Source organism: Amblyomma americanum, chromosome 2, assembly GCF_052857255.1.
Source record: "Amblyomma americanum isolate KBUSLIRL-KWMA chromosome 2, ASM5285725v1, whole genome shotgun sequence".
Classification (NCBI taxonomy): domain Eukaryota; kingdom Metazoa; phylum Arthropoda; class Arachnida; order Ixodida; family Ixodidae; genus Amblyomma; species Amblyomma americanum.
In genome coordinates this window covers 157,255,932-157,540,023 of record NC_135498.1, presented here as the reverse complement: position 1 = coordinate 157,540,023, position 284,092 = coordinate 157,255,932, and the positions used below count along the sequence as shown (strand labels likewise).

At 46.2% G+C, this 284,092-nt stretch overlaps 1 protein-coding gene across 1 annotated transcript; it reads right to left on the bottom strand.

The window, feature by feature from the left end:
• Positions 1 to 47,549: 47,549 nt before the first annotated feature.
• LOC144121915 (protein O-mannosyl-transferase TMTC1-like) lies at positions 47,550 to 185,434 on the bottom strand. The gene is made up of 19 exons (XM_077655354.1): positions 184,109 to 185,434; positions 120,987 to 121,164; positions 119,020 to 119,093; positions 104,671 to 104,877; positions 100,867 to 100,945; positions 99,144 to 99,247; positions 93,789 to 93,990; positions 91,183 to 91,343; positions 74,952 to 75,116; positions 73,454 to 73,567; positions 72,472 to 72,615; positions 67,179 to 67,390; positions 62,743 to 62,878; positions 61,948 to 62,092; positions 58,665 to 58,802; positions 54,122 to 54,244; positions 53,123 to 53,200; positions 49,200 to 52,314; positions 47,550 to 49,087 (listed from the first exon to the last, which is right to left on the bottom strand). Exons 1-18 carry the CDS (start codon positions 184,729 to 184,731, stop codon positions 52,105 to 52,107), a joined length of 3,093 nt encoding a protein of 1,030 aa, XP_077511480.1. The 5' UTR covers positions 184,732 to 185,434; the 3' UTR covers positions 47,550 to 49,087; positions 49,200 to 52,104.
• Between the last annotated feature and the right edge of the window lie 98,658 nt (positions 185,435 to 284,092).

Sequence of the window (284,092 nt, the reverse complement as noted above, 5' to 3'; positions counted from 1 at the left end):
ATGTGGCTGGTCACATGAGCACAAGAGTCGTGAACATCTAAAACAGCGGCCATGGCCGACACAGCACTGACCCTTGCAGCAGTGGCACTTGTGCCCCTACTGTAGCGTCCCCACTGCAAGAGACGCAAGATGCTCATGGTATGATTTTTGTGCGTTTCTTTTTAAACTTTGCTGACAACTTTTTCTCTTCATCTAACAAAAACTGCCCTTCACACTGTATGGTTCTCAGCTTATATCACATTGTCGAAGCACACCTGTGACAAGAAGAAAACATGCTGGTCAATGTGCCTCCACGTGGACTTGTTGCTAAAAAAACCTGCCACACGACACGAGTACCTCGTGTGCTCCTTGTGTAGTGGCTAGGAGATACGAGTGTCTCCAAGCCATGCAGCATAAGCATTATCAGTTATGCCATGCCAGGCCGTTTAACCAGCGAGCAGCATGCAAGCCGATACCTCGTGCATTGTGCTCATGTATGCAGTGAAATGGGTGTGCTTATGACAATTGATGCACAGCTGTTTTGGTATGTAACGTCTGGTGCTCATATTTTCTGTGTATTTTCTTTTATTTGGTGTCTAGTGCATTATCGTACCAGTTCGACGTTTTTGCTTGGAGTATAAGTTCTAGTTATGGTACATCGAAAATTGTAGTTTTTTCACGTGCCTCAGTTTTACAGCCATGTTTAGTTTTCACGATTCTAAGTCTATTTTTCATGTCTGGTTTTCACGATTTTCAATTTTTTTCTTTTTTGCTCGTATGCTGTAAGAGCGCAGCAAACTATTGGCATTCCTTTCTTCCCTCTTGTTCAGCAGTTGTACCGGTCGCATACCCATTTCTATGGGTTACTACTTTTTTAGCATTCCACTTTTAATTCGTATTTGTGTCGTGCTATGATATTGGCTAATATCTTTGCAGAAGCTGACTGGCAAGAGCACGAGCTCAGCCTGGATGACTTCATGGATGCAGCACATGAGCCAAGCCTGGGCCTGCACCAACTCGGAAAACATCAGGCGAGCCTGCAACCCATGCATCGTGCTTGCTTGCAAGTGGTGCTGCAGCAGAACCCCCAGCTGTAGTCCCACAGCCACGCAAGCGCAAAAGTACTACCTTTGGTGAGGCAGAGTTGCAGGCTCGCTTGGTGGGAGTTGAAGATGAAGACAAGCGTAAAAGAAGAGCACCTTCTGCGAAAGAGGTTGTTGAGAGCTCAACTGGACCAACAAAAGCATAAGAAGCAGCTCTTCGAGCTCAGTTTAAAAATATAGAAGGTGAAACTAGACCTTCTGTTCGCAAAAACTGCCCTTTTGACTGGAGAACAACTGAAATAAGCAGTTCATTGTTTTGGTCTGTCGTCTCACGAGGAATACTGCTGGATTTGGGGCCATTTCAGTGACTGTCCCTAGCTTTAGCGTGCAAATGGGCTCACTAGTGAGTGCACAGCCAGACGTCTGGAAAAACAGGCTGTTAGCACATTGTGTTGCCCTAATGCTCCTCTACTGCGATAGACAGTTTAGTGTTAGACGGTTGAAGTCTGGCAATTAGGAGAGTCAATTAGTTAGGAATAGTCAGATTAGTACAATGAATGCGGATGACAGAAAAGCATGACAACGCATGCGCTGAAGCCGGTGCATGTGCTGTAATTCTTTTCTTTCATCCATGTTCATAGAATTGATTTGTTTGTGCCTTTATTTATAGACACATACGACGCAGCGCAGCTCCTTCATTTTGCTGAAGCTTTGCTTGCGATTCCTTCATGCGAGGAACATAAATCACCAGCTGCAGTTAATGAGTTAAAGAGCTGTGTATGATATGTTTGGTTTCCCCATCTTCATATCTATTCTTTCTTTTGCTTGTACACTCTAAAACCAGAGAAAATTATCTGCATTCCTTCCTTCTCTCGTTTTGCAGTTCAGCCTATTCCATACCTGTTTTCACGGGTTACTATTCATGACATCCCACTCTTTATTGGTGTTGGTGCTGCTTCTCTGCAGCAATACTCAGCAATAAAGGTGCGTTGTGATATGAAAATAGCCAACAACTTTGCAGAGGCTGACTGACGAGATCATTTATTGAGTCCAGGCGATGACTTGCACATGGCACAAATTGAGCCAAACATGGAATATGCAGCTGAAGAGACTTCAGGTGGGCCTGCAGCCATATATCCATGTTGCCCGCAACACAATTGCACTGTGTGCTCTTGCCCTATGTGGTCTAACCCCGAGTTGTCCAACCGCCAGTGGATCCCAGAGGTGCCGCAGGCAAGAAAGCGCAACAGCACTGCCTTTGGAGAGGCAGAGCTTGAGGCTTGGTTGCTGGGGCTTGCTCGGGAAAAGAAAGGAGTATGTGCTCGATATGAAGTTGTTAAGTGGGCAGCTGGAGCAGCAGGAACTCACAATGGAAATAAAAAAGGCAAACTCCAGCTCCTGCCGATGAAAATTGAACTCTCACAGGGAGAGAAAAAAATATGAACAAGTCACTTACTTTTGTCACCGATCATTTTGGTCAGTTTTGTTTCATTGAAATACTGCTGTGTTTGGTGCAATTTCAGTGATTGTTGCTAGCTTTAGGATGCGAATGGTTTCAGTAGTGAGCGTCTGCATAGATAGACGCCGTCAGAAAATATACACAAGAGGTTTTGTTACTGCTCAATTCATTATGAAACTACTGAGATGGTTAGGCAAAAAAATCTTATTTATACGCATAGTACAATTATGCATACAATGATAATTAAAATTTGAAGACCCATCAGCTTCCTGTCCGTTTACTGTCCATTTACTTGCTAAGGTAAGCTTTTCAGTCAACCAAAGGACTATGCAAGCTTTCGCTAAGGCTGCTTGACGATGAACCATATTCACGCTATTAAGTAGGTGACAGGCAAATGCACAGAATATAACCCACCCTCTATATAGCCTTCATACAGTGGGATTGCATTTGACCCAGTGGAAACCACTGCAGTCATGCAGGAATTGTCTAACTTAAGAGTCGAAAAGCCATAGTGAAAATACTGGGGAGGTATCTACAATGGATGTAAACTGGCTTCTTCTGGTAAGGAAAGTTGCTAAGCAAGGAAACGCTCTCTCTCCAGTACTATTTACAGGAGGTTTTCATCTATATTGGTAACAAATGGGGCTCAAATTTTAACGCGAATTCACTCGTGGCAAAAAAACCAAGCACATTTTGGATACAAGCGGCTTTTACTGGAACCTCATATAAGTTTCTAGTAATGTGTACAGCAAGGAAGTTTGCTGGGTTATTTTTATTATTATTTATGTCAATGAATGTGTTAAGAGACCCGTAGTGGGAACAGTTAGAGATAAAAGAGTTATTGTTTTTTATTTATTTATGCATACTGCTAATTCTACTTAGGATTTTTGCAGGAGGGCAAAATAGGATTAGTAATAACAGTTCAAAAAATACATCATTTTGTGAAGATCGTAAAATAAACAACTAATAACGTGAAGGAGAATACAGTAGTAGCAGTCTGCGATTTGCTGATATTGCCTTGATAGTAACTCGGGGGATGAAATTAACCGCATAGTCACGGACCTGGACGAACGAAGAACAACGGTGGGTCTAAATATTAATATGTGCATAAGAACGTCCAACAATAAATAATATTCGAAACAAAGGCAGTAAGAATAATTGGGCTTAGGCAGGGCACGTAAACGCTAAGGCAGGATGACCAATGGCCCCAATGGGTAAATGAAGTTCTAAAAGAAGGCAAGCGTAGCAGGGGACAGATGAGATCAGGAAATTTGTTGGGTACGGTGGCAGCAGCTGGCATGTGACCAGGTTAATTTAGATATTGGAGGGGCCTTTGCTCTTCAGTGCACAGAGTGAGGCTGATTACGATGGTGACGATGACACTGCTGTTATATTAAATGATACTCTGTTCCACAAGCTGTTTGTAGCACTACACGATTGCGCTCCTATTGCTCTTCTTGAATGAGCGTTGCGCGAGCTCTGCAGCCATCTGATGACTGATGGTGGCCCAATGGCTGATTGTGGTTGGCCGGAGGAGGCTGCTGTGGTGCAGGTGGGCATGACTCGCTGAGTAGCCGGCTCGAGTTATATAGAGCAGCACAGGTGGTTATCACGATGGGTGTATTGCTTAAATCTGAAGGGTAATGTCCAAACATGGAAATCTCCTTTTACAAAAGCCGAACGCCCTTTCGACCGTATTTCTTGTCTTAATTTGAGGCTTGTTGTACCTGCATGAAGAAAATTATAATTCAACTCGCGTAATAAGGTGACAGGTTGAGTATCTGGTTTCATTTATTTCAGCACTGTGGTGTTTTCATTTATAGCATTGCCATTTATATGGAATGAGTGCTTGCACGTTAAACTAGAGTTACATGGGCATTATATATAATTTCAGTGAAAACCATATAAACAAAGAAGGGAGAAAACAACATGCCGCAAATTTGTGCAAAACAGTTGATTGGTTAAAGCCTGGAAGTAAAGGACGGTATATTTACACGTTTCAGTTGCTGATGTTCATCTTTATAGTGTGCAAATACCTTTCCAAAATATTTGTATGGACCAGTTAACAGCAAAGACCATTGTTCACATCAGCTTACTTGCGCTCTCGGTTGCTGAATAGCCCAGGGTCTCTTGTTAGCGTCATTAAATATGAGCGGCAAGCATACCTCTGGTCTCCAAGCAGCAGGCCAGCACACTCCCATTCTAGTACTTTGCACAGGCCCTGCTGCTGTCAAATATGCAGTTGTCGTGAGCTGACCCAGGCCAGCTCGCCACAACGTCGAAGAACTGTTAATATGGTCATGTGATGTCCTGAGGTGGGGTATAACAATGTGAACTATCTGATATTAAGCTATGCTGTATGTTAACACGCAATACACACATTCCAAAAGCTGGTGCTGCAGGTTTTCTAGCACTCATTACAAGAAAGGTTTCAATGTCAAAGAACTTGATCCCAGTCAACTTTTCCCACTGGCTCGTACTGCCTCCATAGGACACAACAGTATGAGCAAGAGCTAGCAAAAGCGGTTATTAGGTATTACGTAGATAAAAAGACGAGCTACGAATTTTGTTTTGCTATTAGCACTTTATAAGTGCTTGCACACAATATAAGAATGAAACTACCCCTATTAAAGTTACCTATGTCTGACCAGCTAACATAGCCAAGGCAAGGAAAGTACTCGAACAATTGCAGGAACGGAAAGCTTTGCACATTGTGTTTCGCAGCGGCGCAGCAGTAATGTGCGCTCCCGTTCGCCGCTCCCACCCAGGCGCTGCTTAAAGAGAGCACGTAGAGAGAAAGCACGGGAAAGGCGCGCCGCTGCGCGACATGCTCTCGTAGGCGTGGCTAGCGATCCGGCCGTGATCGAACATGCACCATCAGGCTCAGCAGTCGAGCGCCCTAACCACTGAGCCACCGCGGCGGGGCTCAGCACGGTTAACCTGATAGTGAATACATTGATCATGTGATTGGCACTTACCTGCACATTGTAGGAGAAATATCCTTTCCTATTCCTGAAAACTTCGGTGTTTTCGCCTGCCGGGCTCTTGATCGGAACATGTGTGCAATCTATACACACTGTCATATCGGGGAAACTAGCGATTCTATAGAATGCAAGCATGATGGCTGGGGCTTGCGCAACACTCGTTAGTTTGACGAGTGCAGGGAAGAAGGCAGCGGCGAAAATTCTCGACACTCGTCTTATGATCAGAGACAGGGTGGGCTGGGATATGCTAAAGAGGTCGCCGGTCACGATCTGGAAGCACCCGGCTCCATAGGACCGGAGCGCGACCAGAAGTTGGAGGAGCGGCGGCAAAGGATTGCCGCGTTGGTAGGCGCTGCCATGGAAGGGCAGCATCTCGAGTAGGCGTAGCACAGCTCGCTTCGAAAAGCGGTAGCGGCAGGTGAACTCGAGCTCACCAAACACTTCCATTGGGTTCTGGCGGCCCCTTATCATTCGCCTTGCCGGTGGCGCGTACAAATACGCTCTCCGCTCCTCTACTTCTTCAACACGGGCGTAGAGCTCCAAGAACTCGCTCATGCTCACATTCATCTCCTCGTAGTCTTCCACGTTGAAAAAGCAGCTAAAGTAAAGCTTAAGGTAGGCAGGGAACTACCTACATCTTCGGATCGGCAAAGTTTAAGGAAATGATAGATTTGTTCATAAGTACTATTTATGAAACATCTTAAGGCACTTTAAAGGGGCTGGAGACGAAAGTTATGGAAAAGTTACGTTTGTGAATACGGCGGTTAGATCACCGGTGGCGTATACCTGAAGCCAAAGCTTTCGAGATACAGTGAGAGGTGGAAACGAAAACTTTACTCTAAACACGAGCCAACCGTACAACAAGCAACGTCATAGAAACCTGAAGCGGTAGTTTCTGCCACGATTCAACGATTTCAAGTCTGTTTTTGGTGATCGGCAACATAAACTAGCTTTAGGCTTCAGGTGAGCGACAAAAGCAGGCGGGAAGATTAAATCGAAAGGAAAGACCAGGTAACGAATGCTAGTTGACTCCAAAGATATCGATGTGGCCACTTCCGCAGCCATACTTCCTCCAGGCGGCGGAGCTTTTGTGCTCCTTCAGATAAGAGTAAGAAAAAAAAGTCGACCAAGCGGGAACACAACAAAGACGCCGGCTCGATCGCGCTCTTTAATATCAGAGGAGCTGGAGTACCGATTACAAGGCGGAGAAAGGGGCGGTAAGTTTGGGAGAACTTACGGTGAGCGAGCGTACGCAGAAAAAACGAAAGATGAAATGGCAGCGACCCATAAAGACCACTAAAACGCGATGGCAAGAAAGATTGAATGGCGCTTACGCTGAGGGCGCTGTTGTAAAGCTAGCGTCTGTGTGGGGAAAGTGAGAGGGCTCTGAGCCGGGGTCATTTTTTTCAGCTCCGTGTCTGGGAGGGCGCGCCAAATGCGGGAATGAAGCCCGGGGACGTCCTGGCCGAGCGAGATTAAACGGCCATCCGGGAATACGGTTCGAGAGATGAACATACGTGCGCGAACCTGCCGGCTGTAAATCTTCTAAGGGAAGATCTCCCTCGGCGCTGTTCAAGAAAGTGAAAAAGAAAACGAAATTAGAGGAGGAAAAAGAGCTTAGAAAAGGGAGGCCAAATCGCGTAGACTTGCGGGTGCGAGGGAGGAGGGATGCTGGAGCGTAAGGTCGGATGTAAGGTCCAAGGCTGCACGAAGGCGGATTTAGAGTTGGGTGTTGGTTCGCGAATATAAAGGAAGAGGAAATGTTGCAGGAATAGGGCGTGATAAATCCGTTTCAGTAAGAATCAAGACGAAGAGTGCATGGCCAGTGGAACTCCAGGTTTGAAAGCGGCTCCGAGAAAGAAAGAACCAAGGCGGGGGTCAGTAATCCATGAAAGCAAGAAGTTCAGACTAAGGAGCTCTTGAGACTGGCTCCCTTACTCAACGGATGTGTTAACTGCATTGCGTACGCAGTCGAGGAGATCGTGCCGACTTCCAGGCGCGATAAAGCCGCTGTTTCCTGCACATCGACGAGAGTGCGATTTTACGTAGCATATGCCAGCAAAAGCAATAAAAGCAAATTTCAACAGAAAGACCTCAACAGCGAATCAGAAAGAAATCTGAGATCAATCGAATAAAGACTAGCCGTACGGCCGCGCTGTGTTTGTTCCTAGAAGCATTTAGGAACAAGACAGCTATGAAAGTGCCGCTATCCCGCTTTCGAATGCGTATAAAATAATTTATGATTGAAATTTATTTTGTTCTGCGGATCATGATAGAGAAATAACTGGAAGAATAACAATAGGGCGGAGCGCACATGGCAGGGTTTTTTTTAGATCATTGAGAGCAGGTTACCAATATCCCTCCAGAGAAAACTGTACAACAGTTGTATCTTACCGGTACTCACCTATGGGGCAGAAACGTGGAGGCTAACGAAAAAAGGCGGCCACCGCCTGGGAGACATTGAGGTAACGAGAGTAAGCTTTATGGGCCACGCGTAAAACCTGTCTTTCCGCATCCATCGGGGCTAGTGAAGAAAACCCTGACTGGTCCGGAAAAGCAATATAATTTTTCCACCTAGAGGAACAATCGACGCCTAGCGCCATCTATCAGAGAAATTACGATGCACGTCTACGCGTTGTCGAGTTACACCCCCTCGATACGTCCAAAACGGAATTTGGTTCGTTTCGGGGGTCAACGTGGGCCTAGAATTCGGCTTGCGGTGGGTATGGAAACGCTTCAATTAGTAATAGCTTGTATACAATGTTTACCTGTTATTTAATTGTGGTTTTATTTCTATACCACAATTCATACGGTTTTATTTGGCTACCAAATTCGGTACGCAACTGTCCCCGGATGGGTGCCCCTTGTTTTCGGGTATATATAGCGGAACGAATGTACACATACATACCGGTCCCCTAACCGGACGTTCGTTACGTTCAGCCAACCTACCAAGAATTAAAAATAATATGCCCCTCCCCTAACCACGAATGTACAACAGGCTTAATCCAATCGGAAAGTAAACGATAGGCCCGAAGGCTATGATATACCTTTTGCCACTCGTAGGTGCGAAAAATGGAAAAAATAAGGGGGGGGGGGATAAAAGCTACTTAGCGGCCCACAGCCGGGGGAGCGGGCCCGAGGAGATCCCTGATCTGCCCTAGGACGTAGCGCAGAGGATGGGTGAAATGGGTAATGGAAATTGGGCTGGGAATGGGGACAGCGAGTTTTTGCTCTGATCCTTTATTAATCTCGACTCCATTACTGGCCTTCCTGGCCAGGACAGGGAGGGCGTCAAGATTTCCCCATGGTGTGGCCCCGCTCACGGGATGCCCGACCACCCACAAACGCAACGGCCTCCGACTGCCGGAGACAGTAAATCTTAACACGGGATCAGCTTCCTCGGGCCCCTTTCCCGACTTTCAGGGTTTGTTTCCGACCTGTCAGCTACTAGCTTTTTGCAGTTTTTCAGACACCAGAAGTATGTGCGCTGTGATCAGGCGAGTAGAGGCTTAGGTCGTCAGCCTATCGGCCCTCTGGCCCTCGGTGCCATGATCTAACACATCCGGGGGACCCACCTGTGCTTCCAACCAACTAACCAGGCACTTTTTTTTTCTCCCCCAGGTTGCTCCACGCCTAGTGAGGAGGGAGTATTCAAGGCTGAGCTGACCGGGCCACAAACCAAGAACGTGGCTTAAGGTGAGATTACCCGGGCCTACTCCGCCGGTACTCCACAAGATCGACGGTTTTTGCACTGGTCGTACTACTCCCTCTACCTCGGTGTCCCGCAATGGCCACTGCAGCCCCGCGGTCAGCCGTGAGGCCACTTCCTCGAGGCATCGCTTCCAAGGAGCCTGGCTGCTGTAAAACCCAGTGCGGACCTGGCCTCTCTGTAGCCAGACACCGGCGCGTCGGTCGCCAGGCGTGCACGTCCCCGCGTGCGGAGGCGAGTAGCATGTATTTGAGAACCTTTTGCTGTTTTGACATGCCTTCCGCGCCGGATTTCGTGGGTCCAGCCAGGTGTGTCTCCAGGCCTGCCTCCGCTCAGGCATCGGACCACACGAGCGCGTTTGGCCCTCACAGTCGCTTGGAAGCCGCAGCCATTCTCATCAGGTTTTGCATCCCCAAAGGATGGGCCCCGGCCAGCCCATCCCCAACATTGGCGTTGCACCGGAACAAAACCTTGTAGCCGAAACCACACCGGCGCGTATCCAGTGGCGGGGAGGGCACGAGCAGTCCGCACAGTCGGATTCCCGCCCCCCCCCCCCCCCGTAACGGGACAGTTTTCCTACCCGTTATAGGATATTTCTGGGGGGCAGGGTGAGGGAAGGTAAGGGATTGCACAACCAACTGTAATGGCCGTCAGCTTAAATTTTAGAGACCGAACTATGCCGCCATTTCGTCCCCTGACGTCACACTCACATAGTTGAACCTCTATCCACCATATTGGACCGTGGCATCATCATTGGCACGGGGCAGGTGGTTGTTTCTAGAATGCTATTGTAGATGGCGCTACAAATCTCAACGGGGCTGTGCTGTTTTCAAGTTGCTGCCACAGATCGCGCTGTGATCTAAGGGTGGTAGCAGACCCCATGAAATCTCGAAGCGTGATGAGTAGTTTCTGCCAGAGATGCCAGAGGAGCAGGGTTCGCTCCCCAGTGCCGCCGCGTAACCGCCGGTGATACAATGGGTACAAGCTTTCCCCTGGCGAGGTGCTCGGCTCAACTGGGGTGAAATGCTTGGAAAATGGGTCTTCGATCCCACCTTTAGTTGTGGCCTAGGGGCTTGGGCGTCCACCTCAGCTGCGGAAGGGGGCTGGCTCGAAACCCACCGCCGGCAACCCACCTGTAAAACTGGGTACAAGAGTCCCCTGGCCCGACGCCCGGCTTCCTCAGGGGTGTAGGCTTGGAAGAGTCTCCACATACCCCGCTGCGCCCTACGGGGCAAAACCAGATTCGAACACCATCAGCCTACAAAGGTTGTTCGAGGTGCAGTTGAGAGTTGACAGGCTCAAGGGAGTGTCGTGTGTTCGCTGAGCTCTGCGAGAGTATAACAGATGAGCCTCAGTCTTCGAAGAGAGTTCGGCACTACGCCATCAGAAAAAGAAACACTAGGTGTGGCCGTGACAATGGCGTGGTTTGATGATGATGATGACGCTGTCCTCAGGCTTAATTAATCGTTTGTGATGAGTAGTTTCTGCCAGAGATGGCTGCGCTGTGATCTCAGGGTGGTAGCAGACCCCACGAAATCTCGAAATGTGTGGAGTACGAGATAACGCTCTTAAAAGGTTTAGCTTAAGTTAAGGACAATGCAACGAACTATAAAAAAATGATTGGCGTAACGTTCACAGACCGGAAGCGGGCAGAGTGGGTGAGGGAACAAACCTGGGTTAATGACATCCTAGTCAAAATGAATAGTAAGAGACGTGGTTTGCAAGGGCATGTAATGCGAAGACAAGATAACCGCTGCTCTTTAAGGGTAACGGAGTGCATTCCAAAAGAGGGCAAGCGAAGCAGGGGGTGGCAGAGAGCTGGGTGGGTGGATGAGTAAGTTTGCAGGGATACGGTGTGTGCAGCTGGCAAATGAGAGTTTATTCGAGGGACATGGGAGAGGCCTTTGTCCTGCACTGGGCGCAGTCAAGCTGATGACGATGATGAATTTCTTTCATCTCAATTGCGGTGCAGCACCGCCTTTGGGATCCGCGAGAAAAATCGCTGTTGACGGATGCGATTTACCTGCGCAATCCACTGTTGATGGGACGCCTGTATTTCAGTGTATAGTCTTGTTTGTGCCTTGAACGCTTCACCGCATCCATACAGGACAATTATATTCGCTTTAATTGTTTCTTTAATGTATCTTTTCATCTGACGCTGCGTGTCCACGGAGACAGATCTCGGCATTCTCGTAGACGAGCCGAATCAGGCCAGATCAGGCAGGCGGCCATTGTTCTACTACTGCTGACCGCCTACTTGGAAGGCGGCAGGGAATTGATGATGTGCTTGTATTTATTATATATTTGTCCCCAAAGTAATGGCGTGCTTTGATGATAATTTCATCTCTCTTAGGAGAAAATGATTAAATTTGTTTCCACAGTCCTCAAAGAAAAATTGTGTCATCCAAGCTTTATATGTACATTGATGACGGCGAAAATTGTAATAGTAGTAGTGTCGGCTTCTATGAAACATTGAAGTACCTAGAATTGTTTGTTTACGATTCTTTTCTTGGACAGACCATATCGAATACCTGATTATGCGATTAAGAACTGTTGCTTCAATCATATACAGGTTAAGATCAGTCTGCAGTATAGCGTTACTTAAAGTAACTGATAAAGCTCTTGGGTAGTCTACACTGAGATATGACGCGACAGTCTTTGGGTGGGCTGCTCATTACAAGTTGAATGTCTTAAATAGAATAGTACATCAGATAACACGAAACATTGTTGATAGGACAGATAACAACAACGAGGATATTGCAAGACTCTTGAAAAAACGTTCAATACTTACGGCTCAGAAACTGGTGTTGTTTACAGCACTCACAAAGCATTTAGTTCATAGTAAATTTTAAATAAAACATACAAAAACTCCTGCGACCTTCGCGCAGTAGAAACGTTTGTGGTGCCAAGACTCTCCACAAACTGCGTCGAAAGATCAAAGGAATCTTAGGTTTCATTTTACTTCAATCAGAGTGCTGTAGATCCGGAAACAACATCCATTGCACAAGCCAAACGTAAAGTGTATGGATTTGTTTCGCTGAATATCCACTAAGCAGAATTCAATCATTTCACCGGTTTTCTTTTTGCTTCAAACGTGCTTTCTGTCGTAATTTGGTGAGTTGTAATGGTAATGTGTAAAGTGCAGGTTGTTTTTCTTTGTGTTTTTAACGCACGATATGGGTTCCTTGTGTAGTAGAAATGCTCTTTATGGCATATGCTCGTTCTTTGAATTCAGTACTTTTGTGCTTGTCAGCTTGATGGTGGGAAGCATATCAGACATGTTTTTATAATTTTGCTTTTTCGATGCTTGTAGGACGAGTGGATATGCATGCTCTTGATTTGCTTAATAGAAGAGGACCTATGCTTCTTATTAGATATGCACTCACACGATAGATTCTTCTCATTTGGTTTGTTTGCTGGCTTTATTAATTTTTCGGCGGCAGGAAGTGCTAATTGCGCTTCAGTATGAGCTGTTTTGGGTTGATTTGAACCAATGTGATCAAAACCAATGTTTCGAGGTGATTTGAAAGACTGAGATCTGTGCTGCATTTATGCATATAAACCTTTTGTATACAGATGGACTGCCCTGTCCGCATACAAGCTGCATGCTTAAGCGGACAGGTACAGACTCTGATGTGCTATTTGGTGAAATAATAAAATTACAAATTTACAATATATTGCAGGCTTGTAGCGCCATCGTTTCAGCACGATCCAAAGCGAAGAACTCGCGTGTTATCGAGCGAAAGGAGCACGGCAGGCGTTCGCCTCCACCGACAGCCATCGCACTCAGCTCCTCGGTGCTGTCCTCACGGTCTCTCAACAACGGTCGGGAATCTGCGACAGTAATGGTGGGGCCGCGTCTTGTGCCCACATTGTGGTGGCACCGGAAACCCCGAGCCTTCGCAGCCAACCGCGGAGTTCTCTGCAGGTCGCTCCCGACGCTGTGCTTCTCTCCATGCGTGGATTCACCGTAATGCGGTTGGCCCCCGGTCGGGGCCCAGGACCCGTTCCGTCTACAGACGTGACCTTTGCGCCTTCAGTCAGACTGTGGTCGCGCAGGCGCAGGTCCAGCTGTAAGTCAACAGTGTTACAGCACATATTTGGCGGTTGATCCTTGTCAAGAGGGAGCAGCCAGCCAGCGTCTTCGATGACCTCCTCTTCCACCGCAGGGTGAGCACATTTACGACGACCTGAAGGAAACCCTTTTCAGGATTTTCCAAGTACCACTGCACCATCCTGCCGCCCAGCCTGCACAGCCTTCTATCGCTACGGAAGCCCATCCACCTCCGAACTCCAGTCCCTAAGACATTCTAGAGCCCTGAGACAGGCCCTAGCTAGTGGGGAAGAATAACAAAATTATAATCACATAATACAATTAGTGAACAAAATACATTAACCAGAGCGATCAGGAGCAAGAATAACAAAATCACACACCAGTCCGGTGCACCTTGTTTTAGAGCCCAGCTTTTAGACGCCCGTTCCTGCGTCTGGAAGGTGGATGCCATGGGAACATCCCGGACGGCGCACAGCAGCATAATACGCCACTTGCCACCGCTGGCACGTGGCTTGTAAACAGCTGCGCTCAAATTTCGCATTACAGACTATATGTTATCTTCTGCTAAGTTTTTCTTGTTGCTCAAGGTGGCAAAAAAGAGAATGAGTGCCTGCTTCTCATGCAGAAGCTTGGAGCACGTGCCAGCATGAGCGGTTTCGTGTCACGATTAGATTTGTTGGGTACTACACTTTTGCTTTTTGTTAAAATAGCGAACTGAGTTTTATCTTCCTTGAATACACATAAAAGATAATGTAGAAATATTAAAAGTAAATAAAAGAATTTAGAGGTAGAATATAGAGGTTTAAAGATGTAGGGAAATGCGCACCGTGCATCTGCAAGTGGCGCATCTCCTAACTGCTCGTGGGGTCGGCTGCGCGGCCTTGGGCGCCCGTGAAAAGGTGAACATGGGGTGTGGTTGAGCGTGGCCTTCAGTCTCTTGTCCTCATTTTACACGCCACATTGCTGTCATGCGATGCAGCTAACCTAAATAACTAAAGCCTAACGGGAACTCTCGCGTGGCATCCTTCGCTGCCGAAGGCACTGCGGAAACCAATTGTACATGAATTTTAGCGAATAAATATGTCATTTTTATTATAGTAATAACACTATTAGACGTATTATAGCAGGCAGTGGATAATTCCAAAGTAGCAGCGTCAATGAAAAGCAGGTTACGCCTAGCAACGCCTAGAGAGCGATGCGCTGCCTATGCGCCGGCGGGCTGCATGTCACTGCAAGAAGCGCGTCATACGTACAGGTCCATCCCATTCTACCTTATAGGTTGCAGATACGCTTATATATTGCCATTTTTTATGCCTCGAATCATGAACATATCAAAGAGTTTCGCGATCCGACGCCCTTAGAAAAGCGGTCATGAAGATTCAAAATGTAATTTTATGAATGGAGGATTCGGATCATATTTAACGTCCACTTCACGTGAGACTCTTCGCATAACAGGGCAATATTGACTGAGCAATGCCGCATTATTTGTGCCTGTGCTGTGGCTTCGCATTACGACGCGTTAAACGAAAGCTGGATTTTATGAAGCTGAGTGAAACTATTGACGTAAATGGCGAGCCGATGCGGGCTGCCTCTCCGGCTTCACGTTACAGCACAGAAAGAGCGATGCTTTTACATATACTTGTCAGGCGGGATGACCTTCTTTCATGCATTAACAGCCTCAGTCACATGTCATTATATCAAGGGCGTATACCTTCGATATGTAACCCTGGTATAAGCGGAAGGCTGATAATTACCGTCCTTGGGCAGTACTGCTTGGCATCACTTCCCGTTACTACGACGCTTTTAAGGAGCTTTTGCCATATAAGTGTTTAGAGATTTGTGTGACTTTAAAGCTCTTGTTCCAAAAAAAAAGACGCTGAATTACCTTTCGGCAGAAATGCGCACCGCGCTGGGCGTATCGTTGGACGGAGCTTTTACGCTCAGCAACAGCTTAATCGGAGGGCGCTCTCGGGGCTTCTATGTTGACTCTGCTCACGAAGAGTGAACAAAGGCACCTTCCTCGCAAAGATAGAAGTTCTTGCTCCTCTTGGCTGGGCTATGTGTTCTGTCATGTTCCCTCTGCCCTATTCACCACTGGAAACAGCAGACCGCCTTGTTTAGCTACCCGGCTCTTATTTTTCTCAGCGCAGATGTATTCTAGAGCGTAGAATCTAGTTTTCGGTTGCCGGCTTTATTTTGTGAATGATGCTCAAGACATTAGTGTACTTTGGTCATTACGTGGTATTCACCCGCGACCACCAAAAAACTTACAGTTGAATTTCTTCACTCAGGCCGTTTCGGTTTCAACAGCCGAGTTTGCTGTGACTTCATATTTCAGTATAAGTCATGTGAGGCATGAGAAGGCTCTGATATAATAGATCCTTGTCGTTATAATTCACTTGGCCGTTGAAGAGAGCTTACTTCAAGCACCGGAATGACCGCGACCCTTGAAAAAGGAGCGATTAGATCGGATATTTTTTTTTCGTGTCTCACATGACGTACACTGAAGGCGAATAACAAGCCCTGATTCGTGCATTCTTATGCCTGACGCATCATCTAAAAGAAGAAAACGCCCAACCAAAACCTGGTGTGTATACTCTTTAGAGAGCATTCACAAGCTGCGAGACAATTCATATTTGAAAATTTTCGCTTTATAGCAGTAAGCACTGACCTCCTATAAAAAAAAAGGGGGGGGGGGGGTAATAATCGCTGCTCTCTTCATTTGGAATGTCTATGGCATGCCGTTTACGGAAATGCATTCCTTTGGTTTGACGACTTTTGATAGGCGCGTTGAAACTAATACAGCGTTTAAGTGCGAAAGCAATGCTTTACGAGACGAATCCGGCCCGCCGATTTTTGTTAAGCTGAACCTTGAGGATAACCTTGGCCAAACCATAAATAAATGAAACAAAGACTTCCGCGACTGCGATTTGAACCCGCGGCGGCGCGAACAGATCAGCTCCCCTGGCCACTGCACGAGATCACTACGCTATCGTCGCAGCCACACACGCCTCGTGTTAAACTGCAACACACTCTCGCGCTGTGCTTTGAGCATCGTCGTCCACATCAACTAATAAAACTACAATGAAGAACATGTTCGCGCGCCAACGACAATGACGACCAAGCTGCTGAGGCGGCCGGCTCGCACTCGTTCTCCACTGCTTCTTGTGACCCTGCTGCTCGCCCGGCTGCTTCATTGATACTTGTGCAAGTCTTCGCCCCCGGCGCTTGCCACGTTCCAGTAAACCACTCTTCACTACAATCGAACTAATGTCGTGGTCTGACGTGCTGACGACCCAGCAAAGCAGAAGCATGAGTCAAGCGGGCCAAACAAATGCTTTCGCGCGTCTGCTCGGTTTAACTACCCTTAAACTCTGCCATATCTTTAGTTATGTGAGGACATTTCGACTACCCCGCTACGTTGAATTTCTTCGCCACCTCACTCTTTCGGCGCGAAACTGGCACTTTGCGTCGCCTGTTTAATTCCTGCCTTTACTAAGCGAGCTAAGTCGTCGAACTGAACACCGATGCAGCTGTGGCGGAAGAGGCTTTTTATTTTGGTGGCGGTAATAAAAAGTAGAAACGCTGTGGATGTATGTGGAAACCTTGTGATCTTCTACACTTTTTCGCAACCTCCCATTTCAATGTTTATCCGTTCGGTTCAGAACATGCTCCGTACTCGTGTGCTTATACGCGTCACGGCAGGCTAAGTTTGTTTGCAAAGTTATAGGAAATTCTTCAGTGAAGGGTTTTCCCTCACTTTGCGCAATGGGCAGCTCCTTGTACTCACCGACTATAACGGAAGAAGAGGCCCAGCTATAAACTGGCCATCGGGCTGTCTCCGCCTGAGCCGACATGCTACTCGCATCTGCAGAGGCAGCTTCGTCTGCAGAAAGTGCGCTCTCAATGCCTCGAGCCTATTCCCAGGACCCCTGTTTACGTGGAATCGAACAGCAGCACAACACTAGAACGAGCAGAAAGCCCGGCCATTCAACGAAACCGGCGTTCACTGCCAGACTCCTGTTTCCTTTCGGTGGAGTCACTTGAGAAGTCTTTATAGAAAAAGATGACCCTCGTCTGCTTCGTCGACACACGATAAGGGCAGTTCCCGGCATCTCGAACGAGTATCGACCGTTTCCAGTGCTTTCCTTCTACCTCCCTGCAAGGTTTCCTTGGTTTTCATTCGCAGGATGCCCGTACTGTGCGTCTTATTTCTTTATGTTTGGCTTCTGCCGGGGTCGAAGGTTCCTGGATCTGACAACAAGAGTGGGTTTTCGGCACAGTTCTGATTCTTTTGCTGCAAACATTTATTCTCAAATTTTCTTCGTATACGGCACGGTGCGATTCGAAGCTTCCTTCGACATGAAGGTACCTTACATTCTTGGTGCTCTCCATTGTGCGAGGAACTCGACTCCATTTCAGTTCGGCACGAACAGCTCGCGTGGGGGGGGGGGGGGGTTCCTTTTGTGGCACCCTGTTGTTCGATAGGAATGATAGCCTTTCTGTTTAAAGTGCGCCCTCGTACGTTCCTGCTCTCCTTGTTTTCTTTTTTTTATACGATGTGGCTGCATTCTGTCCAAGCACGACGCCTTTCTCCAGTTTCTTGCATTCAGGCAAAGTATTTCTTCGCCGAGACGCTGCTTTCTCATGCGTTCCAGCCTGATCGCTGTCCTCACCAGCTAGACAAAGCTCTGGCTCCAAACTCCATACAAAGGCAGGGTCTGCAGTTTTCACCGCAAGCCCGTTTTCACTGCAACTCGCCAGTGGCTTGTACTGCTTTGAAAGGTATTCACAATAGGCGTGGTCCTCTAAGAAAGAGCCGTCTTTGCCGACATTTGTGCTTTCAAATGTGTCCCCGTTGAACACACCTGTCATGGAGCACTGCTTTATTGATTTTAGCATTTTAAGCAAAAATTTGCTTCGATCTTCGGAACCCGGGCTCTTCTCTATCGCAGACGTCAATGACAGCGTCAGAACTCCGGACAGGACAGCGCCTGCAATCATTGTCTCGTCTTTTGTCGTGCCTTAGCAAAAGCTTTATGATTAAAAATGCCAACTGCAGACGTCACGCTCTGCCCCACTCATACTTACGGGCGGAGGCGGATAGCTCTGTTTTTGGAGAAGTAACGGCGCAGGAAGGTGTCGTTAGCATGCCGAACGGTCTCCGATGGTATGCGTGTTGAGGTAGTGTCCAAACCCGCCACGATCCTCGCGCGGTAGGCTAACGCAGTCTGACCAGGGTTCTAGAGAGAGAACTTTAATGAGGAGTTTCTTGAACGTCCGTTTTAAAACGCGGACATACCGCTTTGAAGATGGACGCAGGTTTGCTGGCGGAGTTTGTCAGTGAAAGAACGAGAATGAAGTTCTAAATGTGGAATAAACTGACAACAATAAAATTGAAAATAAGGTACATTAAGAATGGCTATAACTGCTGTTTGTTTAGAAGTTCCAGAGTTAAACAAAAGGTATCTAAGCCCTGGGATTATATTGGCGGGTATGGTTGGCACCGGTGAAGAGGCAGAATGCTTCAATTTGTTAGGTAAATAACTATATACGTATTTCATTTTTAAACTTTATTCTAGGTGAATAATGTATTAGCAGATTTAGAGATCGTCCTGCGGCCGGTCTAGCCAAGGAAGAAAAAACGTTTGAAAAAAATTTTCCGCGCGCGTAACAAGGCGAGAAAGTCACCCTGGTAGGCGGCTTCACACTCTAACTCCGCGGAAATGAGCGCCTCAGGCGTCGATCGCTACGCCCTGCGCTTTGCATTACACTGTTGACGTCACCTGAGGCCTACACGGTCGGACCGCCGGTATCGCTACCAGTTTCGCTTCGTTTCGCGGAATTAAGCCTCGCGGGAACTGAATGTGCACTGTCCTTGGGCTTGCATGGGGATCTCAACACGACTGCTTTCTCACTGTGGTCTGTTCCAGCGGCAAAAGAAAGGCTCGCGTCATTTTCAGTTGCTGAGCGCGCGACGTGAACATAGGCTTTTGCATCGGCAAAACTTTATGTTTGCTGAACTGTGCGCGAACACCTCGAATGTATTATCTCTTGACGCTCTGGTTAAAAAACCTTGAGTATGAGGCTCGTGTTTGAGAATAATTTTTCAAACCGTGGTTTGGCCACAACTCCAGGGCCATATAAAGTTACTTTTCTGTTCAAGGCACTTATTCCGGTCGACGCAAAATAAATAGTAATTCCTTCGATAATGCAGCTGTCACCAGACGCTAAGAGACTATATGGAGCTCAAAGTAGCCCTTCTAGGGGCTAACGACTAACTTGCTACCGCATATGTAACGTCCAGTGCCTGATAGATTTCACTACTGAAATAATTAGTGAACTTGACTGCATGGAAAAACTGATTAGCACAAGTCTTTTTAGAAAAAAAAGTTCCTATAATCGTTGATTGGCAGGAATCTCATGGCACTGAATAGTGAATACCTTCAAGAAGAAATTAAAACTTAAATCTCGGAATTCTGAACAGAAATTTAATTGTTTACCTCCGAGCAGTTAAGCAATGGGTACAAAATTCACTGAAAGAGTGAATTAAAGTGTTTCTTTAGTGGAAAAATTAGTTTTTGTGCTCACATGCAAACAGGGAAGCGGTACTAGAAGCAACAAAGCTTTTACAAGGAATGCTTGAAATGCTTTTCCTCCACAGCAACGCACATCTGTATCGCTCGAGCACAGGATCAACTAATCGCCTCAGCGTTCGACTATAGCGCATGCTGTTATGATATATAAGGTCTTCTACAATGGCAGGCTCATCAACAAAAACTTCTTTTTTATGCACCCCCATAGAAGAGGTTGAAGCCTCGAGGTCTGGTCTGGAGAACTACGGGCCATGGGTCGGGGCTGGTACATCCAATCAAAATGCAGTGGAAACGTTTCATCGAGGTGCTTCAGAGCACGTCCAGAGGAATGCGCTAGCTCTCCATCGTACGTGTACTACGCTTGGAGAGGTACGCCTCGCATGAAATGTTGCACTTTTTCATCCATAATTTCTTCGCAGTGCTTTCTCCAAGCCAGTGACTTCGTGAAAGTAGGGGCTGACGATCCGCTCGTTAAAAATGCCGCACCGAGCGTTCACTCCCCAACTTTGCTGGTATTGTGCGCTGGAAGCCACTGATGTCCATCACTGGAAGCCAGGGATCGGCATTGTGCAGGTTCACAGACTAATAGTAACAAAACCGTGCTTCATCCGTCAAGGTCACCTTCTGTAAAAAACGGGGATCTCTGACTGAATCAGGACCGAGTTACAGAAATCCTGTGTTCGTGCAGAGTCTGTCGCACTGAGCTGGTGGTGCAGACTCACATAAAAAGGATGCATGCAGCGCTTGACAAGGACACTCTCTGACGCCTGACCTTGACTCATAACCTTTAGTCGACCCTTGACATTTCCCATCGGGTGACCTTTGACCTTAACAATATCCGATGGGGTGATGTGAAGCCACGTGATAACATCCGACTGGGGCGTCGTAACACCATGTGATACCACGTTATAGCCACGTTGTCGGGTGGATATATAGGTATAGAACGGCTGTCGCGAGCGTGTAGTGAAGCTGCCATGGCCGAGCCTCAGACGCTTAGCAAGCGTCCTTGCTTTTCGTTGAATTCCAGTGCCAACCAAGTGAAGCCACTGCTAATTTTTTTCCTCTGTGGATAACTCTCTTTTTCTCTGCGACACAGCGTTCCGCAACCGATGCTGTCACACTCAACAAGCGGGAACGTGTTGAGCCTTTCTTTTAGCAGCTTCCATAAACAACGATATATTTTTCATGTATTTCTTTCTTTGCTCAATAAATATCTTTTGCTTAACTTTGCTGAGCTCACTGCCGAGTCATTTGATGTCAGTTTTAGTTTTGTTGGGTCATGCTTAGTCATTTTAAATTTTTCTGAGTGTTTCGTGGTTGCTTTTCCAAGGGTGGTTCATGGCAATCACCTTGCAGATTCTACCTCTCTGCCTTACAAATGAAGAGGAGGATCTCATTTTCTAGTTTGCCACCTGCCAACCGTGGCATGTGGCAGGTGTCTCTTCTGTGGACCAACTGTGGCAACTGCGGTTCGAAGAGCTCAGACAAGAAAGTCTTATAAGCCCATATCGATTGCCCTCAATTACAAAAGGTGAAGTTAATACTATTTACCAAATTTGTGATAAAAACCATACCGCAGATGATGACCATATTATCTGGGGATGCGAGGGAAACCCTCCTCCCCGAAAGCTCCTGCCATATCTCTTAGCTGACAGCTGGGAAAAGATCATTCGCACTGAAGACAAACAAGTACAAACCAACATCGCAGATTGGATCCTTGAGGTCGCCCCTTCATCGAGGCCACCTGTGGCGAAAGTGGTCTAACGGCGACAGAAAAGCCTAATATAATTTATTCCTCCTCCAACTGTGGCAGTTAGCAATTGTCCACAACACTACTCCGGGCCACCTCGTACACATTTGTAGAGATAGCTACATTACGCTAGCATTCCGAGCCTTCAGCGTGGCACTCCTTGAGCTACGTGGCGGCGCCACGGCAGGTCACGTGGTTTGTGATATTGTGCAGAGCAGCTGACTTTGCAATTCGACTGAGCGAATTCTACTCGGCCAGCTGTAGCCATCGCGTCACTCCAGGTTTAACCAGAGCTAAACCACAGCCAGTTTTTCTTCATGGTGGGCGTCTAATGATAACTCAATAAAAGCGCTTTTCTGGGCGTCGTGTTCGAGAGCAAACACCTTGGTTAAAACTTCAGTGCACTGGAAGTCAACACACACTGGAAGCCACCTCAGCTTTAAATCAGTGAATGTTTTTGTACACGAGCGTTTGTTCGCGAAATCGCTCTTTTCTCTCCCCTTCGGGTCTCGACCTAGACCCATAAAACCGTTCCCACTCCTCCCAGAATTCTATACGTTGTGTGGGCGTCAGGGCCGCTCATGACCCAGCGCGCAAGGTTCTGCTACACGCGCACGTCCTATTCTTTGTCCGAGTAGCCGCCGTGGTGGCTCAGTGGTTATGGTGCCCGGCTTCTGACTTGAAAGACCCGAGATCGATGCCGGCCCCGGCGGCCGCATTTCGACGGACGCGAAATGCTAGGGGCCCGTGTACTGTGCGATGTCAGCGCATGTTAAACCCATGTGGTCGAATTTTTCCGCAGCAATTCCCTACGGCGTACCACATAGCCTGAGTTGTTTTGGGACGTTAAACCCTCTTAAACCAAACCAAGCCATCTTTGTCCGAGCGCGAGCGAGTGCACTCAGGTGCCAAACGACACGACAGTGCATATTCGGCCGTTCCAAGGCTATGTGGTATTGCGTTCATCTCCGCGGCGACGCTTCATAAGCGGGCAGCAAGCAGGCGACGAGGAGAGTTCATAGAGCAACATAAAGGCTAATTCCATCTTCGAATGACCTCTTCTGAGCACTCCAGAGTACTCTGACGAGAGGCATATTACTCGACTGACCAAAACAGAGCGCTCCGAATTTGTTCGACTGGGTATTTACGGGCGCTCGGCTCCACTCAGAGCGCTCATAGTCGTTCTGACCTCTTTCTTCAGAGCAGTTGTCAGGAGGCTTCGAGGTTCCCGTCACGTGACCGTTTGCATTTGCACGTGCACGAGATGCTTCTTGCAGGAGTCCAGTGCCGCTCCTTTGCGCTGTGTTTTGTAGTGTATCGCACCGAAGATGTAAAAAAAAGCGTCGCCTAACGGTGTTGGCGACGCCTTCATTCCAGCTCTCGCAGTTCGAAGCCAGCAACAACAGGGGCGAAAGCCGTGACAGTTGCGACGGCAACTTCATTTGGGCCTGTGAACAAAAGATTTTAGAACTCTTTGGGACCCAAAGTCAGGAATTAATTTGAGAAAGGCAGTTCATAGGTACGTGCATTAGAAGGCAAGAGGCGACAAAAAGTAGCCTGAAAAAAATAACAAATATCGCTCCGCATTGCGCATCAACTTTCGATTGCAGGGAAGGTCATGCTACTGTTCGAGCTTTTCTCGAAGTCCAACTTCTGCCCTTCCAATGCCGGCAAAGGTGGGTCACCTCCCAAGCCAGCCGAGGCCCCGATCTAATTTTTCCACAGTTTAAGGCATATTAGCCCAGTGTGTCATTTTACACCCGGAAAATACTGTCTACGGTGGATCAGTGGGTAGGCCGCTCGGCTACAGAGCCGGAGAACCCCGGTTCAATGCCGGCCGCGGAGGTTGCGTTTCGCCTCCGTCGAAAGTAGAAGGTGCTTGTGTGCTGTGGGATGTCAGCGCACGTTAAGGAACCCTAAGCGATCTACATTGATTCTGAGCTCTCCGCTAAGGTTTCCCATAGGCCATGTGTTTCTTCGGGACTTTGAACCGCACAACTTGCAATTTGTAATTTCCTTTGAAACCAAGCTATTAAATTGCTGCCAAACACCGGAGACAGGCTTGTTGCTCTTCAGCTGTTCTTACAGTGCTTAGAGCTCACGTTTGTGCATTTCTGTGTGCTCCGACGGTATGCTGCAAACAAAGTACAGATGAAGGAGGTAGATGTGCTCATCAATATGGCTGAATGTACGACACTGAGTGTGATTAACAGAGTGCTTGCCTTGCTGTGCAGCATTGCACCAGAGTATATTTCTCACGTGACAGGTATGCTGTAGCAAGCGATTTTGAAAGAGTAAGGAATGCGACATTTCATGCAGTTAACTATCATCAAAAAGAACTACAGAGCGCGAGGCTTACTAGTCATCACCGTACAATTGCTCTTATGTCACCAAGGTACGTTGTCGAGCTATTCAATCTCTATCTGCTGATGGCAGCTTGAAGAATTAAAACTGAACTACACAGAAACGCGCTGAAGGTTGCGACTGGAATGTAAACGGCACTACACGGAAACAGTTTTACTCTATTTATAGTAAAATTTAGAGGCGTATCTTTGGATATGAGCGAAACATGATGGCAAGCAGTATTTATAATAGTGAAGCCTACATGCTTGAAAACTTACAATAGTGTACTGTGCATCACAGCATACGCATACCTCACCTTTATTTGCACTGATGTGATTGTCTGAGAAAGGCTTCCGCATAAGCATACATGTTGCCATTACTGAAAACCATCGCAGGCAATCAGGTGTGCGATAAAATGAACAAACACATGAAAGGTCCATGCAAATATGTTATCAACAGGTGGATTTCGAAATAAACAAAAATGAAAGTTAGGCCTTTGGTTTGAACAAGACAGGCAACTTAATAAAGGTTACCATTAGAGTACTCCCGACTTAATTTGACAACCACTATGAGGAGTCAGCACTGGACTCTTTTCGATCAGCCAGCTTATGCAGGTTGCATTAAAGTGTTTTATATATAAAGTGCAAAGAACACAGATTTTGCCTTTCAGGTCGCTGCATTCCCCAATGTCATTGGGGGCATAGACAAAACCTAAATTTCAATTCGCTGCCCTAATAACAAAATAATTTCAACTTACCTAAACCTCTACGATCAGCTCTCAAGGACCATGCAAGGCATATGCAAGTGAAGCGATTAGTAACAAAATGTTTTCACAGGTACACTAAGCAAGATACATGATGTCCGGGTGCAACGGCTATTTGGAGTAGACGACTTGCCAACCATGTGTCAAATTAACAAGCACCACATATTAGGAGACGCCACGTACCCTATCATAGAGCACCTGCTGACACTATTAACGAACTATGGGAGCATGACAGAAGCATAGGTGACATACAACAACCACCATTCCTCCAACATGGTCGTAACAGAAAATGCATTTTGGCGCTCAAGCAGAGATTAAGGCAACTGCGGTATGTTGAGTTCAGGACAGTGGACAAAACCACATCCTTAATAATGATCTGTTTTGTATTGCACAACATCTGCTTGGATAATGGCGATCTCAGTGTCGAAGACGCCTGCACTGAAGACGAAAGGCAATAAAGACAAGGCATCCAGGAACACAACATGCAAGTAAAAGAGCTAAAGGAAGCAAGCTTTACAATTCCAACTCTGCATGAATCAGACTTACGTCACCTTGAAGAACTGCAAACAAACAGTCTCACACAACTATTCTGAGCTCCATAAGAATTTTCCCATGCAATGATCGTTGACTAAAAAGTTGGAAACAAGTTTTGTGCGAAATAGTAAAAAATTTATTGAATGAGATTTGTTAAGGAGCCAAAATATTTGTGCAATGAAATAACAGGCAGTCTTGCTTGCAGTCTGAGCTGAATAATGGCATTTAATTTGCTTAATCGCTAAATATTCGATGAAGACAATCAAGCTATTTTGCTTGCAGGACAAGTTGAACAACAGTGGCCTTAAATCAGAGGCTAAATTATGCACTTACGTAACAACTGACTATATGATAAAAATATTGCACATCCTGTAGGCTTTCAGGAAAGGACACTGTTCAAGAAGTGTCAGTTTCAGCAAGACGCTTCAGTGCTCTCATATGCCCAGCGTGCGCCTTTAAGAGTTCTTTGTGTCACTGCCTCCGAAAAAGTTATCGCTTCTTTTCTCTCTTCTTCTTTCTAGCATGCTATTATTGACTAAGTTGACGCATTCATTAAAAAAAAGCGCATGTGCTTCATTCTGTAGGTATTGTGTCGATCGTTCTTTCATTTAGAGGTATGGCTGTGTGACAATGCTGCTGCTATGTGATGATCTGGAGATGTGCTGCTGCTACTTCATCTTTGGGAGTCGTCAGATGTGCTGGATAATGAGGCTTCAATTTTTTCTTGGGGGCTTGCCATCACTTCGTAGACGATTTTGTTTACTCCTCTCAGCACTTCTCGCTCAAGGCTATCATCCATGGCTTTACTAGCTGCAAAGTCGTCGTCATACTCGGTCTGACATCCGGATCGGCCTGAAGTCCTGTTCTGCTTATTTTTATTCCGCTTTTGGTTCGCACTGAATGCCATTGCGGTATGTGTTAAAGATTTAGAAGTGGTCAATAGCAATTTGATCAGACATTGGTCTTTTAGTTCTGAACATTTTGATGCGTCCAAATTGTGGTGCATGCTTCCGTAGTAAACATTAGAAACTTCGACTCTCCAAATGTCCAGGGGTTTCTAACAAATGGAAGCAGGAAAATACCTATTCTTCGAAGGTGGTAATTAAGTGCCAGGAAGAAATGTAAGATGCAGCTATACACAATTTTAATACTGTAAATTAATTTTCCTGGTTGCTCTGTTCATGGGGTTTAACGCCGCAATGCGACTAAGATTATGAGGGCTGCTATAGTGAGGTGCTCCGGATAAATTCGACCACACGCGGTTGTTCAACTGGCACTGACATCGCACAGTACTTTTTCCTCAGCCTAATACAAACATTTCATGAGATTCTGGAAAATTAATCAATGAAAAAGCAGTTGTCCCTTGACAAGGCATACAAAAATTTGCTTTTTAACCTGTCGTATACAATGCTCCTGGAGCAGCAGGTCTCGCGCACTTAGCGCACTCAATAGAACCTTTTTGCATCGTTGCCAGTCCTACATTACATTCTCCGTCTCTACTCTCCACGCGGTCCAAGCCAGCCCTGTATTACATATCAGGCCAACGCGATGCAAAGCTCACGTTATTCCAAAGGTGACCACCGTTGGACAGGCAAAATCAGTTCTAGAAATCAAACTGGACCTTATTTATTTTTTATCACAAGCCTTTTCCTTCCTGCTTTGATTTCATTCTCTACTTATAAGCATTTGAAGTTCATAATGTGCACACTCCACAAACGTCTTCTGCAAGCAAGCTGCAGCACTAATGTCTGCCTGTCTGTTCCTTTAAAAGCATACACATGAAGAAAGATCGACATTATTGAAAGCCTAAGTTTGAGCCGCCTTCATGTGCAGCGTAAATGTCGGAAAAGCAGCTGGGTGTGGGGGAAGGACTACGGTATATTTCACCTTTGTTCTGATGTACCTTAAAGATACATACCGTTTATGGTGCGACTGCATCTCAGCTGTAAGCTCGAGTTGGCTCCTGCAGTGGGCTTCGCAGTGCGTTGTGTTGCGGGCTTTGCTGATGTCTCGAATGAGGTCAAACCCTGCTGTACACTTGCGTTGCCCGAGGCTACAGTGCTGCCTGGGTTGCCAGCTGAGAAGAAAAAAACTTTTTATAACTTTAATGTCTGCACCATCACCACGGACACAAAGTACGCAGCAGAATACATGGGTTGCCATACAACTTTGCTTTCGCATCTGCGCTACAGTAAGTAACAATGTGTGAGCATAATTACAGTAACAATGCATAATATATGCCAACTGCAGATTACGCAGTGCAACAGCGTTATGTAAGCCACAGCTTTTTCAGTGAATTAATGAATGTAACGTGCATTTTCGAGTTCCGTGCAAAACATCAAAATCAAAAACTCGCTCCCTATCTTAACTTGCTCATAACCTAATCAAACTGATAAATCAGGCGAAAAACACTTTATTGCAAACAACAATTTAAAATTCGCACCATAATCAGAGACCTGATGCGGCCTCAAAACTTTCACCGTGCATAGCCGAAACTGAAAGGTCCACTGCAAGATGAATTCCTCGCCTGCCAGCAGTGTGTAAAATATGGTACATCGCACAGATATAAAGGACACTCCTGTTTCAGACAAAACGGTCCAGTTGCGCTTGCTGTCGTTCAAGACTGTATGTAATACTGGCGTTGACTAGAGTTCACGAAATGCAGAGAAAGCAGCTGTGGCCGTCATACGCATTCAGATTTGCATTTACTGTGCCAAACTCCACGGTAGAGACAAGGCATGGGCGGTCGCTGTGAAGTATAGTCAGGAGCGAAGTGCTAGCAACAGCGAGCAATCGTCAAGTGAATTATAGAGACAGCAATGCCAAGACCTCGACATGAACTGGGTGCCATGTCAGTATGCTGTCTTGGCCGAATACCGAGGCAGCTGAAAAACCGCGAACAGAGGGCACAAAAGTATACCCAAACCTTCACCACGCTACGATCTACCAAAGCGAGATGCCGGTAATTACCAGGTATAGGAGTTCCTGGGCAGGTATCCTGACATGATGCGCATCCTCAATGTCATTGAAGAGCGCTGGAATGCAATGAAGAGAAACTGGGCATTGGCAAAAAAAAAATCAGATGTGCGCGCCAAGAGACAAAGAAGGCAGTCTCATTACCTATATGGATAAGAAGAGTTGTACACAAATCTATAATGCAGCCAATGTAATGAGGACGGAATTTTGAGAGGCAAAAGCTCACAGCAATCAGCATAGCACAGCACAGCCCGTCATGAGTGAAATCTTTAGGAGCAATCAAAAGGGGAAATCAGTTGGTGACCGGGTAACAGCAGATCTGTGGAAGAAAGGAGGAGAGAATGGGATAGAAAAACTAGCCGCCCTGTAGACGCAGTGCCTTATGACCTCGACCGTACCAGGATTTTGGAAGAAGGAAAACATTATCTTAATTAAATGGGAATGGGGACGTCAAGGACTTGAAAATTTGCAGGTCGATGAGGTTACTGTCCGTTGCCTATAAGGTATGTACTAAGGTGATCGTTAATAGACCACAGGACAACCTTAGGCTTCATTCAACGAAATAATCAGGCAGGCTTTCGTAAAGGATACTCGACAATTGACCGCATTCATACTATCATTCAGGTGATAGAGAAATTCGCAGAATGTAACCAACCCCTATATATAACATTCGTAGACTACGAGAAAGCATTTTACTCAATCAAAACCTCAGCAGTCCTGCAGACATTGCGAAATATGGGTGTAGAAGAGCATTATGTAAATGTCCTGTGAGATATCTGTAATGCCGTAGTCTTCAATAAAATCAGCAATATTATTCAAATATCGAAAGCAGTCTGGCAGAGACGGTCGATCTCGCCAATCTCGATCTAACCGCCTGTTAACAGTAGTTAATCACAGGCCGGGACTGTGAACAGTTGGGTATTAGAGGTAATGCAGCCCACCTTAGAAATCTGCAGTTCTTTGATAGAATTGCCTAACTAAGTCTCTGAGGAGATGAACAACACAACATGATATATTGCTTAAACTGGGACAGAATAGCGGTGGGTTTAATATTTAAAATGCAGAAAACCGAAGTAATTTTCAGCAGTCACGGGGGAATAGCAGTTTACTATTGATAGATAGGTGCTGGAAGTGGTAATGGAATACGTCTGCTTAGGGGAGGTGGTTACAGCAGATCCGGATCACCAGGGACGCTATGGGATTTGCAGTTACAAACGCCACTGGCTCAATTCAGATTACGGGCTCCTTTAGAGGCATGAACTTGAGAACGACGGACTAGGAGACCACTATAGTGGTAGCGCTCGCTTTTATACCCCAAATGGCTGCACACGAGGAACACCACGCCAGTCCGACATACACAATAATTACAGGCTTCCAGGCACCGTGCCGCGCCTTCCCGAAGAGAACTTTATCATTGTAGGCTGCGTGCGCACTCTCACCAATCAAACCTGATATATTCCCTAGCGTCCGCACTGTTTGGACCCCTGATAACGCGCCCCTTTCCGGCAACGTGAACGCGCGCACTCTTTCCCGAGCAACAAACCTTCCGGCCGCTGTCGACCGAAGCGGAGGACGCAGAAACAGAGGGAGCCTGCGCGGCTCTGCCCACTTCCCCCCACATCAAAGAATATTACTGGCCACCGCGGTGGCTCTGTGGTTAGGGCGTTTAGCTGCTTACCCGAAAGATGCAGTTTCTATCCCGTCCAATGCGGTCGAATTTTGATGGCGACGAAAATCTAGAGGCCCGTTTGCTGTGCGTTGTCACTGTATGCTAAAGAACGTCAGTTGGTCGAAATTTCCCGAGCCCTTCTATACGGCGTTGCTCATAGTCTGAATCTCTTTAAGACGTGTAACGTCCATAAACAAAAAGAAACAGAATTTTACCGTACACAAAGAACAATGCCATCACCACACCCAACACTGACAAAGGCCGAAGCTGTGGCATGGTGTTAAGTTCAAACTCACGCGTATCCGTATCCGAACACTTGTTTTTCCCCAACCTCTACCGAGAGAAATGCCTGAGCTGCCAACAACACCGATATACACTGTACTATTCAGCCTAGGCGTGCACAACACTACCCGGCGGCGTCCCACTCATAACCCTCCACATCCCTCCTTCTTGAAAAGATGCTCTGTCAAACACGGAGCCGACCGACTAGCGCCAGCTCATCGACTGTGCCGAGGAGGTGGCGGTGGCCAACAAGGCTCTGGGCTAAGCGCCTTTTATGAAGCCGCTTTGACGAGCACAAATTCGCAAGACTTGCGACAGCTGCTCTACTGGGCCTGCAGGATCGCAGCGGCACATGTAGCCATGGACTGAGGGCTCCACTCAGGAAGAAAACGATACTATATTTTGTAATAGTTTTCCCTCCTCCATAAATTCATCAATAACGTTCTAACAAGGAAGGGTGTCAGGCAGAGAGACTCAATCTCGCGAATGCTATTTACCTACTGTTTACAGGAGGTGTTCCGCAGCCTCGATTTTGAATAGTTGAGGGTAGGAGAGCAGACAAGGTTTAAGTAATCTGTGATTCGCTGATGATGTTGCCGAGATAGGTCACTCAGGAGATGAAGTGCAGAGCATGATCAGTGAGTTAAAAAGGGAGAACAGAATGGTGGGGCTAAAAATTAATATGCAGAAAACCAATGTGATCTTCAACAGTCTCTTAAAGGGAGCAGCAGTGTACAGTTGGTAGCGATGTGCTTGAAGTGGTAAAGAATACTTAGGGCACGTAGTGACCGCAGATCCGAGTCATGGGAGCGAAGTAACTGAAAGAATAAAATGGAGTGGAAGGCATTTGGCAGGATCTCTTACATTATAAATGGCAGTTTACCAATATCCCTAAAGAGAAAAGTGTACAACAGCGGTATCTCACCGGTACTCACCTAGGGGGCAGAAACATGGAGGACAACGAAAAGAGTTCCGCTTAAGTTAAGGATAACGCAGCGAGCCATGGAAAAAAAAGATACTTGCAACATTAAGAGACCGGAAGCAAACAGAGTGGGTGAGGGAACAAACGTGGGTTAAGGACATCCTAGTCGAAATCAAGAAGAAATAAGCTTGGGCAGGGCATGTGATGCGAAGGCAAGATAATCGGTGGTGCTTAATGCTAACGGAGTGGATTCCAAGAGAAGGCAAGCGTAGCGGAGGAGGCAGAAGGTTAGGTGGGCGAATGAGATTAAGAAGTTTGCGCGGATAGGGTGGCCGCAGCTGGCACAGGAGAGTGTTGATTGGAGGGATGTGAGAGGGGTTTTTGCTTTGCAGTAGGTGTAGACAGGCTGATGATGAGAGCAAACAAGGAATGCGGATGTGCCCTAAATGCGTTTTCTCCCATCTCAAATCTTGTCGAATGGGCACTTATATTTACCGCAGTGCTTTCTGCTTGTTGGAGGGTATTCTGTCAAACTCTGGATTATACGCTGGGAGACTTCTGTGCAATTGTTGTGCTTTAGGTCGTCAGGCATGCCTATAATGAATGTGGAATGCAGTTGCTCGATCGTCTTTCCGGTGAGCCGCAGTCACGTCGCCGTCTTAAATAGATTTTTACATATTGTTCCTTATTATGTTTTTTTATGTGTCCGTTAGTTGCTGTAGAAAGTTGCATAAGGCGCCGCTGTTTCAGAATTACTGCCACAAACGTTCTGGTTATTGGATGAATGATATAAAATTTTCCTGCTGTTTAAATGAGCATTCGACACCACTTGTTATACGATCATCTCTGAGGCAGCTTATATGTGATTTAATAACTTCAGGGTAGTTTAGTCCTTGCTACTTGAATATTCGCTTTATTAGTTTCCTCCATGTCGCAGTGTGGATATCTCTTGCCTTTGGCTTGTGGTAGTTCTGGAATTTAGGCTTTTGTATTTCATATTTGGCTAACGCGACTTGAATGGTTGAATGCTTCTAAAAAGGCGTTTTGACTGAGGTGGATCGGCAGGGATAGGTTGAAGGCCAAAAGCAAGGAGGTGAAGTCATTACCGATTTGGGTCAGATAGCTAGAGTGGCAGAGCAATAATATGATAATATGTACTATTGCTGAAATAGCTATGAAAAGCAGGGCACAAGTACTTCTGGTGAGTAAAATGAAATTCCTTGGGTAACCGTAGAGGAAGTAGAGAGAGCCTTGCAATTAAGCCCCATTGAAAAGATAAAAGCGGCAGGTCGGAAGAAAAGAATAGGTCTGTTTACGGACGTTAAAGATAATGAGCTACAGAAGCCGGCAGCCTCAAGATTTGAAGCGCTACATTAAGAATGTAAAGACGCCGATATTGTGTTAGGTTAAAAGAAAGCGGATATGTCACGCTTTTTCCGAGGTATTTTTGGTCATTCAGTCATTGCCACCTGGCGTGTTAAAGCGTTCCTATTTGGTTTTTCACTCAGATAATCTTCGGACTTAGTCCAACAAGTTTTCTCTGATCAGATGTGTAGCGCTGATTTGTTTCTTCCTGTCTGTTAGAAGCAGCGTCTACGTTCTGAATTCTGACTGTTGTTGAAAATTTCTTATTCTTCGTATTATTTCTGTTTGTGATAGGCTACGGTGATACGGCTCGGGTGCTTCATAAAGTGTAAGGGTGGGGGCGAACAAACCTCAGTTGAAAGTTGGCACCTGTCCTGTTGTGGTCTGTCATGTCCTTGTCCCTTCTGCGACGTCCTGACATCAACTAGAACCAGCGACGAAAGCAGTGCTTCTGAATGAATTGGAGAGTACTCAGTTTATCTTATATATTGGTGCCCTTTTGAATATTTTAAATGCTTAACCTAACGCTTTCAAATAGAATAAGCATATTAAATCTTACTATTTGAAATGAATATCTGAACCTTACCATATGTACGCTCCAACTAATCGAAGACAAATGTGAGAGGTGGTTGTGCGTTTTTGTGGGAGAAAATAGGCTAACTATGATGGTGGTGATGGTGGTGAATATAGGCAAAGTCCTGCTGAGCTATCGCGTGTGATATGGCACTTGCACATTTGTGAGAACTTTTTTTATCACCATGATTTAGGTCTCTCATTGCTACAGTGGTAAATTTAGTGCATAACTATGAGTGCATTGACTTACCCCTCTACACGCCGGACTGTGTAGACCTGCGCTGTGCATACGTGGTGTTTCACGTAACTTCAACCATGGGTTAAAAAAGAAAGTGGTGCACCCAAGCAGCGTGGAACCGACTTATTCTATCCAGTAGTGTGCCGCTTTCAGGATATCTTTTCAAATTCTACCTAAACTTAGAGTAATTATGGAATATAACAGTATGCACTGTAGGGTCACGTGAGTTTTGTATCTAATAGGTGTTTTCTACGTGGTCCGTTTTTCCATGCAACAAGCCCGCGAAATAAAAAAAAAAACACTTGATAGCGCTCTTGCGCTATGGTATTGTTGCGCTGTCGAACACGTTCTGAGTAAGCAAAGCGTACGCGCTGGCCGTCTCCAAGTGGTGGCCGACGCCGCTTTCATAACAGCCTTGAAAGCGCGTCAGCACATTCCTCATGAACATGTAAAGCGCGCCGCGATCTGCGATAAGTGATATGCAGGCCATGGACAGCCAGTTCACGCGCACCTTCTATTGATCCATTGCATAGACAAAACAAATAAGAAGAGAAACAAAAGAAGAAGCGTATTTTTGGGTATGTGCCATATACCTGGGGTGAAGAAGAAGAAGAAGAAGGTAGCCTCGGTAGCCTCCTTTTCTTTTATTATTTTGATTATTTTGCATACCTTGAGTGGAGCGGTGGCCACTCACTCAGCCACGGTCAGCGCGCACGTTTAGTTCGTCCAAAACACGGTTGGGAGCGTTGGGATATGGTGGCGCCAAAATCAAAACATGGGTGTTGCCGTCAGCGGTTGATTTCGCAAGTAAAATGCAATTAAACAGAACCGGCACCTTTCGGGCAGTGTTGTAGACGTTACCGAAAAAAGCAACTAAATACGTTACTGGTCAAATGTTTTTTTGCAAATGCCCCAAGGCGGAGCAGATTTGTAATAAGGGAATAATTACTCATTGGCATCCACCTAAAAGCAGCCATACGGCTACAAAGGAAAGCTGTACATCTTTCTTAAAAACTTCGTAGTTAAAAAAAATTCGTAATGAGCAATTACTCCCTTATTACAAATCTACTCCACCTTAGGGGATTCCCCTAAAAACATTTGACTAACACTGTTCCCACTTCGAGTTATTGATCAGTTTTTTTTTTATTCGAGAAGTGTGCCATGAGGCATAAGTTGAAAAAAGGAAAGGGAGGAGAAGGAATGCATGGGATTGAAAGTTAAAAGAAGGAGTGAAGAACCGTTGCGCTGAGGTAGTCGCAGAGGTTGCTAATGAAACGGTTGTCCATTGTCCACTTTACGAAGTCACTTTCGCGGTTCCACCGCAGGCCCACCTCCTTGAGGAGCTGTTTTCTGATAGCAGCCGTCGCTGGGCACGTCCACAACAAGTGCCGCACATCACAAATGTCCGGTGCAGTGCTACAGTGAGGGCACCTGTCAGGTGCTGGCAGATCTTTGGCACACCACCGATGACGGACAGATGGTGTCAGAGCCGCCCCTGCCCGAATCCGGCGCACGGATACCTCCTCCTGCCGAGTAAGACTACGGGGGAGAGGGTGCGAACACGGAGGAATTAGAGCGCGTGTTCGCTGGCGCAGAACTTCGGAATCGGAAACAGGGGACAGGAACGGACCTGGGGGAAGAGGGGAAGGTGGCGGATCGTCTAATGTATGAAGACGAGTCATAGCATCCGCTTGAATGTTATGTGGATCCTGGGCATGGCCGCGAATCCAGTGTATGCGCACAGGACATGGATACTTTGCGCAGAGCACATGAATTGATTGTGAAATCTGGAACGTCCGTCGAACAGCCTTAAGCTGTTTAAGGGCGGCGCGGGATCAGTTCGCTTTCGCCCTTCCATAAGTTTGCCGTCCCGGTTAGCTCATTTGGTAGCGCGACTGCTCCGGTGAAGCGATGGTCCCGGATTCGAACCCCGGACCAGCGCGAATTTTCTTTAACTACAAAGTTTCTGAAACAGCTGTATAGCTTTCCTTTGTAGCCGTATGGCTGCTCTTGGGTGGATGCCAATGCGTAATTCCTCCCTTATTGTATACGTTACTAGTTACGATAAAAAAGGGAGTGCGTTACTGACCAACGTTAGCTAGAAAAAAAAGGTAACGCGTTACCGTTGCCGTTACCGAAAAAAAGTACAGCACGTTACTTTGCCGTTACTCCATCGCCATATATTTTAATCAGTGCGTCTTCGCTGCAAGTAGTCTTGATAACAATTTTATAAAGCTCAAAATGCACATAAAGCTTCGAGCCCAAACAATTCTTTTACCCAAAATTCTCATTTAGAGAGAACACCTTGCGCGAATGCGCAGGTGCTTTGCAATTTTATACAGTGGCCTAAATTTGCCTGCATACAATTACTTGTTATGGGTTCTAACTCTACGGCACGTGGTGAAGGCATGTTCTGAATGTGATATTAAACACAAAATGACACTTCATCTTCAGAAAAAAACATTGCTGAACTCTCAACAAATTAGCAGTCATTCTGAGAAATTTGATGTTCCAAGATGCTCCGCATGCCTCCGCTATTTAGAGAGCTGTGTGTGTGATTGGTTTGGGAAGGGTAGATTGGTGAAGGAAAGAGTGTAAATGCGTGTTCGTGCACGTGTTTCGTGCTTTATGGGTACTCTGTCTTTTTCTTTTAGTTAGGTGCGTCGTCAAGGGCAAGTGTTTTGTGGCATGCAAGCGAGCCGCAACAAGGGTCGTCGAGAGCACCTATACATTTTGTTTACTTGCGACATCACTTTTGGTGCCCTGCACTTTTTTTTTCAAAAAAGGGCGCAGAGGAGGGGGAAATTGGAATAAAGAGTAACTAGTAACGTGACACCTCACGTTATCAAAAAAATTTAACGTAAGTATGTTACCCGTTACACCTCCCAAATGGTAACGAGAAACTTACTAAGTTACCGAAAAAAGTAACGCGTTACCGGTAACGCCATCACTTGCAATGCATTACCGCCAGCACTGCGTTCGGGTCAGTAGCCGTAACCGCTGAGCCACCGCGGTGGCTCATAGACAATGCTCTTCTTTCCTCTGTCTCCAAGTTTCCTGTGTTCGTCCTGTTAGCGCACGCTATTTAATAGAAATGTACCAACTAGCCCGTCAGAAAGTTCTAATAGACAAAAACGTGTCTATAGAGACAGTGACGTGCGAGTGCGTCCATTGCTTGAGACTACAGAAAACCTTGAACACTCCTGCGCCGTCGGCATGTGCGTGTCACCGCATGTAAACAACAGCAGCACTAGAAGTTAATGTAACAAGGAAGTCAACTCCCATGGCAATTCTATGTAGCACATACACAACTTATACGGATAAGGAGATCGAGAAGATCAAGGATAGTATTGTCTTTGTTTAAAAGGTAGTTTGTAGGCAACAAGCACGAGAAACCATTTTTCTTTTCCATCAATTGTGTGAATCAAAAAGCATTTTTATAAATGTCCTCAACATTCGGCGTTGCGAGTTTGAAAACAAAATTTTATTGTCTCGAATAAGGCGACAAACATTTTAACGGCTACACCCCAGGTATCAAACGTCCGCTACAGACCAATTGGCTTTAAAAGCTTTCTGGCAGCGTAAACCATGAGAATACATATTAAACGGACTCCCCGGAGAATAAAAAACACAAAAATCCCCAGAAAGAACATGACGCTTTTACGCACCGAACGTTTGTTTGTTTTATCCCACTTTTTCGCAAATTTTGCTGATGGCAGTGGCACCGCGCAGACGGCACCCTGGTCACGTCCGTCTGGCGTCGCTGGGCAGCGTTGACCCATGCGCTTCGTGACAAGACGCAAGTAGAGCAAAAGCCAGTCACGGGTGGCTGAGCCGTCGCTAATCACTTCCAAAAGTGTTGGGATAAATGGCACACGCCAGCCGCGTTGTCGGTGCCTACCTTGCAAAGGTGCGCCGTGGGGTCTTGTCACGCCCGCCATTGTTACCCGAAGCTACAGACGTCTGCTCCACACACGACAATGTGGAAACACGGCACAAAACATCACGTTGTGACAAAGTGCGGGAAAAGTTACGGGCAGCTTTGCTAGGGTCATATTCTACATAAGGATAAATGCCAAATGGGACGCAGGCCCCTTAGCATGCCATGTCCCACGTCGTCTCCTTAAGGACTCCTTTAAGGAACGAAAGTTCTAATTCAGGTTCTCCACTCCGTACACGTCACAAGGACTGGATTGTAAAACTTTGTCCAACAGATGTCTGGAAGGTTTTAGACTTCCCATCTAGAATACAACCAAGAGGGCCCCAAAAGCGGCTTCGGCCAGTAGGACGGTCTACAGTTGAATCTTCGAATCGGAGCTCAGTAGTAGTGTCTCCCATTGCTCTAAAGACTTTATGCTTCTTCTCTCAGAGGGAGCCTGAGGGCATTTCCAGAAGATGTGATTGAGATGAGCTCTGGATTTACGTAGCTTCCACTGGCTAGAGTACTGACCCGGTTAGTAGAGGCTGCACAACAACGGGCTCGGAAATTAGTTGGTTTGCAGGCGACCGCTAGTGGCCGCCTGGTACTTGTTTAAGGATGTATCGACTGGAGGATATTTAACCCCCCAAGCGAAACCATGCACGAACTAGCTCCCTAGAGTGTGTTACTAGGACACTAAGCGGTCGCGCCCCGTGAACCCAACGTGCGGCGAGCCCACCTACTCGGAAAATAATTCCTCAAGATAATTCGTGGGCCGCCTCGTTCTCAGCGGGGAAGGCGTGCGAAGGTGTCTTGATTATTTTAATTTGTTTGCTACCTCTGGTTGTCTGCAATATTCTCTTTGCCTTTGGAGAAATTCTCCGTCTGGCGAAGTTCATCGTCGCAACCTTAGAGTCGCTAACTACTAAATTTTATGCTGACGTATTCTCAAGTGCGAGTACAACGGCAGATTCTTCTGCAAACTCAGAGCAATCCGTTAGAACTGTGTCATTGGCTATAAGTTGAGTTTCTGCACTGACTACATCTGGGGCCATTTGGCCGTTGCCTTAGTGTCCGGCGTCAGCAGAAACAACGTCTTGTGAGTTTTTGAAACACACGTCAAGATCATAGGCCCGTTTCTTTCAGCATTCGTTGTGATGGATGGGATTCATTTTTTTAGGTAGTCGTGTTATTATGAGTCGTTTCCACTCGCTTCGGTGCAGGTCGACTTTGATTCCTTGCTGTCCTTCATAGTAAATATAGGATTTCCCTGCCGCTAAGAGCTTTCGGGAATATTTCTTACCGCGAGATCCTGACTGCTTCAGTAGTCTCCTGAAGAGCGTGGTGGAGCGCTATATAAAAAAGCTCTTCATTGCCAGAGCGGATGGGAAGTCCCAGCGCCTGCTTCATTCTTTTACGTATGATTCCCTCAGTCTTCTTTTTATCGAAGGCTTTAAGACTGAAGAAGGACGCAACATAAGCTATTCTACTTACAACAAAGGCCCGGATGAGTAACTAGATTCGCTTCTCTCATACCGAACCGCTTGTTGCCAATCTTGTGGTTGAGCCTCATGGTCTGCTGCGCGCAGCCCTATAGTTTGCTTATTGTTTCGGCGCTAATGCCGTTGGCCTGAATAGAAAGTCCCAGAACTCTGACTGTCCATGTTTGTAATGGGGATACCCGGCTGTGAGGGCGATTTGCGAGTCCTTACTGACCCTGCCTTTGGGATGGTATGGAAGCAATTCGGATTTTTGCAGTGAACATTTTAGTCCCCTAGGCTCGACATAACCTCCAACTTCCTGGATGCCTTTTGAAGGGCCTCCTCTATTTGGGCTTCGCCGCGCCTAGCTACTCACACCGTAATGTCGTCAGCATACATGCTATGGTGTCCTTCAGTATCCTCTAATCTCTCAGAGAGCTTGATAACAGCCGCATTGAAAAGAAAGAAAAAACCAATTTTCGCAGCCGCGCCAACTCCTTTTCTTCAGCCAAACTGCTTCACAGTTCCTAATCATGACACTTCCAATATATTTATTTATATGGGCAATTTTCAATTTCAACATGGCAAAAATTCCCGCTCACCGTTACTCACTCAACACTAGCTTAAAGAGAAAGGTTTTTTTTTTAGCCTTTCAAGACATGTCATGCACGACTGCATTGTCACCGTTTTATGCTTTATGAACACGCTGGCATAAGAGAAATCATGGCCTTTCACAGGGCAGCCTACTTAAAGCTGCTACGTTGTGACTATTATTGAGAACTATTCATGCGCGTGGAAGCAGAGCTGTCTCGGAAGTATGCGATCGTAAAGTTAAAGTCTTTAAAAGATACTGGAAGAGAGAGAGATAGAAAAATCGTTCCCGCGGTGAGGAATTTGCTCTAACGTGAATCATTATTTCGTGCCAAAATCGTAGCGTAGCTTCTAGGCAGTAATGGCATTTTTGGCGGCTCGATGCAAACAGAGAATCGCAAAAATGAGCGGGCTTCGACCACTCCCATTCGATCGCGTCTGTCACCACTTCCAATCTTGTCTAACGCCTGGCTTCATTATCTCGCCGGTCCAGATCCCTGGCGGCCAGCGCATGCTTCGACGCCGGGCATCGAGCGAGTACCGCTGGGCAATGCCCGCCGCCCGCCTTTGTATCGCATACGCGCTCAATGCAGAACATTTGTCAAAGGTTGAGTGCCTACAGTGCTTGCTTCTAAGCTCTCTAGTGCGGCTCCTGTAGCATTCACGGAAGTCCTAAGCTTTGGAAGGATGAGGACGGACTTCCTTACTTTCAAGACATTTGGAATTTCTAATGTTGGGATCCATAACTAAGCACTCGTATTTGCTCAGAAGCAAACCTCCTCGGCTCTAAACCTTTGACCAAGGCTGTACGCATCCGGCCTCAGTGTGGAAATTCTCAGGCTGGTGCCCGCAACAAGGGATATAGATAGGAGGTACACAGATGGCCCAAATTTTCAAGCAGTAGCTGCTTATCTGAAGGCCTCCAAGTTCAAAACCGTTCACTTACACGAAGAAACCGAATACTAATATATACAGAAAAGAACACTTCCACCACCCTACAAAACACTCAATAGGGCCGACACCATCGCCTGGCGCCAGCTTCAGATTGAAACGTGGCCCTAACATTTTTCACAATCACATTTTCTTCCGCGCGCAATACGCCGAATGCTGTCCGCAGTGCAACAATCGAAACGTGACGTTCCATCGCTCTGTCTGGGAATGCCCGAAACCACCAAGTCATCGAAGACCCTTCTCCCACCCCTAATTCTCCTGCTGGGAGGCTGCCCTGTCCGGCTCAGACGCGAGCGACCAGCAATCCCTTATCGAGCAGGCGCGCTGGATCGCGTCAGCCATCGGAGTCCTGGACAGAGCCGTCCCCCTATCATGAACGAATATAAATAACCTTCAAAAATGTTTTTACCGCCACCATCACCAGCATCCTGCGATCAATAGACGCACCGCGCAGGGCCGGCGCATGAAATCACAAATGGCTAGGGTCCAGCTCGACGCACAACGTGAACTCGTGCTCTAGGCGTCAAAAAACGAGCGCCAATAAAAAATTGGCGGTGGTTTAGCTCTGGTTAAACCTGGAGTGAGGCGATGGCTACAGCTGGCAGAGTGGTACTTGCTCAGTTGAATTGCGAAGTCTGGCTTTCGTCACTCCCGTCTCGCTGGGCGTTCCTTTGTCTTAGTCCCACTTGACACGGCGCATACGCACAGCTGTTGCAGCTCGCTTTCACCGGCGCGCCGCGCCGCCGGCAGCAGCAGCTGCTCCGCACCACGTGCTGCCGCCACGGTCACGTGCCACCGCCACGCTGAAGGCTCGAAATGCTACCGTAATGTAGCTATCGCTATAAAAACAGCGCCTAACACGGTTCGCGGCGGCGCATAACATCGCTACGGAATGCCAACAAAACATCGCGCAGCGCGCGGCCGTTTTGCCCTGGCGTATTCAGAAAACTGCTCACAATATTTTGTTAAAGAAAACTCTGGAGGATATTGTTACGTGGCGGGCAGCCGAAGAATGAGGCACGATTAACGATGGTAGATGTGATTTAATGGCCGCTGGATTAGAGCGAGCGCACCGTACCGCGCAACTGCCAACTTCGTTGTCTTGGTAATCTGCCCCCCGGGGAAATGAGCAATCGTCCCGATCGTTAACGAAGAGACGCACGAAATAGTTGAGCTTCACGGGAGGGTTCAACAGTGAGGAGAAAGTGATGGGGTGCTGGCCGCCACGATGAAGATAATGGGCGAATGATTCAAGTTCCACGAAGCATCCGATCCGCAGGCTGCCAGCAGCCGACGGCCGAGGCCCTTGGACGCACCGAACGGCGTGGGCAGGGGTCCGGTGTCCTTACGTGTGGGTAGGGTCATGGGTTCGGGTCGCAATAGCGTCATGTCGTCGTGTTTCGTGGTCAGGGCTGGGGACGGCGCTGGGGCGAGCGGCGAGGTCGGTTCAGGTCCAGCGGGCTGGGGCACAGCCGGGCGGGTAAAACCAGGTGCACACGGCCGATGACCACGGCAAGTGGAGGATGCCGAAGCTGCGGGACCAGGATGGCGATGATGACCCAGCGCCTCACACCAAATGTCACGTTGCTGCCGGCCGAGGAATAAGGCGCGACGAACGCACGATGGCCGCTGGCCTAGCGCGAGCACTCCGTACAGCTAGAGTGAATTAGTTCACTCTAGTACCATGCCGCTGACAACTTCGTCGTCTTCTTAACAATGTCATAAGACCTTCTATGCTATCATGAAGGCCAGGAGACCATTCTAAAATAAACTGTCCCACCGTAAGCACCACAAAGTAAGCACCGACTCTGAGAAGATCTCGAAGTGCGCAGCTCCAAGCCCAAGGGAAACAAAAGTGAAGAGCCTGAATTTCGCTCTAAGGCAACCGATACGCGAGTTAGAAACGCGAGAGGATCCCGAGTTTCTCTCTTGGCGGTCTGAAGTTGCCAGAAGACAAACGAATCATGATGGCGCTGCCCGCGCATCTGTGCTTCCGTTAAACAAAAACCAGTGTGACGTCGTACTTTCCACTTGAGACACACTGGTTGCTGAAAGCTTTGGTCAAGAAATTCAATGGCAGCCTCATCTATGGTACCATAACATCCATAACGTAAACATCATCAAGGATCAGCAAATAGCTACCGCTTATAATAGCAGCACCAGTTATGGCCGCCGGCAGCTAAATTTTGTGCTGTTCCTGCTTAATCGTCAAAACTTAGAGGTCTCTCGTTGCATTTCATCGACCATCATTCCGTAAAATTCATTACCGCTCGTTAACCTTCATCGCTGTGTTTTTCTTCATCCCTTCCTTACCGTCGCCTCGTAAAAATATCGGGCCTGCCACGTTCCAACCACCACATTCAGTTGCCCTCATATTCCAGCTGCTGTTCCGTAGTTCCGAAGTCAGCCAACATTACTGATTAACAAGCACATTAAAGGCACCCTAAAATGATTTTGGTGCGCATATTCTAGTGCAAAAGATCAGTAGAGGTGGTTTTTGTGGGCGTTTGAGTCAAATTTGAAAGCTCTACGTGAAGCCTATAATTTATAAATAATTTTTAAAAATCTCTGTTCGCAGTAGCTCGCTAGCGATTAGAGCGATACACCGCACCGCGCGTCCCCTTCCCCGATGACGTCAGTGGGCCGACGGGGCTATCTTGAAGGGTGTTCTTCTGCCCACTGACGTCATCGGGATGGGGGAGGCGCGGTGAGGTGCGTCTCCTTATCGTTTGCGAGCTGCTGCGAGCTGTGATTTTTAAGAATTATTTATAAATTATAGGATCCACATAGAGCTTTAAATTTTGACTCAAGCGCCCACAGAGACCACTTTTACAGATCTGTTGCATTAGAATATGCCTATCAAAATTATTTCAGGGTGCCTTTAAACATATCCTCCGTGCGCTGCTGGAGCATAGAATGTTGACCCTATCATGTGAAGCTTTTACGGTTAGATAAAACCGTTTACATAAATGAGTAGCAGCGGTTCCGAAAATGTAGCTTGGAAGGTACAGTCATGCATGAAAGTTTTCGTGATATGGTTTCTCGAAATAAAAATAATTTCTGCGCTGTCGAGCAAACTGGGTCAATGAAAAGGACAGAAGCTTAGGGTACATTCGTGATGCATCTGCGGGAGCCAGTGCTAGATGACTGGCCGGCATGGCAACACAGGTATAATCCTTATGCGCGATTCCTCATTCCGGTAAGTTGTAATAAGGGAGTAATTACTCACTGCCATCCACCCAAGCGCAGCCATTACGGCTGCAGAGGAAAGCTATTTATTATTTATTTATTTATTTACATACCTACAGCGCACTTGCGGGCATTAGTGTAGGGGGGAGAAAGAAAAAGCAATATGAGTGCACAGTTGATATATAATACAAATTAAGCTGCAAATTGAAAGGCAGGAAACAAGCAGTGAAAATTAACACAATACGTATACACGTAGTTGTCTTGATATTTGCGTCACTTAATCACACTGTAAGTGGAAAAACAGGCATGACAAGTTAAAAGTAATGCGAAAATCCATTAAAAAAGAATATTTTTCAGATCCTGGATAAAAGACGAAGGGGTCCCAGAAACAATTTCTCCAGGCAAACCATTCCACTCATGTATTGTCTTAGGGAAGAAGCTGTTCTGCTTGCGGTTCAAGAGGCACTTTGCTCTGTGGCCGCCGTTCCCATGCTACCCACGGCCCGCATTGTCATTCGCACCGACGCCCTTCACGTCACACGCCTACTACGACGAGTCAGTCGCACCCCAGAAATCTGTCAAGACATCCATCGTCTAGCGGCACACATCTCGCAACAAATCCGTATTGAGTGGGTCCCGCGTGACGTCCTGAGCGCACAAAGCCGCGCAGATTATGCGACCCGCCTTTAGACACCAACATCGTCTTTGCCTCGAGTCCTCACTCTGGATGACAGCACCCTCCTTTTAACAAGAAAGGAACACCTCCGGCGCCGCACACGTGCTCTAATCCCTCCGTGTGCGGTAATCCTCCCCCGTGGTCTTACCCGTGAACAGGAGGTTGCGCTTCGGAGGATACCGATCGGGGTTGCCCTAACTCCAGCTGTGACACGCAAGTGGCCGCATTTCAAAGATTTATATCCCCGCCCTTGGTGTCCAGTCTGCAAAAACAGAGACTGTGAGGCTGATATTCACCACCTGTTGTGGGACTTCCTGGCGCTGAAGCTGACGAAAATTCGGCACCTGGCGTCAGTGGGACTCTCATCTTACAATCCGGGTTCATATATTGCATGGACACAGGGTGCATATCATCGTTCACTTCTTGATTTCATCAGATCAGCTCAATTTCTTTTTATTTAGGCATCTTTCTCAACTTTCACTTCATAGTTTTTATGCCCTTAGGCAATAAACATCGCTTTAAGAAAAGCTGTTCTGAAATACGTTTATCCGGCAAGCATATTCACGCACTTTTCGTGCAGATGCATATGTTGGTTTCGTTAGATATCCAAATTTGTCGATGCCTGTTCTAGAGTAAAAGATATAAAATAGCGACAAGCGCAGGTATTTTCTTCTGGTTTCAAGCAGCGGCCACCTCAGGTTTCTGGAAAGATCGCGAGATCTTTTCGAAAAGTCATAATTACCTGACACAAAGCGAGCAGCACGTGCCTGCACGAGTTCAAATTTTGCAATGTTGCACTGGGTTGACGGATCCCAAGTACTGCAACCTTACTCAATAATGAGACGTACATTTGACAGAAATAATGGTTCCTTTAGCTTAGTTGGTGCCTGATTAAAGTTTCGTCTGAGGAAATTTAACATTCGACTAGCCTTCAGGGTTATGTTATGTATATGAGCATTCCATGACAAATTGGCAGATAATAGAACCCCCAAATATTTGTATTCGCTTTCAACCGACCGGCAAGTTCCTCCCATGACATAATTGGTAAGCATTGGTTGTTTTTTAGTTGTAAACCTTACCAGATTGCATTTTGATAAATTAAGGGGCATCTTCCAGGACTGGCACCACAAGAACACGGATACCAGGTCGTTCTGTAAATGTTGAGAGTCCGCCGCACTGGTAATTTCGCGGTAGATACAGCAATCATCCGCGTACAATCGAACACGGCTGGTGGTACGGTCAGTAAGGTCATTGATATAAATCAAGAAAAGTAGAGGGCCCAAAACTGACCCCTGTGGGACTCCAGATAATACAGACACACTTGATGAGCACTCACCGTCCAGAACCACGCACTGTTTTCTCTCAGACAGGTATACTTGAATCCACGCTAAGAGATTGGCCGGTATATTCATTAGGTACAGTCATTACTCCCTTATTGCAAATTCACTCCACCTTAGGGGATTCCCCCAAAACATGTGACAAACATTGTTCCCACTTCGAGTTATTGATCAATTCGCTCTCGCCCTACCATAAGCTTGCCGTCCCGGCTAGCTCAGCTAGTAGAGCGACTGCCCCGGTGAAGCGGTGGTCCCGGGTTTGAACCCCGGACAAGGACGAATTTTTCTTTAACTACAATGTTTCTGAGGAAGGCGTATAGCTTTTCTTTGTAGCCGTATGACGGCGCTCGGGTGAATGTCAATGAGTAATTACTGCCTTATTACAAATTCACTCCACCTTGGGGGATTCTTTTAAGCATTTGACCATTCCGGTAAGTAATGCACATATCTCAAGGTTCCTTGCAAAATTTCATGCGGCACTTCGTACGCATTAAAATTATGGCAATTGTGGGAACGTAAAAGATATCTTTCACCCGTGCTTTCTTGCTCTTACTGCAGAAGTCCTCTTTTGCAACGAAAAGGGCGTTAGGGCAAATAGACTACAATAGAGCGCAGCCACCGCAGGAGGTGCACTGTGTGTCAAAAGTTCCCAGGGCAAGGGATATGGTTTTGATTAGTATACCCCGGGTCGTCATAAACGTATGAAACTAGCAAGGTGCTCAGCGGTGAGAATGATGCTTGTCCTACCCTTTACGGATGCCTTTATGGTTTGAGCTCATATACTGCATGAATGTCCACGGGACACACCGCCGATTAACCTGAAGCTCTCGAACCGCGAAGAGTGGGAGGTTGCGGTGCTCAGCTCCGACCCGAAGACCCAATTCCGGGCCGTGAGCCGAGCTTTGGAAGTCGCCGAGCGCCAAGGGCTTCTGGTCACATCACGCAACCAGCAGTGAAGCAGGGAAAGAAGAAAAGCGCAATGAAGACCCCACTCGATCTACGAAAGAGCACCTTTGAATGAATTTTGACGAAAATAAAGTTTTTACCACCACCAGCTATGGTTTGACGGAGCAGTAAATGCCCACCTGCGCGGCTCAAAAGCTCACCCGGTGGCCCAGGAACAGTTGGCGCGGCCTGTACCTTTCAGCAGAAATCACCGAACGCGAGAAAGGAGAATAAAAAGTAGAGGGATCGGCAGGACTTCATCTATGGAATGTTTGGGGTAAAGACTGAAATTACTCTGGGCACTCAGTGTAGGGATGCGGCCATTTTGCATGGAACTGCCGAAACGGCGTTGGTACGAGTAGCGAGAGGCATCGAGTTAACCGGCATATAATTGTAGGTGTCTTCAGAACTGGCACTGCTGAGCACTGGCGGCAAAAATTCTGACCTGTCTTGATTTCCAGAAAGGCACATTGATGTACAAGGGCAAGTGTAATAATTGACATCCGCAAAATTACTTATCAAATTATTCTATTTTGAGAAAAGTGCTTCGGGCTTCGTCAAGGAGCAGTATCCACATAATATGAAGGTACTTAATTGCTAAGTGCAAGGCGTTTGTTTCGTGTCATGTGCGCTTCTGGACCCTAACGTTAAATTCGGGTAAATAGAGTAGTTCCGTAGAAATATGGGCACCGAGCAGGTTAGAGAATCATGAAGCATTTTTAATATTTTACAGTTTAGCTCCTCACTACATGAAAAAGAGAAGCAATGGCACCAGGAGTGCCCGGGCAGATGACAGACACACATGTTGCATTTAAGGACTATCTAGTATTGTTACTGCACGTAGAAACTGTCTTCACAGGATAAATTGTAAAAAAATGTCATTGCGGATTTCGCATGCTCACAATTCATTAGTTAAAGAGCCCTAGTTATCACTATGTGTGCACAGATATCAAGACTGCATTGCTCCGATGGAACTGTTTGACAGAATATTTTTGCTTTAGATCCGCAAAGCGAGAGCATATCAAGCGCTAAATACTAATGGCAGAGGATGCACGTCAGTTGAAAAAGATTTGCGAAATGAAAGTTATGCTGGAGCCCGAAACGTTGTGAACTGAGCCTTTGAGTAAGGCACAAACGGTAAAGCTCGTTGTGTCGTGTGTGTCTTCTCTTGTATGAGTTCCTATGATTGTTCGTCAAAGCGGCAGGAAAGGCAAGGACAACGCAAGAACTCTGCTCCCGAGGTTCTTTTTCTTTCTTGAAAAGGTCACACAACATCTCTGAGGTGAGAAGAATCACAGCTTTTCTAGTTGACATAAACGTCCACGTTACAGCAGACAAGCAACGGACATTTAGGCACAATTCACACGCCTACAACAAACACACACTCTTTGAGCCGTCTACTTTACACATCTAACGTGTTCACCAACTCCCATCCATAGGAATAAAGCACAGCAGGACAGGAGAATGAAAATGACGGCTGGGCGAAAAGTAACCACGTCGATTTTAGCGCAGGCAGACAGCAAGAAGTAGCTTCTAGTGTACGCAAAAGTGTCCGTGCTTCCTCGTTTATCACAACTAAGGGCAGTGACGGCGTGCGGCTGGTGCTGAGCGCTTACGCACATGGACTACAAAACACGTCTTCAGCTGAACGAGAACATACTGAAGTACTGAGTGCCCACTAACATGTCTAATTACGAACGACGGAATTCTACTCATGACAACCAGAATCTAGTCACACATTCTTCGCTGACACTGTCGCGCTCAATACGACCTTCAGTATGCGATCGGTGCCCATAAGGTCATGCACACGCCCGCTGTAGGGTGCCCCCGTAAGTGCCGTACACACTCACTATGCGAAGCGAGCTCGTAGCGACAACATAACACGCTGCCTTGAAAAAAAGCAAGCGGTTCTGCCATTCCGAAACCGTGTGTCATTTCGCAAGCTGTTTTCTCACCATCGCTTCCTCTTTCCCTACGACGGACGGGCCTAAAAGCTGCAGAGTTGATACTTCGTGGTGTTTAAAGTATTGTGTTACAATTCCTCTGGCAAACCGCAAACTCCTGGTCTGCCCTTAACGGGTCCTAATTTTTCAAATTCGCGACATTGCTGCATTAGACCCAAGCGCCACGAAGTGAGCGTGGCTTCCATCGCTCGCGTTTTCCTAGCGATTTAACTATTGTTCCCGCAATTTCTCGATCCAGCTGCGTTTTCTGTCCGCTCCGCTATTTGTTCGCAAAATACTGAAGCGAGTGATTTAGTCAAAGTTAAACGCCAGCAGCGGAGGATCAGCGCAAGTCTTAGCTAGTTGAGTGCATCAAGCACACTTATTGGCGTGCCTGGTAGCCGCACCGCCCACAGAACAAGGAAGCGAGAGCGAAGGCACCGACAGAAATTCGTCTCCTTTTAGAATATCAAATCCCCTTCTCTCCTTACCCACGCGGACTACAGTCGCGATTAAAAAAGATTAGCACACGTGATGGAACACCGGAGCGCCGGAATGACAACGCGTGGCGCTGCGGGTGACGCAGAAGCTGATAACGAGAGTGTCGGGCCGTTGCCATTCTACAGTATAGAGGGGTTCAGCGGACTGTCACGGCCAAGCAAAATTTATTTTTCTGTCTCGCCCTCTCTTTTTTTAATGCAGCCTTGTTCCAGCAGGCAACTGGTGAAGAATATGATAGTTGTTTTTTTGATTGTTTGGCAGTTACTCTTACGACCAGCCTCAGCCGCTGTGCTTGGCAACTGCTTGAAGAGCATACTGAAGAAGTTGGCGCGGAAAAACGAGGACAAATGCGAGACCGCGCCAACTTCTTCAGTATGCATTTCAACCAACTCGCCCAACTTTCTGCTCTCCTAAGTGCTTGAAGAGCTCTGCATCCATGAGCTGCCATGTCCTCCCAAGAGAGCAGATCTTAATATATTTGAAAATATAAAGAGGTTAATGAAAAAACGACTAGCTAAAGGCAGTGTGCCTCGAGTCGCCAGATATCGTTTGGGCGGCAGTTCAAGAGGAATGGAGCAGGCTCCAGGCTCTTCCTGACCTTGCAAGCAGCCTGTTTGACTCGTTCCCTGAGCGCCTTCAAAGCGTTGTGAGGGTCGGTGGGGCCTATGCACGCCATAACGACGTGTTTGCTCTCGCTATCCTCCTTACTTTTTTTCCTGAATTGATGGGATAGTTCTCCTGTTAATATTGTTACTACACTTTCCCAACTGAGTGACTTGTGTGAATTAGTTGCATAGGAAAAATAAAAATCCTCTTGAGAAACCATCGAGGACATAAAACATAGTAATAAAAAAGAATCCATCTTTCGTTATGATAACCGAGCCAAAGTAAATGGCGCATGCACAGTCACGTAGGGTCGGCACTTCGACGCTCGGGCGATGGCGCGCTTGATAAAGGTAACTTCCTGCCGTCCCCCCCTATGCTGTAAATATGGAAACGGCCCGATAGGCAGGTCTGCAAACCGCAGCGCCGCGTGGTGAGAATATACAAATTCTGATCGCCAGTGATTTGTGCTAGTATTTTTTACTCGCGACTGTACATCTCCACGATGCAACTGCGGCCCGAATAGGCCCGAAGCACTCTCCGGTTGCGTCTCGCGCGTTACTCATAATGCTAAGCACTGCACAACGTTCCATTAAGATATCGGATTAACATCGTCCTGTGGTGCTCACTGTACTAAGAGCGCTTCAAATTGGAAAAAAAATCCTTTCAGAGATGCCAAGCTGCCTTCTACCGACTTATTCGACACTGAAATGGCACAGGATGACGAATCGCTAGCTCAGTTTACCAGAACAGTCACTGGGAGGGAATTTGCTGTGGGCTGACACACACCGTCGGCACTCTGTGATTCTCGCGAACGAAGGTTTTACAACAAACGTACATGTTAAAGGCCTATCCAGAGAACCTAGATTCTATCGATTATAATGGACCCTTCATATAGAAGCAAGTTGGTGTACGGTTCTAGGTAATCTAATAGAAGCTTATCCTCAGAATTCCGGAGCGAATATGCAGTGGTACGTGGCCACCTCATTACGTGTTATAAGAGCCGGCGCGAATGCATGGCTGCAACTATCTGTTTCGCATAAGATTTTGGTACTACATTCAATCATCCCCCCACTCACCAGCGTTCAGTGATATTCATGCCGTAAAAGAAAATTCCTTCAATTTCACATAATGATCCCGATTTCAAGATCGTTTTTTTTTGAAGAAGCTTGAAACACTCCGCCAATATCGAGAAAGTGAACAATCGCCGTTCGAAATATTTCTTCAAAGTTCGCAATAATTCCCTTTCCGTAAGATTTAGCCCCTGAAATCACCTGAAGAAAGAAACATTCTCTGAATGGAACACGACAGCTAGCGTTTTCTCCGCGCTAGCGTAGAATGTCACATGACACCATGTCCTTGAATTACTTGACCGGTAATACGTTATCAGAAGGACGCAACGATACCTATGACAGCGTTACGAACAAAGCTAACTACACACAGCAACAGCTCAATGGACATACAGAAATCATTGACACAACAAGCACACTCTCAGGACGAAGATATCGACAGGATACAGGCAATTGCTTGCCTGATGTAATTGAGCTGACTGTGCTAGAAAAGTGTTATTGCTGACACGAAATATTTAGCTGCACTGCAACAAAGACACGATTATCTTGCGTGAAAAAAATTACGCCGCTCCAGGACACGTTCTTCAGTCGTTGTCCGTCTTGTCGAAAACACCCTCCAATGAGCTCCACGATGCACCACGAGATCGCCTCCTTCATGGCGCACTTCAGTCTCAGAGGCACGGCAGCAGCGAGCGGCGAGGAACAGTACTCGTGTTCAAAGAGATCCGGTGTCGAAACTGTCAACCGAACTGCCAGTTTCGTTTCATTTCAGCGAGGGAACAACAAGGATGGGGAAACGGGAATCTTGTGCGTGTGTTGTCGAGAGGGCTTCACTATACACCTAAGGGAGTTTATTTACATGAAAGCATCTTTTGGCTGACCGTTTATCTTGCAACCAGCACTCCCTATCGTTTTTCCTGATGCACAAGGGAAGGAGTGAGAAAGGCAGTAAACATGCCATACGGCGTAAAAACAATCGTTCCAGATACTGGGTGTGTAGTTGCAGGCGTGTAAGACTGGGTGTAGCGGGGTTGGAGAAGACAGGCACGGATTTGCATAGCTTGATATCACCGCGGGGTGTAAACCTAATAATTGTTGTCTTTGTCAGCAAGTCGTGGGAGATCCCTGGGCGTTATATGCAAAACGCAATGCGGTGCTACAACGCCGCTCGTATTGATTTCTGGCTTGCCGTTGTTCCTAATCAAAAGGTGGCGACCGGCCGCCAATAAAAAAATGGGTTTATTTCGCTATAAAGGCAAATCCATTCAACAGAAATGTGAGCAAACTAGTGAAGAACAAGTTCCAAATCTTACGAAAACGAGCGCTTTAAACGTTTGGTTATTTTGGGCTGTATGGTACACCATCCGCCAGCAAAGACACTTGTTTCTAAGTTTACCTTACCACACGTAAAGGGTGTCCCCAGCATCCGCTGAAAAGAAACACCAGAAAAAGATACTCGCTGCATTCTAAAAGATTCTGCCAATGTCCACCGCGTGCCATGACAGATAAGCGCATGACGCGAAGCTCGTATTTCACTCTTCATTGTCACTGTCCCACAGAGCTGTTTCCCATCACTTCCACCGTGATTGTTCCAGGCTCACAATTGCGCGCTGCTGGGTCCAGTTTGCATAAGAGCTTCTAGCAAACTGACCAGTGCTATTAACACACGTGAAAGGACGCTTCCAAGCCAATCGCCGATGATGACAGGGCACTTCCATTCGAAGACGAAGCAGCGATAACACCGTGGTGGGAAAGCTGGGGCCGAGTAAGACGCCGTCTCAACTTGGCCATGTTCTCTAGGATGAGCTGGTTCTTCGGGTCAAGTGAAAGGGCAGCCTGGTAGTGCCGGAACGCGCCAGAATAGTCGCCCTGCATTAGGCAAAAAAGGAAGCAAACAATGCCTTCAAACATGCCTCGTCGAAGAACTAAACTACTCATCAACTTCATCGGTTCCTTCTGATTTCGCAGAAGAAGCTCACAGAGGCTGTCATTATCGCGGCCCTCTATATCAGGTGCCTTAACAATGCCGCTTAGAAGCCATGCTAAACACTGCCACTTCCAGTCTTAAGTCCATACATCAATTGTGATCCGCTGAGTGGCGCTGGCTGCATAGAAATCCCACGGTCCACCGTTCGTGTTTCATTTCTGACCGAGTGTAATAAAGCAGATTCCTAAGCGAACAAATTGTCTCATGAACGAACGCGCTCTCTTGCACACTTATGGTTCTATAAAGAGTTTGGTTCTGATTTAGAGCGTTTGGCGCTGTGTCCAAGGCACGGGAGGCTTTAAACGCTACATTGCTTCTACTGCTTTCATGGCCGCTGTAATAACTTCGCCACATTTTCATTAACGCAGTGTGCATAGAATTCGAACTGCACAGGCGCGATTTTAACATTTCTGTTACGCAGTGTAAGCCTTTTTTGTTTTAATTTGCTGCTACTATATGAGGGCAAACGATTTTATGCATGAAAAGAAAAATTTCACACTGCAGTTTTCAGAATTAGCCAAGTTGGTAGGAAAGTGCAGTATAATATTATCTCGTATTGTATGAAAAAAGGCCTTGGTAAACTAGCTCGATAAAAAATAGCGAGTATAAATACAACTCTTACAAATTATAAAGAATGAAATTCATCTTTTTATTCTCAAATTCTCCGAATTTCGTGCTGCTTGTACTAACCTCCAGGTGCCTGATGACAGCGAGATTCAGATGGGCGTGAGCGAGGTCCGGGTTCAGCCTTATCGCCATGAGGTAACTCTGAAAGCAAAAAAGAAGTTGCATGTGCTGCCAGCGTTTCCCTGTGCACTAGGCAATGCGTGATACATATCTGATTGGCAGCAACTAATAAACGCTGTAGAGCAAGGGACACAAAGTGTCCTGTTGATTTGTGAAATATACAAAAAAAACACTCAGAACTTGCCAGAATACAGCAGCCTTAAACGACCTTTCGTTCCATAATCTCAGTTTAAACTGGGGGCATTAGTGCCATTTCATTTACCCTGTTAGATATCAAGTACAGAGAAACGACAAAGAGTGACTTATGTGCGACTTCCTCGTTAGATGAAAATAATTTCAAGTGAAGTGATCAGCTGAAGTCTAAGTTTTAGTCTCAGCCCCAGTCGTTCCAGACTAGTCGGGAATGAGTACAGAAAGTATTGATCTCGTTTGAAAAAATTGTTTATGTATACAAACCTCAGTTCACACCCGATAAGAAACATCAATTTTAACTCGTGTATTTTCTGCCTTGATGCTCTATAAGAGACGCCATTCGACCGATATTAGTCAAAGTGCGGGAGGGTGACCAGCACCTTTTTGAGAATATGATCAGGATATGTCACTTAGGCATCTTTTCAATGCGGGAAGGCGATAGACGTTTGCGACTCATTGCCCTGATTTATATTTGCCGCCCTTGAATTCATTTCACAACTGAAGCGAAGAGCAGCTGGTGCGAGCGTGGCGCCACATACGTCACCTAAGTGGCGATGTAACGGACGGACAGTCATCGCGAGTATGAGCCATTAAAGGCTGTCGCCTTAATAATGGACCTGATTGAGCCTCCGCTGCTTTTATATAGTATGAAATGTGAACTTCGATTTATACGGCATATTGCATCTCGTATATCCGTATTTTATACAGCTGAATGGAGAAAGCATGATGCTGCTCAACAGCGTACCCTACCTGTGCAGATGAGTCGAGGTCATCCATGTCCTTGAGAATGTCGCCATGGTCCGCGTGTATCCTGGCGCAAGAGCGATCGTCCACAGCACAAAGCGCCAGAGCTTTAAGGATGTAGTCCAAGGCCTGCGGTAAAAACCGCCGAGCAATGGTTTCAATGACATAGCATTCGCATGCGCACAGGATGTACCCACCGACCCGCCTTTTATAGTAGAAGTGCTCTATAGGGTTCGGATTTGGGTACTTTCCCTCAATTGCTCTTTGACCGCTGAACGAGTACGAGAGCTCTTGTTTTGTGCAGTGCGGAAATAAAGGCAGTCGTCGACGCTGGGAGTTCACGAGGACCATAGCGTGAAGTTGTGCCGGTACGTGACCAGTTGTTTCTGCCTACACAATCCAGTTAACGAAGGCAGCTAACGAAAGATCAGCGGAATGGCGCAGCCCTCGCCGGCGGGTCTTCACTACGCATGCGCCGGACCCAAGCGTCAGTTTGGGTCTTCGGTTAGCGGCACCGCTAACATGAACTGGGGCCAATAGCGTGGGCTTCGAATGCCGGACAATATTGGGCAACATCGCGGCTCGCCGCCAACCGGAGGCTGTTTACTTTACCACCCGTTCGTCGTTGCCGCTGTTTTGTGTTTCATATTCGTGGCAGATATAAAAGGCGCTCGAAGCTGTTGCTTCGTCTCCCCATGCAGCACATGTGAACGGCCCAATATTGGACATGTATTGGCAAATGCTGGTCCTACAAAGGACCAGCGTAAGGCCATCCCTGAACAATATTGGGCCAATTAACTGTGCTGCTTGAGTCAAAGAAGACTCTGTCACAAAATTCCAGGAATAAAACGCCTCGAGTTTTAAAATTCGTCTCAGATTTTGACAGATGGTAGGCGTTAGAGCGGGAGAGAAACTTTATTTTACAGCACGCCATCTAGATGCTGATGACGCCTTGGGCCTACCATACCCAAGTGTACCGTTCTCTAGCAGAAGCAACTTTGTGCTGTGCATATGACTTTTTAAATAAATAGCGGGCACCAGTAGCTGCACGGGAAATGGATGTTCACTTTATGCTCTTCGATGAGTGTTTCAGGTTTGTCCAACCGTGCTTGAGGGCCTTTGCACAGTTCCCGACTGCTGGGGCCGGATTACGCAACTTTCAATTAGGGAAATTGTCAAAAACTTGTCAAAAAGGTGTCAATTGGCCTCGCTCCTAATGGTCGGTCGTGGCCGGCGGCCATTTTGCTTTTTTTTCCGTCATGCGTGGCTGCAGATTACGTCACGGAGGTGGCAGAAGTGGTGACGTTGCACACCTAATTATTCAGGCGCTAGCTGACAGTTTTTGTGACAGCCTCGAGGCGGTCAATTTGACCGTTGCGTTTTTGACAGAAAATGGCGGAGGTGTACGCGAAGAGAGAGGCGGCTGCACCCGTGCGAGCAACGGCGAAGCAGAGCGCACGAACACCTGTTTGATTATGTTTGACTTGCCGGACAAGCTGTTGCGACGCCTTTTTCGACTAAAGAAGCAGACTGTGAAGTGGCTTGCGACGAAGTCGCCGATGAACTGGGAGGAAATTTGCGTGCGAGCGCGCTGTCGGTGCTGCGGCAGGTGCTCTGTGCACTGCGGTTCTTTGCTATCGGCGGCTTTCAAGCTGCCATTGGTTACGAGGCGCACGTCGGCATCGCAAAACCGATGGTAAGCAAATGCGTGCGGCAGGTATTGGAGGCAATCTGCAAAGTTAGCGCGCAGGGGGGTGGGTTCCCGCGGTCACCTCTGTGCCACATAAATAAAACACGCTTATGCTGGCAAAGCACTTTATTTTCCCCAGCAAATCGCACTTCGTGGTCGTCTTCTGTTTCCCAAGGGAAAACAAACATACAACCACACATCACATATTGCGACACCTCACCTTTTGGCATTTTTGTCATCGATCGAAAGAGCCGAAAAACACCGACTTCAACAAGTTGTCTTCGTCGATTTAGTACCAAGTGCTTCTTGCAAGTTCGCTCGGTAGGCACGTAGCCCTCACTGCATTCGTTAAAATTTTTCTGCGCACTTAGGTCCACCGCACAGTAGCTTGATTTCAGACGCCGCGTAACAAACACTAAACATGGCGTAGAATCGGCTGCTTTTGTGCAAAGCGGCTTGACGTTTTACCGCCGTCAGCGCATTCCTGCGGCAGCAAAAGTTACCCACCAGCCAATTTATTAGCACAAAATCGAACACCTATTGTTTTGCTTAATATTTTCCAACTTTAAACACAATGAATTGGCAAAATAAAATATTAGTTACTTTGGTCGCTGCTTATTTCTTTTTAGAAAAATTTAGCAGACGGTCCCTCACCTTGCAAAAAAATGCTCTCGGGGCACCGTCCTGCTGTACTTGGCTGATTTCTCGTTGCGTCACGTGGTGACGCCTCATCGTTTCGTCATTTTGACGTCACTGTCAATAACTTTTGACAGAATTTGTGACAGTTGCGTAATTCGGCCCCTAATCTACAGTGACCGTCGTGACCACAGGCCTCGTCAGGTCATGTTGAGCAGTTCACTCTTGTCCACCTACCAGAAGAGCGCCTCAATAATTTTTTTTTCCGTCGTAAAAGTCTGCTTGTCTTTTTTCCCTTGTGGCCCAATAAGACAGCATCATTTTGAAAAAAGAAAAAAAGTTCATTTTACAAGTCTCAATTATGGCATAAAAAATTGGTGGAAGCTTAGGGCCCGTTCACACTTGTCCGGTGAGCGAAGCGTATTCGGCCGCTTTTGACGCCGGGCGAGGCGGAAAGCGAGGGCGATCGGGCAGGACCCAATTTTTTCGCGTTCGCCGCCGCCGCCACCGCGGCGAAAAACATGGCGGCGCCCTTCGACACAGGACCCCTCGCCTCGGAATGAATTCGTCGTTGTTGCGGCCTTTCTCAGCGCGTTCACTGGCTATAAATTGGACACCGGTACATCGCTTCGTATCACCTCACCTATAAGCAAAAGTATAAGTGGTAGATTTGCTTTATTTTTTATTTAGAGTGACGATTCTGCCGCTACTGGGCCTAAGAGGAACGCCGGTTTTGTTGACCGTACTAGCTCCCATCCTGACAAGCAGATGGCGCCACTAGGCTGGGTGTTTCGTTGCGAGTCTGTTTGCATACGGTGAACTAAATATAGGAATGTGCCTGCGTTTACGTACGCAAGCGTGCATACGGTTATGGTACACAGCATCGATTTATGCTCTTTTCTAACCATATCTGCGTACACCGGGAGCGGTGACGTGGTGGCCGGGAAGTGTGTGGAAAAACTAGAAACAGCAGCGACGCGGCGGTTCCGCCTCGCCCTGGCGTCAACAGATAAGAACAGGTCCTAGTTTTCCAGAATTCGCTTCGCTCGCCTGATTTTTGGACAAGTGTGAACGCGCCCTTAAGCTTCGTCTTTAAGCGTGAGACGCGACAGCGTGTGGCAGCGTTACCAAGGAGTGCACTGAACGCCATCGCCAGTTCGGCGCGACGCGTGGCCCGTTGGACAATTTAGGGAAAGGACGCCTGTCTCACATATCTCGTTAGATACCCGAATCGTGCCGAAAGGCAAGGAAAATGAAGTGAAAATTGGTTTTAAGGAAAGGAAATGACGCCTGTCTCACATTTCTCGCTGCACACTCTGAACGCGCCGTAAGTGAAGGAGAAAACAACACCGTATTCACTAGACGCGCCTTTGTCCATTACAAACCACGAGCTGGCGTGGCGGTGTGGTTAACGTGCTCGTCTCTAACTCCGGAGGCCTTGGTTCGATTCCCCAACTCGACCTATTTCGTAGACTGCTTTATTAATGTTTCTGGAATTATTCCCTCACGGCCATCAACACCGGCTTCCCTGCGAAACGGGGCCCTTAAAGCCGTCGCGTTATAGAACAGTGGTAAAGATTTTGCTTCAGGCAGTTTCTTCCGGCGCTTGTGTTGCTCCTGTATTTCACACGACTTACGTACAGCCGGCCAAATCTTAGCTCGCGTGCGCGACGGCCGCTTTTTTCCGCGCTACTGCGCGTCGCGACGAAGCAAAGTTGCGGAAAGCTCAATATTGAACACTGGCTTAGTGAGCCTGTGCTTAGATTTGGTATTTTCGCAAGTTTCCTGCGTAATAAGCCACATGACCACGGAGAACGCGGCCGTCAATAGGCGAGCTAAGATTTGGCCGCCTGTATCTTTCTTATGCAGAACTTAAGTCAGCAATCGAAGTCGTTGAGCTAAACAGCGTTACTTCCAGGTGGTAAAATTTTCTTAAACATCGCACCCACGCTTTAGAGCGCCTTTTGTTTATGAGCTTAGAATCTTGTACTTTGGAGATTTAGACAAATGCAAAGCTGCTGTAATAATTCCATTGTTCATAGGGCAAAGAAAACAAAAGACTAAAGTAAGGGGGGCATCCTGAGCATTACAGCGATTCTTTATGGTCCTTTTAATGGTTATCAATGATGCCAAATGAACTCGCCAGCTTTAAGAGTTGCTATGCTTTCACCAGTCTCACAGGCTTTCACTCTCGAGTTCAGAATGAAATGGTACTCATACTACCTCTGCTGTGCGGTTCGTGAGGTTGTACAACAATGCCGCCGTATGCAGTGCCTCCCGATGACTGGTGTTTGTGCTGACGGCTTCGAGGAGCAAGTCTTCAGCCCCACGGAAACTCCGAAGCCTCATTAAGAGCTGCGCCTGCGTGGGAGTGAAGATGAAGGGTTGGAAGTGCGATGCGAAAAATGCATAAGCAATGTATATATCAAAGCGATTTTAACCTGACATTATTTTCAGTAGCATTTCCAGAGCAAATTTTGCTGTTCAAGGCAACAGCGAAGCTGTCACCTTCACGGGCTCCGGGTTGTATCCGCTTTACCAATTATTTGCCTGCCACCACGTGCTCCTAAGATACCGAATGTAAATTGTGTCTCCAGTTTTTATCAAGCAGTAATGATATGACCGTACGATTTCCAAAACATGATCAAAAATATTTTTCTGCGTATCGAGCTCACGGCGGCGTGCTGGAAAATAACAAACTTGGTATGGACGACTAATTACTACTTAATGCCGTTATCTGCTAGAGAAACAAGAAATTACTAACCTAGTTTTCTAACCGTATATGCACTAAAACAGACACTTCAAATTCGAGGTTTTTCCATGCACAATAACTGATTGGAATCGGATAACTCAACTAGTGCACCATCCAGTCTAACCAACCAGTGATATTTGTGCCTTTTTTTGCATCGTTAATTCTATGTTATTTCGCTAACCTTTACGCCTAATCTCCTTGAACTTAGAGTTTGCTGCATTTAGTAAATAATAAAAATCAATCTATTTTTGGCAAAAATATTGACATTTCCGAAACAGACAGCGAGAGCAGAGTCCCTTCTTCGTGTCAGTGTCTGCTTGTATGTGTGTAGGGTGCACTTTTTCGAGTGCTGTTAGGTTTTTAAAAGTCCTTTAACGCCTGTTGGAATGCACGTGAGCACGCTTTTCTTTTTGGCCCCCACCGTAAAATATGCTTGCACTGACATCTAATGCGAGCTTGGCTTCTTCGCTAGATAGCAGCACAAGTCGTAAAATAAGCCGAGAAAGCATTTTACGGCCTTAATTTGGCTTTCCCGCCGGCGACAACATTGAACAAAATATTGGCAGTTTTGCGCAGCCGTGTCTCTGGAGGATTTTAAGCACGATATCTGGCTGAGTAATTTAAACCATTTAAGCGCAAATTAACGCAATAATAATAAGCCTTGTCAAGTGAGACCGTAATGCTTGAATAATTACGCATCAGTACTCATAGGTTTTTGAAACCGACGATGAAGTAAAAGTCAAGTTTCAAAGCTTGTACGTGAAAAAAAGTAGGATAGCAGGAAATGCACTACACGGTTACATCTTTACTTTCCTGTGCCGAGGAAATTAAAAATGTGGTCCGGGTGCGCTTGGGAGGAGAAAGAATATGTCGGAGAGGATGTAGTCGATGAACACGATAGCCTCGAAGGATACGTGGGCTCATAAGGGAGCTCCCGGAGAAGCAAAAGAAATGAGACAAGGGTAAAGCACATATAATTCAATAACCCAGGAGTGCCATGTATTATAAAGCCCGCAAGCTCTTTCATTTAGGTCTCGTTCTTCTTGTCTTTTCTTTCTTCTAATGCTATGTCCTTATATTCATATCACGGGTATTTTCGGTTTTTTATTGATTCAATTTATTTTTAGAAAGCAGCGAAAAATACCGGAATGCGGTCTGTGGATATGAGTTGTAGGGAATGGCGGACATAACGGCCGTTGAGTAGGTGGTCAAAATATGATTAATTAACTGATATTACCTAATTGTGCTTAACTTTTTTATTTCAGAGAACAATATTTCGGCTCTGGAGACCTTCGACATGGTAAGAAAAACCAGTTTTTTAATATTCTAAATCGCTATTGTGGTTCACGCTCAGGTTCTGAGAGACAGGCACCCGTCTTGCAGCGCTCCTTGCCAGGTGCTCTCGACTCGGCCACTTGACAACGCGTACTGATGCAGACATATGCTACATGTGGCTTCTGCTGCGTTACTGGCGACACTGCGTCATTCTCGTCATTCATAGCGGAAACACAGCAGTGTTTTTTGGCGCTCGGAGCGTCGCCCCCCGACCACGCATCGCAGAAATCGGGAGCGGGAGCAAAGCAGTGTAGAACGCGCGTGTGCACGGCAGCGAGGCGTTAAGAACTTGTAATGTCAGTTGCACTGACGGTATGCAGGAACAGCATTAAGTATTTCAAAGAGTTTTCGGCACACCAAACTTCGTTTTCTGCAACGTGTGAGTTCATTGGCTGGTATGCGTCCTGACTGGCGACAACAGAATTAAGCCATGAGCCTGCACACTCTATGCGGGCCGTGTTGTTACTCGTATTAAAATGACAGTCCTGCTCAGTTGCATTTGAATTTTCGTACTTTCCTTTGAACAACTCCTTACAGGACGAGCTTTGCGTGGAGTAGACCGTCAACAGACCGGTCAGGAGTTACCACGTGACCAGTGCTAGACAGGTGACCATGCGCCCGTTGTAACCTAGGTTCCCGCAAAGTCTGCAGGTCATAGGTTTTACACTAGGCCTTAGGCGCTAGCATACCATAAGGAGAAGCACGACAGTTTGACCTGAGTTTAACGTGTTACGAAGCATATCCCAACCACTTGCTTAATCATTTTCTACGCTCTCCACCGCAGCGAATGCATTTATCCGAGAATAAAAGTTTGCTTTGCGCAGAAGGAACCGAAATGCTTCCGCAGTAGAGACGAGTTTGTGAGAAAACAAATTCAACTGCTCTTCAGCCGCGTAAGATTTTCAGTTCGCTGATTAAAAAGAAACGCCACTCTTCGGATCCCAAGCCAAGGTATCATAGGAAACGAAAGGACACAGTGCAAAGTCTGTGCGTTGTATGTTTTGCCCAAGGCTGAAACAAAGCGGGCTACTTAGTGCGTCGGCGTGTTTTTTCTTTGTTTTTGTTGTTTTCGCTGCCCTTGCCAAGCCTTTCCGGGTAGCAAGTACAGAACACTACGCCGTTATCGCTGCTTTAGTTAGAGAGCCCTTAAGGGCAGCCATTACAGACATTAGCGGGCTTTACAAAGTGTAGGCAAGAAAAAAATTTCCCAGCGAACACAAACATGTATTCGCCAACATGAGTACTGCTAATTAACTAAAGAGTATACCAACACAAACTTAAGATCTGAGTGGTATTCCGCCCTATTCCGTGTACAAAGCGTCGTGCGCACCGTTATAGGGCTATTTCAGCAGCGTTTTTCCTTATCTCTAAGCATCGTACACGTGATGCTGTGATACTGCGAGCGTAGTAAGCACTCACCTGATGTACTTTGCAGTCTAGGTCGTCTGGGAACAGCTGCTGCGCTTCCTCGTAGAGCGCTCGCGCCTCGTCCAGGCGACCGGCGTTGATGAAGAACACGGCGAGGTTGTCCATCACCTGCGGGTCCGGTTCCACGGAGAGAGCCCTACGGAGGGAAGATTTAATCTCCGAACATTTTCAGCATGTGTGATGTACCAGCAAATTTAAAAGCACTGTGTGCGGCGCAGGAGTGAAGTATTTGTTGTTATTCAATACCAACTCCAAGGATTAGGGGTACCTCAGCAGACACGGTGCAGGTATCACTCGCTAAGCAAACATGAGTTGAAATTAGGGTTTCCCTCTCTTTCTAGTGAAAGCGTATGCGCCTTGCATGATGCGCTTTGCACTGCGGTTATGCACATATCATTCTCCAAGCCTTGTTCAAACAGCTTCTTTAAATAAGCGAGCTTGGTCATTAATAGTGGCTCTCACATAAAATGCACATCTGTCAATCTCTGTTTTCACGTGAAGGACATTACACTTTTTATATATACTCACACCGAAACAATAATAAACTAATATTTCGTATAGCTGCGTGCAATTACACTAGGAAATAGCTTTAACAACAATTAACAAAAGAATCATGCCTCTTCAGAAAGACATCAAAATATGCAGAATTCAGGCTACTGAAAAAGCTGAGTAATTATCGCCCAAGTTGCCTGGAGCAGAAATCATATACAGAAATGTGCAGCAGTTGTCTAAAAGAAAAAGCTGCTAACTTTTCTTTTGTAGAAGCTAAGAGTTATTTGATCATACCTTTTGTAAAGGCTCTCAGCCTGCCTGTCCAAGTTCAAGCTGCGCAGGCTTCTCGCGGCGTTCAGCAGCGCCACAGTGTGGTTCGGCTGGAGCTCGAGGGCTCTTTTGTACTGCACCATGGCCTCCTCCATTCGGCCTGCGCAATACATGGAAGCGGCGTGCATGGCAGCAAATTTCAGCCGGAAACGAAAACGAAAATATTAACAAGATTCGCGACTTTCGCTTATTTCATATCATGTACATTTGTTTTGCAACTCTAGGCCTGCAGTCTGACGGAGTTCGCACCCGTCTTGTTCGATGTCTGCGAAAGAAATCACCACTAATGGGGCAAAACGCAACCTCCATGCGTTTTTGCAGTACGCGGAACTCAAAACATGCAAACATCCAAATAATTATTCTCATTGTGACTGCAGTTGGTTTAAAAATAAATTAATATTAATCACAAAATGCTCTTTGAACAACTTCTGCAGCGCGAACAAGACGTTCCACTAAACTGAGCTGACGTAAATAAAACCACTACAAAAGTTCGAAAAATAGTTTTCTGCAGCCGGAAATCTGACGCACAAATGTCAGTGTTACGTGTCACTAAGATTAGCAGGACGCCATTCTCTAAGCTATGCGCTGCTGCTCACGGGGCGACTGGCATTACAGGGATAGTTATGGGAGGAATTTTAAACTGTTTAAAGTGTACTTTCCCGCCAGTGAGTTCCGCACATTAACGCGTATTTTTTATGTTTAATTTTTGTACAGTTTACTGCGTTTATTAAGCGAGTTCTACCTGGCGATAACCTGGAAAAACTGATCGCGGTAATATAAACCCTCGCCGCTAATAAAGCGGCTAATTAGATATAACCGTCAGCTGAAGTGATACAGGCAACGCATATCTGGCGGTGATGCGTCTTGCACATTTTGCTGTTCATTCATTAGATTTTCAAGTCTAATCTAGCAAGCTTGAGGCCACAAAAGTTGTGCTTGTGAACAAAGGCTGTTAGCAAACTGACCCAACAATTGAGAAGACAGTACGTACCCTTTGCCTCGATGTGAACTGTTTGCGGCTGAGAAGATGCTATTTCACTGCACTTTTTACCTTGCAACCCTGCAGTTTTAGCGCCACAAGGTAAGAAGCGCCGTCATTGTAGAAGGTTTAAGTAATAGAACAGCCTTTGATAAGGTGTAGTAAAGGCCACCACAACAACAAATGGCAGCATGTGGGCTGAGAGGGGTCAATGAATCTTTCTCGTCTAATGTGCCGGTACCTTTTATAAGAACTTTGTTAAAACGAAACAAGTGCGATATAAAAACATGCTAGTTTTCAGGACATGCCACGAAGTGTCATGGTGTACTCGACCGGAAGTTCTAATCTTGGGCTCTGCCTGATTGTTCATACATAAATGTATTCCTTCCGGATTGAATCAATCTTAAGGACACCAGTGTTAATAGTGGCATTGGTTTAAGCCGCTTTTGGCGATGGCACAAGGACTGCTGGGTCATTCGCCACAGAGCGGCAATGCCAATCTTTTTATTTTTGTCACAATAGACTGCAGCATTTTTACACGAGGAATATTGCGTTACCTACCGGTAAACAAGAAGAATAATGTTTCTTGCTGAGAATTTTTAAAAATACCTAATTTTGTTGGAACAGATAATATTTCCGTAGAGAATGTTATTGAGCCGGTATATGATGTGGGGCGAGTAATAATGTAAAACTTCAACGTAGTTTCTTCACTTCCAAAAAAAAAATAATAATACACGTGTGTCCAACTCTTTCGGAATCTCGGCCTCGGAACCTCTCTTGATGTGTTTTTTCACACGGCTTTTCATGCAGAAAAGCGTTCTTGGCGCGTTTCTAGCACTTTAATAGTAAGTATGACGATTTTACTTTCTCGGGTTGGTTCGTCGCTGCACAGGTCCTGCGCTCTCTGCCGTATGGTATAAAAGTATGGTGTTTAGCATTCGCCATAAGCTTGACAGACGGCGGCATTTTAGTCATTTACTTGCAGTCTCAGGCATCACGTCACTTTTGATAATGCATGGCACGGCTGCGGTAGTTGAGGAACCTTTATTAGCTGCTAGTTTGACCATGAAGTTTATTTGTAAAAGGGGAAGATCTGAGTGAAGCTGTCTAAAGTAAGGAGGACGCAGATGCTATTTGCTCGTCGACAACGTTTCACAGATGTTCAGGGCTCAATGGTCCACAAGGCACGACTGCAGAGCACGCAATCAAGAAAATGTACTGAAAACATCCACACTACATCTTAGCCCCAAACCAGGCTGGCTGCCATGGTAATGTTCTACGCTTACCACAAATACGCCTAGGCCTCATACGCCTCTCCTTTGCTATGCTAGGTGCAAGTTGAATAAGAGTGAAAAAAATTCGAGGATGCTTAAGCTTCGCCTTTAAGAGCGGAACGCGACATCACGTTGCAGCGCTGCGACGGAGGCCGCGAAGGAGGCCACGGAACGCAATAGCCTTGTCAGTTGGACAAATCGCTCGGAGTCTCTAGGAGGCCACTGAAAACAGCACAGACACTGCTCCACAATAGCACTCGTAGACGGCTGCGGTTTTATACCACCCGTTCAGAATCTAGGACACATCCTAAGCGTACGGCGGAGCGCCAGCGCGCCCAGCGCCGCGCCGCGACTGGCGTCGAAAAAAGGCATCCACCTCCATGCTCCCTGTGCTGGCTCGTTCCCCCTCTCGAGCCGACTGTAGGAATTTCAAGCGTGAACAAAGAGGATTTGGGGGCGCTGAAATGACAACTTAAACCGCGATGAAAAGTTCCAGGAACCAGAAAGAGCTCCAAGCCATGAAGATAAGAGTCCCCGAAAGCCCCGCGGTCCTCTGATTGTTGTAAGTCGGACCCCTCTTGCGACGCACGCGCAAGCGCGCGCGCTCAGTCGCGGATATCTATCTGCGCCCTGCTCGCGCCTGCGCGCGCGGCATCTGCCGGGCCAGCACAGGATGGAGCTACGACTGCACGCCAAGCACGGAGGAAATTTACCGGAAACGCATGGTACTCGCCTAATTCTGACATCTGCAATTTATATGGTCACAATTACTCATGTGCGCCTCAGTACAGATCTCGAAGACAGGTTTCTAAGAAACCCCTGCATACACTAGACGCGCCTGCATTCATGTTCAAACGTCGAGTCGTCGTGGCGGGGTGCAAGCGTCCCCGTTTCGAAAGCAAAGGGGCTGGTTCGATTGTCGGCCTAACACCATGTTTTTTTATTGGCTTAGTGTGCGTGCCCTCTGATTTTTACGCAGCACCCGAATATTCCCAACGCGCGCTGTCTGCTACTCATATTACTACGGCGCCGACGGCTTTCCGACCGAAGGAGCTGTGTACGCTATTGCGTAAAATTAGCTGCAGTTTAACTGCTGCTGAACCTGGTTAGAGACCGTAAGCTGTGATGTAACGCGCAAACTATACGCGGCTTGGCGTCTGCTACGTTGAGTGCGTTCCACATACTGGATACGCAGCGCTCCCACCCTGTTGCCCTGGTAGGTGGCAATTAAAGTAATGGTTGATCTCGAGAAGTGGCCACCCAATGACCGCTGCGGACTATTGCTGCAGTGCCGCACGTCTGCCACAACGTTGGTGGTGGTGGTTGTTGCTATGAAGGGGGTGAGGGGGATACTGGTCCCGACGTATGTTGGCCCTTTGGGCATCACTCTGGGGGCCAGGGGAGGGGGGTAGGGGATGTACGGGAGGGGGGAGGGGGGGGGACACCGTCGTCAGCAAAGGAAGGGCGCATAACTGGCTCTCTGGACTCCTCAATCGCGCTTTGAGGTACGTGGCTGTGGTGAGAGGGAGAGATGTGGCCTACAACGTTGTCAGCGCTAACGCATGCAGGCCACATCTCTCTGTCTCACCACAGCCACGTACCTCAAAACGCGATTGAGGAGTCCAGAGAGCCAGTTATGCGCCCTTCCTTTGCTCAAAATCACCAGAGTCTAGAAAGTGATCAACGCCAATGAACACAATGAACGCCTCCAGCTTCAGTGACGCGTTTCTGCCACAACATTGTAAATGCCAACGCATGCAGCGCACATCTGTCACTACCGCCACGTAGGTTAAAGCGTGAAACAGCGTAAGTGTACTCAAAAGTAAAGGGCTATACCAGTAGCCGAGATACTAGAGCACCGTACGCGACATGAGGAGGTCGTGAGTTCTGATTCAACTCGCAGCACGTGGTTCTCCTTTCTTCTGTTTTCTAATCAATCATCTTTCACGCAATAAAAATCACACTACTGATTTCCGATTGATCAACAGCACACATTTTAAACAAAGCTTTCCAATGCTTTCCTTCGTTTTCAGGACTGTTCGCGTCACAAAAAGCATGTGCGACGAGTACTACAAGGTCCACTGTTCACAGCCAACACGTGGTCGTGACGCAGTGCACGGCAGGTTGGAACGTAGGGTCCGACTCACCCTGCGTCTGCAAGAAGGTCCCGTAGTTGTTGCGGGCGTCGGCGTTCGCGTCGTCGGTGCGCAGCGCCAGCCTGTGCAGCCTCTCGGCTTCACCCACGTGTCCCAGCTCTGCGGCCAGCGCCGCCAGCGACGAGTACGCCTCGCTGAACTCAGGCTCCAACTCGACTGCGCGCTCCAGCAGAGTGCGAGCAAGCTCCTTCTGGCCCTGCTTACTGTAAAAGAGCACAACAGAACTAAATTAAAAAGACTTGTAGCTAACAACTCCTCTTCCTTGCCGCCCATCCGCGATCTGGATACACAAAGCCCCATCGATTCAGAGCGCAACAGAGGTTCTGAAAGATACGTTGTCGGCAACATTTTAGCGAATGAAAATGGCTATTTCAATTAGCGCATGCTGTACGCATGCAAATTGGACACACACAAGTTTTAGAAGGTGAAGCGCCGCTGTTCAGTTTTCGCGAATAAAATGTTTCTTTTGTGAGTGTTACTCGTTCGAGGCTTGCAAAGACAGGTTTTAAGGACATGACCATTCGTGTTCCTGGCATCGCCGACGAGGCTCAATGCATACAATACCCAGTCACAGGGCTCATATGCTGCGTGAGAGGTCGCTCACGCGAAGTGCCACTCAACGGATCAATTCGCAATGCTTTCAGGACTCGAGGTTTGCTAACAGCTAGTTTAAATACAGTGACCGGTTGGCGAACAAGTGAGGAAAGTTGGGCTCGAAAATGTGTGTGTGGAAAGCCCCAAATTTTAAAGTGGTACAGAGACAAAGTTTTTGGGTGACGTTTTTTTTCTTCATATAGGCCTAGGGGCCTAGTAATCATAAAAATGAGAGCACAGCATTGACCCCTTCAGCACGCAAGAAAAAAGCGACGGAAAAATCAATAGAATGATATCTTTCCTGCAATATGGGCTCCGAAACAGCAAAAAGACAGTGAGTAGCATCAAACGTGAAAAGATATGGGTTGGGACAGATGTGTCCCTGTGTACCTCAAGCGAGCTCCAACCGTAGCCGCTACTTTTTCGATCTGTGATATTCTATAAAACAGTTCTTTGCCGCCGAAAGCCGATGTGCATTCAACAAACTGTGCAATAATTGAAAATGCGGTTTTAAACTGTCCAGATAGTGCAATGTGCGCCGCGCTTGCGACAGTAGACTTTATCCATTCGGTGTGGAGGGTTGCCCTGCATCATAGTCAAACCGCGTCACAGCGTGTGCAAAAGACTTGACATACTGTGTTGCCGACGAGAAAGAAGTGTGGATAAGGCGGGTTCGCTGCGACAAACCTTTGTGTATCATGTGGGCAAATTGAATCAATCGATCATTTTCTCCTCTCTTGCCGGCGGTTCGCGGTTCAGAGAAAGCAATATCTGGAGGTTCCTCTTTCGAGACTAGGACTGCCTCTGTCTCTTACAGTTCTTCTATCGTTCGGTGCGAGCGCCAAGGGATTCCCGTTAAGCAGTGTATGCGGCTACCTTCACGATTACATAAATGCAACTAATCGATTATTTTGTTAGCTATATACAAAATTCTTTCGCATGTCCAAAAAAGGCTAGATTGATTCTATTCCGGATGACTCATACCTCTTGAATTCATTTTATTTTTCCAATTTTTTTATCTTGATTCAGTCTTCTGACGTTTCCTTCCCCGCGCAAATGCTTCATTGGCATTCTACTCTATACCTTGGCCAATCCCCCCCACGTGGGTATGTGCCATATTACTTGAGGAGAAGAAGAAGAAGAAGAAGAACGCTCCGCAGCGTGTCGAAATTCCACGAGTGAGGGGTGGATCAACTTATCCTCATGTGTTCGTTTTCAATTTTCTTTCTAATTAAAAGGTTTCCATAATACTGCCTCACGATCAGATTTATTTAAACTGCAAATGAAATTAAAAACAAACTAATGAATTTAAGTTTAAGCTTTGAGGTATAGCGATGTGCATCAGTTGACGGTGTGTACATTAATCTTTCGAATTATGCCTACGTTGTGCTTTTTGAACAAGAACAACGCGAAGAATGCTGGCGCGAACATGGCCTGATACAGAGCAATCGCGCTGTCAGATTGGGATCTCCCCCACCATTACGAAACGCCACGTTATCTAATTTAATTCAGAGACCTCCACTACGGCCTCCTTCAGAGTGCATGTGCTGCTTCGGAGCGCTAGCGCCGCAAATTACAAACTATTTCCATCAGAATGTTCCATAGATGCCCAGAAATTAATATCTGGCTTTTACGACTCAAAATGCAACTACAAAGGGGTGCAACACACCTGGAGCGGACGTCTGGCGATTTCGCACTCAATATATCGATTTGTAACGGCGCTCAGCACTTGCATACTTCTTCGACGCGGGAAAATGCAATTACCGCGCAAATAGACTTCGTCAAGCGCCCCTTAAAACATGTGAGAAGCTTTTCCCGCCTCTCGCCAGGCCTGCATATTGCGCTTCTCCGGACGATTCGTTGGCGATGGCTTCGGGGCGACGAAGTTTTTGTGCCGGTGCGCCCAGTTGGAAGAAAACACGCACGCGGCCTGCAAAACGATGTCACGCAATGCAGCAAACATCGGTCCGCTGCTCTGTGAGTCGCCGAGGTCATTGGAGTTCCCTATTTCTCGTTCTCCAACATCCACGCCGCTGGACACATCCCGCTAGGAGAGCGCTGTGCTTATCGGTTGCCCTGTACAGCATAGTTTCGCTTTTCGCGCTTATAGTCTGGCAGTTCGCTTGGTGTGCTTCACAGTAGCGATGTTTCGCTCGTTTCACAAAGCCAACATCAGTGACAGCGGCGGAAAACTAAAACGCATGGCAAGTTCCGATGGCCCGGAGGCGACACTAATCAAAGCAGCTGCTTTGGAAGTGAAGAATGATTACACTGCGAAGGATTTTGAAGGTTGCCCTGAGTACGTTCTCCGCATATTGCGGCAACAAATGGGGAATCACTGAGGCCGTGTACCTCGGTTTGAAAGGAATTAGAAAGTTCTTAACTAAGATCTCTTCTTTTCGAAGCTCTTGAAACACCTATCAAATTGTTTTTCGTTTGCCTTTATTCTGGTGTACAATACGCCGCTGTCATCCAGTGAAGTGTTGTAGCCAGCGTGCTCGTGCATGAGGACAGGAATCTAACTGGAAGGGGCGCTTGTGCTGAAATTGCTGCCGTGTGCCCTATTTCACAACCTCCCGTATCGGCTTCAGCGCCTATAAAAGGGGGCAATATATTCTGAATAGGTCTCTACCTGCCATTTACAACATTATTTTGTCTTTTGTGCACTGATATATGTGAGACAAGTACTTCGCCATTTCCTTTTCTCAAAAAACAATTTTGTTCCAAGACATTTTTTTTATGTGCTGAAGCCGACGCGGCCGCATTGGCGAGGCTTACATAATCGGCTCGTTCGCCAATATTCGACCGCGTTAGGGGCACTCAGTGGCCATGATGAAGGCGCCCTCAGCACACATCTACGGCGTACTAAACACTATTGCTAAGATTGCCGCGGTCTACACGGCGGCACGTAAGCCTGTTCGCATGCGACAGTTGCTACCAAAATCAACAACGGCTGTACCCAAGCAACGAACATAACGATGAAATCGCGAGGCACCTTCGACTTCGTTATGACGAGGTTCAGCCTCGCCTGCACATTTCTTTCGCCTCAATCAGCGTGGATTTAGGAGCGAGACCTTAACATAGCAGTGAACTCATTTTATGTGATTTCGAAAAAGCTGAACGAAAAGTTTACCATAAGTGGATTTTCTGTCACATGGACACCTGAACAATAAACCCTTCATTCTCATACGGATATGCGACTTTCTAACTAATAGTCAAAAGTCCGTATATGATAAGGTGGTGCACTGTCCCTTGATCGCGTTATTCCTGGTGCTGCAGAACATATGAGATTCGCACAGGTGATTTTTTCAATTAATAAATGCGTCTTCTAGACTCATGCGATTATTCACTTATTGCATAATTAATTGCACTATAAACAATGTCAATGATATCCTAAGATAGCAACACCACTGACCTCTCTAGAGCGTGGTGCTACCGTAAGGCACAACTATATTAGTTGGCTCCTTTTCATGCACCTGGTCAGTAGACGGCACCTGTTCAGCAGCCTTGTTCATGCTATCTCCCAGTTCCTTTGTGTTATTCCCCTCTTTCTTATTCAGCATGCCTTTTCTAAATGGCTTTACCGTTCGTCGGTGAGAAACTAGCTTACTTGTCGAATTACATGGAATCGTAATGTAGCGAAAGAATATTTGTGTAAACATTAATAACACGCCATGATTACATTTCACTGCAAGCAGTCCTATCAAAATCACTTATCATAACAAGTTCATAAGGAATCAAGGAGCAAAATTCATCCTTTTTCACTGTTGCTTTCATATAAGTGTCAACGAACGTAGGCCAGAATTTTACCCTCCATCCCTCTAGTAATGCTTTAAAATTGCCTTGCTCTCTCTTTCTCATAAATTTTGGCACTCGACACTAAGGTGCTACGTTATTTTACCCGCTCACCTCGTTTCACACGGCTTCATTGTACTAATTCCGAATACCCGCCATCTGCATATCCTGCTAGGAATTGCAACGCGTTTTTTGTGTGTTCACGTAGCCAAGAAAAAGAAGCCTGCTGGCACAGTTCACTATTATAACCCTACCTACTTCAAGGCGTGCATTAATAAATGTGAAAGCCAGGTAACAGTGCACTGCACAGTACTTCACAACAGTAGGAGACGACTGCGGGCATACGGAACGCAGGTTATGCCGTACTGAGAAAGCATTCACTATGTGGTATATCTGTTCAATTCTTCGGGCGGCTGTCGTAGCAGGGACGTTCGCTATTTCTGGCGCCATGTGTACAGTTAGGTAGCGAATTGCAAACTGGTTATGGCACTGTGTTACCGGTGGAAATCTTTTATTTGGTTCCGACTAATTTAACATACTCTCATAAATGGGGTGCCTTTTTGTTCACTCGTTAACGCAGTAGACAATGTTCATGAAGACGGCGAGTTTCGTCAGCCGCTTTTCTTCTGCGTTTCAAATGTGAACAAAAAAGGAAACATATGTGAACCATTTGCTAAATACTCGAATTTCGATCATAATATACCTAAAAATATTCACCCTTTGTGCAAGATTTTGCACACATCTGAAATGAAACGATTAGTGGTGTGTTAAGTTGAAATTTTTAATAATGATCTTTCATGCCGCATCTCTGGACTGTCAATGCGGAAAAAAGTTCTGCTGAGAAATGCTGAGCATCGCCAGGAAGGGTTGAAGTAAGAAGGAGGTTCTTGCTTACCTGTAAATATTGGCGAGGTTGAAGTGAGCTCCGGGATGGTTCGAGTTGATGCTCAGGGCCAACCGAAAGTGACGCTCAGCCTCTTCCGCGGAGGTTAGCACAGTGCCCAGGTTGTTGTGTGCACTGGCGTGCTCAGGATAGAGCCTGCGAAAAAAAAATGATTTGCCGTATCTTCCTTTTTCTCAGAAGAGTCTGTTTCTCGGCGGAAGGTAAACAGGATACGGACGATATCGAGACAACATTATGGTGCATGTATAATTATCGCTTGGCACGAACGACAACTTCAGAGCTTTTTCTTTTCATCCTCGTGTCTACTATGTGCAAAGACGCGCAGTGCTTTTTTATAAGCAACCCCAAGCCTTATATTTCATGCGGACATTATGTATAAATAAACATACTAAGTTTGAAACAATCAGTGAAGTTCCCCGTTGTCGTCATAACTGACGAGCGCCCGAATGGAAAATGTCCCATTGGAAAACTGGTTTTCCCAGTAACAAACGTAATTTAATGCTGAGGCGCTTCTCTATGCACTGAGTTTGCGTTACTGTTTCCCTATGCTGTTTTGTTTTGTTTTGTGTGTGTGTTTTTGCGGCGCTGCTTTTTTCGCATTTCCTTTAAACCTCAACTCAGCGCAGCATGTGACACAAACTGTATTCCGTTTATTCCCCCCTATTTAACCCATTCTGCCTGTGGCAGTAAAGCATGGCAATTTTATTATGATTTGTTTCTAGCAGCCTAACTAAATTAATGTCGCTAAAAAGTGGAGCCTTGATTTATTGCACGTTGATGCTGGCAATTTTTTAATCTAAGTCGGCAAATCTTGTGCTCTGTATTAAAAACGCCTTCGAATTAGCTCTAGGCACTGGGAACAGAAAGTGCACAAGAAAAACACTACTTAGTGTCCGCAAAATATATAATTTTTCCACTAGAGTAGAAATACATGCGCCGACCGATGAAGACTGCTTGAGACCGTGGAACCTACTTGATGGCCAACATGTAGTGCTTTATAGCCAGCTCAGTATTGCCGAGGTCTTTTTGCAGATTAGCATAGTTGTAGTGCATCTTCGCATTTCTGGGCAGGTCTCGGATGCCTGACCTGCGAACGAGAAGGGTAACGCAGACTAAGGAATGGAACGGAATGTGAAAACGGCCTCGAAAATCTATTCATGTGATATGAAAGCAAAAATAGATGTAGAGATGGCGCGGTAAAGAAAAATAGTTGATATGAATCAGTGAATCAAATAAATGGAGTTTATAAAATTGAAGAGCATTCCTGTTTTCTTTTCCTAATTCTCCAAAATCTTACCTACACTCACAGATATGCACACAAATATAATATATATATATATATATATATATATATATATATATATATATATATATATATATATATATATATATATATATATATATATATACTTGCATTAAACTGATTTACAGTCTGCCTGATCTGTACACGGCAGAACAATACAAAATCCTCTTTCATTTTCAATTTTTCGTTAGTCGACTCGAATGCTACATTTAACTGGTGTTCAAATGTATGGGCTGATTTGTGTGATTTTGTTATTCAATTATGTTTCGGTTGTGACAGAAACGTCACGCTCACTTCCCGCTCGGTCACATAGCTTTAAGGGGCGGATGTTCCCAATACTAGTTTTAGAAAATATCGCCCGAGAAGTTTTCTTTTCAGACTTCCTGAATTATAATATTATATGAGCGGAAGTGCTTGTTTAAGCTTGTCTGCTTTTTCTAGGCCTAAAGAAGGTGCCTGTCGAAGCCCTCCTAGTAGCTCATGATTAAGGATTAGTCGAAACACTATTGCAATTACGAAGTTTGGTTGCTCTGATTCCAAGTGCATCCCTCGTGGAGAACTTTTCAAACTGACATGCAGTATGGCATTACTCTTCTTTACGTTGACTACTTCAATTAAAATTATCCGTGCCGGCACCTCTTGCTGGAGGAGATCGTTTTGGAGAGAATAATTTCTGCGCGTGTAAAGGTATCTTTAAGAAAGCCTCTTGAACTCCTCACAGAAAAGTGATATTTGTGATGTGGCATGGAGATTTGCAATTTGCACACATGGCTCTTCTTTTCAGCTAAAACGTCTGCTGTCACACTCAAGGAGATTCCGTTCAGTAGACGTTTTCCGTGGGCACCTTACTCGTAAAACCACATGTAAGAGAAGCACCGATAGAAAGGGGTCAAACATGAGCTCTTCCGCATTCTGTGCTTTTCAGTATTTCTCCACGGAACAGCTACTACCAAAAAAGCCAAGCATTCAACCTTATCTCTGGAAATTTACAGGCTAGAAATCATTAACAAAGTTATTCATATCACCGCTGTCTCAAAATACAAATGAGAAAAGCAAACTGAGGCAGGATTCGCAATAACTGCTAGTATGCAAACATGGCTCACATGAATTGCAATAAGAAAAAGTGCGATCATATATAAAGCAGGATCACCTTCGTGCTGACACTTACTCGAACAAGGCTTCTCGGGAGGCCCAAACATGGTTCCTGTCCCAGGTTTTCACGGCGAAGAGCAGTACTAGACAGCAGCACGTGACCAGGCTGGGCCACCTGACCACTGCAGACCTAGTCTGAAGACGCCACAAGCCTTGCCCCACGATCAGGCACATGCCGATGCTGCGGACGCGACAGTAGGGGGGTCACAAAAGCGGCGGGGTGGTATGCACAAGTTGAGTTGAGTTGAGGTGTTGAATGCTACAGGTGGGATTGGCCTTGCTTATTCTGCCGACAATTCACCACGCCCTCTGGGCTACGTGTTAACTGGCACGAATGTAAAACATTAATTGCGGTCCTAAAGTCATAATAAATTTACGTAATTGTTTTTTTTCTCTGACATGAATGTGCCGTGAATTTCTCTTTTCGACCGAATGCGTAACTACTTATGCATAGACGATGTGCCACGCCCTTTCAAACACCGTGAATGGCACGTTACGGTTGCCCAAACATACAACAAAAAAAAACTGTGAAGGAAAAATTTTCTTAAAGGCACATATTTTGCTGCCATCTCAGAAATGTGGTCCCATTGAGAAGGGATGTAAGATATGATATGACACGACATGAGAACGAAAGGTAACATCGAACTGCTGTCCTACTACTGATCTGGAGAGCACCAAGCAGCTTCGGTCCTGGCCGTCTTGATGCCTTAGGCAGCATCGGAAGGTTCTTGCGCAGCTTCCACCTCCCACGGTCGATCACCGGTAGCCCTCACGTACTACGTCCGCCGCTATGGACGGCACGGGCAGACACTCTCAAGGTTAGCTTACACGCAAAATCAATAGCCTCCTAAGTATAAGTTTGGATAGAAGTAGCCGTAGCTAAGTTGGTCGAGCACCGCTCGCGAAATCGGATGTCGTGGGATCGGATTTTACATGTGGCATGTGGTTGTTTTTGCTTCTACTTTAAAATCAATTATCTTTAATCCATAAAACTATATATATATATATATATATATATATATATATATATATATATATATATATATATATATATATATATATATATATATATATATATATTTCTGATTTATTGATATGAAAAATTAAGAAGAAAGGAATTAAATGTTCTAGTTTGCTTTCCTTTGTTTCAAAGAGTGCTGGCTGGGCAGTCGGCAACAAAAGTCGCTGGATACCACATTTCTAGAGGTGAACGAACAGGATTTTGACTTTCACCTTCACAAATGCTGCCTCCAGCCGACGGCTATTAACAGAGCTATCGGCATCGTTTACGGAGCACGTGGTCCAGAGACTTTTGTCCCGGACTGTTCGTCATGAGGAGCCCCTCATTTCTCTACCCTTGTCTGATCATCTGTTAAGCAGACATCCTCGAATGTCATATGACACTTCAACCAGGCAGTGCACTATTATTCGGTCCTCCAGTTTTGTCCCTTGAGTGCACCAGTGCACTCAAAGTCTGGTCGCCCGAATGGTATTCTCTGACCAAGCTGTTGTTGGAGCGCCACTGATGGGCACCTAGATTCTCGCACTCGTCTAGAGCCAGGCATCAGGGCGCTCCATTTTCGTCGGTGCTGTGTGGCTGTTCGATTTCTCGCTCACTTCTGCCGTAATGGTCTCACCAAATGGCACCGAATCAGCTGCGATCAGTGTCCCAAACTTTACTCCTTCCTGCATGGCCGCAAATTGCCTCTTTACATGCGGCAGCTTCGAGAAGCGTTGTTTTTCTGTTATGTTTCAATGGCTACACTAGAGGAACTTTCTTTTTCTTGTTATGTCTGACAGCTGCGCTTCCACTAAGCTGATGCCATTTTGTGTCAATCGTCGCAGTTTATCGCAACGGTTGCCAAGATGCTGCGGAACTACTAAACAATCGCTTTCCGGGCTATTACGCTTGGTGAAAACGAGACTTGACATTTTCAGGGTGTATGTTATAGCTTGCATAGGCGGCGTTTTCGCTCTGTCTCGGTTCCAGACAAACATTTCCTTATTTTTCTGAGCAAAGTTAGTTCTTGATAAATTAAACTCGGGTAGCTCCGTGAGAGATAAAAATGCCTAAATATTTCAATTTTTAATTTTCTCGATTATTTTATATATTATGTACATATTATTTAGTAGGCCGACATTGGATTTTATTTTGCGAAAGTGCTAATATTTGCGGAGAAAAAATTAGAAACGATGTCTTGGCAATGGCAGCGTTTTAAAGCACAGCTCAATTTCGCAAATTTGCAATGACGTAACTGCAATATAGCATCACGCAGGAATGACACAACAAGAAGGAACGATTTATTCAGGCAGCCCCTTTTATAGCCCGCCGGTGAGGTGACGTTGTGATCACGTGGTCAAGCCAAGGTTTGCCGACGACGCATCATCTCTCCCCCCTTAAAGAGGAAAGCGTACAGGTGGCCGTCGCTGTCTGGTTGATCTTCGCAAACCAGGCGGGCCAGTTTCCGTCCCGGATGCTTCTGGGCTAACTTGCGACGTGGTCGGAGCGTCGTCCGCAGGTTCCCGCTTGCCAACTTCTCCAGGGGCTCTGTCTTCTGATTCAGTCCGACGTCTCAGTTGGTCCAAGTGCCGCCGCTGAAGACCTTGCTCCGAGTCAACGGAGACCATCCTGGAGCCCTGTTGACCATGCACTACTCCTGGAATCCACCTGCGACCTGCTCCGAAACTGCGCATCCAGACCGGTTCTCCCACATCCAATTTAGTCGCACCTACTCTTCGCTGGCTTTCTGCCGACTTCTCACCGGGCGTGATGCAATCCATCTTTGTTCTTGTCTGGTAGCCGAATAAGTGTTCCGCGGGCGACTTGCCATGCTTAACAGGCGTTCGGCGATATCGGAACAAAAACCGAGCTATACGCATTTCCAGGTCTTTTCCAGGGTTTTTCTTTAGCCCTTCCTTGAGCGTGCGCACAGCTCTTTCGGCTAAACCATTCGATTGTGGGTGATAAGGGGCTGTTGTGAGTTGCTTTACGTTGTTTCGTGCCAGAAACTCGCGAAAAACGGCGCCCACAAATTGTGGACCGTTATCTGAAACGAAGGTTTTTGGAAGGCCGAAGCGTGCAAATATTGACCGTAGTGCGTCCACCGTTGTTTGCGATGTGGCAATTTTCATTGGAATTGCTTCTATCCATTTTGTTTCAGAGTCTACGACGACCAATACCATATGTCCGTCCATTGGGCCTGCGAAATCCGCGTGTAGTCTGCTCCATCTTTCCCCGGTTGCTGGCCACGCCAAAGGTATCTGTGCCGGTGGCATCGCAGCGGCCTGTGCACAAATAGAGCATGATTTCACCAGTCGCTCTATGTCAGAATCCAGACCCGGGTACCAAAACAGCGTTCTCGCCGTGCTTTTCATGGACGTCATACCAGGGTGCGTCTCATGGAGCAGCCCCAACAAACGCTTTGCCGCCGCCATAGGTAGAACAATGCGATGTCCCCAGTACACCAAATTGTGGCTCACGGTTAGCTCTGTTCTTCTGTTGAAGTACGTCCGGAGATGCTCAAGATCCTGCGGTAGATACGGAGGCCATCCGTCGGCAATCCACCTTTTGACCTGTTGAAGAGTGGCGTCTCGGTTTGTCATTTGTTCAACCTCCCGGGCGCCGACCGCCGTTTCCTCAAGACACTGGGCATACAAAACGTACTCGTCGGGAGCGACATCCCGCGGCTCCGTAACCGGCAATGGCAAGCGACTGAGGGCGTCTGCATTGGAATTCTCGCTGCCCTTGCGGTACTGCAATGTGTAGCTGTAGTCGCCAAGGAACAAGGCCCAGCGCTGGATTCTCGCAGCCGCCATCGGTGGTATTGGTTTGCCTGGATTGAATAAACCAGTAAGAGGCTTGTGGTCGGTTACTAACACGAACCGATGTCCATACAAGTAGTCCTTGAACCGTGCGACGCCGAACACCAGTGCTAGTGCTTCTTTTTCTAACTGAGAGTAGTTACGCTCTGCCTTTGTGAGTGTCCTGGACCGGAATCCGATGGGGTAGTCAACACCGTTCACACGGTGGGACAAAACGGCCCCAATGCCTACTGATGACGCATCGCACTCAAGCCGCAGTGGCTTATCCGGGTCGTAATGAGCAAGGAACTTGGAAGCCACAATTGCCTGCTTAACTTTCTGAACAGCTTTTTCTTGTTCCTTGTTCCACTCCCACTTGGCCCCTTTAGCTAGGAGGGCGTACAGCGGAGCCAGCACAGTGGCCAGATTGGGCAAGAACTTGCCGTAATAATTTACAAGTCCGAGAAAAGCTTTCAGCTCACTCACTGAAGTAGGTTCTGGGGCTTCGATAACAGCCTTGATGTTATCGTCCTTTGGTCGCAGACCCTTAGCGTCGATCCGATGGCCGAGAAAAGTGACTTCGTCTTGCCGGAATTTGCACTTATCCTTGTGCAGTCGGAGACAGTACTCCCGCAGGCGTTGCAGCACTCTCTTCAGCCTTGATACATCGCCCTTTTTTTTTCAGCGATGATAATATCATCCAGGTACACCTGAACTCCTGGAATATCGCCCAGCAGCGCGTCCATCCGCCTCTGGAATATAGCTGGAGCAGAACTTATGCCAAAAGGTAATCGGTTGAAACAGAAGAGGCCTTTCTGAGTGTTCAGCACTGCTATCTTTTTGGCATCCGCGTCTAAAGGTAGCTGGTTGTAGGCTTGGCGTAAGTCCAACGTCGTAAATACTTCTCCGCCATTCAGCTTAGCAAAAATGTCGTCCACTCGAGGCAACGGGTACTGTTCCATCACTGTGGCTGCATTCACTGTCATACGAAAGTCTCCGCACACTCGGAGAGACCCATCGCCCTTTAAAACGGGTACCACTGGTGTTGCCCATTCGGCGGTTTTCACAGGCGCCAGGACATCTTGCGCAACCAGTTGGTCCAGCGCTTCAGACATCTTGTCCCTCAAAGCGTAGGGAACCGTACGGGCCTTAAAAAACTTTGGACACGCATTCTCTTTCAGCTGCAATGTGACCGGTGGTCCCTTGCATACGCAGAGTCCTGGAGTAAACACGTCAGCATATTCGTTGAGCAGCTCTTGCAGTTCCGTGCTGTCAGCTTTTATCTCGACTGGTTGCACACTCGCGACCACACGCGACAGCATTGCCACCCCAGCCTCGTTGAATGCCTTGATTGTGTCTCTGCCGCACAAAGATGGTCCGACGCTGTCGACCACTACGACCGTACCCGGAATGCCTTTCCCGTCGCATGTAGCCGTCATACTGAGCTGTCCGACAACTGGAAGTTCGCCCAAGAGGCAGGATAGCTTAAGCTGTGATTTGCGCAACGGCGGCCACAGCGCCTCGTACTTCCGGAACGTCGCTACGGAGATGACACTCACGGGTGATCCTGTGTCCACCAGCATAGTAAGAGGGACGTTATTCCAATTAATGTCCTTGTAAATTGGCCGAACCTTGCGGATGCTGGCTTCTTGGTGGAGAACCGCTGCAATAGTGTACAGGGCTTCGCTGTCGTCCGAGCTCGTGTCCCCTGCTGCTGCCATTGCGTAGGAGCCCTGGCGTCGTTGGCCTCCCGGGTGCGATGCGTGCCGAAGGAAACTTGTGCTGGACTGGCACATTCGGCGCAGATGTCCTCGTTTGCCGCACCGGTAGCACACCGCGTGAAGGTGTTTGCATTCCGCCTCGGTGTGCGACTCGCCACCACACCTGCCACATGTATCGCACTTCTCCAGCCTTGGGCGCGGCTTCGATGAACGACTCTTTTGACGGGCAAAATGTACCTCTCCTGGCTCTGAAGAGTGCATGCTTTTGGCGTTCTGGGAGGCTTTCTGTGCCGAGACAACAAAGTCTTCCGCCTCTTCTAGTGTAAGCTTCCGTTGAGTCAGTAAGTGTCGCCGGACGTCTTCATCTTGCACACCGCACACAATTCTGTCCCGTAACATGCGCTCCAGTGACGTTCCGAAGTTGCACTTCTCCGCTAGCCGCCTAATTTCCGCAATGAAGTCCTGGGCAGACTCCCCGTCTTTTTGCGAGCGCCTGAAGAAAGCATAACTTGCAGCGATCTCGTTAACTTGCGGAGCATAGTGGTCTTCCAAATGCTGGACGACTTCTTGGTAACTCAGCTCATTCACTTGTTTCGGATGACACCGCCCCTGCACCACTCGCACCGCACTGTCTGTGAGCGAAGCTATGAGCAGCGCTCGCTTCTTCGTTGGTTCCTCGATGCTATGGGCTTCGAAGTAAGCCTCCAGCCGAACACGATACGTAGGCCACGTACCTTCTGCATCCGTGAATTCCGGTGGCCGCCCGGCACTCATTCTTGCGCACGTAAGTTCGCCTAGCGCCGGCGCGCTATCTCGTCGCCACTGCAGTATAGCATCACGCAGGAATGACACAACAAGAAGGAACGATTTATTCAGGCAGCCCCTTTTATAGCCCGCCGGTGAGGTGACGTTGTGATCACGTGGCCAAGCCAAGGTTTGCCGACGACGCATCAGTAACAATCTAGATATGAAATCCATGATGGATATATTCTTCCTCCTAAGTGCAAAGGTGAAAGGCAATATGTCAGGCTTATTGCTGCCATTTTGAGAAAGATATCTCTCACTGAGAAAAATTTCGAAGATGGCATGAATTTCAAACAAAGCTATTCTCAAGAAATCTTTCTCCGCAAATATAAAGCAGATCTTAAAATTTGCAGAATAGATAAGCATCAAGGTGCTAAAAATGTGTACCGACTTTCATTTTTATGTTATATAGACAAACCCAAGAAGTATTGCCCTAAATATGGCATTATTGAATATAGTAGCTTTTCAAAAATTCAAGAAAAAAACCGGATCGTCCAGTTTTCCTAAAACATTCGAAACAAGTCTCTAGAAGGAGGCGAAAAAGAATTCGAACGAACATGTTGCAAGATTTTGCTTTTAACGAAACTCAAGCTCAAACCTGCAGCATTTTGAGCTTCGGCAGGAGCGCCTAATTGAGGGGCGGAAGCCGCAAAGACTCCCTCCGCTGCTCTAAATATCCCCCACATTTCAGCACTGGGACCTGTTCCATTAAAAGACAGCATAGCTAATTATGTTTTGTCGACAAACATTGATCCGTGACGTAAGCAGGATTTGGTGGCGCCGCAAACGCCGAGTGCAGATAACAGTCGGGAGAGCTGCCCATAGGAATGCATGTCAAAAAAAGGTCTGAATGTAATTTCCTTACTGCACAGTGGACCTATAAGATTGTCTTGCAATCAGAGAATCCGACTACATCGCAGAGAGGAACGTAAAAGTATAGCACATCGCTTCAATGCCAATGTTTTTGTTTTTAAACATCATAATATGTGCTTGCCAGAGACATTTTACAAAAGCCCATTCTGCACAATAGGCTCTTACCCTCTTTTCTTAAAGAAGAACGACCTCACTTGCTCATTTCGGAGCTTGCGTGATAGGCAAGAGCTTAAAAAAATTGCACATAAGTAGAGGGAGTGCCTATTCCAGCATAGCTATAACAAATTCGTCATATACCAGCTCAACCAATCAAAATATAGGAGCAGCGGCTAAAAAAGAATCCAAAACGTATTTTTTATATAAAACGCGAATTACAACAGTAAATTAGCCACGGTATGCCTGGAAAGGAACGACAAAGCGAGGGAACAGACGTCTTCATAGATGCACTCTGCAGTAAGAAAATAACATACAAAACTTTTCTTTACACGCATTCCTATGGGCCGCACTGCCAGTTGTTACCTGCACACGGCGATAGCGGCGCTACCAAACCCTGCTTACGTCCCACAGTGTTTGTCCACAAAAAGTGATTAGGTATGCTCAGTCTTGATGGAAAATGTGTCATTCGTGGGATGTGGGGAAAATTGAGAGCAGCTGAGGGGGTGTATGCTGCTTCTGCCCCGTCGATTAAGCGCCCCTGGCGATGCTCAAAAAGCTACAAGTTTGAGCATGGATATCATTGTTGGAAACAAAATAATGCTAGATGTTCTTTCGCATTCATTCTAAAGCCCTTCTGGCGACTTGTTTCAGGTGTTTTATGAAAAATATGAGATGAGGTTTTTTGGCTTTGGTTTTTGAAAAAAAACTTTACTATATTTAAATAACCCAGATTTAGGGCAATACTTCCTGCTCTTCCCTATAATATATAAGAATGAAAGTCGGTACACTCTTTTAGCACCTCAGTGCTTATCTATTGTTCAAATTTGAGGTAGTTGTGCTTTATTTTCGGAGAAAAAAGTTCTTGAAAATAGCCTCATTTAAGACTTGTGTCGTTTTTGAAACTTTTCTCTAGTAAGCGACTTCTTCACAATGCCGGAAATAGACCTGACGGATTCTTTCTTACCTTTCCTTTTAACACACAAAATACAACATTTGTCCGTAAAGTTCCCAGACTGTGTCCATTTAAAAAAAAATGCGTTTAATATTGAAATCATTTGTGCAGCACCCCTTCGAAAAAGTCTCCCTTGCAGTCTATACACAGCATCCACCGCTTCTTGAGGTCTTGTAACACAGTTGGAAAACGCCTTTTTTGGCAAGGCTGTCAGCTCCTTTGTCGTGGCGTCTTGAATGGCCTCCACAATCCCCATTCCGTGACCTTTAGGGCTCTCTCCACACAAGGAAACAGGAAAAAATCGCATGGGGAGAGGTCAGGTGAGTATGGCGAATGGGGAAGTACAGTAATGCTGTGCCTGGCGAGAAATTTTGTCACGCTGAGAGCAGTGTGCGGCCTTGCGTTATCGTGGAGAAGGCTCCATTGTCCAGGCGCCCATAAGTCAGGGTGGTCGCAGTGCATCACTTATGTGTTGCAGCGCGCGGATATAAAACTCCTGATTCACCGTCTGCCCTTGTGGGACGAACTCGTGGTGTGTGACACCTCTAGCATCGAAGAAAAACTATCAGCATCGTCTTTGTTTTGGTCTTCTGTCGCCGCACCTTTCTCGACGCCGGAGAGCTTGTGGACCGCCATTCAGCGCTCTGCCTTTTTGGCTGAGGATCGTAGAGGAAACACCATGTTTCGTCTTCAGCAATGATGCTGTCAACAAATGCCGCATCCTTCTCTGCCTCGGGCAGCAAATCAGCGCTCACAGAGGCCTCCGTGTCCTTCTGGTCCTGTGTGAGGGAGTGCGGCCCAAGTCTGGCATTCAGCTTTCGTTTCCCCAAGTTCTCACGCACAATTTCGTGGCATGTTGTCTTACTAATGTTGAGAGCATCTGATAGCATGCGAACTGTTATGGTGCGGTCTTGCTGTACAATTTCCCTGATCCGAGCCATGTTGTTTTCATTGCGCGAGGTTGAAGGGCACCCATGCCTTGTGTCGTCTTCCACCGACGCTGTCCCTCATACGAACCTCTTGTGCCACTCGAAAACTAATTCGCGGCCGCGATAATGCATCGTTGCTGTAAGCGTCACGAAAGAGCTGATACGTCTGTGTGGCTGTCTTGCCAAGCTTCACACATAATTTTATGTTTACACGCTGTTCGAGGTGGACGTCCACTCTTCACATTCACTCACAGTAGAATGCGCTGACGACTAGTGACAACGTATTTTTCTACATGTAGTGTCATCTAGCCGCTGCCACAGCAATTAACAAAAATAGCTCTGGTTAGCTCGAAAATATGGCGCGACACATACGCACCAACATTTGTTTTGAGGAATCATTTCTAGAGAAGAAAATAAATCAGTCGCAAAACTGTACGGACCAAGGATGTATGTCCATCATGGGTTTCATAATAATGAATCTTACCAATCTTACTTCATTGTAAATTCTCGAAATTGAGCTCTGCGTGAAAACGCTCTCTGCCATGACGTCGTTTCCATTTTTTTCTTCTGAAATATTATCATTTTCACGAAACAGAATTCACTGTTTGCCTGCTCAATAATGGATGCACAATATGTAAAATAATGAATGCTAAAAATTTCCAATATTTGGGCAGTTTGATCTCTCGTGGAGTCACCTACTCAACGCCCCAAGATGCAGGGTTTCACCCATTAAGTTGTTTCACTCAGCTCCCCCCCCCCCCCCCCCCCCTCATTATCGCACCATTTCAAGGCCAGCATTCCCTCTAACTATGCTTAGCAATGTGATTAGAAAGAGCGCGGACATGTGGCACAATAACCGAAAATTCTACGTTTACTTTGCTGCGAAATTTTCCCCGTCTTCCCATACAAGCAAATATGCACAGCAATGAGGGTTGAAAAATGAATCAAAGCGTGCATAAAATTTTCGCCCAGAGAGCTGCTCCTTCGATATTTATCTTCTACCCATTTATCTTGCCATAGCTGTGTGACCCTCAGCGCTTTTTCGTTATATATCAAATTCGATTTTGAAGACATAAGGCTGCTGGCAAGCGAAGGAAAAACAACGCCTAAAGTTTTTAAACGAGCGAAAAACGAAAAAAAACACGAAAGATTAGTAGACAGATACTTAGATGAAATTTATGCATGTTCAGTGTGTTGACGGAGACCAGCGCTGCGCATAAAATAAACCGTTGAAGAGAAATAAAATGTGACTAAAAAAAAGTTTAAAACAATGACCCGTATAAAAGAACCTTCGATCGATAACTTCCATGATTAAGGAGCGAGCGTGCTGTGCAGCGCATGCCTCTGAGAGGCGTCGAATTCTTGATAACAGTGAAAGGTTGGTAATACAGCTCAAGAAATGTTCATAACGCACACGATAAAACTTCTGAACTTCCGAAGCGCAAAAAACTAGCGGCCTTTTCAACTTTCATTAATCTGTGTGGGAATGCCCGCACGAGTGTTCCATTGAGAGTGACATGAAAATCTAGTGTTCCCCCAAGAACAACCAAGGTTTGATGGAAACATTTTTCGGCGGTAGTATATAAGTAATGCCAACTCGAGCTCTTAAAAGGCTCCGAAAGGCCTCTGTTTAGTCCACGGTTCTCTGGCTTTCCAATTTCCTTTATTTTTTGAGTTCCCTTTTGTCTGTGTGTATCACGTATTTTCAAAGCCCACTCATTTCACCCGAACTCCGTCCTCATTTAGATCCCTTAAATCTTCGGCGATGCCAAGGAGGGAAGATTTCCCCTTAGCCAGTTCCACATCGACGCGGTGATTACCTGGAAAGCCTGGATGACGGCTGCGCACCACCGGTCCTGCAGCTACAAAAGCAAGGCGGTGGAACCCTGTCAGCACAGAGCAGCGGGCGACTCAGTGGTAATAGCACGCGTGGAACAGCGCTACTAAAAACGCCGTTCGCTGCGTGACTTTGGCGCTTTCTTTTTAATACCTACTCTAAGTCGCTGGCTGCTCTGCCTCTATGATGGGAGAAAAAGTACCTACGACCATCAAAGAATTGGCGAAAATTGTTCAAGACATGTCACTGAAGCTTGACAACATTGATGCAATCAGGACTGACCTTGACGATATCAAGAAAGCGACTCAGTATGTTAGCAATTTTTTTGATGATTTTAAGGCCAAGCTTGAGAGTGTCTGCTCAGATCTAAAGACTCTGGAAGACGACAATGAGCAGCTTAAAAAAGAAAACCTGCACCTTAAACACGAACTTGCCGCCACAAAGAAGGACGTGATTGATTTGAAGCAATACAGCAGGGCAATGAACTTGGAAATTAAGGGTCTTCCTTTCACAGTTGATGAGGATCTTGAAAATACTGTGCAGGCACTTGCAGCTAAACTTGGTACGGAAGTCTCTGCATCGGGCATCGATGCGGTTCATCGGGTATCAACCAAAGATGAGATGAAATCCAACATTGTTGTTCGATTTACATCTCGCAAAGTCAGAGACAACTTCCTTCAACTCGCAAAAAGGAAGAAACTTTCCACATCAAACTTGAAATTCGAAGGTGACAATCTTATTTACTTTAATTAAAACCTATGTCCGCAATTTAAGATCTTGCTCGGAAAGACAACTCAGAAAAGGAAACAAAAACAGCGGTAATTTTTATGTGTTTCCAATGGAAAAATTCTTGTCAGGAAAACTGAAACCTCGTCGGTCCTTCACATCACTTCTGAGGAAGACTTGAATTTAATTGTATGATTTAGTGACCTCTGCAGTAGGTAAGCCATCTCTAGAAATGTGTAATGTGTCGCATCTGACCGCGACATTTCATCTGCACATAATCTGAAGATACTACACTGCAATATTAGAATCTTAGCTGAAAAATATTCACGCTTTGCCGGCTTTATTAAATTCTCGATCCTTTGAGTATGACATAATTGCGTTGTCAGAAACATGGTTGAAGCCTGACGAATTCTTTAATATACCAATTTTTTAATTTAGTTTATCTCTCGCGACCAACAAAGACGCGTGGCGGAGGAGTTGCTTTGCATATACACAAGAATATTTCTTTCAAGCATTGAACCAAACTGACATGTCAGGTTCCCGAAGCATGTGATTTCTCATGCCTCGAACTAAGTTCCGAGTTAACTGTAGGTGTTTTATACCACTCCCCAAGTTCGCACCATAGTCTTTTTCTAGATGCCTTTGAACCTGCCCTAGAACATTTCGCTTCTATGAATAACCCCTCTATAATATGTGGAGACATTAATATTGACAGTCCAAATGACAACGCAAGACCGTACGTGAACCTGACTGAGCCTGACGGGTTCCTTAATCAAATAGCACAACGTACTCGAGTCACACCCTCTACAGCGACGCTCATAAACCATATCATATGCAATTTCGATAACTCATCGTCTATCTCTGGTGCTATTGACGCTGATATTTCTGATCATTTTCCAGTGTTCTTTCTTGCATCGTGTGCTACTCAAAAAATAAATTAAGAAATGCGTGAAAACAACTGTTGATCACAACCTGCTAAGTTCCCGTATACGCACCCTAGAGATCAATGTTGAGAACAGTACGAATATTAATAAAGAATTCGACCACCTCATAGATATTATCTCATCTTGCTTTAAAGAAACAATTATTTATGCAAAATCTTATTATTCTGACCCCATATGTCCTTGGGTAACGACTGAGGTCATAGCCGCTATACAAACTAAAGGTAAGTAATACAGAAAGCACAAGCAGTTCAAATATAATGAATACAATCGAATACAATATAAAATACATAGAAATAAAGCTCTGGCGTTAGAAAATCCAAAAAGAAGAATCATACAACTCTTATAGAAAGCAACCAACATGTTCTGCGTGAAATGTGGAAAATAGTTAACTCAGTCATTACACTTCGAGAGAAGGATCATATATTGCCAGAAATTATCCAACCTACTAGAACCACAGAAAGCCTTGCGCAAGGCGTTAATCATGCTTTTGTAATATAGGTCCAACTCTTGCGAAACAACTAAGTATGCACGAAGCCCCCGAGCTCCCAGTTCCTGTACTTAATTCTTTTGTTTTTCATGACATCACACATGATGAAGTCAATTCTACTGTTAAAACAATGACTGAAGGAAGAACGCCAGGTAAAAGTAAGATTCTCTTACTCTTCATTAAACAGCGCATTGAGGAACTGAGCGGGCATTTAGCAAAATTATTTAATGCATCCTTCTACATGATCCCATATCCAGACGCATTTAGAATAGCGCAAGTCGCCCCCAACATAAAAATCCCCTAGTAAGGATGACATCCAGAACTACCGACGAATATCAATACTTAGTACAATAAACATAGTATTCGAGAAGTTCTTGATGAAACGTTTTACCCATAGTTAAGTTGCCGAGCTGTTGCTCAGGGACCGATCGCAAGCGCACCCCGAATCCGGTAGCTTGGTCCCCTTGGTTTTGTACGAGTTAGTTGTTTTGTCGGGCCTCCTCGAGAGGCCGCCAATCCGGCTCCGCCGAAATAGGTTTGTTTTGAGACAAACGCGGTAGATGGCGGCAACGACGGTTAACCGCAAGTGAAGAGGCCCGTCCTCAAGTCTCGGGCCGCAAGACGCGACCGACGCGCGGACCCCTAGGGCTTCGAGAGGGGGTCGCGTGGAAATTTATTGCTTTCAACGGCGGGCAGCGTGAGGCAACGGATACCTCGGAGCGTGCAGCAGAAGGGGAGAGCGCAACCAGGGCAGTGTGCGCGGTTCGGACTGGGTGTTCGGTTTCCCTCAGCTACCGCTGGCGTTTTTAATGCGTCTGTGCCTCTGTGCTGTAACCAAGCGTAAATGCGTTAACGACTTCGTGGAATTCACGCGGTGCTCGCGAGACAACAACGTGAGCACCGGCGTGCTATTGGCTCCTTCAGTTTGAACGAAATTCTCCTGATTGGCTCTGAGAAGCGCATTTCCTATTGGTTACAAAATGGGTCACGAGAATGGTGGGTGAAGTGATTTAAGGGCGGGTTTTTGGCGCGAAAGGGGGGATCGGAGGGCAGGTCGCCTGTGAGCGCCCGTGCAATAAAGATATAGTGTCCCGGAGAAGCTGTTCAGTCTGTTCCGCAACGTGTCGCCGGATCGCCGAACCATTAGAAGTCTTCAAGATCTACACCGCCGGTCTGTCGATCACCATCATCGATGGGTCCTCCACCACATTTTCGAAATTAACTCTTATTTTCAAGATAAACATAACGTAATAGCAGACAACCAGCATGGTTTTCAGAAAAACAGACTTACTTTCACGGCTGTACAGTGTTTAAGTAAATTGATCAACAAAGCAATAAATAACATAGATTGTGTAAATGGCATTTTTATTGATATTAAAAAAGCGTTTGACACAGTTGACCACGGTATACTACTATCAAAATTACATCGGTATGAATTCAGAGGTCAAGCAAAGCAGTTTTTCGAAAGCTATCGTTCTGGCCGCAAGTAAGGTGTTAAAAGAGACAAATGCATATCAAGCGTTCATTCCATCCATTGTGGCGTGCCTCAGGGCTCGGTATTGGGACCATTACTCTTTTCCTTGTACATAAGTGATCTGCCAGATGCTTTGAATTATGTCCAAACTATTATGTATGCTGATGACACAGCCCTTCTCTTCTCTAGTCATGAGCCTAACATGCTCGAAAGGCACGCTGATAGTGATCTGTCTCTGATGTTCCAGTGATTTTTACAAAATAAATTAACAACACACACCTCGAAGACTAAATACATTGTCTTCTCCAGTCCATATAAAAATTCAAAAAGCTTAAATGAGTTACGAATAGACACAAACTCTCTCGAACGAGTGGATCAACAGGTATATCTTGGGGTAACTCTAGACTCAGCTTTCGATTTTAATCCTCACATAATTCCTGTAAGCAACAAATTGAGACCGGCTTTCTTTGTCCTAATAAAAGCTAGAAAGTTATTAATTATCCCCTCGCACATTAAAAATTTTGTATTATCTTCTCTTTCAAAACAATATCACTTACTGTTAAGAGTCCTGTGGACTTACGTATAACACGTAGTTAATGCAAATAGCAATTTTACAAAAAGAACCCTTCGTATAAAAACACATAATAAACACACAGATACTTCCACCCCGCTCTTTCGTGACCTAGACATTACACCTTCCTTTGCTACGCAGGATTTCAAACTAGCTTGTGTGGTTATACATATACCAAACCATAACGTCCCGCTATCATCATCTGTTTTCGTACATCCATCTCGTCCAAATAGAAATATTTTCAATTGTCGTTTTAACCATCCAGCTGTTAAGAATACGTACGGTAAAAGAACTATTGCCTATGTCACTGCTAAAATTTGGAACCAACTGCCTGCTAACTTAAAAGTAGGTTAATTGTCAATCGCTGATATAAAATTTTTTTCCGGAGCCAGCAATATTCGACTCCACTATAAATCAGTGATTTTCTTGGATGCATTGATTATTTTTTGTCCGATTATATTATATAATTTGTGCAGTATTTCGCGTTTCTTTGCTTATAATTGTCGCATAACTGCTGTACATGAATTCTGCGTATAATACTGAGTTGTCTCGCTATAATTATTTTTCGCACTTCTTGCATGGGCCCAACTCAAGCCGAGAGGGCTAAGGACCCAGATGATTCGCATGTAGTTTTTACTAGCCGTTAGAATAAAACTGATTTCATTTGATTTGATTTGAATACAGGTAAAGTTTTAGAGTTACACAGTGCTGAGAACTTTTCTCGGTAGAGAGGGCGCAAAGCGTTTTGAAGCGAATCAATTTTTATTTTTCTTCGTTACCACCTCTCGGGCACAATACATTCAACGACATTGATTACGGTGATCAGTGCGGGTTCTTGAGTGGTGATGAATCGTTCGTGGACAGCCTTCATGAATAAAAATCTCGTTTTCGAGGGAAAGCTGATTGAGAATTCGTCCAGGCGCTAAATTATGCCGGCAGTTCTACGGTTAACTTCGAGTACGCTAAACCCACCTGGGTATGTAGAGGACTCTCTCGGCGACGACGAAGCCGACGGACACGAAGAGGTTGGAAGCCGGCAGAAAGGGAAGCGTCGCCAACAGCAGCGGCAGCAGGGGACCGCTGCCGGTCGAGCCTTCCGCGCCGCTGCCAGGAGCAGCAGCAGAGATGTCGTTCTGTTGAGTGGAATTTCGAGAAAGGGGAGCAGTGGGAACGCTGAGACTGCTCTCTTTCGTCCCGCGAAAATTAAAAGGCAGTTTAGCGATTTCGGTAGCTTATTTAGTTTATTTTGAGCCGGAAGACCGCTGGGCAGTACACACGAAGGTCGTACGCTTGAATTAGCAACGAAGTGAAACGGGATCAGGTAATAAACAAAAGATTCGGCGCGTTCATACGAGAGCAACATGCACGAATGAGAGCGCGTTTAATGAGCAATACCGTGATCAGCTTAAAGAGCTAGACGTAGGTGTATAATATACAACAGCAAGGCGAAAAAGCACCTATTTACGAAACATGCTTTTTAATCACATACAAAACAAGCCAAGAGAGCGCGCAAGAAGCAGTCAATACAAACTGGACTGTGAATATGAAGCCCCTTTCAAAGTCGCTCCATTCACGCTTAGTAAACCTTGAACTGCCGCTAACACGACAAATCAAGCGGCGTTTGCATAACCACACCTTCTACGTAAAAACCTACTGCAATAAAAATATTTATTGCCCTGAAACTTCCAATATTGCCCTGAAACTTCCACTATTCCTCAAGGAGTCAGAGCAGAAGGGAAGCAGACAAAAAAAAAACTGCGTCTTTTTAGCCTGGAGACCCGGCATTCAGACTTGAACTGCACCGAGTAGCAGTAACATAAGATGTGGTTGATTTCACATATGCAGGCTTTAAACAGTTGCTGTTATCGGTAGTTCAGATACGGTGCGGAAATACGGGGGTGGGCATTCTTCTGAGCATGGTGTTGAGGGGAGACGGAGGCACAAGAATGCACTGTTATATATCACGACAATGAGATATAAACGCATTCCTTTTTAATCGTACGGCTGCCCTTTGGCAGATGCTAATGAGTCATTACTCCCTTATTACCAATCTGTTCCAGCTCGGGAGATTCCCTAGACATTGGTCCTACAGTGCCATTAAACCCGTCCCCCGATAAGAGTTCTCATTTTCATTTACAGAGAAATACATGAAAAAACCTTGTAAATCTCAGGTTCGTTTCATTTGCAGTCAACTTCATTAAAAACTAAGGAGCTCTCGATGCTGGTGGCAGAGGTGTTCTGTTCGCTTGTGACTAGGCCATGCTAGCAAAGTAGGCTGGAACGTTAATAGCCACGTTATAAAAAGTGGGCACTAAGCATTTTTTTTGCCTAACGGAGTATTATCTAGAGATGACTGGAGCCAAAAAAACAACTAAGCTTTGAAGCTTGCGTGAAGAGCCGCAAGGGCAACAAGTGCGCTAAATAGTTTCTTACTCGTTGCCGAAAAACGCGGTATGATATCTGCGCTATAACGCTAAAACTGAATTCCTGTGTTTTCTTTCCATTTAATTCGTTTGTGCATGTATACTCATATGCAGGCGAAAAGTAAGGTCACTGTTGTTAGTTCGGCGCTTTGTTGATTTTGCCCTCTCTTCTGTCCTATATTTCAGCGTTTCTTTCCTTCTCGCAGCCTTTGCCTCGTGTACATGGATGAAGCATTACTGTTCACGGATGACCTGCCGTGAAATAGACAGACAAATCGCATTTGTACCAACGCTAAGGCTGCACTGCAGTTTTTTTTTGCCTTAAATTCGTCGGGCGCCTGCATCATAGAGATTTTATTATTCAAATTTTCTAATCATTGTTATATTATACGTGTAGTTTTATGAGGCTCCAAAAGAAATCTTGTTCGCTTCCTCTAACCGCCGGAATCGTAATGCACACTTTTTTATCCCTAACCACAATCGTTATACCGGTCCATGCTTCTGTTTCAGCAGCGAAAGATTCATCCCCAAAATTTCTTTCTGCCGCATCAAATGAGCAAATAATCGTGCCCTCATGCATTATTCATGAAATTCCAGGGGAAAAGTGCAGCTCTTTAAATATTGATAAGTCCTTCCAGATTTTTTATTTTGTGACTTTTAAAGTATCGACTCGCCTAACCAAGACGTATATTATATCGTTGTTCGTAAACGCGAATATCTTCGACGGGCTCTGTATGTTTGGGTTCTATAATTAGGAGACTAGCACCGGCTAGACTAGGTGAAGCTGATACAGCTTTCTGCGGCTGTAGTCTCCACAATCGAAAATGAAGCGTTCAAATTAGCTTTAAGTATACACATTAACAATCTTAAATATCCCTATTTTGTGCGCAATACTTAGTGTGCCTACCGTCTATTCTCTGCTACAACTGAGCAGAAGACACAGCCAAAAACTGAATTAAAATCTGGTTAGGTCTACCGTGAGCGCAATGAAATATTCAGGCTCAAAGATACATAGTACAAACAATATTTGGAAACAGCGACTTTGCACTTGCACCGTCTCGCCCCTCAAAACACTTTTTCCGTGAGGCAAGCCTTCGTTGATTATGCAGACATTGGAACAAGAGGAAACAAAATGCGCGTGAACTCGGAACTCACGTCAGCCTCGCCGTGGGGAGCGAAGGTCGCGCGCCAGGCGAGCAGCGCCAGCGTTGCAAACAGTGCGAGTGTTGCAAGATTCCTGAGGTCGTGCGCTGAATGGACGAGAGGAATGCTCCCCATCTGCCAGTCGTAGGACAGTGAGTCCGGACACAGCACTAGCCAAGCATTGAAGGCGCACAGGTAAGCGTACGTGAGTAACCTGCGGAGAAAGGGTCGTGCAAATTACTTGAAATGTGACACTTAATCGCCTTTTCACATATTTCTTACCGGATTCTCAACATCCGCGCAATTAGTCAACAACAGGGAAAAGTTAACTGCCAATGGTCTTAACTTTCCTATGTACTGCACGCGGCTCGGGCATCGTCCTTACAAAGATTTATTTAGACGGTGTAAAGAGTGTCCATATACATTTATCAATCATGTCTACAGACTTGCTGAAGACAAATCCTAGAGACTAGTCTATACACTTTTACAGACAGTCTATAGACAAGCTTTCAATCCAGTCGCTCTCAAGTAGCCAAAGAGTGCCTTGTATGCCTTGAGGGCAGTCGAATGCTGTGGCCACGGACCGAGGATCTTTTGCTCTGTTAATGGGCGAGGATCGAGGCGGTCCAGGGCATAACCCAGTGTATGTCTTGCACTCGAAAATGCAGGGCATTCACAGAGAAGATGAGTAATGGTCTCTTCACAACCGCAGCTTTCACAGACAGGACACCGGCAGGATTGTGACAGCGTTGTGCGTGTGTTTGTGTTATGCCTTTTTCCTTCTCTCTTCCTCCTTTTAGTCCACTAAACCCTCTTCCCCAGTGCAGGGTAGCCAAACGGAACCCCTTTCTGGTTAACATCCCTGCCTTTCCCTCCTCCGCTTTATCTATCTATCTATAGACAAGCTATAAATTTATGGCAATGCACTTTAGGTAGAATTTTGTTAACAGACAGTCTGTAGACTGTGAATGAACCAATGAAATATGTATGGGAAGGCAATAGCCTGCGTAAACGGCATAGAATGTGTAGAGGCAGTTCTTATATAGAGAACGTACTAGGGTGAACTTCTCAACTAAAGACTGCATGCTTTTCATCAATAATAACTGCCCTTTCTCTCTCCGAGGCCTCGGCGAAGAAGAAACAAAGAGATAAGCCTTGAACACGGAGCACATTTTAAGGCCAGGAGCTAGTAATTGTTATAAGAGGCTCCTCGTAAGACAACTGAAAGCCGGCGCAGCTGCGGCCCCGTTAGCACTGCGTTCCCTCTTTTCGTGTAATTCTGTGTTTTCATCTTGTACTGAGGTTGAAGAGGCAAAACATAGGCTGATCGGAGGTGCAAAAACATTTATTTTGGCTTAGCACGGGAATATCAAGAACTATAGAAAAGAGCATAAGTAGATTTCTTGGTGTGCTTCCTCGGGAATATCATTGCGACTGTCGAGCAAAAAAAGCAGCTTTAACATTTGGCCACACATATGATCTAGGGTTTTCACTTTACTAATTACACTATGCATTTGTTCCTCTGCTAGAGATACTATTTCAAAAAAGCCTTTCCGAAGGGCAATAGCATTTCAAAATTTCGCGCGTATTTTATTGTGGTTTGAAACGGTAAGCCCAGCTAGAAGCGAAGGCGGGCTTCAAATTCGCGCTACACACTGCAGATGTAGACCGCTTACAGAGAGCAGTTCATTCTGTCCACGACATGTGGCGCCACTAGGACAGTTGCCATTCCTGGCCTTCGGAGCCGTCGTTAACAGCATTGATGCGTAGTGCGAACCGGTGATGCGCCGCTTCTGTTCGAATGTCAAGTGAGCGTTAAACAATTAGGCAGTGGTAAGGGTGTCATGAGTTGTTCTTGAAATAATATCTAGAGCTAATATCGGGGTGGCTTAGTGGCGGAGCAATAGACGCGCTTATTGCATGTGAGGGCACTTAGCGGCTGAATGCGCTGTTTTTCGAGGAGCTGTGTTGCGAGTTGACGCTGCTTTCTGAGAGAACAGAACGGTATGGTATTGTTCTATGAAAAAAAAGCATATCACAAGCCCAACGGGCCAGATTATTCTAGCTTTAGCAGTAGCTGCGGGTAATGTCTTCACAGCACTAATATACTGCGCCGTTGTAAAGTCGTAGCGTTATTCTCGCATTTTATTAAAAAGCATCTTGTTGTGGCTATTAGTGCGAACACGTTCATAATTGAACGTGTGAAGAAAAATCAGCGTGTGCATGCCTGTAACCTTGTGCACTCACTTCGACAAACACGGACACAATACAGCGAATAATCGATGGGTTTTTAAACTTTTGCATAAGTTCATCCTGCTGGGCGGCGGTATAGTGCTCACTGCAATGTCGTGCGCACTTGGCGCTAGCACGGTGGAAGCGTCAGTGGAACTGGTTTGCAACCGTACTCGGAGAAGGCGTTTCGACAATTCCCGAGCCCGATGTAAAGGTCCACAGAAGTACGCTAATGCACGGACAATGGAGCAATTTATCATGACAGGACTGTGTGTTAAAGGTTATTCCGGCCGGCTACACCGCGGGTGCTGAACTCCGGAGAAGTTTTCAGTCTTACTTAGCAAGAGGGCGCAGTAGAACGCCGCTGAGTTCCTGAAGCAGTCTTTAAAAAACATCCATATTCTTCAGTTGGAAGCCGAAACATCCAAATGGAGTATTAAGTAATATCCGGCCACTCGCCTCGCGACCATACAAGCGCGCACGTTCGGTTGTAACCTTCGAGCACAATGACGAACGGTGAACATTCTTAATTGCTCCGAACACCTATTCCTCGGTTCAGGAAATGAGTATCGAGCCTGGGGTGGAACTTCCCAGCGAATGCTTTTTTAACATATGCAGATGGCAACTAATTATACTGTCCACAGGGAGCTAGACGGTGAATTGATTGAAAAAATAAGAACGCGCAACGGCTGATCGCGGTTTGTTGACACATTCGATCCGATGCGGGCGTATGGAAAGAGGCGATTAAATAAGGAGGCAGAACCGAACATTTCCCAAAGCCAGCGAGCCCCATGCGCACTCAAACGAAGTTTTTGTGATGTCCGACAGCTCGTTATTCACCGCAACACCGGGAAACGCGTCTGGCAGTCAGGAACCAGCCCGTGCGCAGTCGTTGAAATGAGAAGGCCCGAAGCTAGGCGATGGATGAATGGTCACGTGACCAAATATGGCAGCGCCTATCTATGTTCCCGCGCTGCAAGACGTCTATACATACTTCATATTACTGACAGAAGTGCTACAGAAAAGCCTTTAAAACACGATTACAAGCGACAGGACACAGTCTTCGTTTTGAGTGCATGGCACGTGCATGGGAAGCACTGTCTATGGATTTCACTGACAAGGAAGATTTCGGCGGGCTAGGGGTTTTTTTGCTTGTTCAGTGTGAATTTTCTGCTACGTGACCTGTACAGCCACCACACGCTTTACTGCATCTCAACAATAGTCTGCAGAACTGTGAACGCTTCGGAAATCGCAGACAATTAGAATGGCGTGCGCTGGAAAACCTGTTCCTCCGAGTTCCTCACCCCGCGACTGGTGGCTCCATTCCTCGGAAGAAAAGCACACAGTGATCACTTGCTGCGCGCAGGAGACTCGGCTGACTCGGCTGAGGCAATGTTTGCAAATGGCGCACACCACTTCTCAGCAAGCCACCGCACTTCTAGACCTAAGCGATGGTATTGTGGTAGAGCATCCGCCTCACATGCGGGAGGCGCTGGGTTCGATCCCTGTAGTGCCGCCGGGTACCCATCGGTTTTCTAATGGGTACAAGATATACCCCGGCTTGGTGTTCGGCTATTCTGGGGTGAACGTTTGGCAAAAGGGGTCTTCGACCGAACCGTTGCGTTGACGGGCCAGCGATTCGGTCCGCCGTCAAGCAACCCTAAATGCGCCTCATGCGGTAAAAGCGCACTTGTGGCCCTTCTTGAGTTTCTGTTCGCGCGGACTTTCTCTGCTAATTTAACCAGCGAATGAGACGCTCGGAGTAATTCCTGGGCTACCTTTTCGATTACGGCAGTAACTGTGTAAAATTACGCTAAACACTGCTACAATATTTGAGGGCTTATTTGTTCTCTTCCTGGGCCCCGATTGGACGTGGGAACGCCATTTTTTACAGCGCAGCAAACGAGTTGAGAGTTGAAGTACTGCGTCCTGCCCAGCACCGCTGTCATGTATGCGATAATAAACACACATAGACCTGTCCACGCGCCACACAGTCACCGGATTATCTCAACCCACGTATACCATTGCTCCCACGGTTGGGGATTCCTCCTGCTACACTAAGCTCAGTATTGTGAGTTCTGCTCCTGCCAATATAACCCACGTATTGGGTAGCAACCATACCGCGTAAAGCTTCAGCCTTAACTCACCAGCTTAAGACGGCGCCCCAGTCCTGGGACATGCAGTAAACGTTTTATGTATCACCCTCTCTCTCTCTCTCTCTCTCAACGAAGCGTGACGAACTGCGCAGAAGAAAATCGTGGGCCGCTGTAAACTGCACACGCAGGTACTAAAGCGTGTGTGCGACGCCGGACTCAATCCTTGAAAAGCCTCGGAGGCGTGGCTTAAAGTTCGGTGAATTCATTGTCTTTCTATTGCTAAAGAGAGGGTGGCGTCAACAAGGCTAAGGACTGCAGGAGGTGAGGAGTTGGTGGTCGCCAGCTGGGTCATTAAGTCCGCTTAGCTTTGTGCACCAAGGACAGATTCAACGTGAATCACTTGTAACATAAGCGCCGCGAGGCGACTATCGTTCTGGCAGAGCACGGGGCAGCGACTGACGCGTCGAACAGGTGCGTTGACTGAAGAGCGTCGATGCAGATCAAGATGCAGGCTTGGCGGACCAGTGGAATAGCGGTTACCGAATGCAGCTCCTGCTGTGTAAGCCACAACTTTCGCACCAAAGAAAAAAGACTACGCAATTCGAAGCCAAGACCTCTTCGTTAGTGCAAGGCTTTAGCGGCTTCTCTTTTTCCGCTTCTGTCAGCAATGAGTCAGGTTTTCTAACCTGCATTCCTATCTACCGTGCCGAGTTAGAAACAAGTGATTTTCGCACTAAATCCTTACAGCTGTTATGCATGGCCCCACAGCTATCGTGCTGTATAAGCCAACCGAAGATTACTGCCGTCAGCAGTGGTATACCAATAACTGGCTCCTGCAACGTGGTGATTCTCTTTATGATACACTGTACACTCCGGTGTACACTCTTACACTGTACACTCCAGTGTACATACACTGTACCCTCCGATACACTGTGCACTCCGGTGTGCACTCTTTATGATACACTGTTCAATCCGGTGCATGAATAACAAGATATGAATGAATGAATGAATGAATGAATGAATGAATGAATATACTCACCTTGTGAGGATTCTTGGCGAGAAAGACGCGGGGTTGTCCGCTTCAGAGAACTGAGGTAGGCTCCCGTGTAGCATCCAAAGCCTGAAGGACAGCAGCAGAGCCAACTGCAGGGGCACGAGAAGAAATAAGCGCCGAGAAAGCGCCGATTGGTCGAACGTGCATTCTCAGAGTATTTTGGCATTACAAGCGATACTCGTTTTTGTTTCAAATACATAAACTGCATAAACCACCAACCGATGACGTTTTTAAATTTATTTTTGAAACTCCTTGGACATGTGTTGTACATCAAATTGTTGTCTACACTAAATAACCTTGATTCTTTCCTGAGTGACTGATTCCCTAACAGCCCATTACCAGCTTTCAAAGTTAACTACGTTTCAGACATGGTTCCTGTTCTGTCTGGTGTTCCCCACGGCTCACTGCTCCCCTTTTTATTTTCGCTATTCATCTACGACCTAGCAAACGAGGTGAATGTCAATAATCAGCTATTCGGAGCCGATTGCGTGATTTATCATGAAATAGAAAACTAGACCGATGAAGTAAGAAATAACAATGCCCTACACGGAACCGCGCATCGGCGTCTTAAGTGCCGGATTACAGCCGATAGGATTGCAATTATCAAACAAGGCGGCGTGCTAGACAACGGCGCTCGAGCCACATTTTCGGCGCCGGGAGGCGTTGCCACAATAGACGAGGCCTTCAGCTCCCTAACAAACGGCGCCTCTGTGGCGCGCTCGTCCGATGCGGGCGGTGACATTGGCCGCAAGCGTCCGCGGCCGTGCTCAGCCCTTTGTGCGAGAAACCTGCATCGGGGAACGCGAAGAGGTCACGAAGCCAACAACGGCGGCGCCGCCGGCACGCGCTTGGTCGTCGCCAGAGGACAATGCCTCGGATCAGCGGTGGCGACGGCGATGGCGGGACAGCTTATGAGAATTTGAGAATCCCATGTGGCTTGCCGGGGAACGAGTAGCTCACCTCCAACTGGGCGGTGTGGGAGGTGGCCACCGTGAGTGTGTGTGTGTTTCTGTGATTCGCGGCTCAGTCGGAGAAGGAGGCCTAGGATAAACATTGCATTGGGACGATTCGTGCCACTGCCGAGCGTGGAGCCTGAACGCTATTTGGTGTGCATTGTCGACGAAAGTTGTTCTTTCGCGGCTTTTGTAGCCAACGGAGGAGGAGGTGACGAAGAAACAAACTAGCGTAGACTCTTCTCGAAAGTCAACCTAATGTTCAAGGTGCCGAGCAGGCACGGCCCAAAAGACCTTTCTTACCTCGGATATGCGCCGGCGGGTGAAAGCGAAGCACGCTGCGCGATGTTTACTGATACTGATAAAGACATGGCTAAGCCTTGAATACCCCTTCAATAACGTCACACGTTACAGCGTAACCAAGCGCCGGTAATGGGATGTGTCACATCTGATCTTTGCTGGCCAACAAATGTACAAGACGCATAGTACAAATGACAATACTTCATATTGGCAAACGGAGAACGCGGATGACACTAGACACTTGAAGGGTAATTTGTCATACATTTGTGAAATCTCCACACTTGATGCCCTTGATGGACAGTAAATTTACCTGAACTTAATATTAGCGCTTATACTCCTTTTCACTTTCGCACATATTGCGTACAATGCATTTCTACGGACTTCGATAATGTACGCTCCGGTCCGCGTAGTCTCCTCTTCGCGTCGGCTCAGGTGTGACAAAGGGCAATACTCACCAAAGCCATTAGCGCCAGCAGTTGAGGATCACGGACGCTTCTTCGTACAGTGTCTTGAAAGCAATGGCTGCAGAAGAGCCTGCGAAACGAAATGAGAAATAAAAACGGAGTTTCAAGACGCGATTTTCTTCCCACTTACGTGCCGCTGTATGTTGCCCGCGTTAGCATTATTTACCGGTGCACAAGATGCATGCTACACAAAATTAAGGTACCTTAAAAAGACCGAAAGCGCAAGCTCAGCAAAATTGCGTTTGGAACATTCGTGAAACACTAATATGCCAACCAGCAATATAAGCCACTATGGCATGGGAGAGTCCTTTCCCCTGCGGTGGACGTAGTCAGGCTCATGATGATGATGATGATGATGATTGTGCACTGCTATGGGGGCCTGACTTTGTGCATCTATTATGTATAAGCAACGATGATAGTCGCTTACCATGAAGCAGAATTTAAAGCATTTATCCGCCAAGTCGCACCTTTGCACACAATTCCGTCCCAACTTTATGCAAAACGTCTCGACCGATCTTCGCATCGTTAACCTCCTCGCCCCTCTTTTTATCTTTTTCTTTCTCTCTCTCTAAGTCATCGAGCATTAGCGGGAGCCACACACGAATAAAAACAAAGGAGAAAGAGGAAGAGAATACGAAAAACGGAGGGAAGGAAAGGAGAAACAGAAAAAGGAAATACAGAAGCTGAAAGAAAAAATAAAGAAAGAAAGAAAGAAAGAAAGAAAGAAAGAAAGAAAGAAAGAAAGAAAGAAAGAAGGAAGGAAGTAACGAAGAAAAGAGGGAGGGAGAGAAGGAGGAAGGTAGGAAAGGAAGGAAGGAAGGAAGGAAGGAGGGAGGGAGGGAGGGAGGGAGGGATGGAGGAAGAGAGGGAGGGAGGGAGGGAGGGAGGGAGGGAGGGAGGGAGGGAGGAAGGGATACGCGAGAAAAAATAAGGACCGACGTACCCGCTACATCCGCAATGCCGTCTTTTTGCCGTTCGCTCTGCTGGCAAAGACAATAAAAACAGTAAGCAGAGACTAGAAACCGTTCGTGCTTTCCTAAACATTACTGCTTATTTTAGCCTGAGTCACGAGCCCGCAAGCAGAAAAAAAGTAATGCTCAGTCGCACAACGGAAGCTTGCGAATCTCAGCAGCGGCAGGCTCTTAACCCCTAACAGCAATTTATTGTCGTTTCTTATCTACGTGGTTTTAAGAATGGCATGTCCTGTAATTGAGGCGGTAATACTTTTCTTTACGTTATTATACTTTTAGAGGGAAGCGCGCAATGCACCAAGGGACGAGGACACAAGCAAGGAAGATGCACGTGACACACGAGCGCGGACTTACATCAGTTTACTTCATACCTCGGGCCATAATATATAGGAAGATCGTGGGGCAACGATACGCATGCGCTCCAGTCGGGATATTCATATGATGACGCAGGTAAAAATAGGTCCTGGCGAATAAGAGCGATGGACACGCAGAAACCATATAATGGGTCTTCTCATTTCTGCTTCCGCAATCTCTCCAGTTAATTTACATCTGGTTCTGGTGACAGCAGTTCAATCATAATTTAAAGAGGCTGGCACATGGACATTTCATCTGTTTCGGTTTGGTTTTTGCACGTGGACACTTCACCTGACTTAATTTCGTTCTTATCTTCACTGTTTTCGTTTGGATTGCCCTTTTTGCAGCGTGCGTCAGGTAACCCTCCCATTGTTAAGTTACATTATTACAATGTTCCCGGAGGCGATCATTAAAATACGTATCGCTCTGGCCAACATAGTTTTTGCTGTATGTTAGAGATGCTGTAGACAACTGAGTCAGTATATTCAAGGAACTTCGTTCGGTGCTTCTATTGCACTCAAGTTTCTTTGAGATTACCGATTTGTTCATTCTGCACAAATTTTACAGCTTATCTTGTGTCCTCGCTCCTTTGTGCGCTGTACGCTTCCGTCGTCACAAACCTACAAGCCCAAGCTGCGACGTTAGTTGTAGAAGAACCAGTCAGACAGGAATAGAGCAGAACTTGCTACTTCAGTGTTCCATCTTACGGCCCGATCTCCCTTTCTTTCTGTGCAAAAAAATGAATATAAAGATAATTTTTAAACCCCATTTATTATTCCAGCGGATATAACCTTTTCGCGAAGCGTAATGGAAACCCCCCCCCCCCTCCCACACACACACACACCTCGCATATATCACACGCAGTATTCTGAAAACCCAATTTGCGGGCGGATGCAACACCCCTGGAGAAGTGCTGCACCTAAAAAAAGATCCTTGTCAGAAATTGTGTACTATATATATATATATATATATATATATATATATATATATATATATATATATATATATATATATATATATATATATATATATATATATATATATATATATAGTGTGTGTGTGTGTGTGTGTGTGTGTGTGTGTGTGTGTGTGTGTGTGTGTGTGTGTGTGTGTGTGTGTGTGTGTGTGTGTGTGTATATGACCACTGCAGGTGTGAGTGTATTTCACTGCTTTTTTGTGCCGTATGACCTATGAGTGGAATACGTGCAGCACTTATGCACTGAAGCTTCAATAGCTAGAAGGAAACTCCAAATTCTAAAGAAGCAGCGTAGTGCATAAATTAGGGCCTCACTAAAGTGCTGCAAGTTTACTGCGGCATAATAAACTGAAGTAAACCATCAAAGCTCATTCCGGTAAGCCCGCGTAAATCCGTTTTACGAGCTCAAATTCTTGCTGGCGATGAGTAAATTAGAAGCACTGCGCGAGGAAGATTGTAGAGCTTACGGTTTTTTTTTCTTTTTTACTACTGTGGCGACGGAAATAAAGTCGCCGAAGGATTTCGGTGTCTGTGTCGCAATGTAAAAATATTCGTTACTGGTTTGCAGATATGTTTTCTAATGCGGCAGTTCTGAGAAAGTCTAGCTAGCCAAGTCTAGGTTTCGCTAGCTGTAACGGCGGCAGTTTTTGAACAGTTCCGAACGTTGCGCTCTCCATATTCGGAATCCCTGTGCAAGCGAAATGCGCTACCGCTTCATCTGCGCCCTTTCCACGGACATGTGCATAGACTTGCGCATACATTGGCGAACTCTGCAAATATCACTGATATTTTTTTAGGACAGAGCAGACAAGAAAATACGGTCAAACGTATACAAATCAGACCGTTCTTGGCGATTGTTGCTTATCACGGTCATTCACTGCTTCTGAAAACGAAGAAATTAAGGCGAAATCTAGAAGCAAGGGGCCATACCGCTTAATGTTTATAAATCTTAAATCTGCGAGACATATATGAGGAAGCTCACAGTCACCGAACCCAAGCAGCATAGGGGAATGTTTCAATCTTTTCATCATATATACAATTTGTGGGCTTAATCAATCACACAATATTAAAGTAATTATTTTATCGCTTAAAGATAATTAATTAGAAAGTAGATGAAAACAACAACATGCTGCCGGTGGGATTCTTTAGTATGGTTTGAACACCATAAATTCAGAATGTGCGCATTTAATACTTACAGCAGAAACAAAGAATTCTCAAATCTTCATGCGTAAATCAAGGCCCACCTTGTAGTGCATCTTAAACATGAATGGCGGCATTTCGTCTCAAAGCAGTGGCTGTCACGCATGGTGAGACACCGACAGGCCACAAGAAATTTTCGCGAGTGAAAAGCATCCTGAACGTTCGCTATGCTAAGACTGAGATGGCCAGAACTGAACAGTATGTCGTGCGCCACAATGCCTTAATGAAATGGAAAACAAATTGATGGGCAATGCTACTTTGCACTGAGCAGCAAAGGTAAGATGAAGCTCTCACCATTGGTGGTGGTTCGGCTGGCTGCTGTGGGGCTGTCTGCGAAGCCGGGCTGAATTTAGGACCACGGTGCGCACCCGCAGAGCCACGCAAAGCGGCAGCACGGTGATACCCTGCTCCTTGGCGAGCAGGGAGCAGGCAGCCAGCACGCCGCAGGCGCCGACCCACTTAGAGCCGCTCCATCCAGGGACACCTCCTGAGTCCAGGCATCTTCCCAGGCAGAGACGTCGTCCAGGTTAGAGCTGCTACCATTATCACTCGCCTTTCCCAGAGGTATGACTACTCGGAAAGGTGGCTGTTTTGAATATTTAGTAATTGCGAGGCACTTCACGCATTCACTTAAGGTGTACCCGATGACGGTGTACGGGTAGTAACGCCTGTGCTTGCAAATGCCGAGGCTCTTTGGAAGCACCAAGTGTATGTATCGCAGGCAAAAACAGGAAAGCAGCCGATCACGTGTATAAAATACTTCACCCGCCATCTGGCGGTCTTCAGTCCTTCTTGAGACGCCCTGCATTCACGTTTCGAATTAGAATGGTGCCCGGTCTGGTATAGCACTGCTCCTCTACGTATGTTGGGCCATTTCTTACGAATGACACGAGACCCCAAATCTGTGATAGCTGCGTTAGACGTCGAAACCGTATAACTGCCAACGTGACACCCATTGCAGTTTAGCTGGAAAACTCAAACGACGTTAGCCATATTTATTCAGCTTGAAATGTCCGGCGTACAACCACGGCTTATCTACCCCCGTTCGTAACTGTGGAGCTTTTTACTTCTGGCTTCCTTTGACGCACTACATCAGGCTTTTCGTGGAAGCAATGCACAGCGACTTGCCAAAGCGACAGTAACTTTCTTCAATTCAGCCTAATTCAAAGCGTACATTTATGATGGAATACCTTCGATGTACCCATTGTCTGGGCGTTACCCATTGCTCGCGCAGTCGGCGCCACAATATGACGTGACTGAAACATATCAAGCTCCCTTCCTGGCTAATGGGAACGCGATGCCAGTAGGCCTGGGTCACGAGTGCTACGGCGGCGGAGAAATAGGTGCAGTGGATAATTTGCCAGTTGTGTCCGCCTTACTCGGGATCCACGCAAGCGCGCTCTATCAAGTGGAGGGGGTGACGTACAGTCACGGTCAATATGCCGCCTCAGAAAGGTGCGCAAAGCGCTGGAGTTTCTTGTTTCTTCTTACCCGCAGCCCAGCATTGCCGGCGTTGCGATAATCGAAAACGCACTGCTGCGTCACGTTTTCTTGGAAGCGAGTAGTACGTGGGAGCAGTTTCGAGGACGATGTGAAAGCATACTGAAAGATTTATGTGGCTAGACTGTCGTAGAAACTTGATTTGCCTTGACAAGTTCCAGTGTATCTTGGAGTTAGCCCTATGTACAGTTTTGTATGTCGCCTCAGTAGCATGCTGGGAATAGTGAGTCCGCTCTTCAAACATTCTGAGCCTGCTCTTATCTTATCCTTTCAGTAAAGACACCCACCGACTATTCTGGATTAGGAACTTTCGGGGCAGCGCGTGGCCCAAGGTCCACAGAAAACAAAAAATGACTTTGACCTTAGCACAGACCTGAGAATATTTGAACGACGGACGAGTTTTTCATTACATCTCGGAAAATAAATGCACACGAGCTGTATACGAGACGAAAGAAGCACCGTGTTTTGTTTCTTTCGTCCTGTATAACGTCTCTTGCGCTGATTTTTACTAAAAAGAAAAACCTGAAGGCGATCGATCCACACGTGACAAAGATGACTATGGGAGCTAAGATCACCTGCCTAAGTGTCACTCATGTCCTTGGTAAATGATTCTGCATTGTAATTTTCTTTTCATGTTGTTCATTATTCTCCTGCCTTTTGCACACATTTTGATACTTTCTCAAATTCTGCCGATATTGTGTTCAATCCCGAAGTCTGATTTTAGGCGTATATTTGTTTAAGCTTTCCGTGCGATCAGTATTGCAACCATAAGATGCGATACGTTTCTGGGAGTTTCATGTGCGCACGGATAAAACAAAAACACTGTCTTCAAGCTGGTTCTTTTAGCCGAATTATTGTAAACTAAAGACTACAATGAAAGTTTTTTTTTATTTTTACACTGCTTTCCTACCAATAAAACATAAATGTTGTAAAATAGCTCGAAACAGCATATGCAAACATTTGCAAAAAAGCAATGCGATAAATTCGGCAATTAACTTCCAAGATGAGTTTGCAGACGTTACTGTCGCCATTAAAGTATAGCGTATCGCATTGGGCAAGTTGGTCAGACATGCTAAACGGGGGAATGGCCCCTCCCCTTTACCAATAAAGCATAGTTTCGCCTGGGTTCATGTTAAGAGGAGATATTTTTCACTGTTGAGCTCACAGCTCGTTATAAGCTAAGCATATTGAGAGGGTGCCTGGTATTCTGTTCCCAGAAAAAAAAAAAAAAAACACGCTTGCATACACAGGCAATGGGTGAATGCGTGAGGACCGGCGGGCGTTTGCAGAAAATGGCTTTCTTACGCTAATGAGGGGAAGCTTCGAAGTGCCGAACTCATCATTATATTTTAGCTTCTTCCGGGCCTAACACATCTAGGAGCTGCCTACGAACGACAACTACTAATTGCGAATGGGTTCACGCAAGTTACGAAAACTTTCCCATTTCCTATGGCTGAGGCATGGTTATAGAGAACTGCTTCGGTAAACAAGGCAAGCTATCAGGGAGCGCATTTTAATAGAGCGAAGAAGGCCTCTTAAACTAAGCGGCACACATAAATGTTCTCCTGTCATTTCCTTGATGGCGGGGAGTGCCCTTTGATATGCTCTTCCCCTTCCACCACAAAGAGAGAGAAAAGTCCAGGACCTTCCAGTCTCTGTCGTAGAAACTGGTGCAGACACTGCATAGCTTGACTGGATCTTGTTTCCTTCCTTTTATCGCCAGAATGTCTTCAGCAGGAAAAGCTGCATAGGGACTTTCTTCTGCAGAAACGGCGTCTCTAACGACATCGCGATATGCCGTGACAAAAACTTATGTGTTGTTCAGAGGACCCAAGCCGGCTCCTTTGGCGGGCACTGGAGTAATGTGGGTTCAGGAAGATATGAAGTATGGGAGTAAGTGGTTTTTTGTTGTAGTAATGTACATGCCTAGATGTACTGATTATGTCACCTCGTCATCTCGGCCTTTTCTTAACAGTCGTGGTTTCCGCTGCTCCTTTGGCCGTCATAAGAAAAAGAACACCATAGGGCGGCGGAATGGCTCTGCGCTTGCTACCCGATTTTTTGCCTCAATTCGTCGTTTAGGAAGAAGGTAAATCAGTACCTGTTACTCTTGATAAGAAGGACCAGGAACGATGTTCTTTTTCTGCCTCTGTCTTGGTCTGTTAAGGGCCCACTTATTTAAAATGTCGAACGAACTAGCTCGTTATAAGCTCTTACTTCAAGATGTATCTGGCTCCCTCGCGGATAGGGACAGCTGCTCCAGATCGCCCATTGGAAGACGGTATTAGACCGCTGGTAGAGGGTGGTAGCCGCCCAATAGTAGAGGCGCGTTTTTAAAATACTGACAGTACAGAAGAACTTCGCTTTCTTCCAAGACAGGAACATCGCAAAACAGTGCCTTCGAGCAAAATATTGAGAGCGAGAGCCGACGTGAGAAGCGGTGGAGGATGGAGAGAAAACAGTCCTTTTGGAAGAAACAGAAGAAAAACGAACGACGAATTTCTATTTTGAGCCCGTTTAATCTCGTAATGACGGAATCTGAAGGCGCTTAAGTAGGAAACGGTACCACAGGCCGTGAATGCTTACGTGCAGAACTCATTTCTCGCTATGGGCCTTTTAGCGCAGCAAGAAATGGAAACTAGCATAATATGTGTAACTCTAGGAGTTAGGAAGAGAGCAGTGTGGGTGAGGGAACAAATTCGATTTAATGACATCCTACCCGAAATCAAGAAGAAATGGGCATGGGCAGGGCATGCAAGAGAATGGAGTGGATTCCAAGAGAAGGCAGGTGTAGTAGGGGAATCAAGGGGTCAGGTGGGAGAATGGCGATTAGGAAGTTTGCGGCGATAAGGTGGCAGCAGCTGCCGCAAGGGAGGTTCAATTGGATCCAAATTGGAGAGGCTTTGGTTCTGGTGTGGGTGTAGTGAGGCTGATGATGACGATGATGAGATAATTATGAACTTTATTTAAGGTGCGTCCGAACCACATGAAGGCATTAAGTACTGCAGTTGCTTTATCCAGATATCCACGAGGCTTCATGCACAAGCTAAAGAAACAGCTTCGGTTTGAATTGCTACCCCGCGGAATTGCAGGCACTGTTTCCATAGGTTTGCTTGCGTGCGTCAGCTGAAGCTTTGTGGTCGTTCTCACTGCTGTGAGATCAACCGTATGCACCGTTTCTTGAAGAACTTCTTGAGGCAATCAACATTCCGAAGCATCTGTTTGAGATTGTTTTGACGTTTGTGTCGCTCGTCGTTCCACAAGCAAAACAAACAGAGCGATACCGTTAGGAGAAACATCCATAACGAGGCGAAGGAGCGCGAGCATTGCCGAAGAAGTTGTGACGTTCGTGAATGCACGCTAACCAGGAATAACACAGGGAGTGGCCGGGCGAACGCATCGGATAACGGCTCATTAAGTAGCAGCATTCGTGGCACCATATTCATTGTTGAAAAACTGCTTTCTAGGAGCTAGTCTGAATACATCTGCGGCATATGAATCTGCCGCTGCTTTCAACAGGATTCAGCTGCCGACCCTCGCCGTAGCCTGTACAGGAGTTTTCATGCCCGACAACTGTGGGCGAAGATATTACATAGCGGGAAACACTTGATAAACACATTTTTTAATGTAATGTAAAATTTCAGTACAACAATTAATATATCCGTAGGCCACCCGAAGCAGTGTTCATTTTTTTTGCTATAACGTTTTTGCTATAGTAAAATTGGTTTTCAATGGCAGTCGTAACAGCTCGATACGATCGATGAAAACACGTTAAAAGAAAGATGTTGTTACACATCATAAGAATGAACCATTGTCTTGAATATTTTCATAATAGTATCTTGCAATTTTCCAATGTTCAAAAATTTTGGCCGAGAATGTTGGACATGTCAACTCAAACAGTACTTGTGAAAGTGCACAAAATTTATCCACAATCAAATAATGAGTCTCGATTCGTCATGCACGGCCGCGATCAATACCCCACTAATGGTCTAGACGTCACCACGGCTGCCCATGTTTCCATGCTGTTCACCTAGACGTACCTGACCATATGGGGCATCATCGCACAGTAAACTTTGATCTTTTGCACTGGAAATAAGGGAAGATATCCTCAGGCACTGGGCCACTAAAACACGCCGCTGGTAATTGCCAGTTTGGAAAGCTGCACTCTTGCCGGAAATCGTCGTGCCGACGCAGCCTCAAAAATGCATCTGATTTCCGACGCCATTTGTGTACATTACATTATTACAAATTCTCTGGCCTCTCTGAACACAAACACTTTTTGCGCAAACCAAGTACATAGGTTCTGTGCTCCCGAGGGAGTCATCTTCACTGCATAAAATGTGTGTATAGGTTTGCAAAACCTAAAATATGCCATATGTCGCAGCTGGGAAATAGGGCAGCACGGAAAGCCCGCCACTGAAAAAACAGACGATAAAACCTGAGAAATAGATTAGGAGCTGGCGCTCGGATGGAGTTTGTTAGCTGTGTAGGCAAGCGTAACGGCATAGTAAGTTGAGGTATGCGTTGATCGCATGTACTGTTTTCAGTCTTTTTACATAAATTTAAATAGTTTGAAATTATTTTGTCGTACCTGCTGCATTTCTTCCCTTTCGGCGAAAGAGACAAGAACCTTGTTATGGTGCGCTTATATCTTCTCCAGACCTGAGCAGTCGCGTAGTGCGGGAAAGACCACCAGATCGCTTAAAAAGGGGCGCGTGTGCACTGCGTGGAGCCTCGCTATTGCCTACGCACTCCGTTCTCGCGTGCGCTTTCTTTGCGCGCTAAATTCGGGAGACGGCGAGCGCACGCGCGGCCTTTTGCATAGCGTGCGTACTCTGCACGAAACCTTCATTGCACGCAACGCCAACACGCAAGGGGTCCGTGCGCCTTTGCCCTATGGAGGTTACTCCAAGGACTCCTCGCTCACGCCGCCGTATAGTGAACCCTAGAGATCTTGCCGTGAGCCATTAAGGCAATAGAAACGCGAGCTTTCTCCACGTGCCGACACATGCAAGTACATAATGTTTGTTCACACTGTTACAGAAACTTTGAAAAAGTAGGCACTAAGTTCTACAAGTACATTATTTAAGACGTAGCAGGGACACGAGAAAAGGCGAGGTTCTTAGGTGGATGCAATAGAAGAAGCAGGGTGCGTCATCGCCTCCTGAACTGAAGATGGCGCTCATTGCAAAAGCAGGTATTGGCATGCAGCGGTTAAAAGGGCTGGTTGAGGAGCCAGTTGATTCACTGTGTTTACAACATTCGTTTTTTCGGCATGCAGCGGAGTTGTGAACGCCAGGTCAAAAACAAACTTTTACAACGTGAGCCAACCCGCGACTTTTGCCTAATTTAACAGCCGTTTTACTGACACAGGTATGTAAGAATACGACAGGGCAGTCAGTTCAGCGAGCGGTAATGCAAATCGGTAGCAGGCCTAATAGTTTTGCTTTTTTTCTCGAGGGGGGGGGGGGGGGCATCTTTCTTTGGCCAGAGTTGTTCAGTGGAAGAACTCTTGTTTATTTTAACCTGGACTCTACCTTCTGTGTGAGCGGACATGTAGTTAAATGTAAGTCATAGTGTGTGTCTGCTAAAACTAACTGTTCTAAAATGAAACCGCTCAAAGTGCCCCCACGGCAGAGCGCGACGAAAATTTTCAAATCGACGCCATTAATATTTTTTTTCGCTGATATCATAAAACAGATACTGCAAAATTATTCTCAGCCTTCCTCCTATCACGCTTACCGATACCGAAAAGAATGGGCGAAAAAGGATGCAGTAAAATGCATTCACATTCAAAACTTCAAAATGTACAAAATCCTTGTCCCACCCGGACCCGCGGTATCTTGCCCCACCCCTTGGGGAAAAATGACCGGCCATTCCAAAGTCAACATTTTGTAGTTGACTCCGTGGACATATGTACAATCTTTTCCAGGCCATTCGAATTACTAACACTATACTCAGAGCAAACCAGGCACTTTTTTGTAGCATAGATAATTACAGACTATGCTTTCCTACGAGAAGGGTCTGCATGTTACCTGGCCACTGGATGTTTTCGACTTTCCTGCTTTCATTGGAATTTTTTTCTGTTTTAGTGTCACAGTTGTTGGTCTTTTGATCAGCCGTGTTGAATGTGCATGCGATTTGGTTCGGTTCGCAGCACGCGAACATGGTGACTTGAATCAAGAGTTTTAGTTTCACGTACGTAGAGGGTTCACGTACGCAAACGTGAGGAGCCTACGTAGCCTGCACGCAGTTGGTTCGAAACCCTTATAGTTACACGTACGCGAAACACGCCGCGCGTTACGCCTAGCGCCATCTACTAAGAAACACAGACACTGGTTGTAGCCAAAATCATCCAAGACAAGTCACTAAGCGAAGCCATTCATAGCGAGACCGTTGCAATGACGACGACCAACGCTACTTCGTCAGGCTTAGCAGCTGAAAAATCGCCCTTCTGTCTGAAAAACAAAAGCTATTTGTCGCTTAAAACCTTATGCGAGGGTAAGAATGGGCAAATCGAAGGCGAATACAGCAGTTTAGAACACCATATTGCCTCGAGGGATTAGCGACGACGCCGTTATCGCCGTGAAGCGGCGGGCAGGGTGCCGCCATGTTTGTCAACGCTACGTACGCAAGCAACGCAAAGACCGCAACGTAAAAATCCGAATCTCACGTACATACGTGAGACTCGCGCATACCCTTTGCGTTCTGCGCATGCGCACTGGTCACCCGTAAGAGCTCTACGTACGTTAAGCTTCTACGTGCGTGAAACTAAAACTCTCTAATGTGAAAGCTTATATTCCGGACCAAGCATGCAGAGCTTGCTTCACTGTCAGAAGGTGTCAAATAGCTGTTCATGCCCGCCGTCCAAAGTGAGTCGGTTGCCGCTTTTCATATTCTTTCATTTTCTTTACTATCTTGTTGTGAGTACCTCTGGGAGCACCAAAACGCTTGATGGCAACAGCGCCGCTTGCGTCTATCTAGAGCTTGCTTCATGCTTTGAGCGCGCTACTCGGCATTCACTGGTTTCATTTTAGTGCGAGAACAATATTCCGATGGGTAAGCCTGGAGCAAAATCTTGCGATGTTTGTGGGCTTGCGCCAAGTGAAAGAAAAAATACAAATAAATCAAACAAATATCCACGACCTATAGCCTACCAAACAAATATCCACGACCGATAGCCTAGTTCACTAGGCTATCACCGCAGCCGAACACGCGTCGAGTTAAATTGCAATGCACTCTCACGCTGTGCATTGCGCATCGTCCTCATCAACTAATACTGTGAAACTAATCTTCGCGATTTGAGTTATGTGGTGACAGAGAGTGGGATACGCTGCATGCGTTGGCGTGGACAACGTTGCGGTAGAAACACGGCACCAGAAAAATACGCGTTGGGGTTGATATCATTGCTGCAGAAACGCGGCAGTGGAGCATAGGCCGCCGGCGTACATTGGATAAATTGGCACTACCGATGAAAAAAAATGGCCAGGCTTGGCTTGGTTAAGCCAAGAATGCGTTGCATATCTCGATGGAGTTCCGTGCTGCTCCGTTGACTCGATAGGCTATTGACTCGATCGCCATTGAAACTGCCCGTGTAGCAGCGCTCAATCACCTTTGAGTCGATAGACTATCGGTTCGAGGGCCCTCGAAATGCCCGTGTGACAGGGGTATAAGACTGTCCCGGCGAATGAGCGCAGCTATTTTATACATATGCCGTGACGAAGGATGGATGGATACGGCTGAACCCTTTACATCGGGCGGTGGCTCAAGCCACCTAGCCATGTCTTGTGAAATTTTACTCCTGTCTTGCTTTTAGCCACCAATCAGATAACCTTCGCTTGGTTACTTCTAACCTCTTAAAATCCACTTTCCCTTCACTATCCCTAAACCCCAATGCCTCGGGTAAGTCAGCCCCGCTGCCTTCCACTGTAGGGTGAAGCCCTTTACAGAAAAGTATCAAGTGTTCAGCCGTTTCCTCCTCCTCTCCGCACGCAATGCACAAAGTGTCTATCTCCTGGTACCTGACTCTATACTTCTTAGTCCGCAAAACTCCAGTCCTGGCCTCAAACAACAAAGAACTTCCCCTACAGTTATCATAGATATTTTCTTTGACAATTTCCTGTTTAAAGGTCCGGTATGTTTCTAGTGCCGATTTCGTCAGCATCCCTGTTTTCCACAAAGCTCTCTCTGTTCCTTTAACCTTTTTCTTAACCGATAATTGCTGATTTGCCCCCTTACTGCTGTCCAGATATTTGCTTGTCAATTTTCTAGTTCGCTTTCTCCATTTCGTGTCAACATTCTTTATATACAGGTATCTGAAAACTTTCCTAGCCCACCGCTTTTCCTCCATCCTTCTCAATCGTTCCTCAAATGCTATCTTACTGCTAGCCTCTCTGCTCTCGAAAGACGCCCATCCCATATCACCCTGTACCCCCTGATTTGGTGTATTGCCATGTGCTCCCAAAGCTAACCTCCCTACTCCCCGTTGCCTAATTTCCAGCCTTGCTTGAACATCTGGCCTCATACACAGGACCGCATTCCCGAAGGTCAGGCTAGGGACCATCACCCCTTTCCAGATCCCTCTTACCACCTCATACCTATTGTAATTCCACAGTGCCCTATTTTTCATGACAGCTGCATTCCTACTAGCTTTATTCATTACATATTTTTCATGCTCTGTCAGATACTCAACACTGTTATTTATCCACACCCCAAGATACTTGTACTCATTCACTACCTTTAGCACGAACTCCTGTATTCTATGCTCGCCGCCCTCTTCATTAAATGTCATGACTGCAGATTTTTCCTTACTATACTTGAAGCCTAATCTATCTCCCTCTGTACTGCATATGTCTAACAACTTCTGCAGGTCTTCCTTGTTGTCAGCCATTATCACTATATCGTCCGCATATATTAGTCCCGGTAATGTCTGTTTAATCAATTCCCCTTGCTTGAAAAAAGATAGGTTGAAACCTAGTCCGCTCCCCTCTAGCTTGGCCTCCAAACCTTGCAGGTACAACATGAACAACAAAGGGGACAGAGGACATCCTTGTCTAAGCCCCCGCTGTATCTCTACAGGCCCTGATACATTTTTTCCCATTTTATGAGCACTCTGTTACCTCTATATATATCCTTTAAAAGATTAATTACTCTATTTTCCACATCCAATGTGCCCAATATGTCCCACAAATGCTCCTGAGTAACGTTTTCATAGGCTCCCCTAATATCCAGAAATGCTAGCAATAAGGGCCTATGTTCCTTTTCCGCAATTTCTATACACTGTGTCAATGAAAATAGATTGTCCTCCAACCTCCTTTGTTTCCGGAACCCATTCTGTAGTTCCCCTAGCACCCCCTCGTTCTCCACCCAAGCCTGCAGTCTATCCTTTATAATTTGCATCACCACCCTGTAAACCACAGACGTCACTGTTATGGGGCGATGGTTACTTACGTCTGATTTGTCCCCCTTTCCCTTATATATCATGTTCATTCTACTTAATCGCCATTCATCGGGGACTTTCTCATCCACTATCATTTTGTTCACTACCTGTATTAATGTTTGCTTGGATTTTGGTCCTAACTTCTTTATCAACATAATCGGGATACCATCTGGTCCTGCTGATGTGCCACTAGGAACCTTCTTCTCTGCCCTTTCCCACTCTCCTTGCTCAAGTGAAGCTATTGCTGTAACCGGTCTATCCTCCTTCGATAAATTATGTACCACGTGCTTTGCTGAAAATTTTTCCGTCATCCTTGTTCCTATGTGTTTTATTGCTTCATCCCCTTCTAGTCGAATACCCTCATCTGTAACAATAAACCTTTGTTCTAGCCAAGTTTTATTACTCATTGCATTAAGATGTTTCCAGAATTTTTGGGCTGCTTTTCTATCCTTTTTATTTACTTTTGACATCCATTGGGCACCCTTTCTTTTGATTTTCTCATTAATCAAATAGGATGCGTCCCTTCTACACTTTATGAAGGTATCCCATTTTCTGTCTACTTCGGGTTTTGGTTCCCCCCTCTTCTTGGAATATCTGTGTTCCCTGGATGCTTCCTTGCGCTTTTCTATTGCCCTCTTGACCTCCCCATCCCACCAACTCTTGGGTTTGCATCTTTTCCCTTTTAGCTTTACTCGCACCTTAGCTAGCTCTAGCTCCAGTAATCGAGTTAATTTGGTATAAGTCCATTCTGTTTCACTATCCTCAAAAATTACTTTCTCGATTTGTTTGGCTGCTACTTCCAATTGCTTTTCTGAGTAAAAATTTCCCCCTGATTGTTTATCTTGATTCAGTGACGTCAATCATAGCGCAGCGCCCCTATCGAGAGGAGCGGGAGTCAGGTGGTGGCTGCGGCCGCGCGCGACCGCGCGAGTTGGGGCCCAGCTTTTCCTCCGTGACGTCACGCGCCGGCGTAGCGCCCCTAGCGGGAGGAGCGGGAGTCAGATGGTGGCTGCGGCCGCGCGCGACCCGCGCGAGTTGGGGTCCAGCTTTTCCTCCGGCTGTCGTGACGTCCCGTCACGTGGTTTGGTGGCTGCCCGGCCGCGCCCAAGGGCTGAACTGAGTGATTGCAATATGCAACGCATAAAAGTTGAAGACGCGCATAACTGGCTCCTTGGGTCAGTGGACACCTCAACCGCGCTTTCAGGTACGTGGCGGTGGTGTACACTTAAAGAAACTCTCCTTTCACACAATATTTCGTGCTTACCGATGCTAGACCGCCAGCAATTTTTGTACGTTTAGATCAACCGAGAGAGCGGGAAAACACGGGTCGAGCTTTATAGCAAGAGACACAACCACTACGTTTACTTAAGTTCCACTAGAAGTTCACAACGTCGCGTTTATTCCTGCATGGATCCTGGCGCTAAAATAAATCTTTCTTAATTACCCAAGGCACTAAAATTCTTAAACCTTGAATTAGATAAGACCAGCAACCAGTTTTTGTTAGCTTACACTTGCGTTTATCCAGGACACCAGATTGATTGAGCTCCACAACTGTGAAAAATGTGACACGCAGAATTTCGCGCATTTTCGACAGCATTCCGGTTCGTCAAGGCTCACTTCGCAATAGTTTTCAGTGCTTAAATAAACCCTGTCTGGTCAAACTTGAACTCAAATGCGATAGACATACTGCCCGTCATACCACCTAAGTTTCGAGCTAATATAATACCGGATTTAAGTGTTCCAGAGCGCCAAGCAACAAAACTTCGCGTTTTGCCTCGTGTCTGGGTTTGGCCCATTTTCCCCCACGTGCTAAAAATATTGGACCTAGAACTTGCGCATTACGGGAAAAATTCCACAAGCACAAATTGTGTAAGTGAAGCCCGTTCTGCTGGATTTCGAAAACGAGGTATGCCATATCGCAAACTCTTTTAAATGGATGCATTACATTTGGGCAAAATGTTAACTTATTAGCCGACTAACAGTTGACTGACACGGGTAATACTAGGAGATAACGAGCTTAAACGTTCGAGCTATTTTTTTTAATGTTGACTTTCACACCCTTTTTATCAAAACGCTTTGGGCAATAGGGATCTGCAAGTCGGTGTCATCAAAAAACCAAGCATTTCAAAGCAAGGCGTTTTTAATCTTCTGCTGTTGGACCATTCGGTAACCCTTTGCGCAACGAGCGGGTCTTTCAGCGCAAGAGATTAGCAAACACTGCTGGTTGGAAACAGGAAACTGTTTTGAAGACCTTGCGCTGGAAGGTGTGGTATTTCCTCAGCCACTATTCAGGCCCTCAAGTGGCGTATGATATTAACTTTCCACATTTGTTGTGGAAAAAGGCACGCCTCGTACTGTGGTTCTTTTTTTATCATCCACTCATGTCACCGAATTTATACTAAAAAAAATAGGGAGGTGATTGCGTTTCGTTATTAAGTTTGTCACTCTTGAACCTGTACTCAATGCACATCGAGAAAAGCTGATGGTCTCCTTCGGGTGATATCACACCTGAAGGGCCTTCTACTAGATGAGTTGTATTCTTTTGTCGAGGCAAACCTATTCAGGGGCTCAAGTTCGTGTGCCTAAGAATTAAGAAAGAATTTCAAGTGCAGGACGCTCTCGAAATGTTTCAAAACTTCCATGGTAGTTAGGTTGGCCAAAACCGGAAGCCGAGGTCTGTCCCTGTGCTTTAATTAGACGGCTCAACAGTAGAATTCTAAATGACCAACTTCCATATCGCTGTGCGTAATTTATTCGTAAAACTTGACCCCTGGCCTTCCCCTCCTGAACCCGGTGCGCCCCTCGGTGAAGTGGTACTCGCGGTGCGCCGCGCGGTCGTAGCCGGAGCCGCTGCCGCGTGCGCCTTAATTAAATCGCTTCGTGGCGAGACGAGAGCGGGAAAGGCAAATTATTCCGAAGAGGTCGCTAATGCGACGAGTGCAATTCTAACAGAGCCGTGAGTCTGCACGCAGGGCGGCAAAATATCGGGCGCCAAACGTGACGGGCCCTAATGCTTCTGTCCGCGCAAATTTATCCAGCTCACTGACTCTGTAACCTTAAGGAGGGTTTGATCAGTAAGCTTAGCGAGCGAAATTAAGGCAAATTTTAGTTGACATTAAGAAAATGGTAGCATTGCGCATTTATCAGTCGACGCCGAGACATCCCAGTGTCTTGCCCAACGTGCAGTCACACTTTTTGTGCACGTGGCACGCCCGCATACCTGCATCGCAGCTCGGTTACTCATTGGTGGTGCGATATTTAAGAACATTTCTATGGGTTCTGCGCGCGAAATAAGCTTACGTTTAGTTTCGACTTTAGTATCTCTTCATAAGGTAAGCAATAAAGAAACGTTGCCAGTATGCAATGCATGCTTTACTCGCTGTAATAAAATGTGGCATTCGCCACCACCCATTGCACTGTACAACTTCAACTGGTGGCCATGTTGGTCAGACATGATTTGTAGTGCAACCGCGCAAACATTGCACTGACTCGGAAGAGAAATTGCACTTAAACGCTTTTCTGATCTTTTAGTTATCTGCAGAGGAAGAAGAAATTATGCGAACTCGACAGACGGCTTCCTCTTCTTGAACCTGTCTCAGCGCAGCTCGTTCGTTCTTGCACGGAACTCACTCTTGAGGGTAACAGCGCAAAAGACGGGGGCGAAAGAGGGAGGAACGCGGGACGGGCTCTGGTACGGAACTCACCTTTGGTAGCAAAGGAACGACAGCAGGAAAAAAAAGCAGCACAGCAACTCAGCCCGGCCCACTACGCTAGAAACCTGCGCCAGAAAAAAAAAGGAACTTCTGTTTGCACAGAACCCGCGATAATGCCACTTAATCGTGCGCATTAAAACGATTATAGTGTGCCGCACCAAGCGACCTACTGCATGTAAATTCTCAATGAGGACGCGATGCAAAAATAACTGTAATTAACCGCTACGTTGAACAAGAGACACCTCAAGGGGTTAATTTTACAAGCTTGAGGAGGCAGTGCGGAGGACAGAAAGCAAAAGACGGCTCCAGTGAAGAGTTGAATAAAATCTCTAACCAGTTTCGGTTTTAATTCAAAGCTATGTTCTCAAATATTTATCTCCACTCTGCATTATCACCGCAGCTGATATGTAGCCATAAGCAAGCCTGAGCAAGGCTCTGCATGTCACTTAAAGTGCTCTGCGAACTTAGCTGGGACGGTGGCTGTCTCGCCTTCTACTGTCGAAGTTTTTCTTTTTTTTTTGGCAAGTATATCTGACCATGAAATCGTTTACTGGCGCCGCACTTAGTCTTCTACTACTTTGCTCTGAACTATCTGGTTCCTAGAACGCTTCGATCCGAGCCCTATGCCCTCCGTATATTGCGTACGGTGCTTTTAAGCGACATACGGGGGTCGGGGGTGTGGATTCCACTGGAGGAATGTGGTTCTTCTTTTGTACTTTCTAATCGGTTACCTCTCAGGCTTAAACTAAGACGCTACTAAATTCCCATTTATCAACGCTACAAATTAAGAAAAAACAAATCAATATCATTATACTTACCTTGGCTTCGGCGGCTGTTGGCTTCATTTAGGTAGGCAAAAGCCTACAGAAATAAGCCTGTGCTTATACCTTTTCATTTTTCTTTTCTCTCTTTATGGTGTTCATCAATTGGTAGGTAATAGTGTTATTATTTTATTGCTGAAAGATAAATAATTAGAAAGTAGAAAAACAACCATGTGTTGCTGGTGGGGTCCGAATCTAAAACCTCCAGATTTCGCCTTCGGTGCTCTACCAACTAAGCTAAGGCGGTGGCTGTCCATCTTCAGTTTTTACGTATAGGCTACCCTTGAGATTGGTTACCAGCGCCACTCTCGTTATATATTTTGCGACTACGTTTAAAACTTATGAAGTCTTCTAGTCAAAAAATCACGTTATTTCCCTCAGTTTACCGTAATATGCGTAGCAAAAAAATGTAGGCTGATACACGTGCGTTTCAACACGCGGGCGAGGACTCTTATCACCTCTTCGGACTCGCAGCATTGCAGCTAACAAGCAGAGACACTGACTGTCACAACTAACGCTGTAACAGTCCTGTGTGCTTCGATAATTCTATTATTATTACAACTTTGGTTTGGTTTATGGTGGTTTAACGTCCCAAAGCGACTCAGGCTATGAGGGACGCCGTAGTGTAGGGCTCTGAAATTTTCGACCACCTGGGCTTCTTTAACGCGCTCTGACATCGTACAGTACACGGGACTGTAGAATTTTGCCTCAATTGAAAGTCGACCGCCGCGGCCAGGATGGAACCCGCGTAATTCAGGTCACCAGCCGAGCGCCATAACCACTCAGCCAGCGCGGCGGCTATAACTACATCTTTAATACACTTTGCCCGAAACACAGCTCGAGTAACGACAATAAGTATTTCAGGCGTGTTTACGGACAGAAATCACAGTAGCGTGAACGTCTGAAACAACTCATTGGCACAATTTATGCTCTCGATATCAAAACAATAACCACGTCTCCTCAAAATAAGGTTGGTATTATACTTACGGAATGTTTTTTGACAGCGACCCTGTAGAGTTTTTACACAGAATATAGCCCTGGCTGCACCAGTTCCTAAAGATGCAATCAGGCTAATGCGCTCGCCTCGCCTACGCCCCTGCCTGACAAGGATAGAAGGTGAAAGACAGCGCCACTCACGGCCTCCGTGTGCACGGGGTGCGTCGCGAACAGCGCTGCTGCAAGGAAGGCAGGCAGGGACGGCATCTGGAGTACGCTGCGCGCCAAGATGGCCACCAGCGCTGAGCATGCGCAGTGAAGAGCCGCGTTCACCACGTGGTAGCCGCGCACGTGGAGTCCGCTTAACAGAAAATTGGCCCTGCGAGAGAGGACAGAAACGGCACCAACACGTCTGTCACTGCAGGGCGTATGTCCGGCGTTAATATTTGCAGGAACAAACACGGCCCACGGGACGGCAGGTGTACAAACAGAGAACAACCAGCGCGCAAGCATATTTTGTCCCAGCATGTGTTTTTTTACCCTTCTGCGACGCTGTTTGCTTGCTGCAAATACTTCTTTCGCGTGCATTCTGTAATGTGCCGTCGAACGTTGTGCAAAACTTTCAACTGAACGTGGATGGGTGGGGCCTCGCGTTGCTTTATTGATGGCGTGCTGTCGCTTTGTGCACGCTCAGACGATTCAGCAGTGTGCTTTTTGGGCAACTTTATCCAATTTATTTTCTTCCATGCAACAACTCAATCGTCCATCCGGAGCATTTAAGCAATTCATGATATTTGTGGCAGTGTTTCAATCATCAATATGCCAACGGGTTCGACAGTCAATTTATTTCTTCTGTGCTAGCTACCCTGCTAGCGATGCAGCTTACAGCAAAATGTGAATGTATTCATTGTGACGTTATAGGCATACGCGGCAAAATTTGAAGTCGGCGTGTATCAATCTATACTTAAGCAAGGGAAATACGCTAAAAAAGACAGGGAAGAGAAGAGCACAAGGACGGGCGCATAGCCGCCACTGACTTTATTCAGAAAAAAAGCATATTTATACCTTTATGAATGCCAGATGATTACCTAAAGCGCACACGCCAGCAACCTTTTTTCCTTTTTTATACATACTGACTGACATATCGCTTACGCAGTTAGCCCCTGAACCGTCAATAAAAAAAGCCTCTGCCAGCTCACGTGCCGTCTGGTCGAGACTGCGCCTCAAGATTTTGGTTCTAGCCAGCAAAGGCCGGCATCGCTTGCCACGCGTAGCCAAAGAGCATGCGCCGCAGTGTAAGGGCACACTGGACCCTTTTTCATTCTTCATCGAAAGCTGGCGTTCTCCCAGTCAATCATTTATACAATGGCACGTCTGGCCCTATGTATACTTTTCCGCATTTCAGAGGGATCTCATAAACAACACCCAACGAACACTTGCCAAATTGAGTGGCGCGTCATTTAGTGCATTGTCGCACCATCTTTCCACGGAGACCATCCGGGGGCACAAAGAAGCCAACTTGCGCGCTGCAGACAAAAACACCGGCACACGGTAGCGATTGGCTACATTCTTGAGGCTGTGGGACACCCTATGAACATAGGGGACAACCGCCCGTCAGATCTTTGCACGACCGTCGTCTTCGTGGTGTGTTCCAGTCTTAATCTTTGCAGAAGCTTCTCTGCCACGGCGACCACGACCGACAAAGGGAAACTAGCCGTCAGTAACCTACCAGATTATTGATGCTGCTATTGCCCAGGTGAACACGTGACTTTTGCAAGGCTTCCTTCAGACGCAACATGCCAATGGCGCGTTTTACCGTCTTTTGTATATGGCTTGTTTCAGCGATATGTAAATCAAACTGTATAAGAAAGAAAAAAAAGGTTGCTGGCATGTGCGCTTTAGGCAATTATTTGGCAATCAAAAAGGTATAAATATGTGTTTTTTTCTCCGTGAAGTCATTCGCGAGTATGCGCCCGTCCCTGTGCTCTTCTCTTCCCTGTCTTTTTTAGCGCATATCCCTTGCTTAAGTATGTACGACCGACTCGCCGAACATCCTGCACTGTTGTATCAATCTTTAATTCTAACCGAAACCAGAGGTGTTATTAGTTAGGAAAGACGAAAAAAACACACTGTTAAGCTCGGTTAATCACGGAATATTCTGCTTAAGCACTACTTTTTTACATGGACATGATTGTTGGGTATCTCCGGCGTAACCTGCGCATGACACCTTCTTCCTTAAAATTACTAGGTTATAAAACATTTGTGTGACCTAAACTTGAATATGCTTGACAATATTTGACCCTCATCAGTCTAACCTTATCTCAGCCCTTGAATCTGTTCAGAATCGGGCCACTCGCTTTATCCTTTCAACCTACTCGCGATACTCTAGCATATCCGCCTTGAAGTTCCAACTAAAACTTCCTTCTCTCGCCTCCCGTCGCCGAATTTCACGTCTCTGTCTTAATCACAGGTTTTTTCATTGTTCACCCCGTGACAGCAAGCTCATTCTACCAGCACGTCGAACACCCCGCACAGGCCATACAAACAGTGTCATCCCGCATCGTGCCCGCACTACTACATTTCAGAAATCAATTTTGTTCACACAGCTCGCGACTGGAATGACCTTCCCTCCGACTTAGCACTAATCCCTGATCCAGCCCATTTCAAGACTGCCATCGAGGAAGCCATGTCATCGTCTTGATTCCCATGTAACATTAATTGTTAACCGCTGTTCTTGCGCCCACTCCTCATGTAATGTCCCGTCAGGGACCCTTGAGGTTCAAATAAATAAATAAATAGATTGTTGAGTCTCAATGATTAAACTTGATTTGCTAAGTTAATATGGCGGTTATGCTCCTTGACAAAAACTCAAACGGAAACGGCTTTTCCACAAACTCACGGGTGAATATTTTCGTCGCTGCAGCGTTGTTAGACATTCTTACAATTTTTACTTTTTGTAAAGCACTTCCGCATCTAATCGCAGCTGGCGGTTCCTTGCGAACGTCTTCTCTTCGCATACTGCCTCTGTGCTTCCATTTGTTTCTGTGTCTCAGCCACGACATCAGCCTCCGTTGATGTACCGCTGGCGCAGTCATCTTGCCAGTGTTGTTCCGTCATCGCACACGACGAAACTCTTCCCAAGACAACCCGGACGGCCCCTGGTTAGCCTCCATGCTAACCCGAGAAGCAGGGCAAAGCAAAAAGTGCTCAAGCACGCATAACTGCGAATGCTAAGCGAGGGAAACTCCCATTGGCTTCTCATTTCAATCGGTTTCGCACGTTTAGAGCATTCCCTTGTCGCCATTATTCTCCCGATTAAGAACGATTCGCATGGGAAGCTTTCAGGGGGGGGGGGGGGGGGGGGGGGTGCAGGGAACCAGCCTCGCTGGCCTGGACGCAGCTATGTTGGTGCTCCTCCTTCTCTCCCTCTTGCGCGTTCGAAAAGGTCAAATCGGCTTCAGACACCCGCTTTTTGTGAGAATGCGGGTAGTACTGCTGCTGCTCTAAAAGAAATCCAAGTGTCCCCATCACGGTCGATGCGGCAAGTGAAATGCGTGCGCCGACGTCGATTTGGACGCGTGTCTCAGACGCTACACCACACTGCCATTAACATCAAACTGTTGTAACCGGGCCTTTCTGATTTCAAGAGGTTGAATTTATTGGCAGGGAGACTTTTATTTTCTCCCTTAGTCCAGTAATCTGTAGAGAGACAATTCGCCATCTTTGCATCTTTGTTTTGATAATGCAATGCTGTGTGGTGCGATTTCAGATTTCCTTATTCATCCACTTGACCTCAAGAACTGTTACCAGTTATAAAGTAGATTTCTCTTCCCTGTGTTTATCTGCACATATGCGAGCGGAAAAGGGTTCCTGCCTTAAGTAGCCTGTGTTTTCGCTTCCTTGAATAAATAGTTGGCAGTCGTCCTTCTGTGCAGTTTCTAACAATCCTCACTTCACCAATTTTGGGTCTGTGAAAAAAAAACGCTAATCTCTTCAGCGATAAGGTGAGCTGAAGGGTTCATACTTCGAGTCATTAGAGCTAAATATTTGATAGATTTCAGTGCAGGCTTAATGGTCGGGCGGCGGCAAGTAATCTAATACTGCGTTTTGCCACAGCCTCTCCTAAACCAAAACACAATCTGTGACACCTTTTAATGAGAGAGATCCTCGCGATTGTCCGAGTCACACGTACTCCTAGAAGAAGAAGGCAGTATAGCCGAAAAGTGGTGTTTCAGGTCACTGCCAATAATTGAAGGGATTTAGATATTTTTATATGCATCAGATCGATAGAGTTCTCATTCACAGGTGTTATGCTTTACTTATTTACATGCAGAAAATTCATAAAGATCATCTGTTTGTGCACTCAGAAATTCATTGCGTCGGACAGCATATGCCTCTCCTTCAGTTATCTCGATTGTACGAATTTACACAGGATACGACAAGAAAAGAGAAACCGCTTCAAATATATTGGGGGTCACTAGCGCACTCTTTATCCTTAGCATGCTTTCATTTTGTGGGCAGCATGTGGGTGGTCGTCGCATGATTATTAACAAATAAAAAAAATAACACGTTATGCAAACAAAATCTCAAATTCAAAAGGATGTGTTCGGTGATAAGTTGTCATTTCGTTTCGCTTTGTGATGCTCCGTGCAGTCTTTTTGTTTCTTTCGTCATAAAGCGGATTTGTTTCTCATTTACGAATGTACATGATACACTCACGAAGGCGCTCCAATTTCCCGAACACAATTTGCGCGGCTCTATCGCTGAGCGCTCTCACAGGCCACGGGAGAACATGAAGATTGTGGTTTAAACATAAATTACCAGATAAATAAAATTACTTTCACATTATCAACTCTAGCGCAATAGTTCCACCTTGAAAGTTGCTTGTTCAAGAGGCCCACCTAAACTGTTTTCTCACGACTTCAATCTGAAAAGCTGCGTGCTGGAAAGGCCCGTCTAAATTGTTTACTTAATAGTACCTTAAGCCTGGTTTCTTTTGTTTACCTTAGAATAAGGAACTGTCAGATGTTAGCAGCCTGAAACGTGTCCCTTTAGAAGAAATGGGCTCCCCAAATAAACAATCAATAAACAAGGCAGCTGTTAGAGCGAGTGCCTGCGGAAACTGCCACGCGCTTGTTTTATCTAGGACCACGCCTCGACAGCACGAGCGCGTCTATAGATGGGTTCCAGAAACCTGCACGTAAGCTCCCCTGCTCAGGTAAAACTCCTCGCCCATAGCGGACAGATCCGTTTTTAGGCCAGAAATTGCATGGAGTGCAAGTGCATTCTGGACTCGAAGAAATGCCGCGGGTCTTCACAGCGCGCGCGCGAGTCATGTGTTGTGATGAAAGTGTTAAGCGCACTTCTGCCAGGTCACTGCTTGGAAGGTGCAACACACTTGAAGCGCATACCAGTCGAGACGGAATATGAAATGCAGCTTGACCGAACTTTTGCTCGCCGAGGGCTTATGCCTTTTGGAAGACGTGTATATCGCTGCCCCCAAGATGAGCCACGCGGACTTGGTGAAGGACTTTTTGTGTTGCAATGTAGCTGACTTTAATATGTCTGCAACGCATCTATTGCGAGACTGGCCGCCGCTTTGGCCTGCCGGCACCGTACGGCAGTCTGCGCGCTAGAAGGATCGGATAAGTCTACAGCAACACTCGACACCCTGCTGCCGGGGCCTCGCAGGCCCTAGCCAGACGCCATCTGAGGTAGTGAACTCACCATTGCGTGGAATGGAGGCAGCAATGGTAGGCTACTATCTTTCGAAAGTACACGTCAATCGTTCAAGGACTCGATGCAAATTTGCGTCTATCATTCTGTCTTCTTGCCGCCGCTGGGTACCTGTGCGGCTCAGCGACCCTATCCCGTGCAAACCAATTGTTTTTGGAGGTTGTATGTGCTGTATTCATAATAATAGGGAGAAGTTAAGACCGCGGAGATAATGGTTTAGATTTTATATACATCTGTTAACTAGTCCTTCTTCCGCACTAATCCTTTTTCCCTTTTTTTCCGGCGCTGCACAGCTCTTCAGCACGCGGAGACCGGCATCATATCTGCGCATCGTAATAAGCGATCAGTTATCAGAACGCTGCGAATAAAGCAAGTTTCTGTAAGCACTAATGCTTCAGGTAATGCACTATCTGTCTTCACAGACCATCATCCATCCAATAGGTCCAGTTTCGCTAGGTTGATACCCGATACTACCGCATCAGGGTTCAACCGTAACGCTATCCTAGCGCAATCGATTCGTTCGATGCGAAGGCCTAGAAGGCATTCTCCTATGCGCTGCCGTTCAGGCATGAATAATGCAGCCGACGTAGCAAACACGCCAAAGGTGCACCGGCGGGCAAGAATAGCGCCTTCGCTTACTCCGTGTCACGTCTCGATTCAATTCCCCTCTATTCGAGTATGCAATGCGTTCGGCCAGGCGTGCGGGAATGCAAGGGTCTTACCATGCGTCAACTGAGAGGCGGAAAGAGGCGGCCGCTCGAGCCGCCTTTCTGAGACAACTTTCAATGCTTTCGTTCGATTCGAGGCCAAACAGAGGACGATTCCACCGAGCGATACGGCAAATGTTTCGTATGAGAAAGCTTTCCATTCCTAAGCCATCAGTTTCCTTTCCACGCATCCTGCCCTGCACGCGAGACGCACTGCAGAGTCAAGGAAGTCATGGCACTTCCACTGTTTAATGTGACTTTGATAAATGGCAACAAAGACTTCCTGCCTTGCCTGAGTGCTTAAGTTCCCTTAACGAAGTATGAAACGCTTCTATTATAGTCGAGGGGAATGTGAACGCACCCAATACAATAAGCTACGCTAAATCAAAAGCACCTATATCAGAAGTCGAATATATTCGCTAGGAAACAAAACCCTAATTGCAGTTTCAGCAAACTGAAGAGAATAAAAATGAATCTAAGAAGCTTTATAAAATAAAAGGCAGCGAATAAAGGTTCAAGTATTAATGTCTTCACTTCCAGAAAAATTGCACTGAGTTTACTGACTGCCTATAAGCTGCGAAAAAAAAAACAGCCTCAGATATGTGAGCTATGCATATGCCTGCCAGGAAGCTATCGGAATGGGATTGTTTTATTATTGGTGGTTAGCGTTTTCAGGTAATTCTATTTAAATGCTGCAAAAAAAAAACAATCCAAAATAGTCTTTGAACAGCTTCCGTTTAACAAGGGGCTTCATTAGTTTAAATGTGCAGCACGGTAGAGAGAAATATTCACAGGCATGGACCGAGGCACCCAAAGAAAAATATAGCCAGCTTTTCAATTAAGCTAAGCCACTGGTGCGCGTTGTGGTCATGTTTGCTGAAAATTCACAAGGATGAAAAGTGCACTAGTCAGTTTCGATTCAGTGCAGGGGAATAGCGCACCGGATGGACAATGCGGAATAAAAGACAAGCACATCGATTAATCGTAAGCACTGCTTTACAGGTAAAACGCTCTCGTTTATAGGCGCCGTCAGACGCTCCCCCCCCCACAGAAAACAAAAAGTGGCCCACTCCCGGGATTGCGACCAACGAAGAAAAAACTGAAAGAAATTAAACTGAAAAGAAATAAGCAAGACAGGGTATAAAGCGCCAACTGTCAAAAAACGCGCAATGCGCTGGCAAACGCATTAAAGTTCCTTTACTTAAAATACGCTACAGAACAAGTCCATTCAATTATTGTTCCCAGTGAATATTGTGTTTTTTTTCTATGTCCTTTTGGCTATATTGAAATTTTAACGTGATTGCGTTAAGTGCCCCGTTCACTGGAAACCCAAAGTCGGCTTTGGCGTGACCACTCTGAGATCACAGCGCCATCTGTGGCAGCAAATACTCATCACGTTTCGAGATTTCGTGGGGTCTGCTACTACCCTGAGATCACAGCGTAATCTTTGTCAGCAACTAGAAAACAGCACATCTCGCATTAATACTTGTAGCGCCATCTACAATAGTAGAAACAACCACCTGCCGCGTGTCAGTGATGACGTCATGGTACAATATGGTGCAAAGAGGTGGAACTATGTGAGTATTACGTCAGGGGACGAAATCCTTTAACCCTTTATGGAATCCCCCCCCCCCAGTATGGCGCCAGGTGACGAAATGGCGGCATAGTTCCGGTTCCACGAATGCAAGATGGCGACCACTAAAATATGTGTGTGCCGTCCCATCCCTTCCATCCTCCCCCCGGAAAAAATATCCTATAACGGGCAGGAAAATTGCCCCGCTACGGGACCGCTATACATGCATACATTTGTTCCTCTATATATACCCCAACAACAAGGGGCACCCTTCCGAGGAAAGTTGTGTACCGAATTGGTAGGCAAATAAAACCCTATATGTTGTGGTATAGAAATAAAACGACAATTAAATAATAGTTAAACATTGCATGCATGCAAATAATAATTGAAGCGTTATCATATCGCACCGCCAGCATAAGGCTAGGCCCACCTTGAGCCCCCAAACGAAGCAAATTCCGTTTGGGACGTATCTTGAGGGGGCGTAACTCGACAATGGGTAGACGTGCATCGTAATTTCTCTGATAGATGACGCTAGGCGTCTATCGCCTCGGCTCGGTGGAAAAGCTAGGTTGCTTTTTTCGAACTGCTCAGGGTTTTCTTCCCTGGCCCCGCTGGATGCGCAAAGACTTTCGTTTTACGCATGGCCAATAAAGCCAACGCTTGTTACTTCAACGTCTTCGAGGCGGTGGCGGCCTTTTCTCGCGTTCACTGGCGAAGACAAGGGCATTTAAATGGCTTCAATTACCTGGCTGCGGTGGTCCGTTGCACTCTCTATGCGCACCTTGAACAGCGAGATCATGTTGCATTTCTCTCGCGTGGAAAAAGCTTAGCTTCTTACTTCTTTTGTGTGCCTCCGAGCCGTGGGATGTTAGGCGAGACCACGAGCATTTAGCACATCCTTACTAGTGTCAACTTCTTTTTGTAGAGCTGAAATGATTGAGATGGTAAAGGAAATGCTTAGACGGGCACTGATTCGGTATACATATATTAAGGAAACCAACAGTCACCAAAAACCTAGGTACATAGGGAATTTCGTCCTTTTTTTCAATTTCTAGTGCCAATCAATTGCCTTTAAAGAAAATTATTAATAAAGCAGCACAAAAAACAACCATGCCGCCGGTGGGATCCGAACCCACGACCTCCGAATATCGCGTCCGGAGCACCGGACTCTTATGCGGGGCATGGCAAGATCATCTGGTTCTGAGACACAAGCGTTGCTGACAAAGTCGGTGGTGTCAGCGGTAGAGAAGGCGCTTGCAGGTGTTGTGGACCGTATGCTGACTACATTCACTGAAGCTCTGTCAAGGTTATTGCAAGTCAGGTTGCTCATTCAACGGTTGGCCTTCCTGTTCCTTCAACCAGTCCTTCTCATAACCTCTCTGGTGTCTCTACACTGCCTCCTATGCCTGCTGAGTCCTCGTCTGTGCCTGTACATGGTACCGGGGATACCAGCATTTCTACTGCTTGCACTACGGACGTCGAGATGGGGCATCCTTCCCAGAAGCGTAATGCTGCTTCCTCTCCTTCGAAGTCTGCCTTCCCAAGCAACAAAACCAGAAAGGTTCTCTCAGAATTCCACATAAATCTGATTTGTTACAGGAGGCTGTCACAGCCTCTCTGCTTTTACAGTAACAATGGCGGGGTTAAAAGTACCACAGTGGAATTGCCTTTCAGTGGTATCTTCTTTTCACGATTTACAGCACCTTGTCTCACAATTAGACCCAGACATAATTTTACTTTTGGAAACTTGGCTTACTTCTATTAGGCCATTCTCTCTCAAAAATTCCGGGTATTCCGAGCCAATCGCAATTGCGGTCAGGGTGGTGGCTAGTTAACATTAATTTCTTCTAAGTTTGTTCATCGGGCGCAGATAGCGCACCAAATTCAAACACCTAACTGTGAACTGTTGGCTGTAGATATCGCAATTCCGCAGTGTGCTCCTCTTACCGTTGCTAATGTTTACTCTCCTTCAGGTGTCCACAGCACAGATCATTTAAATGTTCTTTTGCGGTCTAACAATAGAGTGGTGATTGCTGGTGATCTCAGTTCCCATCACGTAATTTGGGGTTTTTGTACTGATGCATGTGGGCAGCTTCTATGGTCATGGATGTCAGCAAGGAACGTGCGTTGCTGTAACAGTCCAGGAGTTACTTTCTTGCGTTCCGACTCTCGGTCTGTCATTGACTTAACACTGGCTGTGAACGTGGCGCAGGTTTATTCGTGGTCTACAGTGGATTGTGGTACTTCCAGTGACCACTTTCCGATATCTTTCACAATAGAAGCTTCTCCCCTAAGGGCGACTGCGTCTCCACAAAAATACGTAAACCGCACACTTTTCAAAAAACTTGTGCAATCCTCTTTCTCCTACATTGCATCATCTGATAACTTGGATCGCGCTAACCAAGTTCTCGGTCCTGTGTTATGGGCCTCTGAGCGTTCCGTGTTCACGGTGCAGTCTACGGTCAAGAACAAACAGCCCTCCCTGTGGTGGAATGATGACTGTGAGAGAGCATATCGACTTAGAAAAGCTGCTTGGAAAATCCTCTCTCATAACCACTGGCCATGGAATTGGAAACAAACTTGTAGCGGCTTCATTTAAAAGGACCATTGGTAAAGCGAAGGAGGAGTTCAATGAGAATTTGAACAGTTATCTATCCAGCCCTCATAACCGCAAAGCTTTGTGCCGTTTCATGGAACGCACCCATAAAACACACACCTCTCATGTTACACAGTCCGCGGTGTTAACACCAGAGGGTGCAAAAAATGAACTTGACCAGATAGCACAAGGCCTTGCTTTGCGTTTTCAAGCGCAATTGGTGGTTCCATTCGTACTACCCCTCCGCGCGCAGACTTCACGGTGGTTACACCCTCTGAATTATTTTCCATTATTACTAGCCTCAAACCTGCAGCTCCCGGATGCGATGGGATCTCTATCGGTACGTTGAAGTCTCTTGTGGAAGAATTTACCTCAGATGTATTGCATATGGTTAATGCGTCCCTGGAGAGAGCTTGGTTCTCTCCTGAATGGAAAATTGCGAAAAATATCTTACTTCTCAAGGATACAAAAAGGGCTTTGTAATCGATAACATTCGGCCGATTTCCCTCTTGTCTAATTTAGTTTAATTTATTGAACGCATTGTGCACAGCCATCTTACAGATCATGTTTTTTCAGTACAAAGCCTTCAGTGCTTCTAAGATAGGGTTTCATCGGGGGTGCTCAATTTGGATCGCAAATTTAGATTTGGAAAGCAGAATTAGGATTGCAATGGAGAAGAAAGAGGTCGAGGCTTTAGTCACCTTGGATATCGCTAAAGCATATGACAGTGTAGAGCATTCGATACTATTGCACAAGCTGGACGAAATTCGGCCGCCTTTTTACATTCTTGCATGGGTTCAGGAATTCCTAAAAGAAAGGCGGTTCTTCTGTTCTGACGGTTCCTTTACTTCGGAGACTTTTTCACAGACTAGGGGTGTGCCTCAGGGTTCGGTACTGTCTCCTTTACTTTTTAATATACTTGTGTGAGACATTCAGGGTGACGTCGAAGTGTATGTGTATGCGGACGACATCGGCTTTTTCGCTTCTGCTAGAGACATTCACTCACTTTACCAGCTTTTGAAGACCTACCTCAATGCACTGAAAGTATGGCTGGCCAATCACACTTAACTCTTAACGTGAACAAATCTTCCGGTGTCATTTTTCATCCAGCGTACCCTCTTTCTATAAGTCTGCAGTATTGTGGCGCCCAAATCCCGCAAGTTGAGTCCTTAAGGTACCTAGGTGTAATTTACGACCCTCATCTCGACTGGCGACCTCATATCAAAAGTATAGTCTTAAATGGTGAGCAAGTTCTCGGTCGCCTTATGCGAATCAGCAATAGGAAATCTGGTATGCGCGGAGACACTCTCTTATTTCTCTATAAGAATTACGTAAGACAAATTCTGGAGTTCGGTTGCGTTCTGTTCTCCGGTTGCCCTAGATATAAAATTCAACCGCTGGTTCTTTTCGAGAGGCGCGCTCTACGGCTCTGCCTGGGATTACCAAAATCAGTGGCGAATTGTGTCCTCTTTCTGGAAGGTCACATACGAGACTTGAACTCTCGCTTCCAGCTTCTCACAGTGCGCACCTTCTTACGGGGACTTGAGCCAATGCCTGGAGTGGCTCCTCCAATTTCTTTGACAAACCCAGCTTTCTTTCTAGATAAACATTGGCCGATTTACAAACTGCCTCAATTTGTGTTTACCGAGCACCTTTTGTCTAGAATTTCAGTCTCGCTTAGGTCTGTGCAATGCGTCAGCGATTTGCAGGCTGCACCAGCTGTTTGCTTCGACCATATTCTGCCGCTTTACACAAAGCACTTATCTGCCAACGTGCTAAACGGTCTCCTGGGGTCTATTGCACTATCCGAGACATGCTGCATTTTCACAGATGCCTCTCAACAAGCCGAAAAGGCAGCAGTAGGTGGTTATTCACAAACACTAGACAGGCGTTATTCTCTCCGGATCCCTGATTATACACCAATTTTCACTGCTGAATTTCTCGCTATTGGTTTGGCCCTTCAAAACGTTCCCAGCAATATTTCTCAGGACATCATTCTCTAGGACTGCCGCTCAGTCTTGTCTGCACTAGAACGCTCGAAAACTACTCTCCTGTACCGATCCCTACTGTACTTTGCGCCACGTCATGTCCTAGAGGTGCGCTTTCAGTGGATCCCAGGGCACTGTGGCATTACTTCAAATTTGATGGCCGATTTCTTAGCGAAATCTGCCATCAATGACCCTGTTGCCCAGGGCGTTCCAAACCTAACATTCCTGACCACGTCCCGTTATGAACGTTACCAAATTCACCATTACCTGAACCATGAGCCCATCCTTGGTACAGCGGATTTCGAACATTTGAAATTCCCATGGAACATACGTTACCGCGCATCAAGACAATGTGAGGTTGAGTTGGATATACCTGGGCTGAGTTGGCTATACTCGAAAGAAAACAGACGGGACCGGCCTTCATTCCCGGCCGAAACGTACAGTGAGTGTTCACCAAATGTTTCTTCTCGCGAACACGTATAATATATTGCCGCGAGGTATGCTCTTCAGATAGCGATGGAGGGCTTACCGGCACACCAGGCCAGCTAAACACAATCGTTGTCTTTATCCTGCAATGCTTAGTACCTTTCCTGGCGTTTATGCCATTCGAATACGTCTTCCCCAAATGCTGAATACGGGACAAATGCTGCATGTTTCGTCCACAGCAATAACAACGCGTCTGATATCGCAAGTTCAGTTTCGGAGCACTGAAGCGCACACACCGACCAGCCCAATCGGAATATTTTTACTTCTGCCCGGTTTGCACTCTGCGGACACGGGATTTTTACCTATCTGTATTCTCGTGCCAAAACCTATAAGCAATTTTCAGAACGGTCCTGGCGATGACGAAAAGAGATAAAATGCTAGCAGTAGCTGTACTGTAGGCGTGAAAATTCTCCAGGACGCGCACCAGGAGATTTTAGCTAATAGTTGCCATTGTTGGTTAGTTGTCGCCTGCTACCAGTAGCACACGTCACAGCACGCGAGTCCGACTTTCATCACGACAAGTATGGTCTCCTGCACGCGGCTAATCAGAGATATCAGCTCCGGCTCCAGATGACACGTCCTCGACTTTTCTTCTCGACTATACATAAAAGCTTACATTACATTACATTGGTCATAATTTCGAGCTCCCTTTTGCAGCCCCATTTGCGCATCCTGCGGCCCTTAAATTCTAATTTCATTTTCAGTGAACAAACGCATTGCAATCACCGGCTTCTGTTATTTACTTGTCGAGCCTTGGCTCCTTGAACACTGTAGTCTAGACATATGAAGCGGAGAAAGCTTTTGAGAGGTCTGAGTATGTTTATCACAGGTGGGACTCTGCACACGTCGTGACATGATCTGTAGGCGCAAATATCCTTTTTACGTTTTTTTTTCGCGTAGAGTCTCCAACATACTAAATTGCAGGGATGCTTTATTAAGTAGCAAAACAACCTATATACCATTTCTCTTGCTATAGCCAATTAGCAAGGATATTGTGCATTGCTGAAAACGATCCAACAGCGCTACGACGGGACAAAGAGAACGAGAACACTTGCGCAGAATATCGTTCTCTTTGTTCCGTATTAACGCTGTTCCATCCTTTCTGTCAGCACGTACCAACCAGAATTCAACAGCCCAATTCTGCATTGCATGCGATTTGAGATAAAATCACTGCTTTCGGCCATTCAAATTTCCGTAATTAAAGAAGCATCAGAACGAAACCAGTGCGCACAAGGGGTCTAGCTAGCGGCAGACGCCCTCTAAATAAAGGTACGCAAATGAAGAGGCTATTGTAGTCGGTGGCCCGTAAGCGGTAATGTAACGATCAAGCGCCATCGCGAGAGATTGTTGCGATGTCCTTATGCCTGACGGACGCAGTGGTTCTTTCTGTGGCCAAAGCTTTCTCCCTGATGCCGAAATTCAAGCTTGCACTGCAACTCTGCTTCATTTTTGTTTATACCTGCCGCGGTGACTCACTGGCGTTCGAGTGCCAGCTCGATGTCGCGGCTTCAATAAACGCCACAGTTTGATCGAAATTAAATCCGAACGCGTTCGTGGATTGCGATTTCAGGGCATTGAAAAAATTCCACATACTTGAAGCTGTTCTAAACCCGACGGAAGCAGCTAGCCTCACAGTCGAGAGTTTTGCATTCGGCCGCTATAATTCGTTACCGCTATTAACTTTATTCTTTCTAGGCGCTAACATCAATAAAATGTCCATAGTAGATACATGCTGACGCCAGTTCGGTGCCAACCCCGTGCCCCCACACGTAAATTTCTTTCCATCGAGAGGACAGAAAACACATAAAGTGTTGCGAGAACTCCTTAAAAAGGGAAACTTTTTCTTAGTACTTTGGGTTTGAACCTTGTACATGTTAACCGTAGTCAACGAGCCCAAATGTCAGTTTTTCTCAATTGTAAAATTAACGTGAAAAATCAGTCCCATTCCTGGTGTACTGACGTGTACATGAAATAGAAATTTTAGTTTTGATTGAGATGCAAAGCGTAGAAAGCTTTGAACAGCCATCAAATGAGTGTTGGAGCTTTGATTACTGGGCCGCTTTTACCAAGCCTAAACAAAGCTTTGCTGCCAAGTGAAGTGTAGATTACACTCAAGCGCTTCTGAAAGTGAGCATTCAAACTTCGGAGCGAGGTCTCTACGTGTTTAGCTGCCTTGAAAACAGATAGAATACGTTACTACTATGCCTTCATGCTACGTTGGGGATTATTTTTCGTATCCATGCCGCCGATATTTACATAGTGCGCTTAACAAAAGTCATTGCAGGTGCCACTGCCAGTCTTGTGTGCCTTCCTTCGCCTCAAGAACTATCGTTTTCATCCGCCTGATCGCGTAATGCGCCCCTCAGCGGTCATTCCTAAATTGAACCTCAGTGGCCAATGCGCTGCGGCCATCGCACAGAGTTCAAGACACTGGATTCAACGCCGGTCGCCATACTCGTCTTCCTATGGCACACGACACGACTGAGACCATAACGGCGGCTATCAGCTGACGGCGGCACGCAAATATAAGGCTTATACGACGCCCTATATCCCCTACTCGGTCGGCGCTCGATTGTAGGGAGGATATTGATACGGACGTAATCGCCCACTGCGTTTTTCTTCCCCCCCCCCCCCCCCTGCACAGCGTTTACGGTGCCTTGTGGAGGCGATTCGGTGTAATGCCGTTTCTGCAACAGCCGCGTTCAATACGGTGTCGCAGTGCAGCTCCCCACGCGTATAGCCGTCCGGATAGTCGCGATCGAAAGCAATTCCGAGACGCTTTCTGGCCCGATGCGCATCGCCGCGCGCTCGACAGAGGCGAATCGCGTGCCTCGTTCCGCTGTGCCGCGGGGCATGCACCGTGCAACGCGCTATCTCTGCTCGCTGCTTTATTTTCCTCGGCATTCATTCCCCCACCGTGTTCAGGCACGCACGTGAGTGTTTGCGGACGGACAGGTGTATTCGTTCTCTCTAACGTTTTGCTTTGGAAGGAAGCGCGCTGTTTCCGGTTTTCAGCGAGTAGTATGGCAGTGACCCAAGCGGTAACTTGAACACGCTCTTCAAGTCCTTTTTTCGACGGAAAAACCCAATTCAATCACGCAGTGTGCGTAGTCGCGTCGATGTTTTCTTCTCACAACTGCGATCGCCGTCATCTAAAGTGCCCCGTTTCGGATACTTTGCAGCCTCACAGATTCGGAGTCCTGTCTCTTTTTCATTCTCTTTGCTTTTCAACCTTCTGAGTATTGCTTCGTTACGGTAGCTTTTTCACACTTCTAACGGGGCATTTTGAGTACTTACTGGCTACGCAAAGTGAATCAATAACATTGAATGTAATCATTTGTGGCTGTGTGGCATTTTTTTTTCTTTCAGCGCTAGCGAAGCCAATTGTACGTGCTCCTCAAACACCACCACGAAATTTTCCAGCGAATTACGATTGCCTGTTGTCTTCTATGTTAGCCCGAACTTCATCAGGAATACCGATGACTGTATTGTTACAGGTCCGATGCTGTGCATCAGACTTCAACATCAAAAGGTCCACGCCTAGCTCTAAAATGAAACATCCTTGCACAGCGGTAGCTTTTATAACCTATATCCGTGCAGTCGCCATCTGTCCTCAGCGAGAACGCATGTGCCTCACTCTGCCATCGTTGCCGTCGTTGGTTGGGGTCGCAAAAAGACCTAGCAAACGTATCGACCGGCTTTTCATAAAAATATCCTAAAATTCGCAAAGTCCCCCTTGCCGGTTTCGACGGCACTCTGCCAGTCGTCCTAGCTGACCACGTCAACATCGACGTAATGAAGCACAGGCATTACGTCATTGACGTCGCATCAGGGGACTTCATTCTCCAGAAACACAACAAACATCCAGAAGCACATGCATCAATCTGGAGTTCAGCTAGCAGTGCAGTATAAAATCAATCATGCTCATATGGGCGCAAAAAGCAGGCATAACTAGAACAGAAGAAGTGAAACGGCACAGTCAGTAAATGCCATTACAGGCATTCTCGCGAAGCCATCACAACGGCAATCACCCTAAAACTCATTATGTATTATGTTATCATTTATTGCATCAGCTGGATATTCAGCTAGAGCTTGTTACTCGCCGTGCCATTAGGGTAAGCGCCCGGCATTGTGCGTTTCTCATTATAGATGTACAAACAGAAGACCGGCTCGAGAATTAAGGCACATTATAGCAGGTCGTGCAAGGGCAAAGTATTCAGGCGCTTATTTGCAAATTCTTTTTTCTTTTAATTTGAGTGCAATATTATCAGCAGGTACTTCTTCCAGATCAAATAATATTGAGCGGTTCCCAGGAAGCCGAAAAAAAAGCAAATCGAAATGGCCGCAGAATTTAAGCGCTGTTTTTTTTTTGTGCTCGAAGATAATAGTAAAAGCGAAGTAAAAGCGAAGAAGCACATCAGTAACACGAGTATACGAAAACTGAAATATATTCAGTGGTCAGAATGTAGATAAAGATCGTAAAGCTCTTTTCGTGATGTCGTGGAGCACCGCATACTAATGCGAGGATAACTTCTGAAGCTTCTATGCAAATGAAACAAACTACATGGAACCAAACTTATGGATAACATAGAATTAAGAAGTTACTGCTAACTTAAAGTCAATGTGGGCGGCGCCTTGGTAGTGCCACTAAGCATCTATAGCAGACAGCGTATAAATGGCAAAAACCATTTTTTTTTTGCATAAGTAGTCACGTAAAAAAGAACTGGATTTTCCCTGAGAATTTAGGTTCTCGGCGATCTCACATACACACCGAAGCAAGCGAGATTTTTATGAATGGACGAACACATGTTCTGAAAGCATCCGAATTATAAACCGCGGGAAAAATAAACCGCGGGAGTCTATGAAAGCGGCCTTATGTTTTGTGTGACAAAACTCGACTTCAGAATAGCCTAAAGCTTCAGTCGACTTCTTTTTTTCAGCTGGTTACAAAACTTCGAGCGACACTTAAGCTCCGCGATAGCGTTAATGGGTCCCTCCAGGGGCATGTGGGCTTCTTTGCATACCTGTTTAAAAATATGGGAGTTATTCTTTATGTTATTTTATGCTTTATGTTTAAAAGCCAAACACGTACAAGTGCACAAGAGCATGGACAAAAAAAGACTTCGACAACACGAGCGTCTTGCACCAACACACGAACTCACCCATCAATATGGGCTCCTGAGTTCACAAAGCATCTGTTTAATCAAGTCGAACGAACGTTTCTCAGTGGTTGAAGAGTAGAGCGCGGCCCTCGATCCAAAGGGCAGCGGCTCGACTTCCGGCTCGACCATTTTTATTCTGAGCGCAATTCCTCTTCTTTCTTCAGAGGCAGTATATGTAATGGTGTTGAATGAGGCCACAACCCTGTAGGCCCATGAGAAACTGTGTAGCGACGTCGTCACAGCTGTACTGAGCGATCGTTATGGGGTGATTGAACCATCCCCACGAGGTGTCATGTCACGGCCCTCTCGTGCATTACCGAACTTGTGAACACGCCAAAAACTACGGCGGTTTCTCCGTGAACACCCGTAGCGCTATCGCGTTAATTCAAGAGGGGCTGAGTCTTCGACCGGTAAAGACCCTCTCTGTCGAAAGCAAGAGAACAGTTGCCCGAAATTCGTATGTTCAGAGCACGGTAATGCCATCTTGCGTTGGACAGCTATAAGCGAATGCGCTCACACGCACCGCATTTGTTGCGCCATTGTGAAGTGTTGTGCTACTGCTCCACACGGATGAAGAGTGTGAGATCGCACCTTCGCATCGAGGCGTTTTTTTTCTTCTTTCATCACCTCCGTTGCCGTAGGTTTTCATTTGTTGAGATTATGATATGTTTAGCGTTAAGAGACTGGAAGGGGACAGAGTGGGTGAGGGAACAAACTCGGGTTAATGACGTCCTAGTAGAAATCAACAGTAAGAAATGGGCTTTGGCAGGGCATGTATTGCGAAGCCAACACAACCGCTGGTCCTTAAGGGTAACGGAGTCGACTCCAAGAGAAGGCAATCGTAGCAGGGGGCGGCAGAAGGTTAGGTGGGCAGATGAGATTAAGAAGTTTGCAGGCAAAGGGTGGGCACAGCTAACAATGGACGGAGTTAATTGGAGAGACATGGGAGAGGCCTTTGCACTGAAGTGGGTGTAGTCAGCTGCTACAACTTCCTTGCAACGGTATTTGAGAAATTTTTTACTCTTAGGATTCATTCCAGAATAATAAGAGTGGGACCGAGGGTTACTCTAAAATACGACAATCCACAGGTTTCTGCTCATGCCTGACATAACTCTTGACCCTCGACGCCGAGACCAATGTAATCTCTTTCCGGCGCTGCCCATGAAATGTGCCGTAATGGCTAGGAATGACAACTGAGAAGTTAAGGGGTGAGTAAATAAAAATATTCTCTCTCACTCACGTGATAATATTGCTCAACGCGATGCTTACATTCGGTCTGAGAATAACAACACTGCATATCACTCCAAGAAGCTTTAAAATTGCCGCGATTAGGGGGACAAAATGAATCAGTTATCGTACTTAAATGGGCTATACAGACTCATTTGTGTTATGGACAAATGTAATCTTGAATTCGGTCTGCGAATCTGAACAATACTGCTTTAGCGCATAGTTATCCGTGAGAACAATCACACTTCAATACCGGAAGTTGGGCAAGCTGGTCGATCTTCATCATGCATTGTAGCGCGGAGGAAACGTGGAGGCACAGGGAGACGCGGCGTTCGCTACTGCCTGTTCGCGCCTTGTTCATTACCAAAGTAGAAACAGCAACTCAAATTTCTCTCCCCTCTGCTATGTAAAACACTAGCTGTTGTAGACGGCCATTAGGGGCATTTTGAATAAACAAACAAACTAAATAACAAAAAAATGAATAAATAAATAAAAAAAAAAATAACTGACAAGCCTTGTCGTGTTAAGAGTACAATTTTATGCAAAGTTGTAACTGCGCGACACTCGCGCATAATTCGTTTTTCAGCAAACCTTTGATTGGTATCAGCATCTGATTACGTTGTAGAAAAACATTTGCAGCATTTTTTATAACGAGATGAAATGTAAGCTTTTTTGCTTTGTAAAGAGGTGTTTTTCAACGACACATTACTGCGGCTGCCAAAACACAGGACACTTATGAATTCAGAATTACCATGGGTTTGAAACACTGGATCACCGAGTCGGTGACCTACTTCATTACCCCCCCCCCAATTATATTTGCTACAGTTAACGGTACAAGTGCTCGATCCTTCAAGGGTCACGTTATTGAGCTTTTTATCGCCACTTACGGAGCGAGAGCTTGTAAATGAAAGTTTTTCTTTTACGCTTTAACAGTACTGCCCGTGCCTGCCATAGCTAAGCCGACAAATTTATGCCTTGCATTGGTGTCCGCGTTTTGTAGAGCTGGACACGAGCCATATGGGTTTATTTTTGTGCATATATCTGCAAAAGCATACATTTCTCCATGCTTGCAGGATATATGTATGTTGGTGATACAGGCAGAAAGGTGGGGAGCGGCGGGGAGATTGAAGTTTACGCTTATCACGTATGCCGTGGACTTCTTGCCCAGTCGTTTAATGAATGTTCAACGATAAAGTTCAAGGCACCTGTTTGTTCCGTGTCTGGTAGAATTGCGGAGATGCCATCACCTAAAGAATTCGTGCTTTCCGCCTTGCTCTCTGTATTTGCCTTCGCGCGCTTAGGCTCAAAGTGGAGAAATATATGCTCCTGGAATGCGATTTACACAAGTTCGTGTGAAGCCTACTATCGGCGTCTAGCAGAAACAAAATGGACCAAGATCTGTTCTAAACTGCCATGAATATGAAAGGCAACGTTTACCCGGCGTGGTCAGTGAGTATCTATGACTGTCGGCTGATGACCACAAGCGTGTGGGTGCGGCCTTTGCCCCTTTGTCAAGGCACTCGCATTGTTACGGGCGCCTGACTCAGACATCAGCGTTCTGAGATGCCGATGCACAATTATGAGTCCCAAATGGCCAAAAGCTATCCAGAGCCCTCCACTACAGCTTGCCTCCTGACTCAAACTGTTTCTTTTAACGCGACAGCGTCAACAGTCTCATGTCGCGTCGTTGGCCGTAAGCTGAAAATCCACGAAAAGTCACCAGAGAAGCAGCCTAGGTTGCAGGCAGGTTATCTAGGTCACCTCGCCTTGTGACGTCATCACAACTTGCCCACCGAATTGAAAGTCAACTGCCCACCATGAAAGGTGTTAATTAAATCAATAATTGGTCGCGAAAGGTTCTTCGGGAATAGCAACCTGTTTCTCAGAAGCCCAACCGCCTGCAGCAACTGTCATGACAGGGCGGTGGCTCATCGCTTAACCGCGGCACCACTGCGCCAGGAGAGGTATGAGTGGAAAATGTTAAGTGGAAAATGATGAATCTCGCATATATGAGCAATGACCTATTAACCATATTGCGTCATACTCCTAAGCAGAAGCTTAAGTGCGGCCTCGAGTTTTTGCAAAGTTTTTTCAAAGAAAGACGTAATTTGTAGTGAATGGAAAAGTTGCCTTCATTGTTTTTTTTAATACTCTAGCACGCTGCAACAGAAGGCTGCCTGCGAAAGTCATTACCGGGGTCCGCGCTATAGAAGACACAAAAATATTGCTTTGATTTCAGCTCTGTTGCTGCCGTGAGCTGCTTTCTGTTACGAGGAAAAGGCTGGAGAAGACGGAACACACCGACGGGGCGACAATGAAGAGCCAACGGAGCTGCAGCAGATAACGACCGGCGCAGCCGCAAGAGCGTCGAGACAAATTGGACGAACCAGAGAGAAACACCAACGCGGTAGGGAAACAAAAGCTGCAACGACGGCGAGGCTGATGACAGAGTGCTCGAGGGGAAGCGTCCAAAGCGCTACCAGCGAAACAAGGCGACGCTTATGCCGGAAGACGTCAGCTTGGCTGGGCCCTCTGGCCCTGCGCCGTCTCCGCTCCCCACGGCGCCCATTTCCGGCAACGCCGCCGGGTGCCTCGTCTCCCGACGTGCCTGACACTCCACGGCACCGCTAGGCTGACGTGCGTGCACCTGCGGTTTGGGAATATCGCGCGCGGTTTTCCTAACGCCACGCGCCTAATCCCGTATGACGGCCAGTTTTGTCTGTGCGGCTTATCCTTAACGCGTGCTGGCGATATTGTTTCCCCTACGCCGTGTTATTGCACTATTTTCCCCCTTGTTCAGTATCTCTGCTCTTGTCGTATCGCGATATAACACTGTAGTGCCCGACGTATCCTGAGCAGTACTGCTTGTGAAAATGTGAATGAATAGTTTTTGTTTATTCTTGCAGAACTACAAATTTTTTCCACGGGCTTGCAAAAGAAGCTTTTCCGAAGAAATTCAGCGAAGCGTAGTGCTCACTGCCACAGGTGCGGGAGGTCTGAAGGATGATTACTCGCAGGAAAAGTTAACACTCTTGGCCGAACAACATTAAGGTATACTTTGTGTGCACTGCTGCTGTGGCAGGTGGCAGAATTATTGAGATTTTTTTTGTTAATTTATTCTATCTGCTTGGAATATGTGCATTTACTTTACGTTTTCTTGCGCATTGAGAACGTACCGTATTTGCTAGTGATGGTCAGGCATTTCAGAATATACCAATCACGAGGAACGACGAAAGGCTACAAGTCCATAACTCTACGCGTCATTTCTTCTTTCATGTATTAAACTGTTAACAGCAGAATGTAGCGCACGCATGTGTGTCACGTACGCAGCAATGTCTACGCATGTGAAGCTGGTCAGGTAGTTATGGCGAAATAATTGCGCAGCTTACCTGCGCGAATGTTTGCGGGCGAGTAAAGTAATCTTTTGGTCTCTTGCATGAAGTGCCTTACATTAAATGTCGCGCTTAAAAATCATCAGATTTTATGTCAGAAGCCATCAGACACATCTGAGCACCTTGTACCTCAACCGCAGTAGTAGCCTGCTCATGACCGCCTCAACAGCCTGGTTTGAAGTCTAGCCATTTCTTTAGTACTTTGAGAGTCTCTCTCTCAGCTGCTATTTAATGTAACCGCACCCTCTGTATGCAGCTAGGAATCTAGGTGAGTGCCAAGGAAAGAACATGTCAACGAAAGACGCCGAACGACCGCTAGCCCCCACTATCCATTCTATCCCCACCACTCACCGACTGACAGTCAACGCAGGATGTAAGCTACGCAGACGAAAATCAGCTCCACGTTGTCGAAATGTTGTGTAAGTATGGCTGCTAATCAAGTCCAATGCAAATGAAAGAGCACACACGCACCCACTCACACGCCTAACTCAAGTACACGAAAAAGGCTCGCTTGGCAACGGTTTTATTTAGCCTTTTTTTATTTTGTGAATTTATCGCCGAAACAAAGAAATCACTCATTTGCTTTCCCGCAACAACAAATAAGCGGTCGCGATATTTCTCCATTCCTTCCTTATTTTCAAAAACTAATGGCTTCGTCAAAGATCCTAACCGAGCGTTCATCTCCGCTATTCTTGATACTCATAATATATAACGTACACGTATACGTACGTAGGATGAAAAGGGTGCTCGAAGGAAGAAAAAAACGGCAGTGGCTTAGCTCGTCTATGCCAGGATATACGTAGCGAAAGCTAAGGCATAGCTTGGTTAGCCTTGGTTAATCTTGATTGCATGTCCAGGTTAGTCTGAAATGTCTGGCTAGTTTTCACGAAGCTCGTCATATGACCAGTCAGGTGTTTGGTCACGTGGTGCGGTGCGACCCCGGTGAGAATACGAGCACGGCGAAACTGCGAGTTCGTGGCCAAAGTACCTTTTGCTACAAAACGTCTTAATTTAACCTACCCGTCGGGGCCCAGACAGCGTAAAAGAATCGAATGTGAAGATTGTTGTCAAAGGCCATCTGGCATCCCACTGCAGAAAATGCAGCACGTGCCACCCACATTTCGAGCACTGTGGAGTCATATGTGGCCATGAAGATCAACTCACAAGATAAGTAATTACTGCTTACAATATGATATAACATAATTGGCGTGTGTCCGTGCGTATGGTGTTTTGGCCGACAAAGAAATTACATTAATTAACTAAGAGGTCAATTCTTGATGGCGGCAAATTTTTTTGGTTTACCCATATGCCTCTTCTTTCTGTGTGTTTTCATATTTCCCTCTTTGTTCCCGTGCCTGCCTATATGAGTGGGACTCGGCGCAATAAAGTTTGAGTATTAAGTAAGCGCCCGTGTGAGTTTCGTCAGGCTTCTTTGTCTTGTTCGCACTGGTTTAAAGAATGAACGAGGAATCAAGTTGCGCCCACTGCAGATATGGCGGGAGATTTTACAAGTCGAATTACATTAAGGGATTTAGATACAACCTCCTCTACCACCACTACCACGAGCTAAGGAAAGCGGAGGTCGACCGTGTGGATGCATTCATACGGAAATAGTTTAAGTTAGTGTTAGGACGACCGAACTACACACTCACGCAGCGAAACTACTAAAGGCAGGGGTACATATATCTATTACGAATTTAGCGAAGCCCTCTTGTGTACGCAGAACACAAAACTCAGAACAAGCACCACGGGCAGGCAGGTCCTGTATAGGTTCGGCATGCCAGCTGACATAGAAGATACACGGTCCAAGGGCTGCAGCCCAAGTACAATATGCAAGGTGGTCCATGTCAGACCCTTGCTCAGGAGAATGCATCCTGAACGCGACGCAGGACGCATGAAAGACAGGGTTAAACACTTTATTTAACAGAACAGGGACACAAACGGCTTAGTGAACACCGAGTCGTCTCCGTATCACAGCAAGGGGTCGGTAGCAGTGGTGGTAGACCACTTAGAGCGCCAGCTAGTAAGCGCTCCATCGCCTGAAAAAAACCGTCACCAGCTGAGTCGGCCGCAATAGCTCTAGCGATCGACCGCAGCTGGAGGACCAATAAAGGCCTGATGATCATTACGGACTCGCACAAATCTTGCAGGGACAACGTGAATAGCAGGATCGGTATGAATATCCTCAGAATTCTGAAAAAAAATTAGTAAATCTAAAATCCACCCCGGTATACATTCATCGGATGCCGGACCATGAAGGATAGGCTAGCCCGCGCTTACGCCCACAATGCGACATCCATGCTATCTTAAAAACCGGGAGTGATATCCTTCGCTGATCGCCTATAGAACTTTATCAAACTTTATCATACCGTTGGTGCGTTTTGGCATTTGGGTGTGTTGTATCGTACCAAAGATTATCACGTGTGTTATCATATTGTTACAGTGCGCCGCGTATATGATGTACGCGGTTAGTGTGCACGTGTGCTATTGTATCGCTAACCAATGGCATGTCTCGTTTGTACCCAGGCTTCTTTTATAAGTCGAAGCCCCTGAATCATTTGGCTGCCATGTTCGTGTTGCTGTTCGAATAAATACTTGACTTCACGGCGTCTCTGGTCAACAGGGTGCATCCGGGAATCTGGCACCTCATTGCGCACACTGTAAATGCACCCAAATGCTAAAAAAACACCAGGGTAATAGGTCGGCCTAGAAACAGACGGGAACGCAAAATTATAGAAGATTTCGCTATGCATGTTGCTCAAGACAACCAATGCGCCAGCTCACCTTCGGTCGTGTTACGCAGAACGGAATTAGACCAGCTGAGAACAGTAACCTTAGGCTGTGTAAGCGCACGTGATCATCGTTTTCGATTTCTTTTCCTTTTTCTTCCTTCTTATCACGCTTCTTAGAGCGCTGTACTCTTCCCTCTCCTGCGCATGATGTGACTGATATGTGTATATGGTTATGTTTCTGCAGGCAATAAACAGTTGTTAAAAGCGCTCTGTCCTGTGTGTTTGTCCCTTTCCGTAGTTTGCTAGCACTCACCAGTACTTGCAAAAACCAGAAAAGCGGTGAATCCTCGTAATTAGTAAGCTGGTTAACTAATTTCAATTTTTAATAATTAACTTTTTAACTAGTACAGTTAGGCGCCATGCTGCAATTAAACATTTGTAGCTTGTAGATAGTAAGAGCCATATAAGCTTTTGGAATTTCAAAAACGCGATAATCCTCGGCGCTGTGGCTGAACAAAAGTTTGCTGCATTGTGCCAAAATACTTGCAGTTTCGAAAACCATGCAGGAAAAGCAAACTTTCTAGTGCACGTAACTAGTTAAAAAATAATTTTGTCGAGCCACAACGCCGAGGATAATCGCGGTCTGGAAATTCTAAAAGCTGATACAACTATTAAAAACGACCGGCGACCAATGTGTAATTCCAACTAGGCGCCTAACCGTTCTCGGTAAAAAGTTTATTATACAAAATTAGTCAACCAGCTTTCTACTTAAGACGAGTCGCCGATTTTCTGGTGTCCGTCAGCATTGCAATACTATGCCGCAGAAGTCATATTTTTACTCCGAAAAGGTTAATTTTGAAGAATTTTTAGTCTTTCCTTGAAACACCTGGTATATAAGTATACGCAGGAGGTGAAGATCGGATTGATCCGAAAGAAACAGAAACGTAATCGAGTTGACACACGGTGGAAAAACAACTTTGTTTATTCTAACGTTTCGGCCAGGGTCTGGCCTTCGTCAGAGTGCACTCCACTCTAACGAAGGCCAGACACTGGCTCAAACGTTAAAGAATGTTGTTTTTCTACCGTGTGTCGTTTACTGATTTTTAGTTTAAAAATTTTGAGAGAAACGTCGGCGTGGTCCGTGAAAGCGGATCGTACAGCAAGGTAGGCATTATGTGCGCGGTAGAGCCTAATAGTTATACGACTAATTACCTGAAATTAGCACTCAACTTTTGTAGCGAGAGCTACAGTACGCCATCATTCCAAACCTTCAGCGTGGCACCCCTTGAGCTGTGTGGCCGCCCTTGAGCTCCGTGGCGGCGCCGTGGCTGATCACGTGGTTGTTCACGTGGTCCGGAGTAGCTGCCGAAACCGAGTGGGGGCAGCAGTTGAGAGGCCAGGGACGTCCAGGCCAGCGACGAAAATGAAGAAGGAACGGCCAGCGAAACGGAGCGGCGAAAGTCTGTTGCTTTTGTTGTTGTTGTTGTTGTTGTTTGCCCCACAAAGTGGCACATACCCAAAAGGGGGATTGGCCATAACCAGTCGGCGACTATTTGCATTGCAGATTGCATGCGAAAGACAGACTTTGCAATTCGACTGATCGAATTCCACTCGGCCAGCTGTACCTATCGCGTCACTCCTGGTATAACCAAAGCTAAACCATAGCCACTTTTTCAAGTTAATTACTAATGGAACGTCAAAATTTAATATTCCAGAGAATGTTGAATACTCTTTCCGGCATACCATATACTGTATCGTCTTGCATCGTCTTCAATGCGTAGAAATAACAAAGCAGGCCTCATCTTTCTTGACTATTAAAACCAGTGTTCCACAGGGTAGCATTTTAGGTCGCTAGTGTTTCTTTTGTTCATAAATGACATCACGAACATCGACAACACACCAGAGTACATAATATACGCAGACGACACAGCTATGCTTTTTAAAGGCGACACTCCTGATTCAATAATTCCAGTTGTAAACAGTACACTAGAAAAACTGAGGGCTTGGAGTGAACAAATTCTCCAATCATAAATACACAAAAAGTAAAAGCACTCATATTCCACCCCAGGCCAACTATAATTTTTATAAACTTTGATTTATGCATGGTTGACTCCATTATAAAAGTTTCACATTCTGTTAAAGCGCTAGGAGTTATTTTTCACGAAAATTTGAGTTGGAACGCTCAGATTGACAATGTTGCATCTAAACTTTCAAAATGCACGGGTGTTCTTGCAAAATATCGCTCCTGTTTGCCAGTGTCAATCAAACTCATAGTGTACAATGCACTGTTTTTGCCCTATCTCAGTTATTGTTTTTTGGTCTGGGCAGTACCACAGAGACAAATATCCAAAAACATTTTCTACTGCAAAAGAAAGCAATTCGTTTTATTGCAAATGCTGAATACCGAGCTCATACGGACGAATTGTTTACCCGCCTCAATATTATAAAAATTCCAAAGCTCTACGAATATTACTTAGCCACAAGGTATAAAAAATCCGTTCACCATACCCATGATAGCTTTATAGACATGTGTGCGCTAAAACCAAATGATCTAACATATACTCTTCGAAATCCTGAATTTTGGTGGATCCCTTTTTCACGCACTACATATGGTGATCAAATGCTGCGCCATAACGTTCCAGTACTGCTAAATAAGCTTATCTTGAACTACGTCTGTATTGACACCTGCAATCAGAAAGACATCCGGGACATATGTTTACGATTGTAGTGTTATGTATGTTGTTAGTGCCTGCGACAGCAAATTAATCACTTGACGCACTTCTGTTCGTGGTATATTTTGAGATCTAGTGACCGCCTTGCTTGACATGCTTCTTGAGTTACCAGAATGTATATCTTAAGTGTCAAATGTTTTGCGCTTTATGTCGCACGCAAATATTCTTCGTGTTCTTTTTTTTTTGTCTTGTTTTGTACACGTGTCCCCCACGCTGCAAGCCATGTATACGGGGGGTTCAGGCTGTTTCAAGTGGAAGTTGTTTCCACTTTTTACCTGAACCAACCTTCATCATTTTGTGATGAAAATAAAACGATTGATTGATTGATTGATTGATTGATTGATTGATTGATTGATTGATTGATTGATTGATTGATTGATTGATTGATTGATTGATTGATTGATAAAATGTCGCCGCACATGATATCGTCTCCGAATTGACGTTGACTGCTTCTACCTAAGAAACACAAACGGCGCTTGTATTTATTGCATTAGAAATGCGAGCGACGCTATTTTATCAACATAAAACACAAGAAAGCCAACTCAATGAGCATTCAGATGCGTTTTTTTTAACTTTTAAGTTTTTTAACAGCATTGCCAATAAAGGAACCTTAAAAATTTGGCTCATCTAGGAGATTGACGACTATTCATTTCGCAATATAATAGTTAGTTAGTTATATTGATTTTAATGGCGCAAAAAAAACTTAGGCTATGATGCGCCAAACACACGGTTAGAGCTTTTGTTAAAGGTTACGCTTTTTATATCTAAAGTTTGTATAAAACATTGGCTTCTCTGAGAAATTTAAAAATGCTAGAAAAATCAACCAGTGCTTGATCTCCTAAAAGTAACATGGGGTGTAGTGGGATGTATTCATTGTACAATGTTGTGAAATATTTTTTCCTCAGTTGTTCCAGTTTTTTGCATACAATTAAAATGTGGTTTACCGTGAGTTCATCGCCACACATTTCGCAGAGAGGTTTGCCTTTTTTTGTCAGTAAGAAGTTGTGAGTAAGGTGTGTGTGTCCAATGCGTAGTCGACACAAAAAAACTTCTATGAAACGCTCCTGATGTGTACATGATCTCCATTCTCCCAAAACAGGTTTTATAGAATGTATTTATTTGTTTGTTTGTTCGTCCCATGCAATCTGCCACTTATTCCTGAGTTTACTGTGCAGTAATTTAGAAAAATCCCTCTGTGGTATGTTAACTTGTTTTATATGGCCAATTCCAGCTTGTGCTGCGCAAGCATCTGCTCTCTCATTACCTAAAATTCCAACACGGCTAGGGACCCAGCAGAATATAATGTTATGTTTTTGCTTTGTAATTTTAACTATGTTATGTATGATTTTTCCTATTATGGGTTCAGCAGCGTTTGTAGAATGCAGCGCTTTTAGCATACTGAGTGAATCGGTGTAAATGATGCTATTTTTTATGTTTTGTTTTACTATTTGTTCTACAGCTACAAAGATGGCATAACACTCCGCAGTAAATACCGATGCATACTGTGGCAATCGTATCATTTTTTCATTTGTTCCTTGAATTACTGCACTTCCGACATGACTTTCTGTTTTGAGCCATCAGTGTAAAATTCGGTGTGTCATATTTTTCTTGTAGTGCAAAGAACTCTTGTAGTATGTGCTCGTGTGGTATTTTCTCTTTGTTTAAGTGTGTCAATGTGAAGTCACACACTGAAGGAAGGCTGTACCATGGTGGTAGATATTCATGTCTTTGTGCAATATTAGGTAGGGCGTCCAGCACTGCTAAGTCTTCACATTTATCTTCAAAGCGCATTATTAGTGGCCTGATAAAATGTGGTTTATTATTGAATAATCTCCTAGATGGGCACTTGGTAACAATGGGATAGCAGAGATGTTTAGGGAGAGAACGGGTTTTTAGGATGTACGTGCATGTTAGTGTGACTCTTCTATCCTCTAGTGTGGGCTCATTAGCTTCAACGTAAAGACTCTTTACCGGGGATGTTCTATAAGCTCCAGTTGATAGGCGCAAACCAAGATTATGAACAGGGTCCAGTCGTTTCAAGTAGGATGTTCTTGCCGAACCATATACCACACACCCGTAGTCCAGCTTGGAGCGCACCAAAGAGCGATATATTTGCAATAGGCATGCTCTATCGGACCCCCACCGTTTTCGCGAGAGTACCTTTAATACATTAAGGGCTTGGGATGCTTTCTTTTTCAGGTTGTTAATGTGTGACAGAAATGTAAGTTTCTTGTCAAAAGTGACGCCTAAAAATTTATGTTCCTGTTTGACTGGCAGTGTGGTTTGATTCAAGCACAGATTGGGATCGACCTGTAGGCCTCGTCGTAATGAGAATAAAACAGCTACTGTTTTTTGAGGGGAGAACTTGAATCCATTTTTCTCTGCCCAAGCAGCCAGTTTATTTAGTGTGATTTGTATTTGTCTCTCGCAGGACAGTATGTTGGAAAAAGTGTATGCTATCTGTATGTCACCTACATAAACTGAATACATTACGGACTTAGGTATTACTTTGGCCAAGGAATTCATTTTTACTATAAAGAGTGTCGTACTTAAAATGCATCCCTGGGGTACGCCATTCTCTTAGGCGAATGTCGTTGATAGAGTTGCTCCCAGACGGACTCTGAATGTGCGGTTAGTCAGGAAGTCGTTCAAGCAGTTCAGCATCCTGCCGCGGATCCCTAGATCTGCTAGGTCATGGAGGATGCCGAACTTCCACGCGGTATCATATGCCTTCTCCAAATCGAAGAAGACACCGATACAGTGCTGTTTGTGGATGAACGCCTCTCGGATGGTGTTTTCTAGGCGGACAATGTGATCAGTGGTCGAGCATGCTTTCTTAAATCCACATTGATGTAAATCTAAGAGTCGACGAGATTCAAGTGTGAAGGTCAGTCTAGTGTTTATTATGGTTTCGAAAGATTTAGCGATGCAGCTGGTGAGGGCTATCGGTCTGTAATTGTTAGGACTTGTTGGTTGTTTTCCGCGTTTCAGAAAAGGTACTATTATTGCTTTCTTCCACTCCTCAGGTATATTTCCAGTTGTCCATATTTTGTTAAAGAATTTCAACAATGCCTGCACGGCAGCCTCAGAGAGATGGGCGAGCATAGCGTAATGCACATTATCTGGGCCTGTTGGTATCTTTTTACCACAAGATAATGCCCTGATCAATTCCTGGAGTGTGATGGGTTGATTGTAGTCCTCGTGCATACCTGCTGCAAATGGAAGTTTTTGTTTTTCTGCTATTGCTTTGTGCTTCTGGAACGTGTTTGTGTAATTGGACGAACTGGAAACTTCAGCAAAATGCTCACCTAGTATGTTGGCCTGTTCTTCTAATGATGTTTGTGTCCCGGGTGTAGTCAACAGAGGAAGTGTGAAAGGGGTATGGTCACTACTGAATCTTCGAACTTTTTCCCACATTTTTTTTTGAGGTTATTGAGCTGTTTATAGAGGACACATATTTCTGCCACGAGGATTTCTCGGCATTTCTCCGAACGAATCGCGCTCTGGCCTAGGCCCTCTTAAAGGCAATCAAGTTCTCCGCTGTGGGATACCGACGCAGAGAGCCCCAAGCTTTATTTTGTTGTTTTTTTGCCAATGTGCATTCTTGTGTCCACCATACTTTATGTTTTTTGTGTACGAGTCCTGTTGTTTGTGGTATGGCTAGTGTAGCGGCCGATATTATGCATGTAGTAAATTTTCCATTAATTTCGTCTATGCTGAGATCTTCACAAAATTCTTTTTCTAGTGTGGCACTTGCTGTAAAAAGTGACCAGTCGGCGAGGTGAAGTTTCCAGCGCCGTGGTCTTGTGGGGATGACTGCAGTAGACGATGAGAGGCTGATGATAATAGGTAGGTGATCACTTCCCAGAGGGTCATTTAAAACATCCCATTTAAAATCTGTAAAAAGCGATGGTGATGCGAAAGCTAAATCGAGAAAGCTCATTTTTGCCGAGCTTGGGCAACAATAAGTTGCTTTTCCTGTATTTAAAAGACAGATGTTATTTGAGAGGATAAAATCTTCGATTGTTTGCCCCCTAGAGTCGCAGCGCTCGCTTCCCCAAAAAGGGGAGTGAGCGTTAAAATCCCCAACTACCAGATATGGCGCTGGAAGTTCATCTATCAATTCTTCTAGATCATGGACAGTTAATGTAAAATGTGGAGGAATGTATACGGAACAGATTGTTAGTGTTTTATAGCTGACGATGCTGACTGCAACCGCCTCTAGTTTTGTATTGAGCTTTATTTCTCGAGCAGGGACGCCGCTTTGGACGACAATTGCGACGCCTCCTGAGAGTCGATTTGCCTGCTCGCGATCGCGTCTAAAAGTTTGATAATGTTTCAGGATATGCACATGTTGTGGACCAAGATTGGTCTCCTGAAGACATAAAACTATGGGTAACATTGACCCTAAAATATGTGTTATGTCACTATAATTCCGCATAAGTCCTCTACAATTCCATTGAATTAAAAAAGCCATGCTTGTGTTTTTAAAAGAAAATGAAAGGAGATTTACTTATGAGGTGGGCCCGTTATGAGGGGCCTGTCTTTTTTTCGCTCAAGAGAGCTGTTCCGCCGCTGTAATGGAGGCGGAGTGTGTGTTGTATCCATCACCTCAACAGAAGTGCTGGAGGACCGCGCAGCCGCGGTTGTGTTAGTTTCAGGCCTCTCCCGACGGGGGGAGGTCCTGCGGGATGCCGAGCCATGGACCGGCGGTCCCTGCTTTGGCAGTGACAGGGCAGCTTTCGCTGACCCTGCCTGGGGCGTGGATGGCCCTGCCATAGGCTCGGTGGGAGCGGCCTTGGCAGGTGCCGGAGTGCTGTGCGGTGCTACGCCCCTGCGCACCACATCAGCGAAGTTTTGTTTTGCTGTGAAGGAGAATGTGTTTGTAAGCGCAAAACGCCTTCTCGCTTCTTTAAAAGAAATGTTTTCTTTGGTCTTTATGGTGATAATTTCTTTTTCTTTCTTCCAGGACGGACACGCCCTGGAGTATGCAGCATGTTCTCCTTCACAGTTTGGACAGCACAGGGCTGCGTCACGTACATCAGACTGGTGATCGTTAGAGGCACATTTTGCGCAAGTTTTACGACCGCGGCAGCTCTGTGAGCCGTGGCCGAACCTTTGGCAGTTGAAACACCTGCGAGGGTTTGGTATGTATGGTCGTACATTGATTTTCAAATATCCCACGTCGATTGTGTCGGGCAGGGTTCTGGTGTTGAACGTCAGGATCATGTGTTTTGTGTCTATTTCCTTGTTGTCCTTCCGGATTTTGATTCAGTGGACATCTATAACGTCTTGGTCGATGAGCCCTTCGAGCATTTCTTTTTCAGTTATGTGAAGAAAATCATTTTCCGATATTACGTCTCGGACAGTGTTTAGTGAGCGATGAGGAGTCACGGAGACCGGGATTTCCCCTATGGACGTTAGGTTGGAGAGCTTAGAATGTTGGACATTGTCACACAGTTCGAGCAATAAGTCGCCGCTGGCCATTTTTGACAGCTTATAGCCAATGCCTAGGGTTTCAGTCAAGCACTTTGACACAAGGAAGGGGGATATTATTCTTGCCTGTTTATCTTGTTGTTCACTGTGGATCACATGATATTTGGGGAAAGTTACTTTTCTTTTTTGAAAGAAGTTGTCTGCCTCGTTCCGCCCTCTTTTGAGAGAGCGATCGGGTTTTGAAAGTTGGGGAGCCATAAAAAAACTTTGTTTTTCGGTCATGGTGCCAGCCACCCACCACGGAGTCCAACAAGGGGACGGGACAGGAACTTGATAGCAAGTCCTGCCCACGCCAGCTGTACACCTCAACTATAACCAAATATGACGCAACTCAGGGTAGTTGGTCACACAAGGTTAACCCTCGCCGCCAGGAAAAAAGGAAAAACCAAGAAGTGAGTAGGATATAGGAGAGTTGTGAGACAGAGATAGGAAAGTTAAAGATGAAGAGGAGGATAGGAAAAGGCGACTGCCGATTCCCCCCGGTCGGGTCAGGCCGGAGGTGCCGTCTGCAGGAAGCTGGGGCCAAAGTGGTGTGTTGCTTCCGCCAAGGGGCCTTAAGGGTCCAAACGCTCGGCATCGGCTCAACCACCAGGATCCCCTTTTCCCCGGACACGGCGATGCCACGCACGGCGAGGCGCGGGTGCTCGGGTCCGTGGTGATGCACAGTTCACCATCATCCCCTTGCGGAGATGTCCCTGCGGATGCTCGGGAACCCGCGGTGTCGCCACTCACCGTCGCGACGCCTGCAAACTGCAGGCGCCCCCCTGCGGGGAATTTCGCAATATAATGTTGCCTCCCGGAATCAATAATAAATAAACCTGATCAGCTAATTGCACTGCGGTCTGTAACTATTAAGCATTACTAATCATACTGTAAAATGTAAGCTATGGTGTACAGTCGACGTGCAAAGACCGCGCATAGAGAGAGACAGTTGCACGCGCTGCACAGAACTATTTCCAACCAGCATAGAATAGAATCACAGAAGAAGAAGAAGAAGACCGCGCCGACGTATTTTCGCAGATCATGAAAAAATAAACTGTAAACTTTAAAAAAAAAAGAAATCACGTAATGTATAGAAGCCGGCGCACAGGCAGTGGAAGATTTTTCTGGCAACAAGGCAAGACTTAGCAACGGCATCTACGGTTACATAAGCTTGAGAAATGTTTCGCCTTCTGCCGTCCTGCCAACTTCCTATGTAAGCCACTTTCGTGAAGTGTCTTGTTTACCGTTATCATCAACAAAGCATATTATGAAGTACTGACTTTCACTGCAGCCACAAAAAAAAAATAAAAGGTATCGTCTAGTTTCCGTAAACTTTGGCATTGGGGAGTTAGCCGTGGTGTTTACGGTGCGCTGAACGGTGGTCCTGACCCAGGCAGCATTAGCTCCTTGCGGGGCGTACGTTAAAAGAATGACCCGGTGGAAAGACATCCTGCGTCGGTGAAAGAAAAGGGTTGCACTGCGACACTGTCCTTCTGTGCACGTACACGTTACAGCGAGGTTGATGTTCTCACTGCCTCATGAAATCACTCCCTCGTCTCCTTGTCTCCGTCAGCTTCGTGCGACCTCACGGCGTCCTCGGCGCAGGAAGAACCCTTCTTAACGGTCCTGCTGGTACGAGCGTCATCAAGCCTCTATTAATAACGACCACTCATCGCGCCTTCCACTCTCGGCTCGCAGTTTGACCACAAAAAAAAAAAAAGAAGAGAAAAACCGGAAGCGAGTGGGAGCATCGCACGTAGCGACGCGCTACGTGCCTCCCGCCTCCCAGCGCAACCCCGCCCACGGAAGCGGCCGGCTCCGGTCGAAGCTTTTCAGCGCACGACACGGGCCACACGCCAAGGACGTGTCGCAGAGGCGACTACGTCAAAGTTCGCTCGTCGGCTGCGGGTGGCGAGGCTGTGCCGATCGTTGTCGCCGTCAGGCGGGTGATTAAGCTTGTCCCACCTCCTTTCGCTTAACTGCAGGAGAGAGCGTGCCCTTTAACGAATGGCGCCGCGGCGAGCATCCCCTGACCTCGCAAGGAAGATATATTTAGAGCATGGTGTGGTTCCCTTTATATGGTCAAAAGCGCATGGCACGCAACTTTATCGACGCCTGTTCCATTAATGACCGCAATTTCCGAACCAGCTCTTCTGGCTTAAGCGAGAAATTGGGTTAGGCATTACTTGAAAACAGGCGCAAATATATGAGGCTCGCCTTATTGGTCAATGGTTCAATTAGTATTGAGTAAAACAGTAGGCCCACATAAACTAAGCCAGCTATATTTCTCTTCGCATTGTCCGCCCTTCAGAAGTACGCGGCCACAACTGCTGAGTAAACGTATTCATGTTCAACTTCCTGATAGAAGGTTTGCTGTATTTACTATGCTCTGTTACAGATTCTGTTTTCATCTACTTTTGCTCATTTTAAAGTTGCTGTATTTTTAATCAGCGCTATATATCGAGATCTACTTTTTTTTCAGCGTATGCTTGCTTCCTTTTTCCACTCTCTTTCCATTTTCTTGCCATAATGATTTTGCTCGCGGAATACATTGGTTTCGTTAGAGCATTGTACACTATTTGAGCTGCGTGATGCACTGCATTCAAATTTTTTGCTTGTTTTCGTGCGATATTTCCTTCTGAAATGATGTCCCAGCAGGTGCAGTATCAATATATAAGTACAAATAAGAGTGACCCCAAAGGGGACAATGATCGCTAAGTTCCAATCTCCCCTGGTCTGGTTGCAACCCTCGGCATGCTCCAATGCCACAGTCTGCCATTCGTGGCGTAACTGCCACCGAATAGCTGCCTTCCCCACGGGAGATGGAAAGAACACTGCGATCACTAGCAGGCCGCAGATAAAGCAGGTGCAAAACGCAGGGCATGTGTGCTGAGCGTCGGCCGGAACTGTGAAGTTTGCAAAGTGCGCGACCATTTCAGAATGCTGACCGAGACAAAGGAAACTTCGGCGTATTGAAACCATGGGAGAGGTCACGAAAGGCCACTCAGCATTGTTTCCTTGGTCCCCGCAGACGCAGAGCAACATGCCCTAACCGACTATAAGAGCTGCAGTCAGCCCAAACGTCCTATCAGCCTGCGCGTTTTGCTGGCCGAGTAAGGTCTGAATATTTCAGCCGTACGCAGAGGAGAGGTTGACTGCACAATAACAATGTTCACCCTACTGTACCACAATATGCGGCGCGTAGCTGAAGAATGCATTGCTTTGTGCACGAAATCTCGCTGCAACATATTGCCGCGAATATTTGTGCTGTTTGTTCATTCTTCAAACCTGCAGCACGGGGCTTTATCATTTTGTTTGTGACGGAAGACGTGACCAGATTTATCTCGTTTGATCACATCCAGAAGGAGCCGATTCTTGGTTGTTCCAGAATGTTGTGATAACTTAGTACGCCGTTATTCAAAAGTTCTTATCAGCTTTAAATTGAACTCGGTCGAAAGCCGCGGCCATTCTTTTCGACGACCGCCAAGCATGCTTGTTGCTCTCCCCGCCACCGAGTCAATCATTTCATTGTGGGCGTAGGTCAGCCAAATAAAGTTTTCTTTTAAGTGAAATTTTCGCTGTCTTCCTGGGTGCCTGGACTGTCGTCACCACTCTGTGACATCTGGTGGAGGCGCAAACGGATGTCTATGTCGCGCTCACCCCTGGGAGCCCCTAAAGCAGCCCGAGCCGTCCCGAAGATCACGAGAAGGCCACAGAAGCCGTCCTAACCAAAAATGAAGTGCGAAGCAGCCGTCGCCCCCAGAGGCGTCTACCTCAATAGGCACTACTATCGGACCGCATGCGAGCAAAGAAGGACTCCTCAGCGCCATCGTCAACCACGGCTACGACACCAGCCCCCCTTATTTTGCCCCAGCCCCGACTGCCGCCTACGTTGAACGGTTCACCGGGCGAGGATCCTGAAGAATGGCTACGTAATCAGTTTGAGCGTGCCGCGTATTCAACAGTTCGGAAGACAAGACTAAAGTGAGCCACGTTTTCGTCGCCCTGGGTAGAGTAGCAAGGATTTGGTTCGAAAACCAGGAAGCTTCTCTGGCGACGTGAAAACTTCCAAGTGAGGGGTCCTCAAAGCATTCACAAGGATCGTCAGGAAAGAAAGAAACGAATAAGGAAAGAAACAAAGAAAGAAAGAAAGAAAGAAGGAAAGAAAGGAAGAAATAAAGAAAGAAATAAAGAAAGAAAGAAAGAAAGAAAGAAAGAAAGAAAGAAAGAAAGAAAGAAAGAAAGAAAGAAAGAAAGAAAGAAAGAAAGAAAGAAAGAAAGAAAGAAAGAAAGAAAGAAAGAAAGCGCAGCTGCTTCTACAGTTACGCATCCAGCACCCGAATGAGACAATGACCACATAAGCTTCTTTTTCGACGTCCCGATCCTGACATCACAGTAGAGAAGGTGGTGCTTTTGATGTGTGGCGCTAAATCACACTTTTCGGTGGTATGAACCGCAATGCACCGAAGACTGACGCTGAATTCACCCCTGAAGCGGCCACCACCGGGAAAACCTCGGAAACACGAGGCCGCTGTTTCCCTCGACAGCTCCAGGTGACCAGCACAACCCTCTCGGATGGTACAGCTTTCGGAGGCAACCTGCGGGATGACATCCGCGAAATTATACGGGAATGATGTTACCATCCTTCAAACAGCCGCAAGTAGCGACCCTTGGGGAAATCGTGCGCGAAGAAGTGTAGCATGCGCTTCGCTCCCTGTCCTCGCCGCCTCCAGCTGAAGCTACAGCCATCACCTAGCCACTGCAGCGCGCAGTCCTCAGCCCCAACGACACACCATAAGTGGACCTTTTCGACATGAACCCGCTGTTCCCGAACGCCGCCCCCCCCCCCCCCCCCTGTTTCCGCCCGCCCAGCCTACAAACGATGCTCAAAGCCCAGGACATGAGACGCCTGGAGGACTTCCAAAAATCGCCCGCTCTGCTTCTATTGCGGTGAAGCCGGCCATATTCTTCGTCACTGGCCGTACCGACGTATCTGTCTTCGTGGTTTCGCCATTGACACACCGCGACCGCGCTTCGGCCAACGCTCGCAAGAAATCGTCGACTACCTGCACCGAGAGGAGCATGCGACTAACCATCATTCCCGCTCACCATCGCCGTCACCCTCGCGCTTCGCGTCGCCACGTCGCAGTTACGCAGCGGCTCTTCGCGGAAGGTCCCCCAGCCCACGCAGGAGAAACTAAACAAAGCAACCTTTGGAGGTGACGTTGCTCACCAGCGACACGACGAAGATCCTCCAACGACCATGCCGTATTATGCCGCCGCCCCGACGACCACCGTGCACGCTTGTTGCTTTCACCGCCGCCAAGTGATTCAGTCCATTGTGGGCGCAGGTCAGCCAATAAACATTTTTCATTTAAGAGAACTTTTCGCTGCCTCCTTCACTGTCCAGACTGCCTTCACCACTATGTGACAATATAACTAGCAAGCGTCCCGAAACGATTATGGAGTTCACGCAAAGATGGAAGAAACACAATTTAACGGGGTGGGGGGGGGGGGGGGGAACTTTGCTGACCTAAAGTGTGGTGAGGCGAAAGCTTTTAGCGCGGTGTTGCTGCTTGTGTCACTTATGTGTGGTTAAGGTGTTAAGTACACAGTCTTTTGTGAATCTTAAATGCTGGAGACACTGCAGGACATTTGGGAGGCATCCGTCTGATTCGACGCCTTCCCGCACTCTCTAGCGTCCTAGATAAGGAGAACAACATATGCGTTGGCAGGAAGTAGCCTAGTCGTTAGCACGCTCGGCTGCGGAATGGAAGAATGGTGGTTCGATTCCAATCATGCACAAAGATTTTTTTCCTTATCGAGTTGAAGAGGGTAACGAACGTCAGTTCCGTTCTAGTGACTTCCGGTTGCCAATATAACGGACAGGATCTCGACCAGAAGTATGAGCCATTAAAGGCTTCCGCCTTAATAAAAAATCCAATCTATTCGACGTTAAGAATTGGACAGTTGTCTCAGGGGTGACCCGATATAGAACAAATTGTTTGTTTTTGTGCTTTTGTGAAACGCGATTCCATTCAGCTGCGACCGCAGTGGCCAGTTCTGAGCGTACTGTATCGTGCGAAACGGGGGCGTACGCAACTTTTAAAAGCGGAACTTCTACTCAATTGCACTTCTACTTCTGATGACCTTTTTTTTCTACTACTGCGAAAGCGAAGTTCTTGAGCATCGTATTCACAGTCCGCGCAGGACTGCATGTGTTTCTGTTAAGGTATAACAGAAATCTTTGCTGAAAAAAAAACGTTTATATCCCAAGGTGGATGCAGGGCCCAATGGCTTGAATCTTCCTTTCCTTCCGACTAAACAAGCCATTTCCGTGTGGTCGCACCGCGGATTGTCACCCGCACTTTGCAGCAGGCGTAGAGTAACTAGAATGGCCTGGTATTGCCACACCGCCCTATATATAGAGGCGGGAAGGGCAGGTACAAGAAACAGGCGGATGCTGGCCTAAATGATGTCACCGGTACGGAAGAATGCAAATAAGGTGAAAAAACACTACAACAAGACGTCAACAAGATCGTGGTGCTACGCTTGCTGACGTCTTGGATATAGGCCAGACAAGGTAAACAGCAGAGAGCCATCAGAGTAGCGGTGACAGGAAGGGAAGCAGTGATAGCTAAGAGATGAATGAAGACGAACGAGTAAATGGAATGAACCAAAGCAAGGACAGTTGTGCCTGGCATGCCTTGTACACCAAAGTCGCCTTTACCGGAATGACCTATTGATGGTATTATTTCCCATCATCTTCGCAAGTAAGAACCAAGCGTAGGCCGAGAAAATCGATCTTCCATGCCTCATTCCGTAATAACAGGAAGGGGCGGGGCGAAGCGGCGATCGGCAAAAGCAAGAAGCCCTCGCCGTCCGGAATCCACCCAGGCTCACCAAGAGTAGGAGGCGACTTGGGCCCGGCACTTCATCTTTCCGGCCGACACCGTCCTCTAGCTTTCATCTCGGCACGTTTTTGCTCTCCTTGCGCCGTTCCTATTTGATCTGGCTGCGGGTTTCGACTGCGGGGAAAGAGCAATCAACAGATCGATGGCCGGGCTCCTCGTTCCAGCCGCGTCGCGCCCAATTAGGCTTTTACTCTTTTGTTTCTTTTCCTCCTCTTCCACGTCCCCGCCCTCTTCGGTGTGCTAGATTGCCGTATCATCGGCGGCGAAATGGCGGACCAGAAAACGATCGCGGATCGCTGGGCCGCGACGGATTCGCCGCGATCTGGCGAAGGAGCGAAGGACGGGAAGACGAGGGCCGCTCATTACGGAAACGCGGGTAACAGAACGAAAAACGATTGGAGGCTCGCCGTAGTGGATACCCTGTCGGCCGCAGCCCCTGGCAAAGAGAACATTAAACGAACGCTGGTAAAGCTATGTTCGGCGCTTTTGTCGATCAACTCTTTACAAATCCCCACCGCACACAAGGAGTGACCTGCTTCCCCGGGCGGTTTCTCTTTCCCGATATTACTCTCGAGCAAACGACGGTGAACTTCGTGAATTTGGTGGATGATTGCGAAGGTGAAGCAGACTCGAAAATGTGGGCCAGAACGAAGAGACTAAAGAGCGCCTTTTTAATAAAAGACATATATTTTCTTTCCCGATGCTCAGGCGTTTGTGCACTGCTACAAACATGACCTTTAATGTGACCGTTCTTATCCCAAATTTTCAAGTTGGTTTTGATTTATAGTTTTCTTTTTTCCTTTGTAAAACAATGAAGAGAGCACTGCGTCGATCGTTCGAACGATAAGAGTGCCAAACAATATAGAACCCGCTACTCTGGTTATCTCGCTGTATCTAACGGCTGCTCACCTACGGGGAAGAAACGTGGAGGCTAACGAAAAGGGTCCAACTTAAATTGAGGACAACACAGCGAACTATAGAAAGAAAAATGTTAGGTGTAACGTTAAGAGACAGGAAGAGGGAACAAACGCGTGTTAATGACATTCTTGTCGAAATCAAAAGGAAGAAACCGGCTACGCCAGGGCGTGTACTGTGAAGGCAAGATAACCGCTGGTATTTCATGGTAACGGACTGGAGTGCAGTAGAAGGCAAGAGTCGCCGGGGCCGCAGAAATTTAGGGTGCGGATGAGATTAAGAAGTTTGCGGGGATAGGGTGACCGCAGCTGCCACAAGACATGATTAACTGATGATGATGAATTTTTATGGCGCAAGGGCACCTGGGGCCAAAGAGCGCCATGGTTTTTTCTGCTACTCAAGGTGGGGTCAAAGACGCATTTCCCAAGCATTCACCGTAAAGAAACCGAGCACCAAGCTGGGGAAAGCTTGTACCCATTGTATCACCGGTGGGTGCCCGTGGTACTGGGGATGGAGCCCCGCACCTCCCGCATGCGAGTCGGATGCTCAAACGAGTAGGCCACCACTGCGGTCTACCAAATTAATTGAAGACGTGGACATAGTGAATGTTTTAAGGATGATGACTCTCGTCATGCAACTCACAAGTGCATTCAGTCAATTTCAGAAATCTTGGACATCAATCTTAATTGCGAGGCAACTGTGCGCTATTGCAAGGTACTGTTAAAGAAATATTGAAGGTAATGGTGCATTCTCCCGAAGCGTAGCAAAACCACTCTTTTAAAGTTTGTGCATCGGTCGCATCGATTAGTTAAGACTGTCACAGGAAATCAAAGGGGTTCGTTTTTGACTAAAGCAAGAATGTTAATAGCACAAAAGTGCAAGCCTGCTGAGAGGATATCTGAGGATGTATTGATTTTTATAGTGGAATCTTATAATATATGAGAAAATTGCGTTCATGAAAACTTCCCACTCTCCGGGTATATTACGCCAAACGCAAGGCTGTTCAATCGTAATATATCCCTAGCGTGATTCGAAATGCTTTCTTAGGGAGTTTTCTGCATTGACAAACACTTCATTTGAGGAATACATACACATATAGGAACATTTTTACCCTTGCGCCTCGTAAAGGAGCGCAGCAGTAAGTAAATTGTCTCGCATTATGTCCACGATTTTTCTAGCACGAATTGGAAGTGATTGCTGACACGCACAGCCTTAGCGGCTGCCTGTACGGCTTATTTTTCTCCCCAGGAGCACTTTTCCGTCCCAGTGGTCCGGTTAAGTTGGAAGGGAGGACATATCGCTCGCTCTAAGAGCTGCTATTCTACAGAGATTATGTTTATGTTATTATCGAAGAGCCACTCACTCCAACAGAACAGAATCCCGAATACCGCGAACTCCTAACAATTAAAAGCCTGAAGAGACAAGGACCTCTTTGCATTTGTACATTCGCGTCACAAGAATGCGGAGCATGTTTGAAATTTAGAACTGTTGCTTTAAAGTGCATAGGCCAATTGAATCTATGCACATGCGCACAAGTGTCACCTTTTAGCATAAGCACCAAAGAAAACTCAGATCTTTTCTTAGCTAACGCGCAAGAGGCCTTTGGTCGCCGAGGCGCGCTCCGTTTATTCAGGCCACGAGTGTATAGCTGTCGAGGAGCAGATTGTATGGTTTAGAAAGATGTGCGTTGGCATACTTCAAAATAACAATAGTATAATGCATAGTAATGCACAGCTATTCCGTATACTGTCTATGCAAAAGAAAATCGGAGAAGCAATTCAAAGCGTGATTTCTCGTCACTTTCAGGTGTCACGTGGTGCTCACTAATTGATAACCAGATACGGCTGAAGGAAAATGGTTCACCCATATCTTCTCACGATAAATTTGCGTGCGCTTTTTCTCAGGTACTTTGAATACCATAACTCGCCCTACCACAAAGCAAAGAAGTGATATCATGGCTGACGACCCGAGAGACGCGGATTCTATCCCGGCCGCGGCGGCCGAATTTCGAACGAGGCGCAGAGGCCCGTGTACTGTGCGATGTCAGTGCACGTTAAAGAACCCCAGGCGGTCTAAATTTCCGGAGACCTTCACTACGGCGTCCCTCATAGCCTGAGCCGCTTTGGGACGTTAAACACCCATAAACTAAACTAAACTAAACTAAACATACGAGTACAAGTGGCGCGCACTGCAGGGCCCGCATCTCCCTTATGGATTCAGCCTAACTCGGGAGTGAAGTCCCCGTCACCCTTGTGTAGAGCACTCGAGCAGTGGGTACCTGGTAACAAGAACTGAAATTACAGGGCATCCCCTGATTTCTAAGAAAAGTGCTCGTGTCTGCTTTGTTTTCGGGGCTATCTGGCGCTTTTTCCGCGAAAATGTTGCCTCTAGCACCAAGCAGCTGCGACGAGATCCGCATTTGTTTGCAGGGAAGTGCACCGCCCGTGCGCTCTACACAAGGGTGACGCAGACTGTACAGGTGTCCACAAAAGTTTTCGGAACGTCGGAATGACGAAAAAAAGTCAAATTTCCTCCATGGCTAGAAGTGCATGCAGCCAGACACTGAGGGGTTCATTGAGCAGGTCGCGCCATGAACTACACAGCACACCCTTTATTTCTAGGGTACGCTCTTACGCGGCTCATTACTTCCGCTTTGTGGCAATTTTCGTGCTCCGAAAACTTTTGTGGGCACCTGAACGTCCCTTGGCCAGCACATAAATGTGGATGTCTTCGGCTACAATTCTTTAAAAACATCGACTATCTCATTGTTTACCTGGGACAACATCCCCGTCAAGGTCATTGTTGCAAACTTACAAGTATTCGCCTTCCTCACGTGTCACGAATGACTGTAGCGTTTTTTTTAGTCGGAAAAATTCTGATCTTCAGGAAAGCGCCCAAACGGCTTCAAAATTCAGCAGAATGGCTATCAGCCCATTTACTGCACGCAGCGACAGAGGGGCACGCCACACTTGATTCCGCCTATCAGGGGATATATTCAACATACCTAATTGAGCACTAAATGTTCATTACAACCTAACACTTTGCCGCCATGTCTACACTGCCGAATTGAAGGAGTCTGGTTTCTGTAGTGCTGCGCATGCAAACTGGCTATAATTTAGAAGGACTTGGTTGTGGGCCAGTTGGAAGGACATCGTGAGGAGCTAAAGCGCCAAATTGGACAGGACTGAGGCAGGCGGCAACACAGGGCGGTACTGACAACTGAACATGAAACAGCAGAGCTTGTATGGATCAGTCGCGCAAGTAATCTGGCAAGCAAACGTAAAATGAAGATAAAGCATGAGAAAACAGTTCAATGGCAACCATGACGAAAACAATCGGTATGGTGAAGGGAAATAAACCGAGCAAGGATGACACAACTAACCTGCGCAAATCCAAACACAAACAACCTGTGAAACGCTGACAGAAACGCTAATACTTTCTGAAAAATAGACAAAGAAGACGTGCTGATACAATAATCTGACTCGGATCGCAGGATGGCAACAGCCCCTACAATTTCCTTTCCCAACTGCCCCTTTCTTCTTCCTATGTTATCGCCTGCCTGAGTCCCGTCTTGTTTTGCAGTTCTGCTACTCATGATTTTAATTCTTTTTTTTTTCTGTGAAGCAGAAGGGGAAGAAGTCGCGGAAAGCCTAAACCGTATGGTGGACTCCTACGCCTCAGCGAGCGTTTTCCGGACCTTTATACGGGGGAAAAATAAGAAAAACTTTTGGTGTGTATTTCTTGTGTTTCAATGGCTGCATTTCGGCTAGGGTTTCGTTAAGAAATAAAATAAACTCGGAGTCACCGAAACCCGGATGACTGATGATGCTGCGCGCAGTTCCGGTTCCGGTTGCTGATCGAATTCGTAGGCCGAAAAAAGGGGAATTCCTTGAAGGGGCAACGGCCAATGTAAGGAGGGACGAAAGTTTTGATTTTGATGATAAATACTTGCACATTTGGCGAATAACCCATGACCGTCAGTTGAGCTCTGCATCCACGAAAATTTATTGCTATTGAGAACTAGAACGAAATGCATCCATCAGACAAGCAAATTTATTTTCTCACATTTCACGTTACCTACTGCGTCGGAGCATGTGCACCATAGGTGTTTAGCACAGCGATGCCGTATAACAGGTAATGTTACCGTTTACCACGCAAACTACAGCGAATGCGCCGCCACGCACAATACAATTAAAACGGGGCATTGGCAGAGTTGGTTTTCGCATGCTCTGTAACTATTAACGTACAGTTAGGTAGTAGCAGTAGCCTTTATTTCGGACATAGTGCAATATTTGCCATGTTTGAAACGCAGTATCTCGCTTGATAAGGTCATCCTATCCTTGGCAACAGTGGCGATTGCACTAGTAACAACCATATCTTCAAGCTTCATGATGAAAAATCGATCAGAAATCCACGGCGTAATGATACAACAAAAATGCAAATTCCAATACAAAACAGTAAGCATAGAATAAAAATACAGTTACTATGAAGTAGAATGTACACTAAACGATTGTTGCAGGAATACCCAATGCTTGCTTACGCACACGGTAGAAAAAAAGCGGACCCATAAGATAAAAAAACAATAAGAAATACCAAGAAAATGCATTATGACACATTTTTAAACAGTGTGTTATTTGTTCTTGTACAAAAGGAAATTAACTCGATATAAAACCGATATATGAACTGCGTTAACAAATTACAACACACGTAAGCAAGCCTTGATGGTTCAAGGTGTAAGCGATAACGGAAAACGCCCAAATAGCGGAAAATATAACTACAGCCACGCAACAAAAATTTTACTCTGTGTGAAGACGCAAAAGATTTTTTGGAAAACTTTCTGCGCCTAAAAATGTCGCCCCTAGCATCGCAACAATCGACTTCCTAAGACACAGGAAGCCAAAGACGGTGTCGACGTCAATGCCGCTCGGACAGAGTTTAGGGGCTGTACCGACGGCCACAGTTCGCGATAAATCGGGCTATGGCTACAAGACGCACATGATGGCTGGTTATTTCGCCCAATAAGGAATAAAAAAATAAAAAAATTAGTAGGGGTTTAACGTAGTTAAATCGAATAGACGCCCGAAAGCAGGTGTTAATTCTTCAATAGAAGGGAGCACTTAAGCTCCGCCTTAGGGGTATGATGCGTTTTCTTCAGTGGGTTATGTCCATATGTTGAGAGTTGGCCATCCTCTACTTAACAGTCATAGAAGGCTGCAACTCCTCTAACCAGTGTCAGCGTAGTGGCGCAGTGGTTAAGCTAATGCGCCACTGCACTGGCAGGTGGCTGTTTCTAGCAATCTTGATTGAAAGTCCAGGTTAGTCTGTCTGGCCAGTTGTTGTCACGTGACCAGTCACGTGGTTGATCTCGTGGTGCGGTGCGACCACGGTGGGAATGCGAGCACGGCTAAACTGCGAGTTCGCGGCCAATAGTGCTTTCGCACTGAAAGGCTCGCTTAAAATGAACAAAAAATAAATAAGCCGCCATCGACGTTGAACCCGGGTGTCCTGCGTGAGAGCTTCTTCTACCTGTGGTCGAAAACGGTATATTTTTGAAAGGCCCAATTTTTTTTTTTGTGTAGCACTTAGAGTGTGTAGTTTGATATAATTAATTTTAGTTTCATTTAAGCCCTTGGAAATGTCTTTTGCAGCAAGTTCTAGTTGCGCGCCGCACCAAGTTTGCTTCCAATGACGTTCCATTGGGAGAATGTTTCCTTTTTCGGAGAATTTTGGGTCTGAAAGTAGGCCCAAAAGAAAATCTGCGCTAGTTTTAAAGGGATGCGAAGAATAGACATGGCAGTCAGGGGAATGGTCGCTACAATAGATAAGTTTGGCTACGCATAAAAATCACAAGCCCTGGTGAGCTGCAACCCAGGCTGCAAACGCAGAAAAAGGAGAGAACGACGCAATCAACGCTAGAGCGGAAAGCCTTCCCTTAGCGCCACCTTCGAACTTTCTCATCGCCAGCAGTGCACGGCAACTGCACAGAGGTTCCCTACTGCCCCTGTTTTTAATTGAGCGGGAAAAAGTGATTCTGAGACAATGCAGGATAATCTGGATTTGATCTAATTGGTTCATATTGCGCATAATATAGCGAAAGTGCGATCGAGTACGCAAGATTCGACAGGAACGCTTAGGGGGGGCACCTGTTCAACCACTGCAAGCATTGCGAGTCCCCAGGATGTGTCCCGCTGCTACGCGAGTCCACCTTCTTGGCAAAAAAGGGCAGGCAGTTGGCGCGTGAACTACGGGAACCCGTGGCGATCAACGGCAATAAGGAACCCTCCATCAGTGCCGCTTCCGTAGCCCTAACTGAAAACTAAAAAAGATACCTTGGGCAGTTTTATAAGTTTTCACGCGCCACCTTATGAGAAAGAATGGTTCTTGTCGCCCTGCCTTTTTAACCTTTTATTTTGTTCTTAATTATTTGCCGGTTTTTAGTAACCTGTCTTCTTAATTTGGATTTATTCTTTAGTATCACTTCTACCATTTGATCCTGGTTGGCGCTTTGAACCTCCCTGTGTTTTCTTATTTTTCCCTTGCTACTTCGCATATTCGTTTCGCCTGTTTATTTAGTCGCGTGTTTTCACAGATTGGTTTGTTACCATCACCTTGAGAATTTCAGCTTGGTTGGCGCCTTACAATTCCCGTTCATTACACGTGCTTTTTTCCTAGTTGCTTCGTTTTTATCCGGTGACGTTGACCACTTCTGTTTCATCGTGTTCTTATTTTCCTGTTTCCCAACTCTTCCTCCCACCTCTTTCAGCCTATATATTCTTCCATGCGTCAGTTATTAGTAAGCCTCACGCCATGTCTCCTTGCTGTGTGGTGTCCCTCTTTGGCTGCTGTTTTATGTTCATTCTGAGACAAGGCGAAACGGCACTCAGCTTCACCGCCAGCTTCTTGACGGCGCTTTTGCCTTATCGTTGTTCTATGCATTACTGTTGTCAATGAGGGACGCCGCAGACTGCCCGGGGGTTTAGGTTGTCAGGAAAACAATCATAAAACAAAAGAAGGCGGTTAACCTTGTGTAGTACCTCACGCTCCCAATTACGAAAAATCAAATCAAAAACACTTTATTTTCAGGCCATGCCCTGCAGAGACCGAGACTAAAGTCAAATACAGCCTGACGAGGACTCTGCCCCCGTTTTGTTCGTACAGCGTAGCAAATAAAAGGTGCACATGACATGGAAATCTCGATTCTCCATTCGACATAAAAAAAAACTTACAATTTAGCAGGAAAACAATACAAGCAATACTACACATATACACAGTTGACAAAAAATCATATGCCCTCACAAACTTCGTAAGAACTTTAACGCGTTACAAGCATTCAGTGAGCACTGGTGCAGCAGTCAACCTGGCCATAAAAACGGAATAAACAGTAAATGAGAAAAAAAAACGCTCAAATTATAATGAAAACGTTCTACATAACGTATGCGGCTGCCGCAGGAATTAATACAACCACAATATGACCAATATATGCTATTTCTTAAAACACATTGCACCAACACCGCTTCCAGTTCGAGCTGTTGATCGATCCGTTCGGCCTCGCCCCGCTGTCTGCTTTCGGGTCCGCTTAGCTTGCTTAAATATAGCCTGGGACAGATAATGATTCGTGGTTGCATCCCAGGACCAGGGTGAGAACTTCTTGAAATGCTCAGCTGGTGTGACCACTGCATGAATTTCCTAAGCAGCCTCGCAGTTAGACTTCTGTGGATGACAATGAGGAATTACTCCCTTATTTACCTCCCATATATTGCGACCTTGCTCCAGAGTTAGCGCTGCGCGCAAATTTGTTATCTTTTTTTTTTCATTTGCGAAGGCATCTTTCAGTACCACAAGCCCTGCTGTCCAACCGTGCATGGGTGTTCCGACTCACGGAGTGCACATTTACTAGCGGTTCCGAAAATGGCTACACATGGCCAAAATTTAAAAGCAGACGATAATGAGCAGACGAAATATTCAAGTCATTCGTCATTCGGGCCCGGGGAGATGAGAGTGTTTGTGAAAGACGAAATTCTTGGTGCACTTCGCTTGAAAAGCCACAGCGCTATATGCAGGGCATGGGCGTCTTATTAAACGACATGCGTGTGTGTGACATTCGACAATAATGTTCCAGTTTGTATCACTAGTCTGAGATTTTGCGCGTAATGGGAAGCGAGTAAGTGGACAAGAGTTGAGAATGACTATTTGAATCATAGCATAAGCTGTGGCCAATGCTCTCTGCCGGTCAGAAAACAACCAGCGCTGGCAGCAATCCTATATTCAGCGGCCACTTCTCGCGGGTAGGATGATGTCAAGTGAACGCCGCAGTGCTAATTTTTTCTTCCTTTTCGCGGGGCATGACTTGTTTTGTAAACATTTTTGCCGATACCCGGCAGTTTGCAGGCTCACGCTTGCTCTACTGAGCGGCAATAGGTACCGGTATTTGTCGCGCATGCGTAGCGGTCGCTAGTATGGCCCGGTGAACCGGAACACAGACGGAAGTACGGAAACGATATGAGTCTCGGTACCTAGGTTCTTGTTAACTACGGAATCTTTTCTCAGCTAATGATTCTGATGCATTTCTACAGTCGCTAACAAAAGTTAGTTGTCATAGAGGTGTCCTTGTTTTTTTTAGGCGTTATATAGCAATACACCTGTCGGAAATCTGTGGCCGACAGCCTCCAAAACATGGGTGGTTTCTATAGATTTCGTACTTTGTTAAGTTGGGTGCAACATGTCACTTCGAATCTCGCATCCTTCAAAACGCTCTGTTAACTCTTGGAACATCTAGTCGTACACTTTTGCTTCCGCAACATGTCGCAGGGAGCACTATGTAAATCTATCTACGAGAAGCACTCACTGCGTATTGTTGAACGGAAGCGCACCCTAAGGGAGCGCTGCTAGCCTCGTCCATAGGCACTGTTGGCTGCGCCATCGGAGCCGTGCTGCACGCAACAAATGACGAGCGGTTTTCAGTCCGGATATATGTCCCCGCTGTGTAGGTGAACATTGTCGTCGTCATGTTCAGTTTAACTACGCCCGCGGCAGGATAAATGCCTCTCTCATATCTTTCAAGTTAATCCTGCCCGACGTTCCAACGACTCAGAAAATGTTCGACCTTCATGAATAGCACAGTTTAATAGGAAATCGAAATATGATACATAAGTATTGGCATCTCTGATCGCGTGTTTGAACAGTTCGCATAAGCCAACGTTATATGCATAATCAACCATTCATATCAAACCATCTAAATTACAACGGGACGGCCTTTTCTTTCGCAAACTTTGTAGCACGCAGATGTGCGAGTGGTTCATGTTCAAAAGATGCACGCCCCAAAGTAACATTTCCATCATTTTTTTTTCGCATAAGTTTCTCTCGACAAGCGAAGGTGGCACCAACGCTACCGTGTCTGCGTCTTGCAGCGCGATAATGTGTCAGGCATTTTATATCATCATTGGCGTGCTCGGCGGGTTCAACGCTAGAAGGCAAGCGCAGGCGCTCGGGCCCTTTTCGTCAGCAGATTTACGTTCGCTCCCCGCCCATGGAGGACGCTGGGTCTACGTGACGGAACAGCCACGGCTTGCAAGAGGCGAGGGCGGGAAGAACGTTGGTCATTCATGAATATGTAACGGCCGCTTGGGGTTCCGCCACCGGCGAACACGCTCGAGCCTCGACCGCCAAGGGCTGCCCTGATCCACTGCCACGCACTGTGGCAGCCGGGCCTATATTTATGCAAGCAAACACACACGCGCCGCCCGCTCGGCTACCGCGTTATCACCCATGCAGTCCGCACTGCTACTACAAGCACTGTGAGCACACAGCGGGGCCTTTATTACGGGATTGCTCACGCAGCTCTGCTTGCTTATATATATATATGGTTTGGTTTATAGGGGATTAACGTCCCAAGGTGACTCAGGCTATGAGGAACGCCGTAGTGAAGGGCTCCGGAGATTTCGACCACCTGGAGTTCTTTAACGTGCACTGAAATCGCACGGTACTACAACACGGGCCTCTAGAATTTCGCCTCCACCGAAATTCGACCGCCGCGGCCGGGATCGAGCCCGCGTCTTTCGGGCCAGCAGCCGAGCGCCGTAACCACTCAGCCACCGCAGCGGCATGCTGATATATATCATATAGCATGCTGATATATATCAAATATGATATATATGAAATCATATTTGCTTAATGATTCCTTGAGCAAGGTCCCAAAGAATACATAACGGCTAGCAAACCGTACATTCGTGAGAACGCAAGTGTAAAGAGGTTGTGTCGTTATCAGTTATTCGAAGCGAATATTGTTATTGAAGGTAAGAGGGAAGTGTATTCCGTTGTGTTTCAAAGACAGGCCATAAGAACGTTTTACAATTTATAAGGCGCCGGCCCCACACCATACCCAACCATATGAGCCCTGTATATCTCTTTCTAGACTTCTGTGAATACTGTTCGCAATTTCTTATCCGTCGCCCGGAAAGTCGCCCACTTACTAATATACTTGCTCCTGGTTCTCGGTAATGAAGAAAAAGAAACTCGAGTTGAAATTTGCCTCGGGCTAGTTCGTGCTTCATTCTATATTTTGGGCAAAAAATTAGTGCAACATAGGGAAGTTCACAGGTAAGACTCACAGGACAAGCGCGTTTCCCTGTCTTTCTCACTAGTGAACGTCTTTGTGGTGCACCAATTTCTTTACCCAACAGAAACAATGCATAGTGCTTCCTATCAGAAGTGTCACGCAATGTAGCCCAGCTTCAAATCCGCCGTAACGTTTTGGTGTTCACTTCGACATCCCTTTTGCATTATGAGCTGGCGTTCTTTTAGCAGCACATTTGAGGCTTGGATGCGCGCAAGAACATGCAGAATCATGGCTCTCACATGTTTCACCTACTGAGTGGCACGTGAACATCGTACTGGCCTGCACGGTCACTCTTTTCAGACACTGGTTTGACTAGGATGCGCCACGGCAGGACCACTGCTGCCCCCTCGCCTATAAAAATGGTCTATAGACACTCTATAGACTTCTTATAGACTTTATTACCTTCATATAGATATTTATTTTTGTATATTTATAGTCTAGAGACCGTCTATAGACAAAAGTCTACTAAAAGTGTATGGCCATAAATCGATAGATTGTTTATAGACTGCCTATAGGATATTTATGGGAAACTTGCGCTGAAGTTTGCGGTGCCGACTGCAGCGCTATAACACACTGCCTAGCGAGTAGAGCAAGCAGTTTTGCGTAGTAGTCTTCGCACTTTTCCGCGCCACCTTCAGGCGCTTATTGGCGTGAGCCTCTGCGCTCTGTCGAAGGCGTACGTGTCGTGCGTCAGCTATCTGAGCTACGCCGATAGAAGCTAGGCAATGAATGCTTCTAGCCAAACGCGGGTATCTAATCGCGCAGAATATGTTCTCGCGTTTTCAGCGGCCCAAGCGGCTGACAAAAGCAGTTTTGAGTCATCGAATGGAACAATTGCAGTGCCACCTTGGCAGCGCAGGTTCCCCATTACCTAGACTGTTCACTAGGGTTTGTCTGTAGAGAGTCTATAGACGTTATAGACAGAAGTCTATATACAGTCTATAGACTGTGTAAAGAAATTTTTGTAAGGGATCGGTGCAGAGGCAGGGTTTGTGTTCGTGCTTAACTTTTCCTCTTCGTCCTAGTAGCTGCGATTTCTCTAAGGTGCTAACGATACGCAAGCTACAGGCTTCAGACGCACGCACTCGGAGCTGCTACAGCGTTGCACAGACGCATGCCGTAGTGCCGTAGATTGGATTGGATTAGATTCGATTGTATTAGATTGTATTAGATTGGATTGGATTGTATTGTATTGTATTGGATTGGATTGGATTGGATTGGATTGGATTGGATTGGATTGGATTGGATGGATGGATGGATGGATGGATGGATGGATGGATGGATGGATGGATGGATGGACGGATGGACGGACGGACGGAAGGACGGACGGACGGAAGGACGGACGGACGGACGGACGGACGGATGGTTGGTTTATGGTTTATGGGGGTTTAACGTCCCGAAGCGACTCAGGCTATGAGAGACGCTGTAGTGAAAGGCTCCTGGAATTTCAACCACCTGGGGTTCTTGAACGTGCACTGACAACGCACAGTACACGGGCCTCTAGAATTTCACCTCCATCAAAATTCGACCGCCGCGGCCGGGATCGAACCAGCGTCTTTCGGGCCAGCAGCCGAGCGCCATAACCACTCAGCCACCGCGGTGGCTGGACGGATGGATAGGTAGGTAGGTGGGTGGGTGAGTGGATGGATGGATGGACAAAACTTCTATTCATTTCAATTCTCGTCAACCAAAAATCAGGTGTACCAAAGCCTCAAAGGGCTTGAGTGGCAGCGACTGGTAGACAGCGTACTTTGTCAAAACAAAGAGAAATTGAAATGTTGCAACGAACTCGACAATAAAAAACTTTAGAGCACAAAGCGACAAATATATAGACATACCTATTACAACGTCAAAAAGGGATGACAGTAATGTGAAATTTAAACAGTAACATTGAAATAATTATGGGGCAGGAAGCAACGCGGAAAAATAACGTAATTTTTTTTTCAGTGTGTATTTTGTTTTGATGTGTTATACACAAAATGGCAACCTATTGAAACAGGTAGTACATAGTACTGACGTGTGCGTTTTTCATACCGGGTTGAGGAGTGAGGAATGCAGTAACGGTATTTTGTTCCTAAATCAGGTGCAGGAACATGCGGAATGTTGAACTGACTTTGCCAGAAATGTTCAAGCACAATAGTTTCTGTTAACAAGGCGTTAAAGCTTGGAAGTTTTTGTCTTCATAAAATATCAATGTATTTACCAATCCGCAGGTCGTAGGAAATATTCTTTTAAATCTAATGCAGGAGCGAATTCACCCTGTGCTGCCAGCGAACCGTGAAGCCACCATAAAAGTGATTCCGTGTCTAAGCACATTCTTGGCTATAGAGTGTGTAACACATTTACGGACAGAAAAACGCATAAAATATCTATTATACAGGACACACGATAAAGCACGAAGTCTTTGGCAAACAAAAGAGAGTTGTGAGTTCCCAGAGAGATCACTCTCGAAGATCAGGGCAAGATTTTTGTCCCAATGCACATATTTTACTTGTACACAGTTACAATGAAAAATGGATGAAGTATGCAAATAAACAGGCTGGTTCAACTTATATTGTTTGATTTTTGATATGAAAACATTCAAGCTCTGTTTTAGAGGTATTAACATTGATAAGTTTAGACTTAAACTAGCCAATGGCTTTAATAGCGGCCATCTGTATTGCTATTACAGCATCAGTGTATTTCTTTGCGCGTGCAACAATGACAGTGTCGTCAGCATATTGGAACAATGAAACCGGCACATTGTTTGCAGGGTCATTAGCGTATAGATTGAATAACAAAACACTCAATATAGAACCTTGCCGGATTACGTAAGTAATTGCCGTGAAATCGCTATGGAATCTTGAAATCGACACATATTGGCGCCTATGTTGTAAAAAGTTAGTAAGCAATGGGAAAAACGAGCCTCCAAATCTCAGTGCAGAAATTGTATCAAGCACAAGAATTTGGCACATGCTATCGAAGGCCTTGCTTACTTTAAGAAAAATAGAGCATAAGAATTGATTCTTATCAAATGCTGAACTTAGTATGTCTGAGAATTCTTCAAGAATATCTGTTGTTCCTTTTCCTGGTGTGAAGCCATACTGACAAGGTGATAGAACACTGTGCGTATTCAAAAAAATCGTCATGGTAAGTAGTAGAAGCTTTCAAAAATTTGGTCGATGCATGGGAGAATAGAGATGGGTCGGTAATGACTCATGATGTTTCTGGAGCCACCCTTGTACAAAGGTATAACTTAAGCAGTTTTCGTTGAAGTCGGTTTTATACCGCTGGAAATGATACTCTTAAGGATAACTAGTTGGACACCTTTAATCGCTTCAAAATTTCTGCACAATTCAGAAACCTCGAGGTCGTCATGATTATGAGATTTGCTACGTTTAAGACTGAAAAGAATACACCTTAAATCACTTTCGGTAATATCAGGCAGAACAGCAGTTTCCATCACACTGGGAGGCATAGGACAGGCGGTAGGCCAGGTTCGAGATGCGCCATAGACCAGAGCAAATATTTTGTTAAAGTCATTCGCAATGCACTGTCCATATTTACGGAAATGGGAGATAAATACGTATCATTATAAATCACTAATTTCAGATTAATCATCAATAACCATGTTTTCTTGCTGTTAAAACGAGCTTCGTTAAACTGAGACCTAAAGTGGTTGCGCTTGGCCAGACGGATCATGACACTAACACTGTTTCGTTCACGTTTAAACTGCAGTTGTAGTTCAGAACCGTTTGGGGCACGTCTAGATCGAGCCCAGAGCAGTGGCTGAGTGGTTACGGCGCTCGGCTGCCGGCCCGAAAGACGCGGGTTCGATCCCGGCCGCGGCAGTCGAATTTCGATGGAGGCGAAATTCTAGAGGCCCGGGTTCTGTGCGATGTCAGTGCACGTAAAAAAACCCCAGGTGGTCGAAATTTCTGGAGACCTTCACTACGGCGTCTCTCATAGCCTGAGTCGCTTTGGGACGTTAAATCCCCATAAACCATAAACAATAAACCACTTATTGTCGAAATTTCGCTGCTTAACTATCACCTTGCGTGAAGAATCGGCTTCGTGCGAACGAAAAACCTCGACAAAACTGTCATATAATTCTGCAGGGGACACACTATCAATAAGACAATACCAATCATACTTTGCTATTCTTTAATCAAGACGCTTATAATCAAGTTCTGATACATTTTGCTGGCTGCCCATAGATTCAGGGTGGCTGGAACCATCTGTTAGCGAGCAGAAAACGAAAATAGTGGTCTGCAAGCTTGACTTCAACCACAGCAGACCGCACCGAAAGGTTTTGAGAACGCACGTTTATGTGGTCGAAGCAAGACTGGACCAGCTGCCCAGATAAGCATTCCTCACGTGTAGGGCTGTGGATATTAGTCTCTAGTCGCCTCTGTGATAAGGTGTCCCGATAATCTGCGACTGTTGGCACAGTGGAGCGTCGAATATCGATCTTCACATCACCGACAATGCACAAGTGTTCTTCGCGGTAGAATGACGATATTGCAGAATCAAGCTCAGCTAAAAAGATTCGACCGTTACAACACGGAAGGCGGTAAATTGCGAGAAGAACCAACGACAACTAATGTGCACTTAGGCGGAGCGCAACCACTTCTGCTTGAGAAAAAGGAATACTAATTTCAGAAACGAACCAAGAGACTTTAACAAAAACTACAATTCCTCCTCCTGTTCGTTGTAGACGAGTGTAAGAATATAACTTGTAACCTGGCAGCGAGAAATGTGATAACACATCTTACGAAACGTTCACTTCCGCGAGAGAAACAACGTCCAAACTTGAATGAAATGGGAGAGTTAGCGCACAAAAATGGCCCCAGTGTTTCCGTATACTGCGAATATTAACACGAGTAAACATAAATGATTTGCCTGTGTTATGCTGAAATAACTTCTGGAATTCAGGAAAATCGGAACATTTCACGAAACCAATGTCAGACATGGTTATGTTAGTTTTTCAAGATCCGAAAGCTTGTTGATGCGAATGAAAGGTGCGCCTTCGGACTGCTTTGCAAGGACCTTCCCATTTTTGGACATGACGAACTCAAAAATCTGTTCTTTACCACTAGACCTTGCTAGTCGGAACAGCTCGCGATTAACCTGAGACAGGTTATAGTTAAAAAACAGCCGAGGAACTGATATGAATGGAGTATCACAAGCATAATGTCCGCATCTGATTCGAAAGCTAGGTTGCCCATATATCTTGAATATTTGAACAGATACGAAGACTTGCGGACGCCCGGCGTGTATCCCGGGGTGGATTTGCTAGCATTGGCTCTAATCTACGCAGAAAATATGCGTTCCGTTTCACCCGTAGCGACAAATCAAAGTAGCAGATCCGCGCACCATTTTTTCGCATAAGCCGCAGCTGTCAAGCGCGTTTTGGTGTAAATAGTTCGTGGCGGTATGCGTTACATTCGCCTGTATTTCATCCTATTCAGTGACGGCTGACCGAGACGAGGCAACTGCCCAGCAACGAGAAAAAAATCGGGTACTTACGCCCTGCGAGCAAACAGCACAGCTTATTTTTAAATATTAATGAGGGGTGGGGCGGGGGTGGAATCAGTGGTGCGCTGAATTAAGTGTACCGTGGCCGCTTTATGGCGCTTGATTCGCAACTCTGCATTGTCTTTCACCACCGGCGTTTTACGGGTACTTACAGCAGGAGCTGTCGATATATTGAAAGGAATTGAAGTATTTCAAGTGTTCTCAGAATATTTTGTGAATTTATACAAATATAAAGTCCCGGGGGGCTTAAACATGCGCGCAACTCATAAAGGAAAGCGGCTGTATGGTTATATGAGACTTAGCAGAAGACCAGTTATGATCATGTGACTATTGGAGAACAGTGCATGGGCTCTCACAGTCGCAACTATAACAAAGATATGCCAGCGATGCTTCCTACATAATTGCTAAGCAAAAATGGCGTTTGCACTGGATGCAGAATGGTGAGTGTACGAAGAGAAATTCATTTACTGAGTCACGCAGAAGACTGGCATTTCTATACTACGGCAAGTGCTGTTTATGTTTTTTTTAACCTGGAACAAGCTCCGATTTCTTATTTTTGATAGGAGAATTACGGTTGAACAGTGCGCAACACATTTGTTTCAACCCTGAACGGGGTCGTCAGCAGCTTTAAGAAGGAGGCTGTTTAATCTCGTTAACATAAATGTAATTATTGAAATTTGTAACCTTATTCATCAGAACGATGTCTTTTGCTGAGTGGCTCAATTCGCCGATATTCAGTAAAAATGAGCGTTGTCTCATTCAAAAATAAGAATTCTATTACGAAGAACCAAACTTTTTACGTAACTAATTGATATCAGAGTCCATATTTGTAACTTTCGTATTGATTTCGAAGTTTCAAAACGTACTATTGGCACAACGCTTCTGGGTGCTCGAGTGTCTTCTCCCTTAGCCTCCGTTGAGGTACAGCCACCCCGGTAATTATTCGTACCCCGTGAGCTTGCGCTCAGCAAAGCAATGTCTTAGGCGCCCTGAGATAACGACTCATAGTTTTTAAAATCAACGGAAGACGAAATGCTTAATCTCTTGGAGGAACGGAATTACCATCCTCTTCTTTTACAAGAAACTGTTCAACGAAGCGAAGAAGCGCCCACTCACTCGGAACGCGCACTTCAGACACAAATAGGAGGCAACTGTCGGCAGTTCTACAGCGAGCAGTAAACGGATGTTCCGTTCATAGATATTTTTGCCACATCCAGTTTGCGAGTAGACACAACAAAGACGGTACGCATCCAATAATATGTCGATCTAGACATCAGCCAAACGCGACAAACTTTAACGCACCACGAAAGTTAGACGGCCACGCTCCTACGGTTGGAGATATCGCAAAGGCGCCACTGCGATATCTATTCAGCTCGTCTGTAACCATGAAGAGTGCGCAAAAGGCTGTTACTTTGCTGTTCGATTTACTCTGCTTACTTCTCAATTAAATTCGTCTCACTGACACTGAAGGCGTCACAGCAGCCGTAATTTGACGCTTTTTTCTACTTTGATTGGTGTCTATGCCGCTGCAGCAAGTTGCATTGCAGTGGTTTCATCGCGAGAAATGGTCGCGCCCGCTTAAACCTACTTCGACAGCTCTTTGCCCCTCTCATCCCTCTAAGGAATTATTAGAGTTTGAACTTCATTTGTTGTCACCATAGTAGATTGTCAGTGCGCCTTGAGGCTGCCGGCATAACTTGAGTGAATTCAGAAGCGCATGCCTCGTTTGTTGGACAAGTCAAATCAAAGCCACTCTGTAAGAGAGAATTTAAAATACAAATACGTGCAGCGTGTTTGGCATTTCGGCACGGCGCCGATGTTAAGACACCTCGTTTATTGCATGCCAGGCGTAATTTCAAATTCACGATCCGCTTTTCGGAGGGTCTCCTCAGCGTTTATCCACGCTTATTCGCAGCGCGAGCAGAGCGGCTGTTTTCGTACTTGTCAACAGCAGAAATGCGCTCATTGCAGCCGCCGCACTGCCCACGCGAATTCGGCTATTTCCGTTGCAGAGCGCCTTTTCGTGTTATCTGGTTGTCGAGAAGAGCGTAATCTGCGTAGGCTCCTTCCGTTGCTCCGTGTTAGCTCGTGTTTTTCGTTCGGGCGCCGTGAGTCTCGGTGCGAAGTCGAAGCCTCTTCGCTGAGTTTCAAAATGAATTCTGGCAAATTCCTCTCCACCTCTTCCGACCGGCATGCCCCGAGGGGCACCGCGGATAAAGCGTAAATAAAGAAAGAAATGAGCGAATAGCATTAGCTGCAGAAAACGGAAGCTGATGCGGGAATCCGGTGCTCCTTCACTCGGACGCTGCTTCCGTCTAAAGTGGCCCTCTCTAAAGAAAAACATGCTCGTTGGCCAAAAAAAAAAATGACGCGCCATGGCCACTTTATTTGTGTGTTAGGGCTCTGAGTTCCGTCCTACACGGATGTTTCACCTTGCTTCAAGGTTTGTTTTTTTAATACAGTGAGTGAAAAGGAGGCGCCGTTGAGCGGAAAGGCTGTTTGCTCTTAATAAAATGATTTACATGGGCGAAGCCATATCTAAAATGAATATTTTAAAATTATAATCAATATATTGAAATTTGGTGCGCCAGTTAATAAATAAATTGGCGGAAAAAACTAACGATCGAACAAACGTCACGTAAATTTCTCTCCCTCCTCAAGGATGCAGTATTTCTACCCAGCCACTCTTATACTCATCAACCGCAAAACCTTAGCATCTGTTTTCTTCCCAACGGATATCGCCTTCATGCTGTTACTTCGTTTGCACCTTAGTACATTTGTTTCTCTCACATTTTTGTTTCTTGTCTGCCACAGATATTGCTTTAGCTTCCTTCCATTTCTTTTGCGTTCTTTAATGGGAGGTCTTTTATCACTGCACTAGAACCCTTTAAATGTCATATCTTGATAACGAGAGTATTTAACGGCACCCTCAATGAAAACATGAGAGCGGACACAGCTCCCACAAAGATTCGTGCTGACTAGTTCTACGAAACCTCCTGGAGCACACTGCCCAGACTTCCTCTTTGAGCACACCTTCAAAGCACCTTGATTAATCACCAGGCTTACGGTGAAGATTTTATTGACCACACGCTACGTCAACGTCGATGCAAATCAGGCTACTCAGTACTGACCATATAGCAATGCCTCTAAGAATTCACTATTAATCATGTGGTCGAACAATGCGAATTTATTTGAGTTTCTCAGGCACTTTAACGTCGGTACACGCTATTTCCGCACCTGATAACTCCTGTGACTCGGAAATAGAAAACTTGTCCAATGTACTGTACAACGAAATCGCAGCAGCACAAGCCATAGACGCAGGAATAAAGCTCTAAAAAGCTCTTTCGCAGCTGCTTTTTGGAACCTAGGATGCTGTTTAGTGAATATGGCAGCAGTGGTATCGCGTCCGTCGTTTTCAGGAGCTGTCAAAATGGTGAGGACCAGTGTGAGCAACTTTTACGGTGGTGGCCGATAAAACACGCGTATGCCGTACATTGCAACAGGCAGGAAAGCACTGTTAAGCTCTTTTTCACTTTCTTAACAGTGCAAGTAAACCATGTGAGCCAATAGGAAATATAATATACCTGTGTACTGCCTCAATTTCATAATTCTTCTTACATTAGACATTTTAGATAACACAGCAAGAAGTTAGAAACGCAGCAGAAGATACGTGAATTACAAACTATCATATGCTAAACCTTAAAAAAAAAAAAATTGGCGGCACAATGCACAGCTTGTGGCCGCGCTCTTGCTGTAAGATTTCTTAGCACGCTTCGCAAGCTCCGCTTCCCCGCGAACACTCTCCCGACGTAGCGTCAGCTTGAGGCCGAAAAAACACGGTATACGAGCGGTGTGCCCCGTCATAAACGGGATTGCGCGCGCAACCTCTCGCTTCTTCCCTTCCCACCCCGGCACGCTTCCCCAGTTCGCCACGCTGTCGTCGCGCGGTCTTCATTCAGGGGTTGCCCTTCCCTCTCAACTTTGCTGCGGGCTCCCTCTTTTTGCTCCTCCTTTGCTTTGTGCGCGGGGCTGGCGCCGTCAGGCCACAGCTCTATTTGTTTGTTTTTTGCAGCGCTGTTTCGTCGCCTGCCAGCGCAGCAGCTGTCGGTTACACCATTGCTCTTGTCGCGCCCAAGCACATAACGCCGCGTAGGCAAAGTAAGGGCGCGTCGGGAAAGACGCTGCTCGGCAAGCGTAGGGGACGCACGCAGAGGTTCACTGCGAAGGCTTTTAGAAAAGGTGCTTATTTCGCAGCAACGCGAATGCATTACGGCGACATTCCCAGAGAGTCGCAAAGTGAAAGTAGCAATAAACGCATCTGTCGCGCCAAAGACGAAGACTGGCATGGAGAAAGTCGAAACGGAGCGCCCCAAATTAATTGCGATCATCAGGGGTTCCGTAAAATGCACCTAAAAGAGGGAGTAAGAGAATTTTTTCTTTTCGCCGCCACTGAAAGATTGGATAGGTTCTGCTTAAAAAGCTAACCTATTAAATTATCAGGTTGCTCCTTTCAAAGCAATAGTACTTTAAAGACCATTAAACGTCGGTTAAAGTATGACCTGAAATTAGGTATTTGGATTTCCGCCATGCATATGATTACGTCACGATTTAATTCAGAGTAAACCATGGTGCAGGTTTATCATGTAAACGCCTTTTAATGATTTTACAAGCCAGTCAGAAAAGACTTTGTAAGGGTAAGAGTTCTAACAAACAGGGAAAGAACGCAACGTAGAGGAAATATCAAAAGTATAGCAGAAAGTGCTATAGCGTCTTCTCTCATAGCGTCCGTTGAGGTACATCCACCCCGGTAATTATTCGTATCCCGTGAGCTTGCGCTCAGCAAAGCAATGTCTTAGGCGCCCTGAGATAACGACTCATAGTTTTTAAAATCAACGGAAGACAATATGCTTAGTCTCTAGGAGGAACGGAATTACCATCCTCTTCTTTTACAAGCAACTGTTCAACGAAGCGAAGAGGCGCCCACTCACTCGGAACGTGCACTTCAGACACAAATAGGAGGCAACTGTCGGCAGTTCTACAGCGAGCAGTAAGCGGATGTTCGGTTCATAGATCTTTTTGCCACATCCAGCTTGCGAGTGGACACAACAAAGACGCTACGCATCGAAAAATCGGAAAGTTAGACGGCTACGCTCCAAAGTGCACCGCGGTCGGAAGTATTTTTTCCAAATTTTATGAAGGGCGATTTGTACAATTACGAAGAAGAAACTTAAACATCGAGTGAAAACGCGACAGGCTGCAAGCTCGTGGTTATGCTCGAAATGATCTTCAACGCCATGCTTGCCTATATAGTCAGTCTGGGGCTTGAATGGCGTTTGTGCACTGTTGGAAAAAACGTCTATTCCACTCCTGCGTGCACCTGTCAGTGAACTTTCTTTTTGGGTCGTAGGGAGATATTTTATATTGCGTGCAGCTGTGCAGCCCACCGACGAAATGCAATCTGCAATCGCTGCGACCTTTGAAATAACGATGTCTAGAAGAAGCAAGCAGCGGGAAGCACTCGCTACGCATTCTTAATGTTAAGCCCACACTCACCTGAAGCTGAGCACGGTCAGTGGGCGGTACGACTTGTGGCTCTCCGGGTCGGCCATTGGTCGCCCCCAAAAGTCATTCATCCAGAGGGAAGAGCCGCGTGTTCTCGGCCGATGTTCTCCGGTGACGTCGGGGTTTCCCACCACCGCCACCATGTCGTCGTGCACGAACTCGCCGTCGAGCGAGTTTAGGTAGCACAGCATAGCCACCAGACCGGCGCACACGGCAGGCAGGCACGGGACAACACTCCAGCACCACCACTTTGAGCACGCACAGCTCTCGGCAGCCACGGACGCACCGCTCTCTAATCCGGCACGCCGCTTTTGCCGCTGGTGAAGTCGCTTCCGTTGCTCGCGCGCAGGTGCCGCGTCGTCCGCAGCGCTGACAGCTTCTCTCCAGTACTCCCGCCATCGCGCGGTCAGGCAATCTCTTAAGAGCCCGACAAGTTCAGCCAATACGCGCAGGACGCCGATTCGGCGGAAGAAGTTCAAACCGGTGCCTTTTGAACTAGCGTTCGTTCGTCGCACAGATCCTGTCGTTGCTGACGGATCGTCTTCGGAACTATGCAGGTAGTTATGAAGCACGGCTGCCTCACTGCCTGCGGCGGTCCAAGCTGCACACTGCATGGCTAAGAGCCGATAGCTTTTTCGTCCGTGGTTTCTTGCACAAGACAAAGCTCCGTAGTCTTCACATAAAATTAAAAGTTTTAGTCCATCGGTCACCTGAGCTTAAGACGGCTGCACTCCATGTGTGGTCCAGCTTGTGCGTCCATGGGTCCGGTGATAATTCAGCGTTGCTCTCGAAGAACGGTGCTCAAGCAGCGATAGGGAGGAAATTCACGGCATCGCCTGCAGATAGAGGCACGTGATTATCGGCCAGGTCCGAGAACATGCTCCCATTCACAAAACCACCGCTGAGCGCAGCCAAATCCATCTGTTTTAAATCTTGACTGGGGAAGTTGTAAGAATACCGAGGCGTCCACGTTGCCAGACGCAACCATACGCAGCCGAGCTGAGTGGGACAAGAGAGAGACAGCGCCGCGACGCTAGTCTTTCACAGGTAGGCCGCATGATGGGCGAGCCGCTCGGCCACCGTGGGCAGCCAACGCCGCCGGTTCCACCTGGCTGCCCTGGGCGCCCCGACCTGAGAAGAAAGCCCAAACAAACAATGCGCCAGCGGCACATCCGGTGCTACGCGACCACCATTGTGGCTGGCGCGCTAACTGCCTTCGGACAGGCGCGGTGAGCCGTTTGGCGGGCCCCTGCTTCCCGCTGAGGTTTTCCCGCGGTACGCTCGAGACCCGAACTGATCGTCCGGCCCGCCGGCACTGCGGTCGCCCCCGGGTGAGCGGAGGCGCCACGGAGGGGAGAGAGGCTGTTTCACGAGGAGGAGCGGAACGCCAGTTCAACGAGCAGCAACAGAAACGCAACGCGCGTGCGTACTCGCGTACGTGCGCTCTGTTGGAGAGAGTGAGCTCGCAGGATTCCGATAGGTTAGCGGGAGAGCGGGCGCCGGTCTCTCCGCTGCGCCCGCGACGTGGGAGACCGCCAGCGCCGCCGCTGCTGCCGCAGAGTTCGTACCACGGGTCTGCTCTTTCCGAGAAACCCGTGAGGTGCTGCCATCTATGGGTCCATAGGAAAGGGAGGATTAGAATTCGGACGCACGGGAGACGGCGGAAAGGGGAGGGGAAGATCCCCTCTCGTGTTGGTCGGTCGGGAAAGAGGCAATTTGGGATGCCACTTCAAGACACCGACAGGAGCACCACGCGACCAGAAGGGGAAGCGGGAATCAGACGTCACTGGCGCAGCGTCATATGTGATTGGCTCTATTCCACACTGAACGGCTTATAGTCTTTTCCAAAGGATCGAAAAATCATTTATTTTCAGCAGAATCGTTATTTCTGGGCATGATGCAGGAAATGGTGTCAAGCTTGTTCGACTGCGTTTTAATTCCGTTGTTTATTTTTCGTCCTTCGTATTGTAAAGAGCTTAGCACGCTTTCCTGCACTATGAACAACCAGCTATAACGCCAATTCTTGCATTGTTATTTCGGTGTTCTTGCTTGCAAACATCCAGGAAGGAATGAACATCTTGCGGTTAATCTAACGTTCTGGCAATCAGTCCTGAATTATTAATTTTTCGTCCTAATTTCTGCATTGTTTTGTTTCACGCTGCATCGAATGCAACTGTGTGTTTTTTACATCTACTTTCAGAGATGTTCTTAAATTCGTAGTGATAACCTCCTTAACTTGCAACATAGCGCACCTATGTTGCAAGTACCTCAAAACCGAGCCTTGTATCATTCAAAATTTTGCCCGTGGGCAAATACATGCTGCCGCCTATAAAATTCTCACCTCCAACCCCTATCCACCTCGCCCTGTTCGAATAGCGTAGGTACCAGCCCATTCGGGCAATCCCGGTAACGAAGCGGTCCATTCCGCGGCTCGAGCATACGTCAACTGAGCGGGGCCTACCGAACAGCTAGGCAGCGCGAGAGACCGGCTCTTCACATACCGCGACTTCACGCTACACTACCGTGAAGATCCTACTTTATCCACCGCCACACACATCGCTCACAAAACAACAACAGACGACCAGGCGGCAACTCCAAATTCGCACCTTTCCCTACTCAGCGCTGCTTGCGCTTTTCTTCCCTTCTACTCACACCCCCGAATGAGCCACATTCGACCACATTGTGTTCATCTGTCTACAACTGCAACCGCCGGCCGAATGGTCCCTCACGGACTTGGAGGTGTGGGAGATCGTGGTCTCTACCTCCGACCCGGCCTCGCAATTGAGGGTGATGCTGTGGGCGGAGAAGGTCGCCGTCAGACAATGGCTGCCGGCCGCCAGGCACGACCAGGAGCTAGCCCGCCTCTGACATTTTAAAATTTAGGACTCTTCCAATAATGAATTTTTTCATCATAATCACCACCTCAAAGGCAATTGAGGTGCCCACTGGCCCGGGAAGGCAGTTATATGCGCCTTTCCTTTCCTCAAATTCAAAGATGCCTGAAAATGCCGCTGGTTTTGAGAAAAGGAAAGGTGCTTAAGTGCTGCAGTTTGTACGTGGACATCACCGCATCCTCACAGCGTGAATGACGTCTACATAATTTCTCTAAAGGCCGGATCACTCCCATCACTCTGCGTCTCCTACAATATAAGCCCGCCCCCCCCCCCCCCCCCAACACACACACACACCATCCAGCTCATGTAGACTCCCGCACACTCCTCACTACCATGGAACGAGACGGCCCACTGGCACTCCGTAGGCATTAATACGAGGGCGAGACCCAGCCCATATATCTCCTCCATGGAGCAAGGTCAGCGACAGACCGGTTGACCATCTACCAGGACATCACCCTAAATTACAAACTTTACCGACGCCTTTACCCACCTGCCGACAGGTCCCTATCCCGTACGCACGAAATCTTCAAATGCAAGTTCTCTTCCATATCCACCTCACCCTCTAATCGCCCAACTGCAGATTCTGAGGAGGGCACGCTACACTATCCCACATCATGAGGGCCTACCTCCCGCTTCCGCTTAATGACTACTGAGATGCAGTTGGAGAGAGCGATGCGCTGCTCTGAGCCGGGTCTTCAGGCTTAGCTCGTACAACGGGCTGACTAACTCACCGAGGTGCTTATAAGCTCTTGGCCATCCGGCGGGCTTGACCTGCGGTGTTATGAGGAGCTCCGCACTTTCCACCATGCAAATAAATCTTATTGTCTATTTCTCCACTGACCCGGTGAGCCAGCTACACTTGCCCCTCGGAGGCTTCGCACGCACCACTGAAACCTGGGGAGGGCGGCTACTTTCACACTAAAAGATCATGGAGCCTTGCTGATGTCTACTGAAAGTAACTCCTGAGTTCTCATCCATGCGAAAAAATTCACCAGCCTTTCGTGGCGCGCGTTAAACTGGGACATTCATAAATACATCACTTTTATTAAATCCGCTCATGGTTCCGCCCCCTAATTAAGTGTGCTGAATTTGTTATTAATACCTTTCTAGATGTTTTCAGTCCTGAAATCATTGGGTCATTGCTTATGTTAAGATCTTCAAAAGCCGTAATTATGCACGATGTATTTACCTTTTAAGGTGGTCTACAGAAGTAAAATCTTAAAACATACCACAGCGTAGCACCTATCCTTGTTGTAGCCTACCACTCCCTTTTATCTATTACATCGTCCTTCGCTCCTACTCCTATGCATCTCAAATCCACCTCGCTGTGCTGTGCGAACGTTCGCTTGGACGCCGCGGATGCAGGAGTTCGCTGTCATTTACATGCGAACGACGCACGCTTGTAACGTCACCTGCGCAATATCAGTGGACACCAAGGAACCACAGGCGGTAAAAATTATTCCGGAGGCGCACGCTACGGCTCCGCTTTCTTCCTTCTTTCGCTCACTCCTTCATGCCGTCGTTCACAGCAAGGTGTAAATATCTGTAGAAAGTGAGGCTCCGCCATTCATTTTTTCGTATTCAATTTCAGCGAGGAGTGCAGCGATAGCGTAAGGGTACAGCGTCCGCCTCGCGTGCAAGAGGACCGGAGCTCGAATCCCGGTGCCACTAAATTCTCCACCGGGTTTGAAAAAAAAATACTCCGCGTGTTGATGGAATTGCATAGGCAGGCCGGGGGTGCGGCCTGATCTCGGTGACCAGAACAGACAAGGCACTACTTCACCAGAACAGGAATTGGCCACCCTGGTGCAGTACTTGGTCACAACCTTCCATGAACAAACCAATTAACCGTCGGTCCTCACTCCCCAGCGGCTGCGAAGCAACTGACCAAGGTGGTGGTCAGACCTGTGACGCAGCGGAGGGTGCTAAGAATTTCTGGCTCCGGACAGGCCGACATTGGAATCTTAACCTAGCAACGCTTCACGCTAGAACTTTATCTAGTGAGGCTGGCCTAGCAGTGCTGTTCGAGGAACAAGCGGGCATTAAATGGGATGTCATAGGGCTTAGTGAAGTTAGACAGGTGAGGCGTATACAGTACTAAAGGATAGGCACATACTGTGCTATCGCTGATTAGCGGATAGACGAGAACTAGGTGTGGGATTCCTCATTAACCAGGATATAGCTGGCAACGTAGAGGAGCTCTTTAGTATTAACGAAAGGTTGGCAGCTATGGTAATTAGGCCTAATAAGAGGTACAAGCTGAAGGTGGTGCAGGCACACGCACCTACATCTAGTCATCATGAAGAGACTGTTGAAAGCTTCTATGAAGACGTGGAATCTGCAATCAGCAAATTAAAAACACAGTAAACTGTACTGATTGGCGACTTCAATGCGAATGCGGGCAAGGAGCAGGCTGGCGACAAGGCGATAATCGACTATAGGATAGGCTCTAGAAAGAGCAGGGGAGAGCTATAAGTAGAGCTCGCCGATAGAAACAATTTACGCATCATGAATACTTTCTTCCACAAACGAGTGAACAGGAAGTGGACCTGAAAAAGCCCTAATAGTGAGGTTAAAAATGGAATTGACTTCATACTATGTGCTCACCCTGGTATCATGCAAGATGTGAAGGTCCTCGGAAAGGTGCGCTGTAGCAACCACATAATGGTAATGCCGCGAATTAGCTTAGACTTGAAGAGGGAAGGGAAGAAGCTAGTTAAGAGGAAGTCCAATAACGAGCTAGCGGTAAGAGGGAAAAAAGAGGAATTAAGAATATCCCTGCAGAGCAGATATTCAGCTCTTACTCAGGAATACAATCTTAATGTTGATACAATGAACGATAATCTGACAGCTATCAATTCAGAGTGCGCAGTAAAAGTAGGCAGTAGGACGGTTCGACAGGATACCGGCAAGCTATCTCAGCAGACGCCAGATCTGAATAAGAAACGTCAAAGCATGAAGGCGTCTAACCCTACAGAGAGAATAGAACCAGCAGAGCTATCGAAGTTAATAAATAAGTGCAAGGCAGCTGACATAAGGAAGTTTAATATGGAGAGAATCGAGCATTCTCTAAAGAATGGAGGTAGCCTAAAAGCGGTGAAGAGTAAATTAGGCTTAGGTAAAAACCAGATGTATGCGTAAAGAGACAAGGTGGGCAATGTCATTAGCAATATGGATAAGGTAGTTAAAGTAGCCCAAGAGTTCCACACAAATCTATACAGTAGCCAATGTTATCAGAACGTTCATGTTAGAGACAGTAGCACACAGCAATCCTTCATCACGCCCGTAACGAAAGAGGAAATAATGAAAGCCTTAAAAAGCAATGAAAAGGGGAAAAGCAGCCGGTAAGGATCAGGTAACAGCAGATCTGTTGAAAGACGGAGGGGAGATTCTGCTAGAAAAACTAGCCACCCTGTATACGCAATGTCCTATGACCTCGACCGTACCAGAAGCTTAGAAGAACGCAATTATAATCTTAATTCATATGAAAGGAGACCCCAAAGACTTGAAAAATTACAGACCGATCAGCTTATTGTTCGTTGCCAACAAGGTATTTACCAAGGTAATCACTAATAGAGTCAGCGCAACATTAGAATTTAATCAACCAAATGATAAAGCAGACTTTCATAAAAGATATTGCACAATAGATCATATTCACCCTATCAATCATATGATAGAGAAATGCGCAGAATATACCAAAGTCCTGTATATAGCCTTCATTGATTATGAAAAAGCATTCAACTCAATGGAATCCTCAGCAGTCATACAGGCATTGCCGAATCAGGGTGTAGATGATCCTTATGTGAAAATACTGGAAGGTATATATAAGAACTGGACAGCTACCATAGTCCTCCATAAAGTCAGCAATAAAATCCAATAAGGAAGGGCGTCAGGCTAGGAGACACGATCTCGCCAGTGCGCTTGCTTACAGGAGGTATTCTGAGGATTGTATTGGGAGCAGTTGGGGATAAGAGTAAATGGAGATTAACTAAATAATCTGCCATTCGCAGATTACATTGCCTTACTGAGTCACCTAGGAGATGCACTGCAAATCAAGATCAATGAGTTAGGCAGACACAGCAGTACGGTGGGTATAAAATTGACATATAGAAAAGCAAAGTAATGTTCAACAGTGTAGCAATTGAACAGCAGTTAACAATTGGCAACGATGTGCTGGAAGTGGTAAAGGACCACAGGGCAGGTAGTGACAGCTGATTTGGATCATGAGAGGAAAATAACTAGAAGGATAAGAATGGGGCGGGGCGCATATGGCAGGTTCTCTCAGATCATGAATAGCAGGTTACCCCCGCCGCCGCGGTGGCTCAGTGGTTAGGGCGCTCGACTACGGATCCGGAGTTCCCGGGTTCGAACCCGACCACGGCGGCTGCGATTTTATGGAGGAAAAACACTAAGGCGCCCGTGTGCTGTGCGATGTCAGTGCACGTTAAAGATCCCCATGTGGTCGAAATTATTCCGGAGCCCTCCACTACGGCACCTATTCTTCCTTTCTTTCACTCCCTTCTTTATCCCTTCCCTTACGGCGCGGTTCAGGTGTTCAAAGATATATGAGACAGATACTGCGCCATTTCCTTTCCCCAAAAACCAATTATTATTATTACCAATATCCCTCAAGAGAAGAGTGTACAACAGCTGTATCTTACCGGTACTCACCTACGGGGAAGAAGCGTGGAGGCTAACGAAACAGGTTCAGCTTAATTTAAGGACAACCCAGGGAGCCATGGAAAGGAAAATAATAGATGTAACGTTGAGAGACCGGAAGCGGGCAGAGTGGGTGAGGGAACAAACGCGTGTTAATGACAGCCTAGTCGAAATCAAGAGGAATAAGTGGGCTTGGGCAGGGTATGTAATGCGAAGGCAAGATAACCGCTGGCCCTTAATGGTAACGGAGGGAATTCCAAGAGAAGACTAGAGTAGCAGGGCGCGGGCGAACGATAGGTGGGCGAACGAGATAAGGAAGTTTGCAGGCATAGGGTGGGCGCAGCTGGCAAAGGACCGGGTTAATCGGAGAAACATGGCAGAAGCCTTAGCTTTGCAGTGGGTGTAGTCAGGCTGCTGCTGCTGCTGCTGCTGCTGATGATGATGATGATGATGATGATGATGATGATGATTCAATTTCATCATCATCTTCAGCTTGACTACACCCACTGCAGGGCAAAGGCCTCTCCCATGTCACTCCAATTAACCCTGTCCTTTGCCAACAGCGCCAACCCTATGCCTGAAAACTTCTTAATGTCATCCACCCACCTAACCTCTGCCGCCCCCTGCTACTGTTGCCATCTCTTGAAATCCACTTCGTTACCCTTAAGGACCAGGGGTTTTCTTGCTTTCGCATTACATGCACTGCTAAAGCCCATTTCTTCCTCTTGATTTTGACTAGGATGTCATTAACCCGCTTTTGTTGCCTCACCCACACTGCCCGCTTCTGGTCTCTTAACGTTAGCCATATCATTTTTCTTTCCATGTTCGTTCCGTTGTCCTTAACTTAATAGCAAACCAATTATTCAATTTACCATTAGTTCAAAATGCCTTAGGTCAACCGTCAAGCGCTGCTGATACAGTGAAGTTAAATGGGAAAATTTTCCCTTTTTCTGGGCATTTTGCTTCTGAACTTGGACAAATGAAAACAAAGAAATCTCCCTGACTTTCAGGAAACATTTAGAATTAGCAGGAAAATGCGTGCAATTTATTTTTGTGGCAAAGCTTTCTTACGGTTAAAGATAAAGAGTGCTGCCAGGAGAACGTGGAAAACTGAAAAAAAGGCAGAAAGGAGTGCCTAACATTGAATGCATTTTCTGTAAGACATATCAAAACAACGTCCGCTATATTTTAGGAACTTTTTATTGATCGCCTGGATCAATGGTCAGTGAGTTTTTTGAATAACCTAGGGGATTATATGAAGACTTTTATTAAGCCAAATGATCGGATTATTTTAGGAGGTGATTTCTATTTTCCGGAAATTGACTGGACAACTTTTGTAATCAAAACCCATAGTGATGAATCTAGTTTGGGTATGCTTATTATAGCTTTCTCATATGACTTGGCACGAACTGTAGAGCACCCGACCCGAATACGAGTGAGTTCAAAATCCATGCAAGACATTTTTTGTTTGTTTTTGACACAGTTTTCGGTACAGCTAAATGTATAGTCATAGCCGGTATCTCTGATCACCAGGCCGTTCTACTAACTGTTTCCGGCCTGACTATTGATAAAAAATTGCTCATAAATGCATTTTAGAAAATCCTCTTGAGCTGATGATGTTTCGATTGTCGATACCCTTTCCTTCAAATTCGATACATTTTGTAATAACACTGACACTGTTCACAAACTTTCGGCCCAGTATAAAGCTAGGATACATGAACGTATTGAATGCCACGTGCGTGGTATTGTTAAAAAGATAACAATTAAACCCATGGATTTCTCTCGTGACATGGCAGTTAAAAACAAAACTGAAACGAATGAAAAAGAAAAATACAAATAGTAATTTTCCCCAATTAGAACAAAAGATAACTTTGCTTAGTTCTCAACTAAAACAGAACACTGTAACTGACAAACAGCGTTACTTTGATGTATCTTCACCCAACCTTATATCAGAGTATCCCGAGAAATTCTGGCGTTTGTCTCCCCAACCTCAAGGATCAATTATGAGTTTGAAATCAAAGGCGTTCCGGTCAGTGATGCACAAACTGAAAATAATGTGCTCAATGAACAATTTAAGTTCGTATTTACGCATGACAATAATCTTTCCAAAATTTGAAGCTTCACTCCCGCCTCTGGTTGACCTTGTAATTAGTGAGCATGGCATTTTAAACAAGTTGCTTTACCTTGATATAAAGAAGTTATCTGGACCAAAGAACATACTTAATGCCTTTTTGAAAAGATATGCACAATGGAGATCTAAATATTTGTTTGTTTTATTTGCAATGTCCTTAAATGAAGGTTGTGTTCCGAGATATTGGGGACTACTAGAGTGAAACCGCTTCATAAAAGTGGAGACAAGCGATTGATCGAGAGCTACCGCCCCATTTCACTCACACAGAATGCTTGTAAACTATTTAAACACATAATTCACAATCACATATCAAACTTTCTCGAAGCTTTATATTTTTTTTTTACTTGAGGGGATGCTTGTAGCGCGAGAGAAAACTGACAAGAGGCAGAAGATGAACGGTACAAGCGCTTGTCCTGTTCATCTCTTGTCTCTTGTCTGCTTTTTGTCGCGCCACAAGCATCGCCTAAAGTAAAATGAACCAAGCCGCCCAGCAAAAAGTTTCATTGAACTTATTTTTTTTTTAGCATGGATTCAGGAGAGGTTACACAACTTGTACACAGCTAGTCGAAACTGTACATGATTTTGCCTCGTAAATTAACAATTGAACTCAGATTGCTGCTGTATTTACGAACTTCTCGAAAGCTTTTGATAAGGTTGCCCAAGAAAAGTTAATTTATAAATTGGACACAATACTTTATAACGAACAACTAGTAAAATGGATTTCAGCCTATCTTTCAAACAGACAATTCGTTGTTTTTAGCGGTCATTCTTCTGATAGGCTTACAGTTCACTCTGGCGTCCCTCAGGGGCTGTGTCCTTGGGTCTCTGTTGTTTTTATTATATATTGTAAGACTTATTACAATATTAATGATATTGTCGCTAACATTGCTGTGAAAATTAGACTTTACGTTGATGATTGTTATTTATACAGAAGTAAGAAACGTCTCCGATCAGCTGCTACTTAATAGTGCGTTGCAAACCGTTTTCGCATGGTGTGAAACATACCAAATGTCCATAAACTTTGAAAAAAACAACTGTACTAATGAGAATCATTCACAAAAAAGAAAGTCTTACCTTTTGATTATTGTATTAACGGCATGGCACTGACAGAAGTAACAGAATACAAATATCTGGGGCTATGGGTGACTAACAGTCTTAGCTGGAATAAACATATTGAGTTCATAACGTGTAACGCTTTAAGTAAACTTTTTCTTTAGACGGGCGTTGCGGTTGTTTACCCCATCTGCCCGCCTACTTGCTTACAAGTGTATTGTTCTGCCTACCATAGATTATGCTGCTATAATTTGGGACCCGTTCACACAAACTAACAGGAATAAATTAGAGAAAGTTCAAAAGAGGGCGGCACGATACATATATAACAATTACCGACGTATATCAGTAACACAACTTTTAATCCAAGCTCTCCTTCCGACAATAACTGAGCGAAATCGTTGTGCACGACTTAAATTTATTATCAATTAATTAAAAGACACTACAGAACAGAACTCACCGATTTGCTTGTTTTTTCGTCCGGGTAGGCGACGCGACAACGACGCCAGCTAGCATTAACCCCTTTTCCGCGTTCGAAATAGATAGATAGATAAAGAGGAGGAGGAAAAGGCAGGGATGTTAACCAGAAAGGGGTTCCGGTTGGCTACCCGGCACTGCTTTAAATACTACTACTGCTTTAAATGCTCATTCTTTGCACGAACCATTTCCTATTGGAATAACCTCCTAAGAATCAAGTGCTGCAGCCGTCGCAGACGTTGTTCTCCAACATATCACATATTTTCTATTGCGTTTGTCATTTCACTTTTCTGTTGTATATGTTTCATTGCTGTATTCCTTGTGATGCAGAAGAGCTTCAACTTGCGCCGTTATATTTGTTTACTTTTGCCTGTTTTGTTGATCTGCTTAGTTTGTATCCCCACCCTGCTGAAATCCCAACACCGGGATGGCAGTATAAATAAATAAACAAATAAAAATAGTAAATAAATAAAAAATAAATAAATAAATATAAAATAAATAATAAATAAATAAGGAACCAAGCGAATGTAGTTAGAAAAGTGGTGTGGGAAAGTGGACGGTCGATGTGAGGGCGAACGGACCAATTCCATCTATTTGGCACCGGAGCGGAGTTAAGGTCCCATTAGCAGCAGTCTAATTCGGTGCATGTAGCCGATGCTTTTAGGGCTACATAGCTGTTACAGTAAGAATTCCCGACGATCGTTAGTTCCACAGTGTGAGGGCCTGAAAGAGGAATTGGCGTCACTTATTGAGCGCGATAACGAGTTCTGCAGTTGTAGGTGTCTGTTATGTCCATGCCCCTGGGGTTATGTGCCTTTGCCCGCGCACAGCCAGCCGAATCTTTCGATGGCGTGCGTGATGCCGGCGTTTTACGTGCCCCTGCAGCTTATGGCGGTTATAGAAAATATCCAATGTAAGCGCAGGCTTAATTATCCCGTGCTTAATATGAAGATTTCTGCAAGTTTGCTTCTTCGAAAAACGCAGGAGCGCTAAAAAGCAGCCGTCGCGCACGCTAGGTAACAATTTGGCCGACTGTACACGGCTCGGTGACTTGGAGAAGAAGCATATACCGGATGGATTACCTAAGATGGTCCACCATTTTTAAAATAGGCTTTTTCGCTCACAAGACCACGTTTTAGGGCATAGCATTGTCAGCGGTGTAGTGCATCAGATTACAGTTGGGACGTGCTAACTAGTAGGTTGGCTAAATGATATTTAAACCTTAACAATTGTATGGATAGCTACATTACGGTAGCATTTCGAGCCTTCAGCGTGGCGGCGCAGCCACGGCGTAGCGGCGCCGCCAACGCCACGCGGTGCGTAGCAGCTCCATGCTGGCGGCTGCGCGACGCGCCGGCGAAACCCAGCTACGACAGCTGTGCGCATGCTCTGTGTTAAATGGGACGAAGATGAAGAAGGAACGCCCAGCGAAACGGAGCGGCGAAAGGCTGACTTTGCAATTCGACTTAGCAAGTTCCACTCGATCAGCTGTAGCTATCGCGTCACTCCAAGTTAAACCGGAGCTAAACCGCCGCCAATATAACTACTACTCTAAGTTTCCTTATTTATTCGGATGCGTGTAGGCTATGATAACTAACATCATTGTCAGTTTTCAGAATTTTTAGAAAGCAGTTACCCTCGTAGCTGGGGCCCAACAAATTTTGGCTATTTTGGCAAGTTACGTGCACTGAAGTGGTTTCTTTCCCGGCAGGCTTTTCGAAAGCGCATGTATTTGGTCGCGATGTAGCCAGAATTTTATGGGGAATAGCGCCGAGGTAACTGCGTTTTCGATACTCTTGAAACTGATATGGGTATTACTTACAGAGGTCTACACGCCTCTTAATGAATAAGTAGTCTAACAGTAAATATGAAAAAGTTAACTTCGTAATGCTATTTAGCCAGCCTACCGTTATCACGTCTTAGCTTCAGATGTACTACACTGCTGGCGCTGCTATGCTGAGAAAAGCGCTCTTCTAACTAAAAAAGCCTGGAATTTAAAATTGAAGAACATCTTAGGTGAAGCACCCGGTACACTTTTTGTCTGGATGTATATGCCAAAGCTTCGCCGAAGAATGAATGGAGTAAGTTGGGCTTATAGGTTTCCTGCCATGTTTGCAACAGCGTGAAGGACGAAGGACTGTCGTCTTCGCGCTGTTTGAGCAATGAAAGAAATATTACATGGAACGGCGGCGCAAAACTTCACGTAAAGAGTTAAATGCGAAGCGGTTCTCTCTTGCTGAGTCCAGTAGTCGTCTGGCGTATGTAGACTCATTGAAGACACCAATGGTTGTTGGGGTAGGTATTAAGGGCAACTCTGCTTATAGGAATAGGCAACGAGTTACCCCTGGTTGAGCAAGCCTCTGGTCTGCTTTGTGTAAAGGACCTCGAAGCGGTGCTGAAGAAATTTATATTTCAAATACACCATGCGACACGTGTAAAAGAAGCAAACTTCGAGCTTCTGGAAACTTGTTGGAAATTACAAGTTGGCGAAGGAGAGCGTCAGTTGTTAAATCAACGCGCCTGTTCGTTTTCTGTAGTGCCAAGACGCTCGAAGCAAAGTTACCGCTCAGGGTAGCAGGAACTCAAAATGGCACGTGGCAGTTCCTGCAAAATGCTTTGAAACAACTCATCCTCAGACGAGGAATTCAAAGGAAGGAAATAGTTTTCTGCGGGCATTTTGCAACCTGCCTTCGCTTCCTCTGTACGCAAAGAAGACCTGGGGCCGCAGTGTGTAATGATTCATTTCCTTTACATTCCACTTGGTCCCCTCTCATTAGTCGTTTCTCCCATTGACGTAGGGCATCGGAGAAGACGTAATGTCGGTCGTGACAGAAGCCCGACCATGATGCCACTTACTTTCCGAGCGCTTGTCGCACTTGTAAACCGGTGCCGACGCAAACGAATGACAGAGCACGAAGGCACGTTTGACACTACAGACGAGCTTCTGTAGCGTCAGACCACTAATCCAGTCTCTGCATTGAAACCGGACGTTGATTGTGCAATGAATGCGCACAGGGTGGTGCGTCTGGCTGAGCCAGATTGGATGCGGCGGCATGGCGGAGGCCATCGGCGCCGCCGAAAAACGTATCAGTCATTGGTCGTTTGCTTTCCCTCCTGCTGTTGTTTTCCTCACAATGACGTCATGTCCATATGCAATGGAAAATGAAATGGGTCGTTACAGAATACTGTCTCTGCTTTACTCCCTACCTCATCAAAAGCTGTCCTCTTCCTTGAGACTGTGCACCGACATAGGTCGCGTCGTCTATTTCTAGAATTCAGCTGTGTCTAGTCAAAATTTTTAACCAAGTTAACATTTTACCTGAAAGTCGCTTTTATCGTTTTTAATAATCAGCTATATTCACAAAACAAGACAATATATGTCTTTACTCGGTCCGAGCTCACTTATAAGCGGTACCTCTCCAACCACCACTGATCCGACTTTAAGCTGTTTATTACCTTTATGAAGTCAAAAAAGTGCGGTGCGTCCGTTCGCAATGTTGCAGTCATTTTGGAGTAGCAGAGGCCTCCTCACTACTCTGCTACTCCAAATGAGTCAAGAGGTGATGTCTGCCTGTTAGCTGCGCTTGAGGAATTTTGCGCTCGGGGAATGCAAGCTGGTTTCTATTTCCTATTGGCCAACATAGCGCTACCCTTCGTCCATTATGACAGCTGTAACTGAAACCTTTCCTGAAGGAAGCGAAGAAGTCGCGCAGAAAAAGCCTGAAGACGAGGAAAATCGAAGGAGCCTAACAACACGGTCATTCCTTACATGTAAAAGGTTTAAGAAGTCAAGAGCAGGTAATGGGTACTGACCGTTTCGTCGTCTCCGTTGAAGCGTGCTAAACCATGCCCTCGTATTCTTGCCAAAGAACAAAGAAATGGATGGGGAAAAAGCCTAAACAGGTCGTTTGTGAAGAGTATAATCGAAAAGTGGCCAATGAGATACGACTCTCGCCCAGCAAAACTTACGACCACCAAATAGGCCGATTGGTTAGCGACTGGTTAGGAGAGCACAGCGAAATTTAAAAAATAGCGATTAGCTGGATTTATCCCAACATTGCAGGTATCGCACGCAATGCGCTAACACGTCGACAGCCAAAGATTCTTGGCGAATGTAAATGCCAAACTTCACGGGAATCACACCGGAATCTTCTGCCATTATGAAAAGGGGCATGAACTGCACAAGTGAACTTTGAATTGCAATATACAGATCAGAATTCGGGCATTTCTCTTCCAGGAGATAAGATATTTTACCGTATTTGGCGCCTAGTAATAACTCTGGCGCGTGTCTCTATGCGCTTCCTTTCATCGTCTGTTTAATGTGTCCTTGAATGAGTGACTCATTTTTTTTAAAATTCAAATGGTCCTTGTTACGAATATTAAGTTGCGTGTTGCGCGAAAGTGTGTGTGCATTTGTGTGTGTTACTAGAGCGAACGTTGTCATCGAGCTGCAGTTATGTCTGAAGGCTTCTGGTCTTTCCATGCTCGTGGATGAAGAAAGTGAATGAAGAGGACACATGGCGGGTCCTGCGTCAACGAGCTACTCGATAGGCCTATCAGCCACCGCCACTTTTGCGGCTATTAGCGGCTACAGCAAGCTTTGCGCACACATCCAATAGAGCAAAACCATGCACGCACGCGTGCCAGAAAACCACGCGCGCAACAGCCCAAACTCAAACACGCACTCATCCCCATAAAGAACGGCAAACATGCTTGTGGTAGAAAGTACGCAAACAGTGCGGGTGCCTAACATCATCGGTTTCAGCCACTTCGAGGGGTGAAATCAATGCATGGCAAATTGAAAAAAAAAAGTGCTGAGAAGCCGGTCGATAACCATGAAGTGCGGCTAAATGAGGAAACTAAAAAATACTCGAATGATTGTTGTTCTCTTCCTGATAATCAGATCGCTAATGGCTATCCTCTTTCGCCTTCTCCTTTCCTGTCTCCATTCACAATCCGGCGCTCTTTCTGCAGTACGAGTCGCGGTGAGAGGGTTAAAGAAGAAAATGGGGCCGGAGCAACGTCGTTGTTAGCCCATCGCGGAACCCTGCGAGTGGTCGACAGTCATCAAGGGAACGACTGCCGTGGCGCTGGACCCCTCATCACCGTCCGGACATCGGCCCCATCGTGGGCGGAGCGGCTGCCGACGGGGGCTGGAGTTCGCCCCCTTCGGATGCGGACGACGTTTTATGGCTCCCGCGTTGTCCCAGAACGACTCGGCCGCTACCGGCGCACAATGCGTCGTTGCGGAGGAACCCCACTCCTGCTGCGCAATACCCGACCCCTACTGGTGTCGCTATTCTATGTGGCAGCAGTGCTGGACGGAAGCTCTGACCACGCCGCGGAAGCCAAAGGTGCACGCAGTGGTTGCCCTCCAAAAGTAGAAAGAAACTACGGCACAACATGAACGCCAGGGCGTCGAACTCTGCTACTGCGTGCGATACACTGGGAGGCATGTGTATGCAACAACGAAATCCAAAGGCTTGCATAGAGACCGGTTTGAGCTGCACGCCCATCGCATGAGCACGAAGTGCTTTCCCTTGTCCTGATGCGTTTCTCTCAAATCTCATTCACGCTTCTATTTTCTCAGTAACTCCATTGGAAGGAAAGTATTGTTACTTACATACCATAAACTGGCATGCGGCTAGGAGAGCAATATGTACACCGAGTTACAAGTTATCAGGTGCTTGATGTTAGAGAGCACACACACACACACACACACACACACACACACATACATACATACATATATATATATATATATATATATATATTATATATATATATATATATATATATATATATACATAAATATATACCGCTATTTTTTATTTATTTACCATATTATCCACAGCGCCTGTTTGGCATTTGGCATTACAGGGGGGGGGGGGGGGGGGGAGTTGCAGCACAGCCAGAAGACATAGAGCTAGGAAAAGAAAACATATTGACAGAAAATACAATGTAGCATAATTTGATACAAACACAAGCGCAAAATTACAGCAATGTAGCAAACGATTCATTACAATTTATTGAAACGGCTTCCAGGGGCAATTTGTTCCATTCATTTATTGTTTTTGGAAAAAAAATGACATTTTCAGTAAATCAGTTCTGCATTTCATTTATTTTACTTGATAAGTGTGGTCCCTTCTTGCAGATATATAGTTTGGTGGAAAGAATTGATGGTCATGGTCAATACCTGTTTTAGAATTATATATATTATTGAAGAATTGCAGCCTACGTACGTATGTGCATTTCTGCAGTGAAACCCATCCTAGACACCTCGGCGCTGCTGACACACTCAGATTTCTGCCGTAAGTATTGGAAACAAAACGGACAGCTATGCTTTGGATATTTTTGCGTCTTTTAGGTTTAGGACGTGTGCAGCCCCAAAATTTCTTGCGCTGCAGCGACGACGATGACTGCATTTCAGAAAATCTAAAAATCTTACGCAGAGCTTACCCGCGCTTATAGTAAAGGTCGAGCGGAAGCTCTGCATGACTAGACGTACGGTCCCGATTCCTCTTCTTCCCTCGTTAATGAGGAATGCGCGGCTACGCGCTGTTTATAAACGCGCCATACGTTGAGGTCACGTCACGTGACCTGACAGTAGCACCCCCTCGACAAATTCATCTAAAGTGAAATGTTAAAGGTCACGGTCAAATGTCAACTTTGTGTGTCGTTTGCTTCTCTCAAGAATACAGGATCCCCTCACAGTTCACTTCAGGATATGGCCTAATTTTGGCTATTTGGACGAGTTACATGCGCTGGAGACGTTGCTTTGCCTGCAAGCTTTCCGAAAGTGCCTGTATTTTGGCGCGATGTAGTAAAAATTTGTGGGCCAAAGCTGCGAGTGTAACTGCGTTTTCGAAATTTTAAAAACTGATATGAATATTAATTACGCTGGGCTACACCTCCCTCAATAATTAAGGAACTAAAAGCAATATTTCAAAATTCAACTATTCAATATTATTTAACCAGCCTGCTAGCTAACAAAACCTAGCTGTGTTCCGATGTACTACGCCACTCACAATGTTATGCAGAAAAAACGCAGCCTTCTAACTAAAGTGCCTATTTTTAAAAATTGTGTAAAGTCTCAGGTGACACCCCTTGCACATGTATCTCGTGTTGTCTTTCACGTAATGTGGAGGCAGATCCCACGTCGTCGTGGGTAAAAGGTACCGCTGACAAGGCGCTGTCACGCTATCCCGCTGTACCCTTAAAAGCGGGGCCAATTGGCCCCCATTTTCCCTCTTTTATGTCCGCTCGGTAACATACAGTCCAGAATTCCGCTCTTATTTTGTGCTCCGCCTTTTGCGCTGTTTGATACTTTAGTACGACACCCTACACGTTCAGCTAGCTGTTTCTGCAATATTTCTTAGGTGATATGCTTCTTGCAGCAACGCTTTAGGATTGACAGCAAGTCATAAATAAGTCATAATAAATTTACCTTTACTTGTGAAAAGAAATATGAGTGATTATGACAAGTAATACTTGCTCTTTAAAACGCTAAATTGCATTAGGCTTTGGCGACAGCCTATGAAGCAACGTATTGCAGATCTCTCATGTTTTTATCAGTTTAACATCAATCAGCAAATTTATCGCGCCCATTTGCACTCCTCTTAATCCTTATAAAAAATGGCACGATAAGGTCGACGTTTTAATTAGTCATATCCCTCGCTTCCTCACTTTACATTAGTGCCTTTGCATAATGAATAGGAGCGCGACTGCCGTGGTCGTGCATGAATTAATGGCTGCTGCTGAATATAAACAGGTCTAGTCGCTTTTTAGTGAAGTTGCTCCTTTATCGTTTAATTTTTAGTTTGCCGCCCAACACAGAAAAACACTGCACCTAGGCTGCTTTGAGTTCTGATAGACGCTTTAAACAAAGATAATATGCTGAAAAAAATTGAAGGGGACACAAACTCCGCCTCAAAGGTCTGACGCCATAGCTTTATTGGGTTAATGGCCATATATGAAGGACTGATCTTCTCTACTCTACTATCATAGATCCCTGGGAGTCCTAATACCACTCCTGGTCTTGTGGTGCAGCGGTTAAGCGATGCGTCACTCCTCTGTATTGAGAGGTGCTGCCAACGGTGGGGCTTCTGCAACCTTGGATGCTCTTCCCGAGCGACCTCTCGCGACCAATCATTTATTTATTTGCAACCTGCCACGGTGCGCAATTTGCTCAAAATACGGTGGGCAGTCTGTGATGATGTCAGAATGTTACGTGACGTAGGTGGCCCACCTGCCTGCTAGGTTGGTTTTCTGGGAATGTACCTCTCACGGGCAACGACCCCGACGTCAACGCCGTATTTTCTGCATGCGCCACGAACTCCTTAACGCTATCGCATTAAAACACAGTGCCGTAATTCACGCCACCTTCAAGGCCGGTACGCAAAACAGACTCGAGATGCGCCAGGAGTGCACAAAAAATGCGAAGTCCTGTTTCTTGAGACCGAAAAACACGGAAGTGCGTAAGGTATCAGCGGATTGCCGGAATTATTTCATTTGTCTTCGCTTACGTGTTTTCTGCGTAGCGGTCAGACTTCAGTTGCGATAAATATTAGCAGTGCCTGTTGTTTGGGCTGGGTGTGGTGGTGGTAAAACTTAATGGGGGCATTGGGCGGATTTTAGAGGAGAGTGGAGGGGTTCACCGCTCACTTGCCTGGTTGGTAGTCCTCATTCCGGGACACTATTGACGGTAGCCGCTGCCCACGCTCTTTGAACCAGACCCCTCTGGGACTCCAGATCCAAGACGCCGGATAAGGTCGCCTCCCAGCCATCTCTCGTTGGCTGATGTACTCTCTTTATTTGCGGATTTTTCTGGCAGGCCCATACCATTTTCGAGACGAAGTAGAGGTAACGCACGGAAAGGCGAATGACGCGAGCAAGCACTGAGCGATAACAGAGGTGCATCGGCGGCACTGTCACGCATCAGCTTTTTCTTATTAGAATACCTCCGCTTAAGAGTGAGTGAACACTTTTAACCTCTAGGTAGAAGAACTAGAGAAAGTAATTTCATACTTGAAATTTTGAGCACGAGTGGCTATCCAGAGTGCGACGGATTAATTCTTCCAACTGCTACGGCAGTGCGCGTGTCAGCAAATGTGACTTGCCTGCACCACGAGGACCGACCATCTGATTAGATGGCTCCACCACTTACGCCTTACCTGTGCTCTAAACTTACTTTCGCTTACACTTGCCTTGAACTATAGAGTGCTTTACCTAGAGCTACACAAAATTGATCTGCGTCCACGCACAGCGCGAGGCGGGGGAAAGAGCGCAAGAACACGCCAAAAGAATAGCTGCGTTGAAAGCAGCACTATTGACAGAATGTTTTTGTACTGCAGCTTGAAAAAGTACGGGGTTCAGTGCAGACCTGCTTGGCCCAACAGCCTGAAAAGTGTGAGCCGGTAAAGGTGACCTGAAAAATAAGCAAATTTAATTTACTGCAACAAGACGTTTCAAGAGAGTTTTTTAAACCTTGGCTCGCCTAACTTTCTTTTCTTTACTACACACCAATATATGGTACGAACTTGAACGGCTGTGATTCGGGAACACTTCGGGAAGCGAATTAGGCATGGGTACCCACGGTCGCAACTTCAGTCCATGGGCTCACTGCGCAGTTTGAAATTCCCTATTTCTGCTTATTTCGCAGAATCGAAAATTGCTTGACAGCCTCTTACGCTTTGTGCTCAGGGCTGGCATAAGAGCGAGCACACTCATGAAACTTTAACGCTGTATCCAGTCATTTCTTCCAGCAGGCAAGTTACATTGATGAGGAGGTTTCCATTCATGCGTCGGCATAAGCATATGTAAGGCATTCTGCTGTGAATATGTGTGTGCTGTATAATGCAAATTCAATGAACCGGAAAACCGCTCCAACCTCCGTAGCTTTAGGATTTGACCGTACCCACCTTTGTTATAGCTAAGGCTGCAAACTTTACTACAATCAACCATGATCCACATTCCCCTAATTGTGCAAAGGTACAAAAACCATGTGGAGGTCGCGGAGGAAGGCGACCGCGGCCACATTTATTGATGGCTGCAGAAGAGGAGACAACAGCGGAGCGGTGGCGGCAGCGTCCGGCCCTGGTCAAGGCCCCAAGCGTTCTCCCCAGCGCGTGCTGAGGACACTTCATCCTTTTCGGCACTGCCAGCCGCGCGGCTCGCTACAGGGCTTCCCCCATAGACGATCATGCGGTATGTGTCAAGAGTCGTGCAGGGCGTCCGGAGTCCGAAGGCGAGGCTCAGGCGGGCGACTCTGGCTGTGGCGTTGCGGCCGAGGCTTCAGAGGGAGTCGAGGGACGCGTAGTACCAGTTGCACTGAAGTGGGTAGGCCTACTGTGTGGCCCAAGCGCCGGCGTTTGTGGTGCAGCAATCAACGGCGGACGCATGATGGGCGGCGCAGCAGAGGGAGCAAGGTGTGCCGCGGATTGTGAGATGCGCGTACCTGTTGCCGGTTTGAGCTGCCCGCCTGGGAGCTGCTCGTCCGCGTGCCTGGTCAGCTGAGGCAACTTGCTAGACGGCGGCTGATGAAGCTGTAGCATGGTTAGAACTTGAACCTGATGCAGCCGAGAGGGTGTGGGCGGTGGTCTTCTGTCGAACTTGCGTTACGCGGTTGCCGAGCAAGTGGTGTCAGGTATCTTTGAAGATGCGAAGACGGCTGGGGAGCAAGAAGAGCCCACAGCAGTGGCCTGGGTCGGCTTGAGGACAGGCGCTGGCACCGGTTCAGGCTCCGTTGCAGGCAAAGTACAGCGGGTGATAATTGGTACTTCTATCACCGGGTTGCGCTTCCTAACCTGCGTCGTGGGAATTTTATTGCGTTGGGGACTTTTGGAGGGTCTAAGGGTGTGGCTGGCACGCTGTGGCTTTGCCAAGAGAGTGTGAGGAGCAGCTGGCCGCGGCTTCGACAGCGATGCAGAGGCCTGTTGGGCTGTTGGCTGGAATGGCGAGGAAGGCGCAAATTGCCGAAAAATGCCCATACGGGCAGAGCGCGCTCCTTGTCGTCAGGAGGCTGGGGTGATAACGGCAGTGGTGGGCGAGGAGGTAGGGACTGGGCCGAATGTGCCTCTGGGTGGGAACTGTTGCAATGAGGCCCGTCCAAAGACGCGGAGAAGGCAGCTGTGGGAGCAGGACTTGTGAAAAAGGTGTCGTTGAGCGTACCGCGTGTGCCGGGAAGATGGACGGCGGGGCCGGAGGCGCTGAGCTGGTGTGGCGAGGAGACGGCCAGAGGTTGCCGAGGTGGGTAGGGTTCGGACGAAGGCTGCGTGGGCGAGAGCGAGGCTGGTGCTGGACCAGCTGCTGGCGGCGGCGAGAGCGGGTCTGCAGCGTCGTGGAGTGGCAGAGGGCAGTAGGAGACGCCGAAGTCCGCCACAATGATAGCGTGCAACTCGTCGTAAGGCGGGCTGCCCAAGGCAGGGCCGGCGAGTCGGCGCAGCAGGTCGGGTGGGAGGATATCGCAGAGGACTGCGTGCTTGAACGGCTGGATGGTGATGCCGTTCAAGTACAACGCAGCCTCGAACTGGGCGAACCACCCGCCGATGCCTTGAGGTCGGAACGCCGGAAGCGGCGGATCGAAGGCTGGGTCCTGCCAGCACGCCATCCAGGAACGCATGTGGGGGAGAAGGTGCGGCTCCACGGGTCACCACAATGTGGAGGTCGCCCAGGAAGGAGACCGCGGCTACATTTATTGAGGGCTGCCGAAGAGGAGACAGCCGCGGAGCGGCGGCGGCAACGTCCGGCCCTGGCCAAGGTTATTGTTGTTGTTGGCTTCGTGACAACAAGAAGAAGGTAACAACAAGAACAACCTTGGCCAGGGCCGGACGCTGGCCAACGTTTTGAGCGTTCTCCCCAGCGTGGTCTGGGGACACTTCGTCCTTTTCGGTATCACGCGCACGGAAAGCCGCGCGGGTCGCTACAACAGCGAAGGAAAACCACGCATGACAAGTGAAGAGGAGGAGGAGGAAATAACTTTATTTAGTCGCCTGCAGAACGACGCCATGACTAAATGGCGCCGCGACGTGGGCTCTGACGTCTTCTCAGCGGGTGGTCCCCACTCAAATCCAGCTCGTGTTACTCCCGCGGTCGGTCGCCCTGGGGGGCAACGTTCCGTCGGTTTCACTCGGCCTTTGTCTCTCAAAAGCCGCCGAGACCTGCTGGACGGCCCAGGTTTAGATTTCGTGGTCACAGCATTCCACCGCAGCCGCGAGTCGCTGCGGAATCGTTGTCCTTGTCAGAGCTTCGTCGGGGAACTTGGTGCACTCCCATAGGATGTGCGTCAGGGTGGCCCTCTTCCACTGGCACACGCGGCATACATCACTCACATATACCTTCGGGTACAGATGATTCATTAACACTGTGTTGGGTAAGGAACCAGTTTGTAATTGTCTGAACATCACCGCTTCCGCTCGGTTCAGCCCCGGGCGCGGGTATGGGAAACACCTTCGAGCCAGGTGGTGAAACTGTCTAAGTTCGTTGAACGTCGTCATGCGGTCCTTCGCACTACACCACGTTGGACGATCGGTTGCAGCGGCGCGGTTGGTTAGGGCTCGCGCCACTGCGTGTGCCGTCTCGTTGTGGAGTGCTTCTCAGACACATCTTTGCCCGCATGCGCCGGGAACCACTTGATTTTGACATACCTAATCTCTCGTTGCAGGTCAGCCGAGCACAGAACGCGGAGAGCCTCACCAGGCGTTTTGAGAACGTTTTCTTGTCACAGCCTATAGCTATTCATATTTGTTAGCGTACCATCTGCTTGACTAGAGGTCCTATTCACCCACTTGTTCTGCACGACATCACAGGAAACATGAGAAAAGAAAGCCCCGTTGCTGCGCGGTCATTTGTTTGCAGCGTGAAACGCAGCAGGAAAAAGATTTTGTGCGATTTTTCAATTCGCGATTCGATTAAACTGCAAGACTTGGGCACTTTGACCGCAGCACAGAGCACAAACGCACTGGAAGAACGCCCCCATGATCTGCCACAATCGACCGGAACACTGGTAAGCAGATGCGCAAAAAGGCCTTAGCAGACAACTTCACAAGGGCGTGGCAGTAAGTTTCAGTGCCACTGAGAGCTTAGCGAGCAAACAAGCAACTAGAGAAACACATATCCGGCGCGCTGGCGCAGCTGCTCAGGTGGTCATCAGCGACTCTATGGAAGCGGTACGCAATTTTAATTTAGGCAGAGTATCGCCAGCAGCCGCACGCATACTGTCGAACTGTAAGATTGAGAACCCGGGCCTCTTGATTCGGGCGCCTGCGCACCAAACCCATCAGGGTAATGAGAAAGCTCATGAGCTCGCCCGAGGGCTGACTTTCGAACTGATCTCCTCGATTTCCTCAGAAGATGGATACAATTCAGAAAACGGGCGGACATACTCTTTCCGAGATATCATACAGTTAGTTCTACAGACTTAGCAGATAGGAATATTCAGAAGCACACAGGAAACTCAGCAAGAAGGAGGAACCAGCCTGGAGGCAGTTGCAGGCTGTCACGTTTGCGAACCCAGCCACACAGAGTAGGTTCATGCCGGTCTTTAACGATAGAAAATGTAGGGCCTGTGTAGAACAGCCTACCCTAAACCGTATGTTGGGGGCGTCCGCCCAATACACCACTCCAGTGGACAGTAAGGAGTCATGGTAGGCTTAGCTACGCGGCCAAGACACGGAAGAGCAGAATGCCGTCATCAGAGAAGCCTTCGAAGACGCCAGGATCCAAGAGATCTCCTTTGTTTGACAAGGACGGGAAAGCAAGTCCGCCCTCCTGAGAATTGATCTGAACCCAATAAAGGTTTCTACGCTGTGCTATACGCAACGAAAAAGCTTGCTCTCCATTAAGCTGGCCGTGGTTGCGGCATTTACTATATCGACATCTACGCTCCGTTTCCTTTTTGAGGCCCCGTGACACGCTCATCACATGTTTTCTGTTCGCCAGGTTCTTCGTCCAAGTTTATCAGAACTATAGAAATGAGCGCCGGCTAGGTAGCATAACGCTATAGTCTACACAAATTTCACATTCTCGTTTTTGTTTTCTCTGATGCGCACTCAATGTACCAATGTCCTGTACGTAAGCGAAATTAAACGTCCACTGGACTGGGAAAAAATATCGAAGATTTAGCTCTGTTTCTAAATGTGCTATGTGTGCGATAGCAGTTTTCGGCTCCTATAAAGCGCTGTCAGTCTACGAACCGCTCTGTCGAAATCCACGGCATAAGCACGTCTTTTTAAACCTAGTCCGAAAGGTAGGACGTTTTGTAAGCTATTTTCCGCTTAATACTTGCCAAAATAGAATAGTCGTCCTCGATTTTACGAGGTAAAGCCAGGAGCATTGTTTCTGTCTCTACGAGAGCAGAAACAATCGGCCCCTTGATCTCGTACTGACCGGAGTTGTACAGGAATCGGCGAACCCGCAAGGAAGGGGGGGGGGGGGGGGGGTTCAGCCGTTTTCTAACCAGATTTAACGGGAGGATATTTTTTGCTTACGGAGGATATACACAACCATTGTTTACAGAGGATCAAGGAATCATATTTTACCTCATGGACACCTTACAAATCGTGAAGACAGCAAAACTACTTACATAAATCACCTCAGGAAAGATTGCCTCTAACACATCAAACATGTTAGCAGTCACTTGGGTTAGCTCTGGCTTGTGGCAGAGTCGGTCACACGTAGAAAACCCACGGCCAAATGCATTGTCCAGGAAATCCGCCTTCAAGATGCTTGTCGCGGCGACGTGTTGCTGCTGTCATTCCTTCGCTTGCCGCTTTCATTGAGCTGCCTTAGCCACGCAATGCGCTTCCTGACCAAGGACTCTGAGCGCTGCAGTTTCGAAGCTATATATAATATAATTGATTTTGGGGGAAAGGAAATGGCGCAGTATCTGTCTCATATATCGTTGGACACCTGAAATGCGCAGTAAGGGAAGGAATAAAGGAGGGAGTGAAAGAAGAAAGGAAGAAGAGGTGCCGTAGTGGAGGGCTCCGGAATAATTTCGACCACCTGGGGATCTTTAACGTGCACAGACATCGCACAGCACACAGGCGCCTTAGCGTTTTTCCTCCATAAAAACGCAGCCGCCGCGGTCGGGTTCGAACCCGGGAACTCCGGATCAGTAGTCGAAGCTAGTGAATCACGTTTTTCGGCAGCGCGCCCCGCGGGAGTCTTCGACATTTGCTTAGGATTGTGGACAAGCGCATCCCCATGTAGCTTCTGCGCTCGTTCCTGGGCAGCTTCAATTTGTGGCCTGGCACGCTTGTATACCGTTGATGCCGCACCGCTCCTGCTTGTCGCTTCGCTATGACTGCAGGGTCTCTCGACTCAAGCTGTTGTTGCTGCCTCTTAAGTTGGTGTTCAGCACGTCTTCCTCGGCACAAAGGATCTGGATGGACATTAGAAAGCCCGGCATGAAGTGAGGGCTAAGGATGTGCGCAGCAAGCGTGGGAGCAATCCGCTAAGGGAACCCAAGCGCGTTGTGAAAGCTACAAGTGGCGTGCGTTAGGCTAGACCGGAAATTTAAGATAGGCGCTTGGATCTCGAAGACTTGGGTACCGAAACGCGTTTCATTCCGTGAAAACGACGGGGACCGGGCCAACAAGTTCACACAATAGAATCGACCCCTCTCTCGGGTTTAAGAACTGAATGCCCCCACCTGTCGCCCCTCGAAGTTACAGGATTAGGCGCTGGAGAGAATGAGGATGTCAAGGAGCAGTCTCCCAACAGAACAACCCGGCAAGCCGCCTTCTATTTGGTTTACGGAGACGGGGGTGGCAAACCCTCGCTTACTGAGCCGACTATTTGGCGCAGCAACACTACAAGGTAACAAAGGAATGTCCCCTTTTTTCTTCCTGCCCTGCTTTGACTGGAATGAATGCTTCAGCCAAACCCGGGCCTCTAATCGTTCACAATGCGGTCCCGAGTTCATAGTGGCCGAAGTGGTTCACTGCAGCGGTGTTCATTTAGACGCCCATTGAAACAATTCCCGCATCGCCGGTGCAGGTTTCCTGCAGCATCTAGGAAATCACGCGACCCTATGCTTCGTCCTTGAGATTAATAAGCGTATAGGATGGGTAAAGTTGGTCAGAAGTTGGCGCGCGATTCTCGTTGCATTATTCTGCTAGCAAATTGTCAACAACGTTGTTACTTTGTGATGGTCCCGGGCATGAACGAAGGACCTCTCCGCTCAACTGTTCTTTATTTGCGCATGTGCGCATGTAAACGCTATTACACGATATATTGATTTTTCTACCTTTTCAAGCATACATACATATTGCCTGCGGGTGGTTTGTTTTGTGAATGTACTATATATTCGGAACAAGCGAGACGAGTGTTTATAATGTGCATTTTGGTTTCGCGTCTTATTTGAGATGACTTTCCATAGGAGGTTGTTTGGTTGAACGAAAAAACTGAAACCAGTGAAAATATTTCCGAACTGTCTCTTACCAAACAAAATACTCCTGCAACAAATGCTGCCAAGTTTTTAGCCTTCATGCGTTACATGCGCTACAGAGTGCTCATTTTTTGCCGTAAACTGCATTCTTTATAAGTTACCTGCGATTTTGATGTATTTTAGTTCCCTTTTTCGATAAAGCGCGACTACCATGCTTTCGGTTTCGCGCTTGTTAGGGAATATTGCAACCTAGTATGTCGAAGCGGTGCGCAGCTAATCTGGAAGACGATGATTTAGCGCTGGCGTTGTCGCACATCTTCCGCCATTACCACTATATCGAGGACAACAACAACAAATTCCTCTTGCCTGACTCCAGGTTTTCAAGAACGTCTCCCTACAAGTATACTGAACATGTACGGGAAAGCGTCAGGTTTGAGGCGCTCTCGTTTCAGTGGCATGATTAAGATTCTCAACAGAGGAAGACTGATGTCACCTTAGCTGTCGATTAAATTGCCGCGATGAAAATTCAGACGAAGAAGGTGTGTCGCGAAGACTAGCTACGCCACGGGGGTGCATTGTTCAGAGCGCAGCGTCTCTTGGGAAGGCATGGCATTGGGTGTCCCTCCACCGCCGCACTACTGTTACAACCTTTAGAGGAACGATACTTTGGCTCCCCACCCTCGCTCGTCTGGCAGCCGCCTCGATCAAATTCGAGCTCAAAGGGCTCTGGAGACAAGCGGCGGCACTCGCAGCGGGTACCCTACGTCGGGCCCACGACGGTTGCTCCTAAACACAACCCAGCCGCAGCAGGCCCACGCCTTCGCGCCGAGGCGGTCGGGCAGGGAGACGCGTGGGGTCACGGCTTCCAAGGAGGAGGAGTTCAGGGCACGGCCGACAGGTGAACAGTTCAAGGAAAAAATGAGGGGAAATAGTGCTTTCCGCAGCTTCGTACAAAAACAATGCGGTTTCAGTCGACTTAGGAGCGTCAGCTTTCATGCCAGTACGAAATTAGGATGCCTAAATTTTTTTTTATTTATTCATACTGTTAACCCTCTGCATGAGGATCATTACAGGGAGGGAAACATATACAGACACAAGTGCAATTCTCTTCGCTAAAAAAAGAAACACTCAAATGCACAGAATTACAGATTTGCACAGCAATCTTCCAGGAACGCGTTCACACCTACCACAAATTTTTCTACATCTGTTTGGTCCACAACGTCACTTGGTAGTTGATTCCAAATTTCTACAGCATCGGGAAAAAAGGAGTAGCGATAGACATCAGTACGTGTAATAATAGGTTGTAATACCTTACTGTGATTTTTCCGAGGGCAACGCTTCAGGGGAGGTGTAACATAGTGATGTTTATTAACTTTGACTTTATCATTCATTATCAGAAAAAAAAATTTCAATTTCTGCTTTGTTCTTACTTCTAGTGATTATAACTGACACTCTTTTAGCATTGCTGTGACTGAATCAGTGCGGCGGTATTTAGAGCATATAAAACGTGCTGACATCCTTTGCAATCTTTCCAGTTGCCGTTTTAAACCCTTTTGATGAGGACTCCACACTGCACTTGCGTACTCTATGATTGGCCGCACGAACGTCTTGTACGCAATCAATTTAATTTCTCTAGTCGCATTCGGCAACTTCCTCCTCAGGAAACAGACCTTCTGGTAGGCTTTTAAATAGACATTTTCAATATGGGTGCGCCAGTCAAGATTATTTGTTAATGTCACTCCCAAGTACTTGAGACACTTTACTTGATCTAAGGAATTTTCGCCGATATTTTATCGTAACATCATAACATTCTGCTTCCTTGTTACTTGCATGTAATTAGATTTTTGGTAGTTTATTTCCATACCTCATTTCAGGCACCACGAGTTTAACGACTGAAGACACCTATTTATGTTCATCTGATCTGCCGGGGAAGCCACATGAGAGTAAATTAAACAATCATCGGCAAAAAGTTTCATTCTGACAGGCGATTCGACGATAGCAGAAATACCATTTGTATATAATAAAAACAAAAGCGGACCTAAAACGGAGCCCTGTAGCACCCCCGACAGAACTTCACGCCTATCCGATACTGCACTTTCTATTTTGACAACTTGACAGCGGTTACTTAGGCCTGAATCCATAGTACTATATTTTCAGCGATTCCTAATCTGCGTAGTTTAAAAAGAAGCTTATGATGCGGAACTTTATCGAAAGCCTTCGAGAAGTCTACACAGACCACATCTACCTGCTGAACTTCATCTATAGCCCTGCAAAAGTCGTTCACTGTTTCAATTAACTGCGTTACTGTCGAATGGCCGGTCCGAAAACCATGCTGAAATGGACACAATAGGTCATTTATTTCCAAAAAATGAAGGATGTGTTTAGCTATTATGTGTTCAAAAACCTTGCAACATACGGAAGTGAGTAAAACTGGCCTGTAGTTTTTTACAAGAAGTCGATTACCGCCTTTAAATAACGGAACAACTATTGCGCTGCGCCAGTCACGAGGTAAAGAATGATCCCGCAATGACTTTTCAAATAAAATTTGCAAACAATATGATAACCACTCAGCATACCGTTTAAGGAATTCCGTCGGTATTTCATCGGGACCGCTCGATTTCTTCGGGTCCAGAGACAGCAGCTGCTCCTCCCTATTGATGCGAATCTCGTGCATTGAGTATGGCAACGGGTAAATTGTTGTATGATCACTCTCAATATCATTGTCATCCCTACTAAAGACCGACTGGAAGAAATCATTAAACAGATTTGCAATATCGTTTTTATCAGTCACCTCATCGTCACCATTCATTACCTGTGTGATTGCGTTCTTTTTCGCTAAAAAATATCGCCAGAACTTTTGTGGTGAGCTTGTGAGAAAATTAGTCAGTGTTGTATTGAACTAAGTTTTTTTCGAATCTAATAACACTGTATTGAGCTTCTTTTTGATGTTTGAAAGTTCTGTCGCTCTATTTTATTGCTTTCGTAGCCTTTTTACCTTGCGCTTTAACTGAATGATCTCTCTAGTGATCCAAGGATTGAGCTGCTTCGATTTCTTTGAGCGGGTGGGAACAAACCTGCTAACGCGCTGTGGAGACGAAATCATAAATATCTCATCGTGAATTATATTTCATCGTTGGAGTCCCTGTCGCTAGCTAGCCTCGAACTTGGCTAGTAGCTTCGTGCTACGAGCAGCGCGAAACCATATGACACCACCCGGAACGCTGTGTAAGGAACGGATTCGTCACTATTTTGATAAGTCTGGGAAAGGCATGCAATTGGGGATACATACGTCGGCGGTTCGAATCCCTGTCGCAAGCTGGCTTCCAGCCTAACAGACGAACGATATATGCAGCGGGAAATCGCGCGACACCACTAGGAGCGCCAACTTTTTGTAACCATCTCGCAGCCTCGGCGACGGTGGCCGACAGATTTTCGTTTAATGGGGCTTGTAGGGCTTTCTCCTTAAAAGACAAAGAAACGCGCGAGGGACGTCTGTATGAGGAATGCGCACAAATAGAAGCCAGCGCAACGCGGTAGGTGAGCAGTATGAAGGAAGCGACGGTGCCAGGTGCAGCGCCACGAAGGAGACAACCGCGATGCATGCCACGTAGAATTCGCACGTTTGCAGAATAAGGGGCAGGTAGCGTCCGCACCACGGATCCAGGCACTGCTGGATCAGCGGCGAGGCGGGAGTGCTCTAATGGACGGACGGACGGATGGAAGGACGGATGGATGGATGGATGGATGGGTGGATGGATGGATGGATGGATGGATGGATGGATGGATGGATGGATGGATGGATGGATGGATGGATGGATGGATGGATGGATGGATGGATGGATGGATGGATGGATGGATGGACGGACGGACGGACGGACGGACGGACGGACGGATGGACTTATCATTGGATGGATGAATGGATGGAAGGACGGGCGGTTGGATGGATGGATGTGGATGGTTGGTTAAATCGAGCGGTGGCGGCCGCCTAGCCTTGACTCGTGAAATTTCACTGTTGTCTTTATTTTACTCACTAGTCAGATAAACTTTTTATTGGATATTTCTACGCGCTAAAAATCTATTTTTTCTCACCTGTCCTTAAACCTCAATGCTTTCAGGAAATCAGCCCCGCTGCTGCCAACTGTAGGGAGAACCACTTTATAGAAATCTATCAAGTGTTAATCCGTTTTCTCCTCTTCTCCACACGCTCTGCATAACGTGTCTATTTCTTGGTACTAGCCTCGATACGTCGTGGGCCGCAATACTCCCGTCCTGGCCTCGAACAATAAAAGCTTTCTCAAGAATTATCGCAGATATTTGTTTTGACGATTTCCGTCTTAAACATTCTGCATGTCCCCAGTGCTGATTTCGTCAGCATCCCTTTTTTCCGCTGAGCCGTCTGTGTTCTTAAACCTTTTCCTGTCAAATTCGAGCGCCATCTATCAGATGCCCCACCAAGCTTTTTTCAATGTAACAGAGCTGTGTCCGCTTATCAGTGCAGTTGGCGCTCCTAACTATCTTACTCCATGGATGCAGGCATGAAGTTGGCTTATATTGCATTTGTACATGCCCTGAGAAAGTGCTCGGTGACTGTGATATCGAGTAGTGTGGCAGGCAGGTGGTTCCGCTCATGAAATTTTTTTGTAAGGACGAATATGAATGGTCAGTGTGCGCTGCGATGATATGTTAACTTTGAAGCATGAGCAACCTGCGGGGGGATATAGAAGATGCTGGTGTAATGTACCGGGAATTAAGCGCCTCCTTTCAATAGTATAGTTATGGTAAAAAAACGAAGTGCGAGAATATTTTCTCCTGGACCAAAGAAGAGGACAATCAGGTGAAGTTTTAGATTAGTGTCCATAGCAGTACGCTAATAACATTTAAGAATGAATCAAACCGATAGGCATTTCATACCTTGAAGGATATAATTAGAGTATCATGACCAGGGTACCATACCAGGCATGCGTATACGAGGTTAGGTCTGACATACCATGCATACTAAGCCCATGCTTTCGATGGAAGACAAAAACGAAAAAATCTATCATCTGAAAAACGTGCGTAACACCACTTCACATGAAAATGATGAACCGGAAAGGTAATAAGCTTTTTAAGCGTTTTATGCTCACTACAGATCCTGCTGATTTTATGTCACTTAAAAATATCGCAATAATCCCACAAGTGAGCTAAGGAGGGCTAAGCAAGCTTATCAACTGCGTTTAGGTAGTAATGACACGCAGAATTCTCGACAGATATGGAAAGTTTTGAATGAAGCTTTTGCCCACAAAAAAAATAACAGTATATTAAGTCAACAATTTGTCGAAAATGAGCTGTTATCCGGGGCCTCATTTGCAGAAAAATGTAAGCGTTCTTTCAGTGACTATAACCGACCGGAGATATAAAAGCTGCTACTAGTATAAATAACAACATGCCTAATGAATCCCTGGTCTTTTATCAAACGGATTCGGAAAAGGTTTTCTCTGTATTAATGAATCTGAATAAATCTGAATGAATCAGTATTAATAGGGGAGCGCATATTTCAACTGCGCAAAGCGACGAGGGACGAAGAGAAGAATGCACAAGACACGACGCGGAACAGACGACGTGGCACAGGTTGGCATCAAGGTAGTGGAATTCCTTCCTAGATAAGGATACGGAAGTGGTGCTTATGCTACGGTCATTTTCTTTTCTAATGCTGTAGGCTTCAAAAATTTCCCTGCTAAGCTGGGTCGGTAATTTTTTCAGGACAATTGTGTCTCGCAACCTGGGCGTGCAGTTACGGCAATGGCGACAATGTTTCGCCAGTTCATCGCCCCCCGCCAATGATTCAACGGCTGCGCGGTGGTCCAGAAGTCTAACATTCAGGCAACGTCCAGTTTGCCCTATGTAACAATTCCCACATGTGAGGGGTATTCAGTACACCACCCCTGTTTTGCAGGGAACGAACCTGTCTACGTGCTTAGTGCGGCACCTGTTCTTTTTTTCCATTTCCCTGCACCATATTGCACATGCCTGAAAGCTTCTTGGGCGCCGTGAAGAACACCGGGACCTCACATTTCATGGCCACTTTTTTGAGGCGATGTGAAATCTGGTGGAAGTACGGCATAGCCACGGGTCTCCGGCGGTGCGGTTCTTCACTCAGGCAGGGCAATTGTCCTGAAAAAATTACCGACCCAGCATAGCAGGGAAATTTTTGAAGCCTACAGCATTAGAAAAGAAAATGACCGTTGCATAAGAACCACTTCCGTATCCTTATCAAAGAAGGAATTCAACTATCTTGATGCTAACCTGTGCTACACGCGCCCGCATGCCAGTGTCACGTGATAGTGTCTGTTGTTTCTCAGGTGTGATTACGAATCTTGTATACATGTGGTTTTCCTTGTAGTAAACCTCAGCCGAAGTTCCGCGTGGTGTCTTGTGCATTCTTCTCTTCGTCCCTCGTTGTTTTTTCGCGGTTGCAATGTGCACTCCCCTCCACCATCTAGCCCGCCTTTGCCTTTTAAATAAGTATTAATGAATGATATTAAAAATGTCAAAGTAAAAGTTCTCTTTAAAGGAGGTGATAAAGCCGTATTAACCAACTGCCGCCCGATTTCCGTACGTTCGGTTTTCTGGAAGGTAAATGCATTGAATATTCTAAAGCGAATGGATAATTATTTTGCTAAACAGAGCTTGTTAATAGCTTTATAGTTCGGGTTTAGAAATGGAAGCTCTACTGAACCTGCACTTCTATAACAAAAGAATTATCTTGCCAAATTTTGAACATAGATATCTAACTCTGGGTATCTTTGTTGAAATCAGTAGGGATTTTGACTTTCTTAACCATAATATTTTGCCTGCGAAAATAGAAATGTATGGTGTTCGAAGAATGTGTCTCCATCCTCTACGTTCATGCCATCAGATCGAAAACAGGCGTTTGTTTCTGATGGACATGGGTCGACTCTTCAAGCCATAAATTGTGATGTCCTTCAGGTTAGCCTTATAGGTACTTTTCTCTTTAATGTATAAATAAATGACTTTGAGACTGATTTTGACATTGACAGTAAAGTTAAATTCATTCTGTACGCAGATGACACCAGTACTTCTCTAACGGGCTCCTCAACAGACGAATTATAAAATCGCGGTAACGCTGTTCTTAAAACTTTGCATGCGTGGTGCTCTCAAAATGGGTTGTCTATTAATACCAATAAATCTCAAGCCGTTTTCATCAGACCCAGAAACCTAATAATTGACCTAAGACATGATCTTCAACTAGGGAACCACAAAAGAGAAGTCGTGGACAGCTTCAAATCACGCGGTGTAGTATTAGACGCCTGCATGTTCCGGACAGCGCATGCAACACATCTTCGTAAAAAATAGCTCCTTCCTTTGGTTTTCTTGCTCGGTACCGAACTGAATTTCCTCCCTGTATAAAACGAATGATTTATTATGCCCGATTCAAGTCAAACATTAACTATTGCCGCTTAGTTTGGGCCACCACATCTGAAACGAATCTTCAGAAAATTGTAATTCTTCAAAAGAAACCTAATATGATTATCGCAGGTGCTAGATTAAAGCCCATACCGCTGAATTGTTTACTCAATATGAAGTAATTCGTGTAAGCGTTTTTCTCGAATATGCCCTATTACACTACTTCAAATTTTCTTCACCACCAATTTTAATTTTTATTCTTAATATCGCAATGTGAAATCTCATAAAGATATGTTCAAACGCGATCCACTGAGAACTGGACACTTCCACGTACGAGAACAAATTATGCCAAAAAAGCACTTAATTTGCACTTTCATCGGTACGAATCAAAGTAGCTTAGCATGTATAATCTCCACCCACACGATTTCAATGTGTTCGTTGTAAATTATGTTCCATGACTTCTTACTAAATATTATAGTGTGTATGTGTGTATCGATGTCCTTTTCCCGTATGATATTGACCCGCCAGTGTGTCACTTTCAAATGATTTTGTTTGATAGTAATTGTTTTAGTATGTTTCTAAACCTCACCTATGTATGTGAAGCTTTTCGATTGTAAATATTATAATTTCCTATTAGTGTGCTCGTATGCGACCTGCCACCGATTTACTTATGTGTTTATTAGTATTTTATTCACATGGATTTTACATACGCCACAGGCATCTTGAAGTTACTACCATTAGTTTTTGGCCTGTGGCCTATTCTGAACATGTTTGCACATTTCCGAAATAAAGGCAGCCGAAGTACGTAGAGATGTGTTTTTAGCAACGTCGATGCTTTTCTCCGCATGCTTACAGGAGTCGTTCCGAGGCATAGATTAGGAACAGTTGGGGATAATATTTAATTGACAACACCTAAGTAATCTGCAATCTGGTGGTGACATTGCCTTGCTAAATTACTCGGGAGATGAACAGCAAAGAATATTCAGTGAGTTAGACAGGCTGAGCAAAACCGTGGGTCTAAACCTTAACATGCACAAAACCAAAATAATGTTGGAATTGAAACTGATATTTATTTTATTTCTTTGAACAGAAAGAGGGAGCTGAGAAAAAAGGCCAATTGGCCTGACGAGGTCCCGCCGCCTGAAACAGTGGCAGCGGTGCACAACGCATTCCACACTTATGCAGACGTTATAATATTGCCGCGTATATTTGCAATGTTTGCTCGTTTTTCAAATCTGCCGCCACACCACCTTATCGCTTTCTTTGCGACGCAAGACGCGACTAGATTTATCTCGATTGATCGCAGCCAGGCAGAGCTTATTCTACGTTGTTCCGGAATGTTCTAGTAACTTTGCACGCTTTATCTCGAAAGTTCGCTGTCAGCTTTAAATTGAGCATGGCCGACAGCGACGGGCATTCTGTTCGATGACCGCCGACCACGCTTGTCGCTTCGCCGCCGCCGAGTGATTCAATCAATTTTGGGTACAAGTCAGCCCAATAAAGTTTTCTTTTAGAAGACCCTTTCGTCCGTCTTCATCGCTGCTTCGACTGCCGTCACCACTACGTGACATCTGGTGGAGCTGCTGGGTAGCCTTCCATGTTCCGGACGCCCCCTTCAAGTCGTGAAGCCAGCCCTCAGCGCTTCGCACCCGAGGACGAGCCAGCAGCTCAGCGAGCCAGCCGACGTCTCCAGAAAGAGGAGCCTAAGTTCGGGACCCTGCCGGACCGCACCAGACAGCGAAAAGGCGCTGCTACGAGCATCGCAACCTCGCCGAAGATGTCGACACTGATCATACTACAGCAGCCGCGGGTGCCGCCAACTTTCAATGGATCCCTAGGCGAAAACCCTGAAGAATGGTTGGATCAATTTGAGCGCGTGGCGTCATTCAACAAGTGGGATGATGCGGCAAAAATTGGGCACGTGTTCATCTCATTGGATGGCTCCGCACGCACGTGGTATGAAAACTACCAGTCGTCCCTTACGACATGGGAACAATCCAAGAGAGAACTATTGAAGGTATTCACCAGTGTCGTGAGGAAAGAAAGAGCCGAACCACTCCTCAAGTCCAGGATTCAGCTTCCGAATGAGCCCGTCCGCAGTTACGTCGAGGAGATGAAGCGCCTATTTCGCCGCGCCGACCCCGGGATGACCGAGGAAAAGAAAGTTCAGATTTTAATGCGCGGCGTAAAAGAACAACTCTTTTGGCAGCCTCGTCCGCCAGCCGCCAAAAACAGTCGAGGAATTCATGCAAGAAGCCTGCACGATTGAGACCCTCGACGTCCGAGCTCGGCAGTACAACCGCCCTTCCTCTGCCTGTGCAATCCGTTCTGACACACCGGCCACCACCAGCGACAGCTTGCGGGAAGTTATCCGCGAAATCGTCCGAGAGGAGCTACGCCGATTACTGCCATCCTCCCCACAGCCCAAGCATCGACTCTGATGGACGTGGTACGGGAAGAAGTGCAAGAGGCACTTGGCACCCCGACGGCCACAGAACCCCAGGTCATTCCCTACGCCGCTGCAGTAAGGACTGCTCAGCCCCAACGACAACCCCCCCGTCCTCCCGAGATGAGCCACTTGTTCCACAACGCCGCCTTCCAGACAACGTCCGCCCAGCCTATGACCGACGCTCAAGCTCCAGGAACTGCGACGCCTGGAGGACTTCCGACAACCGGCCGTTGTGCTTCCATTGCGGTGAGGCCGGCCATATTCTTCGTCACTGCCCGTACCGACGTATCGGTCTTCCAGGATTTGCCGTTAACGCCCCACGACCACGCTTCGGACAACGTCCGAAGGAAATCGACGAGTACCTGCGTGGAGAAGAGTACACGCCGAACCGCTTTTCGTGCTCACCATCACCGTCAACCTCGCGCATTGCGTCGCCACGCCGAAGCTTCGCAGCCGCGGTACGAGGAAGGTCTCCCAGCCCCCGTAGGGTAAACTAAAGGCAGCAACCTCTGGAGGTGAGGTTGCTCAAGAGCGAAGCGCCGAAGATCCTCCACCGACCACGCCCCATGAAGACGCTGCACCCGCGACGCCGCATGAAGAACCGGCACTCGCTGCACCGACGCCGCACACAATGAGAACCCCGACCTCGACGCAGGCTGCCTTGAAACGACGGCGCCACCCAGAAGAGCTTCGACCACACGCCCCACCCGCGACTCGCATACGTGACGAAGCCGTAACCCGACGCCGAGAGCGACATGCAATGCAAGAGCCAGGACCTCCGACTTAGAAGTGACTATCGACGGTCGGAAAGTTACCGCTCTAGTCGACACAGAAGCCGATTACTAGGTGATGAATGGAACATTCGCTGCGCAGCTGAGAAAAGTCACAACGGCTTGGGACGGCCCACAAATTCGCACCGCAGGGGGCCACCTCATTACGCCATCAGGACGATGCACAGCGCGAGTGAATGTCAAAGGACATACCTATCCTGCCACCTCTGTTGTGCTACCGCAATGCTCCCGCGATGTGATCTTGGGTATAGATTTCCTTAATGAGCATCAGGCGATCATCGACATCCGATCCAAGAAGATCACGCTTTCGACGGACAAAGCCATCGCTTCGATGAAAACTGGGAAAAATCACATTGCCCTGAGTATCCTGGAGGAAGAATTGAGCGTCCCACCCCGATCAGGCGTTGTCGTGACCGTAGGTGCCACGAAAGCCATTAACGCTGAAGCCATCATCGAGGGGAACATGCAGTTGCTTCTAGGCCGACGAATCAGCATCGCAAGAGGCATCGCACATTTACTCAATGGCCAGGTCGAAGTACTGCTGAATAACTTCAGCGAAGAATACCGGCACATTAACAAAGGAACGATGATCGCTTTCTTCGACGAAATATCTGACGTACGAGAATCCTACGCCCTCTCCGACCCCTCCGCAGAAGATTCGCCTGACCAAGAGAACTCGCCCCCTTTTTACATCAACCCAGCCATGCACTGGAACAGACAAGACCAGATCCGCAATCTGCTTCAAAGCTACAGTGAGTGTTTTTCGACATCGCCGAAGGTGTGACAGACGCCAATTTCCAAGCATAGCAATATAACGGATCAACACGTCCGACCTCTCCGTCAAAGCACCTACCGTGTGTCCCCGCGAGAACGACAAGCCATCCGGGACCAAGTCGAAGAAATGCTTCGCGACGACGTCATCAAGCCTTCAAACAGCCCATGAGCGGCACCGGTTGTTCTAGTGAGAAAGAAAGACGGCGCACTTCGATTCTGCGTGGATTACTGCCGCTTGAACAACATAACAAAGAAGGACGTCTACCCCCTTCCCCGCATCGTCGACACACTGGACCGCCTCTGCAACGCCAAATATTTCTCATCGATCGACCTCAAGAGCGGCTACTGGCAAATTGAGGTCGACGAAAGAGATCTCGAGAAGACAGCATTCATAACTCCGGATGGGCTGTTTGAGTTCAAGGTGATGATATTTGCTCTCCGTTCCGCACCAGCGACGTTTCAGCGAGTAATGGATACAGTTCTGGCAGGCCTGAAGTGGCAAATTTGTCTCGTATATTTAGATGACGTCGTTGTCTTCGCCTCGAACTTTGAAGAGCATCTCAAAAGACTCCGAACAGTACTAGACGCAATCAAGTCGTATGGCCTAACCTTGAAAGCAGAGAAATGCCACTTTGCCTACGAAGAGCTGCTGCTTCTAGGCCACATCGTTAGTAAGGAGGAAATACGGCCAGACCCGCAGAAAACAGCTGCTATTGAACAGTTTCCACCGCCGGCCGATAAGAAAGCAGTGCGCAGATTTCTCGGACTGTGCGCATATTACCGACGATTTGTGAAAAACTTTTCGCGCATCGCCGAGCCCCTGACCCAACTGACGAAGGCAGACGTGCCGTTTAAATGGGAAGCGCCGCAAGCAGAAGCCTTCAAGGAACTTCAGCGTCGTTTAGCAGTCCCCACCGATCCTTGCGCATTTTGATAAAAACGCCGATACTGAAGTTCATACCGACGCAAGCAGCGTGGGACTAGGCGCCGTCCTCGTTCAAAAAAGTGACAGGCTGGAAAAAGTCATCGCATACGCTAGCCGTTCCCTATCCAAGGCCGAGGCTAACTATTCGACAACTGAGAAGGAGTGCCTTGCCATCATCTGGGCTACGTCGAAATTCCGCCCCTACCTCTACGGACGGCCGTTCAAGGTGGTAAGCGACCACCACGTGCTCTGCTGGCTTGCCAATTTGAAGGACCCCTCTGGCCGACTCGCTCGATGGAGTTTGCGTCTCCAGGAGTTTGACGTCAGCGTCGTTTACAATTCCGGGCGCAAGTACAATGACGCCGATTGCCTCTCACGAGTCCCTGTAGATGAACCGCCGCCGGACGACGATGAGGACGCCTTCCTGGGACCTATCAGCCCCAGCTCTTTTGCTCAGCAGCAACGCTCGGACCCCGACCTAAAAGGCTTCATCGAGTACCTGGAAGGCAAGGTTTCTTCACCCCCCGCTTCATTCAAGCGAGGATTGTCTTCCTTCTGTGTGCAGAATGAGCTCCTTGTGAAGAAGAACTTTACAGCGGACAAAACAGCCTACCTCTTTGTAGTACCTACTTGTCTCCGCGAAGAAGTTCTACAGGCTTCACACGACGAGCCGACAGCTGGACATCTCGGGTTTACTCGCACCCTCCGCCGCATTCAAGACAAGTATTACTGGCCCCGACTGTCTGCTGATGTCGCACACTATGTGAAAACCTGCCGAGATTTTCAGCGACGAAAGACTCCTCCCACGCGACCAACAGGATTTCTGAACCCCATTGAACCTTCCTCAAGGCCCTTTCAGCAGATTGGCATGGATTTGCTTGGCCCTTTTCCAACGTCAGCATCTGGAAATAAGTGGATCATCATAACGACCGACTACCTGACCCGCTACTCCAAGGCGAAAGCCCTACCGAACGGAACAGCAGCGGAAGTCGCCAAATTTTTCGGGGAGTGCATACTTCTTCGGCACGGTGCCCCCGATGTGCTCATCACGGACAAAGGAACAGCATTCACGGCAGAACTAACGCAAGCCATCTTGCGCTACAGCCAAACCAGCCAGCGGAGGACAACTGCAAACCATTCGCAGACCAACGGACTAACCGAGCGCCTGAACAAAACCATCGCCAATATGCTCGCCATGTATGTCAATGCCGAACAGAAAACCTGGGATGTCATCCTGCCTTACGTCGTCTTCGCCTACAACACCGCAGTGCAGGAGACCACCCAGATGACGCCTTTTGGACTCGTCAATGGCAGGGAGGCCACGACCACGCTAGACGCCATGCTGCCCAACATTACAGAAGAAGAGAACGTCGACGTTGCCGCCTACTTTCAGCGCGCAGAAGCTTGAAGGCTTGCCCGATTACGGATCAAAGATCAGCAGTTGTCTGACGCCAGACGCTACAACCTACGAAGACGCTACGCGGAATACAAGCCAGGAAGAAGACCAAGTCTGGGTGTGGACGCCCATTCGCCGCCGTAGATTGAGTGAAAAGCTTTTGCGCCGCTATTTCGGCCCGTACAAGGTTCTTCGTCGGCTAGGTGAACTGGATTATGAAGTCATCCCTGACGCAATGACTGCATCGCAGCGACGCCGCGTACGACCAGAAGTTGTCCATGTAGTCCGTCTGAAGCCGTATTATGCGCGATAAAGGCCGCTGCATTTCCATGCTCTATTTTCGCAAGATCCGTTTTTTTTCTCTTACTAGTCGCAATATTTGTTTTAATGCACCGGGTCGATGCTTCTTTGAGAGGGGAGTAATGCCGCGAATATTTGTAATGTTTGTTCGTTTTTCAAACCTGCCGCCACACCACCTTATCGCTTTCTTTGCGACGCAAGACGCGACTAGATTTATCTCGTTTGATCGCAGCCCGGCAGAGCTGATTCTACGTTGTTTCGGAATGTTCTAGTAACTTTGCACGCTTTATATCGAAACTTCGCTATCAGCTTTAAATTGAGCACGGCAGACAGCGGCAGGCATTCTGTTCGAAGACCGCCGAGCACGCTTGTCGCTTCGCCGCCGCCGAGTGATTCAGTCCATTTTGGGTGCAAGTCACCCCCATAAACAGTTTCCTTTTAGAAGACCCTTTCGTCCGTCTTCATCGCTGCTTCGACTGCCGTCACAACTACGTGACAATATTACAACCAAATACAAATAACTGGCAACAATATGTACACAAAACGAGATGGTGAAGCACAGCATTAGAAAGTGTGGCCTCGGTATGTAACACATAGGAAATATATATCGATATATATGAAAATGTAATGACATCAAAAAAGCAAGTAAAGAAGCCCTGCATTAGAGACAACGTCACTGGAACACAAGATACACAATAAAAGATTATGAGAGCACTTTAACAATCTAAAGTGCGGCAAAGCGAAACCCTTTGGCCTTGCCGAGTGCGATTCTAGCATCGCAGGTTCCCATACCAGTGGCACTCCCAAAGGCTTCACACTTTCGATATAGACGACTTTGTTGGCGCTTGCGTTCTGCTTCTGCTTCTTCTTCTTCTTCTTCTTCTTCTTCTTAGTAAGCATGGCACATACCCACGCAGGGGGATTGGTCATGGTTCAGTGGATAATCCCAATGAGGTATCTGCGCGGGGAAAAATAGGCGTGAGAAGACTAAATAAATATAAAAATTGAAACAGTCAAATGAATTGAAGAAATATGAATTGCCAGGAATAGAATCGAGCATTTTTGGACATGCGACAAAATTTTGTATACAGCTAACAAGGTAATTGATCAGTTGCACTTATGTAATCAAGAAGGTAGCCGCAGACACTGCTTAACGGAAATCCCTTTGCGCTTGCATCGAGCGAAAGAATAACTTGAAGAGACAGTGGGAGTCCTTACCTCGAAAGAGGGACCTACAAATACTGTTTTCTCTGAACTGCGAACCGCCGGCAAGAGAGGAGAAAATGATCTATCGTTTCAACTTGCCCATATGACACACAAAGGTTTGTCGCAGCGAACCTATATCTACATAAGTAGAAATTTCGGTGAGGGATTCTGCATCGCAGAAGCGTCATTGACTACCTCACAAAGCCTTTATTTACACCACCGGATATGCCATGGGATCTTTAAGTGGCTACAATCCTCGGTATTGAGCAGTGGATCACTCATGTTGGCTGAAATATGCTGGAAGCGCTGAAATCATGAACTTTCTAACATAATGATGAGATGGACGGAATAGATTACAGGAGCGCTGAGAGCTGACCTTGCCAATAAATCAGCCACCTCGTTAAAATAGACGTCCAAATGACCAGGCACCCAGACAATGCGGATCTCACGCACTGTGCGAGGAACAAAAAAACCTAAGACAACGATTCAATAAAGATTTTCCCGAATTTTGGAGAGAGACTAGAACTGAAAGGCAGTCTGCAAGAATAAGATCCCGTGCTACATGCCTAGGGAGTTTGGGAAGAGCCAAACCAATGGCCAGAAACTCTGCGAAGAATATAGGAGTATAATCTGGGATACGAACGGAATAGCTCCAAGCCAGCTCATGCGAATATATCCCAACCGCCGCCTTCTCACAGCTGCCGGAGGCATCAGCGGAGATAACATTATGAAGAGGAAAATTCTGTAGGTGTTCAGAAAGGAGACAATTTAGGATATTTGCGGGCATATGTTTCGCATGGTACGGGAAAATATGGTCATAGTAGAAGACGGGGTCAGCCTGAGTATCTGCAACTTGTTGAAAGGAGATCAGATCAACCTGAAGTGGGGCTACCAGATTCTGCGTGAACCTAACTTGCGGAAGCTGATAGCGTGGCCAATGATTAGTGAAAAACAGGTGTGGTTGGGATAGAAAAATGGGACTACGAACGCCGGGGGCCGGGTCAAAGGACCTGAGGAAAGTACACACTGTTAGAAGTTGGAAGCGGGAAAAGAGATCGGGGATACGGTCTTCCAGATAAAGGACAACGTTTGAAGCTGATTTTGGGAGTCCGAGGCATAGCCGTAGGGCACGCCTTTCCAGTAAAGCTAATGGCTACAGCTTGTAGTTTGCGCTACAAGAGAACAAGACACAACCGAATTCCAGAATCGGTCTCATATGAGCCTTATAGAGCAACAGTAACGTGTCAGGACGCATGCCAAACTTTTGATTAGTAACTCGTGTCAACCGGCCCAGAGCACGTTCCCATTTAATAACATTATTCTTAATATGGTGCCGCCAGTCCAAGCTTTGATCATAAGTAACGCCTCGGTATTTAACCGACTCCAATTGCGGAATTGGAGTGGAGCGATATACTAGCGAGATGTACAAAGGAGTGTCGGGCGGAAATACCAGCACGCCACATTTGCTGACATTAAGTGATAAATTAATTTGGTTCAACCAGACTTCAATAGCATTCAGGTATGCCTGCAAACACTCGTATAGTGGATGAATATCCTTTGCTGATTCGAAAAAAAGCTATATCATCTGCGTATACATAAACTGCATTGTTTGGATGAATGGGTATGTCCCGAAGCATTATGTTCTGCTTCTCTGGCTTTCTTCTTCTTCTTTGGCTTCTCAGGCGGTGGCGGGCAGGTGGCGCAACCAGCGCGCGCGCCGTTACCATAACGACCTTAGGTGTGACGCCACCCTCTCCCGTCACTATATCGACGTCCGCGCTATATCGAGGCACTTTGTTGGTTTTCTTTGCTTTGTCCACTATAATTGACTACAATTAAATAACCAATCGCTCTGCACTCATAACTCTTGGCGTGGGGGTTACATTTTTTCTCCTCTATCTGAAGCTACTGTTCGTTTTCTGCTATCTTGATTAGTTGCCGCGTTATTTGTGGAAGACAGCGTTACACCGGACGCGCGAGTATGAGCCATTAAAGGCTTTCCCCGTAATATAATATATTAGTGATAACACTAACAAAGCAGGCGAATAAGCATTGCACGGAAAACACAAACCATACCAACGTTGAATAGTTACTGACGACTTCAAGAGTATTAACTTACAAAAATTAACAAACTTACGCCAATAATGAGAAAACCTTAAGAAATTTTCGTGTTTATAGAGTGTCAGTTTCTAACAAACACCTTTTGATTTTTTTCTTAAAACCATTAAGAGAGAGGTTAAATTTAGTTTTAGGGCTAAGCGCATTGAGAATAGCTGGAACCTGATAATTCAAAGTACATTTTCTGTTGTTTAATAAAATATTTTCATAAGAGGGGAGCAGTTGGCAAAGTAGACAGTATTCCATAAAATCCTTCTAATGCCCGCAAGGCTCTGTTTCGGAGTATATGAAGTTTTTTAAAGTTACCGTTTTTCGTGGTTCCCCAGACTAAGCTACAATACGATAGCATGAAATAGAAAAAGGCACAATTTCTAGCTAGCTTAAGTCAAACAGGTATTAAAGGTGCAGCCTTATAGAGGCATCCAACAGTTTCACACATTTTTGTAGCTGGTTTCGAAACATGAACGTTCCAGGAAAGAGTTTCATTAAACCAAACACCAAGCAATCTTTCTTTAGTAACCCGACTTATTGTAGTCTTTGCGTATAGTATATTGATAGGTTGAAATATGAGTGCATTAATAGGTCTAAAATAATATGGTTATTTTTCGTCATATTTGTTTTGTAGCCACAAATGAAGTTTACAGGTGAAGTTTAATGAAGAAGTTTACACTTCTTTTTAACTCCGACATGGAAGTAGCAGAAAAGAAAAAATTCATGTCTTCCGCGTTGTAATTAAATGCGGTGGCTCTGCTATTTTGGAGACGTTTTTGACCATCATCATCATCGTCATTATCAGCCTTGCTGCACCCACTGCAGAGCAAAGGCCTCTCCCATGTCTCTCCAATTGACCCTGTCCTTTTCCAGCGGCGCCCACCCTATGCTTGCAAACTCCTTAATCTCATCCGCCCACCTAACCTCCTGCCGCCCCCTGCTACGCTAGCCTTCTCTTAAAATCCACTCAGTTACCCTTATAGAGCAGCGGTTATCTTGCCTTCGCATTAGATGCCCTGCCCAAACCCATTTCTTCCTGTTGATTTCAGATTCCAATGGCGGCCTGTCCGCAGCCAGAAATTCTTAGCACCCTCCGCTGCGTCACAGGTCTGACCGCCGCCTTGGTCAGTTGCTTCACAACCGCTGTGGACTGAGGTGATAAACAAGAGTAGACCTAATATTGGCCATTTCGGCACTCCATAATAGCACAGAGACTGGAAGATACATTATTTATCTGCACATACTGAGTTCTATTCCATAAGTAATTATTTGGCAAATCTAACGCAATACCAAGAATGGCATAAGTTCCTAGTTATGCAATAAAAGTTTTTGTTTAACACAGTCGAAAGCGCTACGGAAATCTAGAAAGAGACCAAGCGTATATCTTAGATGTTTGGTATTTCAATAATTTTCTCCTTCACTGTTAATATTCCTTGCACTGTGGATTGTTCTTTATAAATCCGTATTGGGAAATATCGAGAATGTCATATTTCTGAAAGAGGCTTACCTGTCTACTATTAAGGACACCTTCAAAACTTTAGAGAATATTCACAGAACAAATATAGGCTGAGAATTACACATTTCAGCTTTATCCCCCCCTTTGTATACTAGAGTAACACGAGCAGTTTATAACGCATCTGTAAATACGCCAGCGTCAGCATAAGATTAATGATATAACTCAGTATGTCACATAAAAATACTGACACATACTTGAGTGGAAGTGCCCTTATGTTATCATGTGCTGCTGCCACGTTGACTTTTATGTTCATAATTAAGGTCACTACCTCATGGTAAGGAGCTTGTTCGAACACTATGCAATTCGACAAAGGAGTAATCAGGTTGTTATATTTGGCCGTAGGGGGCAATGGGTGTGTAGTTATGTTACCAACTGCCACAAATATATTCCTTCATTAATTGACGTAATTCAATGGCATGGAGTTTACCATTGGGTGTCATAATTTCAATTGTGTTCTTAGGTTGTTTATTATTGCATATATTAGCGACCGCTAGGCATAGATTCCTATATTCATTCTGAGTCTTTGAAAACTGTTGAATATTATAATTCAGTTTAGCCGGCTTGAGGTCTTTATAAAGTTCGGTTCTATATTTTTTATAGTCGGCGTACATTCAATAAAACATTTTGCTGGGCGAGTTGGTTCATATTGCTCGAGGGGATGCTTGTAGCGCGACAAAAAACACAAGGGACAGAGGCGAACGGGACGTCAATTGCAAGACGGGCGAGTTGGTGATACATACCTAAGGGAAAATAGCGCAAAATACGGGGACAAGTGAAGAAAACAAGACCAGCGCTAACTCACAACTGAAGGTTTATTCACAGGAAACCAGGAATATAAACAGCGCAATCAAACAAGATAACAAAGCAAACAAACGTGTAGCTATGTGGGATCGAGGAACTGAACTTCACTATCATGCAAGCAAACCGACGGGCTGCTAACGCACAATCTAGTTTTTTTATTCATATAGAACGCCTCCATAATCTCTCTACTTAACTGCGTTGGGTGATTGTACAAAACAACGCAGTGATGAAAAGAAGAGATGCAAGATTTGCAGTCTCTGACATGATCAACCAGATTCGTGGGTTTGAGCACGCTAATACATTGGAGGCTAACAAACCTACGAATCTAGTTGATCATGTCAGAGACTGCAAATCTTGCATCTCTTCTTTTCATCACTGCGTTGTTTTGTACAATCACCCGACGCAGTTAACTAGGTAGATTATGGAGGCGTTCTATATGAAGAAAAAAACTAGGTTGTGCGTTAGCAGCCCGTCGGTTTGCCTGCATGATAGTGAAGTTCGGTTCCTCGATCCCACATGGCTACACGTTTGTTTGCTTCGTTTTCTTGTTTGATTGCGCTGTTTATATTAATGGTTTCCTGTGAATAAACCTTGATTTGTGAGTTAGCGATGGTCCTGTTGTTTTCTTCACTTGTCCCCGTCTTTTGCGCAGTTTTCCCTTAAGTACATCACGTGTTCAAACAAACACGTAAGACAAAATTTTTCTTTGTGATTCCCTTATACAAGTCTTTGGTCTTCCAAGGCTTCCTAAACTTATTGTTCCTCAATTTCTTCGTTCCAACAGGGAAGGACTCGTTCTGAAAATGGTTAAATTAAGAAAAAAATGCAAAATGTGCCTAATTTACAACTGTTAAGGCGTATACGCCCTCCTAACAGGCGCTTTAAATTAATGCCTTTAGTGTAATAAGAGAGGTCTCGTTTATGTCACTACATTTTACAACAGCATCCTTATTAGCGATTCTTTTATCACCCACGGGGAGGCTGCAGAATTCTGGTATGTGGTCACTAATTTCTGTTGAAACTAATTCAAAATTATTATCAGAAGACATGACATTAGTAATGCTGACATCCAACAGAGTTGCAGTGTCCAAAGTCACTCTTGTAGGAAGAGTAGAGTTGTTTGCACAGGCATATTCGTGCATTAGATTAATATTTATGTCGCCCATAACTACAAATGAGAGCTTAGTGGAGATCAGGTACTCAAGAAAATTTTCAAGGAATTTTATTAAGTGTGATTAGTTGCCAGTAGGACGTCTATATATTACTTCTACAAGAATATTTGTAATGGACAAAGCTAGGCATTCCACATTGGGATAAATTACAAAGAATTCGTCCAAAAAAGAGTTGGGATACCTATTTCAAACATAAATTGCGAGAGCAGCACCTCTTTCTTGCTGGCGTATTAGGTCATTAAAATGATAATCGTTTATGCATATATGACACTCATGGTATCGTAACCAAGTTTTCGTGAGCAAGATCACATTTAAAAATGTGCCTACCTGCAAAGGGCAGTATGTTAGTGTCGTGCGTGCTGCTCGCGAGCCGCTGCCAATGTGTCAGAAGGGAACAGCGTTTCACAGTTGGTAGCCAGGTGCCGGAAGTGGTAAGATAATACGTCTACTTAGGGCCGGCATTACCGCTGATCCAGATGATGAGAGGAAAATAACTTAAACAGAATGAGGTGCAGTGCATATGGCAGTTTCCAGCAGATCAAGAATGGCAGTTTACCAATATCCCTCTAGAGAAAATTGCACAACCGCCGCATCTCATCGGCACTCACCTATGGGGAAGAAACGTCGAGGCTAACGAAAAGGTGCAGCTTAAATTAAGGACACTGCAGCAAGCTATGGAGAGAAAAATTATAGGTGTAACATTAAGAGACCGGAAGTTGACAGAGTGCGTTAGTGAACTAACGCGGGTTAACGATATCCTTGTTGAAAGCAAATGGAAGAAATGGGCTTGGGAAGGGCATGCAATGCGAAGGCAAGATAACCACTGGTTATTAAGTGTAACGGAGTGGATTCCAAGAGAGGGAAAGCGTAGCAGGGGGCGGCACAACGTCAGGTAGGTGGATGAGATTAAGAAGATTGTGTGGATAAGGTGGCCACAGTTGGCAAAGGAGAGGGTTAATTGTAGAGACACAGGACAGGCCTTTGCCCTGCAGTGGGCGTAGTCAGGCTGATTATGACGATGATTATATGATGTTAGAGTGTTAATGTATCGCCACGGCTTTCAGTCTTGTGGTATATAATACAACAATTATTGTGGAACTAAAAGAAGAATGAAAAATAATGTCGCTGCCCGTACCACTAGGCATAACGGGAGAACGAAATACACAGATGTAAATTGAGATTTCATTAGAAAGGTCATTTATGAAAACTGCAAAAAGAATGCTAATTAAAGGATGCCTGCACGAACATTTTGTCTACGGAACGAACATTTTGTTTACGGTTAGAAAGACACCCTTCAATCTCGTTTAAAAGTAAAGGGTCAATGCATAGCTTACAGAGTTTTAATATAAGTGGCGATTAACACTGTCAAAACGTTTTGCCAGATCTGAAAAAAATGGTGTCTATTATAAAGGCAGCGCCGAGAAATGCGTGGCAGTCAACACAGATTGTTAATAGTTTCGTTTCGCAGAAAAACGTTCACAAACTATGTTTGCTGCTATAAAAGGAAAGTCTGTTTGATTCGAGGAAGTTAATAAGACGGGAAGAAAAACGGACCTGTTCAACTATTTTATCCTGGCATTAAATGGGGTTACGATTGTGTACGACGGCATCGAGGCTGAACTTCTCAGCGTCCCTGTAGCTCAGGGGGATCTTGTTCCTCGCGTTGGCTCCAGCGGCCAAGCCGTTGCTGTTGCGGTCACTGATCGCTATGGGCTGCTGCCACTGAGTATTCGTCATTACCAGTTAAGGTGGAAGGAACAGCAATCAGCGCTACGCTCTTAAGAACGCTTAGAAAGAAGCGCAGAACAGAGCTATTGCTGTGAGAAGCAATCGTGCTGCAGCACGCAGCTAGAATGTGCTCTTCCCGCACCAGCGAGCACTTGCAGTGACGTCACAGCACGTGTCAGCCATAGCTTTTTCACATGAGAGTGCCATGCATGTCGCTAGGAGTTCTAGGGAGGTTACATAATAGAGTCATTGGAAGCATTTAGATACAACGCGCCATGGAAATTTTCGCAAAAAGGGCCCACAATGCAAGGCGCCGAACACATTGATACTGTCGAGTAGTACGCGTATTCATGCACAAGTTGCTATGTACGAGACCTGCAAAAATTGCGAATCTGCTAATTTTCTTTTAAACCTGAACGCATTATACACACTGGTGTTTACTAATTTAGGTAGCCAATAAGTTTCCTGCGGAATTTCCTTGCCAATACGCAGCACAGCGAAGCTGATTCTTGTGCTAGAAAACATCGAGTGGCGGAAGCCATATCTCTTCAAAACACAGCAGTCCGAAGAGAAGGAAATCGTTACTCTGAAAGTGTTTGCAGCTATTCCCCGATATGCGAGTCGCGTGCGCGCGTTGTACTCTCGCTACTGTCGCCGCCCGGCCGCTGTGTGGAAGGTGGGTGCTCAGGAAGGCAGGCCAGTCTTTGCCTACAGACGCTGCGCTGTTCTCGGTCTCTCGCAAGAGGTTCCAGAGGACAGAAGGTCTACAGAAGTCGCTGCAGCTATCGGCGAATATCAATCCGCACACCGCTTTGCTAGTTCAGAACTTTTATCTCTCATGTTTCTAATCCATAGTGTATTAGAACCAAAGTAAGGAAAAACAAACTGTTCTTCTCCCCGTTGACTGCGCAGAAATGTGATCTTATGCTGAATTCCAATGGCAGATCGCGAGCGCTCTTCCGGATCACAAACGGAGCGCGTAGCTCTGGTGGAGCTTTCTTAATCGTACTAATTGGATAGGAGGTGGTGTTGCCACTTACACTAGGTCAGTTTTTGACTCCGAAATTGTACCAGAGTTTAAAAAGAGTACTGAAGACATTGAAATCAAAACCCTCAAACAAAAACATGAAACGCTGTCGGTCGTGTACAGGCCTCCAAGTGGGAATATTCCAAATTTCTTATCTTTCTTTGAGTCACTTCTTGAGTACATTCGGACTAATAACCTCAGGTTTGTTTGTGAAGGGGATTTAAATATCGATATTAGTGAGAATAATGCTGCTAGAAATAATTTTGTGACTATGATTAACTCATCTGGTTTTATAAATTTAATTAAAACACCTACTCGCGTTACGCCTTCTATCTCGTCGATTCTTTACTTACTTATTACAAATATGTATTCAGTAATTAATAATACTGGGACAATTACTTCTGATATAAGCGATAAATGTCCACTCTTTATGATTTATAATTTAGACGCGCAACATAAATCTGTTCCTCCAAAGTTGATCACTTTGCAGAGCATAACAAATCAAGGCTTGGAATCAGTTAAACATGCTTTTAGTTTATATGTTTTGTCACCAACATTCAGAAGAACAAATGCACACAATGCACACAAATATAGGAGGAGCACTTTCCTCTTAAAATCATTAAACTTTCGAGAAAAGCCAGGAAACTATGGATAACGCGTGCCCATCTGGCTATGATAAAAAAGAACTATCTTTACTATGATTTTCTTCGCACACGCCTGTCTACTGCACTACAAGAATTTAAGATGGAAAGAAACAGGTTAAATGCCGAACTAAGGCGAGCAAAGAAAACTTACTATCAAGATGTGTTCTCTGATATTGCTCGCCGTAACCCAGATACCACTTGAAAAATTATCAGTACCGTCCTCAGCCGCGGAAATACCTGGCGTTCGCCGAAAAAATAAGCCACCAAGATGAGAAAATAACAGGAAAAGCCTTAGCAGAACACTTTAACGAGTACATTGTTAATATAGTATCTCAGGACAGCACCACTCCGATTCTGCGCTCACAAATAAATAGCACTGGGGAAAGCCTATTTTTGGAGCCAACAAGCGAAACAAAAACTTATATGACCATTATGAACTTAAGTAATAGCACTGCGTTAGACGTTAACAATATGCAAGTGGGGCCATTAAGGTATGTATTAGAATTTATTGTCTCGGTACTTGTCCACATCTATAATATTGTGCTCGAAACCGGTGTGTATCCAGAAGGCATGAAACAGTCTAGAGTGACAGTAATATACAAAAGTGGTGACAGGAACTTTACGTAAAGCTATAGGCCGGTATCGATTATACCCGTATTCTCCAAGGGACTATAAAAGCTTATCTCCTGTCGCATCACGCGGTTTTTAGACAAACACAACATTTTGACTGAAGTCCAGTTTGGATTCAGGAAAAACAAATAATCCGAAACGGCATTATTAACAGTAAAAGAGAGAGTTGTGGAAAACTATGAAAATAATATTTACACGTTAGCACTCTTTATTGATTTCACGAAGGCTTTTGATTCCTTAGATCAAAAGATATTATTATCCAAAATATCGTCGTATGGTATACGCGGGAAGCCGTTAGAACTGATAACATCATATTTAACTGGAAGAAGCCAATGTGTATGCATAGGCACTACGCGGTCATCCTTTCTGCCTATTACATGCGGTGTCCCAGAAGGGTGTGTTCTGGGACCTCTTCCTTTTAATGATTACATAAATAATATTGTTATAATTAATCAAACAGCGAATTTTTTTCATTTATGCGGATGACTGCAGCATTGTAATCTCTAGTCACATTGAAGATGCATTGATTAACAATACCAATCAAATACTTGAACAACTCTATACTTGGTCAACGTCGAATAAACTAAATGTTAACGCAAAAAAAACTAAAGCAGTTATTTTCAGGGAAAGAAACAAGGCACTGAAATTTAATCATAATGTTAAATATTCTGGACAACGAATTGAAATTTTACATGAACATAAGATCCTTGGAGTTTTTTTTTTTATCTCATCTTAGCTGGGATTCGCAAGTCCATCGCCTGTGTAGAAAAGTCTCTCCAACTACTGCAGCACTCTCTCGTTGCCGAACACTTCTCCCTAAGAAAATAAAGCTGCAAATATATTACGCTCTTTTCTCATCTCATTTAAATTACTGTAGCTTTATTTGGCATAACAAAACAACAACAAACATTCAAAAAATACTTGCACTACAAAAAAAAGGCCATTCGCTATTTTGCCAATGTTTCGTTCCTACACTCGACCCAAATGCTATTTCCCTCATAAAAAAATCGTCAGAGCTAACAAAATATATAATTTCCGTGTTTTGCGTTCTTTCTTCTTCTCAATTACCGAGCCCAATTTTTTGGTATAAATTGCAAGCCTTACACTAAAAAAAAATCAGTTTTACCTACTCGTAGTACTGATTTACGGCATACTCCGCATTTCATCACAATCTACAAATTTTAGTCATTGCAGCACAACCTCCCACAAATACTCAATCAAGATCAATATGCCAAGATAATTTAATTTAAACAGCTTCAAGAATCCTTACCCAAACTATAAGTAGTCGCGTTTCTGATATGTGTTTGCTTCACTGACCTATTATTGCTCGTACCTGCATGCTATCTTGATTCACTTATGATTGTACCAATCTACAGTTTTATTCAAATATGTATGTATGATGTATTCTTGGGTTATTTCTGATAATATTTTGAAACAAAGCTTGTTTGTGTCTTGAATACTACTCAAAGTTATTATTGTATAGTGTCTGCTATTCTAGATCTCTCCATTGTTTCTCTTAACTATTGTTAATAACTATGTCGGCACTGTCTTGTAGAGGTTTTCTGGGCCATATCAAGCTGTGATTCACAGCTTTTAGCCCAGATATCCTTAAAAACTTCTGATAAAACAAAATGAATAGTGATCGCTCCCTCCCATTCTGCGAACGGAATGCGTGCGCTTCCGTTGGGGTACTTCTAACTCTTTCCTTACGATGGAAAAATTGGTCACTTTTTGACGGTTTTAGTAATATTTTTTTCAAATTAACAGTATCATGGTTACAACGTCATCCTATACATCAATTGAAAGCTATATAGATGTACTTTGCAACGATTGTAATTTTAAAAACAGATATTGATACATAATCTCTGAAATATGTTGTGAAAAACAAGATTGATTGAAAATTGAATAGAACACTTACATTTTCATGCTGATAATACACAAAAAAAAAAGAAAAGAGAACTTTTGAAATATAAAAAATGTGTTTACAAAAATCGCCTATAAGGCATGAAAGTTTGAATGTTTCAGCTTACAAAGAAAATGAGTTACAAAAAAATGTTTTCTGCCTTGTGGAAACAGCCCTTTTCCTCCAGGTTTCAAAAGTATATTTTTTTTCTCAACAAATATTCATTGCACAGCACTACAGTAAATATCAGTAAAAAGACGAATAAATACGCTATTGAACGATGGTTATTTAACAAAGAATGGTGAATAGGGGTAGAGTAGAAGAATCACAATCGAAATAAAATGCTGAGTGCTGCAGCAAGCCTGCGCAACATATGTGTTTTCCAAAACACTATATGCTGTAGGGTATAAAGAACACTTCACATTACAATAGCTAACGTTAGGAAAAAAATGAAATCTTATTTCAAAGTTGTTAGTTCCAAAAAAAGATCAACTCCTAATGCTTGCGTGCCACTGCGCAAAACAATTTCTGGTTGAGGTGAAACACAGACACACTTTGCAGGTTTTGCAGATGACGTTTCTCTTGATGTCGTGTTTCTTATCCTCGTAGCATTTCTTGCACCTTCTCCGCTTATTCAGTCTGTATGGCTTGTGGTCAGTGTACTTCGCCTGGGGAGGCGTGTGGACTTGTGGCCTCTCCTCTATGTTCAGAAGCTGCTGGTTGAGTTTCATTCGGAAAGCCAGTCTCTTCGCAGCTCAGCTGTTCCTGCATGCCATTTGCGCTGCTCTTGGCAAAGGATGAAGCCGTTCACACAGGCAGTATAAATCCTATGGAAAAAGAGCGTCTTCAACCAGCGGACGCACTTCTGAAGCACATTGTATGATGCGATCATTTGGTCTATCTTATAAACTCCAAGCATGGCAGCATTGTAATATTCGACGAGCTTCGGCTTTTTCACAGACATTTCCTGCCACCTCCCACATTGCTTCACTCGACGCCTCGAAAGCACGTGGTTGTTCGCAGAGTGAATTGTACTCATCATGCTCACCACTCGCCGATCCTTCCACTGCAAGTAGAGGACACCGCTTTCACGCATCCAACGAATGCGTCCTCTTTAGGCTCTCTTCCATCTTGTATCTTTCATTTACTTCGGAAAACCATGGAAGTCTTTCCTTGTTGTGCCACAAGCCAGGGTACACCTCTCCAACAAATGCAGAAACTGAGCTGTAGATGTATAAAAATTGTCCATAAATATATTGTATCCCTGGTCCAGATATGACTCGCAAAGCTTGGTTACTACATCAAATGCTAAGCCATTGGCGCTGGGCCTCTCGCATTTTCCTGCGTATACAAAAAATGTATTGTGTAGCCTGTTTGGGGGTCGGCAAGCACCCTTAACTTGTACCCCCGTTTCATCACTTTGTCCTTCATGTACTGACGAATCCCTGACCTTGCTTTTGATTTTACCATCCTTTCGTCAACCGATAGGCAATCTCCGTGGCTGAAAACATTGGCAGACTGCTCGTTCATGTGCTGCAGAAGCCACGACACCTTGTCCAATTTTTTTCCGGTTTCTTCATCAGGATCTGGAACGTGCAACACGCTTAGAAGAGCAAAAAAAGTTTTCTCGGCATTATTCTAGGAGGAATGCAACCGGGAAACAAGGCGCCTCCACTCCAATAGAGGTGCAGCCGCAGAAGCTCGACGGCGCCCATGTATAAAAACAGGCCGATGATCTCTGCGGCTGTGACCTCTTTGCACGATCCATCGTGCTCGGCATAGGACTGCTTCTTCGGGATTTGAATACATGCATGCTTGTTTGTGTTCATCAAATGTTATAACTTCCGCTGTGAAAAACATCACAAAAACTTCGATCGCTCTTGTGAGCCTCTTAGCTTCACTGCGCAGCGCCATACCAAAGTGAAGGCCGGGTTCTCGTTTATGGCTAAACGCCCCTCTCTGCTCTGCTGGCGGCAGCAAATCACCATCATATGCTGTAGAGACATTGTACATAAGAGATATAATATTGCCAACATCCCTACTGCATTTCAACCAGCACAAAAAACCATCATGTGTCACGAAGTGGAAAACGGAACTTAGCGTACAACAGCTGGTGACGGTCCGGGCTGGTTTTCAGTGTCTTCTCCATCGTCTGAACTAAAATCTGACGAACTCCATTCATCCCCGGAGTCACTGCTACTAGGAGCGTTCAGTCCACACGGCAGGGCCCATCGAAGCGGGGCCTCTCAATTCACCACCGGTACGTCGTTGTCGCCGCTCTAAACGGAAGGCATACGAAGCTTTCGCTTTGTCTGAAGATGCACGCACTAGAAAATTTTAGCGATAGAACGCGCTAAACTTTCAGATTGCTTCCGTATTTACGAGCTGCTAGGCTAAGTGAGTACGTGCCGTCTGACGTCAGAAAGCGCGGTTGGTTCAAACAGGTAAACGATTTTGGTCTAAAAAGCGGTCACAAAGGATTGACATTCTGATAAGACAATGTTTTTTATTTATGCGGGCGCGAACAAATCGAAAAATAAATACGTTTTGGAGAATTACCATTGCGCATTTCGGCTGAGATGGCGCTGCACGCGGCTAACAAAACAAAAACAGTCAGAAATGTTCCTTGTATGTTGCCCGGATTACCGCGTCGTGGCGCAGCGACGACAGGAAGGAAGCAGCCGCAGCAGGTCGGGACAGGAAGCACACGAGGGGCAAAGGAAAACGTCACGCTGGGTTCCGGTCAAATGTGTCAATTTCAGCGGAGCAAATATCTCTGCTCCATGGAGCGGTCCGGCATAGACGTCTGATCCCGGTCCGCCATTGGAAAAGACAACTCGCGCTGCCATTTTGCCTTTGTAATACGATTGCTCCAAACAGAGGAGAAAAACTTTATTCGGATCTGCCATTAGAACTCAACATTAAACCCGTACGAAGCAATAAATGTTTGCATTCGTTTTACTTGTAATTTCGAGACTAAATGAGTAAGGTAAATAAGTTGAAGGCAAAATAAATAGAACATATGCTAGTTGGTTCATTTCAGTTAACGGTAGGACTGCGCTAATAAGACAGGAGAGAAGACAAAAACATGGTATCGTTTTCGTTTCTGTCTTCTGTCTTGTCTTTATTCTTATTCGTACATTTACCATAAATGCATTAGTTCGGTTTCACTATATACAGCAGGAAATCAGGTAAGGTATTCGCGCTGCAGTACCTTTAACTGAGTTGAACATTTTGTCGCAATTAGTAGACGACACAGTGTGTAGTGGCGCTGCAAGGAGCGCTCACGCTAGGCTCGCCTTCATTAAATCATGCTATCGCCATCTCTCATGTACACTGTAAAAAAATTGCTCCTATTTATGGCAAAACGTGCTGGTAAATTGTTGCCGGAGGCTTTCCGTAATCTTTAAATTGTATGTGCTGTAAAAAGACTGGCTCTCCGTAGAGAATAAAACGGAAAGGTGTCGTACAAATAATGCAGGTTACGTAAACTGAGCATTTGAGAAATGCCATAAAAATAATGCACGCTTCATAAAACATAATACGGAGCAATCATTTTTTAAAATGAAATCTTCAGTAATTTTTATGGCAGTACTTTATTCATGCATGGTCCCCCCGTAATTATAAAACATGTAGTTCATTTCGTGTTTATGACAGTTCCAGAAATTCAAAACTAGTGTTTTATTCCAGCCATTCCATGTAAACACTTCAAAAGCTGAACTATTCCGAATCCTTCTGTATGAAATGGGATGCACATGCATTCATAAAAAGCTGTGTTGTGTGTTGAAAAAATTAAGAATGCTGTACATGGTGAACAGAATTGATATATTTGATACAGCAGCCATGATGAAATGTTAAAAAAAAGTACAGCATTGGTTCAGTCTTGCACAGCTTTTCTGCCTCTTGTGCTGTTGTTGCATACAACTGAAGAATGCAGTGGTGAATGCCCCTCATAAGACGCCTTTCATCCAATGGTGTTGGCTGGTTCTCATGATGTCGTGGCTAATCCTCTAAATGGGATGAACCATGACGCCATGACAATTGGCCTATGCTATTGGCTGGAGAGACTCCTATGAGGGGTATTTTCAGCTGTGTTCTTGAGTTGCGTCTGACTTTCGTACGCCACATGGGTTCACTGTTTCCTGCAAAACAAAAACATGCACAGTCAATTCTGTAATGAGCAGTGTAGTGCAAGTTGTTTTGACAAAGCAACTCTGTTGTTTTTCCTTGGTATGCCATGACTTACAGACAACAGATCTGAGCTTACACTTAAAATATGCACAAATGTATGCAGCAGCTGGTTAGCCAAACAAAAATACTGTTATAAATTTTCAGCAGAGGACTACTATGCAACATGGTTCTGCAGACTACTAGTTGCAGCAAACTCCGCAAGTGCTAAAGAAGCAAAATACCTAATATTATGGCGAAATACCTAATGTTATTTTTTACACGTTAAGGGTATAAAACATGCCTCATCTATAAACATATGCAGATATAAACTCCTCTACAAAAGAAGCCCACATAAAGCCCAAAAACAACTTTGTGGGTGGCCCTTCACATTTATTTATTTTTACATGTACCTACATTAGCCCGTAGGGGCATTAGAGTACGGGGGTGTACCACAGTATTCTTCATGTATTAGTGCCGAGGAAACACATATAAACAAGTTAAACAATAATAGAGGATAATGCAGGCACTCTGATAGGACATAGCAAGAGCATGCGACAAAATATGAGCGTAAATGAACACTGTGAATTAAATGGAAATACATGGTAACGTCGCCATGCGCACTAAAAGTTTGCTACGTTTGAAACGTGGTAAAGTGAACGAATGTTCCCCCCACCATGTCGGCATAAGACCCCAACATACAGACAGACAGAAAATCGACATACAGACTACGGAAATCGGTGTTAAACCAGAGCATCCTTTAGCACCGGAGAAAATTATGAATCGGATGTAGCCACAGCGATGTCGTGGGGAAGATTATTCCATGCACTGATTGTGCGTGGAAAAAATAAATGCGCAAAAACTGAGGTACACGCTGATATTTCTTTAATCATATATGCGGGTGATCTCGAAGCTGGGCAATGTACATAGGTGGTAAAAGACAAGCATCTTTGTTCAGTACGGTGCGACAATAAAATATATCAACGTGAAAACACGAGTCGAAAAAATTCCCGACATGAGCATAGAAGAGGCCATTCTAAACTACTTTTGATGTCAGTGATACTGCTACAATGCGAATAGTTGTGGGATACAAAACAGGCGGCTCGGTTCTGAAATTTTTTTCCAATCTATTGTCAAGAAATTGCGTGTAGGGGTCCCATATGACACAAGCATATTCTACGATTGAGTGGACAATTGTTACGTAGAGCAGTTTTTCAAATCTTGGGGAGCATATTTAAAGTTTTGTCTGATAAAATTTAAAGAGCTAGCAGCCTTCAGAGTTAAAGTGTCTACATGGCGGTTCTATGTCAAGTCGAAGCTAAATGTTACTCCTAGGTATTTTGCCTGGCTTACTTGAGAGATCATTTCAGTATTTAAATATTACTGAGTATTGATCGGTTTATGCTTTTGGGTAAAACGAACATGCTTGTATTTATACACATTTAGACACATAAGCCAAGAGCGACACCAGGATGAAATACAGTTGAGGTCATTTTCAAGTTCTATCCTGTCCGAATCATGTTTTATTCCTCAGTACAAGACGAAATCATCGGGGTACAATCTAATTTTGGAGGTTATACCGTAACCAATGTCATTTAGGTAGATAAAAAACAGCAGTGGGCCGAGCACTGACCCCTGGGGCACACCTGAAAGCACGGAAACGTCTGTCGATTGGGATCCATTAATCAAGACCTTTTGACTGCGTCCTGTCAAATAATTTTGTATCCAGCAAAGTATATCGCGTGGAAAGCCAAGGAAGGATAACTTATGCAAAAGCCTAATAAATAGCCTAATAAATATCGTAAAGAGATGACCTCTTTTTTAGTGGTATATAAAACCTATTATCAGAGATGTGCAGATACATAATTTTCCACAGAGGAGTAACTTAAGCTGCATACAATGTGAATGTGTCTAATGTTCAAGACATCTGTTAATTCCACGCATTACCAACATTTAAGCACAAGTTGAAAGCATCACGAAGCAAAACGTCGACTTACAACTTGAAGCCCTAGTTTGTTTACAAGGTTCATAATTTTTGATGGCACAGATGTCCTGGAACGTTTCACATCTTTCTGCCTGCTTTCATTAGGCAGATTTAAGTCAAACTGCCTGTAGGGAAAAAAAAGACATGCTTTACATGTAGAGTCCTTTGCATACGAGTGCACTGCTCAAAAATGCCAACACAGATTTATGTCTCGAAAGTATCATGACGCAGTGACAGCATGAAAGCGTAAGTGTGTACAGACCATGTGTATAATAATTTGCAAGACACCATTTTGTTTGCCCCTCCTCTGCAATGCCTGCCTAGGGCCATTAAAACGTTTAAATAAAGAAGCAGCACTTTTGAAGTATGGCCAATGTTTATACTGGTGATACTGAAACCAGATATTCAGAAATATTGCCTACATCGAACACACCAATTATCCCCATTAAAATCTTATGCAAAAATACAGGGAAGGCGCATTGTATATCGAATTCATATTTCCTAACCGCGCTCTTCAGTCACTTTCTGTGCGCACAGACGGGTCGGTTGTGCGGTTTTGGGAACCTTCTTATAGTGCTAGCACTGTGAAACTGCATGCAGAGGTTAACGTGGCATGTGCTTGAGGGTGGTCTTAGGTCTCGTGCAGTCACTTCTCATGCCACATCACTGTTATGCTGTAAAGTCAAGCTAACTTAAGTCTAGAGTCTAGAGACGGCCCTCACTTGCTTCGCTGCTGAAGGCGTTGTGGGAGAGAGCAAACTGTGGCTTCATTTTAATGTATGAGTATTCAATTTATGGTGCACTAGCAACAGAATTGGACCTTTTAAAATAAACAGTCCCTAAGCACCGCACGCTACAGTTTTTATTCTAAGAAAGTTAGGCCGACCAATGCCTAGCGTGTGGTGCACTGCCAGCACGTCGGTGGGTGGCACATTACTGCAAGAAGGTCATCATTGGCTTGAGTGAAACGTACTCTTGCGTCTAGGTCATAGGCAAGCTTATTATTAATACTGTCATGGCCATAGGTAAGGACGAAGTGCTGTGCATGTAAGATGACGAGGACGAAATGTGTGTTCAGGCGTTGGCGCCAGTTTGTTGCTCTGATATTTGGTGGGCTCACGCTGTACATGCCTTCAATATGCTATATAATATCAAATTATTTTGCAATCTCGAGTACAATATATCCTGGTTCGACTGCAATACAGCTTTGTTCTCATGCCAGGAAGTTGCGACGTCAGTATTCAGGCTTAGTTATGTCTCCATAATTGAGCTCAAGTATATCCCACAGAGTTGCCAGTTATACAAGCTTCAGGCACTACTAGCCTGCCCAGTCATTTTTCATCTTCTTAAGGCGCAGCATGTGGACACAAGTGAGCAAATTAATTTCCGGTTGGTAACTGTTCTTTGGAATAGCTGTGCAGTATATTGTGTACGGCAAGAAAAGTATAAGAGGCAGGTGTAGCTGCGGACAAATGAAGTAAAGTAACTATTGTGTGTATGAGAAGCTTCAGATGCCGAAGAAGTATGCTGTCAAAGGCTGCAGTTACCTATTCTGTTATATATCAGCAATCAGGTATAGTACAAACAGCAGCGGCTGGATTTTACACTGAGGGCCTAGAAGAAACAATTAACCGACATCAAGCTGTCCGTGCTGCCCCTAAGAACACTTGGCCAATTTTTTAGCAGTATCACAAAGGTGTAGAGCAGATGGTTGCACAGCACCCTGTGATGCAGTGAGGCTGCAAAGAGCCAAGAATATGCACATGCATTCAAAGTGCTTGCAAAGTGCTTGCCATTTTCATCCTCTTTTTCCGCTCTGCTATGTCACATTTAACTTGTACATAAATGATATTACGTGCATTAGTAGCAACGCAGAATACGTAACATATGCAGACGACACCACAATATTTTTTCGCAGTCGTTCCTATCATTCTCTTCAATCCGAAATAAACAACACTCTGGAAAAACTGACCACCTGGAGCGAAATAAACTCTTTACAGATTATTGCTAATAAAACAAAGGCCATTATTTTCACTACCAGACAAGCAGCCAGCGCTCCAGAGATGACGTTCACTTTAGGCGACGCAGATGTAGAAATCGTAGATTCTGTCAAATGTCTTGGTGTCCACTTTCACAAATATATGTCCTGGGACACGCACATTGACCACGTTACCACACAGATAGCAAAAGCTGCTGGGGTCATAACTAAATATAAATCGTACTTACCGACGGCCGTTAAATTACACATTTACAATTCACTTTTCCTTTCACATGTTAACTACTGTCTCTTAGTGTGGGGTAAAACAACACTTGGTAATTTAAATCGCATACATGTCCTACAGAAAAGAGCGATCCGCAGCATAGCAAATGTTCATTATCGTGAACATACATCCGAACTTTTCACTAAATTTGACATTCTTTCCATCCATCATATGTACTCATTCTACCTTGCAAAGCGATATAAGCATGACTCGCTTGAAATTCTCCGTACACTTGCTAACTTGACCCCTCAAACACGACACTACAATACACGCACTAATCTAATTTGGAAAATTCCTTACTCACGCTTAAGACTATCTGAACAAATGCTCCGTCATGCCCTACCGACCCTACTAAACCACCTTCATTGTCAAGGAATTAACATAAGCACCATTACCAACAATATGCTTATGTCCTTTGTAACGCGACAGTGAGCGTGTATGAAATTGTTGTATTTTAGAAATTGTCTTGTAGAATTGGTGTGCTACCGTGGCTGCATTCCTTGTACATACTGACCTTTATTTGTGGCTCTAAAATGAGTATATTATTTTTGTATTGCATATTACACATACTGACTTTTAAACTTTCTAATGTATAAAGATGTATGTTTCTTAATGTTCCACTGTATATGCCTCATAAATAGGGGGCCCGAAGCTCGTCAAGTGGAAACTTCCACTTTTTCTTCGAGCCCTCCTCGTCCTCCGCTAATCTTTTTGTGAGGAAGAAATAAAATTATTGATTGATTGATTGATTGATTGATTGATTGATTGATTGATTGACAGCACTGTACGGCTGTTGTTCAGCACTGTTGTGGTACTGTTAAAGAACTGGCCGTGTGTACATCAAGTTCAGCTTGCCAAAGCAGTACAATGCACATGTGGAGACACACAGAAAAACTATGCATTGGGTACTGGAACCTACACCAGGCAAGGTTTAGAAAAAACAAAATAAGCTAGTCCAAAATAGGCTAGTCAGTGGTCGGTGCACAGAATACATTTGCAGCGCATAAAAATATACTAGGAGGCAAAATGCTTCTTATTAAAATGGCTGCAAGATCTGTAAACATTATATTGCCAGAATTACTAGGAAAAGAAGTTGGTCCCAAAGTCATTTAATGTGTGGCACTCACTTTTGTACAAATTTGAGGGATATGGCAGCACCCTCTGGATACTCCTGATTCATTATGTAGTATAATATGAAGGCAGTACATGCTGCTTCAGTGAAGTCACTTGCTTCTGAAAAAATGATTTGGTTCTCACAACAAAGCACTGTTCGCTGTATATGCTTTCTGGAAAATGAAGAGCCACAGTTAAAAGACTTAAAATTTTGAATCCATGCAGTGCTTGTTCCTTTTCTGCTAACTCCTGAACCACCATATATTTTAAACAAAAGTCAAAGAAGTCAATTCCTAGCAATGACAAACAGAAGAAAATAAGATTAGACTGTATTGGTTGGGACAGAAAGTCCTTACGGTAGCTGTATTGGTTGGGAGAGAAAGTACTTACGGTAGTATAGTAATTCCATACTAATTGGGTTAAACGCAGGATAAGGCCAATGCTAGAATTTTACCTTCGAGATAAAATGTAGTCCTCAATTAGAACTCTGAGGTATGCAACCTGGGCAGGTGTTATCTTCGGTGCAAGAAGAACATCAGTTATTTGCATTAATGTAAGCACAAGGTGATAAACTAGATCATCTGTCTGCCACATTGGTGCCAATGCAGAAAGGCAGCAGCTTAAGTGGAGTGCAATTTTGCATTGCATCCCCAGAAAGCTTAAAGCCCTGGCTGAGCACTTTTGCAGGCGTATTGCGCAAGTCAAATTTGGTATATTTGACTGTTGATATCCTGTTTTTCAGGTAATCATATGTGAACCAGCATTTCTTGTTCACAAAATAATCAATATACAATGCAACATCATGCTTAACCACCCCCTCAAAGAGGTCATGTGCAATGCATGTCAGCAGTCTAGAATTACACACATGGAAAAACTTAACGGCATGGAATGGAGACTGTTCAACAATACGACAGTCACTATTAGTTGAGGAACTTCCTGCAATGCGCTCGACGCATTCATCATAATGCTGAGGCGTTCGCTTTTCCCCAGTCGCAAGAGGTTCCTGCTCAAAATGAGAGCGAGTAACAAAGCAGAACCTGCAAAAGTAAGTGCTTGTGCTAAAATTCCGTGCAAAGTCACCAACGCCATGATTGCCAAGGTTGCCTCCCATTATAAAGTCTAGCCGCACATCATGATGGGCTCCACTGATCAACACTCCTGACTTCTCAAGACTGACCATGTCCTCTCTCAATGGCTGCAGCACCTTTGCCAACCCAAATTCTTTGATATCCTACTGGCGGCATAGCAAAACCACCTCCGTGGCTTTCACACGAGACCTACAGTACAAAGACACATTTCCAAGTGTCAGGTACACACCCAGCAGCTTAAAATCGCCCTTCGCAGAACCTGGAGGGTTTGCAATTTCAAATTCATTTTGATATAACAAAATTCGTATCGATTTACCCTTCATGTTTTTGAGAGGCTCACACAAAATGTAATCTTCCAAACATTCTTCAGAAGCCGTATTCTTCTCACTGCTTACCTGAGATGTTGAGAGTTTCATAAGGCTTTCAGCTGGTACATTGTGATATATAGACTCATTATTCTGCCTGCTGAGGCTTAGAGACACTTCCACGGGTTCTATAAAGTTGAAGTGTTCTTTATAAATGTCGTGGCGGTAGTATGATGACCTCAGAGTTGTAGACATCCCACTATGAAGCGCGTCTTTTGTAAACACTCATCCAATTTTCACGAGTACGTCTTCTGGAACGTCAACCAGGCCCTCCAATGAAATCTGATTCCTCAAGCTATGCAATGTATCAATCTCCTTAACTATGGTTTGTACTGTGCTTGCTGGCAAATGATGTTGCATTTCCAGCTTAAGCAGAAACTAGGCAAGGTTGGTAGTGAAGAGGTTGCTACTGGAGGGGTAGCTAGCACTGGCCCCGAAGCTACATACATTATTTGTATCTGTGGCTGATGATTGTCGACTGTGGTCAGCTTCTGGCATGCTCTCTGGCTCCAATTCCAGGTGAGCACTAAGTGCTTTCTAAAATGCCTCTGCCCTTTTGGCGGTACCTTGAGACATGCATTCTGAATGAACCAGCTGTTCTCAACACACTAACACACCCAGTAAAAGGGCACACAACTGCTTCAGCTGAGTTGCTCAAGTGGCTGGCTACATGACACAGAAATTGGGAGCGGTTAGGTTCTAAAGTCCCGCATGATGAGACAGGACACTGGAAAAGGCTGCTATCAGAGTCAAGGCGTGGTCTCTTATGGCGCCTCGAGAGATAGCTTCTAAAGCTTCCATATTTACTAAACATAGCACCACATGAACCGATTGGGCAAGGTGCACCAGCCGCTACGCTATTCTGAAACTTGAAATGGTCAAAGTAGTGTGACAATGAATGAAAACTTTAGCTTCAAACATTACAAGAGGGCATATTTGACTAGTGATGAGCACTAAACACATCTACACAGAAAGAATATGCATCATGAAACATTATGGTCACACTCACATGAAGCAGTTTGAGTTACACTGGGATTGCTGGTGTGTTCCACAAGAGCTTGAATCACCGCAAGAAATGTCCTTGACAGCTTTGTACGGAAGCGCTGATTGAAGCTTCTGGTAGCAACTTGCCATCCAATCAGCCCCTCAGAATGAAACTCGGGATCACAGTCGAAGCTGCAGCCCTCAGGAGTTCCAAACACAGGCTTGGGAATAAAAGAAAATTAGAAGATTAGGACGAGTAATCATTTCCTATAGTGTAGAGCACACAGCGCTTTAACTTCCACAGGAAAAATCTATTGCTTGCTTTGAACTGTACTTTGGCCAGACGCCTAAAAAAAGCAATTGTAGGGAGACAGGCCGAAAGTGCCTAAGGAGGTTACATAAGCATTCTAGGTGTGCGATTCGATGTATTGCTCCGCTTGCTTACATCCATCTATGGACCGGGGAAGCCCCACTTCCTCGCCACCTGCTAGCTAAGTCATGTTCGTTCATTTTCACCACCTCAGAGCTATCAGTCAGTTCAGTAATTTGTTGTACTGCATCTTGGGCAGTGACACAAAACCGTGCATGGCCGTCACAAAAAACTATCATGTTCCGGCTGAGCAGCAGTCCCATTGCTGCCATCAACACGGAGATCATACTCGTTCAAACCAGTGCCACAACCCAATGACAACGTGTCAAACTAGCTCTTAGAAGTATACTTCCACTTCTGTTTTCGTCTGTGAGCTCTAATTTAAACTGTGTTACATTTTTAATGACGACAACAATTCCTCCTATAAGCACCACTCCAAGTACTACCACCGTCACCTTAATTACTGGTGGGCTAGAAGGAGTCTTTCCACGTCACGGAGTGACTCTTCAACTGCGGAAGTGACTTCTGATCACAATAGACTGCTGCTTTAAATCAACAAAAATAGTCAGTTTTCATTAATCGAAAAATATTATTCAGCAAAAAAAAAACTTGCGTTCTAGAATAAACATCCAAAAGAGTATGCCGAATTTTAATAAATAAAAGCTGAAAAGTCCAACAGATAGCTATGAAGGATACTTATGTTAAGAGCACCATGCGCTGACAATGCAGAGCACACCAGCGTAGTCGCATGTTGTGGGATATCTTTACTATGGAATGGTTCTTGAACAGATGAGAGATACTTTTTAGCGGAAAACAAAAAAAAAAACAAACAGGACTGCATTACAGAACTGAGTCCAAAAAAGGTCTTTACAGGGCCGTCTACAATTCTCTTCCGACCTGACTCGACGCTTGTAAGCTGTATTCATCTTACTCTCCTCGTCGGCTCCAGCCTTTTCCCCCGAGTTCATCTAGCGCAAGAGCCGTCTCGAATTCACCGCGGACGTGCCGTGCCATGTACGGCCGTGCGGTATCTATGCCGAATCTCGCTTTTGCTCCCTCCATTCGCGTTCGTGGCCACTTCTGAACGACGCCGCAATTTTTCGCCAGGCTGCAATCCCGTGACGAGAAGACAACCGAGCTATGTGCTTATATCTGGTGTTAGGCCTGTTTACACAAGACGCGACATGGGCACCGTTGTTTTTATTTCTTCTTAACATCCCCACACTGTATTGTCTCACGGTGGCCATCGACTGTGCTGATCACCGCTGCCTGAACTGTCTCACGTGGATCGCGGACACTCGACGACCAGCCGACACGGCAACCGCTGCTTTACGTCTTACGATCCGAAGTCGAGCGAAGTGCACACAAAGCGGCGGGTAAAACGAGACGCGCGCTGAGGTGTTGTGCGTGGCTCGCTTCCATGGACGACCTTCTTATGGATTCGATGTGCATTTACTACATGAGCAAATAGCAAGGTTGGCGCAACAGGTCGCGAAGCGAACACGTTTATGGCTCTCAACGCGGGAACCGGCGCCATGAAGGCGATGCAGCACAGCACACCACATTTGATAACGTTAGCAAACTGACCCTTACCTTGTCGCGAAGAACAGAATGCTCCAAAAGGAAGCAGGCTCACGCCGGGCTGCTCGTTGAGGAAGGAAGGTCGTTCCAGGTGAGTACAAAGACTGCGCTGCTTTGATGCGGGGAACGAAGAGACGTGCACGCCAAACAACGCGCTCCATATCGGTGACGCGAAGTACACTATAGCCAAACTTTTCCTCTTTCATGGCTATAACCAAGTTATAGCCAAGTCAAGTAGCCAAATGCCGCAGTGCACATGGATAAATGGAAGGGGGATAGAAGCGTCACCTTCCATGTGGGGTGGTCGCAGATGCTTTTACGCTCTTTTACTCATCGCATCAACGTTGCTAGACTGTGGAAGGAGAAAATACGGACAGGATACGGATAACTCGTCCGTTTTCTCCTGACGGCAGATGTCGTAACCTACTTAAGGACAATTCTGCCAAAAAGTTACGGAATTTTTTTGCAGTGTACTTCTCTCTTCATCGTCTTGCCGCCACGTAACATTTGGTGGGACGCTCGGGGTAATCATCGCCATACTGGTGCTGGAGATTGAGCGTCCAGCCTGTGCCGTGGTCGTCGATCGTGTGTTTATGTCCGCACCGCTCGGCTGTGCCCCAGCTCGCCAGACCAGAACCGACCATGCCGTCACCACAGCCCCGTCCCCCGCCCCGACCAGAATACATGGCGACTTGACGACTCCGCCTCAACTAGAACTTATGACCCCACCAATCCGAAAAGCCACCAACATGTTCGAACACAGCCCCGGCCCATGCCGTTCGGTGTGTTCATGGGCCTCGACCGTCTGCTCAAGGTGACCTAGCTACGGCCCGGCAGCTTCCTGGACCAGCACTGATTTGATCGTCATCTGCTCATCTATTTCATCGTAACGGCAGGCCCTGCACATGCTTCTTTTCTGTGTTCATCCCTCCTGTCACGCCCATCGTCACGTCCTGCGTTTCATTGTCGCTGTCATTCTTCTAGTTCGCGCGATTGGGACGATCGCTCGGAAGCCCCGGGTAGTGTCGCGGACTAGAAGACGACAAAGTGGGCAGTGGCGCGACACAGAACGCTCGCGCTAGGCCCGCCGCCATTAAATCGCGTCATCGCTATCTGTCGTGTAGTCCTGTTTTAATCAGCTTGCTGTCATGTAACAATATTATTTTATAATCAAAGGCTAAATTTATACAGTTACTCTGGGGCATTTGATAAGGGACGTGCGCTTGTGATTAGTGAAAAACGTGATTATTTGCTATGAATACATAGGACTAATCACCTAAGACCTCACGTTCCATAGCTCTAGTATATCAGCTACAGTGCATACGCACCTCCCATGGAGGTGAATAGCCTGGAACGATTAAATGCCACGTCGAACTACTGTAAGCTTTTAATTTATTCTCTAACACTGCAGCGACAACAAAAAAGACAGACTTATATTTTTGTTCCTTGTCCGCTGCATCTCTGAGCTACATAATTGCCTTATTATAAAAGTAGATTAAGAAAGGTTTATCTTTCAAGGAAACAGCAGCCTACTGCGGCGGAAAGCTGTTTATAGTTTAACTAAAATCTGGTCTTCTTTGTATGGATGTACTAGAAAACACATGCTCGGAAAGTTTTATTGTGCATGCTCATTACCCAGACTGATTAGGAACAGTACTAACTAGCCCAGAACGGTGGACATGCTATTCTTGTGCACGTGTGAAATATTTTTTTTAGAGAAACGACTTCCCAGCTGTTTTAAGCAGTCAGCTATTCCCTCGACACTTGCCATTTGCTTTTTTTGTTGTTGTAACTGCAGCAGCAGAAAGATGTCTGAAGCGATCAACGAAACGTAAGCAGATTTTCGCGCCACAAGCATTTCGGTGCTATACGGTGCATCTGCTTCATTGCCATACCGAACGCGAAACTAAGTCGCCTCGTTCCTAAAATACTGCGACTAAAAGAAAGAGTGAACGTTCGCTGGGTGGTGTGAAAAATGTTTCAGTTAATTTTTCCTTCCGCTGATATTGCACAGCTTGGCGTTATTTGCGGCTTGGCTGGTGGCCTGTAGCTTGCGGCCGCACTGGTCCTTCGTCGATAGGGTTAATGTATGCGAGCCAGCCCTGTAGTAAGATATACACTGTTGCAAACCCAAAAACACTCAACTAGAGGGCCATTTTTTTTAGTTTCACATGGCAATAAAGCGTATAAAGAAAAGTGGTTGGTTTGGTTTATGGGGGTTTAACGTCCCAAGGCGACTCAGGCTATGAGAGACGCCGTAGTGAAGGGCTCCGGAAATTTCGACCACCTGGGGTTCTTTAACGTGCACTGACATCGCACAGTACACAGGCCTCCAGAATTTCGCCTCCATCGGAATTCGACCGCCGCGGCCGGGATCGAACGCGCGCCTTTTGGGCCAGCAGCCGAGCGCCATAACCGCTCTGCCGCCGTGGCGGCTGCATGAAGAAAAGCAAATGGATGTAAAAGAAACGCTTGTGGCGGTGGTAGGTGGTGGTCAAAAATTTCATTGACAGAGACGAGTTTGGGGCATGCAGGCCTGACGTTGACAGCCCGGTCCGTGGAGAGAGAGAGAGAAATAACATTTATTAGCCCCCGTCAAAACAATGATGGGTATCCGAGGCGCCGCTCGGTCCCAGCCATGTCCTCCCCCTCAGCCGTCGACCGGGATCTCTTGGATCTCAGCAGCGGCAAGGGCGAGACGGATGACTTCACGTTGTTTAGTTTCTTCCTCGTTGTTAAGCAGTGCCTCCCAGGACTCATCTGTTCTGTCAAGTTGTCCAAAGCTCGGACATGTCCATACCATATGGATCATCTCCGCTATACCGTCGCAACGTTTGCACCTGGGGCTGAAAATCTCAGGGTGCCACTTGCTATAAAGCTGAGGGTTAGGGAATACTCCGATTTGGAGCTTGCGCCACACAACCTCTTCGTTTTTGGTTAGCTGCTTACTTGCTTTTGGAAGTACCGCTCGGCCTAATTGGTAATGGTTTAGGATTTCCTGATACGTGTTAAGGTCGTCATCGAACTGTAGGAGCTCCTCATCGCGCGAGGGAGACTGGGTTGTGCACAAGACGCCACTGGGGTTCCGGAAAGTAGCTAATCCTCGGGCCAGTGCGTGCGCTTTCTCGTTTCCCCTCAACCCTTGGTGCGCGGGTGTCCAAATGAGTGCTACCAGTTCTGCCGGTGGTGGACCGCCGGCCAACACTCGTGCTGCTGTAGCTGAAATGCAGCCCGCGTCAAACTTTCTAATCGCTGATTTTGAGTCACTCACAATAATTTTAACCTGTTGTTGAGTTAGAGCCAGCGCAATGGCCAACTCTTCCGCCCCCGTTACTGTCGAGTGTCTATTGCTGCAACACGCTAACGGGCCTCCGTTTTCCCTAGTGGCTACCGAAATGTGCCCAGAACTGTTTGTGCATTGTGCGGCATCCGTATACAAGAAATCCTGTCTGCCCTGAAAGCGGGCTTGCAACGCTACTGCTCTTTCCTTCTTCCGGCTCTCATGGTAGATGGGATGCATGTTTTCGGGGAGTGGGGGTATCTTTAATTTGTCCCTAACCTGTCTAGGAACCGGGTCTGTACGTCTCGAGCACGCTCGAGGCTCGTGCCCCAGCTTCTCCAGAATGCTGCGACCGGTACGACTGCGCAAAAGTCTCTGATACTGCGATGTCCTTGCAGCCTCAATGAGCTCTTCGAGGGTATTCGAAACCCGTAGACTCAAAATCTTGTTTGTTGGCGCACAGGGTGGTAAACCTAGTGCTGTTTTTATCCCTTTACGGATTAAAACATCCAGTTTGTCTTTTTCCGCCTGGTAAAGCTGCAAATAAGGTGCCACGTAGACTATCCTGCTGATTATAAAAGATTGCACTATCCTAAGGAGGTTAGCTTCTTTCATACCCGCATGTTTGTTAGCGATTCGTTTTAGAAGTCGGCAAGTTTGACTGGTGCTAGCCTCTAGTCTCTGAATCGTTTCCGAGTTCCTGTCGTTCGCCTGAATTCGTAATCCTAGAACCCTAATGCTTTCCACCGCTGAAATTACGTTACCGTTGACCCTCAGTGTGATTCCCGCGTTATACGGTCCGTCCTGCTTTATGCGCCGACGCTGTGGCGACCGCATGGGCGCGAGAAATAGCGCTTCCGATTTCTCGGCCGAGCACCTGAGCACCTGTGGATGTGCAGGGGCATTGACAGCCAAATTGAACTGACGCTTCAAAGATATAGATGTAACAGAAAAATACTTAGAACCAATCGGTCCGTGGAGGTCTTCTGCCGGACCGTGTCTTCAGAGCGTAAGCCTCGCAATCCTCCCAGCTGGTGACGTGCTCCACAGTGGGTCCCGCGGGAGAGGATCCGCCGGGCATTTGAATAATATGTGGGCAACGGTGGTGGTGGGGTGGTTGCAGAAGAAGAGGGGTCGGTGAGGGTTTGTTTTTTGTTTTGTGTTAGGTTTTATGGCAGATAGGCAACTAAGGCCATCATTCGCCAAGCTCAAGGTATAGGAAAATTGTTTTCTGCAGAATTCTAGATAAATAATAAAATCATTGGCAGAGTAGAGGGCCTAGAACGTTAAGTAGTACTACCTAGGGATGACAAACGAAATTTATTGTAGAAAATGACACCAATAAAAGCTTTAAAATGGTCCGGTAACCTCCGCAACCATCCTTGCCTGGGCAAGGATGTTAAGCCTCCAAACCCATAAAAAAAAACCCTCAGCGTTCTTATGAGGGATTCTGTGGCTGAGGTGTATTATAAAATCAAGAGAAGTACTTGAATGTATTCAAAATTTTGAAAAAAAAACATGCTTCTCTTAAAAGGCTAACATGTCAGCAATTGCATTGACACTTAAGAGCAGTGCTGGGTGAAAAGGGATGCATTCTTTATAAGATTGAGTAAAGTACCTTTACTTAGTTTTTCGAGTTGCATGATAATAAATTACGATTTACTGCGAGTTAATCTCCACATTTTTCACAGAGGGGTTTGTATTATGTCTTATTTGAACTTTCTGACGGGCTAGTTGGTACATTTCTATTAAATAGCATGCGGTAACAGGACGTACACAGGAAACTTGGAGAAACTTCTTTCCTCTGTCTCCAAGTTTCCTGTGTTCGTCCTGTTAGCACAAGCTATTTAATAGAAATGTCTTATTTGGTCAACAGAAACTTATTTTTCCAATATGAAACGACCTTTTATTACTTTCATGAAATATTCTTGATGTTTACATGATTTCTATTCTCCCAAGATGGGCTTAGCAAGGCGTAGTTTTCTGTTTACTTCGCTTTCCCAAGCCGCTGGCCATTTATCTTCCAACTAAGTGAGCATTAAGCTCATGCGGTCTTTATGGGGCATGTGGATTTTCTTGATTTCACCGCTGCAAGCCGTGAAGTGCACGTGTCTGCTCTCTCATTTCCCTGTAACCCGGCGTGGCTCGGCACCCAGCAGAATCTTATCCGGCGACCTTCTGTGGTGATTTCTTTCTAGTTTTGTATTATGCTTCCCTAAAAAAGGGGTGCATTGAGTTAAATTATACTGTTTTTAATATTGTAATTAATTATTTTGCGTACAGCTACACACACACCATAATATTCAGCAGTGCAAAATGATGTGTAATTTGGCACCCTTAGTATTTATTACAATTTCCTTGTACTGCAGCACTCTCGACATATTTGCTCAATTTTCAGCCATATCTGTGGAAAATTTTGTGCAGCTTGCATATTTTCTTTAACAGCCAGATATTCGTGTAGTATGTGTTAATGTGGCGTTCGTTTTTTGCGAAGGTCTGTTAATGTGAAGTCACTTACAGAAGGTAGGCTCTAGCACGGCGGCAGAGAATTGTGTCTTGGGGCAATTTAGGTGGATCGTCTAGCAATCCTAACTCCTTACAATTACCTTCGAGGCGTAACAACGGAGGTGTTATTGAGCAGGGCTTATTATTGAATAGAGTCTTGGAAGGGTGCTTTGCGACTCTGGGGTGTTTCGGCAGGGACTATAATTTTAGTATGTCTACGCATATGAACCTTTTTCTGCTATTTGTGTGGGGCGGTTCATCTGTTCCGACATGAAGAGTGTTCAGGGGGGCGGGGGGGGGATGTTTTCTGTACGCCCCCATTTGAGAGACGCAAACATAGGCTCGCACGTGATCGAGTCGTTTAAAGTTGGATAGTATCGCTGGCACAAGCACTACACATCCATAATCTAAGGTAGAGCGTACCACAGAGCGGTAGATTTGCAAAAGACCTGTTCTAGCGGATACCCAGTGTTTCTTGAAAATAATGTGAGTATATTGCGGGAATGTCAGGCCTTCTTGTCGAGAGTGTTTATCAGAGGTATAAATGTGAGTTTTTGTCAAATGTAGTGCGTAAAAATTTATGTTCATTTTTTACAGGCAATTCGCTTTCGTTTAGCTATAAAGTGGGGTCGGTTTGTAGGCCTTGTTTGAGCGAAAACAGAACAGCTACTGTCTTCTGAGTAGCAAACTGGAAACCATTCCTATCGGACCGTGTCACAAGTTTCTTTATTGCCAAGTTTATTTGCCTCTCCCATGTTGCTGCGTTTTAGGGTGTGCAGACTATTTGAACATCGTCGACCTAGACTGAATACGTAATTGGTTTCAGGATTGTTTTCGGTATGGAATTCATACTAATAATAAAAAGCATTTTGCTTAAAATACACCACTGAGGTACTCTATTTTTCAGACAGAAGTTCCTTGAGAGGATTGAGCCTAGGCGTACATGAAAAGAACTCTTAGGCGGGAAATCACCTAGGCAGTTTAACATAGAATGGTGGATGCTAGCGGTTGCGTTCTGTCGTGTCTGGCTTTGTAGCGAAAGCTACACTAGGCTAGTCAGCGGCGCATTTAGGGTAAGCGTCTCTAGTCACTAAGTCACTACTGCGAATGCGCCACTAGTTGCACCGAGCCACAGGTGTTCGCCGCTGCGCCGAGCCTTTTGAAAATTGGTTTTTGGGAAAGGAAATAGCAAAGTATTTGTCTCACATAACGGCGGACACCTGAACCGCGCCGTAAGGGAAGGAATAAAGGAGGGAGTGAAAGAAGAAAGGAAGAAAGAGGGGCCGTAGAGGAGTGCTCATGAATAATTTCTACCACCTGGGCATCTTTAACGTGCACTGACATCGCACAGCACACGGGCGCTTTAGCGTTTCGCCTCCATCGAAACGCAGCGGCAGCGGTCGGGTTCGAACCCAGGTACTCCGGATCAGTAGCGCCTTAACCACTGATCCACCGCAGGGGGTCACCGCGCGTTTTCTCAAAATCCAATTTTCAAATTCGTCCTTTTCGCTTTCTTGTTTCCCTCCCTCATTTATCCCTTCCTTACGGCGCGGTTCGGGTGTTTGACAGCGATATGTGCTACCGTTACTGCGACATTTTATCTCCTTAAAAACCAAACAAAACAAGTGAGTCGCCGGTGTTCATTGGGTTCATTCACGTTGAGAACGTGTAGAGGCCGTTCATTTTCACGAAAGGAAGGGCGCATGACTTCCTCCTCGGGTCAGTGGACACCTCAAACTCGCTTTCATGTACGTTTCCAGCCGCAAAAGCCTGCTTTGATTGCATTTCGCACACTGCCTCTCTGTCACCACCGTCTCACCTCGTTCACCATCTCTCTCTCACCACCGCCACGTACTTCAAAGCGCTATTGAGGCGGCCACTGACGCAGGGAGCCAGACATGCACCCTTCCTTTCCTCAGAATCGTCGGAGTCTAGAGCGTTGTCAACGCCAACGAAAACGAACACAATGAACGCCGACAGCTTTCGCTTTGGATCCTGGATTAGCTCATCTAATCCACATAAAATTTTTACGCTATGAAACCTAAAGTAGTTTAACATCCTGCTCCGGTTGCGAAGCTAAACTATGTGGTGAAGAATCCCCACCCACCAGGTTGTGTCGTATGCCTTCTGCAGGTCAAAAGGACAAGAGGCTGTGTTGTTTTTGCATAAAAGCTTCTTGGACTGTATTTTCAAGGCGAACAAGATGGTCAGTTGTTAAGCATGCCTTTTTAGATCCACATTGATGAATGTCAAGAAGTCCGTGGGATTCAAAGAAAAAAGTTTATCTTATTTTGAGACACCTTTCAAAAGATTTGGCGACACTGTTTATTAGCAATATTGGTCTATGGCAACTAGGGGATGTTGGCGGCTTTCCTGGTTTCAGGAATGGCAATATACTTGCCTTTATCAAGTCCTCGGGTATTTTTTCTCCTATCAGTACCTTGCAGGAAAAGTTGAAAAGTGCCTCTATTCCAAGCTGCAAACAATGGGAAAGCATTTCGTAGTGTATTTTGTCGGGTCTTGCAGCAGCTTTCTTGCCAGCAGACAGTGCAGTATTGATTTCTTGGGGAGTAATTAGCCTACTGTTTTTTCATTAGCGCCTTCACCTGCAGTCTGTGATTTCTGGCTCTGTTTTTGTATTTTAGGAATGACTGCCTTTAGTGAGAAGAATTTGAAACCACAGCAAAGTGCTGCCCTAATGTGTCTGCCTATTTCCTGTACTTGTTTCTGTACCAGGTGTTGTCGAAAAAGGAATTGTAAAAGGTGAGCAGCTGCCAATTGGTTTTCGAACGTGCTCCTACATTTTTTTTATATGATTGAGCTCTTTAGGGATGACACGTAAGCTTTCCATGATGTTTTCTCGGCGTTGCTCCAGATATACCGTGCTTGTCTTCCCTCTTCTGAAAATGATAAGGTTCTCGTGTTTTCCGTATCAGCAAAAGACTCTCCAGGCTTCATTTTGGTACTTTTGCCTCCTTGCGTTCTTGTGTGTGCCACACTTCGTGGTTCTGGTGGACCACTCCTGCGGATTTTGGAATCGGTAGGTGCGGGGCAGTAAAAATACATCTTGACAACATTTCATTTATTTCGCCTATGGTGTGATTTTCTAAAACAATATTCTCCAAAGTGGCTTTTTCTCCGAATAATGCCCAGTCAGCTAAATGTAGCTTCAAACGCCATGGTTTCGCAGGTATGACTGTTGGCGAGGACGACAGGCTTATTAGGTCGGGGAGATGATCGATTTTATATGGATCGTCAAAAACGTCCCTTTTAAAATCTTTAAAAACGGACGGTTAACTGAAAGACAAATATAAACAGTTCATTTTCCCTCATGTTGCGGAGCAGTATGTGGGTTTACCAGAGTGCAGCTAAGAAACATTGCAACATAGAATAAAATCCTCTATTATCTGACCTCTGGAATCTGTTGTCTCACTTCCCAAGATGAGGAATGTGCATTCAAGTCTCCACCTACTAGATAAGGCTCTGGAAGCCGTTCTAAAAGGTTCTCTAACTGTGAGATAATTCCAGGTGTGGTTCGAGGCATACGGAGTTCATTGTTATGGTTTTATATATAAGCAGCCTGACTTCTGCAGCCTCTAATCTTGTTTTAAGTTGTACTTCATGCGCTGCGACTGCACTTTGTACTATAATGGCAACTCCACCCAAAAGCCTGCTCGCCTGCTCTCGACTGCAGCGGAAAACATATTTCTGAAGCCCTTTTGTGCGCTGGGGGCGAATATTTCTTTCTTGATTGCAAACGGCGAGAAGAGACAGCGAAGCAAAGGTTTCTTTCATGTCGCTTAAGTTGCCTAAAAGTCCCCTGCAATTCCAATATTCTATGAACGCCATTTTTTGTTCATATGTGTAAAGTGGAAAAACCAGGTGCTTGTCCCTTTATCTAGATCCAGGGACTTCCGCTGTCCGTGCGAGGTCGACGGCACGGAGCTACCCTGGCTCTTGTCCATCACCTTTCAGAGGCCCTGGACGATGGTGCAGACTGCACATGGGTCTTTGTGTGAGAGCTCGCCTCGTGTGCAGAGTTCATGATGACCACCGACCCGAGGGTCTGCGTAGCCTGCTTTGGGGTTGGCCGAGTAGTGTTAGCTACTCCATACGGAGGCGCGGACGGCACCGCCACAGGCTTACTCCATGTGGCCTCGACAGGTTGTCGAAGCCTGGTCGGCGAAGTTTGCTTTTGCAGCGAACGAAAATGTGTTTGTTGTTTGCGAAAATCGCCTCCTTGCTTCTGTGAAGGAAAGCTTTTGTGTAGTTTTCAGCGCGATTATTCCTTTTTCTTCCTTCCAGGATGAACACACCCTGGAGTATGTGGCATGGTCTCCTTCACAGTTTGCGCAGCGTGGGGCAGAGCTACATTCATAACAAGGGTGATCTTCCAAGCGCCTTTCACGCAAGTTTTGCGACCGCGGAAACTCTGTGAGCCTTGGCCGAATCTCTGGCAATTGAAGCACCTGCGAGAGTTAGGAATGTATGGTCTTACATTAACTTGCAAATATGCCACTTCGATTGGGTCGGGCGATGTGCTGATTTATTTCGGTCGCGGTGCTACCTACCCACCATGGATCCTAACTAGGGGACAGGAAAAGAACTTGCCAACAAGTCCTGCCCACGCCAGCTGTACACTCCAACTATAAACCAATATGACGCCACTCAGGGCACACAAGGTTAACCCTCGCCTCCAGAGAAAAAATGAAATACCAAGAAATGAGTAGGAGAGAGGAGAATTGAGAAAATGATATGAAAGTGAAAGATAGAGGAAAGGAGACAAGAGGAAATGGCGACTGCCGATCTTCCCCGGTCGGGTCAGGGTGGGCGGAGGTGAAAGCATTTATTAGGAAAGGACAGGAGGTATGTTCGGATCAGCCCGCAAGGGACCGATCCTTACAAGCACTAGGCGGAGGTCTCTAGTTTAGGACCGCAGTGGCGGTGGCCGCCGCCCGGGCGCGCCATACTAAGGCTTGTTAGGCCTTTAAGTCGTGGAAGCCGAGCAGGGTCGCCTCTCAGTACTCCCGGGTTGGGTTGGGAATGCGGGAATAGCCGTGTTGCAGGGGCAGGCTCACACCATGTGATAGGTGTCCGAAGACATCGCTCCACAGTGCGAACAGCTGCCGCTAAAGGAAGGGTCAAAATGTTTTAGTGTAAGGCCGAAGGTGCCGTCTTCCGGAAGCTGGGGCAAAATTAGTGTGTTGCCTCCGCCGAGAGGACTTAAAGGTCCAAACGACCGGAATTGGTTCAACCACCAGGTTCTCCTTTTAACCGGACACGGCAAAGCCACGCACGGCTAAGCGCGGGTGCTCAGGTCCGTGGTGACGCACTGCTCACCATCACCCCCTGCGGAACGGCCCTGCAAACACTCAGGAATCCGTGATGTCAACGCTCACCAACACCTGCATGTTGCAGACGCCCTTGAAGAGGCGCTGAGGGTTTGATGGCAGCGGGACCTAACATAAGTAGAAGGGAGTGTTCACGTCTGGAGGCGGTGCACACGCTACGTCATCGCTGCTGCAACGAGGATGCTTACAAATGAGGAAAAAGTTGAGCACGTAAATATTTCCCTCCACTACGACACCTCTTTCTTCCTTTCTTCTTTAACTCCCTCCTTTATCTCTTCCCTTACCGCGTGATTCGGGTGTTCATCAAGATAAGTGAGATAGTTACTGCGCCATTTCCTTTCGTAAAAAAATTCAATTTGCATAAATATTTCTATAGAGACAACCTTCATTGTATTTTAGCTTGTGCATATATAGGATAGGAACAACGTACACCAAGCATGCATTTTTGCAGTGAGTTAAAATATATGTGCACGACTGCACCACAATTTTAATGCTTGAAGCATTACAGCACGAGTAAAGGTTTATTACCGCAAAAATACAAAAAGCAGTACCCAGGTTCCAACTCAACCGCGGCGGCTGCGCTTCGATGGAGGCGAAACGCAAAAATCGCCCGTGCGCTGAGAGATGCCAGTGCACGTTAAAGATCCCCAGGCGGGCGAAATTATTCCGGAGGCCTCCACTACAGCACCGTTTTTTCTTTCTTATTCTTTCACTTCCTGCTTTATTCTTTCCTTACGGCGCGGTTCGGTTGTCTGGGTGCACAGACCATCAGACTCGGAGGCACCCCCGCAGGACGGGCGCTCCTGAAAAGGCTGGGTCGGGACGCGCGCGGACTAGTCGATAGATACGCGGAGGTTCCGGACCACCTTAGAAAATCCTTTAACATAGGGCCTATGCCAAAGAACATGGACCCTAATCTCCACGCAAACCGACGCAAGGCTAGGGCAGAATACGTCGAACGAACGGTAGCCTCAAAAGGCAACACTGTCTACACAGACGCTGCCGTCTATCCATGCGGAGCAGAACATGCAGCCTCAATGGTGGTAGTAGACAACGAAGGACACCTAGTGACGAGCGCCACGGCGAAAGTCGCTGGCGCAACGGAGGCCGAGGAAATTGCCGTCGCGCTGGCGGCAGCAGAAGGCTATAGGACCGGCCGCCCCATAAATATTCTAACAGATTCTAAAGAAACGTGCAAAAACTACACGAAGGGCAGAATTAGCAAAACAGCTCTCAGGATACTCAGCGGGGTAGCCCCTACCGAGTTAAACAAACCCAGACACAATCTGATTTGGATCCCAGGCCACGCGGGGGTAGAGGGAAACGAAAGGGCAGACAGCCTAGCTCGAGGCGAAGCAATCCGAGCAGGACAGTCTAACACCCCGGAGTTCCATTTGGAAGCCTGCGAGGGGGTATACGCAGAACATTTAAACTTACACAGGGGGATCAGAATCAAATATCCACCACCACACAAAGCTCTGACAAAGGAGGAGGCCACCATCTGACGTAGACTACAGACAAACACCTTCTCCAACCTACACATACTCAACAAAATGTTCCCATCACAATACAGGGCCACCTGCCCGTGGTGCGGAGCCATACCCACACTTTATCACATTACTTGGGAGTGCGAACGCAACAAAGCATTCCACAAACACGAACACCTGAGTGCGGAGCAATGGGAGTGCCGTCTCACCAGCAGCGAGCTCACGGCCCAACGGGCCTTAGTGAGGCACGCGGGCGATGCAGCACGGCTCAGTGGAGCCCTGGAATAGGGGCCCACCCATGCTGAAGAGAAGACTCCGATCGCCAGCGCCAAGAACGAAGACGACTGAGCTTTCGAATCCGCGAATCTCTTGACTGTATCAATAAAAGTTTTCACTCACTCACTCACTCGGTTGTCTACCGAGCCACCTGAGACAGTTAATGCGCCATTTTCATTCCTCAAATCGAATGTTTATTTTGAACAAAAAGATGTTGCCAAACCTGGCAATTGCTATCTGATATCTTAATCACCCGGGCTGCAGCTGGTTGAAATAAATGGACAGGGAGATGATTTGGTGGTTGCTGGATTGTGATTTAACGCCCCAAAGCGACCCAGGCAATGAGGGACGCCGTAGTGAAGGGCTCCGGCAATTTCGACCACCTGGGGTTCTTTAACGTGCACTGGCATCGCACAGCACACGGGCCTCTAGCATTTCGCCTCCATCGAAATGCGACTGCCGCGGCCGTGATCGAAAACGCGTCTTTGGGGTCGGCAGTCCAGCACCACAACCACTAAGCCACCGCGGGGGCGGGTGTCAGGGAAAGGATAACAAGGAAAACTACAGAGAGGCGAGATAGCAGGGGCAATTTTTTTAGCAACACTCAGCTATACTTCATGTTAAGCTTGTGTAATCGAGTGGACGGCGCAGCTAACCCTCTACTCTGAGCGTTTATTCGCCCTTTTTGCATCAAACGTTAATTCTTTCGGATACTAACTGTGTTGCCACAAGCATTAGTCCTTCTCGATGTTAAATACAGAAAGGCCATTTGTTAATCTAGCCATGAATCACCCATTGTGCTCAATTGTTCGTCTGGAGGAAGCAACCTAGGGATACGTGTCTGCTTCTAGGCATGTGTTTTCGCTTTTCGCTGTCTTCTCGTGTGTGGCGTGGGTCGGACAGTGCCCTCCGGTAGACCGAATGCTGAAGACGCCCCTGCGGAGAAATTCCCGGCACGGCGGGCGCATTCTCAAGTGAAAAAACCCAACCGGAACCCTCAGGGGCAAGCTAGGGAGCGAGGCCGCGCTACGCGTCTGCATGGATTCTGCGTTGTCGACGACGGCTACGCGGATGCCCGCTGTGTTGCCACCTGACGCAGCCTCCACGTCCACGCAATCGTCAGCGCCTCTGGGCCTCCAGCCTGCGCCGTCTTCCGATGCTACAACTTTGGCCTGTGACATGGACTGCTCAACCGCCTCCGTGCCCGTGGCACTCCCTCAAGAAACTGTGCCCGTCGCGCCAGTTCAGTATTCCCACCAAGGGCCGTCACCAGCGTCTGAGCCTCCTCCACAGATGCCTCCCGTGAGTCAAGGCTCTCTTCCGCCTGCTGCGAACTCGTTCCGCGTTACTATCAAGCCTACATTGCGCTTTGATATGACTGCCGTCCCTGCCCGGAATGTTCAAGCCACAATTGACCATGCCCTTGGCTCTTCGAACTACTGCGGGTTTGTCGTCCATCGCCCATCGAACACCATCACGGTAAACTTGTCATCCTTGATGGACGCCCAGAAACTTTGCGCAGTTACGCGGATCCCCCTGGACGACAGCAAGCATGTCCCGGTGCAAATATATTTTGCATCTGGTCCTGACACACTCCGCTGCATGGTTTATCATGTCGACAGCACAAGCCCTCCCGAGGAGGTGCGCGTAAATATTCGCTGCTCAACTCATGTTGTACTGCAAGCAAGGCCTATGGGTCGCCGGGGTCATACCTGCTAATCCTGCAAGGCCCGTTGACTCTCCCGAAGTACCTTACCTACTACGGTGCGATCGTCAAACCACAGCCCTTCAGACCTCGTCGTATTTTTTGCTATCACTGCCACAAAGAAGGACATATGCAAAATACATGCCCTAATCCAGCAGCTGTGGCCGACATGAATGAACCAACAGCTCATTGTGCCCTGTGCAAATCGCCGGACCATGACATTCGCTCCCCCGCTTGTCCAAAGAAGAAGCAAGCGAAGAAGTTTCACAAGTCGCCTGCAAAAATGGATGTTCCTACAAGTAATCGCTTTGAAGCTCTCGCATTTGACGACAACGACTTCCCTGCACTTCCTTTATCTGAGCTTGCTGCTCACCATACGTCTCCTCACCAGCGTACATATGCACAAGCGGCTCACCTTCCCGGATCAAATGGTACGCCCAAACGTCCAGTGCATCCATCACATGTAGATACCACAGCTGAAGACACAACTTTAGACAATGCAATCGCGGAGGCTCGCCGCCGACTAGACGAACTCACCCAGCGCCGGGAACAGCGTCGTTCTCAATCCTCTCGAAGAATTCTCATAACTCGGAAGCAATCATCAGAGGAATCACCTAGGGTAAGCACTGGCCCACAATCAGGTGCCGACCACCTGTTAGCCGTGACTACCCCGACAGTGGACAAGATATTAGCGCTGATGAAGCAGGTGACATCCCTCATCGTGGAAGCTCTTCGGCCTCGTCATGGATAGCGCATCATCATCGGTGGTGGTGCAGTGAAACTGTCGAGGTTTCGCTAATAAGGCCTCTGAAGTGAACATCCGCCTTCGCGACGGAAAGCTGAGGGCATGGGCGTTCCTACTGCAAGAGCATAATGCACTCCCACGCCTTTCAGGTTCCTGCGCATACCATTCACCATCTATCCCTGATCGCCGTTGCGCCGCCTCCTCCCTCAGCCCAGGTAAATCTGCAATTTATATTCACAGTTCAGTTCCGCACACACCGCTCGACCTTTCACGGTGGTGCAACACACGTCAAGAGGTTGTCGCCCTTCTCGTAAAACCTGCACGCACACCCCTTATTCTAGTTTCTTTTTATAGTCGTCCTGGCTCCGCATCTCGCAATCTGGGATGAGTTCGTTTTCTACGTTCTATCAACTCGGGTATCCCTATTCTAGTTGGTGGTGACTTCAACGGCGCACACACGGCGTGGGGTTACACATCGGATTCCTCAAGGGGTTCACACATCCAAGGGAGCTTTTCAGATCATTCCTTTCAACTTTTAAACCACCCGAATACTTCTACCCGCCCACGAGGTGGCCCGTATTCACCTGATTTGACATGGTGGTTAGGCCCCGGTAACCCTCGTTGGGCTGTTGATTCTGATACTTGGGGTAGCGATCACAGCCCTATTTTTATCTCCCTCACGCCTACGCGTCTACGGAAAATACGCCGCACTGTACGAATAACATCATGGGATTCTGTACGCGTAGACAATCATTTATCTACATTCAACCCCTCTTCAGCATGGTCTACTCTATCTGCTGTTCTCGCTAGCACACTATTACCACTACTGTAAATGAAGACGACCCAAACCCGGACATACATCTCTTGAATCTGTGGGCTCTTCGTCGCTAGGCGGATCTTTACGCTACTCGTCACCCCGATGACCCTTCGGCTCTTCCTACTCTTCACCGCGCTACCGCACGGGCGCGGCGCTATTCAAAGCGGCTAGGCAGGCAACGCTGGGCTGCATGGTGTGCACGCCTGTCCTCTACGCAGGGCAATCGACATCTTTGGAGAGTGTTTCACGCCATGGAGCGCCCTTCTCAGGTTGCAGATTACACAGAGAGCATTCGCCAAGCGCTAAATGTGGATGAGGACACATTTGCACAACAAGCGGCCCGTCAATTTTTTCCAAACCATGACTGCACCGCTACGTCTCCACCTGACTTATCGGTAACAGAGCCCCCCGATGGGATTACTTCTGACCTCACCATGGCAGAGCTGCTGGCCTCCATTGACCGTTTAAAAACTACTACTACTCCCGGGCACGACGGCATACCTAACTCCTTATTCCGTAACTTGGAAGGGAGGGCTTTGGAAACCCTACTTGATACTTTTAACGAAGTGTGGCTTTCTGGCGTCATGCCGGGAGACCGGAAGCATTCTATTGTGGTTCCAATCCCCAAGTCAGGTCAGCCTCCAGTATCTCTCTCGGCCCTTCGTCCAATTTCCCTTACCCCTACCATCTGCAAGCTTTATGAAAACATTCTAGCCGCACGCTTATCATGGTGGCTGGAATCCCATGATTGTTACCCAGATTCCCAAATTGGTTTCCGCCCACAAATTGGAACGGAGGACGGCCTTGCCACTTTGGCTGCTGACGTGCTTGACCACTCTCCACAGAGTCACCTTGTACGAACCGTAATCGCTACAGACATAACAAAGGCATATGATAACATCCTTCACTCTGCCATTCTTGCCTCCCTTCAAACTCTTGGTCTCCCTCACCGGTTCCTCTTCTCCATTCACGTCTTTTTAGCAAATCGAACCTTCAGCGTGCGTGTCCACGGAAAGCCCTTTGGTAATTTCACTTCCAATAGAGGAGTGCCGCAGGGCTCCGTTCTCGCCCCCACATTATTTAATGTGGCTTTAATTCCTCTTGTTCGAGCCCTAGAGACCATCCCTTCTATCCGCGTGCTTGCATATGCCGATGATATCACCTTGTGGTGCTGTCATCCAGATGCGTGTATTCATCAGTCGGTCCTTCAACACGCGCTGAATGTATTGACATCTCGCCTCCCACCTTTGGGTCTAACACTCTCTCCTACTAAATCATGTTTCATTCGAATTGGAAATAAAGCCGCCTTACGGAAAGCTCCCGCTTTAAATTTTACGGTACATAATTCTCTGATTCCTCAGGTAGGAACTGTTCGTATTCTTGGTCTTCTCCTCCATACATCTGGGACTGGCACCCCGTGGCTGACAGCCACCCGTAAATCGGCTCACGCTACTCTAGGTCTGATTCGTCGCATAGCTATGCGCTCTGGTGGCGCACGTGCTCATACGGCCCGCCAGCTTGTGCGCTCTATCCTTCAGCCACGGATAGTATATCAGGCTCAATTTCAACGTCTCACCCGCAGACAGTGGGACTCCCTTGAAGCTATCAATCGTGAGGCTATGCGCGTCATAACATATCTGCCTCGTTTAACACCCATACCTGTGCTACAGGAGTTCGCCCAACTTAATACACTCAGTGAAATCATCGACCAACGGGTGGCAAATAGAGCTCGAAAACAGTCTCTCAAACTTCATCGTTTAAAGACACTTCCACCGTGGTCCTATTGCCAGCTCACTTACAATCGCCCCACTGTTTCCCCGTCGGTATCAGCAACGTATCTGCCTGAAGGGTGCATATTATACACGTATGCATCTCATTCTGCAGAGAGGGGAGTTAATTGCTGTGTATAGTCCATCTCATCCGCATCTCAACTCTCGCGCAACGTATACTGCGGATACGTGCACTCCCCTGGCATTGGAACTTCAAGCCATTTACAATGCCATTGCTTCCCTTCCGCTCGTTCCAACATTCAATACAGTTTACATTTACACCGACTCCCGCGACGCCCTTAAACAGCTGAAGGCTGTTCGACGAACGTTCCAGATTTCACAATCTATTCATGTGCTCTGCGCAAAGTATCCATGTCCTGTGCGCATACACTGGATTCGCGGACATGCCCAGGATCCACATAACATTCAAGCGGATGCTATGACTCATCTTCATACATTAGACAATCAGCCACCGTTCCCTCTTCCCCCAGATCCGTTCCTGTCCCACGTTTCTGATTCCGAAGTTCTGCGCCAGCGAACACGCGCTCTAATTCCTCCGTGTTCGCACCCTCTCCCCCGTAGTCTTACTCGGCAGGAGGAGGTATCCGTGCGCGGGATTCGGGCAGGGGCGGCTCTGACACCATCTGTCCGTCATCGGTGGCGTGCCAAAGATCTGCCACTACTTGACAGGTGCCCTCACTGTGGCGCTGCACCGGACATATGTGATGTGCGGCACTTGTTGTGGACGTGCCCAGCGACGGCTGCTATCAGAAAACGGCTCCTCAGGAAGGTGGGCCTGCGGTGGAACCGCGAAAGTGACTTCGTGAAGTGGACAATGGACAACCGTTTCATTAACAACCTCTGCGACTACCTCAGCGCAACGGTTCTTCACTCCTTTTAACTTTCAATCCCGTGCATTCCTTCCCCCTTTCCTTCTCAACTTATGACTCATGGCACACTTCTCGAATAAAAAAAAAACTGTTCATCCTTAGAGAGCAACAGCTGAAAGAAGAAACAAAATTGCGTGCAAACGGAGGGAATTGAACCGATATCTCAGAGATTGGGAGCCTGGTGCGCAATGTACGGTTTTTTGTTAAGCATGGTATTTATTACTATGATAGTATATTAATACATTTGTAGGTATTTTGTTTAGAACAATGAAAATATGTTCTATCTATATGAGCCATTCACAAAGCTTTTACGATAGAGCACAAAAAAAATTAAAAAGAAAGCAGAGCAACAGAACCTAGCACGGAAGGTAAGGCTGAGCACAACACCAAGATGGAGTGCCTCTCCAAAATTGCTTGTGCTGAATGGCGTGGAGAAACCTATTACATCTTTCTCTGTAAAAGAATATGACGTCGGTTTCTCGATAGAACGCCGTCGCCACCTTTTTCACTGAACGGGAGCATTAAAGGCATGTTTTTAAAATGGTCCTAGCGAGAAAGGACAGGGGCGACAATATTTGAGGGTGAATGGCAGGAAATCGTGGTTTGGAACCACTGCTGCGACCGAGTGGTTATTGATCGATTGAAAACATCTTTATTTATTGAATATTCGTTGAACCTGTGGGTGGGCCACATAGTCTGGTAGTCCACAGGCGCTCGGTTAGTGAGCCGGAGTTCCTGGTTTCGAATCCGGTGGCGGCGGCCGTAGTGGAGGCCGGAACCATCCACTACGGCACCTGTTTCTTCTTTCCCTCCCACTTTTTTCCATTTCCTTACGGCGCTGTTCAGGTGTCCACCGAGATGTAAGAAAATTATTGCGCCATTTCCTTTCCTGAAACACGAATTTCCATTTTCATTTCCAAATAATCTATCAATCAATCAGCCAATAAGTCAATCAATCAAAAAACCCATCCAAGATCCCTGCGTCTCTCTCGTATCTCCTCTCTCTTAGCTCTCAGCTGTTTCGAGAGCAGGCACGCCCAGCGTCAAACGTAATTGGACGCTTCCAGCGCGCGCGCCTAGGGATCTTTAACGTGCACTGACATCGCACAGCACACGGGCGCTTTAGCGTTTCGCCTGGAACTCGATCCCGACCGAGGCGGCTGCGTTTTTATGGAGGCAAAACGCTAAGGCGCTCGTGTGCTGTGCGATGGTAGTGCACGTTAAAGATCCCCAGCTGGTCGAATTTATTGCGGAGCCCTCGACTACGGGACCTCTTTCTTGCTTTGCTTTCACTCCCACTTTTATCCCTTCCCATACCGCGCTATTAAGGTGCCCAACGATATATGAGACAGATACTGCGCCATTTCCTTTCACCAATAAACCAATTATTATTATTCATTTTCAAGAGGTGCTTGGGAAGGAGGTAAGCGCAAGATAGACCGGAGGAGAGAAGACGAAAAGCGGAAATAGGGAGGGAGACCAAGTGCGCGCGCGAGCTGGAAGCGTCCAATAACGCTTGACGCTGGGCGCGCATGCTCTCGAAACCGCTAATGAGAGCTAAGAGAGAGGAGATACGAAAGAGGCGCAGAGATCATGGATGGATTAATTGATTGATTGACTTATTGACTGACTGATTGAATGAATAATTGATTGAACCGTTTTTTTGTCCATCCGAAAAGACGCTGCTCCCCGCCCCGGGTACGGAGGCCTTTGAAACGCCGAGTTGTGCGTCCACCGTCAGAGGCCATCGCTGAAATTTTGAGCTATAAGGGCTCCGACAAAAACAAAGTTTGCGTCATCATCATCATAACCATCATTATCATCATAATCTCATTGAGTAACAAGCTGAAGCCGCAAAGTGCATGCTAACGCGATCAGCAGCATCAGTTACATTGATCGCCCCTTGTAAATTTATCTCTCGTTGGACTGTTCCCCAGTTCTATATGCCCGTTTCTTGATACGCTTAGGTGGATGCGTTTTAGTTCATCTTAGGCACATAACTGTTTCTGCATAACTTCGGCATCGTCTTGAGCACTTCCTCCTTGAGTTGGAGCAGCACGTCTTGCGTAGAGAGGCAGGCTCTGAACCCGTACATGCTGTCCGGGTACCATTGTTCGTTCTCCAGGTGCGACTGGATTCTCTTTGTGAACACTTTCTCGTACAGCTTGCCCAGGCACGACGTTAGAGATATCGGCCTGAGGTTCTCGATCTGGAGCTTCTTGCCCGGCTTCGGAATCTTCACGACGACGGCGTGTTTCCACTCCGCCGGCACTCTTCCCTCTCTTGCCAGAGCTTGTTGAAGCGACTGAAGAAAACTAAGAAGATCAGCATCCTCTTACTGACAATAAAATTTTGCTCTCTCTTTCTCAGCTCCAACCTACAAGCAAAAGTACAGGCCGTGACAAGAAAGAGCCCAAGATGTCACCGCCAGTTTCCACTGTCGGTTACCAAGCAAGATCAAGTAATCCATTTGTTATTCAAGCCGATATTAAAGCTTTCCAATCCAATTTATCTGATTGAAACATTTCTTTTTAGAGGAAAGGGAATGGCAACATCGCATCTCAGCCGACACCCGAACCACGCTGTAAGAGATTAGAGAAAGTTGAGAGTGAAAGAAGAAAGAAAAGCGGTGTGGTTGTGGAGGGCTCCGGGATAATTTAGACATTCTGTGGATCTTTAACGTGCACTGATATCGCGCAGCACACGGGCGGCTTTGCCTCCATCATAACTCTGCCGCCACGGTCGCATTCGAACCCGGGAACTCTGGCTCATTAGCCGAGGCCGCTAACCACTGAGCCATTGCGGCGGATCATAAGACAAGAGCTGCTTTGCTGCAGTTTTTGCAGCCTTTTTGTGTTCGCATATAGCGAAAGCATGGCGCCAGAAATTCGTTTGCCTTCTGTTCAATGTGCCAATAAATGATATAACATTAAGAATGCTGTAGTCACTAAGGTGTAATACGAGTGCACAATTATTTAACGTGTTTTGTGCGCAGGCGGTCATGCACTACGGCACTCACGTTTTGTAGCGCGGTCAGTTCTTTGCATCTGATATCCCTCCAGTCTTATTGTTTCTTCGCTCAAGCTACTGTAACACTGGTGACACCAGCGCTTCTCTCAAAGAAGCCACTGCATAGAAACGGGTCTTATACGCGTATCCCTTTATCGCATTATCACTTCATATGTGCGTGATGCTGCCGGTTCATGCTTCCCAGCGCTGTCGACTTCTCGGCCGTTCGTGAGCAATCCGGTGGAATTCTACCCCGCGTGACCGCCGGATTCCTTGCGCGGAATTTGTAGCTGCGCAAGTTACGGTGCAGGAGAGAACGAAAGCAGAGAGGCTTTAATGTGTACATTATTTCCAGGCGTACTGGGTGCGTTAATATTTCCCCAGGATGCATTGTGTGCTTCTGTGTCGTTTAGTGGGACTCCACGACACCCTCCGAACCTTAAAATTTGTTTAGGGGGTAGGAAATGCATATTTCTCACCCCTGAGAGCCTTTGTAGCTCTACAGGTGTCTGGAGTGGCAGGATATATTCCTGAATAGCACGTTGTTTACCCTGGAAACTTTTGACGCACTCGGTGCGTAGTGCATACTTCGCATAACACCACAACATAAGCGCACGTAAATGCTGAGTGCAGGTGCTCAACATTTCATGACGGTTTTTATCACAGGGGCTTGGAACGGCGAAATTAGAGGTGCATAAAGGTGAAGTGCTCTGCAATAATGTGGCATAAAATCATAAGGACGCTGCGGAAATAAAAGCAACGGCAAACAAATGAACGAAATGAAAAGGGCTGAAAGGACGAGACAAAAAGCAAAAGAAAACAGGAGCAGGATACACTAATGATGCAGCAAAATGCACGTGCGCCATGTATTGCATGTTTTTCTGAACCGCAAAATGACGCTGTGAATCGACATGCGGCGACTCTATCTTGCTCATCGTGACTAGATTATTGGTTATGCAGGAAATGAAATGGCGCAGCAATTTTCTCCCATCTCGGTGGACACCCGAACTGCGCTGCAAGGGAAGAGAGGAAGGTGGCAGTGAAAGAAGAAAGCGAGAAAGAGGTGACGTAGCGGAGGACGTTGGGTTAAAATCCGGCCACCTGTAAATCTTAAAACGCGTTATGACATCGCACAGCACACGGGTGGCTTTGCGTTCCGCCCCTATTGAGTCGTAGGTGCGACAACGTGGTTCGAACCTGGAACTCGGGCTCATTAGCCGAGCGCCCTGATCACTGAGCCACCACGGCGGTGAGGGTGCATCGTCAAGGCTCTCAATATGTGAAGCAGACGCTTGTCGCGTTGCCGTTTTTTTTATAATATGCGATTGATCGAAGACGTGCCGCAGATGGTAAAAAGCTGAGAGCATCCTACAATGGAGCGTGGAGCGATTCAGTCCATGTGACTGCTTTAGTTCTGCTCCTGCTCTCAGTTCTTATACCGAAAGGCCAGCGTGTTCTTTCGGCCGGCCTTTAATACCCACAAATGCCACCGCTATTTATATTGCATGGTTCGATTTGATGTATTATTGCTTAGTGCAATACTTGTGCAATTATCGTTATAAGCACTGTTAGAAATTGTGCAATCATCTTCACAAATAATAGTGCTCCATTTTTTTTTTCATTGCCATGTGCATACCCGTGTAACTAGCATTGTTATTTCAATTGTGTCCAACATACTTCTACTGACTCTGCGCCGGCTGTCAGACGTCCATGTCCGGGTGCAGGCCCTGTCTCAGATATAGGAGTCTCCTTTTTCCCTACCTGGTGGACATACTTCAGATGGTGTATTTTTGTCCTGCATAAATTGAAACTGAAACGCGTCGCCGAGAGCGACAGGCTATTTACCGACATACAATAAGTGCTAGCAAATACAGAAAGAACGTGAAGCATTCGCAGAAATTTGGAAATATGTTAACACCGTTCAGCACCTCTCTGTGAGCAGCGCAAAAGAACTGGCCTCATTTATAAGTCACCAGGATGAATGTTGTACGTAAGGCCTTTAGGGCTGACAGGCATCGAGAGCGAGATATGGGCGCCGTCGGGAATAAAAGTAGTCGACTTTTCAACCGCGCAACTGAAAATTTCCTACCCATCCACGCGACGTGCAGTGCGCGCATAGGCTCCGGTAGTATCACGCTGAAAAAAAGTCTTTGTCATAAAATTTTCGCATTCGAATAATTAAAAAGCTGTTCATGGGAGCCGCGAAAGAATTGGAGGATATGGCGTCTGTATCGCCGAAGAATTCTCCCTTCCAATCACTCCACAAGAAATGGGCTTCTACAGTGTGCTGTCTTTAATGTTACAAAGTCAAGCACGTGGTTCTAAACGCTAGCAAAAAAACCTGTAAGTTCAATCACGAAAGCAACGAAGTGCTCCAACGTAGGCCATTGGAAGTTACTACAGCTCATTCGCTAGCCTGCGGCCGCATACAGTTGTAAAAAAAGAAGTGTAAACGGCGGGGTTTAACGTATCAAAAAGACACATGGGCGTTAGAACGAGGCACTAAGCAGCCTCATCAACACGTTCATCATCAACAGCAGCAGCATCCTGATTGCGCTCACTGCAGGGCAAAGGCCTCTCCCATGCATCTCTAATTAGCCCAGGCGTTGACAGTGTCGCGTGAACAATGACAATAAATTTGTTGTAAGAATCTCATGGCGATTTATTGGCGCTCATTAATCATGCCAGTAAAGGTTTTTAGATTCGAAATTAGTGGCTACTGGCAGGATTGAGCATTTTCAAAAATATAAAGTTTCTTGACCTTAAACCTGATAAAATTTCCAGGGAGGGCGCTGCGTAAATGCATCACGACTTTCATCTCTAAAAATAATTATGGTGTCCTTGTCTAATTGGTTTCAAGATGCGATGTTCGGTATGGCTCACCCAAGAGGGCCTCGAGAGCCCCATCCAACATGGCCAGCGTCGAAAACAGTACACTGCATGCTGGTACAGACGTTTATGAACCCAGTGACAGTGTCGAGCACTGGATTCTTTGGGAAATATTGCAAGGTCTCGCCTATTCCTGTTACTTTCCGTATGACTATATACCTAAATTTCTAGTTGATAACGAATTTCATTGCTAGCGAATTGTTTTTTCCCGCTCAGATTACGCAGGAGCTGTCTCTTGTATTGCTCAGTTCTAATAGCTTTGTTCCGTGTAATCACAATGTGAAAACATCATCGTCACCATCAGCCTGACTACGCCCACTGCAGGGAAAAGGCCTCTTCCGCGGACTTCCAGTTAACCCTGTCCTATGCCAGCTGTGGCCACAGTGTCCTGGCAAACTTCCAGTCACCAAATCTCTGTCAGAAGGGCAATTTCGATTCGAAGGTAATAGAGCTTTCTTTGAGAAACCCATAGGCTGCGTGCTGCCTACTTTGACCAGTACCCGGAATGGGTTAATTAATGAAGGTTCTATTACATAGAAGCGAAGCTGCTCGTCTTACACAGATTTAATAGAATTTGAATTAGAAATGGCTGCTTAGGCCTACGGAAAAACCGAAGACGCTAGGACGTGAATTAAAACGAAAGACTAACAGTTACGGGCGGTCTCTCCATTCCCTCAAATGTTTGCAGTCTTTTTGAGAAAGGCCCCAAGTTTGGATTTGGGGCATGTCTTCCTCCCCACGGGCTCATCGCCCTCAACCGACTGGTGGCGAAAAAGACCTCACAAGAAGATCGGGAGTGTTGTGACTATATTTCCGAGTGTGTTATGCGGGCTGAGCCGAAATGCCCTAGGGACCCTTTGCGTGGTGTCGTTAAATACTTTAATGATAACAAACTTTTTCTGCTGCAAGCAGTAAAGTAGGCGGCTTTGTAGTTTTGCCGAAAACTTTGTATAAAGATAAGGCAGCACGGGCTAGAAACAAACTTTATAGGATTAAGAATAAAGCTATATAACTCTTTAAACGTCTAAATCTGTGATGGCTTAGCATAGACTGAGCTAATAGAGGTAGTGTTTTCCTTAGTGTTAAAACACAGAACAAAGCTACTACCGGAGTCAGTTGGTTGATCATTATGCGAACGTATGCGCTAAAGGTATTGTGTGTATTGTATTCTTGTGTCGCCTTTAGGACATACGTTCCCATAATAAAACATACAATCGTGAAGCGACATTTCGTACAATTGTGAGTGAAGGCGGCACCTGGGAGCATTGGGTCAGTGGTTTTTTTTCAGAAAAGTTTGAATAGCGTTATATTAACTGATCCATTCCTGGCAAAAACTTCGGAGGATGGGACCAATAACGACATAGACTATGTTTTTTTGTGGACGAGGAAGAGCTATTGTATTGAGTGCCCCAGCCTGACTATTTGCCACGGTGAAAGCATGCATAGACAAAAGAGGCTCTGTATCTTTCCCAAATGCCCTGGTATCGCGGTAGATATTTTTGAATTTTATCTTTGTAGCCCCTTTATCCTTTTTGACGAGCACTCATACCTGGAAAGGAAAGGCATTTGCATTCGTTCTTGCATAGCCCCTATACCTTGCAATATTCTTTTATAATTTATCAGTCGCTCTTTCCACGATCATGTTAATCATTTTATTAATGAAAAAGTCCTTAAAGTGTTCTGTTACATAGAAGACTTATTTTTTTGTAAAGATACTTTGGGCGGTCTCGAATTAGAATAAAATAAACAGTGCTTAACAACATTTTCGCAATTTTGGAAAAGGTCTAGCTGTTACTGTTGAACTACCGACTAATGGCATGCGTCAGTTGTTAGATTTACGCTTAAATCTTTTAGATGGGCACATTTTCAGAGCCTATTCTTCTCGTGTGCAGAGAGGGCGATTGCGTTATAATTCTGTCAAGCAAAGATATTTAAAACAGGCATCGCAACCCTGTGCTTGCAGTCCTAGCTCCAGAAGTCGTGTGTGCATGAGGTGCAAGCTAGCTTCCATAATCAATAGGGTAGGCTGGTTGCAGCTGGCTTCCCTGAGTTAGTGTTGGTCCCTGCGGCGGAATCGTTCCTTAAGAAGATGAAGGCCGGCGCAAGCACGAACAGTTCGAAGGACAAACAAAGGCCTGGTTTGGTATCCTAGGTCCACAATGTCACCCACAGGCTGAAAGAAGTAAAGAAGTGGCTAAGCGCTTCAGTGTACCGGTGCTGTTCTCTGCCTCCAGAAAGCTGGCGCAGATAAGCCGTCGCATAACTTGCAAAAACCAAAACATTGCTGTCAAAAAAGGCATGGTCATCCTTTCATAAAATGTGCCACCAATGTATTCTACGAAATTCCCTAGTCTTGCGCAAAATCCTGCATTGTCTGGACGGGGCGTTTCGTCAACGACCGACTTAGGGAACATGCGAAAAACAGCGACAATAGTGGGGTTGAGCGACTTGGTGAACACTGCATGGTTTGCGCCAACTGTATACCACGTTTCCGCAATGTGAGGTTTCTGGGCAGAGACAGGCAAGAAACAGCTCGTGAAACTTTGAAACCCTTTCACATAAAAAAAAAAGCAGGCTCAAGCTATGTCAGTGACACATCTGTAATGATAAGACGTTTTCGTTGTATTTTCACGTTGCCCTTAACGCGTGAGCATGTGCAAAGGTTTTGGAAGGGTATATATGTTGCTTGCTTCCACCTCATTGTACAGTGGCGAGCAAGCCCCCATGTTGTCATCTGTCTTCTTTATTGTGTGTTCTACGTCTCGGCGCTTGAATCCTTTTATTATTGCTTATGACATTTATCCTTTTTTTGTCTCTTAACGCATACACCTGATGCTTGCCAATAACTTGTCTTCTCTTCACCGTTTTTAGGGTACCTCCATTCTTTAAAGTATGCAACGCTGTAATGGCGGCTGGTTGGACTGTCATCTTCAGGTTGGCGCGCTGTACTACGGCACTAGGACTAGTTACAAAAAACAGGACAATACAGGTACGTGCGCGAACATTGAACTGCTCGACTTTCTGCATATTAAACTTCGTTATGTCGGTTACCTTGCGCTTATTGGAGCGAGGGCTCCACTTCTCGCATGTAAAGGTGAAGTTCATATCGCGCCGCAACAGTGACCTACAAAGGAGCGCAGCCGATTGCTATGGGCCTAACCACGTGACCCTCCGCCCTTCCCTACTGCGCCTGAGACGCCGAGAGCCAGCCGCAATCGCTCGCTCTATAGGTGCGCCTAAACACGTTACTCGCTGCGGGCTCGCCAGAGAGCGTTCACATAGCAACGCGGATTCGCCTAACCACGTGACTCGCCATTCACCTGATAAACACGGGCTCTGCTGGGTGCTGCGCAGTGCTATGTAAGCACCGATTGCACGTGCTAGTCGTCGCGCTGTGAATCGAAGACGCCAAGCCGATCGTGACCACCCTGCAGATTCTGGGTGCCGAGAACGGCGTCTAACCATGCCTTACCGAGCTTTAGCTCCGTATAACAAGGTTCAGCCAAGTTGGACCTCAGCAGTTTTTTAATAATTTTGATTGCTCTGCCACTTTTATTCTTTCTGTAGGGTAGATCTCTTCATGGTTTGACGTTTCGTAACATAATTTTTCGTCTCCTCAGAGAGCATGCCGGTATCCTGTCGGACCATCCAACTGCCCTCTTCTACTCTAGACTCCGTAATGATTGTTGTGAGAGCATTTTCCGTTGCTTTAACATCAAGGCGGTCTTCCTCATTTGAAGCCTAATAGCTGTTCGTCCGCGATATCCTGATTTCCTCTACCTTTCCTCTAGCTGCTAACTCTTTAACGGAGTTCCGTCTCTAATGGTCTCGTACAATCCACCTTCCAGGCTAGCAAAATTCGAGATGTTACTATCCTGTGGTTGCTACAAGGCGCTTTTCCGAGGACCTCCACATCACGCTTGATACCGGGGTGAGTGCATAGTAAGAAGCCTGTTTCATTTTTTGTCTCAATTTTCGGATCATCTACTTGGTTGGGACATTCCACATGGTCTCGGCGTGCGAATCGTACCCATCTATTCCGCCAAACCTCACCAGAGATGACATGGAGGCGGCCCTACTCGGCTGCCAAGACCTCACGACCCAAAAGCCTTGGTTCAACGGACGCGGGCGTGGTTGCTTGCCAATGGTGCCCCGGTATAGGGGCTCCACCTAGTAGTGTGAGGGGAAGGGGCCATAGGGTCCCCAACCTAACCACCGCTGTGCAATCATTTCATGGATAATAAATATTTCCACCACCGCCAGCAGTTCCTGTTCCCCCGTTTGCGAAAGAAGGTATTGATGGTCCGCAAATTTTTTAATTGTGCGGTCTCTACTAATAGTTCTCCCCTGCTATTCCTAGAACCTATCCCATAGTAGCCTACTGCTTGGTCGCCAGCCTTCTTCTTGCCTATTTTTGCATTGAAGTTGGCCTACAGTACAGTGTACAATGATTTTACTTTGTTCATTGCCGATTCCACGTCTTCATAGAAGCTTTCAACGGCCTGGTCATGATGGCTGGATGTAGGCGCGTAGGCCTGCACCACCTTCAGCTTGTAACTCTTATTAAGCCTAATTACGATAGCTGCTACACTTTCGTTAATATTATAGATCTCCTCTACATGGCCAGCTATATCCTGATTAATGAGGAATCCCACACCTAGTTCTCGTCTCTCCGCTAATCCGCGATAGCAAAGTATGTGCGTGTATTTTAGTACAGTATACGCCTTGCCTGTCCTCCTAACTTCGCGAAGCCCTATGACATCTCATTTAATGCACGCTAGTCCCTCGAACAGCACTGCTAGGCTAGCCTCACTAGATAAGATTCAAGTGTAGCATAGTAGTAAATTCGGATGAAAGACAGCCAGTAGCAGATGCTACATAATAATAAAAATAAGTTTATTTCCACCAGATCAAATACAATTTGATGAAGGAGGAGAGAAACAATTCGGTGTGCTTTAGCTCTGATTAACCGTAGATGAATTGCGAAAGCTTCGTTTCCTCGGCACGTCGTCTACGCAGCGTCTCAAACCGACGCATTCGAGAACTCAAACCGGTCTCTTCCGCAGTTGAAGAGTGACTCTGGGACGTGGCACGACTTCTTCTAGCCACATCTTCGTTGCGCTTCTCGAGTCGTGCGCCACGTTCTTCTGGCGTCTCTTGAGCGCGTTGTCTCTTCCTGATTCGAAAAAGTTTTATTTACATATGTACACATGCCAAGGTTACCGGATACATTGACATTCACATGAAGACATGACGGTAAGCATATAAGGCGAGCCATTTAAACAAATACCATAAAAATCCTCGCTTCGCTCTTTCGTTGTTGCATCTCTTTCGCGCTCTCCATAACGACTACAATACACTCAGGCGAAGCGCATATATATATATATATATATATATATACCCCCGCGAGGAGACACGTCCTCTCCCTCTACCCCAGTGGAGCACATCTGGTGGAGCGAGCGGCGACGTCAGCGGCGTCGACGGTGGTGCCATCTGTTAGAGCACGGCTGCGGCGTTGCTAGGCAACGGCGGCTCAAGGTCGTTCGTCGGCCACGGGCATACGGCATACGGCTGAAGTGAGGGACGAGCCGAAATGGCTCGCTGGCGGGCGTAGTAAAGCTTTCGCTTTAAAAAAGTGGCACTCCGCTTGATAGAGTTCTCACCTTCTGTTCAGGCGGCAGTGGCGTGGACGAGAAACATAACTGTAAAGAAAATTTTTCTGTATAACAGTCAGGTTCAGTATAAAACGGTATACAGTCTAGAAAATAACCCTCATAGGGCACACAGTCAAACAGAAATACAAGAGAGTATAAGGAACGAAAGAAATTAGGCGGCTAAGCATCAAACAACAAATAAGAATCGAAGGCCCATCATACAAAACGGTTGATGTATTAGTGATAACTGAGATGAACTAGAATATTTCGCAGAGAGGAGAGAGTAACATCAGGAAAGCTAACATTAGCTTCAATTACCTTGTTTAGTGGGAGCGGTATCTGATAATTATCCATTTGACGGCCATAGCTGGTTCTTGAATATGGCAAAACGCACAGTTGTTTATGGCGGTGCGGATAGGGCGAATCAGACTGATGCAAAGGGGACAGAGAGGAAATTGTGTCAATATGTCGTTTTTGCTCGACTTTATACAGGCGCAACCGTCTATAAGCATAAATAATTAGTTGACAATGATGCCGAGGGTAGTTATCAGATTCTCGGTTGTGGGTCTGCTGGGAACTCATAGACTATACGAAGGATTTTTTTTTTTAATCATCAATATCGTTTGTAAATTAGAATGGGTTTCCCCTCACTAATGTACTGTAATTTAGGTGGGGGCAGAATAAAGAATTACATAGGGCAAGTTTGACTTTTTCAGGTATAATATTACTGTGACGCGATAGAAAGCGTATAACGTTGGATGCCTTCAACATGATGCAATTATGGTCATCACATTGAATGTTTTCTTGAATATAAACACTCAACGATTTAAATGGTTTTACTGTTTCAATTATAGGAGTTGGAAAACAAAGCTATTTCTCTACTACAAGTTTTATATTTCGGACGGAAAACTACAGCTTTGGATTTTGTCACTTTTATTGAGAAGGAATTCGTGTCAGACCATTCTGCTAGTTTGTCAAGTACGCAACTAGCATGCATGCTTAGATGATTGCAGGTATCACAAGGTATAATGATTGCAGTATCATCAGCCTAAATTATAAAGCGGGCGAAAGTGTCAATAGTAACAATATCATTAATATATAGATTAAACAGCAGAGGACCAAGAAAACTGCCTTTAGGAGCACCGGTGCTAACTGAGCGTTGTGATGATTTAAAGTTCCGAATCTGAACATGTTGTTTTCGAGATGATAAATAAGATTTCGTAAGAAGTAAGGCTTGTCCTCGTATCCCATATGATTCAGCTTTTCGAAAAGAATGTTATGGGTAATTCTATAGAAAGCCTTAGTACAG

Bases quoted from the DNA above. Each gene is read 5' to 3' on its own strand.
- LOC144121915 (XM_077655354.1), bottom strand. From the start codon at position 184,731: ATGCAGTGTGCAGCTTGGACCGCCGCAGGCAGTGAGGCAGCCGTGCTT. The intron at 73,568-74,951 runs GTAAGTGTCAGC...TCTCGTTCGCAG, and splicing joins TCCCGAGAAGCCTTGTTCGA to GTCAGGCATCCGAGACCTGC. The intron at 72,616-73,453 runs GTAGGTTCCACG...TTTTTTTCGCAG, and splicing joins CACTACATGTTGGCCATCAA to GCTCTATCCTGAGCACGCCA.